Source organism: Tribolium castaneum, chromosome 3 (assembly GCF_031307605.1).
Source record: "Tribolium castaneum strain GA2 chromosome 3, icTriCast1.1, whole genome shotgun sequence".
NCBI classification, from domain to species: Eukaryota; Metazoa; Arthropoda; class Insecta; order Coleoptera; family Tenebrionidae; genus Tribolium; species Tribolium castaneum.
Genome location: NC_087396.1, coordinates 11,913,990 through 12,197,292, shown reverse-complemented (window position 1 = coordinate 12,197,292; position 283,303 = coordinate 11,913,990). Strand labels below are relative to the sequence as shown.

Sequence of the window (283,303 nt, the reverse complement as noted above, 5' to 3'; positions counted from 1 at the left end):
TTGTCTAACTGCCTGGGACATTAGAAAATAACAGGTCGGCCAATTTGGGTCGAAACTGGCAAAACTATGGCCGTTGGTGGGGCCTTGATGAAGAAGATCACCGGTTGGCGACATCGTCAGCCAGATGGTATCCAAAGTGGTCGTAAAATGAGCGATAAACCGTCTCATCAAATATACATCGGCCGGCATCGAAAACATGGCGATAAAAACGAATAAATAATAAAAAATGAAGAGGCCACACAGCTAGTGCTCCATGCCAAGATCATTATAACCCAGTGATAGATTTATCACCCATTTTGGAGAGTGCGCGAACAATATCCATAAATACACATACCTAAGAAGAGTTATCGACTAGTTAATTGGCAGATTAAATTGTTTATGAATGCGGCCATATGCTAGTAACCCAATCGGGGCCTGTTATTACTGCTGTCTCACCGTAATGGTCGAACTGCTCTCCTCCTTTTTGGTAGTTTCGGCAGCTACGGGATACAACCAAACGAGATATGCTCCAGATACAAATGCTTTATTTATAGACTCGTAATAATTGTGAAAGTAAAAATAAAAAACTGCGTTATAATCTACCAATATCGAAAACGAAAATCAAGTAAAATTGGTACCTCATAGAACATGTAATAACTTAATAAGACTAATAAGATTTAGTCTGAGTGACTGACTATTTAATTCATCTGACAATTAATGCTCATTCAGTCATTAATCAATGAAAAAAACTTAATTTTAGTCATTTTCGTGGTTACTTAAAAATTTCATCAATTATTGCATAGTAAGTGAAAGAAAGTGAAAGAAAGAAAGAAAGAAAAAAGAAAAAAAGAAAGAAAGAAAAAAAGAAAAATAAATACTTACATATAATATGATTTATTAAATAACATTTTGTTTTTTAGAGGTCTATTTATTTGTAGCAGCATCGAGGCCTAAATTATAACCAACTACTTTTTTACTATGTACCACCTATACAAAAAGTATGGAGTCAAGAGTTTATTGTAAATAACTAGGCAATTTACTTTTTCCAAAAAAAATTATTTTTATTTTTTTTCCGTTTTCAGTAGGTAGATATTTTTGTTTTTTTTAAATAGCTATAAGACATTTTTTGTCAAAAGAATATAATTACCTAAATTTAATTTAATTTTTGGAGAAAAAAATTTTTTGTTTGCATATTTAAAAAATAAAACAAAACTAGTTTGAAATTAACAGTTATTAGTTCCATTTTTTGATTTACCTATTTTTCCAAGTTATTCAATTATTTTTGCACTATAACTTTTCTAGTTACCCTTCTCGGATTGGTGGATTTAAAAATTTTGCAGCTTTGTTATGTAAAAGTAATTTTTTTGCTTTAATTTTTTGTTTACTTGACTACTATAGGTACAGAGAGTATCAGAAATACGTGTGCTAATTTTAACAGATAACAGGTCACAACAAATAAATCATCATTTTTTTATTTTTTATATAAAGTTTGACAAATTTATTTAAAATTTAAAAAGATAACATATTGAAATAAATGTTCCGTTGTGATAAAAACAGACAGTTTAGGTAATTTAAAAGAACAACGAAAATTCTTGCTATGAATATAAAAGTAATACAAACAAGGAGAAAATAATAAATAAAATTTTTGCAAAAAGTTATACGAATAGAAAAGTCGTTGTACTTGATGGTTTTTATTACATGGTATTGGTTCAAATCTTTATAATAAGTAATTATAATTAAGTAGTACCTACTTATTAGCTGTTTCACAACTATTAAATTACCAACGGCGTCTTTTCTTTAAAAATTAGCTAAAATTAATTAATTGTTATGCACTTAAAAAAATTATTGCTAATGTAATTCATACTTTGAACGAGAGGTCTACCTAATCATTACAATTTTATCAGTCTTATCTAAGAAAATAATTGGCGTTTTTAGAGTTTTGAAACAGATAATACCTAATATTTTGGAAAAAAAAATAAAAAACTGAAAAATTTAGTTAGGTATTTGTTATTAGGTAAAGTTTGAAAGATGATTTATTTAGTCGAGGGTTAGATTAATTCGAATTGAATTATTGCTACTTATATCTATAGATTGGTACTAAAAACTTACTTGTTCAAATTTTTTGGACATTACTTTGTAACGACATAATTATGATCTGACTAACACTATACACATAATAGCACTCCTGTTTATCTAAATCACTTAAAAACATTTTAAGTCATAATTCAGAAGAACATCATTAAATAAATAACACGTATCTTCATGCCATCCTTGCGTGTTTAAGTTACCAACAGTCATTAACATTTCACTGCCTTCTGTTCTATTTAATAAAACAATGCGCAAACAAGACATTTTTAAATAAATATAGGTATAGAATCCACAAGGTGTCATACAACTTCAGCCATTTGCTAATAAATATTTTTTAAGTTGTCTAGTTATTATTAATATTCTTGCCATAAATAGGTAGCCTTTTTTTTAATTGTGTTTTAAACTTATTTAGATTGTATCAGACGTAGTCTTTTACCTTTTTCATAATCGGACACCTTGGTTACTCACTTATTAATTACAGGTTTGGAAAATGCATAACAAAATTATCACCTCCCATTGAACATTTTTATCAAATTGATATTTTAATTTATTCATACGAGAGACAGCTGCATTTCTACGAAAAAATAAATTAGCTAATATTTTCAACATGATTAGTCCTCTTGTAGGTAGATATGTATAATAATAACCGTCGATGGTAAAATTCTTCGAGGATACAACCAGAAATGGACGGTGTTATCTTGCAAGAGATTGGGGAACTAAATTAAAGAGCAATTTTTACCGTACCTACCTTATTATTTTTATAATTTCACTTAACGTTAAAGCTTGAGTAAAACAGACTAACGAGTTAATTTTTTCTATCTGCATAATTTCGTAATAATTCAAGTTCATAGTCGTGGCTTAGCGCTAGAGCGATAACTCATTCCCTGTTTCTTATACCGCTGTTTTGTAGCAAGGAATCGAAATAGCTTCATTGAAAAAGCGTGTGCACATGCGAGATTTGTGCAGATTACTTGCGAGAATGGCCAGAAAATCAATTCTTTGCAATAGCGCAAATCGAAACTAAACTGCTTAGTCAGGGATATAGATTTATGCAAAATTGTGTGTATAGCTCAGCTATGCAGTTCGTGCTGGTGTCGGGGTAAGCCGCATGCATGACCCCGTCCATTCTTAATAGCTCTCAGCGGCACACCGAACCAGGTGATTAACAGATGTCTAAAAAATAATAATGTGTTTAGTATAGTGCGGCAGCAGGGGTTCATGATCGGCCATTGGTGGAATGGAGTGGGGCCCGCCCAACCCTCACCAAAACGACACGCACGTCTCCACAAGAACACCATGTGTGGCATATGACTTTGCCATGGAGGAGAAAAACGAGATGCCGCACACACCGACCAAGATCTACGTTTTATTAAATTGCCAAACGACTTTTACGAAAACGTGACGACGACCATCACGTTCTAAAACTGATTTTCGCAAAGATAAGCGTGGGGTGGCTTTCTATAAGGTGGGCATGTGCCGAGTCCGACGGAAAAGAAGCAAGAACTATTATGAAGAGAAAAAGTATTTGTTTGTTTATTGCAAAAACAGGCGCACCAACTCAATGGTATGTAATAGAGAAATGCTTACAAAATATAAAGATAAAATGGTAAAAAAATATTGTATTATAGTATTATTTTTATATTGAAGTTAAAGATATAAAATAATAAAATAAAGGTAAATTATTTTTGAAATGGTTTTCTATGAAATTATTAACAATATCGGCGCATACCGAGTTGAGCAAAAGTATGGAAACAAACGTTTTGTGCTTAAAATAAACCAATTAGTACATCATCCAGTACTTTAAAGATGTGATCATTTTTCGAAAATAAATTTTTTTAAAGTTTTTTTTTATTTTTGAGTAATTTTTTTTTACAAATATCGCCCTACTACGGCGATTATTTTGGTAAAAGATTATGCTGCAAAAATAACTCCTAATTCAATAATTGCGTTATTCCGAGCTTATTAAGGTTTTTCGAACTTGGCCGAAGTAGTAGATTATTTATTTGCGTTAAATTTGACGAACGAAATTAATGAAATAAGAACATAATTTAGTTAAAAAAACTCAGGTTTAAAAACAAAACAATTACAAAAAGGTTTTTAAGCACAATTTTTTACCAAAAAAAAAAATTCGTCGTAGTAGAGTTTCAAAAATATTTAATAACTCGAAAACCAAAAAAAAATTCGAAAAAATTATTGAAAATTTTTCAAAACCTGTTAAAGTGTGATAGTAGGTACATTTAAAAATAATTATTCATCGTTTTGTTAGGAAAAAATTATTTAGTGTGAAACATAATGACTTAATAATATTAAAAAATAATAAAAACTGAAAAAGTTAACAAAACAAGATTGTAGCTCCAAACTTTTTAAAATATGACTAGGATTTTTCCAAAATTTTTTTCTTAACAATATACCACTGAGTTGGTGCGCCGATTTTTGAGCACCCTGTAGACTAGATCGACAACCAGATTGATGCGACGAAGACGAGGAAAGTGTGACAGAAGAAACAAGGTCTTTGTTCATCATTAAACAATGTCATAAAATTTATGTAGTACTTAGGTACAGTTACCTAAGTTAAAATTAGAACGTACATACAAGAAATGTTCAAATAAAAATAAAAAAAATATACAAAAAAAACTGAATAAAAAGAAAGTGATGTCCAGAAGATTTTTATGGACGGTATAGTGATTGTAGGTTTTACAAACACAATATTCGTCTTTGTCTAGTGCTAAAATACATACAGAGTGTCCCAGAGGGTTAAGTCCGCTAGTGACTTGACCTAACCTGACCTGAACTTTAAACAATAGAAAATTAATGTTGTTTTAACAAAAGGCTAAGATACTGACTTTTTGCGTCACCTAAAATTATTTTTAAGTGTTTCGGAAATGAGCTACACTATAAATTTAAGTAGGTATGTATTTTTAAAGGAACACTCTAAAGTTTTTGTATACATATTTTTGGATGTAGCTTTTAAAACAACTGTTTTTAAGCGAAACTGTTGGTCCATTTTGCTTAGTTTTTAAAATAATTTGTTTTTTTTTAAAGGAAACACACTCATTTTAAAAAATTATTACACAAAAACTTAGAAACCACCTCGCTTGTTATTGATTGTAATTATTGCAAATTTTTTACTTTCGTTTGAGAATACTAGGTACAGTAAGTACAGTGAGGTTTTTAGTACCTAATATTCTTAATTTGCTTCTGAACGTTTGAGTTTAAATACCTAAACAAATAATAATATTTTAGGATTAATTTGTAGTCAATATTTCAGACCAACACAAGCAAGAATATTGAAACTGATGCGGTCACACAGTTTGAAAATTCATATTTATCAGGCTTTTAATTTAAAGAAAAAGTAAAACTGACGATAAATTTGTTTAATAAACGACAGCTAATTATCTTCACAGTGACATTATACCAACACTCGAACACGATCTATTCTAACGGCTCTGAAATTTACGATATTATTCAAGAAACTGTTATTTCAATAATCTTTAATCAAAGCGGTCTGACATATTATGATGTAATTTCTATAATTCCTAAATTTTACACATTTGACACACTCTACACTTTTTTTAGCACATTGTGCTTTTTATTGCGGCGCCATTTGTTTCTTGACGGTTTTATATTTTTAACATAAAATATAATTATTGTTTTTTTAGATTGCAGTTGCAAAATTCAAAGCTTGGCAATGTGTACTTTCTAATGTAAATTTAATATTTGTTTTTGAAACCGTCCACCTACGTCGGGGCTCATTTCCATGCATGAATTCCCTGCTAATTACATAATTTTCTCTGGATTTAAAAAGTAAAAATCCGAAGCCATACGTTATGTCCTCTGTCAGGATGAAGTAGTCAAGACCCACCCTAATAAATAATTCATGCCCAGCCCGAGTGCCTAATCTACATGCAAATATGGCGTTCTTGCATTACTCTTATCTCCCGTTCCTACCACAGCGGTGTCAAAAATAAGCACCAGCCATTTTCATAATTATATGGCCCGGTTAGATCTAGTCCCAGATTTGACCAATTTCTCGCAGGTATATTATGCAAGAGCCAGTCCCTTATGTTATTATAATAGCCATCGGAATATGAAGAGTTTAAAAATAAAACGTCCACTTTAATAGACAAGACATCCAGACAAAAGACCGGAAAGGTCTCTTCACCATCAGGGTTCATGACACTATCATCATTATAATAATAAGATCGTTCTCTGGAACGTCCATCAAATAGTATAAACGTCGATAACTCAATAACTTGGACGTTTGTGATGTGGCTAAAGATGAATTATGGAGTGCGAAACACTCGATTACAATAATAAGTTGTCGGGAGTGCAATATTTCTCCGACCATAAATCCAACAGAAGTTACAAGTTGGTTATTCATCGATCATCGGGCACCAAAATCTAAGTGACATTGTCACAGAGAATTGCTCTCGTTAAATATTCAAATTATCTTCCTAGGAATAGCAAGCCATCGGGCGGAACGGCTAATCAAAAGACATACTTATACTTTAGTCAACATCAATAAAGTGTTTACATTGTTATGACACCGATGAATTATTTAGTTTCCTTTAAAATACAATTCCTATGTTCTATTCTAGGCTATCGCTGATGTATACATTGCTTATTCTTAGACAATATCTTCTTAATATAAGTAACTGCTTTGTTCCAAAAAATATGGACTGAATAATTTATAAATAATGCTTTAATCCTAAGTTCCTCCTAGGTAAATGATTTTAAAGTAGTTATTCCTCTACCAAATTTTTTGCACGAAATTATTCACATAAAAAAACATTAAACCAGAGGGTCAGTTAACTGTGATTTATTTCTGAAATTCTGGGGATTAATTTTGTAATTCGCTAGATTGCTGAAATTTGTAATTATGTCACTTTACTTTATAGTATATTTTATTTTTGTAACATTTACTTGAATTACTTCGTGTATTAAATTAAAAAAGATAAAAAGAATTAAAGATTTTTTGATGTTTTTTCTTATGTAAATAAACCACTTTATTCTTAAATAATATTTGGAACATGCACCCACTTAGGGCCTTTGTGAACAAAACTCTTTGTTAAAAGTAAGGTCTGGTGCATGTTCGCACTGCGATTGGTTGTAAATTGCCGGAGCAACATTATTATGCGGCTAAAAACTAAACATGTGTCAGCAATTTGGCGTTTAAGTACCCATAATATATTATTTATGTAAAAATGATCGGTCCCAGCCAATCTCCACTCCGGCCGCAAACATGCATTAACATTCTGCATACTTGCAACCCCTGAGAGCGTCCATATGCAACAGTCGTCGAAACACGTAATTTTCATATTCATTCTGTATGAAGTCAAATAGGTACTTCCAACTGCACGCACAGTTAGGTGACAAAATAATGATAACTTGCCGGATATGTGGGCCATAATGGCCGGTTTCCATGTCCAAATTACGTGGCTTTTAATAAAGCGATTTTTTGTGTGTTATTTTGGATAATTACACGGTTTTTTTCGACGGTGGCGCTTTGTGAGCGCGTCCGCTGATTGTTTTTCACACTCATCCCAGAGGATGACTCTCGTCGATTTATCTCGTCGCTGATGATGGCCCATCTCGATGAAGACGCGGCGTTACAAACAACACTAATCGAGATGCAGCCTGTTAACTGCTTCTCCACCAATAAGGACGCTTTGGCCACAATCACATATTCAACTTGGGTGGTCTGCGTTTTGTTTTACTTGATCCGATACCTCCTTTCGAGCTCGCCGAATTAAGCCGGTCGAAGAACTAGCTATCTCTTACCTATCATCTCGCTCCCTTATTTTATACATCTAATTATATGCGGGGCAGCCAGTGGCGGCGAATAGGCTGCAGAGGGCCATTATAAACTCATTGCCACAAAATTCCCGCTAATCACGTCTTAGAAATGAAAAGAAAAGACTACAGAAATGAACACACAAAAAGAGTTAATAAAAGAAAACTCAAAATATGAAAACAGCTACTTACAAAAATCAAAAAGGTTTGACTCAAAACTGTCATAATAGTCCAAGCTCCCAATTAGGTAGTGCTTACCGGATGAAACTAGGAGGAAGAAGGCTAAAAAGCGTCGAATTTCAGTCTTTTTTCTTAGTGTTTTAAAGCTTTTTTAAGTAACAGTTTTAAAACTTATTTAAGAATACATTCTTCTACAAGGGCTGTAGAAGAGAAAAGTTTTTTAAAATATGGTGTCTGGTCAGTTAATTCAGAAGAAATTCTGAAAACTGAAAAAATTGTTGTTTTACAGCCGTTTTAAGTAACTTTTTGAAACTGATTTACAAGATACATTCTTCATAGTTCCAAAAGTTCCCTACAAAAGTATTCTTTTTTCGTTTTCAGGATTTTTTTCTAAATTTAAGCAACGACCGTATTTTAAAAAACATTTTTTTTCAGTCTAAGTAGAAACATGTATCCTTTTAATAAGTTTAAAAATTGTTATTTAAAACGGGTGTACAACACTGAAGAAAATGGCAGTCATTTGACGATTTTTAGCCTCTTTAATAATCATAGTCTTGACCATATTTTTTTCGACAATCTATTCGAGATATAATTTTTTGCAAATTATATTAAATTTGAAAAAAAAGTTATAGGTGGATGTGCATTTCAGACACCATCAGACAAACAAAAATCAGATACGTACCAAATGCACCAAAATAATAATAAGCAAAAAAAAATAAAAATTAACTTCTTTCAAAATTAAAAAAAATTGCATATATCCCAGTAATTAATTTTATTCCACTCAAAAATTCCACTCTGTATACGTTCTAAATATTCGCATTTTTATTTCTAAACAACAGACTTTTTTTTAAATAAAAATTTTTAACGATTGGTTCGATCAATCTTAGTTAAAAATAGCGTTTTAACCCAATAGCGTTAACTTTTGAATAAATGTTGGACTTACTGTTTCACCAATTTCAGTTAGAACTTATTCATCAGATAAACTAACTTGACGAAATTGAGCAGTTAAAGTTTATTCGGTTATCACTATTGGCATTTTTATGTTAAAAGTACAAAAATGCTTCCTATTATTTTATTCTTTTATTTTTGCTTAAGCCCATAATCATCTGCCAGTTTTGAATAATGTTGGTCAGACTTTTTTGAGGTGAGGATCGTCATCTAGTGGTTGCTAATTTCAACTGAATTATTTGCCCCACTACGTTCGGTTTCTAAATATTTTATTTTATTAAGCACTTATTCAAGTTACATAGGTCTACCTTTTTTTCTTTTGAGTCATCTGTTTTTTTTAAGGGTGGTGAACAATTTTGACCAAAAACTTTAGACGAAGTTCTACTACTACTTCAAAAACTAAAAGGTGGTAAGCGTTCTCTAAAGCTAGTACTATGACTTTAAAGCCAATATCAAATAAAAATAGAAATTTGTGTAAAACACTAATTTTTGTTTTTTCCTGTGATTCATTAGAGGATATTTCTGTACCTATTTAGATTTATTACAAGAAATTAAATATAAAACATTTGTAATACTGAGCATTTATCCTCCTGAAAAGGTAGTTTCTAATTTTCTCATCTTGTGTATTTAAGTTGTCCCGTTAGCAAAAAAACTTGTCTGATTTTTCTCACTTGGTGTCGCAGTAAATTCAACTGCGTTGTTAATGATGGCCAATAATTGCTGGTCTCTTCTAAACAAGGCTTCAGAGCATCTTTGCAAAGCTTTTCACACACTTTTCTCTACTCTTCAGTGTTATTAGATAACAGTTAGGCAATAAAGCTTTGTTTTTACTGTTTTTTACTATCAAGTGGCGAATTTAGGTTGGGCAATTGACCCTTCGACAATCCATCACCCAATAAACGCCCGTTATTATCTCTCATTGAATTACTTTCGGTGGTGTTGTTAAAAGGTCACACACGTCAACATTCCATTAGCGTACGTAAATCGTCGTCAATAAATCAATCAAATCGCAACATTTAACGGACGCTGCCACTGTTCCAATACGTCGATAAGCCGCTTCTGATATATTTATTCGATAAATTAGCATTCGCGATTGATTTATCGCCTCAGCAATGTTTAAATAATTTCACATTTGGTTATGGAAAAGTTGAGGGATCTGATTGAAAGATCAAGTTTCGGTGAGATACATGCAGCGGTGTTAAGCCTCATTGACAATGGTACTGTTTGACAGGTGCCACTTGCTTGTCACTCGTGATTGCCTCGTACATAACCCTATCTCGGTTCGCTTGATTAACTCAAGGTCGCTAACCTGAACATCGATATGTTCGTGCACGTGACGTCCTATTTCAATCAATCATGACTCGCCCTGTGTATGCTCCAGAGACGGCCTTTTAAGGACCGAGCCAGATGATTATCGAATCACGCGGACACAGCGATGCCTGATGAAATAATTGCCCCAAAATTTTGCTCAGAAGCCACACAAAAAATTCATCGTCAATGTAAATCAACTTAACATGATCAATTAATTCGCCACACTATCTCCACATTTCATCTTTGGTGTTAATTGTGAATCAGACACACACGCATTGCTAATGAGTTAATTAAGGAGTCGCAAACACACCTCGGGTATTTATGTACCTATCATAATTGAAGAGTTGTTGAAGTCTTGCTTTCTGTAAATGGGAATGTTATTTTCGACGGATGGAAATCACGAACAGTTGCTGGAAATCTTTTGACAATTGTCGGGTTATATGGCTGACGTATGTTTTACCGGAATGCTGATTATAATTCCAACTTCTAGCACAGCTAAGATTAGTTTGTTGATTTACTGCGATTTTATTGGATAAGGAATTTTGATGTTTAAGGTGTGAAAATCAAATCGTAAACATGGCGAGACTGGAATTTTTAATCGGTAAAAGTTATTGCCAAGAATGGAAAACTCACGGTAAAAACGAGATTTTTATTTATGCCGCAAGTTTTTATTTCAAAAATTGTTTGCTGTAAACAAAAACAAACACAAAATTCTACAAGCTGTTCCCTGTTAGAAGTGAAAATTTCTATGGTAAAAAGTGTTTGACAGTGTTATTAATAATTTTCATTTTCCTTTCCACGACGGCTGATTACAATCTTTAAGCTGTTAATCGCTTCGTCATGCGCCTCGTTTCTCATAGTTAACCTCCCGGCTGAAAAAACCTTCCTGTATCTACGCCACTGCTCGCCCCTGTAATTATTGTTCTGGTTCTCGTATTTTTGCTTTTATTTTTCCATTTTGCGCTTTCACGCCGGTCGGTGTTTTTTCCGAGACTCGTTGTCGGCAAGTCGCACCATCTGACACCTTATTAAACTTTCAATTATCCAATTTCCGATTTGTTGGCACATCTCCGATTTTCTCCCATATTCTCATTACTCAGCAATGCAAATAAGCGGACAGCCGATCTTCTCGAGTCAATTACCGACATCCAGCCGGTAATAAGCCTTGTCAAAATAATACTTAGCAGCAATAAAACCGTTGAGAGTTATCTTCCCGACACTTTATCGGCATGTTATGTAATAGCGCCAATGGCGGCGAAGCGAGCCTTCAAACTACCAGTCATCTTGAGCGGTAATGGCCGGATCGTGCCTTATCTCTGCCTATACTTACCACCGCTCGCTATGAAAGAGATACGGATGAAAATATACGATGCAAACGGAAAGACCGAGACGGCCATCGGATGCTCTAATTTCGCCAGTTATTGTGTAAACGGCGGGACGACGCAAATTTGGGGGATAATGGCATAGGTGGTGGTTGCGGTTTCAGGAAAAGGGACGGCCAACGGCCGAAATGAGTTTGCATGCAAATATGTGCGCGGCAGCCAATCAATATTCTCGATTCAGTGGCCTTTTCGGTGGTTACACCACTTATCTACATATCTAAACACTCAGAGAAGAATCTCAGATTTTCATGTTCACGTAATCAGAAAATGACAACATCACACTTGCATTGTTTGCCATTTTTTTGGTCACTTCTATCCCTTTGTGCAATATCTTTTGTACTTGTGCATGAAATAATGAGAATTTTGTCATAACACTCATAACACTATTAAAAAATCATATTTTTATGATTTATTTTACAATTTCATTCTTTCATTAATTTTTTTAACTTTTTGGTTGTTGTAACGAAATTTCTTCTTCAGATCTAGTGCTTGGTGACTTTTTACCTTGTTTTGAAAAATCTGAAATAAAACTAAATACGTACAACATATTAATGTTTCTGTCTCAAAAACAATTTAAACCGTTCGAAATTAGTTACACAATTTTATGATTTTCTTATAATTTAGCGAATTTTTCGCTTAAATTAAATTGACGTGGTTTGTAAATTGAACAGCACTGATGGTCTATGATATTAAAAATTTGAAAACATGCCTGAAACTGATCTTTTTGTCATTTATATTTCGTCGCCATTTATTATTTAATAATTAAACAACATAGTTACTGGTGATTTTTTTAAGTAAAAGACTATAATATCAAAAAAATTGTGTAAAAATACTTTCTATATTATGCGTTTTATTTGTGAACAAAAAGCGATTAAGTTAAAATATACCGAAACATTACAAAAATAGAGTAATTTTTGAGTTTTTCATATTATGTCTAAGCAAATTATTTCTATAAAAAACAAAGTTTGGCAAATTGTTGTTAAACCGAGGTATAAATTTACTAAATTTTGTCGACAATGAAATTCTTTTGGCGTTTTTGCATTTTATTGATTGACACGATATTTTTCATTCAGGAAGTTAATTATTTCACAAATATTCTCCTGAAATAAACGGAAAATTCAAAGCATGTACAGGAAGGTGGGGCAAATTGTTACATTTTTTTCTGCAATTTATTACTTCAGCAAAAATCTACGTACATGTGCTTAAACTTGTTCATTTAACTCAAAGTATAAAATTATTACACATCTCTAGTAATAAGCAATTTCTCGAAAAAGTGTTTTGATTATGTATACTCAACAATGCTCTAATTTTTTTTATTTTTTTATTTTTGAAATGGAACGTTTGGATTTGTTGAATATTGTTACTTATTATTATGTTACTTTTATTCCTATAGGGTTTAAAGGAGAGGTTTTTAACTCTTTGTAACCTAAGTACTATGTGAGCAAAAAAAGCCTTGTCTTCTCTTTCCAGAATAAAGAAAGACACTTTCGTTCAGTGTTAGGTGATATGATTTTTTCGATGGTTTTTTCAGAAAACATCGTTGCAAATATTTCATGACAGAACGGTATTTCTCCCGGGAAAAAAAAACGATAAGTGATAGTTCATGTCAATTTGATTATTGTTTGACCCGTTACCAACACATCAGCAAAAAGAACTCAATTATCAAAAAAAATATTTTTGTTTGATATTAGTTACAAAAAATATTGTACCTAACTTGTTTGTAAAGCATTTTCTCACATACGCACTTCATGCAGCACTCGCTGCGCTCGTGCAGCAAACAAAGTGATCGTGTGGGAAATTTTCCAAACTCGTTAGGTAAATATATTATTTTTCTATTGAGATTGGCGAAAAAAATTTTTTCTTATCTAGGTAGGTATATCAAATATTGGTACTTACCTAAAAGTGTTTTGTAACTTGAAACCAATCTTTTATTTAAAATTATTTAAAAAAATTTTTAATTAAAAGAGTCAACAAATAATACCTTATTATTTTAAACAAACACGTTTCTTTGCTATGCCATGCCTCCCATGACCCGCCACTGGTCAAACCTCAACTATCCTCCATTTTTTGTGTCAAAACACATTAGTTGATTGGCGCCATACCTCGCAACCGGAGAATTATTCGCAATAATCCTTTCGATAACGATAATAATGACATCCCTAACAAAGTACCGTGCATTTATCCCGCATAATGAGATGCCGCCTATTCCGCAAGATTATTCCTGAGAGAAAGAAAGAAGACATAGCGTGTTGTTGTCGGCATCTCCATAGAGGTTTGTTACGCGGCGCTCGTGAGCAGGCGAGTCGCTCACCTCGAGGACCACACACATCGATATTTCCCCTTGCTCCCCTACATAAAAACTTCGGGAGAACTGAGATAGGTGGCAGCACCTACAGCGCTGAAACAAATGCACGGAGGCGATCCGACGGTAAACCGATCCGGATTTTATTCGCTAGTTTCGCAGTTAGCGGATGCCGGGAAATTTTCCCACACATTCTCGCCTTTTAGCAAATTTTATTCAGAATATTTGTGTTCAAACGCGGCTTTTTTACACAAATATTAAATATCAAAAATTGCAAGAAGTTGTATGCCGCCAAATTTTACAGAGCTGAATCAGCTTTTATGATCTGATCTGCTTAATGAGGCGTTTCCCGAAATTGTATTTTTTCCGAATTTTTTCGTGTTAAATGGCGGCAATAATGGAGCGCCAACTAAATCATTATTGCCGACAAAGCGTGAAGAAGTTGGAATTCCGATAGGGGAACTGCTGGAGTGAAATTTTTACAATTTCCGAAATTGCTAGGGGTGTGGAATACGTTTGGTTCACTTTGAATTTGATTACCGTACAAGTTTATTTTCCGGTTTGTCATGTTTACACGAAATGAAATATCAATTTTAGATCTCGACGCGCATTTTAAAATTAGAATGATGGCTGCTACTTTACATATCAGCTTTCAAAAATGTCAAGTGAATACGTTTGAATTAATCAAAAGCTAAATGTGAATTTAAAGCACCTGCTTCTGCTGGCACTGACAATAATTTCTACGGTTTAAAAGCTGGGTGAAAATCTTTGACTTTATAATGGCGATTGAAATGTTAGATTAAAGTGGTCTCGAGTTTTTTGCTTATATCTAGGCCTAATTATGTCAGAAACCATGACAATAAATTAAAGAAATTTAAAGTAATAATAATAAAATATTCAAAATATAGACCGACAAGAATAAGTGTGATGTAATGTGTGATCTCACAGTATTCTGTTTTTTTTATTAAAATGAAAGTAAAATAGCATATCAACATAAAAGTGCTTGCGTTCGTTCATACAAACTTACACAATTTTGTATTTTTAACTCTTCGACAAATGTTTTCTTTTTTTTTGTAATTTTTTACAATACTACTTCTTTTTGAATGAGCAACAGTATTAAGACTTAACGAAATTTTCCAAAATAAGTGACTTTTTCGTCTATTAATCAAGCTAAAAATCTTTTTAATTGAGTTATTTTATACAAAATTTCACAAAATATGTTAGTACCTTTATGCTATTTACAAATTTCTTTGTGATTTTTTGGCTCTATTTTATATAAATTTTACGAAATAACTGAGTTTTTGAAGGAAAAATATACTTAGTATACCAAAACGTTGGCAGACAGTAAAATAACATAATTTTTGATTTTTATAAATAATTAACTTTTTTGTTTAAACAAAATTGCGTGAGAAAGATTGAATTTTTGGGGTATTGGAAAATGTAAAATCAATCATTTTGATGTAATGGTCTTTCAGTTCCTTTTTTAGAAAAAAATTCAAAAAATATTACTCGTAGTTTTTCACTTATACTATTATATTAATTTTTCAAATTAATTGAGTTTTTACCACAAAATAAGATAATTTTTAACGTAGTTAGGCTGACTTGATTTTGATTTAAGTGTTACAGTCGAAAAATATATTATTAGATTCGATTACTTAGTTATTTATAATTAAAAATAAACCATAAAAAGTTGGAATATATCTGGAAAAAAGAACAGCTTAAATATTTGCAACTGGGGCTGACTACCTATTCAAATATTGTTTAATAAATTATTAACTGCTGTCAGATCAATATGCAACACATTTTCTGTTTGATGTGTATCTAAGTTAGATATTCGAATAAAATATGTCGTGTACTTTTATACGATTTTCTAAAATTAGAACAAAACAATAGGACTTGTCTGTCAAAACACGTTTCGTTTCCCGCTCGCGTGTCATTCCTCCTTCTAGGGTTAATTGTTTAATAATACACTCATACGTACCGCTTTAACCAAATTCTAAATAATTCACCCAAACAATTTGAAACTGTAAAATCGTTGTAGATCTAAACAAAGTAATAAAAATATCTGGCGCCGAAAATGGCAGCGGTTGGATTTCCTCGCATACCATATGCCTTGAAAATTTCGTTTTCGATTTCGCTTCTGTGGAGAAGATCGGTCTCCATTCCGCATAGCATCATGCACACACGCCTTTAGATGCGCACTCCTTTAATTGCTTCGCAATCGTAAATTAATTCCGTAGAAGGAATTATCGCTTTGTGCTGTATTGCAAATAATTGATTCCGTCTGGAGAGACTCCGAACTTTTTCATGGAATCAAGCTATAAGAGCTCCACCGCCTGAAATTACTCATAAAATGATCAAACCTCACCCCACATCCTCTCTATCCGATTAACCGAAATGCTTGCTCACTCTTTAGTTTTAAGCGAATTGAGTTTTTGCCATAATACCGGCTCCACTGCAAGCAACAGTGGCCCTTATCCAACCCAGGGATACGGTGATATTGTTATCGATTGATTGGTGGGGTGGAATCTTACACCTTGTAAGCGAGGGTGCGGAATTCAATTTTCTACATCACTTGTAAATAAAATCAAAGTGTACGGGCTTAGAAAAGACATGGATCGATGGCAGCGCAAACAGGGGGGTTTGTAAACGCGGCTTCACAGAGGTGATCGAAATTTACCATTTACACTTATTTAAAACTGAATGTGGATACAAATAATGAAGAAGTGATGATACAACTGATAAAATATTGGAAATAGCGCTGACTTCGAAGCTGCTGAGGTCTCTTCGATAAATATCTACATGCTAATGGTGTTACTTAAGAACTTTGTTTAGCGATTATTTATCTCCTCTGTACACGTGCTACTTTTGTTGCGCTTCGACGCCTTCCGTAATTTCGTTTTTTCTTATTTTTGCACCTTGTTGTGTACACGTTGTGCTACAGAATTGGATTTCGCGGATTCGTGTAAAACAACCAATTATTTTTTAATTTGGGCGTGAAAAAAGAGTGCCGCCTTTATATAATACCTAATTATTTTCTAGTATGATCATTTTTTTAGTTCAAATGGTTCAAAATTGATTTTTTAAAACACTGCACATAGTAATTCCAAATAAAATAATCAATAGAGTTCTGATTTTTACGTTTTTCTGAACAGCATAAAATAAAATGCTCTCTAAAACAGATAAGAAAACATTTTCAGAAATGAGACAGTTTTTTCAAATCCACTCCAATAGAAATAGAAAGGTTCTAAGGGGATTTACGTGTTAGAGTTCACCACCTTAGAACACTATTGCCTGACAGAGAGATGGATAAAATGATAGGTAGGAATGCTTATGAATTCAAAAGCAATTAAAATTTTAAACAAGATATCTCGTTTCAAACAATGTCTAATTCTTTTGGAACTTGACAACTAAAAAGAAATATTTAACCTTACGTTGTCAAAGAATGTAGAGTCATCGAAGAATGCTGAATCACTAATAATTTAACTTATCATAAATTTAAAATATTTATCTAACAGCATGATATTTAAATACAATTATTATTATCTAACATTATGATATCATGTATTCAATTATTTAAAAACACAATCGGAATTTATATTAGACATTCCATCCAAGGCAAAAATTTGAAATTGAAATGTCAGAAATAAACAAATGGAACCATACATCCTCTTCACTCATAATAAACTAAAACAAACAACATAACATTAGATAATAAAATGCGATCTGTGAGAATATTCTCTTAAATTTTTGAATTTCAACTTGACAGAATCTTATTACGAGCCGTTAGAGGTGATTAAGTGGCTGAATATTGTAATGTGGCAGCTTAAAATACAAAAATTATAAACAATTTTCACACGCTGTGTTCAAAATTGGTGATTATTTATTTTTGGAGTGTGAAAGTCGTGTAGCCGGTGAGTTAATTATCTCCAAAGCTCACATTACGTCCCAACCGTTTAAAGCTCGCGAGATCCGATTTCGTGTTGTTATTTATGTGCTGATTGTGTGAAAGCTCAAATTGATCGGACACAATCAAGCATGATTTTTTGAAGATGCACCAAGTCAAAGCAGGCAATTAAAGGGAAGAAGTTGCGATTGTTGACGGTCCCATCGTAAATCTCGTCGACTCAGGTGGGCTTTCAGATGCAATATCTGTAATGCGGTGCCTTATTGTCATCATGCAAACCCTGTGGTGACAGAAGGAGTCATTCACTATTGTCACTCAACCGTGCCTTGACCTTTACCACAAATACGAAACGACATCGCCAACTAACCATTTCATGGAGAGGAGATAAAAGCAAATTAATGAAGCGAGTACATGACTAAACATTAAACTGTTCCCTCTTCGATCAGTTAAGATTTCAATGAAGTGAAGCAGCTATTCAACCCGAACCTATTCATACTGATATCTCTATAGTATTGGCGATTGCTAATTAATTATTTCGGGGAAGTCGATCCAACTTTTATTGAAGACGACCGCGGGCAGCCACCGTGCAATGACTGACTGATTCAATTTATTTATTTGATGTAAAAATTCGCAATTTTTTATCTTTTGCGGTGTAAAAATTACATGTGGTACCTTAAAAATGCGTGCATAAGTTAGCCTTTTTACCTCAACCTTTCCCCGAAAAGCAAACGTGATGAGCTCAGCGTCCTGCGATCCGTATCTAACTTGTCTACACCTACCTGTCAAAATACTACAAAATATTTTCCTTTTAACAAAACACACGCTGTTAATGTATTCCGGTGTTTAGTCACACACTATACAATTCCCGTAACACTTACCTGTTTCCGCAACCATGGAAAATTAAGCTTCGATACAAAAGTAAACAAGAGTCTCTCGAAATAACTGGGTCTGAGGAGGTTCGAAGGATTTTGAGGAAATCCTTGACACACTGTGTCTAAACGGCTTATTTAGGAAAGTAATTGGGATGTAGACTCATCAGGATTCGAAAGAGATTTTTTTCGTGTCAACGCCAGACGAGATTTACAATCTATGGCGAATTTTATGTACACCTTGAGGTTTACAAAGGCATTCTTCGCATGGATGACAAAAGGACGCGCAATAAAACTGTTGTCGAAGGTACAGACCGAAACAATTCTCTGTTTGGAAGTAAAACAATTAAACTAGGGGTCATAAAGCATCCACGACAGCGCACGTAGGGCTTCGATTCCAGGCGGAGGGAGAGGCGAGAAAAATTGAAAGTTTCATTTACGATGGCAAACTAAGTACGAGACTATAGATTTTGATTTGTCGGAAAAAAAAATTCGTAAAAATAACTGTTTCCTTGCAATTTAATCAAAACTGCATTTTATTATTTTGCGTATTTTGGAATTCTCATACCTATTATTTGACCTAAATAAATCGGTAGATTTATATATAAATAAAAGCCTACTTCTTTTATGTGCAAACGTTATAAAACTGACGTGTGCTTATACCTATAAGCATTTACATACCTGTTAATTAGTGTTACTCAAAATTTTCTCTTTACCAATGCGTTTGCTGATAAAATAGTTAGTACCTATATTTTATTCGAAGTAAATGTGAGTTTATGTAGCTCAGCCTCCTCACATAAACTATCACATTTACTCCTTATATAAAATAAATAAAATAAAATAACTATTATTGGTAGTGTTAAATTTAATCTTATTTGAATTTGGGATTTATTTTCTAAAATTCCTAAAATTTATATCAGCAGAGTTATAATGTGTGTCTGTACCTTTAAGCTAAAGAGGTCACTGGTAAACACAAACTCATTTTCAAGTTATTTACTAAATAAGTATTGTTTATTTAAAAAAAAAACATGTAGATGATATTAATAAATAGAGAGTTTAAAAGCCAATCAATGAATAAACTTATACCTAGGTATACTCGTAAGTCAAAGTTTCACCAAATACGTACATATATCTAACTTTTGCAGTTCAGAAGTAACTTGCATTGTTAAATTTTTCAGTAGGTAAGCCAATCATTCTTCCAGTAATAATCCTCCAATAATCACTTCTCCAGAGTTAAGCGCTCCAATAATGACTTTGTTTTTACCTTTGAAAATTTTGCTATATTGTTATAGTAAAAATTTTTAAACTGCGTAATTTTATTATTTTTAATATTTACTCTTTTGATTTACACTAATTGGGCTGATTGGCTTTTGAACTCTCCGAAAAATAACTATTTTACAAAATCAATATGATGCAGACAGTTTTGTGTAGAGGTTGGTAAATGCAATGCAAATGCAGTTTTTGGAAAAAAAGTGATTATTTGAAAAAAAAAAGGATGCAGATCTTTTTTTTTTTGTATAAAAAAACAATTTACATTAATGCGACCCTTGAGAGCTGTCAAAATGATTAAAAATACATGTGTTTACACTTTAATATAGAACTCAAAAATTAGTTTACTACCTAATTAAAATCTTAAAATTTGATATGTAATAATTATTAACAATTTTCTAAAAGCTCTTTGAAATACAAATTAAATACTTATAAAAATTTAAACGAAAATAAAATAACACAAGCCTTGAAAACCAAATTAAATACATTCTATTTTTGAAAAAACTGAATGACCTGTACCTACCTAGGTATAGCCGTTTTTGATCATCATTTTTTTAAAATCACATAGGTTTTGAAATTTGATAGTTGAAAACCAAGATGGCGTAAAATTCTCGTAGTTCGGAAATACAGCCATTTAGAAAATAAATGAAGAATAGAAAATTTCAGTTCAGTTTCAGTTATATCTACCTAAATTGAAAGTTGCAGGCCCTAACAGAATCATTCTGTGTGTTCAAACTTTGCTGTCATGGTAGCAGTTTTCTGTTTTCTAGTAGTTTTCGGTCAGTATTCAAATACACTGATATTTTTGTTTCTACCTAACTAAAAATGTATATTCAAGAACTGAATAAACAAGTAACTTATATTTGTGTTTACAGTTTAATAAAATTATTCTCTTTATTATTAATTAATCGATTAGTAGCTAATTTCAGCGCTCCTGTAAACAAACTAACCAAAAGCTGACTACTAAAATATTAAAAGTAAGTCGTTAGGAAATCATTTGCTCATTAAAAACGACAAAACATCGAGTCATCTCCGATTCGATTTTCTAATTAAAACGAATTTCATCTTCAATTAAAGTCGACAAAGTTTTCTAATGAGTCTCCACTAATTAGCAATCAATTCCCTATCACCATGCCAGATATCCGTCAATTACCACCAGCAGATTGATAAAATCATTATCTAAACCACTTATTAATTCATACTACTTGTGTATGATATTGAATTACCACGTTTACAGTGCAGACTCCGCCTCGGATCAACAAAAACAAACATACTTACGTCTCAATCTGGACACTTTCTCCCCTCTCCAAGAACTAAGCCAACCAGATTTGAATTTATCTGTCCACGCCCACTTTACCATTGGCAGAATATTACGGTTTGAGTGAGATGTTGACGGCACATAAAAAATAACGAGCCCGACAAAGACAGACAACATGGTGGAAAATCAATAGCGGTACAAATCTCCGCAAAAATAGCCAAATTTTCCGGAAAAATTGCACAAAACGACCAGACGTGAAAACCCAACTCCGAGATTGTTGCATTTTCGTGCCCTGTTGGGGTAATTTGGGGCATTTGCCGGCTGCAGGGGAGGGCGCCCGCTCAGAGAGAGACAGGCAAATGCGCGGAGAAAGAGACAGGCGCATTGAATTCGTGGGCGGGGCCAGAGCAAGCCTTCAGTAATAAAGATGACTATTTTGAAAACTTACTCAGTTTGACAGCGTACTTTTCGAAGTAAACACTTGATCCAGTGCAAGTGGCTGAGTGTGGTGAACTTATGACCGAGGATGGCGTTCGAGGACCGCTCCAGCCCCAACACCACCGACGATGCCTCCCAGATCAAAACCCCCAACTCCCCCGAGTCCTCCCGGACCTCTCCCTACACCTGCACCACCCTCTCGCAGGACTCCCCCAAGGGCGACTTCTTCCGCATCACCTCCTTCGCCCTGTCCAGCCCCAGGGCCTCCCCATCCCCGCCGCCCCAGCCCGAGCCCGTCATCCAGACGCTCAAATACTCCATCAGGAACATACTAAAGCCCGAGTTCGGGAAAAACGCCGTTCTTAAAACACGCACCAAGATTGGCTTCAAGCCCTATGAGATTAAAGAGGACGTCAAACCCTTCTCGACGGCGCCGCTGGGCAGCCTGTGCCAAGCCGTGTCGCAGATCGGGAGTCCGGAGCCCGTGGCGAGGCCGAAGAGTCCGGTAAAAGGGCTGTTGCCCACTCCGGACGATATCAAGAAGGACGAGGGGTCGGTGCCCACCTTGTGGCCCGCTTGGGTCTACTGCACGCGGTATTCGGACCGGCCCAGTTCAGGTAAAGATGGGACGGGGTTTGGGGTTATTATAAGCGGCTAAGGTCAACATCTGCTTAATATTCCGGATTCGGATGAGGCTTATGATGAATCAATTATTCATGTTACGAAATCGCTTCAAACATTTTATAGAATTTTAAATGTCCTTGACTTAGAGATGGACAAGCGGTTTGCGGTTCAAAACATAACATTTTACCCTTCCAAGTCTCTCTATAATTTGAGAACCACTGTCTTCGTAAATAGTCAGTTTTAAAAAGTATCTATTTATTTAAAGTTTAAAATAAAACTAAAAACAAAACAATAATAAATTAACATAAGCGTAGGATCTATATAGGTTTTTGCTAAATAAAAACTCAGTTCTTTCAGCAGCTGAACGAGCAACTGTGGTTTCGTTCGGCTATTTTTTTCTTGATAAAGCAAAACTCAAAATAACTTGGTTATTCCACAGTCACCTAAACGATAAAAGTCTCCGAAATCTTTAGTAATATCCTAATATCTACCTACAGGTTTAACTGACTGACTTTGATTGGCTTTGATGTGTCAAAGGACACGTTTTCAAACTGTTTACCTCCTTTATGGTTAGAAAGAGTAATTTTTTTATCTGTTATTTATTTTTCTGTCTGTTTTGCTTTTGTTGCTTTTGAAACATACAGATGACCAAAAGAGTTAAACAATTACAAAAAATTCCAGTACTAGTATAGGTATAAAGTAGTATAAAGGCTTTCAGAAAAGAGTTACATTATATCTAAGCTGATTCTTTATTAAAACACAAAGGCCTTTGAATTAAACTTTTATTGGTTGATTTTAGTTAAAAATCTAACTATTCCAAAAAAGTATGATATTTTTATTATATTTTTGGTTATTGTAATTAAGAAAAAAATTGTTAAAAATTGCACATCTTAAAAAAATAAATAGAACACTCTATTTTGTTTTTGGTTTTTATGAAGAGATAATTAAAAATGTCTTTGTGAAAATAAAGTTACAAAATGTTAATTATAGTAACAAGGCATATTAAGTATTCATTTTTAATGTATGTATCTCAAAAAGTAACTATCACACAGAATTCAGTGTCTTTTATTAAATAGTTTATATTTTTTCTCTGCATGCGAATTTGGTTAAATTTTTTCAATTTTTTTTTAATTGAAACATATTGCTGCACGAAAAATATTAGACATTTCTTATATCATTCTTTAAACAAACCATGCTAAATATTGATTTGTGCAAAAAGTTAATTAATAAATGTCGTTAGCCTCAAAAAATAATTAATTAGATGAATGAAAATTAAAAATTTAAATGATTAACGTAATTTTTGGGATACCAACAATTTTCTTAAATATTTTTTAAGCAAAACATTATTTAATATTTGTTTGTTTTAGAATGACATTAATTTTATTAGTACTACTTAATATTTCGCATTAATTAATTTTAATTTTAAGCAATTGTAGAAAAATTTTGAAAAAAATCAAATAGATAGAGGAAAAAGTAAAGAATTTAACAGCTAACGCTTATTTTTGTGTGATTAATAGTTTTCCTCTTAGCAGATTTACCTTGTAGATATGCAAGAATTTGGACACGGTAATAAAATTAATAACGTGAATTAATTATTAGGTAAAAATGTCTTTTTTCTACATTACCTAATCTGAAACAATGGTTGATTTTTTTAATGTTTAAAGTTACCTAAATGTTTTTAGAGAGATGATTTATCGGTCACTTAGACGCAAAATTAAAAAAAAATGTAAAATTTTATTAATTCTTTTATTTAAAAAAGATATTCAAGTCCAAAAGACTTCTTCACTTCTCTAAAAAAATATTAAAGCATAAATGCTCATGTTTTTTTTAAGCTAAATCTCTTTGATTCTCTTTGATTATTACCTTCAGTTTTGGTTTTTGCTGTAAGAAAGTTCTAAGAGGAATGTGCTTTCGTCAGTACAAAATGTACAACCAAAAACCAAACATAAATTTGCATTGTAACTTTTTTAAACGTTCTGGAAAAATAACTGTAATAGTTGCTGAAGTGGTTTCGTATTTATAAGTTTTGTAGACATCCTGTACCGTCCGTTTTGACTAGATTTTACGTAAAAATAATTCAAAAATAAATTTAGAAATACAGAAAGCTCTCTAATTTTTCTCGCACCTACCAAATTTTCAGAAATCTGCTAAAAAATTGCGGGGCTGTATCGATCCGGGCCCCAAATTAATTAACGTTTTTTAATCTAAATCACTCGCAGGAAGGTTAGCCAAATATTTAAGATAGCAGCCTTATACCTGAAATGTGCCGCATAATTTCTGTGATTATTTGGTCGTTTTTGTAATGACGTCATACATCAAACCCTCACCGGCGGTTTTTTATCTTGGAATTAATGCGGTCCGAGTCTTGGTATGACAAAGAAAAACCAAAAACCGCCGTCGCCTTCTTATCAGATCTCATAAGAATACAGTAGCCCCCAACTAATTGTTCGAGAAATGTCACCGAAAAACAATAGAACGCTCGATGATTGATCCTCGACATTAGGGTGAAAAATATCGGTTTCGGACTGCTGATGTTGCGACGACGTGTCAATACATCAGAGAGATCACTGATAAGTAAATGTGTGTATATCTGGTTGCATAATGCGAATTGATTTATGTGAACACTTTTCAGCGGATTCTATATTTAGGGTGAATCAATACGTCAACCGTGCACTTAAAATTAAAAATAAATCCGGCAAAAATGCGTTTTTAAATTCATACGGAGCTCAGTCAACGGCGCTGTTAAGTGCTTTTTAAACGATTTATTTTCGGGTCCCCTGCGACCAGCCACTAACAAGGCCTCTCGCTCATCTTAAATGGCCCCATAATAAGTTGCGCCCTTCTGTCCCCATATTTCAGCCGAGTTAATACCTCCCTAATGTCCTCTGCAGTTCGCTAACTGCGCCACAATTGCTCTAATTAGAGACAAATGTCGACCTTAGCTCCTGTCATGAATACCCTCTTTAGGGGGCTATTGATCAAAACACCAGGACCGTAGCGGCCCAACTGTAAAGTGCATTCTGTTGCAGGGCCGCGCTCGCGCCGCATGAAAAAACCGTCCAAACCCAACGGTGAGGACAAGAGGCCGCGGACGGCTTTCTCCAGTGCTCAACTGGCACGCCTCAAGCACGAGTTTAATGAAAATCGATATTTAACCGAACGGAGGAGGCAGCAGTTAAGTGCCGAGTTGGGTCTGAACGAGGCACAAATCAAAATTTGGTTCCAAAATAAGCGAGCCAAGATCAAAAAATCCTCGGGTCAGAAAAACCCACTGGCGCTGCAGCTGATGGCGCAGGGACTCTACAACCACTCGACAGTGGCGTGCGACGAGGACGACTTGCCCCTCTCGTCCTAAAGGACTTCATAGCTTCTAAGCCGATCTCATTGTATTTATTTGTACAAATTATTTAGGTGCATTATTGTTGTGTAAATATTGTAGAGAGCGAAGGCAAATCTCGTAGTTGCGTAATTTATAAGCCATTATTGCTTGAAATTTTGCGTGAAAATAACACGAGTAGTTATGTAGATGTAGATCGCTGTGTATGATAAAAGCCTTAAAAATAGACTGATTAAATATTTAGATTATAGCAAATTGTGCAATGTTCTCTTAAGACTTTCTTGTATATATGAAATAAATATTGTTCTTCCATCGTGACTGTTTTATTGCCTCCTTTCAACAATGACCATTATTAAATTTTTCCGTCACCACGCTTTGATTTGTTTCTCAATTGAAATTCGCTGGCATGCGAAAGAATGAAAGTCGATTAAGATCTTGTAAGGCTTTGCGTTAACGATATTCATAAACAACTGTCACAGCCCAATAAAGTAATTAACGGTGACTTAATTGACTTTATCTTTTTAACATCTGTAATCTCGTGCTTCTCGAATAAAGCGCATTTGAACGTTTTATTGCAGTTTACCAATTAAGTGATTCAAGTTTTGAAAAAATTTACATTATCTGGAATACACGATCTTTCACCATTTTCTAGTGCAAATAAATTTGCAATACCGTAAAAGTCGCCGCTAAGTTAGTACCGTACTTAAAAGTAATTCATTTGCTAATTCTCGAAACGTGATGCACGTAATCACTGATGCTCCACTATTGTCTTTGGAAAAAAATAAAACGTGTTAATTTATAAACAAGCTTTTAATGCGTTTTTGAGCCAAAGAAAGCTTTTTAATTGAAAATCTCAATACTGTGCGTAATTATCCAAATTTAATTTGTTGCTTTTGCGTGATTTTGTAGTTAAAAGATCGTTTAACACCTCATCAGAGAGATTGTTTCGAGCATTTAACGATTATTAAAAATAGATGGTTTTGGCCACATTAGGAGCCTTTCTAATTTAATTTATGGGTGATTATTTGCATACTGATGACGCCTATTTGTGCCGAGTGTTTTGTTTCAGGACAATAAAAGATGTTACAAGATAAACAAATAATTTATAATATTAAATTTCTCATTAATTTTACTATTTGGGTTTGTATAATTGGTACATCATTATTGTATTTCTGTGTTTTTATGTGTAACTTGAGAAGATTTTAATTATGACAACGGTACAAGTGAAAGAAATTAAATAAATATCAAATACAATAAAAAATGCAAAATTCTCCTTTTTTTAATTTCATTTAAATTTTAATCTTTGATAGGCCTATTAGTTCAAAGTATTAAAAATATATCATTATTTCGAAAACTAGAAAGTTATACATTTACATCTGACGCTACTACTGTTTTGATTCGACTTTATTTTTGAAATATATTTATGTAATTTATAATAAAAATTCTCACAGAAATGAAATCATAAAAGTCCGTTGCAACTTTAGTGTCGATTGCCATTTCCATATTCATGATACCTTGAAATTCCTTGACATGCTTTAAGCATCTTTTGTTTGTGTTATTTGTTATTTTTATTTGGCAACATGCAGTCAAAAATTTAAAGCATCGTCTACAGTTATTCATACCTATTTTGTTTTCTATTTTACATAATTTAAGCTGAAGTAAATTAATTTTTTCAGATTTCTGCGTAATAAGCAGGCAAATTTAAAAACTGATAACACAGCAATAATGGTAAACATGTCTGTCATGGAAGTTACGAGTAAAACGGTATTGTAGTTGAGATACGTAATTTATTTTGGTCTTCATGATATAGAACTACAATTGTTCATACTTAATTTGATTAATAAATACAGTTAAAATCTGACATTGATATATCTTGCTCTGTTAGGAGAAATGAAAACAATGTGTGAAAAAGTCATGTATTTGTGCGTGGAGGTTTCCTATTGTTACGTGATATTAAACTAAGACAATTTATAAAAAAATGTAACAATGGCAAATTGTGTTATAGTTTCAATTTTTTAACTTAAACGTGATAGGTTCAACACAATAACATTTGTCTCATGCTAAAGATGTAAAGATCAGATATTAGACACATTTACATTTGAAAAATTTGTATTTATTATTAGAAATACCAACACCTACATTTTTTCAAATTAAAAATGAGGTAACGGAAATCTTAAATTCCAATTAGAACCTTGTTTAAATATCAAATTTTAGGAGAATTTGTCGCTATTTAGAAGAAAGTTTTTTAAGCTTTTCTGGTGGCAGAAATGCCCTTTTCAAAAAACTGACAAACATTTTCGCTCCAAGTTTTTATGTCAAAAATAAAATAATTCTGAGAGATTGTTTAGAATAGGGCATAAGGAGCACAGCTGTTAGCTGAATTGAAAAATTAAAAATAATAATAATTATTATTATTATTATTATTATTATTATTATTATTATTATTATTATTATTATTATTATTATTTGTTTTCAAAACTCAACAAAGATTTAAAATGTAGAAGATTTAGATATACCTACCCATTAAATAAAAAAATATAAAGAAAAAGGTAGAAAATATAAAGAATGGTAAAACTCGGCTCTGCCTCGTCTGCTTGCATTATCTTTATTTTAAACGAATTACGAGACACGTCTTCTTTAACTAACTCAAGCGAATGTTCAAACATTGTTTTTTGCAATTGTAAAGGGCACTTAATTTTGTATTTACTGCATATTTTAAAGAGTGGATAAGCAACAGCAAATTGCAATTCCGGCGTTTGTCCGCTGGGAATAATTTGTCTTTAATTGAATTTTTTCGTGAAACAGTTCCTACTTCCACATACCTTTTGCACAAAATTCGCGCAATTAAATTCGCCATCCCTCTGGACGCTAACTAGCGACGTCCTAAAAAATTAGTCCCCCTTCTAATTCACGACCGTGATATTTCGCACCCGTTCTATTCCGCCGTGTTAGTAAAAGACAGAGCGCCAGTAATGTACTTAATGTTTTATTTAAATGATGTTGGCGGCGTTATAAATCAAGAGAGGACCACCCGTGTGCGGCAGTGGCTCGGTCGCGCAACCGGACACCGACACTAGCGCCAAAAATGTTAACAAGACACATGACAACTGCCGCCCAACTGCGCTCGGCGTTTGTTAGTGAGGGTCAGGGGGGCGGCGGCCCAACGGACCCCTTATGCGCTCTCAACTTCTCGTTAGCTCACTCATTAATGGGGCCCAATTATTCTACGCGCTCTTATGAATTTCAAATGGACAGATACGATCGACAGGCGAATTCGGACCGACACTCCGAGGACCCAACCCGGTGCATATTGCACAGAAATTTTGCCTTGTTAAGAAATATGCTAATTTGCGCAGGTGGCCAACAATAACGAGATAAGATGCGGTTCCAAAAGAATGGAAGAATAATTTAATTGGGAAGTACTGGGACACACCAATGCTTAATGGCGTGATTAATTATAAATTATTATACCTATTTATTTAATCTTATTTTGAAAAGAAAAAAAAATTTAAAAGTACTCACTTCAGAACGGTTCTACGTAGGTAATAATTAGCAAATTAATGACAAAAATAGTGATTTCTAAGTTACCCAGAACATAAAAATCAATAACAAGACAAGAGAAATATAAATAAAAAACATTATAAAAGCGAAAAACAGTGTCTTTATTTCTTTACCGAAAAGATGTAGCAAAGTTATAGCACAACTATTAGTGCTCTTCGTCAAAACATTTGATACACTAGTAGTCATAAATATAATTAGGCACAAATTTTGAAAATAAATCGTCAATCTTCAGTTGAAAAATAAAAAAAATACAATCGCTAACAACATTTGTAGGACTGATTGCTTCAACTGTTAGGGAATTTTATTGTAATAGATAAATATAACAATGTTAGAGTCAATCAAATATGAATAAATTACGCAGTTTTTAAAAAATCTAACAAGTTTTTTTAAAAATTCAAAACTCAAAAATTAAAGTTTAATACTAGTTTTTAGAAAACGATTTAAAAATTCTTGTTCACTTTTTTTCTAATATGTCAAAAATCACTATTTCTTGTGAAGAACTATATTTATTTATTATTTTAGTTAATTTGTTAAAAGTTAAAAGTCTGGGGCTAATAATACCTTATATTTATTGTACCTATTTAAACCTAAAAAAAGCAAATATTTATAATTAATAATATATTAATATATTATATAATTTATAATAATTATAATAAACCAAACACAAATTTATGTTGATTATTTATTTGTTTGGGGTATAATTAACTGCAATTAACTTACAGACAAAAATCATTTGACTTTGCTGAAACCGGTAACCAAATAAATAAACCCTAGTTTGGGTTTGGCTCGGTTAAACCATATAAGTTAAGAACAAATTTATTCGATTCCTCTGTCTTCTATTTCTGAGTTAATTTCAAATAAAATGTTGTATTACATTCGCAGAATAAAGTGTCTATTTAATGAGCTGTTCGTTTAACCGCGCAAGTTGCTTTTTTATCCGCTCGTATAATAAATATTATGTATATTATGTTCTCTTACTATTCTGAAGTCTAATAAAGTGTACAAATTCAAGAATCAAGAAATTTTAGGATCACAATCAAACCTTTTTTTTATTTTGTTTTTATTTTATATTAAAGGCACACTAAGACACAATGTATTGTACTTGAAATAATATAATTAATTAAGATAAAAAATAAAGTTTTGGTAAATATTTGGCTAAATAGTAACTAATTAATTATTATCATTTACCTACACGTTTAAATTTAGGACAGTTGATGCAGTTTTAAATGATTTTGGATAAAATACATTTGGTTTAGGAACATTTGTTCAAATTTAATTCTAGCAAATGAGTCACAAGTTGTTGCAAAATTTTATCAGATATTCTGTTAACGCATTCTCATTTTTCAACCCGGAGGTAGCACTCTACAATAAATTTCCTAACTGTTGAAAAAACGTAGCAAACAATAATTATAGGTTGATCTTGCTGGTCCATAAATTGTCGACCTACACGTCTTTCTTTTAACAATAAATTATAATTGGTTTAAGCTCAATACAACTATATCGAAAATTAAAATTTATTATGCAATAGTGTATTTATACACGCTATTTAATTTATTACACATGAAAATAATTTAATGTAAACACTAAACGTCAACAATCTGTTTTGATTGATCTTTATCACAGCCGAATCTAAAAAATAGATTGTGCTTGATTAATAGCGTCTATTTAAGAGTAATAAATTATTTATAACTAATGCACGCTTTAAGTAAGTTGTACGTATTCAAACAATTAGTTTTTTTAAATAACGAGTTTAAATTTAACTCAGAAAATTGGATTTGATGTTAAGTCGTTTGCGTGATGTTAAGAGAAGTGTACCCAGGAGTTTTGTCATGATTGTGACACATTGCAATGCATTTATAAAACAGGAACCGAAATGTAATGGTTTTAGAAGAAGTCATTTGAACAAGAGAAATTGACAAGAACAATGACAAAGTTTTAAATTCTCTTTCAATAAAATGAATTCTATGTAGTTTCACTAATGAATATTCAACAAATGTTTTATAACCACTGTACAAAGAAATTAAAATATTTTTTATTTAAAGCTTCCAATTAACTTCACTAACAAGCTTTTATGTAAATACAGTAAAGTACTTAATAGTTTACGACTTTGGGTTAGCACTCATTAGTGATTGAAAAATGAATTCTATCGATGCAAAAACAACTATTTAATTGAGCAAAGTCAAGCAACGTCCGCATAAAGCATTTGTAAAAGTAGTATTTTATGCATTTAACACTCGTTAATGCTAGATACAATGAGAGTGGAATTCGTGTTTCGGTGCGAAAAATATTCTTCTAGTGATAAATCGCAACAAAGAAAACAGAACCTAAATTATCCGAAAATGACCAAGAGTCATATTTGGCTTAATGGCCAATATTAGCATAAACGATGTGGCACACCGTTCGTGGCTGATATATTTTGGTAATTTTAAGGAGGTAATAGCGGAGATGCATTATCTTCTTCGTTGGCGAGGATAATTATAAACATATTAGGAAACAATATTCTGATTTCACGCTTTGCAAGCACAAATTAATAACACGGTTCAGAGTAAATATAAATAAAGAGTTTTGTGTTGAACATCACGCTCGGAGGTAAAGCATGGTCTGGGGGCTCATTACTGCAACGGTGAGAGAGTGACTACGCCGACAGTTTTATCGACGTGCAATTTAGTTGCCGTGGGTAATGTAGATTGCAGGAAGCGAAACTAATAATGCCGGTACTTTGGCCAGATTTGCCTCGTTTCTATTCTAAATTTCCATGACATTATTCGGATATTAACGAAATCAAGACGACCCAACGGAAGGCCCAACAAGGATTTATGACGACTAAAATAACCGCCACTTATACAAATATTTCACAAAAAAATCAGTGTAATGAGAATGCAAAATGGAGCCTACAAACATGCAATTAGAACAATGATTGCTGGTATCTTCTCTGTTATTGGTCTCACAGTTTTGAGCTGACCAGACTTAAACGTACCCTAAGGTGTCACAACTGGCACTGAACTCGTAAAAGTAAAAATTCGCTTGTCTTGTATATTATTTCAAGCAGAATAATAAGCTAAAACTTTTGTTAAAATGCAAAATGGGGAGCAGATGGAACTCTTCTTGAAAAATAGTTCCATTTACGAATTTTAACGCAAAAAAGTAACAAACCTAGTAACAAACATTTCGTTACAATTAAAATAAAAACTGAGTTTATCTTCACTAAAATTTTACTGGTAACCTTTAATAAGTTATGATGTTTATTACGTGAACACCAGTACCTATTTAGGTAATTCATGCATTGGCGAACTGATCTTGAAGAGGATGAAGGAAGAAAGAAACTGCAAAGCCGACTGAAAAAAAAAAACTCTTACTGTAATAAAGTCGTTTCTAAAAAATAGCAGAACAATTTATCAAAAATGCAACAGTTAGGTCAAAAAACATTTTATTGAATACCACACGAAAAGCAGGATGAATTAAAAATATATTTTCCAGGACTTTTTTTAAACTTGTTGTCATTAGAAATTTTCAATTTATTCCTACTCTCTTGAGATAATAACTCTTGTTTTTTGGACTTAAGTTTGCTTTGATTGACTAGTTTTGAAAACCTATATAAAAAAATATAAAGCTATGTCCAAAAGTGCAGGTTTGTTATCAGTGCAAAAATAATAAAGTCTTACGGGATTTTTTTACGGAATAAAAATTCTCATTGTTCATTCTCATTGTTATGTCCGAAAGTTGACTACAATCGGGTTGGTTATAATGTTATAAACAAACATATGTGAAAACTAAATAATACTAAAAAACAAAAACAAAATAAATCTCTACACATATACAAAACTTGAATGAATAAAGTTGATTTAATATTTGAATGAATGTTTTTAAAGAGAATTTATTTATTTTTCAAGAAACGAGATAAATTTTTACATTATTTTGACAGTATACATTACAGAATACAGAATACTATTTTAACATTTAACACATTAGTTACAAAATAGGCTTTAATATTATTTAGAAGTATTTAATAACTTCAAAAGTGAGAAGTGTTTTTTTTGAAAAAATATTATAAGATTATAATAAGCGGTTAATGTGTACGTTTGGCTAATTTTTAAACTAGCTGGATATTGTGTAAACTAGTTGAACAGTTTGTAAACTAACATGTTTGTTGAAATTTATGACCTAAAAAATTTTAGTGAGACTTTTGTTATCCGGCTCGGTTCGTAGAGGTGTCATTCTTTTTGATTGTCACTGTACGTTGACGTAGCTAAGGCATACTACGATGAAAATATTTTTTAGACGCTTGTAACGTGCTGTTTATTTAAAATAAAAAAACAATTAAAATAAACTAATATATTTATAACATAACTTAATTCAGTGAAACACATTTATAAAAATGCTTTCCCAAAAGTATAATATAGAAAGAGGTTTTGCTTTTTTCCTAAGAATAAAAAACAAAGTTTGAAAAATTTTGTAATAAATAATAGTATAATTATTGTCACAATATGGTAAATTAAACTGTGAGGAGTTTAAGTCAGGTCAGGTCAGGTCAGATTAAAGGCACCTCAGGTTTTGCTTCAAAAGTTAGCAGTTTAATTATTCTTTGTATTTAAAAATATGTTTTGGAGATTAAATATTTAGTAGTTAGTAGTTGGTTATTTTTAAAATGACTGTGTAAAATTTACTGTAATAATTGTAGCGTATGAGAAGTTAATAAATGCATTTCATCGAGTCGCCGTTACTAAAATAACCATTTATAAAAATAACTCTCGTCTTGTCGCTCATCATAAATCATAACCTAATAAATCAGAAGTGTAGCAGTTAAACTCAAAGAGTAATTAAATTTATTAGGAGTGTCATCCTGGCCCTCTCGACATCTAATAGACCGTGCAGCGTGTCATGTCATTAAGGACCAAAGCAGGCCATGTATCTTTCGTGGTGCTAATGAGGGCGGCTCTTTTTGTATCTCGACGTCTCACACTGTTACACTTTTTAGCGATGCATCTAAAATGTTTACGGAGGTGTCTTTTGTGTTTTTTAAGCTTTTAAATTCGGTAGTTAGGAAACGAGAGTTAAACGGTATACCAATAAACTAAGACAAATAACACTACAATGGGCTCTTTCTCCGCTTACACCACCACTATGAAGAATCACTTAAAGGCGCTAAACGCTTGTCACAACATCGGTGAAAAATTAAGGAAATCATTGGGCGAGAGCGACAGCAATTAGCGAATATTAATTAATAAGTTTGGAGAAACTCAAGAATAGAAAACATTCCTGGTAGCAGAATTATGAATGAACAAACAAATGTGACTACGTGTAGTCGGGAGATTATACCAATTTTATGCTATTTATAGAAAATACATAATTCAATTTTAATAACATATTTAGAATTTGACATGCAATTTATATTTTTTCCAGCGCGTAATTGATTTGTATTCTCTATGGGTCGTTTCTTATTCACTCAATACACAGGTAGTCATTTCGCACTGGCATTTTCAGACAGTTGCATCTCATCGTGGATAGATAATAACCATTGAATTACTTGTTTTTACACGAGGTTTGATATTAGCCAAAGATGGATTTAATAGAATCTTATAACGTATAATTTAAGTTATTATTATTAAGTTGTGGCTTTTTGCACAACACGCGCAATTATAGCACCAGCGAAAATAATTTTTCTGTCTTCAAACGATGGCAACATGTTTCTTTTCAGTTTAATTTAATCAGGGAACAGCTTCGAACTTTCGCATGCAATTTCAGCGTCTCGAAAGCTCGGTCTGAATTCCTTTGTGAAATTGGTTGTCGGAAGTTGCGATAATATGATTAACATTTTGGAGCATCACCAACTAACAAGACAATGACGTGTGGCACCTGTGCGTCGAAACGTCTTTGTTTTGATGTGCCTGTCGATGGTGCGAACATTCTGGCATTTATTCGAATAAAATTGCGGTTTGGATTCGATCGCTGGCAATTATACGACTCCAGGTTCGAACACCATTAAAATCATAGCTATTAAGCTGCGAGCTTTGATGTTAATCTAATCTCAAAGCCCATTAAATTCAACCCGAAGTATTACGTTACTAAATCTCCCACCCGACTTTTTTCTACAAATGTTGTCTCTGGAATCCCAAAAATGTATCGAAATTCACTCAATATACAGACCGTGTTGGGTATTTAGGGTCGAATTTCATTGTTTTAATGGCGTCATTTACATTTCCAAGTATTTTAAGTTGGGGCTTTTATAGCTTTATTTTATTGGGAATTGTAAACGTTTTCTTACACACCGAGACGCTTTATTGCCATGTTTATTTACAATCAGTAGTCTTTAAACAAACAGACCTAAACAACGAGACAGGATTTTGCAAAAGAAAAAAAAGGATGTGCCGAAACCCGGGATCGAACCAGGGACCTTTAGATCTTCAGTCTAACGCTCTCCCAACTGAGCTATTTCGGCTGATATCTAGAAATGTACCATGCTGATAATAGAAGAGCACCTTACATGATAAAAATAAAATTTGTTTAAATTTTGATAAAGTGCCACTAGCTTTATCAGAGTTTAGTTTAAAGTGTAACCAAAACATTGCTCCCCTATGTGACAAACAATATGTAAATCACATCCGAAATGACTTGGCGTATTTCTTTAATACCATTAAGCCGTTGGGCCAATTTATTACCCACATAATAAACCTCGGTGGTAATTTATTTAATTTTTTTTATTCAATTGCCCAATAAAATTACAACGTTCTCATCACTGATTAAGTTGATAGCTATAAATTATCATGTCCCTACTTTCGTAAATCTCAGAAATTAAACACATGAGAAGTTTCATTACGAAAATTGGCTAGAATAACGAGTGAGGATGAAAATTATTAATGGATTATGGTTGACTAAATTTAAGGTTGAGGTCACAGGTTACAGGTTGAGCGATAAAAATTGTAATATAAAAATAATAAAAATTTTATATTTTTACTTCGTTGATTTCCAAAAACTTCTCGCTAAAAGGCAAAATTACTGTTAAAAACTTATATTAAATTAAGTAAATCAGTTGTTCCTTCGTAGATTTCCAAAAATTTCTCGCTTAAAAGCAACCAAATTTTGACTAAAAATACCTCAAATCAACTTATTTGAACGTAAACGACGATTTATGTACTTGTTTCTAGATATAAACGACTAGATAAAACGAGCCATTTTTACCTGAAAATTACAAAAAACAGCGATTTTCACTCTTGTTTCGTTTACTGTCTGGAAATACGTAGTTCAAAAGATTGCATTTTGAAAAAAACGACTTCGAAATTTGTTGTTGTTGCTTAAAAACGAAACAAATTATTTGGGATTAGCCCCAAAGGTTTTGTTCCTCGCTAAGAACAAACCAAACCAATTTCACTTAGAAATAACTCAAATAGTATTTATTATTTTAGGTAAACACGATTTTGATCTTCGCTTAAAACCTCTATTTTTGTACTTAATTGGTTGAAATTAATTAAGAGTATAATTAAAACAATTTTTGTTTCGTATTTAAAATTGAATGCGTAGCTAGGATTATTAGGCGAATGTCTATAATTATTTTCTTTATTTCCGAAAAAAATGATAAATGAATTAATAATTATACATTTTACGAAATTAAACCAACGTAATTTACATGTATATAAAATTAGTGGGTTAAAAATTAAACAAACAAATCAATTTTAATTAACTTGAAATTAAGCAAAGCCAAACCTAGCCAGCAAAATTTATTAGTTTTAAGGTGAGACAAGCGCGCGAAATGTCATGTAGGTAAGTATCATAAAACAGATAATAAATTACGTCGATATTATTGCCAATATATATCTGAAATTTTCAGAAATATTACTGTATTTTAATTTTTTTAACAGCGTTGAACAAAAAAAAATCAAATTTAAAATTATTGTAAAAAATGTTTTAATTTGGTTGTTGACCTGTTGTTCTCCGATTTTTTTGGGAGAAAACAGTTCCACACATACTGTGTGGTAAAAATAAAGAAGCAGAGGCACCCATTCATGTCCCATCTGTCGACCTTATGCTTGTGGCAATAAAAATCTCATTTCCTCATTTGGGCCAAGTTATCAAATTTTTTGCATTTTTTGGCGGATTGTGCGTTTTGTCGCCGTTCATTCGTATTCCGCGAGGGTGTCGGTGGCAAACCGTCGATGTTGCAGATGAGTGTCTGCATGCATGTGCATTTGTTGGTATGTAGAAGAGCAACGCGTATGTGATAACCTGGGACCACACACGTCGCTGATGCTTCAAGCTGATCTGTGATCCGTTTGGTCCAAGTTCGCGTTCACACACTCGCATGTCTCTTATTTCCTCTTCCAATAGTACCATCCCATCACAATTAACCGACTTTCCATTATACCCATCTAATTACCACCAGTAACGAATCTAGATGTTTACTAATTATACAACGTTTAAAGGAAAATCACCGGAATTAAGCAGCACCAACAGCTACCGGACAGGATATCAACGGGGAATGGGCGACCCTCCAAACCGCATCCTTTTACCACCGACTCCAACGTATAATCAAAAGACATTCGCGATTTTCACATATCATCACCCAAATTAGGGGCCTGGCAACATCAACGAAAAAAAATCCAAGCAGCAGTCTTCGCTATTTTTTTCAAAATTTATGGCGCATTTTACGCCTTTTGACAAGTTAAATACGCTTACAATGTCACTTAAAATCAGAATGACTAACTGATTCGGAATTTGAGCCGCCGAGTTGTGCCATTAAAAACCCATCTTTCTGTGATAATTTTAATAAACCAGTGACCGCCTATATTTAGCCGCGATTGTTCAATTATTTTACAACGTGGTACAGTACTGTCATTATTTAAAATACGAGCAGCTGACAACGCCAGGAATTTATATTTTTCAATTAATTGCAGAATGTTTCCCATTATGGCGATCAGAATGCAAACGTCTTTTTGAATTGTTGACTTCTACAGTGCGGTTCCTCAACTGGCCGAGAGGAATTTATGGCTTTCTTCTTTAACAAGCTAAATTTGTTTTCTTAATTTGCTTAAGTTATGAGATAAGAATTCTGCAACATCAAATAAATTGATAGAAAAAGGCGATTAATCTTCTTTATTGGCCGGCCAATTTGCACCTCCTACATCAAACCAACACAGTTTTATGAAATAAATATCTCCAAATTGAAAACGCGTTTTAACAATAGCTGGAGGTTAAAATTGGACCAAGTGTATAAAAAATCTGTTTTTGAGTGTTTGGCGCTCGTCACGTGTCAAGACAAGCATCTAATCTACTTGAGAAGATGATTAGATAAATTAAAGAGCTCTAATTTAGCAATCAACATAGATAGATCTATAACAAACCCATTAATGCTCACAGCACCCAGCTAATCATTTACACATGTTGAGATTTGTGATACGTGGATGACACCTCACGAAAGAATAATAAAACGAGTCCTGCAAAAATTACGTTTTGTTTTTTTGACATTTTCACTTTTGTGATCTAATTTTTTGGAAAAATGGACTGTTTTAGATTTTTTCTGAGTATGTGTATAGATATCACATTTATTTTTGAGGTCATCATTTAAATGAGCTTTTTCTTTATAAGCTTTAATAAATACCTATGATATTCTAACAGTTTTCGGCGCCTGGTTCAGGTACTATTTTCTATTTTTTATCGACTTAAGAATATAGACAAGGTAATTCTTCCGAAAGAAGTGTAAGAACAGGGTAAAAAACGCAGATTTTCTCATTATTGGCTGTGAAAACGCCACCTGAAATTTATGGTTGCAAAAATTTCCCGATAATAAGCAAAAACGGGACATTATGTCGTTAAGCCTCATCATTGTTGTCAGTTTCCTTATTTATAGCTCCACTAAAATAGTGAAAACTTGTTAATTTATTGACCAATCAGCATTAGCATACCGGCAGGTGCAATTGTATTTAAAAGAGATATCGGAAAGCGCGGAGTTTATAATAGCTGGATTTTCCGTTGAATGAGGGTAATCCATAATTGATTGAGAGTGGTGTGGCGGAATGGTTATAGAGAGCTCACCCACATTGCTCGCAAAGTGTAAATGGTGCCGAGCGCGATGATTTATAAATACAATATCGACTATTTCAAAGAGCAGGTTTGTATTCAGTGCGATTCATTATTTACACGGCGACAAGCGATATTCCTGCAAATTGCCGTAATAATTGGTTCAGCAACTTGCAAAGTACATGGTAAGCTTCTTGGCATACCATTTACCGGAGGTTTTGCTGTTGGTGGAATGAGTGGAAGCTTTTTCTGCAGAAACCCGTTCTAATGTGTTTGAGCTGGAGAACGCCAGTTTTTGCATACGCAATGTGCTTCAGGAGACATAATGTGCGCTAACAGTTGTGAGTATTTCTGTGGTGGCCCGTCCTTTGTGCCGTCATTGACACGTCTGACCGAAGACACCCCTGAGATTCTTCCAAATACAATATCCTCAGACGTCTCAATATACTACCATTTATTAAGCTCCGGGCCTGAATGTTTGTGAGATTTGGGTGATTTTTCATGTCACATTTATTGGATCCGAAGTTGAAAAACCACGTATGAGTAATATTAATGATTCCGCTTAACGACTTTTAAATTGTAAAGTCGAGCGTGAAAACTTTTTAATCTCTTGAGGTTTCAAATATTCCGCCTATTGAATGACAAGCGGCGAGCAAAAAGAATGAAGCGATTTAACCCTCTCATTTCCGTTATTCTATAATTGGCCGAGTCCCCGTTGATTAAAACTTTGGAATTTAAATAAGTTCCGAAGAATGAGGTTCACGTCATCAAGTGATCAAGCCTCTGACAACCAAAACGATTGCAAATTGCAGATTTGTCACGCATTCCGTAAACTTTTAAATTGAATATCTCGCACCCTTCAGTTTGTTTTATTAAATCATTGGATTGGAAGGGTGGAGGCGAGAATGCGGGGTGAAAGCTACACCGATAGACGAGACGGCTGGAAGGGATGCAATCGAGTCTATGAATATTACTTACAGAAGACTGACTAGCGGTTAATTTTGTCTACTTCCAGAAGGGTGGCCGCATAAATTTCCAGCCAGGAAATATTGCCACTCCACTGGAATAAAATTGCAGTTTCTAAAACCGAATAAGCTAATATTTTTCACTCCTCGTATTATATCTCTCCAAAGTTTTACACCTTTCTACTAATTAAACACGAAATTAGAGCCTACACAACCAGCGAGTGTGGAACACCTACAAATAAACACAGAAGCGTAAACACTAAATCACCCAAAGGATAACAGCCTATTATCCCCCAGCAGGAGGTAATGGCGGACTGTGAACTTCGACTAATCACGATAACAAGGGGTGGAACTCTATGATTTAATAACTAAGAGAATTGCGGGGGAGTTAACCCAACCTAGAAAAATAAAAGCAACAACTGACAAAACAGTAGTATGACACCAATACAAGACTTGTGCTGATTAAAATTCACATCCGGATCTTTAAAAATAAAAAATGATGTTTAAACATCAGAGTTGATTTTTAAAGAAGAATGGAGAATTGTCAGACTTTCTATACTTAAATTGATTTTCCTAAAATTTTTTTTTCTTACTTTAGCTTCGTAGCTTACAGAATAATTTAGGTATACACTTTTTTATTACTTTCTTAGGAAAGATGACTGATGATATCTCAAGAACCATTCAACATAACTTAATAAAGCAGTGGCGGTTTGTCAGAAACAGAAAACAGTGTTTCCTCAAAAGAAACTATGTTATTTATTATTAATTAGTTATTATTCGACGAGTTTGAGTGTAAATCAGATGCTTTATTTTAGGAGTGGATTTTTAAACCACTGGTAATAACGAGTGAGTTATCATCTACAAGGTGGAATAAATGAACCGATTTACGAGTTGAATACAACATTTTATTTTTAGAATTATACTCAACAGAGCTTAAAATTGCTTTAAATTTGTTAAAAATAATCTGAAGTTTCGTATTGAGAAATCCAAAACTTGCTTACACAGGAGAAAAACCATAAATTTTGACAGTGACAAAGAATAAAATGTTTTACATTGTCCTGTATGATCGATTTTAAACCTGAATATTTTTTTCTAAGCTTAACTTATTTTTTTTCTTAATTAATATTGTCGTAATTGTTACTTCTTTATTTTCAGTGTTGTATGATTTAATTTGTTGTCGAAATTGCTATAGTCTGTTAAATGTTTTGTACAGTATAAGACACAAACTGGTAATTGGTATTTTTTGAAATTGCAATATCTTTTGAAAAAAAACTTGAACAATTTTTTGATATATAAAATGTCTATAAATAAATGTGGGATCGTAATAAATATGTATTAAAAGTTTGTAACTTAAAAAAAAAACGAACATTGTTTGTTTTTTATGTTTTAATGGTTCTTCGATAGATAAAAGAAATCGTACTTTTCAGAAATTTCATACAAATAACATAATTAAATGTGACGAATTCAAATTTCAGAACTACTTACATTCTTTCGTACACAGTCTGTATAGGAACTATTAGAAATTGTCTGTTAGATGCCTTTTGTCACATCACATTTTTGTACTCGTCAGGAGGTTTATTGACAATTCTGAATTATTTCGTTTATACGAAAAATATAAAAAAAAATTGTATTGTGATGCAATAAATAACTAAATACTTTAATCATGTACTTAATAAGTATAGAAAAACAATCCAAAAATGTGCAGTGACTTGGCGTACAAATACGAATTGCATATTAAATAGTAAGTAACTACCTAATAAGAAAAATAAACAAGACCTAAAAAGTTCTCATTATTTTTCAGAATTTTTGTACATAGCACATTTACAGATGTACCAAGCCTGTTTTGTGCATCATATTTTTGTTGAAAAAAATTTATCTCGTATGTAAATTATAATAAACATTTCAAACATACTAAAATAATAGAGAACATTTTTGCAAACCTAAAAAATCGAGGAACACACAAAATTTTAAATAATAATTCGAGTTTCATATTTCGCTTCCAAACATTGTAAAAGATTCTCAATTTTTTTTCCACTATTTCCTGGTGAACCAATTTCAAAAAAAATGTTCACATAAGTCAAATATTTTACCCTTTTTTAGATCCGTTTATGTAGTAATTAACAATTGTTATAGAGCCACAAAACTTACCTAAATAAAGTTTTCCGTTATATGCAAAACTCATCTGACTCCTGAAAGACAACCCTACGATCTACCACTGAATAGTTTCTGTAAAAACAAATTTATCTAACAACTGTTTATGAATAAACGACCAAAATAGAAAACATGATTAATTTTTTTTTCTCCATTTATATTTTTTATCAGTGGGTGTTAACTTGCAATTAACTGTAATTTCATTTTTATCTCGGAGAGCATCGTTAGTTGGAGCGAACGCAAATCGAAAAGTGTGCTTAAGTCAATAAAGCCAGCATTACAAAGGCAATAAAATTAAAGTTAAATAACACTAAAACAGCCGTTAAAGTTTATTTAAAGACGCATCCTTAATTTGTCTGGAGCGTCGTGGAAATTGTGTTGCGCGGGTTTGATAAAAGTTGGGACAATATTATTCGATGGATGATGTGATATCTCGCATTTCATGTGGTGTATTTCCTGTATGGTCGCCATAAAAGCTTGTAATAAATATCAATAATGGCGCTTGATTCCGTATCAATTAAGGAAGCGCGTCTTCCAATTCCGTCTTCCAATAAATCAATTATTCTTGATAAGTAATTGAATAATAATGACCAATAGAGGAGTTCCGCGCCCATCTTCGATATTACCCCGAATTAAGCGGCCTCGCTGCCCAATAAATCAATTAAGACCAACCCTGGTGGACAATCCGCCGCCACCCTCCATATTGACCCACCCTGCACGTGATGGCCAGCTAACACGCAATCTGTAAACACCTCGGGGGTGGCAACCTCGCCGCATAAATTACGCCACCATATTAACCCATTAAACCCCGCAATTATTTGACAATTATAAATACGGCCGGTTTTAGACGCGAGGGTTCCTTTGATGGAAAGCTGCAATAAAACGTGTCAGCTTTCGGTCAGTGCTAATAAATTATTTTTCGATAAGAGCAGCGTAAAAAATTGAGTTATTTGGATTGCATGAAATTATCACGCTAGTCCGGAGCCAGGCGACGCCACTGGATGGGCTGAAGCGAGGGCCACCCAAGCTGCTCGATGTCGAGGTATTTGTCAGCGACACACTGCCCCACTACCGCCGCTACTGATCTACATTTCTCGCATATTTTCAGAGCCGGATTGGGTGTTTTTTTTAGGAAATTACAGCTCCGGCTCATTATGTCGCCATATGTCCACGATTACGAATTCCAACAAAAACGAAAAGGCGAAAGCTGAATTTCTGGACGCTGACTCCGCTTTTTAACAAGAAGGGACAACTATTGCCATTTATTGAAAAAACAAAACGGCAACCGACCCAACTCTCTCCCAATTAATAACCAAAAAAAAACATAATTACTGTCTCGTTACCAACAAAATTAAGCTTTAAAATTTGCCTTATAAGTTTCCCAGTTGTTTTGTGTTATGACATATCGCAGCATGGATCGTGACGTTAATAAAAAGGAAAAGTTCTCGTGTCACCCGAATTTGTGCAAAATATATACTTAAAAACAATGAATCGGGTCATTTATTAGTCACGAACAATAATTTACGCGACACGTAGAAGCCCAAAAATAAAACCAAAAACTAAATACCATTAATTTCAGAAATGGCCATTGCTTGCCGTTACGCTATCTCAAAGTGGTCGTAAAAGTAAGGTGAAACTATAAAATGTAAAACAGTAGGCGAGAAAATTATGAAGATTTTATTGTTTGTAAAGATATTTTGATTATTTATTGCGAAAATAATTAAGTGTGGGTTTCAACTACTCCTGAATACATGTGTAAACTACAAAATTAATGAACCTGGCTAGTGGCAGTAATATTACAATAAAAGAAATTTGGTGCAAAATACTTTGTACAATATATTTTTTTTTTGGCTTACTCCTGTAAATTTATTTATGTATCTATTTATTAAAACTCACCAAGAATTTGGTTTAATGTAAGATTTTTTTAATTTTTTTTTCAAAAATCAGCGATAAAGATGTTTATGCTGACATTACATTGTTGGTATCTCCTACTAAAAAAAATATTCCCTTTCAGAAGTGGTGCTTTTACCGCTGAACTATGTTTAAATACTATTAACTTAATTTTCACAAAAAAACTAAATAATAAATGATAAATTATAAGACAACTACGATCGTTTTCTAATACGTCAGTTGACGTTTAAAAAACTGTTGTGCGTTTGAAATTGCTAAAATTATTTGCTAGTTCAGAGCGCAGCATTTCTATTTTTTAATATTTAATAATAAATTCGAAAAACAAATAAAATTATACCTATAACGGTGGTGTTATAATAATAACATCATATATAATAGGGATGATGTTATATAATAACATCATCCCTATAACTTAATTTTTTTTATAGTTTTGAGTTTATAATAAAGACTATTAAGCAAAATTTTATTTAAATGTTACTAGACACCTAATAAAGTCCTCTAGAAATTTTCATTAAATCTACCAAAGCTTTTTATGATTGATTTATCATGCTAGGTGTGAGGTGTTAAAATTAGTTTGAGTATGAGTTATTTGAAGACTCTAGAAAAGCTTCTACTCAACATAAATCATTTAAATTTAGCTGTAGTCGTCTAAAAAATTCTATAAGTACATCACAATTTTCCAAAATTTACCTGAATTTTCATATCAAATATCAATGTCAAAGTATTCAGATTCAAAAAGCTCATGTCACAATACGTTAGTAACCATTGTTTTCGTTTCTATATTTCCAAAAATGAGTAAAATAAACAATTTTACAAAAAAACTTCGTTTTAGATACATTGAAAGTCTTTAATGCTCAATGAAATGCTCTTAATTATTCTAAATGTTAAAAGTTTGCCTATTTCTTAACCTCGTAATCAAAATCAAAGCTTAGAATCTTTTTCAGAACCTTTCAAGAAAATATGTCCAAGATTTCGTCAACAGCATAGGTCTAAATCGGTTTCTAGATTCTGAAATCTTGTGTCAAAACACACTAGAAAAAGTCTAGTAATATTTTAATTTCTGCTTCGATATCTGCGGCGAAGCTTGAGTTATTTATTTAGCAAACATCCTGAAAGCTCGCCCTCCCCATTGCGGTTGGTAATCTGCCACGATTACGTGCTTTTGTAAGAATGTGTGCAAGCAATGGAGGGTGCAAACATAAAGTGTTTGGCTGTTACAAAAGCACGCAGTGTTGGGTCAGATTGACGCAAAAATGTGTCAGGATGTTAAAGGATGGCGCACCCTCGAATCCGCAACAAGATCGCGCAAAACAAGACTAAAAATTAAATTCCTAGCAATATAAACAGTGACCCGACCGATTCAGTGACCAGTCAATTAAATGAAATTGGTGGCTGCCATATATCAGACCGGGGGACCCCACACGTATAAATAATGGAACGCGAGCAGGGGGCGCAGCCCTCCTAAAAGCGTTTGTTTTTCGGTTTGCTTGTTTATTTAGAAGTTGCAGGCATGCAACCTTGACTTCCGTCTAATTATCCGTTGATATAATATCATTATTAGAAACGCTATGCCCATAATTGAAATATTATATGGATTAAATTAGTTATTATGCCGAAATGTTCGTGTTTTGAGATAATGGAATTAATTTAACGAGACCAGGAAGTTATTTTGATGATGGTGGGTCAAATACCCGAGACCTCACACCAATAAATAGGAAATATTCAAACAGTAGCTGGGCCAGGTAGGTGGTGAACTGCTTCTGTTTCTTTCCCTCGTTATTTTCGATTAATTGTTTTCATCTGACGTTTTGACGGTAAAATACCACGCGTTTAATTAATTTTTGTCAAGTGAATAACTCTAATTACACTTAAAGTTATTACAAAGAGCGGTACCCCTAATAAGCCAATTAATTAAAACCGAAATTTTCCAGCTATCATAAACTGATTGCCTCTTCCTTGATTAAAATTTAAATCGCACCATTAAAATTGAGCGTTTAGATTACACGCATAAAAAATGTACAAAAGAACAGAAATAGTTTAGTTCTCATTATTGTAATTACCTAATTAATTAAGAATACTTTTTTATATTTCATTCTAATTCAATTATTGTTCTGGAACATCTGTATTGCCCCAAACTAATTAAAAAAACTAGCAATCCAGACTAAAGTTATTTACATAAAAACGAGAAAATTTTGTTAATTTTTCATATCGTTATAACATGTAATTAGTAAAAAAGTTTTATTAGAACAACAAATTAAATGCATCACCTGTAACTATCATTTCCATTTTTGATATATCGCCCTGCCTTCGCAAAACCATAAAATGGATCCTTGGCGAATAGAAAAGAAATGAGCATCGGTCGGCAAAAATAAATTATTAATTTGCTAGCTGAAAGTCATAAATGTTAACGCAGCAATAAACCGATGACCTTTAATTTTATTTTCAACAATAACCCATTATTATTACTTTTAGATTCTCAGTCAGATCCGAAGACTCGCATTCGAAATCTAAATGTAATCTGATCGCCTGCCAATCTGTACACATATTTCCGTGTGTGGGCTAAGAAGCCACCAAATTACATGACTTGAGGAATAAAATTTTTACAAATTATACTGAAACAACTAAATGGCATCGTGTGTGTCCCAACGATAAAGTTTAATGCTTTCCATATGGTGGCTTTCATTTCGGATATCCGAAAGCAGTTCAAATAATGGTTTTCAGCCTCGTCCTCACGAGCGTCAATTTCGTTTATCAACTTTTGTCATATTTAGAATTCTATGTAGGCAATTTCCGATGTTGAAGCGATTTAACGTAATCGCCATGACTATTCCCTTATTATGTCAATAGTTAGAAACATTTTATTAAGTGATTCGAGTATTGGTATAATTTTGAAATTAGACATTTGATTTGATCAATATTGTATGCTATTAACTCCAGTTACCTGTACTTACCTGCTGTATGTATTTTTTATCTTGATGGAGGTTCTAACGACAAACAATTGAACGTTTTATGGAGTGCATGAATCTATTTTTATGTTATTTTTTCCGAGCATGAAATGCTCGTTAGGGTTGGAAACTTTTATCAAGACCATTCCATTTCGTTTGCATGTTACGCATATCAACATTAACATTTTTATTTGTCATTGGCTCGGGGTAAACAAAATTAATAACTTTATTGCGGGAAACGAGGTAAAAGAAATGGCGGAGTCGCTTGAATAGTATTTATTTTATATAATCTATATTTTACAGTTGAATTATAAACAATTTCTGTAGGTACATATTTTTCACTATTACTTAGGTCGAATACATTATAAATAAGCTTCAACTCACAGACAGTATTATATAAATATTTACAATAGTTTCATTTAAATATACATTAGGTTCAAGTTTTGCCTAATAAATATTGCTTTCGATTCCGAATTATTTTGCTAATACAATAAATAACTAGTCCTAGTTGTAATTTTTACAGAGTGTTATGTACAAGGTCGGATCAAAAATCCCGTGTCTTGCACGGTCTTTGGTAGTCGTGCAAGAAAAACCAAACAAGAATATGATCCCATGCGATTTAAACAATAATGGCACCGTTTGTAAAAACTGTTATTTAGTACCACACAGCTCGCAATTGTGTTTAAATGAATGGTACATTAATACATTTTTTGTAACACGAAGCTCTGAGAATTGTAGAATTAAAGAAACAATGCTAACATACTCGAGAGATCACCGCAAAAAGTTGCCCAACTCTTAAGTAGACCATTGACAGCTTACCCGACTTCGTCTTTGGACGAGGCAAAAACGCTCGCAAATCACTGTAAAAATCCAAAGAATCCACTCTCACCTCATCCACGGACGAATCACAACAAATCACAATAAACAACTGGAAGCATCAAATTATCACGAACAAAACCAGCGGCCCTACGCGGGGCTCTTAGTGCCTTGCATCTCCTGCAGCTCTTCCTCCTCCTTCGTCAGCGGAATGGTGGAGTGGTTGTACAGCCCCTGCGCCATCAGCTGGAGGGCTAGGGGGTTTTTCTGGCCGGAGGCCTTTTTGATTTTGGCCCTTTTGTTCTGGAACCAGATTTTGATCTGGGCCTCGTTGAGCCCCAGCTCCGCACTGAGCTGCTGCCGCCGCCTCTCGGTCAGATAGCGGTTTTCGGCGAACTCGTGCTTCAGCCGGGCTAACTGCGCCCCTGAAAAGGCCGTCCGGGGCCGCTTTTCCTCGGCGGTGGGCGCCCCCTGCTTGGCCCCGGGTTTCTTGACTCGCCTGGTTCGCGGACCTGAAAGAATGAAATCTGTTAACTCGTGGTACCACGACTGGGCTTCCTTATGGCCGCTGCAACAAAGATTTTAATTATTGCCGGACAATGCGGACGCATTAATGGCAGTAATTTAATTTTTGTGTCATTGTGAATGGAGCATAATCCGCCTTCTTCATTTTGCATCAGCGTTATAAAAGGGAAAGTGATTAATGAACGGCTTGTAGCTAATTCACGGATGAACCCTCTTTGCACGTCTTGCTCGCTTTTTACTTGTTATACGGTCTTTCAAGCAAGTGATGCAAATGACTTGCAAGAAACGCCGTGTTTACACCCTGCCTTTTCATGATTGACTTGGAAACTTTTGTGTTTGTGCTCGCTAGTTTCCTTTCAAAGAAAATTGATTTTGCCAGACGGGGATTTTTACAAACGCCATCAACGGAGGGAAATTTATTACGCGGCCATTTCGTGTTAAAATTCAAGTGGCACAACAGACGCAAACCAATTTAGGGAGACGTATTTTAATTAACCTTAATTATGTAAAGAGACAAAATTAGCTCCGTGTGATTGCTACACCGGGAGAGATGACAAGAAACAAGAAAAAGCAACAAAATGTAAGTGAAGAGTAATTAACTAGAAAAATTGGTTAAATTAAAGTAACACTAAATGTTTACGTATAAAACAAAGCCTCTTCACCGTATACAGTTTAGAAAATAAATACTAAATAAATAACCTACATAATGAGTCTGTTTTGAATTTTATTAGCTTTTCCGCGGTAAATTTCTGTATGTCGGATATTTTTGTTTTATACAATTACTCCTTAATGCACAAAACTAATATGTTTGTACTACGGAAAGCCTTCATTTGGTTTTATGCCCCAATAAAAAAAAAACATTTCCTTGTAACTAGCTGTTTTCTACTTCCACATTTTTTTTCTGGTTAGCGAAAAACGCTTTATTGCTTGTTAAAAATTGATGTAATTTTTATGGCAACGTGCATATGTTTTGAGTCAGTGATGAAATAAAACCACAACTTGAGGCTTTACAGTTAGGAATAGATCATGGAGGTTTTGCTTCTCTTATCGCATTAGTAGCTCTACATGTGAAAGATGTCTTACTTGTGAAGACCCTAGATTTAAAAGTTGTAACTCGTTTGTAGGAATTTATAGTCGATTTACGACATACTAATCGGCTTTTAGTGACGTAATAACTGCTTGAGATTATCAATAACACATAAGCTGCACCATAAGCGACAATTTGTTGGCCAACAACGGCTCTACTCAAAAATAATTAAATACTCAAACCCGGTTTGAAGATACGATCTTCAAGTGCATCGTCAGATTTGATTAAAAAGTGTATCGCTGCAAACGAGACGAAAAAAGTGATACAGAATTGATAATAAAGAAATTAGCGTTAATAGACACTTAATTCAGTACATCCGAGGCAGCTTTTTGCCTGTTTAAGCCAATTGTAAAAGAAATCCCGAGTCATTCAACTTCTTTAATGCATACTAATTGAAGGCTGTATTTTCCATTTGGTTGGGATTATCAGAAAAATGTGTTCTCATCTGTCAGATATAATGAACTCGTCGTTATCGCGAACTCTAGACTCTAGGACAAGTCGCTGTTATTTTTTATGCTTGACGATTTAATTTCTAATTAACGGAAAAACAAAAAATCTCGCCGTTATTACGCCGCAAAATTATTATTATTAATAGCCAGCTAACGAGTAAAATTCCTAAGCTGCAAATAATTATCATTGCTCCTCTCATGAAACATTGATGTTTAAGCCGTGAAATTGGTATATCGAAGCATTTAATTTGCAGAAAGAGAAATGGAGTTGGCCGATAAGTCATGCCGTACGATTCCGGTACAAAAAGCGGAAAAACTCCGGTGCAGGTCTTTCGGGAAACTAACTGGTAAAAACTGAAAGCATCGGTTTTACCGTAAACAGTGAACGTATTGATTGCTAAAATGATTAATGAATTAGGAAAGGCAAAGAGTTTGTATGTGAAGCAAATGCCTGAGCAGTAAACACGGCCGCCATTGCCATGTTAAGATGTGCAGACCGCTTTTTCATCCACTTTGCCCCTATATTTCTTCTTCTTTCAATTAACTTTCTGCACGTAGCTAACATACTCGCATTTTATACACCGTAAGATTAATGTTTATGTCTACTTCTTAATTATATGTTCTTAAACTCCACCATTCCGTAAAGAGAGTCTAATGTGATGCATATTAACATACTTAATGCCTTAGTGGTTTTCTAATGAGATGAGAAAAATGTCTGTTCGCCTGCGAGAGAACGAACAACCTCCTACTTATTATTATCAATCATGGCGTTCGAATAATTTCGGCTTATTCACTTGGCAGCATAATTATCCTTGTTCCGTTTCTAATATCTTTGAAACTGATCAAGAGCTTCGCCACCTGACAACAGAATGCGCTAATTGCAAACCTGTCAAGCCCCATTGTCTCAAGATGAACCAATATAACTGTCACCACTCACGTCTTAGTACCCATTATTGGTTACATACCCACTCCCACGCGCTCTCATTCCTTCCCAGTTACGACGATTCAAACTGATAATGTGGTTAATCACTAATTAAACAAATATTTTCGGCTAAACGAAAACAGAAGTAAGTTTCTGGTTTCCCAAAAATGAACATGCGATGATTCACTGATGAAATTCTGGCGAAGAAAATAACAAACAAAAAAAATAACCATAGCGACTCACCGCATGTTTCTGCCTTCTGAATTTTGTGATAGAAATAAAAGTATAAAATAGATGTTTTTTACCAATAGGGATGTGTGTCTCTGATAACTTACTTCGTCCTAAAACAAAAGAAAAACAAGAAATTAGTAAAATCCAATAAAAACACAAATAATAATAAAAATTCAAATTAATCCCGTCGGAGTTTTATTTCGTGTGAAATTGAGATAGGGCGCGAGACGACGACGGTTTAAAGTTAAATTCTTCTTATACGCCATTTCGTGTCTAATGTAGCGTAATGTGAACGATGGTTTTATGTGATTTTATTAAATCTGGCCGGATCGATTTTTCTCTCACGTTGAGGGCGTGTTTTATTACCACACACCGCTTTATCGCTCGTGTAACAGACGTCTTTAGTTCCGAGTGCAAATTTACCGATAAAATTAGCAATTTTAAAAGGGTCACACTTTGATTTATAATCCCATCGAAACTTCTTGGAACAATAGCGGATATTGGACCGATAGTGCAACAGTGCACGGCTCTAAAATCGTGAAATACGACCACTCGTGTTAAAACTGCACCGAATTAATAAACGCCGGATAATTTATGAAGCGAATTTTAAAACGCATGCACACTTAGCAGGGAGAAAAGTGTACCAACACGAAAAATTTAATGCGGTCACTTATATCTGACAACTTGATGCTGCTTATCACTGGGTGATTAATTATAAAACATGATTCAGCTCTTGCAGTTTCGAAAGGACTCGCAGCTTGCTCTCTGCGACGCCCATAACGTAAGTAGTAACAAAAATTTTGAGAAAAAGTGTTTTTTTGAATCAACCTTTTCAATTCTCTGTCTTTTACCAGATATAAAATAAGTTATGTCTGGAAGGATTTTGTTAATAAGCTCAAAATCGTTATCAGAGTCCTGGCGTGTATTCTTGGTTGCCTACTTTGGCCCCAGGATTGATAATACGTGAAGATAACATAGACCCAGGCTTGAGCGTTTAAGTAAAAATAAAATGAAATAGACGACTACGGTGGGTCTATTTCGAGTTCCGAATTCTTGAGCTGAAATATGAGTGTCGGCTTTTATTCAAGTTTTTTGGCGATTAATTAAGTCGGGCCAAGCGCAATGTGGCTGCTCGCAGTATATTTGTATTGTAAGTACGGTAGAGTACTCAATGTATATTTATGAGTGCCCACCCAAATAGAAGTCGGGCATCCTCTAACATTTCCACCCAACATCATAAGAATACTCTCGTGAAATGTCTTGCAATTTATCAGTCCGTTTGAGCTCATCGGATAATTAAAAGTCATATTAAATAAGAATTATCGCACTGGCAATGCAATTTTTGCTTTTGTTAACTTGGGACTAATCGCGTTTCCGCCCGGCCAACATTCCGTGATCAGGCTCACGAAATATTCTCCCACATCACGTTATTTTCCCCAACAGTTTCATTAAACTTTACTCGATTTTAATATAAAGTTGATAGAGAATCTGACAGAAGCATTTTCAGTGTTATTATACGCAACGGAGCTTAAGTGCCTGTTGAAATATTTAACAAGTGTTTTTCTTTTTATCCACGCCAAAATAATGTCCCGGCTAATTTATGGATCGTTGAAAAACGCGACGACTCCTTTCGATTTTTCAAACACATCAAAGAACAACCACAAACGTCAGCTTAACGCGACAGTTAATTAAACCGACATCTGATCGTGTAAGACATGGAGCCGCACTTAAGCCGCATTCACAATTATGTTACATTAATCAAGCCAAGGCAAAAAATGTCAAAAATCCGCGATGCCGAAGCGCTGCAACAGATTAATGCAGCGATGACGGTTTCAATATCACCGCCACGACCCTAACAGAGGCGATAAAATAATGCTCTGGGGTTGCCCGGACGATTTACAGAAACATTCAATTACCAGCCGAACTGCTCGCTACCGATAACAACTGGAACACATCGTGAATTTATATTAGATCGGGTGAGTTCAGTAATGGATCCAGTGGCGTGCGAAGGTTAGCATAATGCAGATTACATGATTATACAGTAGCCGTTCACGATCATTAATAATATCAATGGCAAAATACTAAACTTGCGTTAATTATAATTGAATTATTACACCGTGACGTAAGTGAGTAAACGTGCAAACAAAATTCTTAAACGAGATAAGACTAAAGGAAAATTGTTGCAATAAAACAAAAGTTTTAATCGAGATAAAAGCTACTTTAATTACTCACAATGTTGGTTAAGTAATTAAGAAAAATTTATTACGTGTAAAATCTTCGTTTACATTGACAGCCAAGTTTTATTAACTACATAAAATTATACGAAGAAGGTAAATTTACATGCGAAAATTTGTAACTTTCAAAATAAATTCGCCAAAAATCGGCCCATTCCTAAATTCTGACGGGGCACGAACGTATCTAAAAGCTCCTAGAACTTTGGCTCAAAATCGTTAAACTCATCTTGTTTAAACGAAAAATGCAAAAATAAATCAACTATTTAACACTAAAATTTAATCGAGGTACTTTAGTTTCTTACAATGTTGTAGTTAAGTAGTTAAGAAAAAAATAAAGAACGTAAAAAAATTCGGAACTCTTTGAGTTTAATGAGGAATTACTAATCGATTCAGCTTATTATTTAAAACAGAATAATAATGAATAGGTTGGTCCCCTTACAATTTATAGCCTAATTAACATCAGCATCGCCGAAATTAATATACTGTAGGTAATTAATTTGTTACTTGTTTGTTGCATTATAATTCAGGACACAGCATGTATCGTGTTACATTAATTCAAATTTGTTCAATTTTAGTAAATCAACAGAACCAAGTTGTTTTTTAGTTTGACTTTTCCATCGATTTATACATTTAGGTGAAGGTAAGCCGTCACCGACACAATATTATATCAATTTGCGTTACTTGTCTCTAAATCGCCACTAATGTCTATATAAAAGTGTCGCTTTGGAGAGCTTATTACCGGACATATTCACATAATATGGTCTTTAAAACCGCCAAATTAATTAATTGCCCTTTCGTTAATTAAAAAAATCAACATCTCTATCTCGGAGTTTTATCGATGAATTTTTCACATTCTTTTGTATATTTATGAGGTACCATAAAACCGGCCAAATTTCGTCCACATCCTGCTCACATTGTATCTTAGAACTTTTGAAAGTTCAATGCTGATGCTTGCGATACTGTCAAATTATTATAATCAAGGCCGTAACGCTTCAAATACAAAACAATAGACAATTGCTGGTTGATTTGGAAACCCTGCCTTAACTAATCATGCGGATACAACTCGGGACCTAATTAACATATTAATCCATTGTAAAATTTTCGGGTTTTTACCTCCGCGTTTATTAAAATTTTCCAAGTAAATGATACAATCGCGCACTAATTGCTGTAAGATGGGTATAATAAACAGTAGCAGTATTATCCTTATTAGTGTACAAGAGTCGTTGTTAGTTCCGCTCATGCAAAATGAACTTAAAAATTAATACAACGCTCAATTATGTTATAAAAATTTCAAACAGAAGCTGCTTATTTCCCTGTTTGTTTAATTAAAATGAGTATCATTGTGTAGTGTAGTACGTTAGGAATTTCTCGTCTGTGTCGTTATAATTATAGAATCTCGAATGTATAATTTCAATTTAAATAAAGGAGGAAACAAACACAGTTATCTAATAATAGCAACTTCTAAAAATAACAAATAACAACACGTCATCGAATACTACTTAAATCGATCATCGCTGGCATAAATATGTTATAAGGGTGCATTTTTAAAATTTTGTTAATTATTAATTATATTTCGGCAAACGTGGTAGTGTGTTAATAAATTATGACGGAGCGAGTCATGCGATCGACGTTTTGTTGGCTAAGCTTGACAATTTTATTACAATTTATTTCAAAGCTTTTTTGTAAAATACTGAATAAATTGGTAAAGGAAAGTGACAAGAAGCCAAAGCCTGATTAACGTCTGATTGCAGTTATTCGTTCCGGCTAATTGCACCAAGTGTGCTGAAATGTAATTTGCCAAAGTCAAATCTACTTATAATTATTACTGTACCTAGAAAGAAAACCAAATAACTTATTCTTTTGTACGTCCGTTTAATAAAACATACCTACGAGCTGCTGTTAGGTGTTAAATCTAATTTTATTAAAAATTGTAATTTTTCATGGGCAAAAATAATTTTTTAAAACAGTTTTGAAAATCCTTTGGCAAAACTTTTTTTAATCATTTTAAATACTTGCTTAAACAGAGTTACACAAGCAGTCACATAGATTTTTCCACGCATTTTCCCAAATTTATTGTATGTTTTACATAGTCTATCTTTTAAAAAAAACTTTATAAAGAACCATTTTTGAACAGTGTGTCTATTCTCAAACATTCTGTATTATATTGGCATTGGCCCCACAGTTGGCCTAGTTAACCAGCGTTTTTTTGTTCTCTTAGCTGACTTGATAAAGAAATATTTCTGTAGATCAGCCTGTATAATACGCTCTAAACATGTAAACGGACTGACAAACTGAAACTGCCACTAAAACGGTAAATTATGAGAAAAATAAACAATCGTGCCTTTTAGACACTTGTGAGATAATTGTGGTAACTGTAGTTCCAAATAACAAGATAAATCTCAATTAAACGTAAAATGATAATTTAACAAGCTTTTCATTATGGTAATTGTGATAATCGTTTTCTTCATTATCCGATTTGATTAACAGGCATCCTCTTGCCATTTTCCGAATACCTTCCACCTTCTTGCATTACTTGGCAAATTAAGTCACCACATTGCGCTTATTTTTAGCGTGAAACATGTGTCCCTGTCCGTATCGATAGCCCTGTCACAACAGCCCGAGCTTAAAGCTCGCCATCACAAAAGGTATTTGTCACCTGCGCGTTGAAAATATCAAATTCCCGACTTGACTAATACGCTATAATTTTGTAATACGTCTTGACATGTTTACTAAACTTTGTAGTGTACAAAACCGACCGGTCGTCACTCTAACCGGAATTGACAGGTGCGTTATTCGTTGAGTGAGTGTCATAAACCGAACAGCTTGTTTCTGCGAATAATAGGGTGTCGATTTACTCCAGCGCTCAGTTTTGCGGGGAATCCCGGGGCGAAATCAGCGTGTCATTGTCGGTGGAGTACACAACAGATTTAGTTTACACATATAGGAGGTCCATCGGCAAATTAATGTGCTTTACATCCTTAATTGGTGGTCGGCCTTTCGAGCTGTGTGGCCCCTTCATCCTTTTCGCACTTACACGGTTTGACAGTCGTCCGTCTTCGGCGCTCACGTGGGTAGTCCCGCTACGGTATCTTAGACACAACCGTGGACAAATATTAGATAAACGCCGGCCTAATGGGGCCTTTTTGTTTAAACATAATCGTTAATGATTGTTTGGATTTTTTCCTCCTGGCATTCTTTATTATTTTTTCGTTCTGGTATTAGCATAATCGCGCTTTGTTGGTATTTATGCCCACGATTGCGGCAATAAATACAAATAAAATTTAATTAACTCGGGCGATTTTATTGGGGGAACCTGTCACTAACGAATCAACGAAATTAGTTTAACTTCTCTATTTGAGGGTCCTTAAAGTTTTTATTTCCTTTCATCCTAAATTAGACTAATATCCCCCTAATGGCCATTGTATATCAATTAATGTCTTCACCCGAGACGAAAATATTACAGGTTGTAAACCAATAAACGCATTAACGTTTTAGTTTTATTCACTGCCGATAGAACAATCTTAAATCAACTAGATAATGATCAGGACGGATTAATGTTTCATTATTTTCTAATGGCCTTAAACCTTACGATTTTAACAATGATCTGCTTCAACGTATCTCTCATTTCCCCGTGACGGCTCTAATACTGTCAAGCAGTTTCATACAACTGTACAGGTGTCCCCTTTAGTTACTTTAGATATCAAAAACGGTTTTTATTGGAATGTGGGACGCTTACCTGCATGGCAGTAAAGACGTTCAGCTGCACTGAGCGTTTTATTCAGCAGGACAGTGTTACAATAATTAAGTTAAAAATTAATTATTCTCCGAGCTTCTTGTTCTTTTTCACAATTTTGTTGTAAGTAAAAATAATTAACAAGTGGGAAAAAAATAGAAAAAAATAACAAAAAATTAGTTTTAAATTATTTCTAGATTAAAGGCACTAGGTATTGTAAGTACGGCATTAGTTGAGAGAAAAAACTGCAGAATGCAAGCAAAAACCGCTGTGATGGAGTTTAGCATCGTTCGAGTTGATCAAATGAATTTAAATTAGACCGGCGTTATCCAAAAGACCTGCCTTAAATATTAGATTCATTTATACAACAATTAAGTTTTAAGTTTATTTCTGCATTTAATGGTGGCCATTTGCATAATGTAATTTTTATTATTTGCAAATTTTAATAGCCAGTTATCTAGATATCATCAAAATAATGGCCGTTGGTGATGATGTCATTATTCTTTTAAAAATCCCCATATTGCATTCGTCCCGTGTTGTTTTCGTCTCGATTTTTCAACTGAAAAATGATACTGGAAATAACGTCAGATTGAATTATTCATCAGTTCCGTGCAATGCTGATTTGCAATGAATACATTATTATCTACAGGTGTCCCAAAAATAGACGCCCACATTGAATAATAACCTGAATCGTTTCGCTTAATTTTATAAAAATCAATGGGTTAGGTAAATACACAACGAAATGATTATGAGTGTTTCCTGAAAGGAATAATCGACATTATGTGACGTCACAGTTGAGGGTACGCTTAATTAACTTAATGATTGCCTCATAACGTACAAGTCGTCAACATAAATAATGCAATTTTATTGCTAATAAATTTCATATTCGAAACAGTGCCGGTTTTGAAAATCCCTTCAAGAAACAAGAGCAAGAACGATTTTATCGCGTCGGTTCAATCTAACGTCTAGTTACGTTTTAATTGGCTGATTTTCCATCAAAATTTCAACTTTTCCACGAAATGAAATCGTCATATTTTCTCTTAAAACGTGTTGCCTCAGCCAATAAAGACGAAGCCGGTCCCAAATTGAGTGCTCTTTTTAGACGCTGTGTAAATAAATTAAGCAAATACAATAGAAGCTTCAGAACTTAGTCAGACGGTAAACATTTTTCCGACGTTGTTTAACCCTTTAACAGACCACGCACTAAGTATAGTTGGAACGGCTGCAGAGCTATTCATCCGTCATTAGCGATTTCTAAATTCAATCCGGAAACCGTGAATTTGTCGTTGTAATAACTTCTTGTGTGTCCTGTCCATCTTCGCGTCCCCAATAATAACCCGCACACACTTCCAGCGATTTATTATTAATTAAAGAAAAATACTAATTAATTAAATTACAACTTCCTCGAGCGTAAAAAACGACCAGTAACCGAAATAGAGTTTCCTGAAGGCCTGACTAAATTACAGAATCCGTACCAGAAAACGTTAAAAAAGACCTTAATGATATCATGCATAATCAGTTTATATTTATAATACTAATTTAGTGTGTCTAAACCCGGCCTGTCTTTTTCCCTCCTCCGGAAAGAGCCGGAGTCCGTCTTCGTCTGCCGTGACGTCATAAATAGTTCCTTGATGAAGACATCTCAGTCTGGCAGCTCCGTGTGTGGCATTTTGTATTTTATTCAACCAAATATTCCGGCGCTAACGCCATCTCCATCCCGCTCATTGCTTGTGAAGGATTAAAGAAGGACGAGGCGAAAAACGGTTTTCAAATTGAACGGCATAACCCACCAAGATAGAATAAACGGTAGTCTTTTATCTCTTCGAGAGTGGATGGTACTTTTTATCCCATTGGACTTTTTCCCAAACGTGTAATTTAGTAAAACTCGCCAGGCTGTCGCAAACCAAACGTACGATAATTATTAATCGATCGGATGATTTATCCGCTTCCAATTAAGGCCGGTTTGCACGTCTGGGATGTCAAATGGGTCTTAGACGCGCGGTTTGTTGACATTTGCAAATGTGTTTAGATGCGGTCGTTAATTGAAATCGGTTTTTTCCTCCGCGAAGTGCACGATCTCGCCGGAGAATTTAAATTTCCAGCTGTTTGACTGCAACTTTAACTTTGTAATGACTTCATATACACACACGGAATATGTCGTGACAATCGGCGACTTACGCAATTAACCGTTCAATAATCCGTACGTTGAAGGCTCATTTTCGCTATTATTCCACAATTTCGATGGAATCTCAGAGCGGCCCGTTATTCTCTGATCGATAGCTTTGTAACACTTTCTTTTAATCTACATTTTAATTTCACACCTTAAAATTTCACAAAGGCTTTAAATTGGGTTTTTTCGCGGCAGGGTCAAGCGACACTTAATGGTGTGTCACACTCGCCGGAAAAAATACACAAACGCGACATCGTAAATTTGTAAACCATCAAAAGCGTGACTTTTGCAAACAAATTCCGACAGAATCTGATAAAACATCCCGCATCCGATTATAATAATTAGGAACGAATAATAACAGGTTATTAGACGGACTTTTGCCGTCCTACGCAAAAATTCATCAAAATTAGATACGTTGCCAAAGCCTCGAAGAAACTTAAAAAATAAAACATTCAGTTAAAGAAAATTATATTTTAGCCAGGCTGATTACATATTAACTTAATAGGACTGGTTGGGAATGTGGCTATCCCCATTACTATAAAAAAGATGAATTTTTAAAGTGGTCGTTGGATATTATCTGAATTGCAGCTTTATAAGGACTTAAATGAGAATAAATGGAGATAACTCCCAAAGTACATTTTTAAATTGCCCACAATAAAAAACGAAACTGCGAACAAACACCATTTTTTTAAAACGATTTTTGCGCAAATGAGCCGCCATTACGCAGCCATTAACAAAATTCAATTCCCTACGCACAAGCTGACTAGAACTGCAAAATCGTAAAACATCTGTCGCTTTTAGTATGAATATTCATTAAAATTAATATTAATAAATAATTAGTATATTAGTAGCTACACATTTTACGACAAAGAAATTTAATTATGTAAAATTGAGTAAAAAGGAATTTCAAAACCGTGCGCACTTTCACAAACGTACGACAAAAAATTCCGAAATGATTTGATAATTATCATGTTTCTCAATAAACAATTATCAGCGAAACGCTCTATTAATAAAAATGCGTTTCTCACAATTGGGATTCTGGCCCACGGGCAAATCACTGCTGTGACAAGTGATTGACAAGACTTTCTCCTGCATTAAATTTTTTGACAATTTCTTCTAATAATCTTGCACAAATAAGGCTTTTGGGTGCATGTAATTTGATCATAATTGAATTTTCAAATTACGTGGCAAAACATTGCTATTAATTCCTGCATAAAGTTGTAAACGAAATGTGTTTCGAAATTATTGCAGCGCAGTGCTAATTTGTACCTGATTTATGGCGCTCTGAAAATTAACAGTCTGGAATAACTGACCTTCTTTTACGTAAAAGTCCTGAAACAACAAGAAAACAACACGAAAATAGCGATTTTCTGCGGAAGCAACCGCAACAATGAGCTTTCGCCACGTTATGCTGACCTCTCCAGGAGTAAATCCAACGAAATTTCCTAACGAAAATAATCAATGTTTCGGTTGAGTAAGAGGCGGTTTTAAAATTTAAACTGCTAATTAGAGTGGTAATATCCGTCCCTCGCCTGAGGCTGCCCCCAAACCCTAACAAATATTTGATTGGGCGTACCTTCTCCGAAAATAAATTAATAAAAATGAGTAGTGGCAGAAATGTAACTCGGTGTGTTAATTTCAATTCAGATCGTATCTGAGTGTACTTTGCTTAATTGAAAAGACGAGACTGAACCGCGAGCACACCATATTTATCAAGTATGGGGAGAATCCAGATCTCTAATTAAATACCTGCTAAAACCATAAATTAAGCGATAATCTCGCGGCCTTAAATCATCGTAATTTAAATTCGCTGAAAATGAATAAATCGCAGCGTTTGCACACAAGCGGCCATAAAAATCATGAGAAATTCGAGATCGTGGCGTCGATACGGTGGCGAATTCCTGATCGGAAAGGGAATTTCGGCGCGATTTTTCGATTGCTTTGGCTGGTCGTAATTACGGTAATTAGAGTTAACCTCATCCAATTACGTGTCGCAACTAAGGGGTCACACATCGCAGACTATGTTTTTAATATGTCTATTCTAAATGCAGTCATCTGTCCACTTTGTCACCAGCACTGTGGTGGGTCCCATCGGCCACGTCGGTGCCTTCCATCCGTCTCTTTCCGACTCGGATCGCCGCCACTTTGACGTCTTCTTCCAATTTAATTCGAACCAGACGGACAATATATACCGAGAGATACGCACAATTGGTGTTTTGACTGGGGTCATTATTTAAAGCCGAATTTTGACAGTTGTGGAGAGATGCTCTTTGTGCTCGTAAATGCTCATTGTCGGCCTTTCAAATCGGGACGGTAATCGGGGAAAATCCGGCCGTTTTTCGAATAAATCGCCTCATACATGTGTCACAATCACCCAGATGTCTAATTCATTTTTTCCGCTCTTGCTGTCTCCGTCTCGCGGTTTTTTATTTTCCGCGTTCAAGGTGGGTGGCATATAATATAGACGTCCACGTCAGCCTTAATGATTCAATATTTCGGTAGCGCAGCGGGCTTAAGCTAATTAGTATTCGAGATTTCATAATCGTCCAAATTTATGCATCGGCTTTGATGGGGGAATTTTTTATTGGCGCCCTTTCGATCCTGCCCAGATTGCGACACGACCCAAATTATCGTCATCAGACTAACCGCTCGGTTTCATCAGTTCGAAAGCCAATTTAGACAACATGCCAACAACAATCATTTTCTCTTCAATTTTTAATCAATTACAGCCAACTCCACAAATCCGAGCAATAGACCGGGTTTTAATCGTTTCTTAATAGCTTCATTACCGCAAGATGCCACTTACCTCCCGGCTGTTTAACTTCGATTCCAGATAACAAACGGTTACGGCAACGAACTATAACGCGCTCAAAAATTATGTGCGAAACACGAAATGGAAAATCTTTGATCTTGCTCAAGACCACCTTATTTATGGAGTGCTGCAAACTTAATTACGTCACGTTATGGTGCTGCTAAAAGCACATTTTAAATTAAGTTTATCGCCCGACACCGCCCCCCAAAATTTTCGTGGTGAAGTAAAATCAAGCTTATTTCGCCAACACAGACTTTCTCATATGCAGCAATAGTTTTGTATATTTAATCAATTAGATTCGTTTAATAAACAACTTTATGGGTAGGTAATTTGGTAGTAAATAATGAAATTACAGTTAGCAGGAATTTGAGTCGAAACGTCATAAATGCATGAATAAGTAAAAGCAGTTAAAGTGTATTAAAATGAAAATTTAATATTCAACTTATTAATTCTAAGAATTGAACAGATGTTGCTCGTTGGTAATTACGTAGAAATGATCTTATTTAATATTTACTTTATTTAGCGTCTGTTGTTCTAAGGCACGGTGCGACAACGTTCAATTTTCTTGAAAAATGCCAGCAAAAAGTTATGGGATAAACACATACAATTCCCAGTTGTTAACTTTCGAACAAGTTTTACAACTGAGTAGCTGGCAATTATCTGTGGTTTACGCCGTTGTAACCACCACTGGAATGCAACTATACTAACTTTGATTTTGTCTTTTATGACGTCATAAATGTATAACAAATTAATAACATAATTCCGCCTTTGAAAAGTTAACAAGCTTCAGGGTACGGTGAAATGGCAAATCCAAAAATTAACGACTTTAATTCCAAGAAATCGCTTAGTTAACCATTTGAGCCGGATTAATGGCCAGGAAAGACATTAAAAATGTTTAATTGTGAAAAAACTTTGATTAAAATTAAAACGAACAAGCTTTCGGGACCGAGTGACCATTAGGACGAGGCAATAAATATTATCTATACAACTTTATCAAACAATTTCGTGCGCCTAAAACAAACAAATATTTGGGGATTTTGCGCCGTTATTCGATCTCGCGCTATGCAAAATAATGGAAAATCTCCAGAGGCGAGCCCTAATTGCGACATAAAATTATAAGTCGTACTACATGACGATGTTGATGAACGGAGTTAACGGCGGTCTTTAGACTCATCGTCTCCGTCAGAGTCTATACAGAAACGAAACGACTAAATCAACAGCACGGTTCGGTAGTATATCGCGTGCCGGAGACCACACACGTAGAAAGTTGTTAAATAAAACATAAAGCACGTTAACTGTTCGTCCTTTATTTTCCCATTACTTGGCTTTTTTACAAGACAGAGATAAGAATGCGACCGTACTTCGCGCAATATTCCATACGGCAAAGACCGCCACCATACAGAACGTGTCAAAAATCTTGAACAACTCGGGTCATTGTTACGGAGGACCAGCAGCGGAAACGCCACAAGACATCAAGAGCGAATAGATTTTGCCAGGAACTTGATCTTTAAGCCTTCACGTTCTTCACACGATCTAACTTTAATACTGAAACAAATCGAAGTTTTTTTAACTGCGCTTGCTACACTCTTCAACCTTCTACAAGTTTCATCACTCAAATAATTCAGTTTTTTTTCTCAAACTTCCACATGATATTTAATAAATCTCGACTTTTACGTTATGCATAAAATATTGTATTTCCCAATTAAATTACATACGTACTTTAAAAAATGTCAAATTCTTTCCAAAAAATTGTTTTGATTAAATGAATTCAAACTTAATTTTAAATTAACTTAGTAAAAACTTTTATTAACCTTCTAGAATATTATGTAAAAAATCATATTTCTTTGATACTTACGTGTATTGTAGTAACGTTTTCTTTGTACACTATTAAATTTTTATTATGATTACCCCAAACCGCAAGAACCCTTCAAGCTAATCACTCAGGCAAGCTTAATGTGTAATTTATTGTAGATAGGCTGTAGTCATTTAGGCAAACCGATCGGTATCGTAAATATTTTCGGGTCATCTTTGTCAAAACATATTATTGTGAACAACCATTATCTGTTGTAAAACTTTATGGTGTACAAATGCTACAATACTACCTACATCCTACTACTAACCTACTGTATCACATGTTTTGGTTTTTAGTGAGCTTTTCTTAGGAAAATAAACAAGGCCAGGTCATATTAATTAATATTAATCTGAATTAAATATTAAAATTTTTAGTTTTGAAAAAAAATAGGAACAGATAGGTACATGATTAGAAAAAAAAAATTTTTGATTTTCTTGTCACGCTTTGAAGAAATAAAAAATACTAGAAAAGAAAAAGTAAGAAAATGGAAATATATTAAATAAAAAACGATACCAATTACGACTGTTTATTTATTTCAGCTTTGTTATAATTTTTTGGATTTTTCAATTGATTTAAATGTGTAGTTGTTTAATAATTTAATAAAACAGCAACGAAATTAAATAGTTTGATAGACCAACAAGCACCTTGCAACCGCTTGTCCATTTAATAATTTTCGGTTAATTTTTAAGACCCAATTACTCATGAAAGCAATTTTCCTAACTGGCCTTTTCCCACGATACTCCGCTATTCTTCATGATTAAATTTACAAGAAAGGTAAGTTTCACAGATAATCATAGTCATAAAAGCAACAATATCTGCTATCTTGTAAGCGTTTATTGGAAAATCATATACATTAAAGCAAACTTGGCACTTATTACACAAAAAGATATCATTTATGTCCCTGTATAGTCACCGATTTATTTACATAATAAAAATCCTCTTACACCTTTGAAAAATGAATTTTTGTCCTGCATCAGATGCAGTCTGGATGTTTCAAAATGAGATCGGAATGATTATTATGAAAATAACCTTTCACATTGTGACTACCGAAGTTGCGTACAATAATAAATCTGTTAAGACATAGTAAATCAATCACTGTAATTGTTTAGATAGACTTATTGTCATGATTTTTACCTTTAAAGCAATAAATTGGAAAAAAATAAAACGATTAATGTTTCTCACCGTGATTGATAGATTTATCGTGAACTATTTAAATAATTGACTACGTGACCTTACCTTACTGAGAAGAATCTAGGTAACTAGAATTAACAAAAGCAATTAAAGAACGTACAAATTCCTGCGCAATGTGGGCTAGCAGACCCATCGTTGAAATAAATTGCAATATAAATTACATAAGTTTGAAAGCGATTTATATTGTCGTTGACAATTTTTTAAGACAGCTGAGCTGCGGAGTGTGAAACTGTTGCTCAATTGGTCATTGTGTGAAATATTAGACCCGATCGTAAATTACACATTTCGGTTTTTTGCATTCAATTTGCAATGAAGAGTCATTGTATCAATTGTGTTGGAAATAAACCATAAAAATGTGGAATCAAAGCTCTTTGTTTCATCTTGCATGTGTTGCAATCAGCACTGGGATTTAATTACGGATTCAGAGTGGGTGAAAAGAGGTCAAAGCGTCCCGCAGCGCTAATATCCCCATAACTTGCATAATAGGCCGTTTCTTTCAAAAAGTGCAAATTTAAATCAGGCAGAATGGCTTTTTCGTCTGCCTTTCGACGGCGAAAACAATTCACTGTTTCTTTTTGAATTCCTCGTTTTCAATTAAGGGTGGGTATGAGCGCATACCTGTATAATACGGCGGTCAAAGGTTTAGAGCCTCGATTATGGGAGTCATATACCCCCGTTTAACCTACCACATGGCATTCCTCGAGATACATTTCTCTGACTCATATCCAGCCAGACAAAAAAGTACCATTATTTATTTTTATGGCCCGAGGCCACCGGGATGAAGTGTGATGGCTTAATTTTCGGAGGTCGCTAGCTTTTGACAGTTTATAGAGCTGTATGGACGGTGGAGGAATGTCGACGAGGACGGCAACATTGTAGAAAATACAGCGATTTATGGGGAAAAAATTACGAAAGCAATTAATAAATCAGTAAGTGATTTATGTGGTTTCGTGGATGGGAAGCTGTGTTGCATGATAATAGAGTGAGACTTGCTGTCAAGGCGACTTATACACTTATGGAAACTGAAAAACCGACCAGTGTTGGCAAAAATCACAACGTAAAAGGCTCGACAGTGGGAAGAGATATTGCACAAAATCGTTTTTTCACCCCGTAATGATCCGATTTTTCTCAAATTTGATAAATAATCCCGACTTTATGAGTGATGGCTTCCTGGACTTCCACAAGCAAGCATCAATCTTATTCTTGCACATTGCGGAATCCTCTAATGGATTATTATTGCTTCATCCAGGCTATTATTAGACTTAATTACCGATTTCGCACAGATTTTCAATCAGCTTATCGCCGATTATTGATGAAATGGTCAAGCTTTAAGTGAGCTAAAAGCTCAAAAATCAACTCCATAAAAATTTAAAAAATTCTAACAAAATCTGATGTGTCATTCATAAGTCATAAGCAATTCATCACCGTCCTTGTTTCATACAATTTGAAAAATTTAATATTTTTCATGCTTTATTTTTAAACAAAAAACATGTTTTTTTCGTAATTGTGGGTAAGTTTTATTTTTCTGAAACACTTAATTTCTGGCCCTCAAGTCGTTTTTACATAATACCTAGATCGCTCAGATACAATTAATAAAAAGTTTAGCTTATTTTTTTATGTAACTTCTCTTTGCTTAAACAACGCGTAAAGACGTTCAAAGGCATGTCTTAACTTTTCCACCAGTGTATTTCAGAAAAAATCATTTAAACCTAAATCAAAAAGCTTCATTTGTGACTCAATTTTTGAAATTTACTTTACTGTTTAGTTATTACAATTATTAATACATTCCAAAATATTGTTTAATTATGCCTGTATTTGGGGTGACCAAACATAGTATTTTTTCCGGACATGTCCTCTTTTTAAAAGTCTTTGTTGTTATTTGTTCGCTATCTTTTTTTAATTAATAAAATCTTTTTTCCCAAATTTTACAATTTTTCCTAAATTTTACAATTCCATCACGGATTGAAATCAGTTTTTAATAAATAAACAGTTTTTTCGAAACTAAGATCAATGAAAGCTTTTTGTGATTTACTCATTTCATAATGTATTTGTTTCAAGATAATATTAAAAAGATTGGAAAAGAAAACAATTGTAATTTCGAAACTATGGAATGTTCAAAGCGGCTTATCAAACAAATTGTCAGAATCTTTTTTGCCGATGAAAGTGAAAAAAATATTCGGAAATTGTGATAATGTAACCGAAGTTAGTATTATGCAAAAATAATTTGACAACAGAACAGTACAGGACAATTTCAAGTAGTTGCTGAAACAAATTCCTTCCAAAAATCTTTGGAATTTTTTACAAAATTGAACACAAATGAAGCAAAGTTGTTTGATCTGCATTGCAATTTCAAGATACAATTAAACCAAAAAATGCAAACTAAAGGTTATAGAACATTAGAATTTTATAGGAAATGCTGGCAGGACTATTTTCAGTCGAGGGAAAACGAGGATAATGTATTCTGAAATGCTCAAAAGTTTTTTTTTCAATTCCAAGCCACAATGACAATATAGAACGAGTATTTATTTTCGACGGAAAAAGTTGTTTTTGGTTGTTTAGGGCAGAGATGTAATTAAACTTTATATTTTTAGCGACGTTTCGATTTTAATTAAATCATCATCAAGATACAAGGATGATTTAATTAAAATCGAAACGTCTCTAAAAATATAAAGTTTAGTTACATCCCTGCTCTAATCAACCAAAAACAATTCCTTCCGTCAAAAATTTTTCAAAGACACAAATTTTTCAAAATTTATTTTCGTTGATAAACAGTAGCCAGACGAACGGATTAGTTTTAAAACTGAAACAGTTAAGGCACTTATGTTTACATATTTTTATTTCAAAAATTTATGTTATCAAGAGTTTTATGATTATTTGTTGTCTGATAAAACATTATTGAAAAAAATTTGTTACTCTCAAAAATAAGCTTATTCATTAACAAAAAACACGTTACGTTTGCTATTCAGAAAAATGTGACTTCCACCCTTTTTTTTCCTTGCATTTTATCTGTTCTCTTTTTGTTATTTTTAAATATGGTCACCCTACCTATATTATTGGAAAAAGTGTAAAACGTTCGAAAAAGAGTACACCATTTTTGATCTTTTGGTGAGTTATTAAAAAATCTTTAAAAAAAATAAAAATAAAAAATAACCAAGTTATTAACTAAAAAATGTACGAAAACGCTTAAAAGATCCAAAAATTGCACCATTTCCGACTTAATTAGGCGATTTTTCCGATCACATTTGTCAAATTGAGTCGGAAATGGTGCAATTTTTAAATCTCCCAAGCGTTTTCGTACATTTTTTATTCAATAACTTGTTTATTTTTTTTTTTCAAAGATTTTCTAAAAACTCACCAAATAGGATGAAAAATGGTTTCAGTTTTGACTGAAAAATGTTTGGTTTTGTGGTTTTAAGCTCGGCCCCCAACGCCTGTGCCACCCCACCCCATTCTTAAAGTATTCCAATTTCCATATGTTTGACACGAAATAATTAAATTCGAGAAAGACGCATTACCCTTTGGCCAAGACATCCGCTCTCAGCCGCGTTAATAAACGACAATTAACACAGGCCCCTTTCATCGGCCCAGAATGCGACAGTCCACTCGTTTCGGCTCATTTGACAAACGTCCCCAACCCCAGAAATAATCGTCGGATGGTAATCGTGTGAGTTTCGTTAGAGCCGATATGATCTGCTGATGAGTGGCGTGTTTTTTTTTTGAAAAGTCAGAGGACGATCCGTCAAGTCAGATCAGAGAGATCACAATTCATCAGGGGGCCCGTGGGTTGCTATGCCGTATTCATTCATAGCATCGTGAGCTTCTTGGGTGGTCCGGCGAACGGCTCGCGCTCACTCCAATGAGCTATTATATTCGGCTATGTGTGGACTGTTGCTCTGTCCCCCGCAACCCGCCACAAAACAACAAACTAACACGAAATTCGCCATTTATGCAAATAAACGGCCATACATGCACACACAAAAAAGGGCATTAATACGCCTAATTAGGGTGTGGGCTCAGACGGAGAGCCCCCAAGGAGTTGGACGCGGACGCATGGACAGAACTCGCTCACTGATTAAAGCCAAACGGACGATGGTCGCCTTTTACAAACCGCGAAAAAACAACAGGAAATTAAAACCTCTAAACGGCTATTCCTCCAGCGACATCTAAAACGGCAATTTTTTTTCATTTCTTTCAGAAATTGAGCAAATTAATTAATTTAGTTTTGCAAGGGCCAGTGTCGCAATATTCGGTTATTAGTTTTGCCATTAATTAATAACCCTGTTGAGATAAACGAGGCAAAACAACGAAACGCGCATTACATAATTTTAATATAATTAATGAACAATCGCTGACTTGGAACAATAATTCACGTCAAACATTCAATTTTTCCCAATCCATATAAATGACGTCACGAGTGGTTAAACTCCATTCCAGAAACGTCCAAACTGTCAAAATCGCCATTAATTATGGCCCCATTATCCGACTCCATAACAGATTAGGTAATTTGCATTCGAGAGTCAAAAACTCGGGAATAATAGATTGGAACAAACGACATTTGTTCTGTAATTTTCAATTATGCAAAGGTGAACATGAAAATGTATATCCAAATTAAAATTTTAATTAGATGCGAGATCTTAATTAGTGGGCTAAGATGGCTAAACTGAAACAGCATTTGTTGCTTGTTTATCAGAGCCTTCCATCACGAATTATCAGTCTTTGCGGAACTAGAAAGTACAAATTGTCGTTTAGTTTGTAACCAGAGACGGGTGTACATTTAAATTTATGGTAATCTTTTATCGATGACATTTACATTTGATTTTCAATCCGTATTGAATTTATTTATGTGGAATTAATGTTGCATAAATGCTTTCACAGGTGGTCAAAAAATAAGTGATTTTTAAAAGGTTTTATTTAACTTGCTTTGTTGTCTGTCTGTCTGTTTCATATTTTTGGAGCCATATTTGAAAAGGTTCCCGTTGTCCCAATAATTTGAAATTTTGCAAACTTACTTAGTATGCGTGGCAATGCAATCCTATGTGGTTAAATCAAAGCTTTTATAAATTTTAAAATCGTAATTTGTACGCAAAAATATTAGTTTTTACTTTTTAGTGCACCTTTTAAATAAAAACTTTTCTCTAAAAAAAAACATCTTACTGATTTATTTATTTATTTTGAAAGCAACAACCGTGAAAAAAAATTGATAAATTTGATAAAAATTTGATACTACACTGGTAGCTCCAGGAAACAAACATTGGAAGCAATAAATGGTAATCATCAGCATAAGATAATTTATTGTGTAGTTTCTGTGACTTTAACAATGTTTAATTATTTGTATCCAACCATAAAACGAAGAGTCGAGATTTTTTCATATCCACTTGTCACGAATTTATTATTTCCTGTTTTGCAAGTAGCGTTTTTGTTTTATTTTCAACTTCTACAATATTTTGTAATTTTGTAATGTATTTCGGGAAATATTTAGTTTATCAGTTTTCCGATGAAAAAATGTGTTAGATGTCGTGAAGCGCCTATCCGGCATTAACTAATGTAATGAAAGCCTCTGAAACCCGAAGCGAGTCATATTTTCATGCCGGAATTTGATTGTATTTGCATATTGCATGTAGCTTACATTCGTTTCGATAAAATTTTGAAATTCAAAAATTCTAGTATAAAATTACGTGGTTGTATTTCCGGTGTTGACAAGCCATAAATAAATATATCTCAAGCGATTCGTCGGATTTTTTCACGCCAGAAAAAGTGGAGACGTGTCGGCTCGGTCGGTTCATCTCAAGTGTCATGCACGGCCCCTTTTTAAATTTATTACAAAAAACACTTTTATATCGGCGTGAAATTCAATATTGACGTTGTAAAACAGTGGGCCCGAGCACCGCGACATAAATATTATTACATAAGCAAGGCCTATAAAAGATGTGTTATGAGATTGTGGAGTCACTTAGCTATTCATTTGTGTTTTATTGGGCTTTTATTAAGCTTTTTGTAATTCTGTAAACACAGCTTCTTAAATTTAAGAGTTCTGCTGATCGAAAAAGGCAAGACGGCGACTACTCCCACGGCCTATTTACCATCGGCCGATTAAGATGTAAAATAGCGAAGTTTCGCGGTAAACAGGCACTAATCTCGTGCCCGCCTCTTCGGTAAACAATGAAATCCTGAATAATTTATGACTTTTCTGCATTTTGGCTGCACCTCCACGCCCCGAAATCCGGCAATTTATTAAAATATATTTTTTAACATTATCAGAGGCAACTTAATAGCTTTTTTATGGTGTCCATAAAACCATCCACCCACACCTCGACTGTCTTTTCAATTACATTAAAAGCACGTTCTTAGAAGCCACCATCATCATCAGATTTAATCGAATTAAAAAATGATCCTGTCCTTCGCGAATCCTCCCAGTGATAACGCAGACAAGGCCCGGCGACACATCCCTAATGAGAAAATTTGTTGCCTTCCAATTTATCTTGTGGTGAATAAGTGAATGTGTGTCAGTGTGTGTGTTCTAGTTATTATGTGGGCTTAACTTAAGTCTATTTTAGTCCGGCGAGAAACGCTATAAATATTGGGAAGGTGTGCGGTCTAACACTCCAACTTGTGTAATGTGTGTTTTGGAATAGTGTAAAGGTGTTAAAGTTTGTTTGCTGAAGGTGGGTGGGCTCTAATCTCGGCCCTGAAATGTTTTATTCAGACGCGAGGGTCGAATTATAGATCATAATAGGCGAGCATTGCCATTCTTTACACACGTACTCCACCAAAATCCAACAAATCAAATACTCAGTGACACCAATCGATTCACAATATAAAAAAACTCCAATTAGTGGAAAAATTACGACCCCTATTATTCTGCCATCACCACTGACCTGTCTCAGAGCTTTTGATGCCCCAGCTTACCCGGATAATGGTTTAACAGTATTACAAATATGACCAAACTTGCTTAGATATTCAGATAGAGTTTTTATCTCTTTTTTCCACAGAATTTAAAATATTTCAATACATATTTGAAATAAAACAAGTTTTTAAACATCCAAAAGCAAAATTAACACCAAAGCAATTTTTATTCCTTTTTCTAATACCCCCAAGCACCTCTTTCTAATTTTCCTAAAATGTAAGCCATGGGAATAGAAACATTCGTTCCAAATAATCAAATGTTTTAAAATTAAAAAAAGTGGGAAGAAATGGACAAACGGCAGCATTCTACGATAAGGAATAGAAAAGGAAATAGAGAAATTTTTGTATAATTTAACTATAGTTGTGTTTAATTTTTTGTGATCTTTATCTTGCATTTTATTTGAGTTCTTTCAGAAAAAAACAAACTCTTGTGAATTAAAAAAAATTGTAAGTATAATAAACAAAAATCAAAATAATCTCTTTTTTTGAAGAACTACTTTATTACTTATTTATGAATAAATAAAATAAATAGAAAAATAAAATAAAATATCAAATAATATAAACGCGTATTTTGTGATAAAACCGTTAAAAATTAAAGACCGTTAGTTGTTGTTGCTATCGCAATATCCAATAAAATTCCTAGATTTGCGATTTTAACCAGTTTTAAATTCTAATAACTCGTTAAAAAAATTATAGAATAAAGCCCATAATAGTACGTTGAAAGGTAAAAAAATTATGATTTAGATCACTTGTGTTTCTGGTAATCAGGAGTTTGGTTTCTCGCTGCGTGAACACAATGACACATAACGACCGACTAATTAATAAATCTTTGCTCAATTAAAGCCATAATCTATCCATAAAATGCACAGGAAACCGTGCAGACAAATAATTTCCCGCCCAGCAGGAGTCACAAAGCTCAAAACTCCCAATGATGGCATTTAGTGCTTATTAGTGATTCCAAATTTCATTAATTTACTTAATGTACACAATATACCCGAAGATAATAAGATAGCAAGAAGGTTAATTAGTCTTTGTTGTGGCGCGACCTCTAGCCAACATTCGTAAGATTCAACGTTAAAATCGCCGATGAGACACTGAATCATAACAATGAGGTAATAACGTGTCTTCGAGACACCCTCGTAATTACACTTCATTTCCAAACTCACCGACTGAAAATACAAAAGCTTCCCCTAATTACGTTTGACAAAGTTGTATGTTTTCGTACCGCAAGACCTGTAATTACAAGAAATTACTGCTTACGGGGAGTAAAATTTGGGTATGAAGCGTTTCTCATCATTATTGTAAAAATCGATCAAAATGACACCCTCTTTTAAGTTAAATATTTAACTGCGGCTAGCCGAACTAAACGATGTCTTCGTACCCTATCAACTTATATTTCTTTCATAACTCCGATGAATTTTTCAAATGTTCGCGTATACCACCGAAAATACAATTAATCTATAAGATCCACGGCTAGTGACTAATTAGAAGATTAATATTTCACGGCGCGTTATTATTGAAATATTAACCGAAATGGACTTTATTTGCTCCTAAATGGTTGTTTAATGTGAAAATAATTAAAGTTTAATCGTCCTGTCAAAAATATGGATTCTAGGGGTTACCTGTGCGCGGACATGCCGGTACTCCTACATACCTGAAACAACAAACCTCAATTATTCATACAGTTAAATCTCAATGCAATTAAAAATGCGATTGTTTTTAAATAAACAATTTCGTTAGGGGCGGAATTAATTTTACGTCCTGTATCTCCATTGTTTGGCTTCATTCAGTTGGGCACCACGTTTATCTAGGATTTATTATGCATAATGTCGTTGATTAAAAAGAAAATCTCGTTGCAATTAATCAAAACTGTGACAACTCTTTATTATAACTTGCTTTAATAGGGCAATTCACTTCCACATATTTGCAAGCCGAAGGTGATGAATTGTAGAATTTGTAACCTATTTGTAATAATTACACGCTCATGCGGGCATTTTTTGCAATTTAGCATAGTAATTAGTTCCACACTTATTAATTTTATTTAAAAAAATTGCAGGATTTTTAGTTTGTAGACTTCGTCCCCTTGCTCGTTAATATTTCTCTCATTTTTGCACAACTGTCCCCTCGTTGACATATAATTTGAGCTGTAATGCGTTTTTAATAATCTCGTGTGGGAATTTAAAAAATACAACTAAACCACATAATTTCGCAAAGTAATACGATCACGTCCTAAAGACTTGACTCCGCTTTCGGTTGCTTCTGTCGGTGAAACAAACACTTCCTTCTGAATGACAGCTTCAACGAGGATCAGCATAATGTCAATAACTCGGCTCGTGATTGTTGCATTATATGCTTGTACGACCAGTTTTAAAATTACAGTAATTTGTAACTGATTGAATATTGACTTATTAATTTATCCTTTGATGTTGAATGCAGGCTTTCAGCCCACGATGGCGATAACTTGCCACCTGCAATTATTGAGACACCTTCATTTTTGACACTGAGATGATAAACCAGTTTTACGAGCCAGAAAATTACTCATTTTGAATTTTCGGAGAAGTTTGGGCCGTTGGCCAATAAAATTCCAGACATTATTGTATTTCACAATTGCGGTTTGTTTCTTTGAACAATCCCGTTCTAGGTGTGTGTTTTCGTCATCCAGGTATAACCTTTGTAGACCGTAAAAGCGATTTGCATAAAGTTATGTTTTTATTATTTACTTATCGAAAGTGATTTGATATTTTCGACGGACATTTGATATTTTAAAAGCCGAGAATTGTCCCGAGTTGGGTGGGCTTTACGGAATAACTTTATTCTTACAAACAAGCATAATTATTACTATCTGCGGGCAAATTCTTTACAAATTTTTACTTTTCATGTAACTAAATATGCATAATTCCTTATCAGCACTGCAAAACAAGGAGAATTATTGTACATAAAATGCTTTTAAATAAATGGACTCAACAAGGGCAACCTTTGCATAGATAATAATCCAATTTTCTTCTCCTCCAGTTCCATTGGTTACATTCCTGTGTGCATCTAATTTCGCATTAGTGCGTTTTAATTAATCTTGTCGTACATATAACTGCATAAAATTTATCGTTATTGTTCTGGAGCCGTTTCCTCATTGATTCCGCGCCAAATTAGAAAGTCTTAAAGGCAGGTTTAAATTTAATCTCGAGTCACAATTGACACAACATAGGTACGAACACGTCTCCGGGACATTTAACAGGAAATTGACATGTAGGTGGTACTTGGGCGTTCGAAAAAAATTGATTTATTTAACGATTACCAGTCGTTAAGTGTGGTCGCAATTAAAACGACTAAAAATTAATTATTCTCTGATTTCATTATGGCTAATGCAATTTATTACTAGTCGATTAAATCTCGTGGCGGGCAAATAACGTGATAAAGATATGAAAGCAAAATAAAGTATAAAACCTCAATTACATTACAACAAAATAATTACGCGTATTCTCTATTTAATTATAACCGAGCCATTAACCGTCTGCATTATTGTTAATGATATCTGTATCCAGCTAATAGCATTGGAAAATTATTGTAATTATTCAATTTCCTTTAGTACCGCCAATTATTAAATTGTACGAGGTGTGTCCGAGAAGTTTGGCTTTGCACGGGTAGGCAGCCAGATATACTGGCGGAGGATTGGCTTTAACGACAAATATGGGAACAAAAAAAACATTCAAAGTTTGCTCATCGTCCCACTTCTTACAAAAAGATGCAAATAAACTTAAAAATACCCTCAAGAAAAATGTAAAAATAAAGTTGTAGCGAATTAAATGTCCTACAAAAAAGATGTCGAGACTATAGCTATATCTTTAAAAGTTTGAACCCCAAAGAAATTTTTTAAGAAAATTTAATACCTTTTCTACCCATATAACTTTATGCCTGATACTTTTTTGTATCTTTTTTTTTTAATAGTTTTTTTCTTTGACTGCGTACTATTAAGTTTTTAATTTAAAACTCTTTTATTTTCCTATTTATTGTTTACTTTGTGGATTTTTGTTGCACTCCGTAATCTTCTGTTTAATAGTTCTTTCAAATATTACCAAATACTGAAGTTTAAATTTTTTGGCGACGCTAATGAACCTAATGAGAACGGGGACGTTTTATTTGTAATACTATATCGTTTCGCAAACTAACGTTTAAATATTCGCAGTTTTTGGCTGTAGTGACTGTACTCAGGTCAATTTGAATAATTTTCTAAAAAAAGTTAATTAATCAGCGCACCTTACAATACATGTTAATTTACAAAACGACTTTATACATATGCAAATCCAGCGCTTAATTTATTTATTCATTGGAAATACAACAAAACTATACAAATATAAGGAGATTTACATATCGTAATTTATTTAACAAAGTAAAAAAAGCTTTACATATTTTCCCAATAAATTAACAACTCACTTATAGATTATGACATTTTAATTAAAGTGTCATTATCCGCCGCGGGTTTTTTAAGCTGTTAATTTGTTTATTTACAAATTTCACTGTTTTATGCCGCAGATAAAAATATTCCGTCCATTAACTCAATTATCACTCATCAACTTAAAGTAACTACTTTTCGCAGGTATTAGCTCCAATTATGCGTGCAAATAAAATAAACCCTCATTAGACCATTAATGGATCCTTTTAATTCCGGCATGGTAATGACGTGCCACAAAAACTCTCTAATTAAAAAAGCACCTGCTACATGAATCAAATTTTTACCCAATAAATGTCACAGATGACTTACAAAACCGGCCGGATCTGGCCCGATTTCAAAGAAAAGAATATTTTAATTATGGTCCAGTTGAAAGGTTTTGATCATTTTGTTATTGGCAACATGCAACTAATGGGCGTGTTGGCCAAATTACGATTCAGGGACCTGAACCAATTCTGCTAATTAATTTCGGACATTACGCAATTAAGGTGTTAACTCGGATAATTCGTACCTTACTAACAAGACTTGAAAATAACAGTAACTAATAAATTGTATAAATGCAAAAATATGAAAAAACGAACCGTCAACAAGTTGCAGTGATTAATGCCCGAGCAATCATGTCCCTGAAGTACTATAAAATTGAAATGTCATTGCCTAAGCACTAATAACTTATTCATCATAAATGACATCACAACAATACTCGGGAAAAATCCGCTAATTTTGATTTGTTGACTCAACAAACAGAAGCTCAAACAATGGCAACTTTCACAGCCTAAAGAAACCGAAATTCTACAAATCAATAAACAGCGCATGATGAAACGTTGTTAAAAAAATTGGCGCCGTAACGTAAAAATGTGGGCGTGAGAATATACGACCACATTCAAATTTTTCCATGTAAAATAAATGTTAAAACTTGTTGGAACGATAATTAAATTGTAGCCAGCAGAGTGGACATTAATTGTGAGCGCGACTGTACCATATCAGACGTCGAAAAAAAGATAATCAAGCGTGAGACTGGTTAATTTAATTATACCTACAGGTAAAATAGCACAATAACGAAAAAAGACAAATAACGCCGATAGTGAAACCGGACCGGGGCGGCGCAAAAAGCTGCAGACATTATTTATGAGCTCACTTCTGGATTCGGATTCGGCCAGAAATAAAAACCCACCAAACGGAAATAATAGCAAAAATGTACCAACAATTATTTGAACGACGCTATTTAAACGTCGACCAATGAGATTAAGCCACATACTCCGATCTAAACTAGAGTTAATAGTAGTTAATACTCATAAATAGAAAAAAGTAACATTACATTTTACATACAAACTCATTTTTGTATTATTCATTTCAATTATCAAGTCGTTGGTTCACTGGTATTTGAGTTTTCAAAAAATACAACTAAATACAGTTAAAAAGGAAGGAAAAAAAAACAAATTCGAATCATTCTTTAGAGGAAAGCTGACGTTGGGGAGCACCAGAAATAAATTTTATTGTTCCTAAATCATATTGAGAAGATGAAACGCAAAGAAAACCATCGGAATCTTTTTCTGGACAAACATTTCTTTATATTTTTGAGTTATTACTGTTATTATAGTCAGCATATATCTTACAGTTTTGTTTTTTTTTAAGTAAAGGCCACACATTAAATTTTTTTCTGTTACTTTTGATGACTAATATAAATAATAATAAATAATAAATAAATAAATTTCAGTGGCGTCTAATAAATGTAAATTAAAAATATAAAGTTGTTGGTTTGTATTTACAAAACTTTTTATAAAAAAAGTCTTGTATAAGATTAGTCCGGCTCCAGGATAATACATTTCTTGCGAAAAAATGTTTCAATTCCAAAATCTGATCTCGTTCCGTTTTAATTAATGAGCTAGTTGTCTTGATTGGGCTAATTTACAATTTTATTGGTCCCATTTGTTGGGTTAAAGCCCTTTGAGCCAATCGAGCAAAGCCACAAACCTACCTGAACTGGGTCGGTCGCTGTACCTCGTGCAGTAAACCCAGGCTGGCCACAACATCGGCTGACTCTCAGTCTTCTTCTCCGGCTCACTCTTACTCAAATCTACAGGTCCTTTAGCCTCTTCAACACCCCCAACTTCCGGCACAACCTTCTTCGGCTTGCACTTCCGGATGTTAATCGGATCCGTGATCCTCCGTCCAAAATCCGCCTTCAGAATATTATCTATCGAAAACTTGAGATTCCCATTACTCGCGTCGTTATTATTAGCCTGAAGCGTCTTCTGGTTGTAGTAGTGTTCCGGCGACTCCGGGGTGGACGATCCCCGGAACAGGTCCACGTCCCGGTCCGCCTTCGTGTAGGTCAAAAATCCGGGCGAGCCGGACTTCGTACTCGACGGACTGCTTATCCTGGGACTAGAGGGGCTCTTGCGGCCCGGATCTAAGGTACTGTTCGTGATTTGCGAAATGGCGTTGAGGTGGCTCTCGATGTTCTTGAAGGAGAGCGGAGTGTCTTCCGGTGGCGGGTTCTCGTTGCCGACGGAAAGCACGGTGTCGTCGCTGCTGCAGCTGTTGTGGTCGATGTTGGGGGATTCCCGGTCGAAGTGGTCGCTGGAGTCCATGGAGACGGAGCCATCGGTGCTCTCCAGGTTCTGTCGGGAGAAGTGATGCGGTTGGGGGACCATGTTGCTCGTCAACGCCGCCATTTCACCCTCAAACCGGCATTTTCCCAGTCACTAGCACCCACTTGGTTTTAGGCACAGCTAGGCCGCTTCAACTGATACAATTAGGGACGATTCGAGTCCGATCTACACACCACGAACTACCACGGTATTCTGACGTTGGGCCACTGGGTCGGGGCGGGGTTTGCGCGGAGGTGGGGCGACGGGGGCGTGGCCCCGCCGGGAAACGAATCACAGCTCCGAAAATGAATGTTCTGGTTGAATTTGACATGTTTTATGGGTTATTTATAGTCAGAACCGCAAAGTGGGAGATTATGCAGAAGAGCTACAGCACTGCACGCACATTTTGGTAATGTTATGTTGGTATTTAGTTTGATTAACTGGATCGCGACGCGATTTTTTCTAATGTGGTCATATTGGGTTGAATTATTTGGGCGAAAATTGCCGGTGACACGCTTTTTTGCGCCAATCTGGATTGAGATATTTGCAAAATTGACGATAATGACACTTGATTGGTATCGTTTTTCTGCAGACTGAACGCATTGTTAATTAAGAATACTTAAAGCCATCACATTTCCATAATGATGCAAATTTTCTCTACAGCTATATATAGAGTCATCGGTTTCTTTAATCTGCACCATTATTAAGTCTTTGCCTTTTGCTCTTTTAGAGACATGCTCCATTTGAATTCATCTTCATGACGCTATTATGGCAAAACAGCGCTCTTAAATCAGTGTTCGCGAGAAATTCCAAGCCGACGGCAAAGATATTTTTAAAAATTTATAGAAAGTCGGAGTCAGTTCATTTCTTTAACAAATTTTATTGGGAATTTATTCGTGACACGAACAACTCGATGGTTATGTATACACAGCGGTTGCGGATCTCTAATTTGACATGTGTTGATGGGGATATCGGAGAAGGTAATTTATCAATTCATCAAGAATTCCATTTGTATTACTGTAAGTAACATCTCCAACTAAACTATTCAAAATTTTTAATTTCTACCAGGAAAGACCAAACTAAAATTAAAATTTAAGTAGTACTATTCAGTTTGCCGTGCAAATAATGTAAATTTTGTACTTTAGCAGAAATATGTATTGTGATAAAAGTGCGACAGTTGTTTGTACTTACCATCAGCATGTAAATGAAATATCACTTTAAATTACGAGTAGGTATATTGAAAAAAAATATCGGTGACGCACTAGGGCACTTTGTTAATAACCAAGTGGGAATAAATAATAAATGAATTATGAACATTACATATCAATACTGATATTTTTAATTGCATTTGCCTGTATAAGAGCTAGGTAGTAGGAATACGCAAACAGGCACTGATAAACTATTATTATTATTATCTGATGCAATGAACATAAAATAGGTACAACTATTAATAATTATTTTTTTATCTTAGTTTAATGTATCTATCAAATTAAACGATCTAATTTATTACAATGCTTAAAATTTGTATTTTAATTACTTATATTACCAATAATATTAATAAAAAAAAATATTCAGGACTTCTATCTGTACTTAGATACCTACCTATTATTGTTAAAGTACCTACTATCACCTATACCTAGGAATATCTCTTCTATTTATAAAAAAAGAATCCGAAAGGTAGGTAAATAGATCTTTAAATTAAATTTTGAATTGTTGGCAAATCCGCTATATTCACCAAATTTATTCTCCAACGACTTTTCTGTTTACAAATATGAAGAGATAGTTTGTATTAGGAAATAGATTTTTTCTATGGTTTTGTATGTATTTATTTACCTAATCCCGCTACAGATACACAATCAATAATTCAAAATTATTTATAAAATATATAGGTGTATCACATTTGTATTATTCAGAAATTCATCGAAATAATAGATAATAAACTTTGACCATTTGACCAATAATTATTGTAGGAATAGAGTTCCAAGTTTTTTATAGATAAGAAATTTACACCGTTTAAGATTTTTTTTTATTATTGTTTTTAGAACACATGCCAGAGCTACTAGTTCCTGTGTTCTAAGATAAATAAAGAACAAATTCTAAGGTAGTGTTAAGTGGAATTTTAAATAGTTTCGTGAAATAAAAAATAAAGCTTTTGTTGTTTGCAATAAAATTTGAGACCCAAAAGTGAGCTTTTCCTTTCTTGTTTTGTTGGCATTCGTGCAGCAGCTGCCAAATTTCTCGGTTTGCAGATTTTCGATTAGTGGAAGCAAAGACGCCCCGCTTGCCCGCCTAATTATTATGTTATACAGACGGTGGCGGCGGATGTCGCTGCATCAAACCGACTCACTGTTATATTGTCATCAGAGCAGTTGCTCTTTCCAGAGCATCATCATCAAGTCTTATAAAACTGCACTTTACTATACATACACGTCATTGAAACAGATTATTGCGTTAAATTTTCGCAGAAGCCGTAAAATTATAAAAATACCTCGAGCACCATAAACACGTTTCTTGAAATTGCACCAAGGCAAAAGTTGGCAGAAAAAGCGGACCTTGTGTGTCGTTTTAATTAATGAAATGATAGCAGCAATAAAATTACGAGAGGAGAAAATACCTTGACGATTTTTCTAGGAAACTATCAGGAACAGACAGATTTTTTACCTGCATTAGTGCAACCAGAATTCTTATGGTGAGAGTTTTTAATTACATTATGGACTAATCTGAGCGTAAATCGTTCGACATCAGCATCCGAAAGAACTTATATGGAGTGTTTGACTCGAACGGCTATAAAGATGTCATTGTGTTGCATTATGAGCTTGCATAATTGCATTAACGGACATTTACAATTGCAACATGGACTTTTCACAGATTCCTCTTGAAGCAGATTCATTCTGACAAACAATTATATCGAAACGATTTTCTTCAGGCTTGCCACACACGATTTAATGCCTAAGAAAAGTGAAAACGGAAACGTAACCCAAGCCTGCAGCCATGCACTTCTTCAATTACAGGATGTTATAATAGATATACTAAGTGTTAATAACCCACATCACATCAGGTACTAATGTTACACTAAGAAAATTGATACTGCAATCAGCTTTCACGACACACACTTACGACACAAACCAGACTAAAAAATACATAAATATGTAGACACACCTGATAAGTGATAAATTAAAAAGATTTAATCAAAACTTTTGAAGCAATTTAATCACCTACATTAGCAATTTTTACAGATGAAAGCTCGCCACGCATTAATGCTCCGGCGCAAGTTGAGGGAAAAAGTTGTTAGAAAACAAAACAGTAAATAAATAACTAGTTACTTACTACATAAAACTGAAACCGTTCATTACATCTCTCCAGAGAAAAATTGCCTATACCTAAGTGTATTATTATTTTTGCATTCGGTTAGTCAATTAGTTGTAGTTAGTAGGCATGAATAATAAATAGCTTCTACTCCACTAAATCGTTACAAAAATACAGTGAAACCTCTGTAACTCGAACTAATTATTACAACGCAACGGCTCTAAAAAAAGTTTTAATAAAATAATTTCCACAAGTAGAAAAATTTGATTTTTTTCCATAAGGATTAAAGTAACCTGAAAAAATTGTGTAAATCTATTGTCTAATTCTCTTATCCAAAACAAACCAAAATTAAAAAATTAACTAAATAAGCAAAAATACGAAATAAAATAAATACAATTTTTCGACAATTTTAATTATTTCTTACAAAGATAACACGTTATAAATGTTCGGTAGGTATAGGTATACCATGATTATGGTCAATATTAGATGTACAGATAATAATAAATAATTTACCTTGTGTGTTTACCAAAATTAAAGAGTTTTTGTATCGTATACCTGGTTACAATTATTAACTGATCACGTGACCAAACTGAACCAATCAAATCCTTATTTTAGCAAATTAATTTTTATTTTTAATTTTTTTACAGGGGATTTACTTATAAGACGATATATTAACAGTTTTTCTACACTTGCAAACAGATTCTGATTTTGAATAGGGTTTTGTATCAAAGACATAGATGTAGGAATAAAATTGATAATCCTTCGTTATTTTATTAATATTCCATTTAGAAAATGTTTACTGAAATCGTCCGTAGAGGGCAGAAAATGGTTCGTAAAGAAACTCAAAATACATAGTCCGTAAAGTAAAATTTTTCGGGACCCATTTGTCACTGAATTCCTAATGTGACCAAAATAGTCCACAAAGCATACAGGTGTGTAATGTTGGTTGCGCGTCAATCCATGTTTTTTAAAAGATATTTACAAAATTGCATGTTTATGACAAAAAAATGAGTAGATAATGTCTTGTTAGACACATAGCTATTAATTACAGACACGTGCTTTGGCCATCGTCCGCTTGGCATCATCAGGGCGGCAATAATTTAAAAAATAAATATTAATTTTTTAGCGAAAATTGTCGTTAGTCTAGTGAATTATGTGGAATCCCCCTGTACATGTGCTAGCACATTAACTTCCAAATAAACTGCAAAGCGATCCACTTTACAGTGGAGTAACATAAATAACATTACTTGCGCATTATGTAGTTCCAATAAAATTTGTTTTATTTAGAATAATGGCAATGTAATTGAAGGCAGCCTTTTATTCGGAAAGGAATTTTCATTTTATGTCCAGTGTCAGCGTTGCATATGTAGGTGACGTATTTTTATTACAAAAATGCATTTGAAAATTAGGTAAAAAACCGGAATTTCTCGTAAATAAACAACCATTATCATTCCCATGTTGGTACCAGTATCACTTAACGCACCCATGTAAATAAATAAACAATTCCGGTGACATTGTGTACAATTCCAACGCTTCGACGAGCTAATTAACCGATTACGAGGTGAAATGTGGCAACGGGAACCCAAGCAAGACATAACTCTCCTCCTCTGAAACATATTTATGCAAATGTGGAACGCAGCCGTCCGCACATAACCGCGGGCGTAATCCGTAACAAATCGCACCGAAACTAAGCCATACAAGCACAAAGAAACGACAATATATCAATTCCCAAGCTTGTATTTTTAATAAATCTCAACATACTAACCGAATTGACACCTCTCCCACTCCGCGTGTAGGCCCCGCCCCCGTGTCCCCTACAAGCTCACTCCCCACTCCGAGATGTCACCCTTGAGCTGGCCCCGCCCTGATGGTGGGAGGAGCGTGAGAACCAATCACTGCAGCGACGTGTGTGGTCCTCAGATCTTCATTACATCTTCTGTTGCCAATTTAACGATTTGAAACGCGGTAGGCGATGGACGCATCATTGAAACGTGGGCAAGAGAGAGACGGGAAAGGTATGCGGCCAGGGCTCAATGTAATTAAAGCGATTGTATGTGTAAATTTGATATTTTCTTATTACCACTCATAGAAAGACCATCCATCATGGTAATAATTACGGGGTAATGGGACGCCTTGTGTGGTAAGATATCTTCTTCATGGTAAGTTTGCACTTACCGAGGCTCCTTTATCAGAGGGAATAAGTCCCCGTTTAATTGCTCCAAAGTGAAACGTGTAATTAAATGGAAATACTCGAATGACAGAGCTCCGGTGCTGCAAAGACAAATTAAAAAGTTCTTAATTGAACATTCTTTCGTTAGAAAGACGAGTTAAAGAGGGGCCAAGACTAAACTTAATTAATCACCGGCGAAATCTACAGTCTTTCAGCGTTCGCAACAAATTGATATTTAACTTCCTGAGGCTATGCAACCAATTATTCTCGCCGAATGCAAGAAGGGCTCGGCTCTTTTTTATTTCAACGATTCGTGCCGAGAGAACAATAAAAAAGAATTTAATTAAAATTTCAAGCCGTAATAAAAAACTAGGATACAATTTCTTCTCGAACGATACTTTAATCAAGTAGGTGTGGGATAAATTGCTTCGTTCCCTTCTTTGAAATTATTACGTCACGTACAACGTTTTTTCCCGGACGCTTTAATTTTCCAGGGAAATTGCTTTCTTTATTGCCCCCCACAAATAACCCGGAGGGCTGCACGGAGCAATGTACCACAACTAGATGGCGGTGTTACAGAGTTCTGTAAAATAGGATCGTGTGCGCGTAGGGTTGGGTGAGCCGCCGGTTTTAACCTCACTCTCATTTCGAAATCGAAATTCGAAGTGACAGGTTTGTGATCCACAAAATTTCAGGGCCACGGTGCCCTTTTTATTTTATGGATCCACAATGACGGTGTTTTCCAAACGCCCTGTCAAATTTCAAGGTAACCCGTGGACTGTAGCCTTATCAATCATTAATGTGGTGATAGTATTGAATTACAGCCCCACATTTGACGCCAGAAGCATAAACGAGAATGAAGTCGAAACGAAAAATCTTTTTATACATGACGGTTGTTTTTATGTTTGTATTTTACGTTCTCATGTCTTTACAAATGCCAAACACGGAAGGTGAGCCAAATTCGGGACATAATATAGGTATGCTTTGCTTCTTGTTGGGGCCTTTGTGTGTAAGTCGGGTTGTGGGTTTTCTCGTTCACGTTGCGAATGTTCGAACACAGTAGTTAGTAGTGGGTTCTGGAGCTTTTATTACGTTTTGATTTTATCTTATCTACCTCATCGTGGCAAGGTTTTAATAATGAGTATGGTTTTGTCCACTTGAGAACACGTTTTTGACACGTAATGTGACGAGCATGTGAATGCCAAGTACACAAATAACATTATTTAGGTCAATAAAGTTATGCGATTATTTGTCTTTGACGCAATCATTTTTGGGCAGTTATTGTGGAAGGCTGGGACTTCAACACGACGAGGGACACAACCCACTATGTCTTAAACACGAACCTGAGCGCACATATTTGGCCGGAGCACTTCTGTGATCTCAATTCTTTTTTACTTGTAATGGTTTGCTCTGGGCCCGCAAATTTCGAAGCACGAAGTGCTATTCGAGACACCTGGGGTCACGAGCGCATTATTTTAGGGAATAACGTGTCCTTATTTTTCCTGCTTGGAGAGACTACGAACAGTTCGTTGCAGGTATAACTTTGTTTTTTAGTGGATTTGTTCCGAATCATTTTTTTTAGTATGACATTATGCTGGAAAGTGATAGGTTTGGGGACATTATTCAAGAACGCTTTATAGACTCTTATAATAACTTGACGTTAAAATCTGTGTTTATGTTGAAATTAGTCAGCAGCTACTGTGCCAACTCAACTAAATATTTACTGAAAATTGACGACGATATGTTCGTCAATATGATTCCAGTCGTCCGAATGTTGAGGGATAGAAACAGCACCACGGACTTGCTTATGGGAAAACTCATCTGTAGGGCCAGACCCATCAAAGATACGACGAGCAAATGGTTAGTAGGGAATTTTTCATTTATTCAAAATGTAGAAATTTGGGTCAACTTCCAATTTTTTTATCTTGATACTTGATAGCTAAAAATAATAATGACTTCGAGCTTTGTAAAAATGCATTATCTAAATACAACCGTCCAATTAAATCCGCAACGGATGTGGTCACATAGCCATTGCGTTTTTATTACTTTTGACCCTATCTTGACTCGTCTCACTAATGAAAATAACAACAAACTAGTAGATAAGAAAGTAAACACTTTTAACTAAAAATAATCGAATGTTATTTATTTCGTATGATTTTTTAGTAACAGACAAGTCTATCAATATGTATGCGATAACATGGCTAAGTACCAACAAATTGATATCTGATTGTACTAAATTTTCCTTCGTCTAAAACATAAGATTGAGGTTTTATTGTTTTTGAAAATGTGGAGTTGACGTATTTTTTTTCATATTTCCTATGAGACATTGATAATTATTTGTTTCTTCCTAGCTGTGTCGACAAAAAAAGAAATCTGGGCTATTTTTGTTGTTTTAGTTTAATTATTTATTTATTTATTTGAATTAAATGTGAAACCAGTTAATTTTGAATGTAGGGAAATAGATTTTAAAACCAAAAGGTCTTTAACAGTACACATACAAAATTTGATTATTTATTTTTTTACTTTTTTTGAGAAGTATTCTCATCGAATTTCACCTGTTTAAACTGTTCCTTTTTTGTCTCCGAAATGTTTGCAAAGAAAACGTGGTCCTCAGTTCAGTATTCTGCCGCTTTTGTATTTTTTTTTAAATATCCAAATTATACTCAAATCATGATTATTAATTAGGGTTGGTATTTTGTTACAAGGAAATAAAGGACTTTTAAGCGAAAAATGAAAACACGTTTGGTACTAAGGCATAACTTGACCCCTCCAAAAAAAAAAACACAATTTTTTAGAGATAACACGTTCTGAAACTCGCTTTAATATGATATGTTTATTCTAAAACAGTAAACAGAAACAAGTTAACGTTTTAAATGTCCTTTAAGTGCATGCCAAAGATCAAGGGACAGCTAATTTAAATAAAACATTATGTACTCGTAATAGAAAAAAATTGTTAAGTAAGCCAATCCTACAGAGAACTAAATACAATGAGGCGAAACGAGCAACTAAATAACAGGGTTTTCATACTCAAGAATTTTGTGGGGCGAAGCGTTTAGGGTTGCCACTGAAGTTTCATTAATCATTAATTAATATAGGAAAATATAAGTTTAAAACCGTGGTCAAAAGGTAACATTTATGCAATTAGTAATTATCATTAAGAATTAAAAAAACAGCTGGACAGTTTCTTGCGTCCATTCCTTAGTGTAAATTTCTAAAATTTTGCCGGTGTAAGGGCAAAATTGTTGAAAATTGACTTACACTAGTAAATTACACCAGGACGTGGACACAAAGGAAATGAAATTGCTGTATTTATTATAAGAGCAAATTATTTTTTATTATTAAACTAGTGAAATATATGATCTAACAAGGTTTCCTGCTAGTAGAATACTTTGAAGTCTTTTATTCAGCCATTCTATTTTAACGGACGGGACACTTGCACAAATTTTATTTTCAGTTTTTACGAATAGCATCAGTAGAAGTGGATTTTTTTTAGAGGAACTTAGTACTAGTCACATTTTTAAAATTTGAAATACGAGCAGGTAAAAGAAATACAAATTGATGATGATGACGGACGGGACACAAAAAAGACATCACATTTTTATCATTATAAAATTCTGTTAATTTAAAAGGCACTAGTTCGAACAATTATTTTTAAAGAAAAAGGTGGAATCTGTTGAAACTTTTGAAACCACAAAGCGGAAGAATAAGTCAATGTGCAACGACTTCTGATTAATTTACTTTTTGTTAAAACATGACGGATGGGACAAAAAAATCTTGTGTGTAAAAATAGCTCTAAAAAATTTATTCAGACGGGTCTTAATTTAAAGACTGAACAATATTAAAATTAGACAGTGGAAATTTAAATATTCTTGGTTTTGTTTACCAACGTAAGAAATAAGAACAACGTGTTATGTTTGCGATAACGGACGGGACAGCAAAAGTTTATAAAGATAAAAAAAAATAAAATTTCAAACATTTCAAGTTTCCATTGGTAATACTCTTACATAAACTTCCTCCACGTTTTTTTTATCTTCATTATTGTTAATTATTTCTGAGAAAGACGCACTTCCACTTAAAATAATAGATAAGAGCGGAAGTTGCTACTTTCGCCATTGCCTCATCGCAATAAAATTCCAGGTATTCGCCTCGATACATGTACCCGCACCATGTGTACCCCAATTACGTATCCGGGACCGGCTACGTAATGTCGGTGGACGTGGCCGAAAAACTGTACAAAGCAGCACTGAAAACACCAATTTTCCACTTGGAGGACGTGTACACGACCGGCCTGTGCGCCAAAAGGGCCGGTGTAAGGCCGAAAAACAATCCGCTCTTTACATATCAGTCAATGAATTACGACGTGTGTCTCTACATGAGGCTCTACACAGCCCACCGTTTCACCCCCTCTGACATACGTAAGACGTACACTCTCTTGAAAGATAGTAACGTAACGCGAGAATGCACCTACCACAGAGGTCGATCTAATTTAAGTGTCAACTGGCTTATGAACAATATACTTAAAGTAAATAAACCTAACAAAAATAAATGTGAATAGATTTATCTAGTTTTCTTGACTTGTGATAATTAGTGCATTATAAACTGTATTTTTTAAGCTTTGTACAGATCTAGTGCCAAAGTATAATAATTGAGTATTCTTCAAATGGCTTCAAGTGGTTCTTTTCTGTGAATGCATGAATTTTTTCAAGTGATTGGTACGACAGATCTCTATCCGCACGTCTCCGCTAATAATTTACCTCAGGGTTTATTGTTAGATTTCCTTTAAACACCAAAGTACAACGGATTATTAATAAAACCACTTATTAATAACCTAATAGAATTAAATTGACTTGACAAAACTAGTGTGATAACGAATTGGAGATTTGCCAATAGGATTAAGTTTCAGCTTTATACCAAATAGAATTTTTTCCTAGTGATTAAATTCAATCATGACTTGCACGATATTAGCACATATGTATTCCAAACTCATTGCCCTTGGATTTTGCCGTCGCCGTACTATTTTTACTTAGGCACATAATTTTTTCCAAAATGTATCGCCATTTTTACGTATTGTTTGTTTAAAGTATAGTGCCTTAATCTTAAGATTTGTTTTTTTATTTATTCAATTATTAAGGTAAAACGTCCAATTAAATTGTAAATACTAAGGCAAGATGAGAGAGTCCTAAATTAAAATTATTGTTGTTTTACGTTTGTTGTACCGTCTTTCAATTAAACTTCAGGTCATTTTAAATTTGAGTTGGCAACACCGAATTATATGTGATACAACGGCCGCTGCGCGGGAATGGATAACAGCTACTTACAGACGTATTTGATATTCAATATTGCCAACTTAATTTCAGGCCACTTTGACCGGCAATTTCTTTGAAAGCATGGTATTTGAGAGTATATTTTTTCATTTAGATTGCTTTATCTTTATGTAATAGGTACATATTTAATTTAGTCTTAAATGTGTGTGCTGTTTATGGTTACCAGTATTTTTTTAATTATTGTAATTTTTGTGTTTTTGAGGTAATAACAGTTTTATCAAAAATTTTTAATCCATTTTCTACCCTCTTTAAAATTTTACCATTGGCAAGATTGTTTCCTAAAATCATAGCCAGCACTTGATTCATCATGTTTTAATAAATAACTCTGCCCTTTATGTAAGAGGTTTCATCAAATTGTGTAGCTCTTTTTGTAAAATAGACTTTAAACAATATATGACAGTTACTGTTTATTGTTTTTTTAATTAATCCAATCCTTTAATTCCCAGTCTACCTACAACAAGGTGAGTATGCTAAATTGTAGATTATGATATTAGGAGTAAAAGTGTTAATTTTTATGAGACGAAGCCTAACGTGAATAAGCTAAGCCACATAATCTTACTTTTACTCCGAATAACATATTCTATTTTATCTGCAAACGTAATTATCCAGATAAGATAAGTTCAAGACATGCCTTCATAAAATCTTCAGAGCACTCTTGACCACGTTTTTGTGTAGCGTCTCTTTATTTCTACATTATGATTTAAAAAAGAAAGTTAAGAAGAATTTTAATTGTTATTAATAAATGGCAAAGAGAAAGTTAAAAGTTATGAAATATAATTGATTGTTCAGGGTGAGAACAAGTAAAAAGCACGCTGGATTTGGTAGTTGAAAATAATTGTGTAACAAAAATCGATGATCAATTTTAGCGCTAAAAGCATTATAAAAATAAATTTGTATTGTAAATGAAATGTTCCGTGTGACCCATTATTTTTCCTTCTCCCTTTTGATTCATTAGTTTTCCTTGGGCGGCGAGGTGGCTGACGGCGGCGGCACATTGGCGCGGTGTTGTGGCGGCATCGACTTGGCTCCAGTTCGCTCATTTTTTCCACTTTTCTCAACGTTCCGTGCAATAACAATTTTTTGTCTTGTGCATCCGGTCAATGTTTTTTTAATAAAAGCACCGCATTGCTTACATTTTTCCGATATTGATGAATTTTTAATTATCTAATTGCTTTCCCTTTTCATGCCGCTAATTAATGAAAATTGCCACTGAAAGTGTTTCCCCTTTACACCTTTTATTGTCATTTTTCCATTTAAGAGATGAGTTGTGGTTTGAATGCATTCCGAAATTAAAATTTTGGCCCCTGTCTTATTCAAATTTCGATTTGTACTTAACATTAACCACTCTCGCAGTTTATACTAAAAGCCAGAATGATTAGGGAGCACAATGATTCTATTTATAGTTTACGAGCAATAAAAGTGTGTTTTATATTTGGCGCCCCTAGTCACGCCACTACCAACCCAACAAACCTGCACTCACCACCAGTTGACCCACGTTTTAAAAGTTGTTTGGGTGCTTTCTGTTGATTGTGTACTTAAAAATCGCTTATCACAACTCAACCGCAATCTTTAATCGTGATAACGCTCCGATATCATCTTCATTACCACAAAGACTCTCCCGGAGGTGATAACAAGCATCGAGTGGCTTCCTGTCACTGCCACCCATATCAGGTTAATTCTTCTTGTCTTATGTTTGTCAAATTATTGTCAAAAAACGTCAAAACTTTGTAAAAAGTTTCAAGGGTTCAAGGTACCGGAACCTGAAAGGTGCGCCTGTTAATTATATGCACGTGGTGGCTCGAATCCACAAATGTCGTGCACTTCAGACCCTAGAGAATATTGTCCATTGTTACAACTTTCACGTCATTTTTCATTTCTGTAAGCTTCGTTTAATGAGAAATGTGGGTTTTTTTATTGAGCATTTGCGCTTATTCACAAAAGAGGTAAATACACCTGTTGGTTATTTGCTCTCTCACAAATTGGTTAAATTCCACACGTGAAGTGCTTTGTGTTGCTGGGTTGTTAAAAACTCTCCCTCAGGTAATGATGTTAAGCCTAGATAACTTGTAATTTGATCTGATACGTTTTAGGTACGGAATTGTTAAAAAATAATGAAAACTGGAAAAAATTCAATTGGTTTTGAAATCTAATCAATAATTAAGTACTTTATTAAACCCAACTCATAACACAGCTCGTAATTATTTGTTTTATCAAATCCACAATTTGTAACTAAAAGCGAAAAAATTAATGTTATCGTGCTTAGCATTGAAATATTTTGTGATACCAATTGTTAGATTTTTGTTATTGATCGCAGCTGTTATTAAGATTGAATAGATAATAATCAAATAAATTATCACTTGTGGTTTTATTGATTTAATTATCTAAAGTTGAATTCAATTGAAACATTAAAGGAATTCTTCTAACAAGAAATACGTGGACGATAACAACTGTTACTTCAGACATCTTAGATTTTTTCAACATTTGCATCGTTAATATATGTTTAGCGTCTTAATATTAATTAATTAACATTTATTACAAGATTTTTGTCGAAAAGTTCTGAAAAAATAGCATACACAGAGAAAAAATAAAGTACATTATGTAATAACAAAAAGTTGATTTCTGTGTGAATATTGGTTTTTGGGGCATATGTGGTGGAAATATACTTTTGTTTTATTTATTTCATATTTAATTAATATCTACGATTAACAACGTCATAGTATCTCACATCACTTATTATCACACAACACTTGTAAGTTTGATTTGAATTAAAAGATAAGTTTGTTTGCTCTGTAAATACTATGTGATAAAAAAATAGGAACGGCTAGCATATCCTTGACATAGTGAATTTGAACTTGACTGAAATAATAAAAATAATAAAACTTCACGAGGGTGAAGTTTAAAAAAGGCGAGTTTAAAATACAAGCGAACTTTTTTTATTGGAAACATGGATCAAATTGAACATAATTGAATAGCTTAGATTTATCTGAACTGCTTCTATTTCTTTCTAATCTATTGTAGTCAAATATTATCTTAGTTACGTTAACTATAAAGATAATTCTTTTGGGAGTTATAGTCAGTTTTTTTCAATCATTCAATTCATACGTTTTTGCACATTATTTCAGACTTTGCTGGAATTAAAAGAGAACTGTTTTTTCGGTTTTTGTTGTATTTCGTCCGAGATTTTATTTTTTTAACTCATTTTTACAAAGCAACAATTTTGTTATAAAACCATCGGACACCGATGGGGAATCTTCAATTGTCCGTTGTTGAGAGGTGTCCGTTATTCGGAGGTTTCACTGCATACAAATAACTATTACACCATTTAATTCGAAAAAAAAATTTGGTCCATATTTAATTTTAGGATAAAATTTAAAAATGATTGCAGTTAGTTTGTAATTCTTTCATTGCAAGCATGTAGTACCTAACATTTGTTAAGGCTTCCAAGAAAAACGGGCTGGTCAATAATGTACCTTCTCATTCTTTACATTACCGGTTATTATCTGAAAAGTGATAAGTTGATAACGTATTATTTATATAGACATTAGACACTGTTCAGAAACGGTTGTTCAAGTCAAAGTGATAGTAATAAATAAAATAATGCAAAAAGGCATCGAATCTAAAAACAAAAGAACACAACAAAAATCACGAAATATAAAACACAAATCAGAACAAACCCTGCACTTGAAACAACATGCGTAAAAATGCAAAAATGTTGAGTAAAAAGCTGATTCAAAGATTTTACAGAGATGACAGTACTCGGAAACTGCATAGTCATTTCTACGAAGCGGCACAATAGTCAACTTGATAACAACGATTTTTGAACACACTGTATTTGCATAACGGATGTTATCTAATGTTTGTTTAAAGTGGATAATTGTTGAATCATATTTGAAAAATGTTTTATCTATTTTTAATTCAGGTGTATTAACTTTATCAAACGGATGTCATTTACTTCTTATCGATACGAGGATCGAAGAAGCACGCCATCCTTATCGGAAAATGCAGCGTCGATAAGCACGTGTAACTTTGTAAATTTCGTCGCGGCGCTTGGTCGTCACGGCGTCGGTTTGGCTGCAGCAAGGGGTTCGGCATCTCGGCGCTGTATTAATTTTTGATCTAAATTTCGCCTCACAGTCGAGCGTCAGCCGCTCACAAGCTCATATGTGGCATGATTTCCGCAAAAGTGCAATCATTCCTTGACCACCACCGATATTCGTCGGAAGTTAAGTCAGTGCTCATGTAATTGCCCATTCATGCGAACACTTCAAATTAGCCATTCATTCACGACCTATTTCCACCACAAATTGGCGAGCACTCACCTTCATTACACGTGCCTTTTCCGAAAGACGCGGCTCCAGAAGAAATCAATAGCACCAAAGTCGGCAGTTTTGTGAATTTTTAATCGATATTGGGGCGCATCCCCAATATTTATCCAACATTTTTTAATCGACTTTGAACCAGAATTTGTCGTGGCTTTGAGCAAACAATAGCCAATTCCATTCCGCTTTGTCACAGCTCGCATCCAGTTTATTGTTTCAATCAATTTTATTTATGAGTTTGAATTAGTTGTGATTAATCTCTTAGATTTTAGGTGTTTTATGGGGCCGATAACGATTTCCGAGTAGGATTGGAATGGTCGGAAACACTTGATGCTGAGTTTGCTCTCCGCTCAGTCTTTCCCCGTAATCGGCATGCCCTTGCCTCAGTCATCAGATATTTTATCTCTTTAACTACAGATAACAGTACTGCACTTAAGTGTAGCATGTGTTGATTGAGCGATAGGCGCGAATCGATGGTGAACGCGACAACTCTTCCATCGGTTCAACTTCAGTGGAATAAATGAACTTAAAGAAAAGAATACTGCTTTTGGTCGTCGCTCTGATATTCATTGCTTCGCTCTGTGTTAACAGCAAACAACCGCCGCTCCCAGGTATTTAACTCATTCTCTCTTGGCCAAAAATCAGCGGTTTTTAGTCCCAACAGAGGTGGAGGGTTGGGCCCGAAATGTTTCGCGGAATGTCAGGGACTACATCAGCGAAGCGGCGCAAGCACACATTATGCCAAAAAATTTCTGTGAGGAAAAGGGGCTCCTCCTAGTGTTCATCCACTCGAAGTTCGATAAGTTCGATGCCCGGAGGGCCATACGGGAGACGTGGGGCCAAAAACGTAGGTCTTTAATTAATAACATTATCAGTAATTTGTTTACTGGTGATTGTTTAACCAATCAATATATTATTATTGATAAGGGTTTCGCTCCTTCTAGGTGACAATGTAACGTTTTATTTTTTGCTTGGGGAAGACAAAAATAGACACCATGAAGTACAAGTAAGTCTGCGAAGTTTATTTTTAGACCTCTCGAAGTCTTCGTGTTTTTCTAGCTCAAGTTGAGAGACGAGAGCCAGAGATTTAATGATATAGTTCAGGAGCGCTTCGTAGATTCCTACAATAACTTAACTCTAAAGTCTATAACCATGTTGAAGTTGTTTCACCTGCATTGTTCAGATTCTTACAAATATTTATTGAAAATCGACGACGATGTGTATTTGAACATCGCCAGCGCACTCAAAGAACTCACGAACCGCAGTATTACCACGAACGTGTTGCTGGGCCACGTTTACAACGCCACGAATGCGATTCGGAACCCAGCCAGCAAATGGTGGTTTTGCCCCTTAGTTAGTTTTTTTACTTGTGTCTTTTTAAGGTTTGTGCCTTATGAACTGTACCCGGACGAGAAATACCCGCCGTATTTGTGCGGGGCGGCGTACATTATGTCGGCCGATGTCGCAGTGAAGTTGTACCATGTGGCTTTGGAAACGCCGATTTTCTACATCGAGGATGTTTACATAACGGGAATGTGTGCGAAGAAAGCCAATGTGACATTGGAAAACAGTGGCGGTTTTAATTGCTATTACGCGAAAAAATACGTATGCCTTTATAAACAATACTTCGTTTATCATTATTTCGAACCTAGGGACATTAAAAAGGCGCATGAGCTCGTGGCTGGCAAGAAGTGCCCTTTGACCGGATCGTGGCAAGTATGTTGTTTGTCTGTTGCGGCAAAGCTGCAAAAATAAAGCTATTTTTGCGGCATTGCTATTTTTGGATGTGTGTATGTAACGGTTATCGTGCGGTGAATTTACACCAAAGTGTTTTTTCAGGAATGGTTCTACTCTCTTTTATATTGAACCAAGATGATCTGAGAAGGTACTTAAATATGTGATTTAGAGTATTTTTTTAATCTTTTTGTTTATTCGTTTCAAGAATAAAAGATTTTTGCGTATTTTGTGGCGTATATTTTTACCTGAACCAGTCCATCCAAAAAATCAAATTCCTAATCCCGCAGGAATAATAATTGTAACTTTTATATTAAATGATCTAGATGTTATGCGACCAATATTACACGCACAATTTTTAAGTAGTAGATAGAAATAAACCTTCAAAAATCAATAATAACAAATAATTGTATTTTGTGAAAATACCTACGTCTTCTAAAAATAGCTTCCCAAGTAGCTCAGTTAAGAAGACTTTTAAAAACATATTTACCTACGAAAGTTGAAAAAGTAAACCTGGTGCTAATATTAACTTTGCTTGTAGCGTGCATACAGAGCATTAAATTATAGGAAGAGATAAAGGTAATGCAAAAATTTCATCGTAAACTTTTACAGATTTACACTTCGCTGCAGATTTTTTAAAACACCCTGAATATGGTGTAATAAATACATACTGGGTTGGGCAAAAGTATGGAACCAAGCGTTTTCTACATAAACTATTTACTTTACGACAAAACTAATTACTAATTAGTACATCATTTTCATTACACTTAATACACTTCATGGGGTTATCTCTAATAGTTCCGGAACTATTGCTTGACAAATGATCCGGGTACCCAAAATCGACAAAATCTGTGACGAAAATTGATGAAAAAATGGAACATATGGACTTTTTGTGGACTTTTAACAACTTTAGGGGATTGTTAAGACATATAGAAGTCTATAAAAATTTGCTAGAGTGAGTTTAAAAAAAATATTTTTTTCATCTCTTTGAAGGTCAGGAAATTTGAGCAAAAAAATTGAAAATTTTAAATCTTACGAAAAGTTGGTATAATACAGAAAGTGAGTCGCTGAATTCAATGGAACAAACCGCATTGCTCTACGACTTTTAGTTTTTGAGTTATGAATTTTTATGTTGAATAAAATTTTCCACTATACATATTGCCTATCTTAATTTTTAGCAAAAAACTTTAAAAGTTTACATCTTGTTAAAAATTGGTTTTATACGTAAAATCAGCTGCTGAATTCAATGGAACAAACCGAATTGCTCTACGACTTTTAGTTTCCGAGTTACGAATTTTTTTGTTGAATAAAATTTTCCACTATAGATATTGCCTATCTTAATTTTTAGCAAAAAATTTTAAAAGTTTACATCTTGTTAAAAATTGGTTTTATACGTAAAATCAGCTGCTGAATTCAATGGAACAAACCGCATTGCTCTACGACTATTAGTTTTCGAGTTACAAATTTTTTTGTTGAATAAAATTTTCCACTATAGATATTGTCTATCTTAATTTTTAGCAAGAAATTTTAAAAGTTTACATCTCGTTAAAAATTGGTTTTATACGTAAAATGAGCCGCTGAATTCAATGGAACAAACCGCATTGCTCTACGACTTTTAGTTTTGGAATTATGAATTTTTTTGTTGAATAAAATTTTCCACTAGACAAATGGCTACCCTAAATTTAGGCAAAAAATTTAAAATTTTTGATTCTTGTGAAAAATTGGTATAATATGTAAAATGATCCGTAGAATTCAATGGAACAAACCGCATTGCTCTACGACTTTTAGTTTTTTTTATGAATTTTTTAGTGAATAACCTTGATCGCGGTTCCGGGTTTGGACGACAAAATAGATAAAATTAAGCGCTATCAGATGGATTTTTGTTCGTTCCTCTAAGTCTTACAGTTTCCGAGAAAAACGCAAAAAAAAAGTTTCCATTTACACTTTTTTTCAATTTTCAATTGCCAATTACGGCGAAACTATTAGAGTTATCGAGAAACGGAAAAATCGAGGATAACCGGAATAAAAAACTCTACAAAATGGCATAGGACTTAAGGCGGATGGTTACGTCAATTGTAATTTTACGTCTAGCAAAATATTATTACTTAATAAACTGTGTATTAGCGTAGATGATATTGAATTATCCGTGCAAAAACTGAATATTGACAAAAGTCCAGGTCCGGATGAAATACCAGCGATAATCGTTAAAATTTTTTATAAATCTCTGTCCTTGTCTTTACATATAATATTTAATCTATCGTTGAGGAGTGGCATATTTCCCGCAATATGAAAGCAATCATATATTGTGCCCATTCATAAATCAGGTTTTCAATATTTTGCAATGATTTCTGCAAGAATTTTTGACCATTTTTGCAAAACAAACATTTTTTTCCAAAACTTTTTTTTTGTTTTCGGATTACTGTAGCTACTCGTTTCGATTATTTCTTCTTTTCGAGTTTCATATTTTTTCCCTCTAAATTACATTTTATTAAAGGAGCGTTTTCCATTTTATTAGAGGATCCTCCATAAGTTATCGTATTTGAACTAATGTTATTTGAATTCTTTTTTTATTATTTACTTTAATGTGCCTAGTTATGAATTTTTTTGAATGCTCTTCGAACCTCGTAACATTTTTTTATTGGCTAAAGTTTTAAAGAATGAAATTCTTTTGAAACATTTGCACGTGACGTTATTCACCTGACATTGTAAAAAATGTCAAAGGAGATTCCTGACATGTGAGTATACAAAACCATCAAATAACACTACACAATTACAGGTAAGAAAGCAATGATTCTCATTTACCGCAAATGAGCCCAAAAAGGAATTTGCTTTAAGTCTTGTTTTAACAACTGTTTCACTTTTCACATATTTACATTGTAGGAGTAATAAATTAACCTTGTGTTTTTTAAGTAAAATTCGTTCCAAATTGAAGTTGTGAAAACCTGCGATGAGTATAAGACGGAGGTTTTACATTTTGTGCATTTGTTTCGCTATTTCTACAGGACTTAGTTTGCTGGTCTATGGCTACTTCTTCGCTGGTAATTTCAAAAGCTCTTAGCGCAAATCTTTGGATCAATAATTTTAAGGTTCGTCTGATTTAGACATAAACATGTCACGAAACATGAACGATTACATAAATCAGAGACTCCCACCGATTATTCGCCCCAAAAAAATGTGTTCCGAAAAAAAGTTCCTGCTAGTAATTGTGTCATCGCGACCCAAAGATGTGGATCTTCGCAAAGCTATCAGAGAAACGTGGGGACAAAAACGTTTTATGCAATTGATTAGTTCTAAACGTGTATTAAAATTCTTTGATTTTAGATAACAACGTCACGTTTTATTTCATTTTTGGCCAGTCTAAGAAAAAGGCAAAAAAGTACCAAGTATTCATTCATTTTTATCAGGGAAAAAATCACTGAAATCGTTTACTTAGGCTATACTCGAGGAAGAACGAGCCCTTTATAACGACATCATCCAAGAACGCTTCATCGACTCTTACAACAATCTAACACTAAAATCCACCTTTATGTTGAAAGTCGTCAATCGCTATTGCAAAAATTCGTTCAAATATTTGATGAAAGCCGATGACGACGTTTTTGTGAACCTCCCGCGCGTTTTGCACATGCTTTCAAACCGGAAGACGCATGAGAACGTGATTTTGGGGAGGCTGAGGCGTGGCTGGCCCATCAGAGACACCTACAGCAAATGGTACGTGTCATTTTGCAAAAATTTTCATTTATTTTTCCAAGGTATGTGCCCTACGAGTGGTACCCTGAACAGGAATACCCAGCCAATGTCTGTGGCGCTAGCTACATAATGTCGTTCGATGTGGCCAGAAAACTGTACGATTGTGCCCTGAGCACGCCTTTGGTGCACATGGAGGACATTTTTTTGACTGGAATTTGCGGCGAAAAAATGAACGTTTTGCGAGAAAATAACTACATGTTCACGTGCAATAACAGGCACTTCCATTTCTGCTATTACAAGAATTATTTTACTCTGCACTATTACAGTGCGATAGACATGGTGAATGCGTGGGAAATGTTGCACAACCACTTTTGCGATTATTATTTGAAGTTTGATGTTAGAAAGGTAAGTCGGCACAGCGTGAGTCCAAATAACAACCTGGCCAAAGTGCCCCCAAAATTTCGTGAATTTATGAATTCTAAAAAACATTAATTTTAAGCCAAACTCCATGAAGTATTATTTTCATCATATTATTTAGAATTACCAGATTTTTTGAATGGATGCCACATTCATTTTTAATTATAAAATATTTTTTTTGTAAAAATCCTCACATGTAGTTCTAGTTCTCATTTGTGATTCTAAAGAAGAAGAAGAAATAAGATAAAAAATAACTATTTTCTAAACTCAAAAAATTTGTGTGGTTTCTTTTTTATTTAATTTAAAGTCAATCAGTTCACCAACTGCTTGGAAAAAAGGCAGGAACGTTGAACATTACATTCTGAAAGGCTGAGAAAAACTGATGACAAAAATTTTCATGGCGAACATGAGGAAAATATCTAAAAATTTAAAATTTGCTCCGCGTCACATATTTTTGACAAGGATGTGATTACGATTTAAAATACAAGTAAAATGTAAAAAAATACAGAGAATTAATTTCCTACAAAAATAATCTAGGAGATGGTTTACCGGTGCTTAAGTACCGAAAATCAATACTTCAACCGTATTCGCAGAGTTTTAATAAATATGGGCTGTTTGTTATAATTTTTTAATAGTATAGTTTTCGATGAAATGTTTGCCTTACCTTTGTCTCCTACTATTAATTTTATCTATTTATTTGTTTGTCTCTTGACCACGTTTTTATTTGGACGATTTTGATGTTCTAAACTTTTAATTTGTCTTTTAGCCCTGGGCATTCCTTTTTAATTTCTTGTTCTAATTTTGGAGCGTGGTTGTAATTTTTTAAACAGACTTCAAATAAAAAATGCTTAAATTGTTAACTTTTATTGGCCCGAAATTAACGAAAAAGCTAAATATACAGGACGACTCACACAAAATTGGGTATTACCAACTACTTATCATTTTATAAAAATATTTTTTGTTTTTCTTTTTTTTTTGGAACGTACTCCAAACAATTAAGTTTTTTTAGTTTCCTTGTTAATTAAATGAAATATACGTACTTATCCCCTCGGTTCCTCCTATTCATCGTCAGATATTTTACAGAAGTTATCTAACGACTTTACTATCGATTTCATCATTTTCTTCTCACGCTTCATTTCTTTTCTGAATTTCTTCGAATATTTACACAGTTCCTTTTGCTTAGTTTCCATATCCACCTCCTCAGCGACCAACTTCCGCTTTTTGCCGTTCTCCTCAGTGGCCATTTGCTCCCTCACATCTTCAATAAATTGAGCAGTTTTTGTTTTCTTCTTCTCCAGCTTCCGCTTCTTTTTCAGTTTCTTCCTCTCGGCTTTCGACAAATCATCGAACGTCCTTTGTGCCTCTTCAAAACTCCTGTGGTCACTGGAGTCATTATTTGAGTCTTCAAAGTCTTGCTCAATCCCCTCATCGCAAGAATTTGAATTGGGATCAGCTATCCCTGGATTATTGCTATTCTCATCTTTAATACTTTCATGGCTTGTGTCCGCCTCAGGAGTGTAGTATTTAACAACAGTCTCATCGTTGAAGGACACACTCTTGCGCTTATTTTTGTGCTTTCTGGAACTCGGACTTTCAAGTTCCTGAGGTGGTGTATTGCTTACGGTTTCTTCTTTGTGCTTCTTCAGTTTCTTGATTTTTTTCTCCAAATTGCTGGTGTCGTCGGTCAGCGAAACGTTTTTCATTTTTTTGAGCAGCATTTTCTCTTGTTTTTCAATCCTTGACAACTTTCCGCCCAGTTTTAAGCCATGGCGCGCACCCCTACAGCAAAAAAATAACTAAATATCACGAATGGCAATGCTGCCAACTCAATATCGCAGTCATAGGCCACTTTAACCGAAACAGTGCTTACTTATGAGCAGTTCTGCCACCACAGGCTGCAAATAGTTCGTCATCAGTTAGAGAACTGCAAGAGGGAAACTGCTCAATAGGCGTGACGTTGTAAGTTTCAACTCCACGTTCGGTAAGTTTTGCAGATTTCAAAAACGAGCCGTACTCTAGATGCTTGTTCTTTTTGAGCTCTTTAAGTGAATAATTTTTTGTTGTGATTTCAACTGATTCTTCCTTCAAGTGCAACTTCACCTCATCTTGGTCCACTGCAACCTAAATTGCACATTTAAAAGTGAAGTCAAATAATTAATTTTGAAGTTACATTTATGTTACTGGCTGCACTGTTAAAAACTCTTTCCCACCAGTTATTGGTAAATTGATCTCCAACTTCGTGGCCAATTCCAGCATTGTCGAACTTCAATTTCGGTTTTAAGGCTTGTGATATTCCGTCTTCGTGTTTCCCTAATCCTTTACCTGAAAATTATTGCCGTTTTTGTTTGCTCAAACTTTTGCAAGAGGTTAATTTGGTCGTAGAAAATTGCAAATATTGCTTGTAATTAATAAATGAAAAACATTACCATCTTTCCAACCGTATTTTTCTAGCTGTTTTTTCGCAAAATCCATTTATGCACGTGGGCTTATGGCCCATTTGACGTAAATAATCAAAACAACAAAATTCTGATTTTTGACAGACTTGACAGCTCTGACATTTGCACTAGTGTTTTTCTGGTTGCATGCAGTAAATTTAATTGTATGTTACGCAACCAGTAAAACAAAACAAAAACCAAAATTTGCTTTTCTAGTTTAATCTTATGCTTAAATTGGTTGTTTTGTACGATAAAAACTGTTTTATGCTTTTTGCTTTGAGCGCAACACAGCACGGATCACCTTTTTTAGGTCCTAATAAAATGCGAGCTCGGTTTTTATTTACGGTTTTATTTTTGAGTACAAATATTTTACAAAGTATCATGTAATTTAACTTAAATAATCGTCATAATTTACACAACCATAATTTGCTTACTAATTCACAGAAAAATTAAATATAGAATTTTAAGTCTACCTAGAATATGGCTTGAAAAATCAGAAACTCGTGTAGAGGGCTTGCGTGAGTCTGGGCCTGAAATTAGCTCTGTTGACTGTGCTGTACTGCCCTTTGTAATCGGCCTCAGAATTAACAAAATGTTCCTGCGGGTTACTGTAGGGCACCGCTTCGTATCTTTGTCTCGTCGGCTTGGCTTGATAATAATCCGAATTTGCACCTTCAAGGACATATCTCGGTCTCTGATACGAATTGTAATTATTATACTCGTTATTCGCGTTACTAAACCCGGTGGGGAATCCCCGAACCGGTAAATTGGGCAACGTGGGGTTTAGGGCGTCGTTTAAGGTGACGTCGTATTCATCTTCTATGTCCAGAGGATCGGGTTCAGGCAATTTGGGTTTTTGAGTCGTTCGCGGTCCTAGAAATTCCTTGCTAGGTTTGAGACTTGGGCGAGGGGGAGTTTGGGGCCGACTTGACACGGGGGCAAATTCTTCTTGGGGTTCGTTTACGTATTTTTGACGTAGTGGGGTTTTTATTACAACAGAAGGTTTAAATGCCGCTTTAGCGCTTTCGGAAGTTTCTTCCTCTTTTATTTCGGGCTTTTTTTCTACCGCTTTGGCCCCCACAGGTTGGAGGCCACGGGGGCCGTAGGGATTACCGCCCCGGCTGGGCAAAAACGGTCTTTTTACTATCCGAATTATAGATTCGGGACGCAATTCCCTTTCTGTTGTTGTGCTAGGTGGAGGGGGTGTGGTCGTTGTAGTAGTCGTTGTCGTTGTTGTGGGTGTTGTCGTTGTGGTTGTCGTTGTTGTTGTCGTCGTGGTTGTTGTCGTAGTCGATTTTTCTTTCGGTTTTTCCGCTTTCGCGGGTGTTTCCTTACTCTCTTCTTCATAATCGTCGTAATAATCTTCAACTGGTGGTGGTGGTTTTTTGTTCCTAGGTCTTTCACGATGGTGTGACCCATATTTCGGTTTCTGGTTTCTTCGAGGGACGTCTTCTTCATAACTTACATCGTCTCGAGATGACTGCGATGCTCGTAATCTTGGAGGTGATGGTTTTCGTTCTCTCTCCTCTTCACGTCTGGTTGTATGTCGTTCATTTTTTCGGTGTGTTTTAGGAGGAGTTTCTTCATAATCGTCGTAGTATTCTTCATCTTCAACCGGAGGTGCTTTAGTCACTACCGGTTTATAAGCATATTTGCTTGCTTCATTTTTAGGGACTGGTGGTTTAATTTTTGGGGCAGCTCTAGGTCTATCATAAATTGAACTACCACTTGTTGGTTTTATCAGTGGTTTATCACCGACATTTTCAGGCGCTGAGGGTTTATCATTTTGAGGTGCTTCTTCCTCTTCGTAATCATCTTCAACTGGCCGTCGAGAGCCTCCTTTAGGACGACTTCTTCTTCTATCTTCCTCTTCTTCCTCCGAGTAATCATGCGGTGGCCGCCTTTTATGATGTCTCCTTTCGCTCGTTCTTTTATCTTCTGTTTTTCTATCCTCTTCTAGTCTATCATCTTCTTCATCTTCATTTTTTCTTCTGTCTTTATTATTCGGTCTTCTATCATTTGATTTTCTATCGTCGTCTAACTTATCATCTTCGTATTTATCCTCATCTTCGTATTTTCTTCTATCTTTATTGTTGTTTCTTCGCCTGTCCCCAGCTCGCCTCCTTCCCGGTCCCCTTCTTTCGTACCTCTCATCCTCGTATTCTTCGTAGTCGTCTTCATAAACTGGTCTAGGTCTCGGTCGTGGCCTCTTTCTTCTTCTCGCTTCCGACCTTGGAGGCCTTTCTTCGTAATAATCGTCATAATCGTCGGCGTAATCGTAATAATCGTACTGTGGCCGCCTTCTTCGCATAGGCCGCCGGCGGCCCCCAGGCCTCCGGGGGTTCACCGCCGCAGGGGCGGCTGCAGGGTGCGGTTGCGGGGGCGGCGTATAAACCACCACAGGCTTCGCAGTCGTGGTCGTGGCTGCCTTATACAGAGCGTCATTCCTAGAATTGTGCGATAATTTAGTTAAATTTGTGATGGGTTTATACACCAACCTGTGCCAATATTTCTTCGAATTGACGCAATCCACCTCGGACACGAAGTGGCAGATAAATGTTTTCTGGTCAAATGCGGTATAATTCGCACATAAAAAGTCGTATCTTGTTCCGAAAAGGCAGTGGTGGTAGACCTGCAATAAATTATACGACCTTGGCATCAAGAGGCATTTTTTTAAATGGTCGATAATTGAGTGGTAAGATACGTGTTGCAACTATAAGTCTAGATATCTACTTACATAACGGAATAAAACGAAAGTTTGACATATTGCATTTCTTAAGTGGGCATGAAATTTTCGAGAATGCAAAGGTAGCAGAAAAAGTTTGAATTATATAGCTATTAAATGTGAGATAATGGTTGTATTATTTTATTTTGCGCAATATTTTGGCTGAGAGTGTTGAGAGGTGAACATGTTTCTTCGTTTCGTGGTTGGAGAAACCCTAAAATTTGCAATGTGTGTCAATTATCAGGAAAATGTTTACTGCTAAAAATGTCAAGGACAGTTTTGTATACTTTTATGCAACAAGAATGATGACTCTCACTGATTATTTATTATTATTATACAACCTTATTAGAAGAAAGAATCGCTCATAATTCATGCAAAATTTTTTTTGGCACAAAAATAAAAGACTCATTTTTTTTATTTTTCATGCAGTAACCAATTCCGAAATTAAGACTCAGTATTCAATATTTGTTTCATAATTATTCACTTTATTATTTAAATCAGACTCTAATTCAGCAATTTAGCCTATTTTAATAACAACAGGTGAGCTAAAAAAAATTTCCGAATTTTTAAAAGCCTAGTGGATAACGATCTAAAAAATTTATTTTAAAATTAAACATTTTATACTGGTGATGAACATTAGTTTCGATAACGATATGATGTTAATCAGATATTAATATTTTGAAAAAAAAGTTGTCTCAAAGACGAGAGATTCTCTGAAAAGTTAATAAATAACAATAAAATTGAGGAACTTTGCTCTAGAATATGGCAAAGTAAAAGGACAATATTAATTAAGGCAAGTTTAGAAAAACGATTTAATATGCTGTTATAATTCACAAAAAAGGCTTTGATTTTATACTCTGAAGAAATACGATAATTTCAAGATTTTGTATTTACTCTCGTAAGTTTATAACGTTACCTACAACTGTTAATTATAACTGGGAAAACAAATGTAAAAACAAGTTGCACGCTGAAATTAAAAAAAACAACCTAACAGTGTTTTCCAGGACAAAAAATAAGAAAGAACCTTATTGGATAACTTAGTTACATTCGTTTTAAACTCATTAATTCCATGATAACTGATGTGCTGAATTTTTCTGAAACCCTCCTAAACTGTATTCAAATTATAAGACATAGGTGTTATCCAGTGACTTTAATTGTTAACACTAACAAATTACATCATTTGGAACAATGAACACTGTACAGAGGAAGTGATGTGCACTTTTCCCAAAATAAATTTTCTTCGATAATTTGACAAAGAACGTTATATAATTTATATTGTCTGATAATAACAAGGGAAAGTGATCTAGAAGTACATATGGAGCATTTCCGCAACAAATAATGAAGATCCTTTTTTTTCACGTTGGTTCCTCTATAAATTATTCACCTAACACCATCAATCAGAGATGGAATTCCGGCTTCTGGCGCCGGTGAGACACTCAAAGAATACCGTCATAAAATCGTTATACAACTTATTCACAAACATAAAATTTCAATATTTGACACGAGGAAGGAATACAAACATTTTAAGCAAACCATTCGTAGAGAATTCCATAATCGCATTTTATTAAATTGAAATGTCAAAATTTGTTTGCTTCTTACAAGACAGGTTTTAAATAACAAGTCGGTGTGATTAAATTCAGGGCCGTTTTCTGTTTTTGAACACATCGTGTCTAATACGTGTTGTGTTAAATCACTCGCTATCTGCACTTGTTCCTTTTAATTGTTACAAACGATTTGTCGGCTTTATTTAGAAATTTCCATTTTATCGCTTGTTTATTTTGTAACTGACAAAAAGCGGCTCCGGTGCCTGATGGTAACTCACCAGAACAATTTCACTGTCGGAGTGAAAGTGAATAAGGATAAAAGTTGCAAGGTCAATTTTTTAGTGACAATTTTAGTTCATTTACCCGAGATTTTATCTAAATTTGAGGAGCATTAAAATGCACTTTGATAAGATCTGATGGCCGCAGCCGCGTCAGTTTCGTAAGAGTTGCAAAAAGGCCTTCGGATTTTATTTAACCTTAACGAATATATTAGAAAGCAAGTGTAAAAATGCAGCAGATACGTTTATAGTGCAATATCGTAGAAACTGTCTTGCATAACAAAGCGATGCTCTCGTTACCTGGCATTTGTGGGGCACGCTGGCGTAGAACCCGTCATGGAGACCATCGCACTTGAAGTCGATGTCTTCGGGCACCCTCTCGTAGAAGGGGTACTCGGAGAGGTTGTACCCGTTGAGCTCTTTGGGCAAGTTGGGGTCCCAGATGTAGTCCACCTGGGGCACCCCCGTGAGGGTGGGCTTGGTCACGTTGGAGGACTCGGTGCTCGCCTCGGTGGCAGTCTGGAAGGACACGCGAAAATTATCTTCGTACTGTCATAACTTATCACGATATGTAACAAATGTAAAAAAGAAATAATAGAAAGCACGGGATTCAGACCGCAACGAAATTCCTGGATAATTATACGCATAAATATCGAAGTCGACACCAGGATAATGAGTTGGCTTCAATTTAATCACTTCGGTAAATTGCTTAATTTAATCGACTTTGTTGGCAGCTTGTGTGGCTGCAAGGACGACGAGAAAAATTCTTATGTAACAATGGCTAAAGGTCTAAAATAAAACGCTAATTTTATGGTTTGCTGGTTTACAATGCGGCAATTACCTGGAATTAAGCAAAGAAATTCAAACTGTTATTGTTACTTTAAATGGACAGTTTTTAATTATCATTATGAGCGTTTCTACCTTTTGGTCGGAATTTTACTTGTGGCTAAATGAAAGTGAAATGAAAACCTTGAATTTATTAGTTGTGAAGAGCAAAAATGTTTTTTAATGTGGTATTTTAGCTAATTAACCGGACTTTATTAAAATTTGTAATATACATTTCAAGTTCAGACTCTTAAATCTTCACTATCTCTACCAAGTCCGATAACATAATCTTCATCCATGATATAGTTAAGATTCAGCAATGGTGGGTCACTTATTGCTTCTTGATGAAATTTCAAATCCTCCGACACTCGCCACTTGCCCAAAAATTGAACACCTGTGATTTTACCTGGCTTGTAGGGGCCCGAGTTTGGCAACATTTTTCGACAAGAATTTATAAGCATTTGCGGAAAAGTCAAACTGACACGCAAGAAAGTGTCAAATTCGGTAAACAAGTCAGTTGAAAGTGTTTCTATGAATGGAATTTTAACTCAACAAAAATAGTTGAGTTATAATTTCACAAAACAATGCCTTGTGAATGTTTTATTATAAATTTTAAGCAGCTAACTTTCTTTATAATAATTTATGGGGGTGGATGGGAAAGTGATATGGAACTGGTTTTATTCCGTTCGGACATGATATTCGCGATTTTTTATTTTTAATCTTAAAACCCATCACTTGTATGCGACGACAAAATTTGCATAAACACAATAAATGTTTGTTTTTCTAATCACGCATTCTCGTTTTTTATTCTCAGTGCTCTTAAATGATCGAGTTTTTTCATTAATCATAATTACAGCCTTATAAGCACCTTCGATGATTAATGGTGAGGTCTGGTTACTTATTTTTAATTAGAGTTAATTTGTTATTTATTTATACCGTAGTCTAATCTGAATGTGTGATAAGGTAAAAGCCGGAAAATATTTTTATTTGAGCTAATTAACAATGTTGGTGTCAATAGCAGAGTTATTGATAGATAAATTGAAACGAAAGCAATTAATGACAGTTATTGTGGTGCTAAATGTTTTCACTTTAATTTGCTTAAAGTGTGCAGTCTTGTAAATTATTGCATATAGCTTTTGAAAGTATTAATTTGTTTTTCTGCACTCTTGGTCGTGTTTTATTGCGAAATAACCAATATTATAATTTTAATATTTAGAAAAGTTGTTTTCTGTGATTAATTTATTTTTCCTGACATTTACCACACGTCTTCCTTCGCGATTAAAACGGGACCTAATGCCAAGGTTCGGAATTTATTACTTTCACACTAACCTCATCTGGAGAAGTCTCAGCTTCTGAAGTCGCTTCTGTGGAAGTCGTGGTCGTTGTCGACTTGCCGAAGATGAGCGCTGTGGCTCTGATTCCGTAAACATCTTGTAGACTCAGCCAGAGAACACCTAGCAGGAGTAAAAAAGCTCATTATCGAGAAAGTCGGAGTGAAAAATGCAATAATTGTGTATTTGTAACATCAGACACGGTAAAACATATGCCACGCACGTAGAATCTAGGTGAAGGTTATTAAAATATGAATTTCTTGGGATCTTCGTCCAAAATCGAACTCGAATCGACTTTCTTGAGTGACTGGACGCATTTGTATTTCACGAGTGTGTTACTCCAAGCTTAGAATGGCAAATACTTAATCCGGATCAGATAATTTCAGTAAAAGTAAAATGGAGTAAGTATAACAGGTCGAACAAAATGGAAAGTCCAATTTATGGGAAAAATGTAGGGTGGCCACATACCTGCCGACAGTAGGATCCAAAGCCCAGGCGGCCTTTTCATCCTCCTGAAACAAAACCAAATTGCTCAACTTCCGCAGATTAAATCTTTGCGCAATTATTGTACAATTATTTTTTAATTCCTCGTGGTGTGGATTTCATCTTCACGACCAGCGTGAAGATTGTAATTACTCATTGTTATTGGGGCAAAAGGCAGGGAGTGGTGGCAAGAATTTATTGCGAAGGCTGATTGAATTATGTGCCAATTAGAATATTTAAGGTTGCGCTAATCTGGACCATCAGGTGATAAGATAAGTGAAAGGTTCATCAACACATTTGTAATTAACAATTATTTAATTAGGGGATTTAGATGCGCATATTTCCACGCCCTAAACGTCGATAATTTTGTCAAAGCGATTCAATGACTTGTTAATTACAGGATTAGCAGTTTTATGGTTGTCGCTAATGTGACTATAAAAACCATGGTGTTATTTTTTTTTAATTATTTATTTTCTCAATTACGAATAAACTATTTGAAAAAGTGGAACTGTTTTAATTAATCCTCACCTGTGCAAAATGATTTGGGGAATCGATTGGCATTGAGAAAACTGCCAAATTCCCAATAGTTTTTTAGTTATGAATTTTATAAAATTTTACCTATTTTTGCTTTTATTTGCAATTTTCTCGAAAACTATTAGTCGAAGAACAAAGATCTTTTTTGAAAAAGATAGATAAACAAAAGAGTTTTTCAAAGATAATACACTTCATGGGGTTATCTCTAATAGTTCCAGAGTTATTGCTCGATAAATGTTCCGGACACCCGGAATCGACCAAAATCGGGACAAAAATTGGAAAAATCAAACATCAAAAAATCAAACATATGGACATTTTTTGGACTTTTAACAACTCTAGAGAGTTGTCAAGGCATATATAAGTACGAAAAACTATGATTGAAGAGTTTAAAAAAAATAATTTTTTTACTTTTTTGAAGGTAAGTGTAACTTTTAGCAAAAAATCAATATTTTAAATCCCGTAAAAAGTTGGTATAATACAGAAAATCAGCCGCTGAATTCAATGGAATAAACCGCATTGCTCTACGACTTTTAGTTTTTGAGTTATGAATTTTTTTATTGAATAAAATTTTCCAATGTGACAAATGGCTACCCTAAATTTAGGCAAAAAAAATTAAATTTTTAATTCTTGTGAAAAATTGATATAACATGTAAAATGAGCCGCAGAATTCAATGGAACAAACCGCATTGCTCTACAACTTTTAGTTTTTTTATGATTTTTTTTGTGTAAAACTTTAATCGCCTCTGTACCCGGAACCGTTGCCCGGAGCGGCTCCGGGTTTAATCGAAAAAATAGACAAAATTAAGCGCTATCAGATGATTAGTCTTACAGTTTCCGAGGAAAACGCAAAAAAAGGTTGTCATTTTCGCTTTTTTTCAATTTTTAATCGCCGATTACAGCGAAACTATTAGAGTTGGCGAAATTAGAAATTTTGGTGGATTTTAATGCAAGTCTTTTTGGTCACATCTTCGGCAAACAGGATGTCCCTAATGGATTTTTATAGCCAACAGACTGGAGAATCAACAGACAATATCGTTAGATACACCTCAAACAACAGGTGTTTATGTAGCACCATGTCATGGTTGACTTCTTCTTTTTTTCTGCTTTCAGTAAATAGCTGTACCTACTTGTTTGAATAGAGCATATTTTGTTGTTTGCTTTTAGTTGTGTTAAAGAAAGTGCATCTTTGTGTTTACAAACAATTAGTTTTTTATTGATGTGCTTTTGAGTTAAAGTAGATGCACGTTTATTTTTATCATTATAAATTGCGTTATTGCATTAAGCGACCCCGACCTATGTAATTGACCGGCATGCAGTAATAATCGTGATGTTGGTATAGTTTGAGGATTTTTATCCATTCACTAATGGACATAAGAGAATTTTAATGAAGCTATTTTTGTTCTTTAGTTGTTAATGATGGATACTATATTTGTACAAACTCGTTTAATGTCAAGAAAATTAAATATTAGTTCATTGAAACCAATTAGATACAGCTGCCAATTTTCGTATTTTGGTGAGCGGTACGTAATCACAACATTAATTAAATAAACACTTGGGTATTACAAGTGGCATTTAAAATAATAGCACTATCAATAGTTTCTAGCTATTTTACACTATTATTAGGGTAATTAAAACGTTTAAAACTGTTTAAATAAAATTGTTTATTGCCCCACATTTTTAAAAGGAGATATGGCAAATAAATTAAAAAATTTCTTTGTGTTAAAGGCAGTTGTTTTAATTAATAGACAAATTAAGAAATAACGTATGAACCAGATGTTACTTTCATTGCTAAAGCTATAATTAAATACACTATCACTACTAGCAATTTACATAAAACGTTGTTGCAAATTTATTGTCGTTTGAAATTGCAATGAATGCATTACCTGTTGTAAAAGCTGCTTCATTCAATACAAAAACTTGGAAACTGGGTTAGATTGTAATAAGACTGTCTGGTTTTCAAAACTTAGGTTGATACAAGTTGATTAGACGCAAAATTATGGTGGCAAACATAATACAAAATAAGATCAATTTTAGAGAAAACAAAAACTATGAGAGAACAATATTTATTTTTTTGTGGAATAGTATTTTACTAACACTTTTCAGTTCTTTGTCAAAATCCAATTACAAAAAAAGATTGAAAATGAAAACAAGATTTCGTGATGAATAATGTGTTTTGGGAGTAAAATCAACTTGAAAAATGTTTACTTTTTCAAAAATTTATCACGAAAAGATTGAAATCTGCTGCAAGATCAATAAAGAACAATATTTCATTGTGTAGCCTTACACAAGTTTTTATCTCGTCTTTTTGGTGTCATTGTGAAATATTCACATAATTTAAGCGCGTTTTGTGCAAGATTAATTTTTGCAAGAAATAAATTTTGCCGAAAATTGTCTCAATAATACTGTGCGTGCAAATTTTTATTCTTGACAATCTGAGAACCCTATTTGTTATTCACAACGTTAATATTTCGAAACAAATAACAATGCAATGCGCCATAAAAGGTACGCTAACGGAAACAGTTTGAGGAAATGAAATAACAAGTTCATTGGACGACATTAATTCTTTCCATTTGATAAATCGACTTATGTAAAGTCACTAATTGCAGCCAATTGACCAGTTTCTCATCCAGTCGACGAGATTCTGAAGAGAAAACACTCGTCTTAGTACCTTTCCGATTTTATTAATAAGCGTTATCAGTACTACAGTTTCTATTCAGTGTCGTAAGAATTAGAACAACACGTACAGTGACAGAATTAAAAAACGGACCCTCTCCTGACGTAGAAAGTAAAAGTTGTTATTACTTCATTGCCACCGGTAAATCGATACACAAATTGGGCTAACACCTAAAATAAATAATATAAGCGGGCAAACGGCACGGTTTCGTTTACATAACGTAATGATCGATTGTGGGACACTTATTCGCTAGTTGGTAAAAATGTGGGGGCACTTTTTTAAACTTTTTGATATTTAACGATTTGCTGACCTCCAAATTACTGAGGAGGTGTAAAATTTCCGAGTTTGTCAAAACAAACTTTATAACTAATCGGTACCTGAAGGCAGTGCTTTAATTAGTTGCTATATCTGTTTATTGCGGTTTTATATTCAACAAAGAGCCGTAGGAAGAGAAGAGATGTAAACACCTTGTTTCTTGTTATGTCATACATAAGGTTACACAGACGTCAGACACATCGAGGTTTACCTTAAAAAACCTGGGTCTTGTTTAGTGATTCGATTTTTCTATGGCGTGAAAATTAGTGTTTTACATCCACATTAAACTGTGACATCCTGTACCTATCCTGTTTATTTGACAATACACCATTAGAGCTCAAAGTGACTACTCGTTTTTTTCTTCTGAACAAATTTGATTTCTTTTAGAAAATTATTCTCATTTGTGTTTTCCCTTTAATGTTTCCATCATCTACCCTGACAAGTTGACTTGCTTCAAATTACAAGGTTGAGTACATATTCCGTGGCAAATATATAATGAAATAGAAAATTTAACTTCCTTTTGTGAAAGTAAAATAAACATAAAAATAACGTATTTATATTTATTCAGTTTATCAAATGAATCGACTTGATGCTAAAATTTATTATAAAATCGTAAGGTGCAAAATGACAACTTTCTTGACGTGCACGCTTGTAGATGCATATCTTTGACAAATTTTATTGCCGATTTTTCGCCACAGACCGATTAATTTTTTTAATTTCTTTATTCTATGAAGCATCTGACTGTTATTATGGGACACCCGACAAAACAATCACTTTTCGTTAAAAGCAAAACTTTCCGCAATTTCGTTTTCTACGACATTCAAATGAGATTGCGAATTTTTAATTTATGCAATTTTTTAACCGATCTAAATTTACCACACCTCCTTTCGACGTTACTTTTATCAGTAAACAATGCAAAGCGACCCAGTTCACCTTTCTCACATTACCTTGATTGAAGTTTTGCAAATTTTCTTACAATATTGACGACTCGAGAACAACCCATTCAAATAGTGAGAACAGCGATCTGTATCGTATATCTTACCCAAAAATTGTAGCAATGAGCTCACTTTTTAAGTAATGATGACAAATATTTCAAGATCGTTGCTCTCTGATTTCCAGAACTGATGGCAATAACATTGGTAACAGATTTTTAAACTTGAACGAACTAATGCAGTACTCATGTTATTAATTAATTACTTAACACGAATACTGCTAGTTTTGGCCTGAAAAAATCGCACAGTTGAAGTTGCAACAATTAGCAGGATTTTTACTGTTCCTAATAACCTTCATACTTTCTGATTGTAGCAATATTAATTGTTTGATTCACTCATTTATGAAGCTTTATTTTCCAACATGCACATAAATGGAGCAGAAAAGTGGGCTTTTATCACATTAGAATAACGGTCGTTTTGCCTTTTTAGTACCCTTCACAAACCTTGAATCTACAAACTAACTCTAATTAAAATTTTGGCCAGATTTCTATCTTTGTGGTCACAATTTTTCTTCCTCATGTTATTCGTTTTGTAAACAAGGAACGAACAAGCGACTATTTTTCAAAAACGACCTTAATGAACAAATAGAGTACTCGTATTCCGGTCTTATGCAACATTTATGTAAATCATTTTTTGCAATCAGCCGTATGCACTAATTGATGGAAAGGGATTAAATTCCTGGGGCAATTTCTAATTGAAATAACTTGATAAGTGTTGTCAAATGGCCAACAAAAATCGACTTCCTCCTTGTGAGGGCATTGGCGAACGGCTAACCATGTGGAAAATGGTACGAAATGTAACTACCGCCATTAAAAAGCCGATCACCTTCACTTTGCTTCCAACAGACTTAAAAATTCGCTGCAGCCACACCTTAGCAATGGTTTTCATATTCCTGACACAGCCACGACAGGTGCTTTTGTTATTTTAGTGCACCAGCAGGAATGTCCGCACTTGCATTGTCGAAAATTCGCGATTTCTTTATGCAATAAAGCGTGAACTGTTATGTAAGGACAAGGAACGCGCGTTTTGTCAAAGGAAATTAATTTGACGATTGTAATAGTTGGCTTTAGCAGCAATTTATCGCTTTGCGACCTTACAGTTCATTTCCTTATTAGGCAAAATTGAACGTAGGAGATCAGGCACAGAGAAGGATTGGCGATTGTGCAGGTGCTAAAATTGTCGCCTGAATTATGTACTGTGTTTCATAAGGCGTGTGCTAAATATTTCCGCCACTAATTCAATTTTGAGTTTCTAGACGCAATTTCCTCAAACGCATTTTGTGCCAACAAAAGCCTTTTAGTGGATTTGAAGATAACGACCATAAATAAAGCCGGTTTTTGGTAAAAAAGTAAAAAAGTTCATCAAACTCGCCAAATTGTAAATATTGCTTGTTTGTGGCATTTTTGACATCATGCCGAGCTTGGATCTTGTTCTGCTGGGCAAACGACGCAAATGGAATTTTTTACCGCTTTTGGATATTTTTACAAGTATGTAACGGGAAGAAGCAAGAAACGTTACTTAATATTCTTTTGGCACTCTTAGGAACCTCCACTTAAAATCATTGTAAAACGCAAAAAAATTAGATTTGTTTTCATGAAATTAATTGGCACAATTGGGATTACAATCTTTTTTGGTTCAGTCACTCCAATTATTATTTCATTTTTTGTGACAAAGAAAGTAACAGTAAAATTTTATTTACAAGTGAAACTAAATGAAAATAAATAAATAATTACTTTTTAATTCACCATTTACTTTTTATAATTATACTGACGTTACAGGAGCACTAGGACTGAAAAAACTCGCATATCATCACGACTATATTTTTTTTATTTGAAACGCTGTGTAGAATATGTTAGTGGTGGTGATATTTCTACTGTTGTTTTTATTATTCATTATTCTGCTATTGTCCTAACCTTTGCAGTGGTCTTTTTTCCTGCAAAAATTTGATCACACCTTGCAGGTGTGTTCCTAAAAAAATAACCTGGCATATATTACATATACTTGCATATCATTATCACGTCCATGAATAAAGGAAATAAAGCCGTGAATGACAATTCTAAGCCGAAGAGAAAGGACAATTAATGTATCGAGTGCCGTTTGATTTTTCCACTTGTCGAGTTATTCACGTTTGCAAATCACATCTCGTCTGTTTCCATAATTGTTGTAATTTAATTATGTCGATGGTCACTGGAGTTAACATCCAGCGAAAGTTGACAATGTTGGAACTTTGACTTTTCCACTCAAAATGCCAGTTTGGTTTGATTATTTAAATGTTTGAGGAGATTTTTGCGTTACGGGTTTCTAACGTAATTGTGAACTCATTGCGCACGCTTAAGTGGTTTAATTACAATACGACTTACCTGTGTTTAACTAGAACAACTGTTTTCCAATGAATTAATTTGAAAATTTAACGCATTTCACTGTACACTTTAACACTCGCTAATTACAGTTTGATATCGTCTCTCGTAAAATAAAGCAGGTACAAGTAGGTCACTAAAGTCAGAACAATAGTCAATATCAGATATTTCAAATAAATGAGAAAGACGTCTCGAGCACCACTGAACAAGCCCCCCACAGGCGCAATTTCACGCCCCCAGAAGCGTTCTCGCCAAAAATCGGTTGACAGGAAAGAGCCGGAACGGCACTATGGCATACAGTCCGAACTTCAGCAATTTCAGGCCCAGTTTCGAAAAATAGCAGAGTTTTCTAATGTGGCGACATCGGTTTTCGACCATCACCACTTTTTTTTCGAAAATCGCACGCGATTTATTCACTCTTCCGATTCTCACCTGTCTGCAACAATCCAAGTGAACCGACTGAAGACAGAAATTTTCAATTCTTCAGCTAGTGGAGGAGCGATTCGAACGGTGCGGTTTGGGGACTTTCTACCGGAGTAGCGGTGCCAAAGACCGCTTTGCCGCTACCTTGACAAGCTGGTGCCACTCGAGCAACTTTCTAAGGTGGGATATGGGGGCTCTCTGTCTCTTTCCAACAATAAGGGGCCGTTTATGTGCTCATTAATTAGCTAGTGCACACACTAATCGGTTTATGTAATGTCGCTATTTACGGCCGCCCTGTAACCTCTTACGACATTTATGGACCTTATTTGACCCCCAATTTGGTAAGTTATTATGTAAATGGAGAAAGGGGGCTACCTGGTGCAAAGTAACACGGCTTAGGGCCTTTGTGTCTATTCTCTTTAATGATATAACACTTGAAGGTTTCTTGCTTTTGTTACTCTTAATACCAAAAGTTCGAAATATGTGATCGCAGATTCGATTTCGTTGACATTAATTAAAAACCGAAACCGCAAGCTTTCGATCTAATATTGATTTGTAAACAAAAGGAGAAGAAAGTCAGATTTTACCGCTTTTATTAGAAATTCAGTTTCGTAACAATAATCGCTCAAAACATTTATTCAAATTTTGCTACAAAAATACAAAATCTTATCGTAGTTACAACTAAAATGAGAGGATGTTTGACACAGCTACTCAATGAGTAGAAAAATGCGATGATGGTAATAATGACTGAGAACAATGACGAGGAGATAATTTATTGACTATAGAATAAGTTATTGTTTTCGTTGAGGTTTCATTGTTGATGGTGGTTGTATTCCGGAATTCTGTACAAATCTTCGTTAATGCCGTACAGACTCGGAGTACCAGCGCAGTCCACGTTGAACCACCAGTCGCACACTCGCGCGAATTGGTTGAAAATTGTACCATTGGGGCACAGGAAGCTGTACTGCTGCCCACTAGGAAGGCACCAATGCCATACCTAAATTTAAAAACCATAAAAATTTGCGAAGCCTACAACCAGTTATACACGACGTATTGTTGGTGATCTATGCTAATAAAAATATATTGACAAGAAGCAGACAGGGACTTCCCCGATCGCTCGATCCGCGCCAAATTGTCTAGACGGACAATTAATTATGATTTAAAGACATTACGTAACTATTGCGGTGATAAGAGTGATAGCTACCTGGCACTGGGCTTCTGGGTCGCTGTAATACCCGGGCAGTCGCTGGTCGCACCTGAAGGACAGCCCCTGGGGCACTTCGCTGTAGATGGGGTAGTCCTGCCCCGGTATGTACCCGTCCAGTTGCTGCGAAACAACAATAAAAATTAATTAAATTCGCTGAACTGCGTCTCCGGATGTTATCAAGTGTCATCAGATAAACCGGAAACAATATCTGACGCATCTCGCGGCGCTATTGTAATTCCGGATTTCCAGACGGGTGAACATCCTAATTCTGATTTTTGAAAACGAAGACGATTTGCTGATGTTTTACAATGCATTGTTGGGAAATTTCGCACTTAAGCAGATCATTGTTCTTTAATGGGTCAAGATGATGTAACGCATGCACGCTTTTTATGGGAATTGGGTCGCCATCGACCGGAGATTTCCCAAATTTTTCGCGCGTTAGATAATTTCCAAAAATCCCCAAATCCAAAATCCGAACTTACACCAAACACCAGATGCACTGTAAATCCACAAAGAACCGCGACGAACACATGAGGTAAGAGGGACATTTTCGCCGAATTTTTATCACGTATCACTCACGAAAAGTAACACTTCAACCCTGAGGTATTGGCAAAGTTCGGTGGGTGGAGAAGCAATGATTCTGTTAATTGCCGGCTCCGTTTTATATGTGGGAGATGGTTGGCGAAGATTAAGTAAGATCTTCAGTAGCGTAATAATGTATTCTCATACTTTCAGATGTGGTGGAACTGTTTTTGGTCTCACACAGCTTGGGATGGATGCAAGAATTGAAAGCTATTCTCATTTTTTTAATTGAAATATTGACAAATTCTGACTTAATTGTTCTTTCCAACGGCCCAGATCCACTTCTCGAAGATCGGACAAGTTGAATCAGGAATTTGCAAACGACCCATGGTAAAATATTTGAGATTTTTCGCTGCCTTCAAATTTGTTATAAAACACAAACGCCTAATATGCCTTAATTAAACAATTGACCTTACATGGGAAAACTTAAATGCGACACATGAAGGCAACATTTTTTTTTGCACTGTGGGATATACTTAATTGTGTGCTAAAAATTATGAATGAAATTCAAGCAAGCTTGATAAAACGCGAGACACAATACAGTCTATCGATGAACGAATTTTTATTTTTTCTATTATAACATGTGTTTACCACGTGCACAGGATGCTACATGTAATTGACTAATCCTATAAGTGTTTGATTTTTCTTTAACAAAAAGTATGGCCAAATTTTATCGTGAAAACTTTAATCATGTTCTAAGAATTTTCCCTACAAGTTATTTTTATCTTTGATACAACTTGTATTAAATGATAAGTAAAAATTTATCTTCATCAGTCATTGTCTAAGCTAGCTGATTTATTTATATTTGTTTAATTATAAGTCGTAACACACGAGTTAAAAAATTTAAAAAAATAGTTAAACCAATTGTGAATCTGCACGATCTTTATTCAAACTGAACTAATGTAAAAAGCCGAAAAACCGTACCGAATCAAGACCTTCACCTTAATCGACTCAGAAGATAAATAAATTGGGGGCTAGAACAATTAAAAATTAAAATCATCTATTATTTTCAAACACAAAGAAATTACAGTTTAGGTGCAAATAAGCCTTGAAAATCGCTTAATTGCCAATCCTGAGGCCCCATTATAATAAAATTGCGTTTCCACAATTCAGGAAATTACTTCCATCGCATGCACTTGCCAAAAATGCTCTCTTCGGAAAAAATCGTGCAACGCATCCAAATTAAATCAGAACAATACAAATTCTTTCCCACCCCAGTTGAGTAACATAATGTATTATTTATTTTTCTAAATTGGCACTCCACAATCGTGTAAAAATGATTTGTTGAGCGACTTCAGCTTCTTCCGTTAAAAAAATAACAGTCACGATATTTTATGCTTGATTTGGTGTACAGATGCGCGCACCATCTGCTTTTCCACCTGCCCATAAGTAGCAAAGGCAAGTAAGTCTTCGATTGCGATGATTCGAACAATAGTAGTAGGCAGCGCGAGCGTTAATGCAATTCGGTTATCATTTAGCAAACAATTAAATTTTTCTTATCAGCTTGTATTTTAGTGACGATGTTTTTTTATCTGGCAGGTGGGGGGATAGAGGGCAGGTAAAAATAACGTTAGTGGCCCTATATCCCGTGTACAGGAAGGATGTTCGACTATTGAGTAACTCAGCGGAACGCTTTTTTGTAATAATAATGTGAAGTGCTTTAGTGAAAGTGTAAATTTAGTCAATTCGCGCGCTATGGCCGATAAAGAGCTAGTCGTGTCCCTTAAAGACTTGCCGTTTGTGGCTACAGTGAAGTACCTCGGTGAGCAATTATCGATAAATTGAATACACCATAAATCGCTGCGTTATCTCTGTTAGGGAGCCAGCCAGCTAAGGGCCTCTGGGGGATGAAGCACACCCGGAAACCCGTCGATTACTTAGTCAGCTTGGCCAAAAATCTACCCCCAAACAAAGTACTCCCCATCGTCAAGCTCGAAATCAACCTCCAAGGACTCTCCTTCCAAGATATCACAAACAAGAAGGACAAATCTCCCCCTGTGATGTTCCCCATCGACGAAATATCCTACGGTGTGCAGGACTTGGTCTACACCAGAGTCTTCAGCATGATTGTGGTCACTGATACTGATCTTAAAAACGGTGTCCCGTTCGTGTGCCACAGTTTTGTCTGCGAATCGCGAAACCAAGCCAGACAAATCACGTACGCCCTAGCTGCAGCTTTCCAGGAGTACGGACGGCAGTCAAAGCTTGACGATAGTGGCAACAAGCGCAAAAAGTTCGCTATAGATTTGCGCACGCCGGAGGAACAGGCCGAAGCGTCGGAGGAAGAAACCGAAGCTTGACTGTATTATTTAATAAATAGTTAAACGTTTGATTCAATTTGCTTTATTGTTTTACGGTACAATACTGGGCATGGAATAATTAAGTAGAAAACATCACAGATACGAAATGTGAGAATAGGCAAGGCTTCACTCTGTCTTCATCTTCTTCTCGAAGCTCTGCAACAAATTTAATTAATTTGTAATAACGTCGTTAGTTTAGTTTCTCACTTCTTTTGCAATATTTTCCAAGTTCGACGAAGTCGCTCGTCCTGTTGTTAGCACCAAGTTGTGCAAAATCCCTCCCTCCTTCTTCAGGAGGTTGTAGGGGTGGTCATACTCCTCGACACACCCGGCGCTCATCACCAGAATCTTGTCCGAGTCCATGACAGTATGTAACCTGTGGGCTATCGTCAAAACGGTGCAATCGGCGAACTTTTCCCTAATTGTGTTCTGGATCAACGCATCCGTGTGCGGATCGACATTAGCCGTAGCTTCATCCATGACCAGAATCTTGTTATTCCTGATCAAAGCTCTGGCAAGACAAACCAGCTGTCTCTGGCCAACACTAAAGTTCGACCCGCCTTCGGAAACATTGGAATGCAGTCCGGCCGGAAGTTCCGACACCACATCCTTCAATTCCACCTGTTCCAGAGCATTCCAAAGCATTTCATCCGTGAACTCTTCAAACGGATCCAGATTTTTCCGCATAGTTCCGGAGAACAAGACCGGCTCTTGCGGAATGATCGAGATTTTTGCCCTGGCTTCCGCCAGCGGAAGTTTCGTAGTATCCACCCCGTCGATGATTATGCTCCCTTCGACGGGGTATAGCTGGAACAGAGCGGTGATTGTTGACGATTTCCCCGCCCCAGTCCGTCCAACAATCCCGATTTTTTCCTTCGGTTCGACCGTAAAGTTCAAATTTTTCAAAACGTAGGGGTCCGAGGGGTTGTACTTGAGATAGACGTTCTGGAACTCGATGCGGCCCTGCTGTGGCCACTCTTTCGGTAAGTTTGCGATTTGTTTGCGTTCGGGCTCGCTCTCGACGCTTCGGTACTCCAAGAGGCGCTCCACTGAGACCATGTGGTTCTCTAGCTCGCTCCATTGGCGCATTCCCCACTGCAGGGAGCCAATGAGCATGATGTATTGGGTGACAATCAGGCCGATATCGCCCCCGTAAATGCTGTTGTTGAAGTACATGAGGACGAAAACTGCGACTGCGAAGAAGACGATGCAAATCATGTCGAGCCAGAAGCCGAAGCAACGGTTAGACGCGATGAAGAGGAACCAGGCGGCGCTGTGTTGGTCTTGGAAGTTGTCGAATTCGCTGATGAGGATTTTCTGGGCTGAGAACGCACGAATTGTGCTCAAGCCGTGCATGGAGGCGGTCATGTGCCCGTAAATCGGGCTTCTTGCTACAATTCAACCACCAAAATCAATTTTTTCCCTAAAAAATGCCCCTCTACTTACTGATTCCTTCAATACGTTTCACGCTTCGACTGGTCCGAATGTAGACAACCCTCAGGAAATAGAAGATGGTGATTAGGACCATTGACGGCACGAAGAGCCAAGGATCGACAATGAATGACAGGAAAAGAGCACCGATTAGCATTAATCCCACCTGTAACAAGTAGCGTTTAATTTATTTCACTTTCACTTCTCGTGACTTAGTACTTCAATGACGTCGAATAACACCGGCGGGATGTATTCATCAATGTACCCCAAATCTTTCGAAAACCTATTTAGTATTCTTCCGGAAGGATTGTTGTTGTAAAACCGCATTGTCGCTTTAATTATGCTTGAGAAACTGATACGATGCAAATTAATTGACGCAATCACGAAATACAACATGAAGTAAAGAGAATGGACGACGGAAAAAATTATAGTCCCTATGATAATCCCCGAATATGTGAAAATAATCGGAAGGCGGTCCAGACTCTCATTAGTTAAGTTATTCAAGACTCGTTCGGAATACTCCTGTTCTAAATTTACCCTGAAATGTTGTATTTTAACATTTGGCAGCGCGTTGGTTGTGAATAATTACCAGTAGGATACATAATAATCACCAGCGTTGGCGATAAACTGGCCGATAAGGAAGGCCAACACCAGCAGAGTTATCATAATTTTGCCGCCACCTGCTCTCAAATATTCCAAATACAGCTTTCCCTTAATGCTCCCACTTTTCATTTGTTCCTTTTCCACGGACGGTGCTTCATCCTCGTCTTCCTCCTCAATGGTGCATTCAGAATTTTGTCGCGACTTTGCTTTCTTCTTATCTTTCTCTTCCTCCTCCTCCGTGTGAAACTGCTCGAGTAGTTTGGCAAAATCCAAACCGCTAGTCTGCAGTTCCGTGTAAGTCCCTTGCATTTCAATTTTCCCATCTTTCATTATGATTATCTTATCAGCACTACTCAAATATTGGAGTTGGTGGGTAATTAAAATACAGATTTTGTCCTTGAGGAACCCTTGAACACACCTCTCGTAGAGGTGTTTGCCGACATTGGCATCGACAGCAGATAAGGGATCATCGAGGAGATAAATATCGGCCGTCTTGTAGATAGCTCTGGCCAGATTAATCCGCGCTTTTTGTCCCCCACTCAAAGCCTTCCCCTTTTCCCCAACTAGGGTCCTGTCCCCGTACGGGAACAACTCAAAGTCGGACAATAAAGCGCACACTTCGACGACTTTTTTGTACCTTTCTTCGTCAAACTCGTTCCCGAAGAGGATATTCTGGCGGACGCTCGCCGAGAAGAGCCAAGGCTCCTGCGACGAGTAAGAAACCGTACCCTGTATGTCCATCTTGCCACTCTCCAGAGGCAACTCTTTGAGGAAAACGTTCAATAAACTACTCTTCCCACTCCCAACTGGTCCGATCACAGCCACGACTTGGCTGGAGGAAATACTTAGGTTTATGTCTTTGAGGGTGCTCTCGTTGTTTTCCTCCAGCCACTTAGCGTTCACACTTTCTAGCAAAATTCTTGGTCTGGTTTCCACAGGACTGTGGTAAGGCACAAGCGAACCGTTGCTCCCATTTTTGCTGACGCCGTTCTTGGTCGATTTGGGCTCTTCGAGCTCTTGCTCAGCGAAAGACAGGAACTTCTGGATCCTCAAAACTGAGACGTTCACCTCCGCGATTGAGGTGATGCTGACTGAGAAAAGGATCGTGATGACGGGTCTAAGCACGTCGTAGATTGCCTTCACAGTGAATACTTTTTCGGCAGTGATGTATGATCCAAGCAGGACGTAACCCAAGATACTGATAAAGACCGACGTTCGGGTGACAAACATCTCAAACGAGTAGATTAAGCCCAACAGAAAGGCGTGGGCGCGAATTGTGTTCATCTCTTTCCTGGAATTTTTATTAGAAATAGGATGAGAGGGAAATACAATACGGACTTTCTAGCGTAGGCGATAAGTTGCGAGAAGGGTTTTTCCCAGCAGTACATTTTGATCACTTGAATCCCTGAGATGACCTCGTTCATTAACCGAACTCTTTCGTCCGTCCTTAAGGCCGTCCGGAGTCGCAAAACTGAGGTTCGTTTCCCCAACCAAACTGGAAATAAATGTGAGCCTTGACCTAAACCTATCGATTTGCTTACTCTGCATTGGAATGAAGGACAGGAGAAATCCTATGCCAAAAAAAGCCGCCACTCCTATTTCCCGATAAATGAGATACGTTCCGACAGCGGCCTGGATAGGCCCTATCCAGACGTAATGGGCTAGTAGGAAACCCTGGTCGAACCTACTCACGTCGTTCGACAGTAAATTTACTAATTGACCGATTGTTGTACTAGCTAAGGCAGTTTGACTTAAACGGAGAGCTTTCCGGTACAGCAGCGAGCTGCAGGAAACTCTCATTTTCATGGTAATGTGCATGAAACCCATCATGGATGGGTGGCTTATAAAGGCGTCCAGTAGAAGGCACAAGACTATCGCCAGGGCTTGCAAGTAGGCCTCAGTTTCGGATATGTCGTCCCGACCGCCCCCAAAGTAAGAGACCAAGCGGCCGATCGATAGGGGAATTAATACCCTGGAAAAATTGCTCAATGAGGAAAATTACTGTCTTAATATAGCCCGGCAGGCTATTGAAAAGGAGCTCTGAATGAACTTTGCTCGCATCAATTAAAATATGTAGAACATGTGTTTTGATCCTTTGTGTAATGAGCATTTGTTTTCTTAATTAAACAATTTGATTCAAAAAATCTGCCACAATATCTACGAATGCGAGACCTTGAAGCGGCACATTTATCACGCCGAGTGATAAAATTTCAATGACGATATTGGAAACTGGATAAATTCCTCGTTATGGCCCGAATTATTATTTGGCAGCTCGATTTTTACGCTATAATTAAATGCGAGAGCTGCCAAATACCCACTTAAAAATCATGGAAGGTTTTGACTGTACAACCACTCGACTTTATCTTTGAAAAAGTTCCCAAGTTATGCGAAAAATGCAAGGCCAGCATCGCAGTATTGTGTGAGGTGCACTTACACCAACATAACTTCGTCAACGGCTTTCAAAATCCCCAGAATGATGAACTGGGGACCGAAAAGCTTAAATAAAGCCCGATGCAGCGCCGACTTTTTGTGTTTCCTGTGCTGCTCCCGCCACACCTTCTCGAGTTTTTCCCCCAAAATGCGCGAGTTGTGTTCGTCTAAAGGCCTAAACAGGTCTTCCTCTTTCACCCCGTCTTTGAAACTCCGCTTGAATATTGGAAACATGTACCTGGAAAAAGGTGGGTCTTTATTGGTCGAGGACATTATGAGGTTTTGTGGCCTCAAGTGATGCGACATGGTCTTTTTTGTGGCGTGTTATGTAATTTGAGAGTAACTCAAGTGGAAGATCCGGCAACTAATGATTTTTCGTGTAATGAGGGACATTATCTCAAGTACACGTGGAGCGCAAAAATGAATTTTTCGCTCCCGATCGATATATTTACCCAGAATCTGTTAATAAATTGTTTAAACATTGTTATCGGCCAAAGTTTAGCTGATGGTATAATGGGTGTAGGGATTATAGTAGTCACTTTGTGTTCTTAGGGGATTTATCTAGCTGGTGAGGCCTACTATTGTCTCAATTCTAAATAATGAGATTGAGCAAATATTAATTAAACCTTTCGTCCTAAATCAAGTCAGGGCCACCTGCTTGCAAATCTCTTTAATTATTGTAATTTTATAAGCGGGAACGATCGAAGGTATTGAAACTTTCTCTCGATTTGCATTGGAAGGCCTTTGAACCTGGCAGGATACTCACAGGAACGTAAGTAAAGAAAGCACATTGGCCCTTTCAGCAGGATTGGCCTTCCTGTCTTTTTTGTCTGTCGTATCCATTTTTAAAATATCACAATGAATCTACACTAAAACGTGTAAGTTAAAACGACTCGTGGGATGTTTCTTACGCGAAACTAGGACGCAAACTGACGAGTTCGCTGTAGATGCCAACCATTCAAAGAGTAACAATCATGCGTCATCGACGCCTTGGCGGCGACGCTATTCTCGCACAAAATTATGATTGGTTGAAAAAGAAAATCAATCTCTAATTGTGTGGGTATCCTTGTCTGGTACATGGCAGAAATGTTTAATGATAAGCTTTATCTAGGCAAATATTTTTATGTAATTGATCACTCTTATCAATTATTCTGATGTAATATTACGCCAGGTACAAGTCAGGACTTGCCTATTGTCGCAAGGATTACACAATGAACTGTAAGATTGTAACATGCTTTGTTTTCGCGGGACCACCGCGTCGAGAATAAGCTTATACGGAAAATTATTCAGAAATCCAGGATAAATACACCGGTATTATTTTTTTTTTTAAGATCAAAAAGTAATGAGGATAATAAGGATAATTGGATGTTGAATTAGTTTTGTAACTTTTATGGATTTTTTTAATTATACTCGTAATTAATTAAAATAGTAAACTCCAAGTTATTAAACTTAATGAAAATTTTAAATTTAATGTTTTTTTTAAATGATTAGTTTTACACACGAGTGTAATTAAAATTTTAATCTGAAGACATTGTTTTTTAATTGCCAAGGTTTACGCGTTGAAATTTTCATTCACTTTTTATAATTATTTCCCGCTTTTAAATGTGGATTTTCTTAGGACAAATTTTGTCACTAGGATCTAGTTTATCATAAAATTACCCAGAGTTTTATTTACGAATTATTTGATCGTAACTCAAGGTTTGAAACTTTGAAATGGAATTTAAAGGTAAAAATTTGACTGATATCATATGCAGCAGTCAGTATTTAAATTAACATTAACTAATTTACCTATAGAATGCATCATTCTTATCAGTTATCACTTTGTTTATTCGAAATAAGATTAAACATTGCTTAATGTTTTTTACTTGGCTGTGAAAGTGATAATTTAATTTTGAATATTCTAATTTTTTTGGCGGTAACTTTGTTTAACTGTTGAGCGAGATTATTTTCGAGAATGTCCGTATGGTTGGTTGCATATGATAAACATTGGACTTAACTGGAAATAATATTTAATAAATAATAATGCAATAAATGTAACAAAAATTCATATTGGTTTTAAAATAATAGGCAAAATTTGACATGACATAACGTAAAGTCTTAATAAACCTTTTCGTAATTTGCATCGTTCCCATGAAAAGAGTTAATCAGTGTTCCTTCTAAAAAATACTTTCTTCTTTTTTAAACTACACTCCAAATTCTCCGATTTTCCAGCCTATGAAGACAGTCGACTTCTCAGAACGTTTTAGATAAAAATTCGAATTTGTCCGTCAGTTTCGCCACATAAAAAAATTTCAAACTTTCTGGAAGTGGCCGCAAAAGCTAATCTATTGTGTTGTGTTGTTTAATAGGCACCTACTGACCTAATAAATGAATGCATTTGTGTTATCTGTTATATTGTTTACCCCAGCATTTTGATTAAGTGTTAACAATGTCGCCAAACAACATTTGAAAAGGCTCTTTAATTTATTATTTTTTTGAAGTTACTTTTATTTATGTATTTATAAGTGTGCGAAACAAATGTTTTTTAGCGCGAAGTGTGAGTTAAAAAGGCACTCTAACAGTTGTGTCATGTTTCATTGTGTTCATCTATGTTTTTCATGTCGAAAAATTATGTTTTATTAGTGAAGAGAAATAAATTATTCTCACGAAGTTAATATAACACATGAGTAATTTAAGTTTCATATTTACAATGCATTTATACAGCACTTTCAGCGAAAAGTGAAGGTTACCTACCACTAATCGGGCACGTTTTCCATACATAAATCATTGATTATATTTGAAATGTCAGATGTTACAGCTGTTTACGAATTAATAATATGTTCATTTTAATTAAATTCTGTACACTTTTGTGCGAGGTCTGATATACTTGTCTTTTTTTACTTACCTTTCCAATTTTTCCTATTACGTACGCTGATTACAAAAAAGAAAATAAAAGAACGAACTAAAAAAATATAGAAACGTATATTTCGTATAAGGTACACCATTATTACAATAATTTAAACATAACAATTTGGCTATAAATGCTTTAACCTGTCTTCTCCTTTTTTACATAGCTCTGGAAAAACAACACTTAATAAAAAAACAACATAAAAACGAGGATCTTTACCTGTCGAGCGATATTTTCTAAATTTAGAGCAGTCACTTTTCCCGTGGTTTGTACCAGATTGTACAAAAATCCCCGCTTGTTCAGAAGCACATAAGGATGATCGAACTCTTCCACCCTTCCAGCATTCATCACTAAAATCCGATCCGAGTCCATCACAGTATGCAGCCGATGAGCAATAGTCAAAACTGTACAATCAGCGAACTTCTCCCGAATCGTATTTTGTATAAGAGTATCAGTGTAAGGGTCCACATTGGCCGTGGCTTCGTCCATGACCAAAATTTTATTATTCCTAATGAGGGCCCTAGCTAAACACACCAACTGTCTTTGCCCCACACTGAAATTACTTCCGCCCTCCGCAACATGCGACTGCAGTCCGTCCGGAAGCTCTGACACATCTTCCTTCATTTCCACTTGTTCCAGCGCGTTCCAAAGCACATCGTCGTTGTATTCATCAAACGGGTCCAGATTTTTGCGCAAAGGTCCGGAGAACAGGACCGGCTCTTGCGGAATAATCGATATCTTTGACCTGACTTCGTCCAACGGAAGTTTAGTCGTATCTACACGGTCAATTAATATTTTTCCTTCTAATGGGTACAGTTGGAACAAGGCTGTGATTATGGACGACTTGCCAGCGCCAGTTCGGCCCACAATCCCAATTTTCTCCTTAGGATTCACAACAAAGTTCAGGTTTTTCAAAACGAACGGTTCCTGAGGGTTGTATTTGAGAGACACGTCGCAAAATTCAATCTGGCCGTCTTCTGGCCAATGTTTGGGTGTTTGGACACTTGCACTCCGTTCAGGTTCCGTTTCCACTTTGGTATATTCGAGCAAACGTTCCACCGAAACCATTTGGTTTTCTAACTCGCTCCACTGGCGCATCCCCCACTGGAGACCGCCGGCAATTCCGGCAAATTGAGTGACTACAAGTCCGATGTCACCCCCATACAGATCTACAATTAATTGATCATGACTGTGTTAATTTTTGTGGAATTACTACTTTTGTTGAAATACAAAAGTATGAACACAGTTGTAGCTATAAAAATGGCACATGCTACGTCCAGCCACATTCCGAAACATCTATTAGACGCAAGAAATATGAAAAATGCGCCACTGTGCCTATCCTGGTAGTCGTCAAACTCCTTTATTAGGATACGTTGGGCTGAAAACGCCCGAATTGTGCTTAAACCAGACATAGAGGCGCTCATGTGGCCGTAAATCGAACCTCTGGCTAGAAATAAATTAGTTATTTGGTAAAAATATGATAGTGAGTCGTACTTATGCCTTCAAGTCTTTTAACACTTCTGCTGGTTTCGATGTAAAACTTTCTAAAGAAATAGAAAATAAGCAAGAGAACCACGGACGGTAAACACAGCCATAAATCCACGATTGCTGACAGTATCATAGCACCAAACAAATCTAACGCAACCTAAAACAATCTGAGCTTTGGTGTAAGTTTTAGAAAGCTATCATTACGTACCGCAACCACGTCGTACATAATTTCTGGGATATATTCGTCAATGTTGCCCAAATCGCGCGAAAATCGGTTCAAAATCCGCCCAGAAGGATTATTATTGAAAAATCGCATTGTCGCTTTGATGATTTTTGTGAAAGTGAGTCGATGTAAAGTGGATGAAGCTATTGCGAAAAACAACATAAAGTAAAGTCCATGAGCAATGCCAAAAACTAGAACAGCTAGAGTGATCCCTGCGTACGTATAAAGGAAAGTTTCTCGCGGAAAAGTCTCATTCTCGATCAGTACTTTATCTTTAAAGTCCTGTTCGCTATTAACCCTACAAATTGATTCGTTTGGTTTTAATTTTTCGTTGTTTGAAATGTTCCTACCAATAGGCGACGTAATAATCGGACGCACTTGCAACAACTTGAGCGCCAACAAAAACCAAGAGCATGAGGACGGCGTTACACAAGCCGCCGCCACACTTGAAATATGATAAATAGTGAGAGGTTTTAATACTCCCACGTTCCATAAACTCCTTCTCCAGGAGCGGATCATCCTCGCACCCGCCATCGTCAATTGAGTGTTCAAGCGAGCGCACTTTTTCCTCCTCTTTGATTTCTTCCTCAGTGTGAAACTGGGACAATAGCTTGGTGAAGTCCAAGCCACTAGTCTTCAATTCCACGTAACTGCCTTGCATCTCGATTTTGCCGTCTTCCATGACGATGATTTTCTCCGCATTGTGTAAGTATTGAAGCTGGTGGGTGACAAGTATGCATATTTTGTCCCTGAGAAATTCCTTGATGCATTTTTCGTACAAATGGCGTCCGACAGTGGCATCGACTGCCGATAGCGGATCGTCCAGGAGGTAGATGTCAGCCTTCTTGTAAATGCACCTGGCGAGGTTAATTCGGGCCTTTTGGCCGCCACTCAACGCCTTGCCTTTCTCCCCAACTAGGGTTCTGTCACCGAAAGGCAAGAGCTTGAAGTCGGCGTCCAAAGCGCACAATTTGACCACTTGTTTGTACCTTTCTTCGTCGTAACTATCACCGAAGAGGATATTTTGGCGGACACTAGCACTAAACAGCCACGGTTCCTGCGAGGAGTAGGAAATTTCCCCACTGATGGTGACATCACCACTCTCGGTGGGGAGTTCTTTGAGTATTACGTTGAGCAGACTTGACTTGCCACTACCGACGGAACCTATCACAGCCACTAGTTGGTTTGATGATATGTCGAGGGTGATATTTTCAAGAGTTGGCTCAAGTGGTTCGTGTGACCACCTTGCCGTTACGTCTTCTAACGACACTCGTGGTTTATCTGTGATTGTTTTGGGCGACCCATTAATCACAGGCTTGACATCGTCCTCTTGTTCATCAAGTGCCAGAAATTTCTGTATTCGTTTAACCGAGACGTTCACTTCAGCGATGGAAGAAACGGCTAGGGAAAACACCGTCGTGATAATCGGCCGCAAAACGGCGTAAATCGCCGTGACAGTGAACATGGTTTTGGCAGTGATGTATTTCTCCAAAAGGATGAACCCAAGAACGCTCACAAAAATCGACACTCGTGTGATAAAAATCTCGAAACAGTACATCAGTCCAAGAATGAACCCCCGACTCCTTATCCCTTTCATTTCTTGTCTGGAAAAAAACAGTTAGACAAATATAGGCAGTGCCATTTTGAATGAACCTCCTCACAAGTGAGATCAGTTGTCCGAATGGCTTTTCCCAGCAGTACATCTTGATGACTTGTATCCCTGAGATCACTTCGTTCATTAAACGGACTCGCTTGTCCGTCGTCAGTGCAATTTTCAGCCTGAAGCTCGAGCACTTCTTCCCGAACCAGGCCTGGACCGGTATAAACGACAGCAAGAGAGCCATGCCGAAGAAGGCACTAACGCCAATTTCCCGGTAGAGGAGGTACGTCCCCACGGCGGCCTGAATGGGGGCTATCCAGGCGAAGTTCGCCAAGACGAAACTCTGGTCGAACTTGCTCACATCATTCGATAATAAGTTGACCAGTTGACCTATTGTCGTATCCACGAGAGCTGTCTTGTTAACTCTTAGAATCTTCCGATAGATTAGCGAACTGCACGCCACTCTCATTTTCATAGCGACGTGGGTGAGCCCCATCATGGTCCCGTGGGTCATGAGCGCGTCGCCCAAGCGGCAAAAAGCAATAACAGCTGCGTAAACATAAGCCTCAGTTTCGGAAATTTGAGTCTGACCGGTTTCGAAATAAGTTACTAAATTGGCTATTGACATTGGCATTACGACTCTGAAATGATAAAAAATAAAGGATGTTTGCGGTTGATGGGGCGCTACTGACACTAAAACGATCTCGTTTACTAGTCTTATCAGTCCCAATAGGAGGAAATTTATAGCGAAGAGTTTGTATAGGGCTTTGTACAGTCCTTGGTTTTTGTGCTTCCGGTACTCCGCTTTCCAGATTTTTTCGAGTCGCTCGCCCAAAAGGCTGGACTTGTGCTCGTCCAAGGGCTGGAAGAGGTCGTCTTCAGTGAGCCCGTGTCTGAAGGCGCGTTTAAAGATAGGAAACATGTAGCTAAAAATAGACGGAGAATTTTAATCTGTCAATTGGGTTATTAAAAGATTAATTTATTTATCCATTTTTAACACATGTGAATTGTTGCCTAACAAGATTGCTCAAGCAATTTTATTTAATCAAGCTGTACTTTTTTATCGTTGTACTTTAATTCAATGCATTTTAATTAAAGGTTAATATCGTAAGGTTACTGTGTGAGTAATCTATTTACGAATACCACGTGCTAGTACACAACGTGCATCCAACAACAAAGAAGCCGTTCTGTTTGTGATAATATTAACCGAAAACTCGTTTTTTCACATATCAAAATGTGCGCTTAAAAAGCAACATCTGTTCAAGATGCGATAAAGAAGTTCCACTTACGTGTAAGTGAGTTTCGCCAGAACGTTGGCTTTTTCGACCGGATTCGGCTTTTTCGCACAGCTCGAAGATGTGTCCATTGTTGCAAATGACGAAATAATCCTCGAAACCGAATGGACTACACCTTCACCGCGGAAAGCCAAATACAAACTAAACTAAACACGCATGATCATGCAGATCATGGAACGTATACTATCACATATCCTGCTAGTAATCAAGGAAAAATTCAAAGAGAACATGTTCGATCTCCGTCCAACCTGCCGCAATTATTCCACTTATCGCAATGAAACTCGTAAATTGTGTAACAGTTTATTGTCTTTAATCGTACAAAATTGCAAAACCCGGCAAGACCCCGAGGTGCCCCCATGCCCCAACCGCCACCGCCACCCCGACCATCTAGCTCTTGTAGGGCCCCCTCCGGGACAGCGCCTGCGGCGCTTCCTGGGGCACCGCCGTGGCGTCCTCCAGGTCGCCCTCCAGCTCTTCGCCGAAGTTGGTGTTCAGGCCGTAATACCGCGGCGAATCGGCGCAATCCATCGCCTCGTCTGACCTGGTACAGGTGAAGATTTCCTGAAAGAGGGGTCAACAGCCTCGGTCAAAATCTGTTACACTTGGCTTAATTTGAATAAAGTGGAGCCGTCGTACCTGATTGAAGACGGTGTCCTCCGGACAGATGAAGCTCCACCTGAAGGTCTGGTTGTGGCCGTCGGAGTAGGTGATCGGGAGACACACGTGGAAGATTTGGCAGTCGTTCTCCACGTCCGCGTAGTAGCCGTAAGCGCGGCCATCGCAGCTGAAGGAGTCGCTGATGTCGAGCCGAATGCTCGTGGCGTTGCTGGGCAGGGTGAGAAGTTGAGGGGGTGCCTGACTAGGGACGATCTGCAGGAATGAAATTGCTTGAATTCTGGGATTAGTCATATCGCGGTAATGGGCATATGCGACATTTCCGGCGTTCTTGCGATTATTGCTGGACTTCGGTCGCTGGAACGGCCGCAAGGAATGGGCGTTTGCATTACGATCGTCGTTTTTTGCATGGGAATGCTAGCAACACTGCGGTGGACTCATGATTGTACGTGATTATTACGAGGAAATAGGAATTCAAATTTCTTAGAAGCAAGAATCAATTAACAGTTGTAAAAGTACGATAAAAAGGATGATTTGAAATTTGACTAAAACCATAACTTATTCGCACGTGAAGCGATCCTGCTGATAAAGCAGGTAAAATAGGAAAGGGTTTACCTACTCATAAACCCTATTTATTAGCCTCATTGTGCGAATGCAAAAGTTAAACCCCGGTACTCGTAATTTGCAGTGACTAAAAAATTGAAGGGGAAGTAACATTGAACGTTTGAGATTTGAACGTTTTAGGTACGAATTTTCCGCTGAAAAGCCAAATAAAACAGATATTCCAAAACGTTTTTAGTCAGAACTAAATTTATCTAAAATAATAGATGATTTTTTACTTTACCTAACTAAAATCTAATGTCTTATATAACGCCCTTTACAAGGTCGAAAATAATTCATTATTTGCGTTTTCCAGCTTTTTACTACATTTTTTAGTTAGAGACGCGACTGTTTAGCAACATTTCGTCATAAATTGACAAAAAATTACAAAAATACAGCATTTTTTTTATTTCTTGAGACCTTCTTTTGCTAAATTGGGCTAAACATTTGTCTATTAATAACTTTGGATAAAAAATGAAGTTAGATATTTTGTCGCTTTTGCATTTTATTGGTACATTTATTCAACCAGAAACAATTATTTTCCACAGTTCGATAAAAAATAAGCCGAAAATAGGGTCAGAAATAATATTACTTATCTAATATTTGAACATTTTAACACGCTGTTTAAGCAGAAACGCAATTACTTTGAGAAAATTTGGTCAAAAATAGGCCGAAAAGTCACGAGATGTTTAAAAAATGGTGTTATTTTTTTAATTTTAACGCTATTGCATTATACTCACATAAAGCAATAACTTCCTTTTTTACGTGTGTAAACTAAGCAATATTTATAACACTTAGTATTTTGAAAATAAATTGGATTTTTTTAACTCTATTAAATAATTACTAATTATTATACAGAAGTTTTTTAAAAGTTTAATTTTGAAAAAAAAAGGAATCGAGAAGCAACGCTGGTCCTCCTGAAAAAGTGTTTAGCAGATAAGTTCCTGCAAATCCTTGAAATATTTTTTAATGTAAAATTTTTCAAAATATATTTTTATTAGGATTAAGTTAGTTAAGTATATACAGGATGAATAAAAAATTTGGAATCTTTAAACTATCTCCGGAAATAAAATTTTTGAGCATGTTTTGCGAATAAAATGTTTTAAATATCTACAATCTATAAAAGGAATATTAAAAAAAATTATTTAGTTTAGATAATGGTATTTATTCTCAAAAAAATTGGTCTGTGATGGGTTGCTATCAAAAAATGCGTAACTCAAATACATACGAAACAAAAATTCAAAAAACGTTTTATTCTTAAAAAAGCGTCATAGTTTTATGTATAGTCTTTTATTTATCAATTAATTTTTTCTTAAAGCAAAATTTTGCTTGGTTTCATTACGGTAAAATTACAGTAAAACACAATCTCTTTCTGTCACTGCAAAAGTTACATTTACTGAAATTATTAGTTTGAGTAAAGCGAAAGTGAAAATTTTGAAAAATATTAGAATATTTAAATAATGTCCAGCTGAATGATAGACAGTTTAGATTAATATGTGTCATACACTTTAAAAGATTGATTTACGTTTTAACGCTTAAAATAAAGACACATTTTTTTCAATCAATATAATTTTATTAACAAAACGATTTACTTTTACATAAGGAAAACAAAGATAATTTTAAGCACATCATATTTAAATCTTGCTCAATAAAATAATTAATTAAAAAAAAGTGTTTTACTTATTTTTGTAATAAAATAAAATAAAAATAATTAACAATCGACTGAACTTGAAAGATTGTTTTTGTAGAAGACGGCAAATCAGTATCTTTTTTTCACTTACTCTAAGTTTAGGGGCGCAATTCACCACGCAAAACAAAATAGGCACGACACTGAGGAACTTCATGTTGAGTCTTTTCGCACCTATTTTCTACAAAATCACCCGACTCTATGTGACACCTCACTAAAGTCAATAGTTTATATACGAACTACGACAAAGATGGACAAATTTATAAAGAAAGACGTATCCTAGCGGAAGCCGGTACATCTTTTAACAATACCACAAATAGTCTAGCGATGCGACGATTATGGGTACAACCGGACAAATAAGTATTCGTAGTACATTTCTGCATTCATTAAAAATTTTGGAAGTACCTAGTGGACCAGACAAAAAATTGGCAACATTCATGGATTTGTAAGGGGTTTCTAGACACCCCATTGAGATTTTTAGATTGTTCGCTATTTCTTTTCTGATTTGAACCCGATTTTTTGTTTTTTGCGAAAAATCTAAAATTTTGCACCATTTTGAGACACTCCAGAGGGTAGTGACCCAAAAACGGCTCAGCTCGATTTGTCTGGGCGGCTCTAGCAGACGTAAAAAAATCAGTATTCCTCGTGAGTCCCAAAGAAGCATTCATTGTAAGAATAAAGCGATAAATCAACTAGTGGCCAGTGCATTGGTGCCGTTTTTCACACATTTATTGACCCAGAAATCGATGTAATCGCTCCGTGAGGAGCTTATTTTCACAAAACAAAGAAATCTCATGTAGGTGCAATTATCATAAAACTGCTCACGTACTGTTTCAGTCAAGATGTATATTTTAGATTCTTGTACAATGTTACACGTGCCTGAACTTTTGTCACATGTGAGTAATCCAGTTACATTTTTTTCAAAACTATTACATCATCACTTACACTACAAGTTAAAAAAATATCTGAACTAAACCTATCATAAATAAAAAATAAATTAAATAAGTTAATTGTAAATGCTCCCACACTTATGACTAGTTACTCGAATTTTTCAAAAATTTACAAGTTCTCGCACGAAACGCAATACCTGAGAACATCTCTAACTCTATAATGCCTCAAATGTGAGTTAACCGAACCAGGAAAAGCCCGGTTCGTCTTTCTCCACTCGTTTGTAAGGTCGTTGTTTAGCGTATGCTAAACTGTGCGGGGACGTTTCTTCCTCATCATACGAACGTCCCCAGTAGCCGCCCCCAGGGCCGGAGCTGCCCCAATCGTCATCCCCTTCATAGTGGTGCTGGTGCTGGGCGTGCTCGTAATAAATTACTTTCTGTGGCTGGTGCCCTTTTTTCAAATCCAAGTAGAACCGCGCCGCGTTCAAAATCAAGCCCGCCAAAGCTACCAGGAAGAATTTGACCTGCAAAGCCGCCGATAGGGCTTTCAGCAGCAGAGTTATTTTAGCTTTGAGCACAATTCCGATGATTATCAGTTTGATCAAACCGATCAGCTTCTCCTTCTTCTTCTTCTTACGCGATTCTGCAAGTAGTCAAGTTGTAATAAATTATAAAATGGGAGTTGGGAGGACAAACCTCCAACTTTTCTCCCGCTGGGCTTGGCTGAAGATTCCTCTTTTTCTCCACTTGTGTCTTCAATCTCGTCGTCTTCCTCCCCTTCCCTGGCACTTTTGAAGAAACTGAAGATACTGTCCTTGAATATGTCGGTTAATTCTGAGACAATTCGGCTGATGGCTTTGCTCAAGTGACTTGGGGAGTTTTCGTCATTGGCCCGGCCTGTAGCTCTTGCCATATCGGCTTGTGCTGGAAAAAAATTACATCAGATTCCCACGAATTGGATTAGAATTCTGAGCCATCCTTGTGCCACTTCGAAAAATCAATTTTTGACCGCTAAATAACGGTTTTCTGGTCGTCCTGTGAATAATTATCGCGCAGGTATGTACTGGTGGAATTCCTGATGCACACTTGTGCACTTGTGGCAGGAAGCAGACGCATTGTTCGAGAATAAGAATCAATAATTAAAATAATTAATTTTTAATTTTTGGGTTATGCAACCAGTTATACAACGTCGCACAGTTTGAGGAGTTTGGAGGAAAGTAATGATTTTGATCGAAACGTTTGTCCGGATTCTTCAGCTCATTCAACACATGGCTAACCTCAATTAAGCGTAAACAAGGTCTCCTGTTCCACATTAATTTACCAGAAGAGGACAGAACCAGGAAATGTTTAAATTTTATCAACAGAATCTAAATTTTAAAAGCTAATTTTCCGTTCTTTCTAATAACGCGAGTTAATTAGAGCATAATGGGATAATTAGAGTTCGAAGTTTCAAACAAAAACAAAGGAATTTTGGAACTGAAAATAATTTTTACAATTTGCAATTTTGTTTTTTTTTTTTTCAAACAAAATGTAGCACATTTTTTTATATTTACTTTTTTTGCTAAATGATTGGTAAAATGTTTTCCAAAACTTTCGTGCTAGCCTTTGACCCGCTGTCCCGGTTAACTCCACCACGGCTCACCTAAAATCTCGTTCTTCTTTTCCTCCACGAACGCGTCTCCTGCGTCCAAAAAGCAGGAGATGTCACGTGTTAGACCGCATGTCATGAGATCACCTAAGGAGATCTTGCGAGAACTGTTTTTTCGCACTGTTACAGTTTCAGGTTCACTGTTATTTTTCTCGATGGAGGCACAAAAACCCGTCGAAAAGACCGCAAAAAGTAACCAAAATATCAGTGCGTAATCCATGGTGGTAGTTAAGGCACACTTAAATCAAAACACAGCCTCATGAAGAACTGATCACCTTGAACTTCAAAACAAATCTGAAGGACATGATGGTTGTGTGAAGGCTTTATAAGCAAGAGAGATCGCTGTAGCCATGCTCATGGCTCACTTACTTAAATGTAGAACATCGTGTCTGGTATTACAGAAATACCTGTTTATTGGATTCGGTGAGGATGTCCAGGTGAAGCCACAGGGAAAGTTGGGAGATTTGGGTCAAAGGAAGCTCGGTGGGATGTGGACCATAAAAAATCTCCCTTTATCAATGATTTTTTTATTAAAAACAAATAATGATGGTCTACTGACCCGTGGATAGACCACAAATAGAAAATTCTCAAATTAAAACAACAAACAGAAATCGGAAATATTTTATTAAAAGTTAAACAAGAAAGTGAAGTGTTAAATTTGGTACTCTAATTTATTGTCTACATTATACTTAGTTCAAGCCGTTTTTTGCCGCTCTAAATTGAATCTAAGCACTGAAACCATCAATTAAACTAAACGCCGGTTGGTTTTTCTCTCATTTTTTCATCCAAATGCTCAAAAGACTCGCTTTCCTCATATCTGGTTTGTAAAAACCTTTCAATCGCGAACGATTAGTCTATCAAAACGTCATGTAGACGCCTGCATAACTGGAACTAATTAACAGATAGCTTCTGCAAATTTACGTAATAGACATTACAGGTGAAGTTACTTTTTGCTCTTATTTAATACAAATTGTCTTCGATCATTTCTCTTCCACTATAGAATGTCTGCATTTTTTGTTTGTTTATGACGCAAAATGTGTGCTACTATCGGCCACAAAAAAGCCTCAGCAAAAAATAATATGCATAAAAATAGTGTCAAACGTTCAAAAATTTACTTAAAACGTAAAACATCAATAAATGTTAAGTGAAATCACATTTCAAATTCTTATTATGTTTATTGTGATTATGGCATCCAGCAAAAGTGAAATAGATTATGTGGTCGAATTATTAATAAAATTTTAAAGTTATAACGTTAAATTAACGGTAGAGCAGTTATAATCAAGTCAGTGGTCACAAATAATCTATAACGACGTGATCTAATGCAAATCGTAGTAAAAATCCAGTTTTCCTCATTAGCATAGATAAAAAAATTAGCCAAGTGTTTGCAGAGCAAAATTATTTTTGGAACTAGCAGTACTTAAAAAATTCAAGCCGTGATCTCTTTCTTTTTACGAAACGATTTTTGGTCTCAAAAAATCTTGACTTCATAATCTGGTCAATTAATCCGTCGAAACTTTCCTGCTCACGTGCGTGTCTGTTATCTCTGTTGATAATTAAAAGCGTTAGTGCTAATTTTTGCGGTTAATGTCGCAAGGAAAGAGATTAATGGGCGCATTTAACCTTACACCTGCAAGAATTTGCAGGGCGTTAACTTAATTAAAATAAAAACAATGACGCAAAATGGGATTTAATGGTCAGCACCAAAATGTGGCGGATGAATAATTGACCCACTACAGGACGACTGACCCACTAACCTTATGGGTCTGAAGAAGAAAATACCGCATGTGAGCCGGTGGGAGTCGCTTTTTTTATAATCGCAAGGAAAGTGATTCTTTACTAGGAATAGTAATAATAGCGTAGTGGTAATTAGTGAAGATTCACCGACGTATGAAACTTAATAATTGTTTCGTGGAATTTTTTCAACTTATGCTAAACGTTTCACGGCAATTACAGTTAAATGTGTGCTGTGGAAACTGTCGCACGCAATGCACATAAACTAGACAATGATCAATTTTTCGACTCGGCCTGCATAAACTTCGATTTTTCAGCGTGATGTCAATAGGAAACGAGAAAGCCGAAATGTAGGCGATACAGGAAAGGTATTTGGGATGGCAGTGTTGTGGGTTAATGGCATTTTATTAAAAAATATTTTACCCATGAACAATGTTTAAATTAATAATTTGAATGTCAATTCCTTATTGTCGAAGCACAATTGGTGTGCCCACAACTTTTATATTTTTATATAAGTGGCGCAGATGAGACAGGAAAGTAATTAGCAATTACTGGTTCCCACAGTTTTGCTGGTATTTTTTGTTTAGTGGCGGGTCAGCGGTGGTTTCGAACACAAAAGAATTACAAATTCGTGGCTATGATCTAGATTAGGATTCATTAATTAAGAAGAACAAATAATTTTGGGTTAAAATAGTGGCACCAACGTAGGACGAAGTTTCATAGGAGGATTGAATGAGTCATCCTCTTGTAACTTCTTTCATCAGTGAAACATAAATATTTGCCTGCAAATTTTGTCTTGGTCAAATTGAAATCATTGTTTCTTTATTAAACATAATTCTGTTTACTTCATTTAAAATATTTTTAAATTATACTCAAAAATTAGTACATAATTGGAGTTTTTTTCTTTAAAATATCTGCTAAAGACGGTCAGTATCTGGGGCCCAGTGGCCCAGTGGTATAAGTATAAGTGCCACTTTCGACGGGGGAGGTCGGGTGTTCGAACCCGGATCAGGGTAACAATTTTTCTATGAAAAAAAGTGTAGAAAAGGTAAGTGAAACAACACGTAAACAAAAATAAGAAATTGAGAGAACACATAGACGTATAAACATAAAGGAGAGCATAAAACTGATAGAAATAAGAAAATAAAGAGGCAAAAGGTAAAAATACGTAAAGGAGGCAAATTGTAAACGTAAGAGCACATCCTAATAAAAGAAAAATACCTTTCATTTTGAGAGAAAAAGAAATGAACGTAAAGGTGAAACATAACTTCAATCTTTAGCCTTGAATCTTTAGATGACTTACTTCTTAAATTATAAAAAAAATAAACGAAAACATTTAATTTATCTATAAAAATTTTTAGTTAACTGAGTTTGTTCAGTAAAGTCCGAAAAACATTGTTAATAAAAATCATGGCCACTGCAAATCCGGTAGGATTTGCGCACGTCCACTATTTTTGACTAGAAAATACACAAATTTGGTGATTTTTGGAGAAATTATGTCAATTTTCGGTCAAAAACGTGCTTAAAGTCACAAAACAGTTAAAAACAATCTTAAAATTGTAGAATCAACTTATACGCGCGGTATCTTGTGATGAAATCTGGTGAAAAATTAAAGAATTAAATTGAAAAAAAATGGAAGAAAATGTTTTTTCGAGCTAATTCTCCGACATTTGAACTGAATGTATTTGCGTTTTAGGTGAATTATTACAATTATATAGTTTGTAATGTTGATTTATTTAAAAAGTTTGTGTTAAAATATTTGCAAAAGATGGTCAGTACCTGGGGCCTGGTGGCTCAGTGGTATAAGCGCCACTTTCGACGGGGGAGGTCGGGTGTTCGAACCCGGAAAAGTGTAAAAATTTTTCTATGAAAAAAAGTGTAAAAAAGGTAAGTAAAACAACACGTAAACAAAAATAAGAGAGGAGAGAACACATAGACGTATAAACGTAAAGCGGAGCATAAAACTGACAGAAATAAGAAAATAATGCGGCAAAAGGTAAAGGCGCCAAATTGTAAACGTAAGAGCGCATCTTAATAAAGAAAAAATACTTTTTGTTTTGAGACAAAAAGAAATGAACGTAAAGGTGAAATATAACTTCAAACTTTTTTCTGAATCCGCCTTTTGTGTGAATATGCAAAATGGTTTGGTTTGGATTTTGGATGTTGGTCCTGAATTAAATCATTATCTCGCAGGTCATTTATTATCTCACTAGAAATATTTGTAACCTAATTTGTAACAGATTGAAAAATTCAATAGTGTAATTTTTTATGAAAAAAACTTAACGTTTCGTATTGCAAAAAAAATGTATTATTTTTGTGATGGCATTAATGCGTGTAACATATATCAGGTGATTCAAAAATATGTGGCATAATTTTAACCACGAATACCCCTCTAAAAATGAAAATAGTAGAGATAGTATTTACTGACCCACCTCAAAAAATAGGAAAATTACAATTTTTCAGAAATTGGTATGAAAAAATGGTTTTTTGAAAATATTTTTGTTACCGTTCATGCGATTATTATGAAATTTTGCATGCCAAGAGACACAAAGACGCCCTTTGATATGGTGTAAATGGAAATCTTGTAAAAGCTATACATTTCCGGTGACAAGGGGGCCCTTCCAGTTTTTAGGTGATAACTCAATTTTTCGGCCTATAAACACGTATTTTTGATATCAAAAATCAAAAGCCCAATTATTTTTTAATAAAAAAGGTACCCTTGCTTCATGTCGTCAAACTGTACCGTTTTCTAGTTATTTGGGATTAAACTAAACTCTACACTGCACTGCAGAATAGAAAAGTATAAATTTTGAGCGTACCATTACCTTGGAAACTGTCGACTAAGAATGACACAGCTGTCATTGCTGTCATATTTGATGTCAATTTCATTTAATCCAAAGTAAATTTTGATTATTTCTTGATGATAATAGTAAAAGACATGATTATGTGTTGGAAGAAATAATGCATGGGCTAGCGATAGCCATCCCGGCATCACAACTTGATCTGAGACTACACCACAAGGTTTTCACACCGTAAAACGATTTTCCCTCCAAATTGCTGGTTTTATCAATACTTCACTACTTGCATTATAAAACTATAATCCAAATGGAGAATTAAAACAATAAGAGACCAAGAACACAACCTCATCTGTAACAAATCACAAAATAAAGTCTTATCAACTATTTGTAATGCCATTGTTGCAATTTTTCTTTAATAGGAAGTTAATTTGATCCACAAAAGAAAAACGCATGGCTTAATGTTTATTTACATTTTTCAAAATTACAAGAGCTTCGACAACAATGAGCACAAAAGCAACAAATGCCGCCAGCGTGCTAATTGGCGCCAGTGCTATTTTTCATAAGCGCGAATATCAAAGAAAATATGAATGATGAAGTCAATGTTTTTTTTATTAAACAACCATAATAACCTGGATCATTTTTTTATATAGACTTACCAGTATGGGGTGATCAGGGCATCATTTCCAAATACTAAAAGAATTTTTTTATCGTTATGACTTTATGATTTGTTTTTCGCGCTTACGAAAAATAGCACAGGCGCCAGCTAGCGCGCTAGCGGCATTTGTTGCTTTCATGCTTATTGTTGAAGTTCTTGTAATTTTAAAAAATGTAAATAAACATTAAACCGTGCGTTATTCTTTGCAGGTTTCAACAACCTGTGGATTAAATTACCTTCCTATTAAAGAAAAATTGCAATAATGGTACTATAAATGGTTGATAGGATTTTATTTTGTGATTTGTTACAGTTGAGGTTATGTTCTTGGTCTCTGATCGTTTTAATCCTTTATTTGGGTTATAGATAGTTTTATAATGCAAGTATTGAAATATTGATAAAAACAGTGATTTGGAGGGAAAATCGTTTTCTGGTGGTGTGGCATCAGATCAAGTTGTGATGCCGGGACGGCTACCGCTAGCTCATGCATTATTTCTTCCAACACATAATCGTATCTTTAACTATTATCATCAAGAAATAATCAAACTTTACTTTAGATTAAATGAAATTGACATCAAATATGACAGCAATGACAGCTGTGTCATTCTTAGTCGACAGTTTCCAAGGTAATGGTACGCTCAAAATTTATACTTTTCTATTCTGCAGTGCAGTGTAGAGTTTAGTTTAATCCCAAATAACTAGAAAACGGTACAGTTTGACGACATGAAGCAAGGGTACCTTTTTTATTAAAAAATAATTGGGCTTTTGATTTTTGATATCAAAAATACGTGTTTATAGGCCGAAAAATTGAGTTATCACCTAAAAACTGGAAGGGCCCCCTTGTCACCGGAAATGTATAGCTTTTACAAGATTTCCATTTACACCATATCAAAGGGCGTCTTTGTGTCTCTTGGCATGCAAAATTTCATAATAATCGCATGAACGGTAACAAAAATATTTTCAAAAAACCATTTTTCCATACCAATTTTTGAAAAATTGTAATTTTCCAATTTTTTGTGGTGGGTCAGTAAATATTATCCTATTTATTCTTAATTGTAGAGGGGTATTCGTGGTTAAAATTATGCCACATATTTTTGAATCACCCGATATAAATAAATATTTATAGATATCGTTCAACTATTTCATTTTATTTTATAATTTTTTTGGAACAATAATTTCTTTATGTAGATACTTTTGTCATATAGTAGACCCTGCTTATGGTACTATATTTCTTTTCTTATGCGATTTGCACAAATTTTTGCAAACATTTAAATGACGTAATAACTGACCTGTGAGATTGTGGTCTAATTTAGGAACACCATCCAATTGTTTATTTTTTTTCTAATAAAACTTTTACAGTAACTTTATAAATGTTTAATTAAAAAAATGTGGCAAAATGTGCTCGAAATATAATAATTTGAGAACCGGCCTATCATAATTTATTCGTCTAAAATTTTTTGCCATTATATAATTTAACAGCCATTTAATTAATTATTTTTATGAGGCTTGGAAGAAAATTTTCACACCAGTAATGTAAACGGTCACACTCACACATTCATATTATAGGCATTCCAGGTTCATATTTTTGTTCCTACATTTAAAGTAATTACTGAACAATTCAGTCGTGCGTAAGACAATATACCACAAAAAGGAAACTTAAGATGTTAAATGATGTCTCGTCTTGCTTATTATTTTTAAGAACATTTTTTTTCAAATGTACAATTTTACCAATTACGTATGTGAAGGTTGCTCTTCCATAATTGAATGTTCATTAATAAAAACAGCTATTTCGAGTTTTGTAGGTTAGAAGAAATCACTTCCTTTGTAAGTTCCACAGTCCAAGCAACATTCAAATATTATAATAATTCACGAGCTAGCATTACAGCGTTCACTAGCTTTAAAAGGCCATAATCTGTGTATTTTTTATTAAAATCAGGCACACAGTCACATGGCAAATAGGCAAACAAATTTCTGAAGTTGTCCATCTGGTCGTGCATAAAAATTAGTTATTCCTAAAAAAAATTTTAACTGTATTAACTCTGTTTTTGCTTTATTGGAACGTATTTTGGCGAACGGTGTTAATTATTTAAAAATAAGATAAGTGCGTACGGTTTCTTAAAATTTGGGCACGCGATTTCACATTCCCAAATTTTAATTTCCGATAATCAAACGAGTAAAACCTGCTTCTGAAAGGCGAAGGATGTGGGATACAATCACATGCAATTTTTTATCGCACAAGTCATCTTCATTATTAGATTATATCGCGGATCACGGAATTTGTAACTTTGTTTACGTTGTAATTTAGACATGTCTCAATTAAACAAAAAACTGCGATAGTTGTCCAATTAATTTGGCTGATGGCGCGATAATACAAATCCAACAAAAGTAATTTATGATCACACTTGTTCAAAACTTTCGGATTTAGGTATGACACATGTTTTGACCCAATTTCCAAATTACGCTTAACGGTGCAAGAAAAACAACTGCCTTCATTACACATTCTCTTAAATGGACAGGAGAAGGATCAGTCTCTTTTACTGCACTCAAGATGCAAGAAAAGTACCATTTTTTAAGGAAAATTAGAGCGTGCTTTTAATTTTTATTGTCCATTTACTTTTGAGATGCCGGATCTAGGGTTTCTGTCAATAAACGTAAAAATTGTGTTTGAAGAATGTCGATGGTTTGAAGAAGCTCTCGTGTGTCGTTACGAGTTCGTGACAAGAATTTGCGACAGATTTTTAAACGAAGAGTTTTGTTCTGTAAAGTATGTCGGTTTCTTTTAGTGTGACGATTCTGCAGAGTGCCATAATTGTAGATATTATTCGCTTCAAAGATTTTAATTGCGTAAATTGCAACAAGATATTCAGGTAACAGTATTTATAAACATTTAACCTTTGTTACCCAAAATTAAAAGGAATTGTTCAAACAATTACGTATTAATTGCGCGAAAATCTCGAGAGGTTTTCAAATCGTCCAGCTTGTTTAATTATAATTTTGAAGTCACGTCGACCGTATTTGAACAGATGCTGTTTTCAGAAATATAAATATCTGTTTGTGCTATTTAACTAAATATTGAGCAAAATATAAAATTCTGTTTGGGTACCCTCGATTGGAGGATATTTATTTTGATAGATTAGTACGAACTGCATAAAATTTGTTTGATTTTAAAGTGTGATACTCCTACGCTGGAGAAAAAGTATTACGTTTTATCTAGATTAGGCAAACAATAGGATTCGTACATAGATCGGAAAGATTGCTACCTACATCACACTTATTAAACAGATAATAATACAAACCGTTTCTAAAAGTACGCGAAACAAGGTAACAAATGGAACATTATTTGCTAACCAAACGATCAAATAAGAGAAGAATGTCACTTTGTTCAATCACGGACAAAAAAGTGAACATGAAACTGAGTTTTCTACAAATATATTTTGAGTTTTTTCCATAAATTTGACTTTATTGTGAGAATTTTAGGGATGACTATGCACATGTTTTTTATTAAAATTTGACAATTTACTATTAAATGCAAAATAATAAAGTAATAACTAATAACCAAAATAGTATTATAGGTGTTGTGAAAAAGACAATTAATTTTTTGTTAAAACTTTTTTCTAGTTGCAGTTTGTGGACTGACAACATTTTTGCTATTTTATTATTTTTTTGTCTTTTATTATTTTGAACTTGAATGTCAGGTTACCCAATTATGTAATATTTAGTCATGTTGCATCACAACATATTTGTTAGAATTTTTACTACTTGTGACAGATACTGTATGGGGTGTAACAATTTTTGAAATTAATTTATTTGAAAGCTTCAAATAAAAAAACTAGATTGTTACACAAAAAATGTTCTCTTTATTAAATGTAATGTAATAATGTAATTTTTTCTTAAAAACGTTTTGTCAACATTAACAAAAATTTTAAATTTATCATTGAACTTGTCTTTTACCAACTGCATAGATTTTCCCAGTAGCTATTTAATTATTTATTTAAATATGGAAATAATAGTTAGATGACACGCAGTACAAGAGAATGCTAAACTGAAGAATATAAAGTTGTATAAGTAGTCTGTTAAAGAAGTCTCAAATGTTTAGCACTCCAGAATTTCGATACTTAAAAAAAATTCGAAAGAATTTTTATTTTAATTGTGTAAAATGCACAATTTACAAAATGCAAATCTTAAAAAATTTAACTTTTAGTTAAGTTTTTTCGGAGCAACTGGAAAAGAAATCTAGGGAATCAAGAAATCAACTCTTTAATATTTTTATTTTGGTATTAATAAAGGGCTTTGTTCTTTATTTATAAAACACAATTGAATTTTAAACATTTTTTGTAGACACAATGCAATATACGTATTTGTATGTTTAGTAGGATTTATGATTGTGTTTGTTTTGTATTTACTAAAAAAATACGTCCTTTATTCTATTCATGGTCATTTGTACTTATCTAGATTTTTTTTAAGGTTTTACATTTTTGTTTCGTTTTTGGGTTCTTAATTTTATATTTTTTTGGTTTTGTACTGAATCATTTGGAATTTTTTCTTCTTTTTTTTTTTCATTATTTCTGCTTTCTTATATTTTTTTACTTTAAGGTATCAATATATTTAGTAGGATTTATGTTTATGTTTAGTATTTGTATTTGTTTTGTATTAACTAAAAAAATTCTTTGTCTATTCATGGTCATTTGTACTTATTTAGATTTTTTGTTTTTGTTTTTGGGTTCTTAATTTTTTATTTTTTTTTGAAATTTTTTCTTCTTTTTTTCTATTATTTCTGCTTTCTTATGTTTTTTTTTTACTTTAAGGTATGTATCACGCTTTATTGTGCTATATTTAACATTTTTTATGCTTTGTGTTTGCTTTCTTTTAACACCTATGTTTCTCATTTTTAGTATTTACTGCTGTTGTTCTTGTTTCTTTTCCGAATTGATGTTTTAAGTATTTACGCTTCTTTCCATTTACATATTTTTTTTCTTAAATCTATTTTAAGTTAACAATTTATTCACCTTTTTTGTTTTTATTTTTGATGATCCTGCTTTTTTGTTTTATTGTATCTTTTTTTATTTTATTTTTGACTATAACTAGGGCTTATTATTGTCTTATTGATCATATTATATAATTTAACTGCAAATTCCACGTGAAATATTATTCTAGAGGCTCCCAGTAGTCCAAGTGCTTTTTAAGATTTATTAATTTGCAATTGATTTAAAAAATAAATCTTATTTTTAATTTGTAATAATTTAAACCCACTTTTATTCCAACAACAGTTATTTTTTGTAGCTAATTGTTAAACATCTTTGCACCTTATTGCATTAGTATTATCTTATTTCAATAAACCGACAACAATACGACATAAACGTAGGTGAGCGTAATTGAGTTGTTCTAGGAACTGTTTTGCATAATTTATGACTTATTCAAAAATAAGTTTTAGTATTATATTTAGAAAGTTTTTACTTCTTACAAAAGACAAATTCAAAATTCAGAGATCAACATGTTGGTCATAAATAATTAATATTAATTTAGGAATTCATGTGGAAGTTTATTGACAACTCTGCAACGGTTTTTACCAACACACAGAAAACCTGCCGCAGCTAGTCATGAATAAAATAAGTAATTAAAATTAAAGCAGCTTATAAATAATTAATACGAAATGAGATTACTTTAAGTGGATATTAACTCGATAATGTAATTTAAATATTCTACACATTTTTCTTGCAAGTTATGTAAATTTCTTTTTAATAAAATTAAATTATACCTAATCATTGTTGCTTTCGATGCTCGCATTTTTGTGACAAACTGCCAAAACACATCAAATGACTCTAACGACAGTCTTTAATGTATATTTAAATAGAAGTATCTACAAAATCTACAAGAAATAAATAAATTAAAAATTTCCTAAAAATTCACATTACAGTTTTCGATAATGACTATCATAAATGTTAAGTTTCTTGAGCCTGTCCTCCAGACTCTCATACTCTGTATCACCGACGTCATTCTTCTCGTACCACGGATGTCCATACTCCGAATGACTGACATAATGCCCTTCTTTTGCATGATCTTTTGAATGTAAATGGAAATGCACATTCTGCGGTTGCGTCCATTGCTTCGACGAAGCGTATTTCATGTGAGTCCATTTGGCCGCAATTCCGCTAGAATGAAGCATCAACAAAAGCAACAAAAGACCCAAACTCTTCAACGAGAAGATTGTCAGGAATGCCAAAATGGTAACAATTACACCTAATTTAAAAACTATCATCGGCATGGCGAACTTCAATCTGCGAGCCACCCCAAAGCAGCGACCTGGAACGAGAAAAAAGTGAACTGAAATTGCGCTCAAACGAACTTTACCCATTAGATCGTCTTGGTCTTCCTTATTCCAGATCCATGCCCACACGTGCCTCAATCTCCGGGTTATTAAATTGACGATTGCTGATGATTTCCTCTGTTCTAGCCCGGTGCTCGAGGCGGAACTCCAGTGACAGAAGATGATTATTTGTAGCGTCACAAGAAGAATGTATGTCTTCATGTTCGATCTGGAAAGTGAGTTGCAAGTTTGATCCTAATTCTAATGAATTACCACCGCATGCCGGAGTAATAACTGATGTCATACACGAACTTTCTCCTTATTACACACGGATAGTTAGAAAAATACAAGGAAATACTTTATAAGTCACAATGTCAAGGTTAAGCAAGTACCGTTAATGCTAGTGATGATTTATGAAGCAAAAATTTGGTCCCAAAGTTTTTTTGACAATTTTAATTATTCGGGTCAGTCTTTACAGTACAGTTTTGTGCAAACACAGAGGAACTAGAGAACTAGATATACGGGTGTGCAGGTACCGAACTTGTATAGGTACAGACTACACAATGTGTGTCAGGTTAAACAGTACTTGCTTTAATCTTAAGCCTCTTGAGTGTCTTTCTTGTGTTATTATCTATGCAAAATAGGTCGTAGACCTGAGACTCTTGTCTGCTCATCATTTTGCCCTCCTTTGCCTACTACAAAAACTATTTCATGTGCTATTTATCCTAATAATTAAATTACTAGGGCGTACTATAAGTATTTCGTCAAGTACGCAACACGTGCTTGCCATGGGCTAAGTTTGGGGAAATTTTTAAACGGGACTTTTCAAATTTAATTACGTTGGAGAGTTGTCGCGCCCCGAGTTATTTGCCCTGAACGTGGTAATTGATTAATAGAAATGATTTATGCAGTTTGTGTAAAACTATAATTTACACGCAAGCTGTTGCTACTGTTACGAGCGAATGTGAAGGAACTGTTAATTTACTAAAGCAGCTTTTGGTAACTGTTCTCACTGAAAAAATCAGATTAAACTCAAATAATAGGTAGTGCTTAATATTTTTTGTACTTTTTTTGAATGAGTTCAAACATTCGTAATACGCAAAAATTAGGTAATTTAAGGAAAATTAATGATCTATTTTTATTTCAAAGGCGGACGATCCATAAGAATCTCTCTGAACCTTCCAACAAAATCGCTTAAATTCGTGTGTTATTTTAGACGAAATTCTAACGTTTTTTTGTAATAATTTTTTTAACAACAGTAAACTGAGAAATGCCTGGTGTCCGAAAATAATTTATGAAAGACTCTTGCTTTTCTAGGATTCTTCGATTATAAACGAGCTAAATGGCCTGAGAATGGCTCAGACCGTTTTATTTTAGAAGAAAACAACAATTTTTTAACTGGTTTTGTACGTAATAATGACATACCTACCTACTTAATTTGTGATTGACTCAAAATACATTATTTTCGCCGAGGACAACAATTTATTTTTGCTTTTGATTTGCTGAAATACGTGGATTTAGAACAATTGTTTAAAAAAAAATGCGTTATTTTTAGGGAAAACACACGATTCACTTATACTTGAGAGTTTTGTTGAAATACAAGGATGTTCAACGGCTTCAAAGGTTTAAAATTTACTTATTGAAACAAATCAGTTAACACATTACTTAATACTTCAATAATTTTTTTGTTTTCGCAAAATTTCTCACAATATAAATTTTTTTAATGTCATCCTATTTTGCGATTTTCTTAGTTTTCGTATAAAAACAGAGATTTTTATCAGAGTCCTTCAATATAAAAATGGTGAACCAACTCTTTAGAGCTTTTATAAATTTTCTTGGTTTCCAATACGAACGTTATTTTTAAGCAATCGTTTTTATTTTTTTTTAGTTGGAACTATAGTGGATAAACCCTTACAAGTAAATTTCATACAGATCACATTTCAACAGTATTCATTTTCAAACACTGAGCAAATAATGAAAAAATACCGTCAAATTACATACTTTTAAATTAGATAATATGTACTTTGAGTATAAGATTAATAACTGATTAATGTCACAATATAATTCATGGGCCGAGAATCAAAACAGACGCGTAGTTTAAAATGAGTATTTATCATTGGTTCATTCTAATTAAGTGTTTAATTTACTGTTAGTTTTTGTAAATCGACTTTTAACAACAGGTATTATAATTACAAAAAAAGGAGGACTCTTTAATGTTTTTAATAATCCATTTACGTTTAATTTTTTTCATTCAGATTGAAGTCGTTTGTTTTAAAAATATTTTGTAATAGCCTCCAATTAACAAAAAAGGAAGCTATTTGGAAGATCCGTAAAAACATAAAACTGTGAACATTAAACAGAATGTAAAACAAATGATACTAAACACATGTCCAAGACTTTTTCTTGGTAAGTGTATAATGATTTTGAAAATGCTTTTATTTAAGTATTTGTTATGTTGATAAAAAGATACCTAAACCTGGACTGGTTTTAAAAGAAAGCGTGGAACAGAAATGCTTTTTATTTATGCATAGAACCATGCGTGTGTAAGAATGTTTAATATTAAGAAAATAAAGAAGAAAAAAAAGAGAAATTAATCTGCGTGCCAATTAAACTTAGAATCACAAATATTGTATATCTATCGGAAATCTAGAAGATGATTAATCAGAACGGATAAATTAGCACAGAAACACTAATTCTTAATTACAAGGCAATCATATAATATACACATGATACAGCTGTTAATAAAACAAACAGAAAATACTGCACAAAAACGCAAACTTTATTGCAACAAATGTCGTACTTCCTGCATTTTTTTATTTTTTTAACGGTTTGTAGGTAAATATTTTATAAGTTAATTCTTTATAGGAGACTATTGGAAAGAATAAGAGATTTAAAGCAGATATTATTGCGTACTTGTTCACAATAATTTGAAATTTATATAAATAATAGTCTTTCTTTTCTTATAAGATAATACAATCAGAAATTCTTCCTAAAATATTATATCATTTAAATTACCTTCCAAATTGCTAATCGCCTCAACGGTTCATGGGCAATTTTGAGCTATCGCAGATGTTTGAAAAAATGACAGGACCATATAATCTTACAAATTAACATTAGCCATGCGTGTTTGTCGGCCCTAAGTATTTGAAATTAGCTCCATTTTTTACGCTATGAAGTAACGGAGCTTTAAATCAACAAGCCCGTCCAACAATTCATAATGAACATTGTGATTAAAACTAAAGTCTTTAATCACAGTTCAGAGAATAACCCTTAAAACACAAAATTATACATAATTAAGTCTTTTTGAGTTTTGCTTCGTTGCTCTTAAAAAACTTGGCCAGCTAATTGTGAAACCAGGAGAAGTCTTCGCTATAATAGCCCCATATGTATGGAATATCCACATTTATGCGCAAAGTTTGCAATGTAAATTTATTTGCCCAATTTCTCTTTACAATGGCTGGCAAAAATATAAAGTAGAAAAGACCTACATTGTAATTAAAGAGGACATCTAAGTTTATTGGACCGCATCTCATTGTTAAGTTTTCTATCACGGCGAAAAAATTTCGAAATGCTGAATAATTTCGAAAAAAAAAACACGTTGGGCAAATTTGCTTTTCTGATCTAGCGTTGAAGTCTCCGTTATGACTGATCCGTTCAGTTAGTCATCGTTTGCCGCGTTAATTATTTTCAAAGTAAACACTGGCAGTTTAAACAGTTAAGTTGTAGGCAATTAAACGCAAAAAACTTACCCGCTAAACCCCCGATAAACCCCAACCGACAACGTCTTTCAACATTTTGCGCACCGAAAGCTCAGTCGTCGCATACTAACACAATTCTGCTCAAACACTTGGAGAATTTTTCATGAACCGCCCATGACAAAGCGTGTAAAACGCCGAAACATGACTGATGTAATGTTAAGTGAGCACTTTGAAGAATTGCGAACATTGGAGAGAGGTGAATGATGAGCGATAGTTTACGAAGAGAGTCGGTGCTACCACATCAACCATGAACAGATAATAGAAATTATTTTCTCCTTCTACAGCTAATTACTGTTAGCCGCTGCACATGCCATGCTCAAGACTAGTGGCATCTGTTAAAAGCAGGAAGAACTGCAGCTGCAGGACATCTGTACGGCAGGAAATAGACGATTTATCCAGTTTTTGGAAATCGCGTGCACAATTATTAATCACTAATGTACGCGCATATTCAATTTATTACACTCATAATTTATTACAATAATTTAAATAACGAGAACGTTAACTCATGGCCGGAGGTTCTTATTCTAATTGTTGTCGTGGTAATCGTCCTCGACGTCCTTTGGAGGATCGGTGGCGTAGGTGAGCTCGTTTAAAAAGTACCTGAAATAAGAGTATTCTTGGTTGTCTACATCTAGATAAAAACGTAATCAGGAGTGATCACAAATTTCACGAACAATGTCTTGAATAAAATATAATAAGTCAATTAATTTTGAACACCTTAAATATACTTAATTAATTTTTTCCAGAAAAAAATTTAGCACTGATAACTCAACAAATCCTTTTGTCATTTTATTATGTCATTATAAGATCATAAAATTTGCAGATCACATTTGATCATTTTTTTTTATTAATTTTTTTCCTTTAAACTAAATAATAAATAAACTATGGTCTAAGGTAATGACTAATGAGAATGACCCAAGAAATCGCCGCTCATTTGCAGGTCAAACACGTTTCAGAATCATGGATAAATTAATTAAGTTAAGATATTGTTTTCACTTTATCACCAACATTTCAAAATGATTACTGTTTACAACACCTGTTTGTTATGTATAGCATTTAACTTATTACAATCGTTATTAATGTCAACGTAAAGCGAGAAGGATGAATGAAACCTGGCGCAAAATAGATTTTACAACCGTCGAAATTTCTTTTCGATAAGAGTGACAACTGTCGCCTACATTAAGAACACATGACATGTCCAATAGAAAGTAAATTAGTCTTCACTGGCCGAAATCACTGAGGAGTCAGTTAATTTTTCAATTTACTCAAAATTGAATTTATCAAATAATTCGAATAGATTTTTTAACCAAAAAGGGCGTTTATTTATTAAAATTTCTTTAAAAAATATCAGAAAAATTACAAAAGGTAATTAAATACCTAATTTTTGACTCGTTTCGAGCAGACAGGCACGTTTTTTCTGAAACTTTTGCTACACCGCGCAGAAAATCTATCTAAACACGCTAATAAAGCTAGTCAAAAATTACTCGGATTGAGCAAGAAATGGTGTTTTTTAATTTTTCGTGAGTTTTGCATTTCTTTGATCTACGGAGTTAATATCTCGTAAAATGTCGTCAAACATTACCCAAAAATTTGCATTATTTGTCTTATACACTTGACTTTTTTCAGTGTGTAAACACAGGTTTTCGTGAGATTTCTTTAAACTTGGACGTGAAATCACTAAGGTACACAAATAAAAAATAGTAGCTGTATTTATAAATTTATAAATAAATATAAAATTTATAAATTAGTTTCTTTGCACTCTGTTCAAGTAGAAACGCAATTATTTTAAGAAATTTCGGCAAAAATCGGATGAAAAACTGCCTTATTGTATCGAAAATGGGTGAAAATTTTGCATTTTTGGGAATTTTTACAAGATTTTTTTATCTAAAAATTTAATTACTTTGCAAAAATTGGTTAAATGTTTGACCTAAAAAAGAGCCAAATTAAGTCAAGTTTATAAGAACATCTAAAAACTCAACTTTTCTAAAAATTTTATAACCGGAATGTGAAGTAGTTAACTCACACAGATGGAAATATCGACGTTATTTTACCAATTTTCGAGCATATTAACGGTTTGCGTTTTTAGTTTCAAGAGAAACTCAATTCTTTTGAGACATTTTATTAAAAATAAACTAATAGATTGCCGAATTAAATCTGGAATTCTTTTCTTTTTTTAAGTGTCTATGCACGTTTTTGAGTTAAAAATTTCAAATAAGTTTATGGATTATGGATTATGATTACTTAAATAGAATTATGGATCTAAAACAATACAAAAAAGTTATTAACAAATCCAAATAACATTAAACTTTAACGTTATTTGGTTTAGCTGATGATCGCATGTTTTATGCCGAAACGTCCATAAAGGTAATAATTGTTCTTAAATAAACGATCTGGAAGCCGAAATTACAGAGAATAGTTAAAAATTTTGTCAATTTCTGAAGCGCTTTGAAACGTTTTTGGGCTAAAAAAAAATACATCTGTGACAGGGGCATTATTTTTTTATTTTTCGAAAGTTTTAACACGTTGTTCAATAAGAAAAACAATTATTTTGAGAAGTTTTGTCAAAAACAAATGAAGAAATCGCCTTATTGTCTTACAGTTGATTTTTTCGAGCTTCAATGTGTGAATTTGATCTAAAAAACTTCAATTATTTTGAAAAAGTTGGTCAAAAACTTGCCAGAAATTTGCCGAATGGGATGGAGTCAAAAGCGCTAAATTGAGCACTTAAATACATTTGAGACAGAGGCTAGTTTTTTTTTTCTGAAATTGGAATATAAAATCATTACATTATGCACTTATTATTATTATTGTTATTAGCCGAAATAAATGATTAATTTAATTATTCAAGCGTTTTAATACAATTGTTTAAGCAAAAACGCATTTGTTTCGAGTTTGTTTTCTCAAAAATAAGGTGCAAAACCGCCGAATTGAATCGGAAATTTAGAAATTCTATTTTGATTTTTCGATCTCCGGGAGACGTCCTATAGCCTTGGCTACTGATACAATTTTTTTAAAGTAGCAGTGTGACTTAGTTCTCTTCAAACTTTTTCATTTCAACCGTTTTTTTTTTTTAAATTTATTAGTTGCTTATTAGTTATTACTTAATTGGAATACCAATTTTTTCATGAGATCTCTCGCTGACTGGTCGGAAAACTCACCATTTCGGAGCTTCCGAGCAGTCGAAATTGTTCTCCCAGTCGCAAACCCTGTACTCCTGGTTGAAACTGGTGTCGTTTGCGCACACGTGCGGTATCCTTCGTCCTTCCGGGTCGCACATGTGGAAGATTTGGCAGTCGTATTCAACATCGGCATAAAAGCCGATGGCTCTGTTCGTGCAGTCAAACGTAAAAGTTGCGTTTTCTATATCCACCCATCTCTTGTAAATTTTGTGGCAATCAGTTAAAATGAAACAAACGACTGTAACAAGCCAGATTGGCGTTTCCGATAACTGACTCACTTGCTTGACTCACCTGATACAGCTACGATCCTTAACATTATCCTTCATCTAACCTATAGAGGAATATATTAAAAAATGATTATGATGCAGCAGAAAAGTGCTAATTAAACTTTTTTCAAGTGCAGTAGAAAGCAAGAATTAATAATTCAAATCGCAAGTAATTGTGCGATTCAAGAACTACACTGGTTTTCTTTTAACACTTGTCTTAATTAATTTATGAGATTTCTCGAATTTCAAATTCGAGACTCACCGCCAAAGTTTCAAGCGTATGCACTTAGCACGTGTGGATTTTTTGGGTCGCAATGAGCTTTCACTCGCATGATTTTGACATCACTCTGGTCGCTGTTTAAAGAAAATGTTTATATACCTATCCCCAACATGACGATGCTTCCCGCCAGAACCATCCCCCCATCGGTGATTTATTTGCATTTCTTGCACTTTCACTACAGCTTTGTGTTGAAGTTTTCTCGAAGGTAAACATAAGTTGGATAATAATTTCTAATTGACGATATTACGACATTCGAAGATGCACAAAATCACGACTAATCCGATAAGAAGCGTGCACTTTCAAATGCAGTTGCAACATCTTATGCAAAATTTCTGGCACAAAATCACTCGAGAAAGCTAAGTTCATTAATAAAGACGCCTTAATTTGCCAATTTACATACAATTATTAAATTTATGGCCCGGCTGTGAGGTGATAAGAAAAATCTAGTAAAGGTTATGCTAATAAAGCATATTAAAATAATTAAAAGTTTACAGGTTCTGCATGGAATGTGACAAACATTGCCACCAACCGTGCATAAAAGTGAAGGAACGATTACTTTCTGCACTACGCGTTTCAAGTTAATTGCTCGTTTAAAACGAGATGAGTGTGGTGCTAAGGCTAAAGTTAGCCTCAATCAGGCTATGTCTCGGTCAAATTCACAGACAAAGCCTAGGAGAGGCTACCTCTACACCTCAGTGGGTCCTGGATCGGGAATCGGTCACTAAATAAAGTCGTCCTATTGACTTGCTGATAAGATGAGGGCTTCAGACAATGGAATATTTGGCCGGAAGAGACATCCAAAATATAATTGTGTGTTAGATAACAGACTGTTTATTGCTGTAATAAGTCAAAAGTTACGGCACACAACAAGATGCTAAACATAATTAATTTATTAATGTGGTGGTGAATAAGTTTTAGTAAGCATACAACTTTTTAATGACTTCCAGTAAGACTTCCTAAAATATTATTGATTTTTTTAAAGTGTTCTTGAAATATTTGATGTATTTGACATTAAGATACTTATCGATTTCTTATGATATGTTGTATCGAAATATGAAGACATCAAAATGATTATTAAGAAAAATGCTTATATCTGCAAAAATTGTGTTGTTAGCTTTTAAAAAGCCTAAATTTATACAATATGGAGAATTTTAATAAACCAAAAGTTTTGGCAATTGTTATAACTTACCCGAACCTACACTGAAGAAGGAAGAAAAAAGCATATCTTTATCACATCAAAAAAGGATATACAGTTTTCAAAACGCTCGTCGTCTTTTTATCCTCGCATAAAAACTAAAAAGTTGAATGTAAAGTTTTGGGATACCTTGTCCTTGTGGAGTTTTTGGAAAAAATTGCTTCCAGAGAACGAAATCATTGTCTTGATGTGGAATCTTGAAATTCTTATCTAACCTGACGAAAATTTTTCATAAACAATTAGTAGCACTTAATGATTTTTTTCAAATATTGTTGGTCAATTTTTCGTCTTTTTGCAGTTAATTTTTGAAGTCCGAAAAAAGAGAAAACGTCTGGAAAGTTCCTACTCTGTAGAATCTTTTATTATTTTTTTTTCTTAGGCTCAAACATTTGAGTACGTGGTAGAGAATCACTCCAGTTCTCTTTACTCATGTTCTGTTATGATTATGAACTTTACACTTAACCGTATTTTTCAGACGTAAGGTTCCTTCATCGGCTTTTCACACAAAAAAAATTTTTGCTACAGTTACTTGCAAATATCAGCCAAAAAAAGGAATAAATATAAGGCAGTGTTCTGAAATACTCAATTTTTGTTATCAAAAAAATCAACATGGCTGTTCGCAATTGTCAAGCCTAGTATATTTCACAAATTACAAACATGTCTAGGGGAGTCCGCGGGGAGTTATTTAAAATATTAGGAAATATTTAAAAAAAACTTGGGAAATCAGGCAAAATGAAAGCAAAAAAGGACATTGGTGTACGATAGAAGTACCAAAACAGATTCTCTTTTTCAGTTTTTAAAAGATATTATAAGAAATCAGTATAAGAAACAAGGAGTGCATAATAACTAATAATTCATATTATTCCTGAACTCAGTATCCTTATTAATACTATCTATAAGACTAGTTTTAGTAATTATTAATTGTTAGGAAAAATTTTGCCTTTCAGAAACATTGCAATTGTTATAAAAAGATCAAAACTAATAAATCTGGGGAAGATACAATAATTTCTATTTTTCTTAATTTAAATAGTAATTTTTTAAACAGTTTTTTTACAAGAATAGCTAAAAACTAGAAGGGTTTTATAAGAAAAATTCGACAAAAGTGTTTGTAACTGTTAAAAAAACAATCAATATTTTTGTTTTGAAAACGTTTGTTTAAATTATGTATTATTTTTGTTTGTTCTGTTTATCAAACTTTAACACTTAATTTTAGAAGCCCCCGGATTTTTAGCGCGTAAATCATTGTTGACATTCATTTATAAGAAGTATTTTTATAATGTCAATAATATTTTTACCAAGAAAACATTGCAATATTTTATGTCAGACAACACAATAGTATGTGAAAGTTTTACAGTTTACAGTTGCTTACTTTTTTCTAAAAATTAAATACATATGTTGTAAAGGAACCGAAAAATTGAATGTTGAAACAGTAGCCGAAAATAAATTAGGCTATTAACAAATAAATTACTTTTTTTTTATTTACATTTCGATAAAAATGTAGATACCACCAAATTAGAGCACAAAGAAGGCATCGTAAAAGCGATAAAATCGAACAAGCTTCAATAATGGACTAAACAATTCCTGATACAGGTGTGATACATTTCAATCTCGTTGAAAGTTGGTATAATACAGAAAATGAGCCGCTGAATTCAATGAAACAAACCGCATTGCTCTACGACGTTTAGCTTTTGAGTTATGAATTTTTTTGTTGAATAAAATTTTCCACTATAGAAATTGCCAATGTTAATATTTAGCAAAAAATTTTAAAATGCTGGATCTCGTTGAAAGTTGGTGTAATACAGAAAATTTGTCGCTGAATTCAATGGAACAAACCGCATTGCTCTAAGACTTTTAGTTTTCGAGTTATGAATTTTTTGTTGAATAAAATTTTCCACAATAGAAATTGCTTTTGTTAATTTTTAGCAAAAAATTTTAAAATGTCAGATCTCGTTGAAAGCTGGTATAATACAGAAAATGAACCGCTGAATTCAATGGAATAAACCGCATTGCTCTACGACTTTTAGTTTTTGAGTTATGAATTTTTTTGTTAAATAAAATTTTCCACTATAGAAATTGCCTATGTTAATTTTTAGCAAAAAATTTTAAAATGTTAGATCTCGTTAAAAGTTGGTATAATACAAGTCTATTCAAGTCTAGTGTTTAAGAAATTTTTCACATGTTCCATTCGACAAAATTATAACGTTGTGTGAACAAGTATAATTCATGCCACACACACCTAAGAATTCACTGTCATTTAAATACCTTCTTAACGTATGTGTTAATGCATTCTTAATTATTTATCATTAAAATGCTTTTGTTATAATCCCACGAATCATGTGAGCACTGGCAACATATTTCAGTTATTTATAATAGAAACAGACTGCTCGTTTATTACAAATATTTGTGTTGGTTGCACATAATTATCAAAAGTTTTGTTTTTATTTTGCCTTTTTCTTATTCTAAATGTCAAATCCTCTTCAAACACAAATATCCACTTTAGTTCTTTTTATATCGAATTACGATCATAACTGGCAGGATGTAAATAAAGATAAGTCGATTTAGGAGCTGAATATTTCAACTCGTCAAAAAAGGAAGCTGGGTAAATTCCTCGGAAATCTGAACACCGAGCTTTTTCGGAATTTCCAGAATTTTCGCGTCAAAATATTCCCTTTAGCTTTTCTCCCTCGCCAACAATGGGTACTTATCTGCGTTTAAGTGCCACATCCTGTGCTTCCTCTTCCTCTGCATCCTCACCAACAACATATGTTTTAATGCGGTAACACAGCTGCGGGCACACAAGTTCACGATCACAGTCACAGCCGAGGTTAAAACTGATTATAAATGAGGGAGTACAACTCTTTATTTATTAATGTTATATAGTAAGTCGTGGGGATACAGAATATTCTCTACCGGTGCTCCATTACAGTGATACCACTGAAAGTTGGGAAGGTAACGGGCGCGCTTTTAACACTGACCTTGCCAACCACTAATTGCACTCGATCGTAAACGCTAAAATCCACTCTTGCTCCTTTTGGTTTTGATGGAATGTGAACGGCTTCAGCATATTCAGCGTGATTTTAACGATTTTTAGCAAGGAACGCGCCAACCGTTGCTAGTTCTAATCGAGACCTCCTCACATTCCGCGCATTTTGAAAACTTGCGCTCAAAAAACGAAATGCAAAATTAAACACAAAAACTTAATGATGACTATATATGCTTGATGATTTTACGACCCATAACATGCACTAGTATATTAATTACAGTCGGTTTCAGTACAACTAGCATTGACTGCATCCTTCTGAGGCATAAAATTTGAGATATCCTTCATAATTAGCTTCGAAGTAATAATATAATAATAGCAAATGTGCAATAATGACGACATACAACATGCTTTTATAGCAGTGCAAAAACTGGTTTCTTGCAGAAACGCCAGATAAGTACACAATTCTAAGAATGAGTGTATTTGGATGTTTACTACATTTTTAAATAAATTACAAAGTATCCAAGTTGTCATGAAATAACCATTTTAATCTCTGCAACATCCAAGAATCGCTTTTGCTCCTTTTTCCCGGCCTTCTACGCAACTGAAATTAATTAATAATAGTACAGTGAGTGTATCGCAAGTTGTGCAAAAGCCAACTTAGCTTGGTCGCGCTGCAGGAGTGGTATAGGTCGGGATTACTAGAAAATTTCGGTTCCGGATAGTAACACAGATCAAGAGCTGCAAAACCGTTGTTGCAACGCTAGAATTTAAAAATAAATCTTCCCTAATACCTGCTGCTATTTTTCTAATTAACCGCGTCATCATCATTATTATTATCACGCCGGAATCATCACGAATTTCACTACAAACCAACGTTTCGTCACCATTGTGACACCACCAATAACAAACCGGATTCCTCGAGCCAGGTGATTCGAAGAACTGAGAACAATTTAGCAGAAAATAAGAACAAGAATTACAGAAATCCTTCCCGGTGAGGCTATTTTTAGCCGCACCGCAACACGAACGCTTTTGCTTAATAATTAAAGTAAATTGTTGATTCAAAATCACTTGGTTGAGACTTTTCTCCGCAAGGAGCAAAAAGCCGGTCCAAAGTCTGGGATGAAAACAACATATTTTTGGTCATTTTTCAATTTATTGCAGGAATGTTTGGCTTGGTCGCGGGTACATTCCACTGGTAAAAATATTGTTTTGTTGATTTGTGTGGGTTTGAATGGAAGGCGAATGGAGATGGACAGTTTGGCGCCAGAGCCGGATTCGCGGCTTCCGCATTGCCCAAACAGTGCGTGGTATTGGGGAAAAGGGGCCGGAGGACAGGACCGTATCTTCCTGTCGCCGGCGATGGCAGCAGGCGTCGTTGCCTGCGCATAGTTTGAATTCCTGCCGGTGCTGCGAAGGTCGCGGCTAGTCGCAAGGCCTTGTTAGGCGCCACCAAAAGCGCAGCGGTGGCGCCGCCGAATTTCTGCCCCGGGCGCCCCCACAATACGCGCTATCAGTGTGACGTAGACATTTGAGGTAGGTCAGCACCTTAAAGCTAAACAATCGCCATTTTCAATGCTTTTCTTATGGGCATTTAAAAGTTTTTCGTATTTCTTTAATGCTAGAAGTGTAGGAACATTACTTTTACAGAGAAATGATAGCTATGAAAAATGCAATGTCGTTTCTTAAAGATTTTAGCAACTGAGCTAATATTTCTGTAAGTTGAACACATAAATCCTTTTCTAACCTAACTTTTTTCAAACTTCAAAATTCAGTTTTTCTTAATTTGGACATCATATTGATGTAAATTATTATGTGGCCTTTTAAAACTGAGGGAAAAATGGTTTGCCACACTAATGACATTGGATTTCTTCTGAATGACGAATTCATGGGGTGCAACCGGCGCAACCCCAATAAACGGGTTGTTTTCTGTCCCCCTCCCCCATCACGAGGGATGAATAGCAGGTATACGAGGGTAGAGGGTTCAGGCACATACATGGTTGAAAGTAGTACGGGTTGTGAGTTCTGTGCTTCTTTCGTGAGTGTCTTTTGTTATCGTGTTTTTTCCGATCGTTCTCCATATCTTCGTGTTCTTGAATTTTTAAAATTCTGTTTTTCCAAGACATTATCTCATTTTTGTGGTACATCATTAGGTATGATTTGTGAATAATATTTTGTTGCGATACTTTGATAGTTCATGTGTAGTAGGTTTTTACATCACAACTATGGGAATGTGTTGGGCTCCAGATTGCAAACACTATAGTACTCGCGATAAATGCCATTTTTTTAGTTTTCCTAAGTCGGGAAAAGAACGAGCACTATGGAAAAAATTGTTGAGGTAATTTTTAATAGATGTTTTGATATTAATTTTTAATTGCTTGTTTCATTGTTAAATGTAGAAGAGATGTAGAACCCGGACCAGGAGCCTACGTTTGCAGCTGCCATTTTCGGGATGGAAGAAAGGAAAATGGTCCTGAATTATTTTTGCACAATATCGCAAAAAGAGCCTATTTTCAAGTGGAATCTCCAGAAAAAAAAAAGATGAAAAAACAAGGACTCCCTTCTTGTTCTAGTTCCGCTGAATCATTAAGGTAAAAAGTGAATCCTAGTTTTAAATTGATTTACAATTTGATCATTTGAATAGTGTTGATATACCGGAAGAAACAGTACCATCGACAATGAATTTAGAGGAAGTGCCATCGACGTCTACAGCCGTAGTTGCAGCACCAGCAGATATAATTCAAGATGCTCCGTTAGAATCTATGGGTGTGCAAGCACCCTTGGTGTCACATGCGGCTCTTGAAGCAGAAATGTATTTTCTCAAAAAGGAAAATGCTGAACTTAAAGCAAAAATACAATATCTGACAGTACGATTTTGCTATGAAAATGTTCAAGGAAATGACAAACTCATTGTTTTATATACCGGTCTTCCCAATAGCCAGATTTTCGAAGCATTGTTTCACTTAATCGAAAAGTTGGACATAAAATATTACCACAAATGGACAGTCCAAAAGTTAACTAGAATTGACCAACTCTTTTTAACCCTAGTAAAATTACGACTCAATTTCCCTCAACTTGATTTGGCGCAACGCTTTGGGGTTGCCCAAAGCACAGTTTCTAATATTATTTTAACATTTGTCCATGTAATATATGAAATTTTATATAAACAGTTTATGACGACAATGCCTTCGCGCGAAAAAAATAAATCTTGCTTGCCAACATGTTTTAGCAATTTTACTAATTGTAGAGCAGTTCTAGATTGTACCGAAATTTTCACTGTGGTATCACGTAAGTCTATGTCAACACAGAAATTAACATATAGTACTTACAAACATCATAATACTTTCAAAGGGCTAATTGGAGTTGCACCCAATGGTGTCATCACATTTGTAAGTGATTTATACGTGGGATCAACTTCTGATCAAAAAGTTGTTTTAAATTGTGGAATAATCGACATGTTAAAAACTGGAGATATGATTTTAGCCGATAAGGGATTTTTGATCCAAAATATTCTGCCACCAGGGGTCACTTTGAATATTCCACCTTTTTTATCAAATGTCCAATTTACACCAGAGCAAGTTAAGTGTACCGAAAATATTGCACGTGCAAGAATACACGTCGAAAGGGCAATACGCCGATTAAAATGTTATCATATTTTAAATTTTTTGCCAGAGTCTTTGTGCCACTATGGAGATATTGTTTTTAAAGCGACTGCCGCTTTAACAAACCTCCAATTTCCATTAATTAAAGAGGTAGCAGAATTGTTTCAGGATTGTGATGATTAAAATAATGTAAAATAAAAACCATCTATTTATATACAGTTTATTATTGTGAAATAAAGGAAATATATTGGTCAAGATAAAATTCTTTTAAAATATTGATATTTTCTGACCACCCCGGATCTTTTTCAATTTGAAATATCTCTGTGCACTTTGGTGTCCACACGACAAAGTAGCAGATACTTCGACCAGTGATGTGCATTTGCCCCTGTACTTGGTGGTAATAATTGTGATTGCTGTTAAGATTAATGTCCTCATTTTCATCCCTCCAATAAAAATATTTTTTATCCTTCAGGGCTTCAGACAAACTGTCAGTGTCCCTATATTTATATGGGCATTTAATTTCGAGAATCCCATCTTCTTCCACTAATCCATCAGGACTTGCTCCCAAAAAGCCTGATTCTTCCAACCTACAAAAAAAAGTAATATTACATTATTCATCTAAGTTATACGTGTTAATTATTTTCGACCTACCAAAATCCCGTCTCTTGGACTTTAAGATTCGTCGCTTCTTCAAATTCTCTGAGCGCTGTCTTCTCGTGGGTCTTACCCCACTGCACAGCAGCAACCCTGTCAAGCGAATAGCCTTCCGCCAAATTTTTAAATAAAGAGGGTGGGAATCTTCGTCTACTGCAAGCAGATAGTACCATGCCAAACCTGCTGGCCGTTAAACGATGTTTCCTTGCTACATGCCAATTTTCGTTAACATGTTGGCCCCGAGTGCACGCCTCAACCAGTTTAATGCGTGCCTCATCTATTCTGCACTTCTCCAAAAGAAACTTTTGTTTGTCTATGGCCTGCACGTATTCTAAGCTTTGTAGAATTTCTTCGATATCTGCAATAATTTTTCTGGCTTCTTCACTTGCTTCTGGTCTTAGGAGCCAAGTGAAGCCCACCACATTCGTGACGCCTATTTCGGCACGGAACTGAATAATTTCGTCCTCAGTAGAGGACCTAGACAGTGCCGTATAGTTTGATAATTTCGGCTTGTAAACATCAGCTAACTTAATGACTTCTGTTTGTGGTGTTGTTTTTGATGGGGCACTCCACTGACACTCAATGTCAGTAGCACTTACATTATAATGAGCATAATATAATGCTGCAGCCATATGATGGCAAGCCACGTTGCCCCTTGGGCAGGTACAATGTGCCGTCTTAACCCCTTCTTCTAGGTCATATGAAATCTAAAACACACTTTGTAGAAGAAATGTCTAACAGTTAAATAAATACAAACCTCCACAGTATAATTTAGCTTTTTCATGCTCGGTAGAACTTCTGCAGAAATTCTCATCGGTTGTACTGTGCCATCAAACCTAAATTTGGTGACGTGACCGCTGGTAAAAGCATTTTCTCCCCGAACTAAAAAGCGATTACCGTCCCCAAAAAATTTCGCAATAAAGTGAAACTTAACAATGTGCTTTTCTGCCACTAAAATGCATAAATATAATAGTTTCTCAAAGTATAATTAAAGCTTACTCACTTTCTCACCGACAACGTGGTTCCCTGTATTCTTTTATAAAGTTCGTATTTTCACAAAAAGTCACTTCTAAATTAAATTAAAGTCTCTAGTGGCACAAATTACACCCGCTGCAGCTATTTGACACGTTATTAACGCACAAACACAACCAAAAAACCGAAAAACGTATTACACCACATGTAAAAGACTGGTTGTTTAGCTTTGAGCAACTGACCTACCGTAATAAGAGTGGGGAGGTGACGTCACGACTGATAGCGCGTATACGTGTGGACACCGGCGTTGCCATGTCGACAATTTGGAAGACTTCTAGAGATTTCTGCATGGAAATCGGTTTTATGGATTACCGACGTTTCGTAATTTAGAAAAAAGTTTTTAGATCCAAAATTTTTACTAAACATTTCTAATAAGTTTACAATGTAAAAATTTGTAGTTTTTTTTTATCCATTCTTAGTTTCAAAAAACATTCTTAGGGTTCTTACATTACGAGGGAATTTCTAAGCTATTTTCTTCTAAAACTCCAAAAAATTAATAGACTGAAGCTTGCCATCAGTGGGCAGCAGTTGTATCTCAATGCAATTTGTTTTTGGTATTGTAACTTTATTGTATTAAATAAATTTATTATGAAACTTTCGCAAAGTTGGCTGATGGGGTTTAGGGCTATCCGTTCGGATTTATTTAGATTTGTTTTATTTTAAGTGTGTACAAAGACATCTGGGGCTTCAGGAGATTTTTTTTACAAAAGTTTAGCTTTTAAATTAAGGGCTAACAATATTTTTTGAAAAATTGTAGCATAATGAATTAATGATACAAATGAACATTTTTTTAAATATTTTTCTAAGGGATTAATAAGGGAAGTAATTTTTTAAATTTTTTATTAAAATAAAATAAACTTCAAACACTATGGACCGGTTTATAGAAGCATCATTAATTTAATCTGCAATTAAATGCGTAATTAACTAATCACGTAACTAAAATGATATTTAATGAAGCTTTCTATAAACCGTCCCTATGACTTGCTGTGTTTTATTTTTACTTACCACGAAGGGTGTTATATAAAAAATTGTCTAGTAAAAGACTGATTAAATAACAGTTTGAATGTAGAATGTCGAAATATATCCTTTTTTTATTATAATTGTTGTCTTTATTATTGTTTGTGTTGGTTTAACGGTTTGATTTTCAAGTAATGTCATCTGCTAGAGCTGTTATTAGCAGCAATTATATCATGGAATTTTGTTAAATTGAGCCAAAAATAATTAAATTTGGTCGCAAAGAATGACATTTTTGTTTTCTTCAAATATAAATAAAATTAAAAAAAAAATATTGTGTCGAGAATTTTTTACTTTTTTTGATAATTAGTTACTCGTAAATATACTTAAAATTTTGCATCGTTTTTAGCTTCAAGCGCAATTATTACTTTGTTATATTAAGCCAAATTAGTCAAAAATGATGTATTTTTTAAATCTAGTTTTTAATTAAAAATCTAGTTTGACGGAAGTTTGCTAAACCAGCTCATAAATTGCTAAATTGAATCAAAATCACTTTATTCTTGTTTTAAGTTATTAAAAATGGTGTTATTTTTATATTTTTCGGGACCCTAAGCACGATTAAGTTATACACCAAAATAATGTCGAACGCTTTTTTTAATGCACAGGAGAGGTGTACGTAATTATAAGTTATATAACTTTTTTTTTAATGGAAAAACTGCATCCACTGTGTTTACTTTTTAACTTGACTGGACGTTATTTGACTTAATTTGATACCATGGATTAAGTAGGGATAACATTTTCTATTTCCATGACGAAAAGGTGATAACTTAAAGGGAATTTAATAAAATCTGAAGGCTGGACAGGTCTCTGAAAACTTGTAAAGCCGGGTCTGCTCCAAAAACTAGCAAATCCGATGTATTACCTATTTTTATTGTTACCAAAATTTAAGTAAATGTAATTTTTTGAAAAATGAGATAAAAATAAAAACAGAGAAATGATGGAGAAGTTTGAATTTAGATCTGTTTAATGCTAACAAACATTTTTTGAATACCTTTCGTTATTTAGAGAACCAAACAAGAACTACCTGCCAAAAAAAGTATTCGTGACGCATACCAATAAGTTAATATAATGGAAAACTACTCTTGTTGGTTAAAGGTCACTTTAATCAGATCTAAAATATTTAAAATAACCGCTTTTGTACAAATAAATACTGAACAGTGCCACCTATGATTTTTAAAGCCAAGTTTTAACTATTTCAGTACAGAATTCTGTAACGATAAGCGCAAAATGCAAAATATTGTCCCTTTTTTTAAGCGTTTTTTTGCTAATTTTGCAATTTGTAGTTTAATTGACCTTTTATTAATGTTTTCTCGACCTAATTCGTCGACTTTTGAACTGAAAGTATTTCTGTTTTAAGTAAATTATGGCAATTATATAGTTTGTAAATTTGGTTTATTTAAAAAAATTATGTTAAAATATTTGCAAAAGACGGTCAGTACCTGGGGCCTAGTGGCCCAGTGGTATAAGCGCCATTTTCGACGGGGAAGGTCGGGTGTTCAAACCCGGATCAGGGTGACAATTTTTCTATGAAAAAAAGTGTAGAAAAGGTAAATGAAACAAAACGTAAACAAAAATAAGAGATGAGAGAACACATAGACGTATAAACATAAAGCGGAGCATAAAAAAGAGATGAACGTAATGGTGAAACATAACTTCAAACTTTAGCGTTGAATCCTTAGATGACTTACTTTTTAAATTATAAAAAAAATAAACGAAAATATTTAATTTATCTCTAAAATTTTTTAGTTAACTGAGTTTGTTTAGTAAAGTCCCGAAAAACATTGTTAATAAAAATCATGGCCACTACGAATCCAGTCGGATTTGTGCACGTCTACTATTTTTGACTAGGAAATACACAAATTTGGTGCTTTTGGAGAAACTATATCCATTTTCAGCCAAATTTTTTGTTTGTATGTGTTTGTTTGTGTTTTTTCGCCAATTTTGCAATTTGTGGTTTAATTGACTTTAGTTTTATCAAAAGTAGGATTAGCTTATTTGTATTTGAAACAAAAATTTAATATATTGCCAGATTTTCGAAAAATTAAACGTTCCGCGTTTTTTTTAATGGCAATAATACAGAGTGAGAACAGTAATAATATTGCATCCTTTTTTAACAAGGAGGGGCCAATTTAAAGGAAATGACGTAATTAAAAGACACGTGGAAGAAAAGAGTTGGAAGCCACCTAGCGATTGATAGATTAGTCATGTCGTGTTACAGAATACTGTATTTTTTATTTAAATTTTAGGGCGACAAGTCACAGATGGCTCTGTCCATTTTATAGTTTTTAACAAAGGCCGTTTATGTTGAATATTTTAGATATGATTAAAATAACATTTTTGTTTGTTTTTTGCAAGTGGTCATTTAGCCTGAGCCTGAAGCAATATGTGTTGGTAGAAATCTACAAAATTTTCAGGGAAATGTGTTCGGCTGTCATCGCTGACACAGCGCGCGACAGCGACTTCGGCTGCGGATGAGTCAAATCAGCAACTGTCTGGTGTTTTTGAAATGACGTTTTCTGCGTGTTTTACAATTGGAGGTGGCGTATTTAGTTGTTGGACGTAATTTGAGGGAATTAGGGGTGTATTTGAGGCAAAATTTGGAGTTGTTATGCCGATTTGAGTGTGTTGGGCGAGTTCGGCATGAATGAACCACCCTCCAGAGGAGTGCGTAAATGGTTCCCGCGCACTGCATGTTGGTAGTAAATTTCTATGGTTCCATGACAGAGCCGCCATGATGGCTTTCTGTATAACACGCTCAACATGCAAAGTTTCAAAGTTGTTTTACTGTATTTGTGACTGAGTGCGTGTAAACAAAAACAATGGGAACGTACTAAGGACCGCGAAGCACCGTTTAGTGTCCGTCTCGGACGGTCCGAGACGCGGGAAGGCCGTTTTCGGGCGCGTTTTATGTTGGCCCTGTCGTGTGTTGTGTGCTGTCAACAAATATGTCCAAGCTTTCGTTCAGGGCGAGGGCCCTGGACGCCAGCAAGCCCATGCCCATATACATGGCGGAGGAGCTCCCGGACCTCCCGGACTACTCGGCGATCAACCGAGCGGTCCCCCAGATGCCCTCGGGCATGGAAAAGGAGGAGGAATGCGTAAGTTTGCCTGGACCACGACCAGGCGGTTGCCCACCATCTTGCCGCCATATTGCCTCGCGGTCGAGCTCCCATGCGCGCCCGGCAAAACAACATTTCAAAACAATTTCAGACCAAAACAACGCTCTTTTCGCAAGCGAACCCCACAATTTCCACACAATTTGCCCTTTTGGCCACTTTGCCGCGCCTAGCTCGAGCTGTCATCGCCGCTTTGGCGATCTCATGCGCGATTTAATGTACCCCTTTTTATTGAGGCGCGTTAATCGGTTTTGGGGCCCTTTCAGGAGCACCATCTGCAAAGGGCGATATGTGCGGGGCTCATCATCCCCACACCGGAAGTTTCGGACATGCCAGACAAGGAATTCTACGACAAGGTTTATCCCGCCAACTATAAACAGCCCCGGCAGCTCATCCACATGCAACGTAAGGCCCCCCACACAACTCAACCCCCACGTGTTTTCAAATACTTGCCCCAAAGCGCCCCAAGAAGCTTTAATGCATATCTGGTGTCCACATTTAACAAAAACAAAAATAAAAATAAAGAAATAAAAATAAAAGTGGCCCAAAAAAGAATTTTTTGGAATTTTTTTGAATTGTAAACAATAAAAAGTAATTGCGCAAAATTGTGAAACTAGTTACACATTATCAAAAGAAAAACATTGCAATCGTATAAGTAAATAAAAGTCCAAAATTTACAATTGTTTTTGAAAGTAGAATTGGAGAATTACGTAGTATTTTGGTAGAGCAAACGTTCGATTTTACGAAATAATATGCCAACCAAAGATTGTTTCTCTTCATTAAATATTTTCATCTTTATAAGACACAAGCTATCAGCTGCTCTTTTGTGGATAATTTGAGTTCTCGCAATACCTTGACCAAAACAATACCCAATGGTTCATGTTGTTAGATTTTCGAAAAATTTGAACAATGACTAAAACCCTATTGTTGTACTTATCTGTATTCGTTGAATTCCGGGTGATGATCGTTTTGATTAATAACACAGCGTAATCACTAAACACAGTTTATTTTTGTTTCGTATAATTGTAATAATTCAAAGGTACCAAGTGAAAATTCTTGTCAGCAGCTTAAGGCCACACATTTACCTAATTTTTTGTTATTGTTCTTAGAAATTTAAAAATAAATGGTTTATGCGTAGGAATGCTCAAATTTAGTATTTTATTCACTTTTGTAAGCGTTATTTTCGGACCATTGAGAACAGACATGAGTTTTATTAACGTGATTAAAGTTCTACTGATAGACTGCAAAAATGCGCTTCCATATTTTTAATGAAAAATGATGTGGAGCTAAAGAAAAAGTTATAATGTGGATATTTGCCAAAGAATATAAAAAAAAATATTTGAAATGAGCTTGAAAGCGATGAAAGGTTTATTTTTTAACTTTAGTTTTCCATTTAGATATCCTGTCTTTGCAGTTTCGCTTAAAATTAAAGTTGTTTTTGTGTTTTCCTTTTCTTTGACGCATTCTTTGGGGACGTTCAATGACATTTTTACGTAAATAAATAAAGGACTTTCAACTTCTTCTTTTATTAAATTAACACGAATGAATTTGCTAGTGATACCAACGTTAAAGGCTGTTAAAGACTGTTATCTGGATCTGGATCTTAGCAAATGATCAGTTTATTTAGAAAAGATAAAAAAGTTTGTTTACGTCTCTTGCTGAATCAATTTTTTAGACGACTCGCGTGATAAATTTTGTTGCAGATTAAGTAAAAATGCATCCTGAATCATCTAAAATTATCGTAATGACATCATAAATATTTTTGATGTTTAAATTTGAATGGATGTATTTTTTTACAATTGTATTGTAAGTTTCTTTTGTAATAGTTTTTTTAGTACTTGTAATTTATTGGGCTTTATGTCGCAATGACATTTTTATTTTACTCACCACACAAAATAATTACATACATTTTTTAATTTAGGTTTATAAAAGTTATCGCCCAAGGCTGATTCACTCATTTCACGTTTTACAGTAAGCTCTAATTGAATACGTGGTGGCTTCAAGGCGTTTTTTTGCATCGTGCTTTTTTGGCTTTTGATGGAAGCTACGATTTTAGTCACTTGAAAGTCGTTTTTATGATTTATTGATCACTAATGCATTATCGATGATAAAAGATTCTTGAAACAGTTAACTTTTTTGGATGTTGTTATAACTGGAAGACGAACGAACATAATTTGCAATATCAAAAAATTTCCATTAAAATTTTTTTTTGCAAATCAATTAAACCATTTAGATGTTGAAATGTTCAATCGGATTAAAGTCTTGTTTTAATTTTTTTGTTCAGTGTAATATGTAAAACACGGGGTGAGAGTTAAGGTTCTTTATCAAAATAAAAACTATTATTTAAAGGTCTCGTACTGATCTAATGAATGTTTGTTATTCAGCTTTAATTAAAGTAATTAATTTTTAAGTTCCTTAGTTGTTTTGCGTATTTTTTTTTAGGCTTATAAAATGAAAACATACAATGTAGAATTTTGATCATATTTATTCAGCAAGGCTTCGAAAAAATTGATTTCATTATAAGCTCTGTCCAACAGTATTCATTTTCTATGGAAAGTAAAACATTCCGGCTTTGAGGATCCAAATAAATTGCCGAAAATTGGGGAAAATGATATGTTTTTATTAATATTATTTGTTTAGATATAATTTTAACGAGGCGAAGGCGAGTAAAGAAAAAACTCGTTTTAGTTTTTTGTGGTTTATTCGGACATTTCTCTTACAAACTAAACGAATGTCCTATTTGCAAAATGCCTTGCGTTTGTGCTCCATAAGTGTGACGTTTTCCAGCCTTCACGATGGAACAAGACATCCCTGACTACGACATGGACTCGGAAGACGAACGTTGGTTGCAATCGCAGGCGCAGAGGCTGGATCTGACTCCTCTAAAGTTCGAGGAGATGATGGACCGTTTGGAGAAGAGCAGCGGCCAGACTGTGGTGAATCTGAACGAGGCCAAAGCTCTGCTGAAGGAGGATGACGATCTCATAATCGCAGTATTCGATTATTGGTTAAACAAACGCCTGAAAACCCAACATCCCCTAATCCTGACGGTGAAGACGGAACAGAGAGCCGGCGCCGCCCCCAACAACCCGTACCTGGCGTTCCGACGGCGAACGGAGAAGATGCAGACCCGCAAGAACCGCAAAAACGACGAAACATCGTATGAAAAAATGCTAAAACTTCGTAGGGATCTCCATCGGGCCGTCACGCTGCTCGAACTCGTCAAGAAACGGGAGAAGATGAAGCGGGAACACGTCTATCTCACAGTGGAAACGTTCGAGAAGAGATTCCATGCGAGGGACTTCAGTGGTGCCATCTATGCGGAAGCAGCAGCGATCAAGACGACGAGGCCGGCCTTCACACCGATCTTTCACAATCACTATCCGAACCAGAGCTGGTCGAATAAGGCGATACTCAAAGACGAAGTTATACCCAGGAAAGAGAAAAGACAGTACAAAAAGAGGAAACACAAATCACTGGGGCACACTCGGAGCGGTGGCATCGGAGCGGCGGGATTGGATGGATTGGGGGCGCTGTCGTCGGATGAAGACACTATGCCGCAGCTGTCACCCGAACCTGAAGAACTCGAGGATGAAGGACAGTTCGCTTTCCGCAGGAATAAGCTGTGTTCTTATCACATGGTAAGACTATTTTTTCTTCACCCGATGGATGGTTACAATAGTAGTTTTTTAAAAAATGCGTCGAGAATGCATATAATAATTCAACAAAATTCAAATTTAAAATATTTTTTATTGTTACCTTAAAATGCCCCAATTCTAGGGCACCCTGTGTACAGGGCTATTCGTCTTTATGCGGCAATTTTGAAGCTCAAATATGGTCTATAAAATGGTGCTAATTTAAATAATAACCCTCGTGTCCTATCTACCTATAAGAATTTGACAGCTATGAATTTTTTTTCTGCAGTCTTACTTCGAAACCATTAGAAGAATTTATTTTAGCTCTAAACTAAACAATATTGACAATAATTTAAATCATCGTTTTAAGTTATTAAAAAAAAATTTCAACAGGTCAATTTTATTTTTTTAAGTGATAGATTTAGACGCCATAGTGACATTTATAATGGTATTCGTTTTTGAGTTGTGACGTTATTCTTAACTTTTTAAATGACAACCAACATTTTTGTTCAGTGTTAGGATAGTACAGTGGTGGACACGGAATTTTGAACACCTATGACAGACATTTCGTAAACTTACGTATGGAATACCGTTGGACCACGAAATATTAAATATTAAAAAATAATTTAATAAAATTAATAAAAAACATAATGGTCTTTAATTTTTTATTCTTCACTTATTTTATAAGTGACAATTGTTTTTTATATATTTTTTTTGTATAATTAGGATGAAAACACTTAATATGACACCTCTTTTTGAATTTCTTTATACTTACCAGAAAGATAAAAATGTGTGCTATCTAAAATACTAATAAATAAATGTAAGTGGTCATTAAAAACTGGATCACATTTCGTAATACAGGGTGTTTGCGAAGTTAAGTCGTTCAGTTAACAGGAAATAGCATGCGTTCATTGTTCTTAAGAGTTTTAGTCTAAAAATATTGATGTAATGAAGATACAACTTATTTTTTCTTTCAAATATTTTAATCCGGTTCTGTTCAAATTTGCGGATTGATAAAAAATCAAAGGGCCATTGGCATTAATAAAAAAATATTGTTACAGTTGTCATCTAATTAATTAATTATTTTATTATTTATTTATTTATTTTATTAAGTAATAAGTAATAAGGAGCTCATAGATTCGTTGATATTTTATGGGCAATGCTATCAGAATACTGCTGCGGAATTGAGACAGTAGGTATGCAGAGTATTGAAAAAAGTAAATAAAATAAAAAAATTGTAAAAAAACAGTAAAAGTAACCCTCTTGAAAATCTGCTGTCCCTAGTAATGACTTATCCCCGGTTTCTAGAACGAGTTATCGTTAGATAAATTTTATCGGTTGGATAGTTGCTAAGGTAGAGATGACCTGATCGGTGTTTCTATAGAAATTATGGAATCGAACGCTAACTCGTTCCAGAAACCGGGCATAATGAGTTGGATTATTTTGGAGCGCTTATCTTAAACCGGCAGATAGTCAACTGAACTTAAAATTTTAAAAACTATAAAATTATCTACATCAAAAAAACATTTTACTAACACGATTTAGGCTAAAGCTCTTACGAATAGTACCTCGTATAAAAAGGAAAAACAAAACGAAAATTTTAAGCTTTCGGAGACCCCGAAAAAAGGTGATTTATGATAAATGAAGTTCATTAATGTTGAGAGAAGATACCGCTTTCATTTATCTATTAGTATCCAAAAATAAACGTAATTTTTTTTCGGTAAGATTTAAATCAACCATTTCGTGATGAAAATAATAAAAATATAATTCGTCATGTGTTGACAAATCGAAATTTGAAATAATCTACGGTTTTCGACCAAAAAAATTATGTACATTATTTGTACGTTATTAGGCATTTTACAGCGTTCAGTTTAGTAATAAATCTCCCAGTTAATATTAAAACTGCACGCTGTAAAACTACACCTACCGAACATATAATGTAAATAAATTAATAGTAGAGGTAGGTTACAAGTTTTAATTAAATTAACATCATTTTATAGCCCATTTTTTGAGGCTTCAGTATTAGCGCATAAATGCGAATAGCGCTGTATGTATGTAAGATGACTATCCTTACAAAAATAATTGCAGCCTTAAAATACATTCTTCACATGAATCTTACGTTCGACCCCATCTTTAATTATTCTCTTTCTCAATCTAATTGAATCAGCTACTATATGAACCTTGGAAGTGTGACAGTCTGTGTTAATTTCTGTACAAAAGCTGCTTCCAAATCTGAGTTATTATGATTACTGCGTATTATTGTGTGCTGATGTATTTAATGGTGTTTTAGCCGTTGCCCACGGAGGGTAACTGGCCGTGGTGTTCGAAAGAAGAGAACGGCTTGGCGGACAAGCGCTTCCGCTTCACGTTGACGTCTCTGTCGAACCCTCGCCGTTGCATAGGTTTCGCCCGAAGACGCATCGGTCGAGGAGGAAGGGTCATCCTGGACCGCATCGGAACCGACCACGATGATTTCTGGCGAACGTTGGATTTCACGATTGTCGAACCGAACGCTAAAAAAGAAGAACAACAAAACGAAACGAATTTGTCGTCGGACGGTGTAGTTAAAATGGACGCTAGTTTTGTTAATAATAATACGAACGTAAACAATAATTTACGAACTGATATTAAAAGTGAGTATGGTTATGTCAGTAACAGTTTTTCACGGACGAATGTGAATGATGTCGGTGGTGAGAGTGAAAGTGGGGGCCAAATCGATGTCAAAAAAGAGGTCGAAGAGGATGGAGGACCACAACCGGAAACTTTTGCACATAGCAAAAGTGACGAGGACGAAATGGTTGAAATTTTGCGGTCTGTTCGGAGGGATTGGTGAGTTGTAGTTTTCAAGTAGCAAGTTTGAGTGTTCAGTCTGCGTCACGTATTCACATGCTCGTATATTTCCTTACTACATAAAAAATGCAGACAAAGAAATGTTTTTTTTTTGTGATTTTTTAACACAAAGCCACTTAGGCTGTGGTCTTCAATTTCTTCAAAGTTTCATAACCATTAAGAATTATTGATTATGTGACAAAAAATGTAACCTTCTTGGTGGTTGCAAACACAAACAGTTTGTTGATTGATTTGATTGTTATCAATCTTTCTCCGTATTCGAAATGAAAATCAAATAAGCGCCAGAGCCAGCTTATATCTATTCGAATTCATGAAAGTTTATTACAAGTTCAATGTATTTACAAGCATTTGGATTTTCTTGTATGTAATAAAAATCTTCAATATAAACAACACTGATCAAATTTTATTAGATATTTGTCGACGCTTGAAATTCAAATATAATAAAAAGATCACTAATCCGTAAACCTGTTCTTTTTTTGCTCGGACGTAAATCTATAAATTAAACTTTTTCATGACGAGTTTACGTGTTTTGGTAACTACTGGTTTAATGAGCTTGTTCCATTGTTATTGTTTTAACACGTGACTGAGTAAGTGGAGTGGCAAAAAACTGATTCAATCGACATTGATTTTTTGGCGAATTGTTGGTAAATTTCCGAGGAGTACAGGTTGACGCTAAAATATTGACCGGAGATATTAAATCTAATCTAAATACCACATATTTCTAAAATTGAATCTACAGTGTAAATGTGGAAATTTCTGTGAATAGCAATATCGTGTTACCGTCGAGGTTAAAAGCTGACAATTATTGTAAAGCTCCATTGTCGAGACTTTAAAAGCTAATAACATTTTGTTTGATTTATGACTCAAATTTCACAAATATTTGTCATTGTCGTCTACGCTGTGGCATACCACGCATTCAAGAAAAGCTGGTAATCGAGATGCTTTCATAACCGAAGACTTTCAATAGACGTTATTGAATTCGTTCAGTGACTTTTTTGTTAACATCAATGATTATGAATTATGAGTATTGTGTAACCCGAAGCAGCTTTTGCACAAAATTAATTCGTTTGTTTAACACAATTTTACTTTCAGTGATTCCACGCTATAGATTTTTTTTCCTATACGAGAGTTTAAATTAATTGTCCCTGTCGCTCTGGAAAGTCACATTAATTTATAATACTCAAACCCCAAATCGATTTTCTAAATAAATTATTTCTTTCTCGAGTCTATTTTGCCATTCCCGCCCTCATTTATCTCTATTTGGATTCAAATTATCTGTGTTCTCGAATAAAAATATTTTGTTTACAAATCATGACCCAAAAATGTGCGTAATCATTAAGATAAGAGATCATACACTGGGGTTCTTCATGTACGAAATGTTCTAGCAAACCGTTTTGAAATATTTATGGGAAATTTGCCCTTTTAGGCGATTTGCACGCCCCACTGACTTTCACACTGTAATTGAACTGCTAGAGCAACCGATCGACATTTTACAGATGTCTCAAAAAATTTAATAAAATAAATCTTGAACCATTTATCTGTATCACACACTCAGAATTTTCAGTTGTTATTAAGTTTCTTGAAGTTTTTTTGTTATTAAATATAGCTTAATAAATGCAATAATACATTGTAAAATAAAATAAAATAAAAATAATATTGGCCAGAGCTACAAGTTCTAAAATGTCAAATTCAATAAATTACGGATACACTAAATTTGAACCGTAATTTAATTTATTGAAAGCAAATTTTTCTTTTCTACGCCTTCATACAAAACAGATACGTAAATAAATAGCGAATATTAAGGCGTTGTCGTCTCAAAATAATCACCAGACCGTTTTCAATTATTTATTCATTTTAGTGATTGTTTAACAGAATCACATAAGAAATCCTGCTTTTTAGCGAATTTGCTGATTTCGTGGCTTATTTTTGATAACATTTCGCAAAGAAATTTACTTTGTCGATATAAATCGAATGTTGAAACTCCAATAAAGTTTCAAAGTTTTCAGTGAAACTTTTCAAGCTTCAGTTGTGTAAAATGTGCTTGTTTCAGGCTGCACTTCCGACCGAAGACGCCGCCCCCCGACGAAGAGTCCCCGTGCAGTTTGCTCCCGTTCAGCGAGAGTTATTTCGTCCCCGGTGCCAACATGTCGTTCTCAATCGAGGTCCAGTCGTTGGAAACGCCAAGTACACTCCTGGACACTTCCGCTTTCTTAACCGATCCATTCACGTTTGATAATTTGGACAGTATAGAAGACGTACCGGTAACCGACACGCGGCAATCCAGTGATAAAATCGTGCAAACGGGCATTAACTTGAACGTTAATGTCGGTCTCAATACGCTTACTCCTAGTGTTAACGATAATAGTAGTAGTGTTTTTTCAAATAGTAACGCGAACCTCACTGATAGTATCAAGCTCGAGGATGCGACGTCATCGTCGACGTCGGACGAAAACGACGAAAGGACTATCGGATGTTCGAGGTTTTACGTGTCGGATTTGGGCGTCACGAAGAAAAATCAAACGTCCAAAACGCAAACCGTTACGAGTACCTTGACTAGTCCTAAGTTTAATAGTGTCAACGCCGTGTCTGAGGGATGGAGTAGGAGTACAGCCACCGAAGGGCCCTTGACTAACACCAACGGACTGCTCTCGCAGTTTGGCCTGGATGGTAGGTTTTACACCCTGATTCCTCCGAAAGTACTAAGTTTTACACAGGCTCATATATCATTGTCTTTGCTCTGATATTTGTTGTCAAGTTGGCTACATTCATTTTTAGTCAAAAATAAAATTGGCTAGACCTGTTTTTTCAACAAGTTTTGTAATCATCAGAAGAAATGTTGTCATTTTGCGTTCTTTGGATCTTCTGGATCTTAAATTTTAGAGAAAAATTTAAAGGAGCTATAGAAAAAGACATCGGTTACTTATTATACTGTTTGAAATCTCAAGTAAATCAGTTGTTTTTTAACGCTTGTATGCGATTTTATTGCAGTTTCAGAAATATTCCAAGAGATAATAGATTAGTGATAACGGGAGTAACTTTGTTTTATTTGTTTGTGTTTAGAATTTTGATTTATAAAAGTTGATTTATTATATTATACGACTTATCAACAAAATTTGTGATTGTAACTACAGTATTGTAAAAATATTCTCATAAAAATTCCTAAATTCTCTTAAAAAAAAAATCAAGAATTGCCTAACTTGAAAAATTATGCTCCTCATATCCGAATTCAAATAAAATTGTTACGTGAAAAAATTGAAGTCCTTTGTAACTTTGCGTTTTTGTTTTTGTGAAATTCTCCCATTCCTGTCATTTGAAAATACAAATTTGTTTCAACTTAATGAGCAAAAAATTTCATTGCAGCGAATTCCCTTTGCTTTATATTGTTTATGTAGATGTGTCGTGTTACGTGAGTTGTCTTTGTATTTCAGGTAGGACAAAAAACAATAAAATATCTTACGCTTACTCAGGCGGAGTTTACCAAACTGTACCACCCATCAATGCTTCCTCTGGCACATTGAGTCTTCACACTTCTGCACACACTCTTACGCTTAATAGTCATAGGTGAGTACTAGTTTTTATTAATTAATGAGTGTTAACCCTAAACTATTTTTTTATTTCTCATTTTTAATTGTTTCATGATTATAATGAAGATATTTTTTGAAAAATGTAGAAAAATTCCTATAATAAGCAAGTTTAAAATTACTCTCGCAATTCTGAAAGTGATATAAAGCCTTTATTTTCGCTGCGTCACGAAGTCGGAATGTACTGCCCACAGTATCGTAAAATAATTATTGTATGCAAAATGAAATTGCAACATACATCATGCATTTCAAAACGTAATCATCAGAATTGCTACATTAATTGAGATTAAAAAGACATTTTTTTGTGATAAATTTTGGTCTGTATTGAAAGAATGTTGGTTTTTGTGATTGCAGTGCCAACATTTTAGAAATACCGATAACCGACGACACGGAACCCGTCTCGAACAAACTGGTGAATTCTCAATGTACAGAACCAGGCACAGCTACGACAAACAACAAAACGAAAACCATCGTCCGGAAGAACAATCTGGTAATGGAAGTGACGTGATGCTCATCTTCAGACCTGCGTTTGTCGAAAGCGCAGGATGGCTTTTTACTATCAACAAGGTGTTTCATTTTCTGCTGGTTATACGTTTTCAAGATTTGAAATGCCTGTCAGAATTTTTACGTTCTCGTCATTCAGATTGTACACAAGTATTAGTAAGAAGAAAAAAAGTTGCAAAGATTATGGGAAAAGTGAGCAGGGCGTTTATTTCGTAATCGATTTGTTTATCAAGCCGAGAACGCGGCGCTTTATGGGATATAATGGTGTTATTTTTCCTCGATCGATTTTATTCAGTACCTACGATTACACATAAGTTGAATTTTAATGGCTTCTCAGATTTTAGATGTGCATAATTGAATACATTTGTTTAAAGTGTAGACAGTCGTGCTGGGGTAACATCGTTATATTTCATAGTCTATTGTTCATCTGTCGTGCTGTTTGTATACATTTCGTATGAATGTATTAATTTCAGTGTATACCGCATAATCTCCAGAACTGTTGCATAATATTTTAATTTTTTAAGACGAACATATTCTAACTTTATAGTATTATTGTGTTCATTAAGTGATCATAAATTACTCAGTTTTAGTTGAATAAATTTGTAGAGAAAGCAGGCATTTTCGCAAAATCTTACCAATAAACTAGACTTCTATTTTAAGGAGTTGTTAATTTATTTTCTATTGTAATTATAACCCTAGTGTTAATAATTCATGAGGCTGTTGAACTATTATTAGTAACTTATTACATTTTGTAAATGAAATTTTGTGAAATGTACTTACACCATTAGACCACTGTATTTTAAAGCGATTAAATTTTTTAGCCATCATTTCCACATTTTGTGTTCTTAATACATATGTGCAAGCGGAACGAAAACAAGTTAACAAATGTAAGAAGTTAGTCTGAGTCTCGTGAACTTCTATCTGTATAAAATGTTGGCACGTTATGAGTTTAAATAGTTAACAATTTGTCAAAAGTGGTGTTACGTCTTTCAATATAAGCTTCTCTGTGTCTATTTAACTATTACAATCCTACATTGGCAGATCGTTAACGGTATAAAACGTTTTTAAAATTTAATTTGGAAACAAGTTTATTTCATTGTATGTTTTATAAACAAACTAAAAAGGCTGTTAGAAAATTGGTATAAATACGCTCTCTTAATTTCTTATAAGTAAATTCGAAAATTTTTACTATTTTGAATAACACTTTTGCTCGTTTATTAAAAACTATTGTAAATAATACTTTTGTTTGTATATAATTATCAAGACTAGCAGTATTTTTTGTACAAAAGTTTGTCAATTATGTTTTAGGTGTTAAGTATCATAATTTAGGGCAAAGGTATTATTTAAAACAAGTTTAAATTTAAAATTAGAATCAATGGTGCAAGCTATTAGATAATAAGTCACATTCCTACTTCTGTATGTCATTGTTTGAATTAACGGTTTAAATGCATCCATGTGATTGTCGATTTTCTTATGTTAAAATTTAGTAATTTGATATTTAGACTGTTAATTCATTAATTTATTATAAACGAAAAAAATAATAAAGAGCCGGACATTCAACAATGTAGAACTTGTCTATGTTGTTTTATGTTGAGAAAATCCCAAAAAAATATAATTGCTTCAACATTGATTGTGGCACTTATTACAACTAAAATTTTAGCATTCACACTATAAAAAACTGAGGTTTTCTTTTACCGTAATGTGAATGTTCGAATTTTTAGTGCGGATAAGTTGTAGAATGTGGTATTTAATTTATAATATACATAAAATGGAAAAAAATTAATAACGCGATTACTATATACGGGTCTATTAATGAACGTTCTGGGTTTTTGATTAGGTCCTCTGAATGTGAATATTTGTAAATATGTGATTAGTTTATGTGTATGAATGATCAATAAAATCTGTCATGCAGGTTTTAGATTCTAAACCATTCATTTATTTTAGTAAATTGTACATTAAAAAGTTTACTGCCATTATTCCACTACTTCTCCTCCTCTGTTAGGCACAAGACCGCGCAAAGACAAGTCATACACAACCTCTTCGATCTTTTTAACATCGTACTTAAGCGCGTCGAACCTCTTACGCAGCGAATCGTTCTTTAAATTCAACAAACGAAAGCCCGCGTTCAGTTCCGCCACAAACTTCGAGATCTGTAAAGGCCGGTTGTAGTCCCCGTAAGTAACTGAATTCACCGCAAACCGCGACAGTTCCGTCGCCAGATTCAACAGCCCCATTAAATAGTCCTCCAAATCCAAGTGGAGGCGAGATTTCTCATGTAGGCCCAAAATTTGAGCTGTGGTTTCCTTATCCACAAGGAAGCCTTTCTCTAAGAATATAATAAGAGCGGCCAAGAAGCACAGACGTTGCGTGGCAAAGCGCCAGTGATCGTTGTACCTGTAGTACTGTCCAGCTGGAACGACACCGTCCAATTTTTCGTAGCCAGCCCTCACACTCTCAAAGAGCTCACGCGCGGCAAAACACGCCGCTGAAACTTTACACAAAAAATAGCTTCAAGACGAAAAATTGCTAAAACGTACTTTCCTCCCCGTTGTGAGTGCGGTGGATGATCTGCAGCGTGGTGACAATCTCTCTGAGCGGCTTCTCTATGTCTTTCATTATATTTCTTATTTCCTAAAAGAAAACTTAATTTCCATGCTATGTTTACGCTGTGCTAACCTCTCGCACATCTTGTTCGTTGTTGATGCATTCCTGGAACGGTGTAAATATGTTTTCCAGTATGTTATCAGAACTCATAATTACACTTTTAAATTGTTTTAATTTAAAAAACAGGAATAAAAATAACTGGTCAATGACGCTTGGCTTGTCAATTTGACATTTGACAATACGGGCACCATTGCCACATCTTTGTTTCAAACCACCAAAGGGCAATTTTTATTAAGTCAAAAAATCGTGATTGGACGAATTCGTACTTTAGTTGTTGTGGTCAATACTTTTGAGTGCAAACTAGTTGGTAGAGTGTTACAAATGAAGGAATATATCTTCATTTGAGTGTCTTTGAGACTTGGCAACTTGGCGCGATGACTGACATTTGGCAAGGTTACGAAGATGTTTGACGTTTAAGGAGGCGTAATCGAGTAAATCTCAAAATCTAATGGATTTGCAACGAGAAAGTGAGCAAATGTACCCATTTCAATGGCTATATTTGAGCAACAGACAGTCAAGAAAGTTGTACTAGACGATACAGAGCCTCTCAGCTGTGTTATCGAGAACTGGAGAAACGTCAATGGACATACAGTAAGACGTGCTTGAGAAATTCCCACAATTGACGAGACATTCCAGGAATTTGTTATAAAAGTGCAAAGGGGGCCCTTTTCAGACAAGACCTGGCGTGTGTATAAGCGATACAATGATTTCTACAAGTTGCACGCTTACTTGCAAACCTCGGGGATTTCCCTCCAGTTGCCCCCCAAGAAGCTCATTGGGAATATGGACCCGGAATTTATCACCGAGCGGCAACAAGGATTACAGGTTCGCTGCCGCGTACTTAAACCACTTCTCCAATTCTTTGTTTTAGAAATATTTAAACAGCGTACTGATGAATCCAATTCTAGTCTCATCCCTCCCAGCAAGATCTTTCGTAGATCCTGCCAACTATTGTCAACCTTTTGGCGAATTGGCCTTGCAGCACGTTTCACTGGCGTTGCGTGGGGAGGTGGGTTGGGAAGTTGTGGGGCCGTTGGAGGAAATGGGCTGGAGACTCAGAAAACACTACTACCATATAAAATGTAAATCTCAACCGAAGGACGATTTAATAGGGGGCTGGACCGACTACGGTCCTGATAAACACCTCGATGACAAGGACATGCATGCGTTATTTAAAAGTTTGAATCAGATTCAGCACCCTTTCATACATTCCATTGAACTGTGCCTATGCACTGATACTGGGGGCCTTGTTGTGAGGACCAACCACAAGAACGGTTCTCTGAGAGATTTGCTATGCGGGGCTAAACCGAGACAGTCGTTTTTAAAAAAGTACGGCAATCCGAAAGGACACAAACCTCTGGAAGTTAGTCAAGTGGCGCTCTATGGCAGGCAGATTCTAGAAGCGCTCAAGTTTTTAATGGATAAAGGACTACCATATGGTAAGTAGTTCAGAGCGTTATGGTGGGATATTTATTAGCTGTTTCAAAAATATAAAACGCCAACGTCGCATGTTGTTTAATAAAATTACCCACAAAACTACATCTATTAAATTCCAGGACATTTGCACACAGGAAATGTGATTATAGAAAACGATAGAGTCAAACTATTGGACATAGAAAACGGTGTTTTGGGGGTTCCTTCCTTTTACCGCCCTTATTTTATGCAACACCGCAAAATAAATACTCTGCAAGCGATTGATGTCTATTGCTTTGGGCACACGTTGTATGAGATGACTTTTGGGGCCCCACTTCACGAAAGTGTGGCCGATAACATTCCGTCATGCCCCTCGCTTTTGAGTAAATCTTTTCAACAGTTCCTGGGCCTTTGACTAATTTTTGAAATTGTAGAATCCGTATTAGAATCGATTTTATCCTCAGAGGCGTGCAAATCAGGACTGCCCACAATCGAATCTCTCCTTAATCATAGATTTTTTTCGTCAGTTGCGATAACGCTACTGCCGGACGATAAGGCGCATTTAAAAATACCAAACTCGACGAAGGAACACTTGAAACTGGCGGTCGCCCAAATGGAGGAACGATTAAAGGAAGAACAGAAGATGGTCAGGAGTCAGAAGCGACTAGTTAAAGTGCAGGAAATGATGAGTTCTGAGGAAGAAAAGAAGAAGCAGAGACACAAGTTGAAGCAAGAGCAGCGACAGCTTGCTAGAGAACAGATGAGGCAAAAGAGCAAATCGGAGAAAGATGATGTTGATAGACCTGATAGTGTGAACAGCAGTACAGCGACTTCCATCGGGACGGCAACGCCGCCCTCGATGACCGGTAATTTTTTTAATTTAATTCTTGAATGTTGAGTGTTGCGAATTTTTATTTCTGATTGGTTTTTCTGTGCAAAATCTGAAAATATTGCTTTGTCTTAGGCCTGAAATATTCTTAGCAATAAAGGTACCACATTCATTTATTACTGAAGTAAGTCAAGCAAAATTGACAAAAACTGTGTTTGTTTTTGATACGATAAAACTGTGATGACCGAGGCAATGTGTTTCAGGCTCTAGTGTTCCGTCGCCCCCACCGCCGCCGCCGCCCCCGGCACCGCCGTCGATGTCTAACGGGAACGGGGCGCCCCCTCTTCCAGAACTTACAAAGGATCGGTCTGCTCTATTGGGCGCAATTTGTAGCTTTAATAAAACGTCGTTGCGTAAGACCAAAGTTAACTAAAGTTGTCTCCAATATGTTCGAATTAATTGATGTTTTATAATGTGATACGTAAGCTGTTTGTTATTTTTTAGGGAAGTCAGGTAAACTTAGTTTGTTGGAGTAATTAGGTCAAGAAAGTTGAATGTATTTATTTTTCCAAATGCACCAATATTATTCATAGATAAAAAGGGTCCACACACTGTATAAAATAGCATAGTTTTGTGTTTCTCCATGTTATGTATGTGCCTTCCCTAAATTATTTTTGTGTTTCGTTGAAAGAGGAACTGATTGTGCCAAGGTAATTTGTATGACTTCGTGTAAATGATGGCATTTAATCCATTAGCCCGATAATTATGTAATTGTTAACTAGTCAAGTGTTCTTGAGTTGAATGTACAGGTTAAGAGGAATTTGCCCCTTTCTATAACTACTCAATGTAACATAATAGGTAATAAACGATAGGATTACGAGCTAGTTTTTCATTGAAACACCGCCTTACACCTTAAACAATTTATTTAACATAAAATATAAACATTAAACTGGACTAAGCAATTTACAATGGATTTAATCACGGGATTTGTAGTTCTTGATGTTTACCAAAACCCAAGCTGGGACAATCATCATAGACCCGGTGATGACAAGCCCGTGAACCACCTTCTCGGCGAACGAGATTCTGACTCTAGGGGGGCCCGAAATAGCAGACATTTGCCGAGTGGCTTGCCTCACTTGAGGCGCAACTCTGACCAAAGTACCAGTGAACATTTCTGCAAAATTGAGCGAAATTATCACTAATACAACAACTAAAAACACTTTTATTACCGATTTTTTCCCGAAGGATAATTTACGTGCTTGTTGATTAGGTAACAAATGCAAAATGGCGACTTGATAATCCGAATCTAGTGGTTTTCAATTTTGCACTAAGCCGGAAAAGAAATAAAAAAGCGATAAGGAATACGTATTTTGGGGGTTGTGTGGCACCGTTCCATCGGCGCGGCGATAAGTTATCGCTTTGTTTAATTTGCGCAATTTTTTACATTGCCACAAATAAGTTTAATCGTGGGACTTTCCGGTCCTTTGGTTTCATTTTGTCTGTTGGCTGCTTGACGCAGATAACCTCTAAAATTAAATTCGGCCTTGAGCGTCGCAACGGCCTTTGTTTTTCGTGTTGTCACCAAAAATTATCAGAAATGGCAGGAAGAGTTGCAGAAATCAAAGAAGAGCTCAACAAATCGCTCCACGACAAATCAAAACCGTGGTCTTCCCTTCTGGCCACAGTCGAGGCGAAAACCGGCGTGGACAGACTGTACATCTTCATAGGTAAGGGGTTAAGGTCCAACGATGATGAACAGAACTGTGGTAATTGGCACAATTAGGTTCCATTGCTATTATTGGCCTGTGGCTCGTTTTCGGATATGCCGCACAACTCGTTTGCAATACCGTTGGGTTCGTGTACCCAGCGTATGTCTCAATTCGTGCCATTGAGTCCAAACAGAAAGACGACGACACCAAGTGGCTGACCTATTGGGTAGTTTTTGCCATTTTTTCCATCCTCGAATTCTTTTCCGATCTTATTGTTGGCTGGTTCCCACTTTATTGGCTCATGAAGGTAAAAAAACAATTTAATTGTCCTTTTCTAACATTTTTTTAGTGCGTATTCTTCGTGTGGCTCATGATTCCCACTGAACTCAACGGTTCATTAATTCTGTACAAGAAAATTGTGCGTCCGTACTTTTTGAAACACCACAACAGTGTTGATGAGGTGTTAGCCAAGGCTAAAGATTCAGGTAATTCAATTGATTGCTTTATCAATAAGTTAATTGTGTTTTTGTAGCTAATAAACTTTTGGAAAAAACAGAATAAGAGGAGCACTCTTCCGTGTTTAGAACATTTATCCTAAAATACTTTATTCATATGTCAAGTGACTTTCGGGAATGTTTTATTTGCGTTTGAGATTATTATACTAGTATTATATTTAAAATTATTTTAGTGCCTTTTGGGACGGTTTTTTTGTTTGAAAATTGATAAATGTTACACACTATTTTTGTATCACACAGTTTTACGATCTCATGTTGAACACAGGATTATTACAAGGCTCAAATGTACTGTGCTTTAAATTGTTTTGTCCAGTTAGCTGCTATAATAAAAAAATTAAATCGTGTTTTATTTATTTATTTCTAAACAGAGTAATAACTACGCTAAACAGAACTACTTGTCTCTGACTTTTCTTCATTACTATCATCAGCTTTTTCTTTAGCAGCTGCTTCTTCGTCCGCTTTCCTTCTGTTCCTCCAAGCTGTCATGTAACTTCGCGGATGAATTGGGAAATAACCGGCCAATCCTAAAAAATTAACGATGCACGAGAGTTTAAATATAAACAACTGACCTAATAATTCTTCAACGGGACCTGAACACCCTGCCCCGTTTCCAATCCAGTAACTAATGCGTTCTAAATTAAGAGACACCAGTTTTTCATTATTTGCATTTGGCATAGGATCATAGGACCCCACTTGTTCTATAACGGGCTCAAACTGTTCCCTCCGGCGCTAAAAATAGGCGAACATTACCCACTTCTCGTAACAAAAATCAATACCTCTGCCACAACAATGTGATAAAACGGACGATTGGTACATCCTGCTCGTACAAATCGTATTACTTTGGCCGACGTTGCGGCAAACTGGCCGATACCGCTAGAAGGGGGCAACATGTTCAAAAAAATTTTCTATAACCTCAATTTCAGATATGTCAAGTGTGAGGTTAGCAATTTTGACAGATCACGTGACGGTTTTTTTAATTTATTTATTAATTTATTATTACATAATATGCTTAATTACATTGTGCCTCTCAAACGGACACGAAACGTGCTGAATAAGCACTTGTTCACGGCTTGGAAAAAATAATGCAAGCGGAGGGGACCGATGGACTGTGGCTCTTTTTTTTTGTTCAAAATTTTTAAATTCATATCAGTTATAAATTACAACACAATCATAGGATTTTTGATAAAAATGTAGTAAAGTTAGTGTGTCCTTGACACTGAAACCTACAGATTATCGCCATTGTTTTTCATTTGTTTACGATGTAAAAACACATAAACCGCTGAAAATTCACTGTCGGCCAATTATTAGCAAAAAACAAGTTTAATTTTTTATGCATTTGAGAATTTCGAAAGAAATTAGGGATAGCTTAATGCAGTAGATAAAAAATGTTGTGAGTAGGTACTTTGTCTCGATTACGAAACAGGCCGGCCAACGCGACGGGAATTAGAAGTGATACTTAACCGTTTCAAATAAGGTGGTTCTAAGGAAATATGTAATAAGTGGCGGTTTCGCAGTTTCGGGAGTGTGTTTGGAGGGTGCCCGGGCGCGTATTTTGCGTTGATGGCCTGTTTTTCCAAATAATGATTTTCCGTTATGTTGGCGGACTTGCGCTCTCTTACGTCACGCAGCAAATGGATAAAAAACGTTTAGAAGAACGAAAGGATTGTCGTCCATTGGAGACCAGCTGATTTGAGTTGACAATAAAATGTTCCGGTCTTGTCAGCCCGTATTGGCTGGTAAAGTGTCGAAAAATTGTGCGGTTCGTGCTGAAACCAACTGAAATAGGCCAAAAAATTGCTGGCGATGATGGAAACTCAACAATGGCCCGCAAAATTCCAACAATCTGGGGCCGGGACCGACACCACACAAGATAGTTTAAACAATGGAGAGGACGGCAACGTCGCGAAAGAAGAAAACGGCGATGGGGTGCACGAGAGCGACAAGCGGGCCGAAAACGACAGCCCCACAATCAGGTCAGTGCTTCTACACCCGGGCCCTGCGCCGATTTTTTCAAACTCGAAAATTATGGGGCTGATTTTGGCGTTTGTTGCAGTGAGAAAGCCAGACAGTTAATATCGTTGATCTTAGAGCAGATGAAAGAATTGTCAAACGCCGAAAAATATCTCTTGTATTTGAAACTGTTTCAAATCAGCAATGTAGTGGACCCTTTGCGGCAACCCTTGAACCCACTGGGCAGTCGTTCCGAAATCAACAGGACCATATCATGGATTAAGACTCACTTAGAAGAAGACGCAGCGCTTTCTCTCCCCAAGCAGGAGGTCTACGAGGAATATACGTAGGAAAAACCCCGCAAAACTTCGATTTTTTTATTGTTTTTTATCACAGAGTATATTGCACACAAAATCAAATCAAGTCTCTTTCCCAAGCTGATTTTGGCAAGGTCATGAAGCAAGTGTATCCAAAAGTGAGGGCTAGGCGCTTGGGTACCCGCGGAAATTCCAGATATTGCTATTCAGGCTTGAGAAGATGTATCAAGTTAAAGCCTCCAAAATTGCCAGATCTTGGCGATAAGCCTTTAGTAAGTGTTCTTATCAAATGTCGATACAATTGTACTCAAAACAATTGTTTATTTATAATTTTTTCGTTTTTTTTTCTCCCAGAGCACGGAAGCCACTTGTACTCAGTCGACTTTAACAGCGGCGGCTTGGTTAATTGTGAAAGAATGGTCTGAATTTCATTTTGGAGTTCAGTTTCCATCATTGCAAGCCTTGGCCCGGTTTCTTGTTGTTTCTCATTCAGTTGGTGCAGGAACTGACGCTGCCAACCAGTTGACTTCAGCTACAGAATCACAGTTGAAAGGTAGTGAAATTCTGGCTTAAACCAATTTCTACAATTTCAATTTAGGGGAGGTGTGTGGTGGGAAAACTGGAACCAAACACAGAGAAATGCAGCTGCAGTTGCAGAAGAAGATCCAACAGAAGAACGAAGTCAAAGAAAGAAAAAGAAAAATTCAGGTAGGCGGCTATTTTCAACTATTTTACCTTGAACTTTAGTATAATCGGCAGTTTTATTTACAATTAATAATCCTGAAAGTCGGTATAAATTTCCTATTTAACGGCCAGAACGCGCCAAGATGCAAATTTTAAAGTTATATTATTGAGAGTGGTTTTAGACGCTTTACAATGTTGTAATCCGAATTTAAGTTCAGGTGCCAAATACTTCTCTTACTTCATCATCCAGCACGTGGTAAAAAAACATTTGTCAACGTGCGTACGAAAAATTATATAATTTTATTTGTCTTTAAAATAATCGTAAATTGTACTTTTTTATCTCCTGATAAAGATTTGTTTTCAAGTAATTTAAACTTGATGTAAATAAATCTAGCTAGCATAACAATTCACATATATAATTTATTATTATTATTACTTTAATACGATACAGCATTTGATCCAAAATTGCTAATGTAATTTAAACGTTCTTAGTTTTTTTGTTATAATGAGCTTTTAAATTGTACATTCACTTATTGAGTGAGATGTAATAAAATGACTGAAATGTGTTGCTTGCTGTGTCGATGTGTTTAGTAATAAAAAATTTTTTTTAGTGAGAATTAACATCTTTCTGTATTCTATTTCGTTTATTTAGTTCAGTAAAGAATTATTCGAGATTTATTTTACAAAAGTATGATTACTTGGGTTCTTCTTAAATTCAAGAATATTTTCAGCGTTTAATTTTAATCGACTGGTATATATAATTGCTTCAAGCTTAGCCAGCAAACTAAATTTTATTGCATCTATTTTAAAAAATTAAGGACAAACTATATAATTTTTTTATTAATCCAAAGTGTCATTCCGCATAAATAAAAACATACAATCTTCTATTTGTTTACTTGTTATAATAAAAAAATTTTGAGTCGGTCTTAAAAAACAGATGTTCTGAAGAATATTCTTATAAGATTAGTTACTAACAAAATATTAAATCTGAAATAAATGTGAGAACCATGGTGTTGCAGATCTTCTTTTCTATTCTTTGTTACTTTGATTGGGTATTTGATTACGAAAGTGACTTAAACGTATTTGCAAGTCACGATGATAAAGGAAATATGTAGAGTAAAAGTTCTAGGTGGTATTGTAGTTTTTTTGCCCCTAAGGCAATAACTATAAAGCATGAGATTGAAATGTAAAAAATCAAACAAAGTGAATCATTAGCTAATATTTCCTGTTTTAAGCAGAACAAAGAGGCACTTTTTATAGTCTGTGAGTCAATTAGCACTGAAAGTAACTCATAATTGTGCTTTCATTAAAGTACAAAAATAAATAGATTGGTTGTCTGCTCCGACAGTCTCCCAAATCCGATCCGAAGCCCTCTGTGAAGAAATCAAAGGGATCAGTGTCGTCGATCCGACTCGAAGGTTCCCCCACATTGACGGGTGCGGGTGAAAGCAGCACCAGTACAAGCACCGGCAGCACCAGCACGAGTCCCACTCAGGGCAAATCTATCTGTGATAAATCGTTAGATTTCACTCAACTACCAGCGTTACCTGACTTTAAAAGTTTCCAAAAGCCCGTCTGTGAACAACAACAACCACAACAGCAACAACAAAACGGTGTCGGGACCTCGACGAAAGTAGCGATACCGCGTCTAGCCTCCGGTAAAGCTCAACAACAGCAACGATCGCCCCAATCGTCCCCCAAGAAGCAAGTCAAGAATGCAAAGTACAAAGCCATCCAACCCAAACCGCAACCATGTGATAACGCATCGTACAACCCGCAGACCACTGCGGATATCAGATCTCAAGGTGTACTACACAACGTAGATAGGTGTAAGGAAAGAAAATCAAGTGATGATGATTGTGATGCTCCCGTTTTTCCGCTGCCGAGGGAGAGGCTCGAAAGCATCAGCAACGTCGACAAGGACGCCATGGACGAATATCTAGGTTAGCACACTCTTTCCACTTTGTTATTATTTGTCTTTTCTTCTCTGTTACGGTACGAAAAGTATTTTGTATTGTTTTGCTCACAAAGTTTCAATCAGCTTCCGGTGGTTCGCAAAAAAACACCAGCCCCGTTTTTAAAACTACAACATTTACCCAGTCATGACGAATTTTTGTACTTTTGAATTGAGTTTCCACCGACTTTTCGTCTTTTTGGTTGGATTTTCCAGAAATGTCAAATGACGAATTGAAAAAGAACGCGCGCATGCGCGTAGTACCTGGAAGGTAGAAGTCAAAGAAAAACTGAAGATGTGAGATGCAACAAAAACAAAGATAGACTCATCATTTTATGAATTAACGTAAGGCCCGTCATGATTGTTGTAAAAGTTGTAAGCATTTTGATTGGGCCGTTTGAGGTCGGCCATTAAAATTTCGTAGAAAACCAATCACTTTAATTTTTTTGATTCATTGAAGAATTATTTTTTCGGATATGATTGGTCTGTTTGAGGTCGGCCATTAAAATTACGGAGAACACCAATCACTGTAGATTATTTAAATAATTGTTCTTTTGGATATGATTGGTCCATTTCAGGTCGGCCATTAAAATAAAGTGAGAAACCAATCACTTTGAATTTTCGTATTCATTCAATAATAGCAGTCAATGAATAAAGTTTTTTTTTTTGATAAATTTTATTTAAGAGCTCCACAATTCTTATGTCAGGGGATTCTAATCAAGTTAATCCGTTTTCAGTATTTTGTCATATTTTAATTTAAAAATAAAATAAAAATAAAATCTTGTTAAATATGGTGGTATCAAATAAGACAATGCCATTATTATTATTATTATTTTATAAGGGATTTCGTTGCAGACCAGTGTAATTAACCAGAGAACTGTGAAAATTTCCTAAAATGGTCTAATGTATAGCTATAAATGACCAATTCAATTACTTTTACAAATAGCTGTAATGAATTACAACACTGTTTATCTCGTCCAATTCAGGTACAAACAACAGCCAGCACGAAGAAGAGCTGTCGAAATACTTCAGCAACAACATCGAGACAGCGGACCAAGACAACTCCACCAAACTCTCCCAACTCCGTCAACTCCTCGAACAGAACGGCATATCCGACAACAAAAATTTCCTCATCGATAGCGGCCCCACCGTCGCCTTGCCCCACCCCATGCTCGACCCTCTGGCCGTCCCCAACGTCAACATCTATCCAATCCCGGCCCAGCTCTCCACATTACCGACCAACCAGAGCAGCGCTCGCCGTCGCGTCAGCTTCGAAACGCCCCTCCACGAGGACACCGTCCCTCCCAGCCCAAATACTCGCCGCAAAAACTTCAGCTTCACCCCCATATCACCGGGCCCCCAATCGCCCACCGGGCGCCAATCCAAGTGTTCCAGCACGAACGTAAGTCCTTTTGTGAGTCCCCGGAACACACCAATACCCCGTACTAAAAACACGACCCACCAAAACGCCGGAATCGGCGTCCGGAAAAAAATCAAACGCGAATCCGATCTGAGCGTCGAAATCCCGGACGCGAAAAACTACATGGCCATGTCGGCCCCCGTCAGCCCCATGCTATACAACAACAAAAAATCGGTCCTCGAAAAACTGCTACATTCGAACAGCAAAGTCGCCTACACCCCGGATTATGTCAATCCTTCCGTAAAACACGACGTGAGCGAAGTCGATTTACTCGAAAGCGAAAACGTGGAGACTTTCCCGGACTTCACAGCCTATAGGTCGCAGTCGGTCCCTTTGAACCAGATGATCAAGTCGAATTTCACCGAAGACGCCCACTTCCTGCCGACTCTGCCCAATCAGGGCGCCGATTTCAACGACTTCGACCCGATTTCCGAATCGGTGACCGTTAACCGGATCATTGACGCCCTCGACGAGCATCCGTGCGAGAATCCGGGCACTATGGAGATGTACAACGTGGAAATGCCTCAAAACAGCCAATGCCTGCCCAGCTTTAACCTCATTGTCGACAACAACATCGACAACTTCGGCGAGAATATGGCCTTTGCGCCCGGATCGCGTCACCTGGCCAGGTCGCAAAGCATCGATGTCAATTGTTTCGATATGAAATCGGCCAATCTCAACCCTTCCAGATCTGTCCCAAGCACGCCCCTCCCATTTAACAGTAGCAAGCCCGCCCCCGTGAAAAACTTCGCCAATCAGAGCTCGCGCTCGTACCCGTCGACGCCGTCGTTGGTGGCCGAGTCGGCGTTTAACTACGCCGTTAACGGAGACTGTCTGTTGAACGGACAGCCGATACGGAACGGAACGGCGCGGAATCAGGCGGATGAGTTGACGTATTTTATGAATTTGAACGAAACGAACGAGGACAATAATATCGATAGGCATTTAACGGCAGAGGAGGAGTTTAGTATAGGGAGGAGTTTGCCAGGTAATGAGTTCGGTATTGCCGAAAGTGAGAATGCTTTGATGGACGAGGACGGTGTCTTGATTGGTGAGCAGACTTTTAACGGGAATATTAATAATTGAGGAATCGTACTAATGCCATTTCTGCGGTTGCAATCCGTGATTATGTTTATTGACCCCAAATTTTTATTGGTGCTATGATAATTGGTTTATCACTTTGTTTGTGGCGGTCAGATTGTGGGAAATTGGTCGGAACAAACGTGATCATGGCGTGTTATCGATATCTTAATCTAAAGTTTTTAATCGAAAACTCATTTTTTTGCGATGTACTGAATCAAAATTTTATCTTTCTTTGAGATGTATTACGATATGAAGTAATGTTAATGAAATATTTTTGGATTTTCAAGGTGATAGTTTTTCAAGTAGTGTGCTATCTCGACATCATTTTTAACATACCGGGTTTTACGATGTCATTTTTTGTTTTGTAAGAAATAATAATTGTTATTCCCGTCAAATTACAAATAAAGTAGATGAAGGGACTACGTAACATTTTTTTGAAAAAAATTTTAACTACTTTAATAATGTTTAATTCAAATGTGTTTAACGCATTTGTATTTTTCTGTAAAATTTCAAGCTAGTTGTTGCTAAAGGGGCTATGTACAAGCTATTATAAAATTTAGTTGTGGATGAAGGGGTTGTGTCCAATTAATTTGTATTGCATAATAATTTTTTTTTTGTTGGTAACATTTTAAGCCTTCTTTTTTATATAAGAATTCTAAATTATAAACACTACTTTAAAACACGTTTTCGGTAGCAACACTTCTGCGAAAACGCTTAAAGTTCTCGGGTCTCCAGGTATGCAACTCGCATACGCTCGTTGCATAACGACAGCCCTCGAACTTTAACTTTAGACCCTTCATCCATTAACCCTTGCAAAAATTAAAAAAAATAAACCTTTTGATAAAACTGTACCTAAAAAATAATTGTTACTTTAGTGACATTTCAAACTAAGTAGTTTACTTGGAGGTGTTACCAACTTATTTTACCTACTTTATATTTTGACGGAAATATAATAAATCATTAAATATCAGCAGATTTTTTTTTAATTTCTTGCAAATAATGAAAAATAAGGAAGATAATTGTTTCGAAAATCAAAAATCCTCATGACAAATGTGTTTACAATTTTTATGTTCACTGTAATAATTTTAAAATTTTGAATTGTGATGTTATTTTTTGTTAATTTGTTTGTGTTAAATTTTTACCCTGTCTTATACACATAACTTATGTGTCCTCAGATGGAAATAAATTATTATTATCATTATTTATTACCTAAAAAATGGACAGAGTTTAGTTCCTATATTTTGACATATTAAAATTACTTCCCATGGGATTTTATTAACTTTTTAAGAAACGAAAAATACCTCTCCTATTTTCGAAATTATTATAAACAAGTAGCAGTATTTTTTGCAAAAATAATTGTTGGATATACCTTTGTATGAAATAAAATATGGTGAAAATTGTAGTTTTTTAGAATCAAACTGCTTGAAAAAAGTAAGGGATATTGGAATTTTAGAACCGCGATTAATTTGAGATTTTAAATGGCAACTTATTCGAATTAGTTTAATTTTGAATTAAATCATAATTTCGCTTTCTGTAAACCGCCGCTTCATATTTTATTCCAAAGTATTCATAATAAAAAACACAGTCACTTTATTTTTATAAAAGTTGTTTGTGGCTGAAATAATTGTGTGTTCTCTTAGAGAAAGAAACCTAAAATGGCTCTTTCAGAGCGTTCCGTTCGTTTTTTCTTTAAGTTGTTGGGTAATTTTGCACATTCTGACCTGCCGTTGTGTACTAAGTATATTAACAAGGGTATATAATTGCTGTTTCGATGTGGCATAAGCCGTGTAACATTTTGGATACGTATCTTAAAAATGTGCAATATATGTTGATTGTTTTCTTTTCGGCTTTAAGTGTATTGGGTCCGTGGAACTGGTGTTGGTGTCGATTGTAGTTCCGCAAATCTTTCTAATTTTAGGCTTTTTATTGTTTTTGTTTTCGGTTGTTTTCAAACAATAGCTGATGTTTAATGGATGGACGAGGAAAATTTTATACAAGATTGTCTGTGATAAATTTATATTATTCTTTTGGAATATAGTGGCGCTAATTGATTGTTTTATGATTTTAGAAATCATGTTGTTTTCTTTTCCTTTGTTTTTGTTCGGAAATCGTGAAATTGGTGAAAATTCGATGTTTGTGTGTAATTAATGTGAGGGTAGTCCAAAAATAATTATCGCAACGACACCCTCGATAGTTCTTACGAAATGTTATATTTTTTTATAAGTTGTACAATGTGAATAGTGGGTGCAGATCGTCGAGGATGATGATAGCGGGTGGGTCTTAATTATTTGTGGACTATTGTAGAGTACCTTTTAATTATCGAAGCCCGAATTAATGTATTTTTGTACCTACCTACGCTTGAACCAGCTATAGTTGTTTTCGATTCACACCGGTGATCGTGCATTTGGAGGTACAGTTCGATGCACTGATAGTACGAGGCGGTTTTTACCCCCAGCCTATTACCTGTGCCTAGCTTTTACACCATGATAGCTTGTAGTTTTTTAAAGGAACAATCTGAAAAATATAACAGTTTATACTGATTCTGCTAGTTTTTTTTAGTTTCACTCTGCTTGACCTAATTTCTTTAACGCAGCTTTCGGTGAATTTATTTTTGATAATAGTGAAAAACGTAAACGAGAACGCTTGCCTTAATAACAAGCATCACAAACTCTAGTTTTACGTTGACTTATTGTTAATACATTGATCTCTTCCTTTCCGTTTCGCTTAAAAAAGTCCGAGCTTTTTTATGCAAGTTTCAGTGAAATTACTTTAAGGTTTTAGTTGTACGCAATGATTTTATTAAGGTTAGATACAAGAAATAAACGACTAATGTACATACATATTTACAAATTAACTGACTAAAAGTCTGAATATTGGTAAGCTCATTTTGTAAAGTGAATAAAGTTTGGGATACTCTTGCAAATTATTTTTGCAAGTTATTGTTAAATCCTTGTAAGAGCTGTTATTTTATCAAGTACAAATTTATTTAACGGTAATTTGAACAGTTCGTAGATTAGTTGGATGTTTTGGTGTATACTATTTGTATCAATATAAAATAAATATATTCGTATCTCTTGTTTAAACCTTTATTTCATTCACATTTACAGATACGCGGGGTCGCTTAAATGTGTAACTGTCACTGCGGCTTGCAACGCATCCAGTGTGATGCGACTGTCGGCTGTAAAATTCACAGTTTTGCTGGGAAGCACTTGCAAAAAGCCGTTTTCCGAAAACACGCCTTTGACCTCATGAGTGTCCAACCACACGAACAAAGCGACCGCATCTGTGGACACAGTCACGCTGAAAATTTTCTTGTACAAATCGACAATCTCAACGGACTCAATCTACAAAAAAATAACACTATTTTGAACACTTGTTTACTGAACCACCTTCACTGCAGGCTTGGCGAGGGCACAGTTTTTGAGTTTCTCCGGGAAGATATAATTAAACGGGGCCAAAATAATATTACCCTGGTCGAGCAACCGAAGATGGAAGAAACATTTTTTCTTCGCTTCGGCATAATCGCTGCCACAACCGGCGGTCTGTAAAGCGGTGGGTGCATGGATGGTTGTGACAGGGACCGATTTGTACAAATCCTGGTACCAAAAATTAAAAAAAATATAATGAAATAATATTCTCACCAGAGAAATTGGCGATTCTACTGCAATTAGCGGCTCTAGAGACTCCCACTTATAAACCTGAACTAACCCTTTAACTGTTACATTTGGTAGTTCTAGACCGTCACAAATGGCATAAACCTCCAAATTATCGTCCGTGAGTCTCCCAGTGATAATCATGGGGTTGAAGAAATCTTTGACGAAGTACTGCAGCATTTTCCACCGCCCGGTAAAATCTAGCAGTGGAATAATTATTTTTGTGGGTGACTTGAGTGACCGCACCTATCCCGGACCATGTGGGTGCCACCCAGACGTCGTTTAGCTGCCAGTAGAGGGCCCCCATGGTGTTACCTTCCCCCTTCTCGTTGACTCGCCCCTTGAAACTGCGATAGTGCTCAGTTTGGACTTTCATCGCCTGTGCTTGGAGAATTTGAGAGAAATAAATGAAAGCTTTAACGTAGTTTTCGCTCGCAGAATCAGGCAGTTGCATCTGTAATTCAATTAAATCGACGTTTTGGTCGTTACCGCCAGGGTGGTGTTGCCGATAGTCCATGAAGGCACTATCAGGTCTTAAATCATCCAAACTGGCGGTGGCAGTAAGCCAGGACTCAATGCTGGGCATTGACTGGTAGCCGTATTCTGAGGCAAACCGCGGGATTGGGAAAGTCTCAGGGGCCCAACTGTCGCTTGTGTAATCGTAAAAGTGAACTAAAAGTCGGTTGTTGAAAAAATCGGTCTCCATTGCACACGTTTGCTGAAAACTATTTGTAAAAGCCACCGATATTTTAATTATTTTTAGATTTTTTTAATTTTTTTGTCGCTTTTTTTAGCGGTTATTTATTTGTAAGAACAAATAACAAGAACAAATTTATCAATAATAGAGATCCAACTAGAGGATGAAAAAATAAAACAAGTCCCTATAATTAGATCAAGTTCCTTAACGACATCTTTGCAAAGGAATAAAGTCAGTAATCAACAAAATTAATAATAGTTAAGTTAATAATGTTTGTTTCAAATTTTTATTTAACTTTTTTTGTCGATATTTATTGAAGCTGTTTGAATAACTGCTCAATGTTTTTAAATAGAAATAAAATAAATGAATAAATTCTGTTACAAAACTCTGGAAAAATATTAGTGATACTATTACTCATTACTCATTATTAACCAAATTTTTAGTGACTTATAGCTAATTTTTAAATTAGAGAGCCACATATTTTTAAAAAAATTACAAAAAAAGATTAAAATGTGAAGAATTGGGAATGAATTAAGTAATTTCACCCAATTTGAAGTAAATTATCCCACAAATAAATTAATTATTGACGTGACATCAATTGGTTGTTTTATTATTTACCTTCTTTTGGACATTGAAGTGTTTTCAAAAGAAAAAAATGGGCAACAATAAACTAAGACAAGTGGACAAAGGAAAATCAGCCGTGATAAAAAAAATTCCCTCAAACGTCACTACAAGAAAACTATAATTTTTTGTTTTATTTTGTCAAAACGATAGTTTGTGCATATTAGATTAATTGAGGGAATCTTTTACAAGAAAAAAATTTCAAGCTTTTTCTTTTGGAAAATGACATGCACCTACACAGAAAATTTGTTCAATTTTAGTTTTTCAGAATTTTTCATAAAAACATCTTCGATAGTGAAGGCATTGGCAAATCAAGAAACGACCTTTGGATTCAAATTCAGCAGAGGATTTTACATAAGAATCAGTTTTCAATAAACGCGTGTAATCATTGTATTAAGATGAGTCTGTTAAAAGTATTTTAATTATAAGGAATTGTGGATTTTTTTAAATTCACATAGCTACAGAAAGAAAAAATTATAAGTAAAAATATACTTTTAGCAGACTCGCACTGTATTTAGCCCGGGAGAGAGCAGTACCGTCTCCGTAGAGGGAATCCCCCGGGTTCTGGGCCACGTAACCCTCCTGATCGCTTTCTAGCCCGTTAGTGGGGCTTGAAGTTAGATAAGTGGCGTTGGGTACGATTTTAAGGACTTCAGGTCGAATAACATCAACGTACAACTTAACGTAGTCATTTTTATAAATCGTGAAATTGTCCCTGGTGTCGTACCAATCTTGCGCCAAAACGGCCTCATTTTCGTTGTTTCCCGCCCAAATCACCACACTAGGGTGGCTGGCAAGGCGTCTCACTTGATGTTTAACTTCCTTAACCACGTTCCTTGAATTAATCACAGTTATAGGCGGCTCTCAAAATTCAAAAACCCACTTCAAATAAGCATCGTCAGTGGGATACAAAGCGCACGCAAACATGAAATCCTGCCAAATCATTATCCCGGCATCATCAGCAAGGCTGTAAAAATAATCCACGTTGTAAACGCCTCCGCCCCACACGCGCAACATGTTCATGTGGGCACTTTTCATGGTTTCAAAAAGCGGAGCTAGGTTGAGGCTTTGGCTCCGCTCCGGAAGAATGTTAATGGGGATTGCGTTGGCCCCCTTTGCGAAAATCGGGACTTGGTTAACTTTGTAATAAAAGCTGAGGCCTTGGTCTGAAACGGAGTCATTAAAATGCAGCGGTTTGGCCAATGTACCTAATTTTTCCTGGACTAGCTCCACCGTTCTGAACCCTATGTGCACAGTGCTTTGGTCGCGCTCGTGCTCGCTAACAAATGTTACCAACAATTTGTACGTGGACTGCGTGCCGTAGCCGTTAGGCCACCACGTGCTCACCTCACTCTATGGGTAAAAAATTAAATATTTTTATTAAAACGCTTGTTAATTTAATTAACATACGGATGGCACCAGTAGGGTAGTCGTCACTTTGACTTCAAACTCGTCCACAGTTTCGTTAAATTTAAAACTGGAGGTCCTTACACCCTCCTCTGTTTCCAAAGAAACATCTATTGTCCCTGAAATCGCCGCGATTTCGCCTGCATTTAAGTACACAGAAAGGGGAACAGACCAGAAATCATCGTCTGGATTTTTCAACGGTGTTGCCACCAAATATTCAATAAAAGCGTCATCGAAACCGATTATTTCAGTCAAACCCCTATTAAAAAATTGTATTTGGTTTTTTCGCTCCACGATTGGTAATACCATATTCCCACAGAGGCAAAAGCGGGGCCCCAGTCCCACGCGAACGAAGCTTGCTGTTTTCTGATACGATTAACGTAGCAAATGCCTTTGTACTCGGGAACAGGGCATTCGGGCGGGATTACGTATTCGTTGCTTGGGTCCTTGGCCAAGGCTTCGGCCGTGGCGACCGCAGAGGCGAACTGAACCGAAATTTCATTCGCACCCACCTATGACTTTCATTACAAAAAAGCACGCTTTTAAATTAAATCTACTTGAAGCTGGTCTCTAATGTTGAAATTGTAGCGAACAAACATGTTCTCGCTCGTCCCCACTTCGTGTCCATTGACCGAAACAGTCGCAAATGTGTCCAAACCCTCAAAAACCACTAAGACAACTCGACTGTTTAGCAATTCTTCGCTGACTGTAATTGTAAGTTGTTAATACGGTTAATTGGTTTGGGCACAACCTGTGAATGTTGTGCTGTAAGTCCAGTTGGTTAGGCCCACCCAACTGTAATTTGAGTCCCCAGTACCGTAGAAAATATCCCCAATTGTGCCACTTTCCATGAGGGCGGAAAATATGCCGCCGGGAACATAGGCATCAATAGTTAAAGTTTCTACGGATAATTAATTCGAATCGAATTGATTGATTGGTTAAGTGGCGTACCGTTGGGCCCCCCTGTCACTTTCCATTGGCCGTTGAGGCCTTGCCGAATCACCCCATTGGCCAAACCGGCCAATATTAACACAGAAAACTTTGTCCAAATTAACACCATGGTGACGCAGTAAGTTACTGTGCCACTTGTAGAGATAAAAGATGAGTAGTTTTATAAAAATGATATATTTTCAACGAGATAAGAAAACATAATATTCATTAGAGTAATACAAAAATATTTTAACACTAGTAACTTTATAACTGACTCTAGGAGAATGTTAGATAAATATAAACTACAAGTATGATAACACAAAATATTTACAGTCATCTCGGTTTCAATTCAATTCAGCCGATGCAAAGTTAGACCAGATGACTAATTTTATTTGAATGGCTTAAGTATGACACTTTTGTAACAATGTTCAATATCACATTTCACATGTCTAACACTTCCGACGCTATACACTGCCTCACATGAACCTCGTACTCGGAGTTTGCAGGAAAATTCTTGTTGCAGATGTTGCACTGCAAAGCTTTTGCCTCAGATGTGGGAACGAGATTTTCAACAATGTCGTCTTCAATACCACACGTGGAGGCGTGATTCTTAATAAAATAAAAACAATAATTATTTATATTATTATTTATAATATTTATGTCTCGGGAGGTGGTGCACATATTTTAACGATAAATTATGCATTAAAAATAAACTTATCCTTATAATAAAAAAAAATAAAGATCATTTTTTATTTTTAAAGAAGTAAAATGTAAAAATATGCAGGAGGTAACAGCACAAACATCACAGTATTTTTAAACGAAACGATTTTGAATTTAAACCTGTCGAAAACGCAAATATTATTATTATTATTATTATCTTAGGAGTGCCAATAAACCAGATGAAAAAAAAGACTACCAGTCACCTTAAATGTTTTTGTTTTTGTGCGTAAAGTGTGGTATGAGAAAGCAAATTTAGCTTCAAATATAAAAATATGGATAATAATTTTTTAGAATTATTTTGACATGTGGATTTACGATTCCCTGTGGTCCCCATCTTTTAAGAAAGTAAATGAAAGCACTTTAATAAGTAGGAGAAATGTTCTATGTATTATTTTTCTGCAAAAGCTTTTTTGTGGTGATATTATCAGCTCTGATCTTCTGGATCAAGTGAACATTGTAGTACCTAGAGCTAACAACCGAAATCCTCCTACATTTTATTTTTCCACCTATAATACCTTTCATCTGAATTCTCCACTTTTTAAATGTTTTAAATTATATAATAATATTACAATAGATTTAGATATTTTCTTCAATAATTTCAAAACTAAAACTGTAAAGGTCAAGCTTCTAGAATATTTTTCTTCGTAATTTATAATGTTTTGTATAATTTAATTGTCTCAAATATGCTCTTTTTTTGTATATTGTATTGTTACTTGTCCACGTTAGACTAATAAGTCTGTTGGAAATAAATTATATTATTATTATCTTACACCCTGTATATCGTTCTTAAAAAATACAAATACCTATAAAAAAATTAGCTTTCAATGATATCTAGCTTTGCACAAGATGATAGTTTTGGAAATTAGATAAATAATTATAAATAATAAATTCCAACAGTTACCTCAATTTGACTCTGTGGGAATTCCGCGTTACAAATGGGACAACTAATTTTTTCTTCTGGTGGTTTTTCAACTTTTGCGGGAGTTCTGGTTCTCGGTGCACTTTTCGGAAGGTTTGCGCTCGCTCTTTCTGCAACAACTTCTGTAATTGCGTCAGGATCTGAAAAACAGCTTTAAACGTTGTCCACTTGTAACACAACCGCACCTTCTTGTTTGTTGGCTTTTTTCGGCCTCTTGTTTTTTTTACCCGGAACTGGGGGAGGCACCCTCCTCCTCAAAAAGTTCTGTTCGTTATCTTTGACTGGACTCGTCTCAATTACGTAGTCTTCAGAGTTGTCCTCCAAAGATGGGAGCGTTCTTTCAAAATTCTCCATTTCTGCTTCTTGCTGCTTCCTTTTCTCCTCACCTTGTATAAACTTGTCAAACATCGCCTCAGACCTGCTGGTGGGCTTTTTGGCGCTTATGGATAAATTTTTTCGTGGTATTTTCGGCTTTGTGGATTTGCAGGTAGCAGGGGTCTTTTCTTCAGTGAGATCTTCTTCAGGAACGTAAGGAAGGTCTAATGTAATTTTTGTACTTGAGTCTCCAAATTCCGCTTTGTTTTTCTTTACAATGCTGGCAAAGTCAGGGTCGCTGTCTACATCCTCCTGCTCTGTGTAAATTTTTCGTTTAACCTGGCGGCCTGAGCGGCTAACGTATAGATTTTCAACTGGAATTTGATCCACTAGGTCATCAAAGCTGCCACCGCTTGGGATTCCATTGCTGGTTTCAGGCAGCTTGTAATTGCTTGATGGATGAATGGGGGAAGGCAGAGGGGCCCTTATGAGAGACTCTTTTGCTAATTTCGCGATGCACTTATTAATCTGTGTAAACGACTCTGATAGTAATTTTCTGCGCAGCGAGATGGAGTACTTCTTAAATTTGGGGTTTGTGGGAATTGGGAGGGAAAAGACAGGGTCGTGGTGAATGATTTGCAGAAACCCTTTATGCAGATTGGGTTTTTTTGGAGAAGACCGCAGAGTTCGCGTGACTCTGTTTCCCTTCGAAACTTCAACTGCGTCATCAGACTTTTCGATTTTCTTATAAAAGTTCCTTATGTCCACGGTTTGTCGGTCAAACTCTCGGTTGAATTTCTCTTCTTTTGCTGTTTCTTTCGACCTGTTAATCGCTTCTTGCAGCTCCCTAAATTCCTTCCCGTGATCTGACTCTGCGACTAGTGAACATTTTAAAATGGAAACATTAAACTGAACAATTTGAACCTTTAAGGAACTCCTTAAAATTATTTTGAAACGCCATTGTTTGACTACAATAATAACACAACAATTGCCAAAGTTAAATGTAAATTTCAATTATTTTCGAACACAAAAACACAGACGCACTCATTTTTTCAGGTTAAGTTCAATTTTGACATTTGACATTAATTTTGGCGGGAAGCTTTCAGAAATTAATCAATGTCGAAAATTTTCATTTTTCATCAGTAAAAACAGTGTGCTAGAATGTGGCCGCTTATTTTTAAAAATTAATTTAGATTTTTATCAAACTTCGTTTGTTTAAAATTGACTTTACTTGTAATTATTTCTTTTATTTTAGCACCAACAGTCTGAAATTCTCTGTAAAGTGTACGAAACAACTCGTGAAGCATAATTTAACTCAAAATAGGCTAAAGTAGTACTCTTCCAATTGGTGTCTCTTAAAGAAATCGTAGTTAAAGTGAACCAAGTAGTCGCTCCTATGCAAGTACGTAATGTTGGTTGCATATTACTTCAATTTAAAATTTTTAAAATAAAAAACGGCACAAACAACTAGCCTGAAGCTTATTCACGGAGTCGTTTGTTCCTTACTCGTCGCCTCACGGCTCGTAAACAAATTTCAGAAATAAAACAATGATAAATTGATAAATCATTCAAATTCTTGGCCAAATTTGGTCCCACCTTTCTACTTGCACTTGCACATTGTAGTGCAAAAATCTGGAACGCCGATTCGCCTGTTTAAATTTAGCGCTACGAAATCGCTGACTGTGATTGGTGCAAAAAAATTTCTTTTGAACTTAGCAATGGAGACATTTTATTACTGAGTAAAGTTTTGTAGTTTAACCGTTAGTTTTGTAGTTTTGTGTTTTATAGATTCGTTCAAATTGTTACTAGTTTAGTGTTTAAGTGCTTCATCTTTGCAGCTTCGAGGTGTGTATTTTTATTAAAACACAGTAGGTAACTGACAGAAATTTAAAATTCACTAGAATCGAAAATGAAAAGGGCCCGAGAAGATGATGAATATGACGATTTTTGCAACGGTTTGCAGTTCAGCGACGGCAATAGCGCTTCGCCTTCGCCTAGACATCGAATTAAGCGCCCCAAAGTGAACCCCAACTACGAGACAATCAAGTTTCACTTTGGTGCCTCGTCCGTTACTTACAAGACCATACAACACACCGACCCGGCGTTCAAAAAGATTAAAGATTTAATAGATATTAAGTCACTGATGATCGAAGACCTCATTGAAGTCAACAATCCGGTCCTCGATATCGCGTATGAGATGAAAAAGTGTGAGAAAAAGCACACGTTTGGGAACGTCAATGAAGCTCTGCTGTTCCATGGGACTAGAAGGGAGAACGTGGAAAGCATCTGCACCTATAATTTCGACTGGAGGCTCTTTGGGAGTAACAGGGGCCACAAATTTGGAAAAGGGGTGAATTTCTCCCCAAGCGCCAAATACGCAAGCAACTACTCGGACCCCCACAGTTACCACAAAATTATGATCGTTGCCAAAGTGCTGATAGGCAACGTCTGCCAAGGGGACCAAGACATGTCGCTGCCGCCTCCAGGCTATGACACAAGCCAGAAGGACCAAAGAGCGAGCGTTATCGTAAAGTATGAGGATAATGAATTCTACCCATATTACATTCTCCATTACCATTTGCGTGAAAAACACAGAAACAACAATCATTATCGTTATGATTGTAACTACATAAATCGTTATGATCGTTACCATGTGGAGAGAAGACGTTATAACACTCATTACAACTATTACCGGGATCGTTATGGCCCTGGTTATGGTAACTATCGCTACGACAACCATCGCTATGACAACTATCGTTATGACGACTATCGTTATCACAGAAATGATCACTATGGTGATCGTTATGATGGTGCTAAAACCAGGCATTTTTAAGTTTTTTCTGATGTTTGTTAACTTCGTTCTAGTAATATAACCAAAGCAATAGTTTTAATGTTGAAACTTATTTATGTTCCAAAATACGCAGCAGTATTATTGCAAGCATTCCAGTTTCAATTGCAATTTGTTTATTGTGATAAACGAAATAATGCTGTGAAGTAGTTTGATAAGAATAAAATTATTTACTTTGAAAATGTGACACTTACGTTGCTTTTATAAATTTAGTTATAGGCTCAGTAACATTTATCGAAAATTGTAAGTAGTTTTTGCTTGTCTTTGTTGCTTTTTGTATACACTTTTGATTTTATGTCCACGTTTAATTCCTATTAAAATTTTTGGATGAAGGCCTGTTTTATTTTTAATCGTTATAGTCCAGTTTATGGTACATTTAATTATAATTTGTTGTTTTCTATGATATTTAATTTAACCGCTATTAAGTATTAGTCATCAAGAAGTTCATGACCAGGGCGACCAACATTGAAGTGTGATAAAGTAATAAAATACCCGTTGCCCCTGGTCCTAGTACCCGTTTTCAAACATCATTTGCTAAATACCGGAAGGGAGCTTACTTTCTGAGTGAAAATTAAGCCAATTTCTTTAAAAAAATTGAAATTAACTGTGATCTTTTACTGATTGGGTTGGCAGCATTGCAATTTTATATGCGTCTGCAACAATAACCCCTGTGTCTGTGTCCCTGTTTTTTGATTGTGAAACAACGAACAACAGGTCCAATGCCCATTTTCAAAGGTAAATTTGCGTAAATTTGGGCCCCCAAGCCCAAAAGGCCCGCTACAAACCCCAATCTCAAAGTAGATAAGCTGGGGTCAAAGATTGTGTGATGCCAAAATTTGCACCCGAAAGATTATGAGTACCAGCAAATTGAGAATTTAATTACTAACGAGTCAATGTTGACTCTATTTGCCGTTATAACTTCGATTTTCGCTTATTTGGTACCAATAAGGGCCACAGGTATGGCCAAGGTGTGAGCTTCCCAAACGCAAAATATGCCTCGTGTTCTACCGACGATATTTACCATAATGTGATGATTATGGCCAATGTGTTAGTTGCTAATGTTTGTGATGGTGGTGAAAATATGCACTTGCCTCCGCTTGGGTTCGACCCGTGCCAAAAGCCTGGCGGAGTTGTGATCGTCAAGTACGAGGATAACGAGTTTTATCCTGCCTATAATTTATACTATCACATTGGTAAAAACTACGATGGAGATGACTGTTGTGAAATAAAACTTTTCTTAATTGTTGAAATTGTTCAGAAGTTTTTATTTGCTAAGTTTGGGATTGGTAGCCTTGTAATTTTTGAATAAGCCGCCTAATTGGTGCATTGTGATTGGCCAAGTCATCTCAAATGCCAAATCAGTAGAAATAAACATAACCTCACTAAAGTTGCAAGAGTTCTTTTATCAGTATTTAAAAACAATGTCTTTTGAGATGGACCATTCCCGTACTATAATTCACATCGATTTGGACTGTTTTTACGCGCAAGTGGAAATGAACAAAAACCCCAGCCTCCGAACGGTCCCGCTAGGAATACAGCAGAAAAACATTGTCGTCACTAGCAATTACACAGCCCGTGAATTTGGCATAAAAAAGTGCATGTTAATCCCCGAGGCGAAAAAACTGTGCCCTAGCCTCGTGCTAGTCAACGGCGAGGATTTACACGACTATCGCCAGACCTCCTACAAAGTAACCAATCTGTTGCAAAAGTACACCCCTCTGGTGGAACGCCTAGGTCTTGATGAGAATTATCTGGACGTGACGACGCTAATAAACGAGAAATTGAACCAAAAAAGTGATCTCAAGCTTGTGGGAAATGTGTTTGGAGACACAAGTGATAAGTGTGAGTGTGGCTGCACGGAGCGCCTGATCATTGCCACAACAGTGGCTCAGGAAATCCGCGACGTTATTAAATCGGAACTCAACCTCACGTCCTGTGCAGGAATCGCCCATAACAAACTTTTAGCAAAAATTGCAGGAGCGCGCCACAAACCAAACCAACAAACTGTTGTTTTCCCAAATAGTGCGTTAGAATTGATTCTTAGCCTAAACGCACCGAACGATATCCCGGGAATTGGCAGAGCGTTGTTTGAACAATTAAAATGCATAGGGGTTGAAACAATTGAGGAGCTACAAAATGTTGATCTCAAGAGACTTGAAACCGTTTTAGGGCAAGATAAAGCTAAGTTAGTTCATGAGTTAAGTTTGGGTATCGATAAAAGTGGGGTCAAGCCGACGGGGAAGCCCCAAAGCATTGGTTTAGAAGACAGTTGTAGGTCAATTTCTGTAGAAACCGAAGTGAAAATAAAATTAGAACAGTTGTTAAACCGTCTCTTGCTTCTGGTGGAAGAGGATGGGCGTGTCCCCAAAACCATAAAACTAACAGTCCGGAAGTTCAACAAAGACAACAAGATGAGCCACCGAGAGACGCGCCAATGCAACGTCAATCCCTCGATTTTCTCCTCAAACCAACCAAACAAAGAAGCCAAAATCATGACCACGATCATGCACCTTTTCAACCGAATAATCGACGTCAAAAAACCCTACCACATCACATTACTTGGCCTCTCTTTCACGAAGTTCCAGGAGCCCCCGAAAAACACGCTCGCTTCGTTCCTGCGCAAGGACCTTGAAGTCCAGTCAGTGCTGAGTATAGAGAACCAGAACGGTGTCGAAGACGCCGAAAGTCCCGTCCCTTCAACCTCGAAGTTGGCACCAACGGAGGGGGAATCACCCACACCCTCACCGAAAAAACTAAAGTTGACAAATCTCGTGTCGAAGAAGCGCTGTTTTGAGGACTATTACGAAGACTGCGAGAGTCCCTCAAAGTTGAAGGTTGCGGATTTGTGCTTGGATTCGGTGTCGTGCCCCCCTGATGCCGACAAGGAGGTGTTCAAGGAGCTGCCGAAGGAGGTGCAAAAGGAGCTGTGGGAGGATTACAAGAGGAGGAGGGCCAGTGAGATGAATTTTTGCAGCAGTCAAGTGAAGAAAACCAAGCCCAACACGTTGCTTAATTATTTTATCCGGAATAACTGATGGTTTTGTAGATTTTTTTCATTAAATATGTTTTAATAAAAATTGGTTTTTTCTTCCACCCAGTCATTCCTAAATTCCAGATTGTATATTTTCGCGTGGTGGTAGGATGTTAAAAATACACAATTTTTAAAATTATCTGTATTTTATTATTATAAAAAATTCAGTTTTATAATAAGTCATCAATAAAAAATAATCTTCAACAGATTTATATTGGTTTAAAATAATCCGTAATCCGCTTGTTGTTTTTCAATTGCCTGATTGTTTTCGAGTCGTAAATTGAAGCCTTTTGGTTGAAACGTGAGTAAATGCCAGCGCCTGTTTGCTTATCAGTTTTGTATCTGATGACTTCACCTTGAGGCTTTATGCCTGACGTTTCAAAAAAGTCAAGAACACTAATTACATCGTCAAGGTCGGTGTAGTCCTTAGTGTAAAATTATTACAGCGTGAAGAGGTTCAGTATCTGCAGATGTTGAAACTTTTGCGTCCCAAAGATCTCCAATTTTTACAGCTTCTTTTATTTTAGTCCATATCCCATTTACATCTGCTTTTGGTAAAAACAACATCCATTTGCCCACTTTGCAGTAATCATTCACATTTTCTAAACTGTATTTGTTGTTTTTTGCCCACAGCCAGGGGGCTTCACCTTTTGTGACGTCTGTCGGATTCAGAGTGCAATCATTCTTTATTTCCTTTGATGCTACATCACATTTAAAGACAAATTTTGCGTCCATATTTTTTCTAAATCTAAAAAACTTGTTCAAAAATTTTTATTTACTTGGAGGTCTTACGTTTGCGTGCTATTTTATGGGTATTTTACTGGTACTACTGTCAGTAATACCACCACTTCTAAAGTAGTGTCACAACTTTGCCCATGCACTTGTGTATTATTGGTTGCATCATTAAATTTTCGAAAAACACCATTCTTTTAGTGTTTATAATATTGATATTGTAATTATTTCATATATTAGTTACGACCTAGGCTTTGTTTAAATAGTAAATGGCATCAATAATTTCACATTTTAATCCAAAGAACCAGAAATAAAATTATTGTTATCTCGACAAAAGAACGTCAATTGTGAAATGATAACACTTAAAATATTAGAGATAAATATTAGTGAAATGATAACATAGTCCAAACATAACAAACAGAACGTTACAGACTAAGTAGGGGAAATGAAAGCTGGGATATTTTTCTATAAATTTTATTGTGATTCTGCTTTTCACAAACGTTTGTAATAAATTAATCTCAAATACTTTGTATGTAGACATAGTGTTAAAAATTTGCGACATTGCGTTTAGGCATGTATTGATTTTCTGAGATCTATATTTCGTTCTAACGGCGTTTGGGGAACTGGCCCCTCGTCTTCTTCTTCCACATATCGATACATAAGAAATATTGCAGCGCAGCCCACAACCGAGAGAACCCCGCCAACAATTCCTAAAAACTAAAGCCGGCATAAAAATTTAATTTAATTTAAAAATGTGGTTACTCCTGGCACTTTATGCATGGTGGGATTTTCTCTACATTCGATGGTCGTCGACACTGTCATCACCGAACCAATAATTCCAACAAGAGAAAATATTAGATTCAAAATTATGTCCTGCGACAAACTGTTAAAATGTGAATATTAGTACAGAAGCACCTACAGCTGTGACCCACTTTCCTGGATATTTCACTGTGCCCCCGCATGAGAACATCAAATAAAACAGAAACTGTACTCCAACATTACACCCGACACAGACGGGAAAAACGGTAGTGAACCAGTCGGGTCTGTCGTAGCACTGGTCCCAGCTTTGCGCCAAAAACAGGGCCAAAGCTGCTAAACACACGATCTGGGATTTTCTACATAGAGTTAGCCTTTTGAGTAAAGTATTACTTACTATTGCCAGTATTTTTGTCCATCCTGTTTTTGTTAAGAGAAATTTGCCCGGTTCTAGCTTATCTCTAACTAATTCATCGAATGAGGCACTTTTTGGGGCGAATGTGTTCAAAAACTGGGCCTTTTTTTGATTTATTGCCCGTTCCGCCATGGTTTTATTATCATTATTTAATATAGGAGGTAACAACGACTGAGCAGATTTCGTACTATTATGAAGCTGATACCATTATCGGTTTTTTTGTAAGTAATCATAGTGTAGTGTGATCTCTTATTATGATATGTAACAGAGCAGATTGATATCTGACAGTATCTTTATAATCAGCTTTACATAATTTGATTTAAAACTAAAATTGATGACATTCTTAAGAATAAAAAAATAAGAAGAGTACTCTATTTATTAAAATGTTTAAGTTTTTTACCTACTTTACGTGTGTAATTCCGCCTTTTTGGAATACTTATTTTTTTTTAAGTCACATATGTAATGTTATAATAATTTTAAAATAAATATTAAATACCAATCGAGAAATGTTAGTTGTACAAAGTTTTATAGAGTACTACACAGGTGAAACCTAAGTTGTAAATTGTAAATCTATTTCATAATCCATTTTATTGAATACAATAAAACCACACAAAGGTGCAGTTTATTTATGGATTATACATAGAAGCAAAGCGTTTAATTGTTAAAGAAACTCCATCAAATTGAGTGTGGGATTAACTACAAGTAAAATTATAGCCTTGAGTGTATACGATCAGTCAAACTCAATCATTCAAGCTTTCTTTAAACCGGGCCTAAATATTTAAGGATTGCTCTGATCAGTCAAATAATAACTAATTTGTCCAGCAAGAACCACGTGGAGGTTTAGAGCATTCTTGCCAGGAAAAAAGGAAATAAGGATGTGGTAAACAATGATTATTTGAAAATGAAGGGAATGTTTTTTTGAAAAAAAAATGTTTATTTGCATTAAATTTTGAGCAAGCCACTTTCATTCATTGAAATTAAAGACAAAATTATTACGTGGCAATAAATTATTTGAGTGTTTGATTTTATTTTTAGTTACTGTATTAAAAAAGTGTCACTCAAAATATTACTTTTCAACACCGCATTTAAAGATTTTAATTGCAATTACGTTTTATGAAATTATTGATTTGTGAAATAAATAAATACGACACAGCAATAAAATACACCTACCTTCATATCGCTTCCACGTTGGCTACCGTTTGTAGCATTAAAAATAATAATAATAATAATGAAACCAAAAAAAAAAGTTTATTTGCATTAAATTTTGAGCAAGCCACTTTCATTCATTGAAATTAAAGACAAAATTATTACATGGCAATAAATTATTTGAGTGTTTGATTTTATTTTTAGTTACTGTATTTAAAATGTGTCACTCAAAATATCACTTTTCAACACCGCATTTAAAGATTTTAATTGCAATTAAGTTTTATGAAATTATTGGTTTGTGAAATAAATAAATACGACACAGCAATAAAATACACCTACCTTCATATCGCTTCCACGTTGGCTACCGTTTGTAGCATGAAAAAAAATTAAAAACACCAATAAAAAAATCTTTATTTGCATGAAAATTACAACAAGCGACATAATTTTACGGCTGTAAAATACAATCAACAATGTTATATTTAAGGATTGCTCTAATTGGTCAAATTAGTCAATAACTAATTTGTCCGGCAAGAACCACGTGGAGGTTTAGAGCATTCTTGCCAGGAAAAAAGGATATAAGGATGAGGTAAACAATGATTATTTGAAAATGAAGGGAATAAAGGAATTATTGGTTTGTGAAATGAAAAAATAGTACACAAAAATCAAAGTTTTTTCACTTGGCGTTAAATAAATGCTCTTACCTTTATACTGCATCTGCTACCATTTGTAGCAAAACCTAAAAAATAAATTAAAAACACAACCAACAAAAAAAATTAATTTGTAGGAAAGTTACAACAAGCGACAATAATAAATATTATACAGAATAAAGGATACACAATACGATATAATATATGGCACACAAGCTATTAAATTCAACACATCACAAGATAAAACGCAAAAAAATGCACCTACCTTCATATGGCTTCTGCGTTGGCTACTGTTTGTAGCAAGACATTAAAAAATAAAAACAACACCAATAAAAAATCTTTATTTGCATGAAAGTTACAACAAGCAACGTTTGTCAATATTAAACAAAATAAAATATACACAATACGTTTTAATATGTGGCAATTCAAATTCAAAACTTCAGTAAATAAATACACCTACCTTCATATCGCTTCCACGTTGGCTACCGTTTGTAGCATTAAAAAAAATAATAAAAATGAAACCAAAAAAAATGTTTATTTGCATTAAATTTTGAGCAAGCCACTTTCATTCATTGAAATTAAAGACAAAATTTTTACGTGGCAATAAATTATTTGAGTGTTTGATTTTATTTTTAGTTATTGTATTTAAAAAGTGTCACTCAAAATATCACTTTTCAACACCGCATTTAAAGATTTTAATTGCAATTAAGTTTTATGAAATTATTGGTTTGTGAAATAAATAAATACGACACAGCAATAAAATCCACCTACCTTCATATCGCTTCCACGTTGGCTACCGTTTGTAGCATTAAAAAATAATAATAATAATAATGAAACCAAAAAAAAAATGTTTATTTGCATTAAATTTTGAGCAAGCCACTTTCATTCATTGAAATTAAAGACAAAATTATTACGTGGCAATAAATTATTTGAGTGTTTGATTTTATTTTTAGTTACTGTATTAAAAAAGTGTCACTCAAAATATTACTTTTCAACACCGCATTTAAAGATTTTAATTGCAATTACGTTTTATGAAATTATTGATTTGTGAAATAAATAAATACGACACAGCAATAAAATACACCTACCTTCATATCGCTTCCACGTTGGCTACCGTTTGTAGCATTAAAAATAATAATAATAATAATAATGAAACCAAAAAAAAAATGTTTATTTGCATTAAATTTTGAGCAAGCCACTTTCATTCATTGAAATTAAAGACAAAATTATTACGTGGCAATAAATTATTTGAGTGTTTGATTTTATTTTTAGTTACTGTATTAAAAAAGTGTCACTCAAAATATTACTTTTCAACACCGCATTTAAAGATTTTAATTGCAATTAAGTTTTATGAAATTATTGGTTTGTAAAATAAATAAATACGACACAGCAATAAAATACACCTACCTTCATATCGCTTCCACGTTGGCTACCGTTTGTAGCATTAAATAATAATAATAATAATGAAACCAAAAAAAATGTTTATTTGCATTAAATTTTGAGCAAGCCACTTTCATTCATTGAAATTAAAGACAAAATTATTACGTGGCAATAAATTATTTGACTGTTTGATTTTATTTTTAGTTACTGTATTTAAAAAGTGTCACTCAAAATATTACTTTTCAACACCGCATTTAAAGATTTTAATTGCAATTAAGTTTTATGAAATTATTGATTTGTGAAATAAATAAATACGACACAGCAATAAAATACACCTACCTTCATATCGCTTCCACGTTGGCTACCGTTTGTAGCATTAAAAATAATAATAATAATAATGAAACCAAAAAAAAAGTTTATTTGCATTAAATTTTGAGCAAGCCACTTTCATTCATTGAAATTAAAGACAAAATTATTACGTGGCAATAAATTATTTGAGTGTTTGATTTTATTTTTAGTTACTGTATTAAAAAAGTGTCACTCAAAATATTACTTTTCAACACCGCATTTAAAGATTTTAATTGCAATTACGTTTTATGAAATTATTGATTTGTGAAATAAATAAATACGACACAGCAATAAAATACACCTACCTTCATATCGCTTCCACGTTGGCTACCGTTTGTAGCATTAAATAATAATAATAATAATGATGAAACCAAAAAAAATGTTTATTTGCATTAAATTTTGAGCAAGCCACTTTCATTCATTGAAATTAAAGACAAAATTATTACGTGGCAATAAATTATTTGAGTGTTTGATTTTATTTTTAGTTACTGTATTAAAAAAGTGTCACTCAAAATATTACTTTTCAACACCGCATTTAAAGATTTTAATTGCAATTACGTTTTATGAAATTATTGATTTGTGAAATAAATAAATACGACACAGCAATAAAATACACCTACCTTCATATCGCTTCCACGTTGGCTACCGTTTGTAGCATTAAAAATAATAATAATAATAATGAAACCAAAAAAAAAGTTTATTTGCATTAAATTTTGAGCAAGCCACTTTCATTCATTGAAATTAAAGACAAAATTATTACGTGGCAATAAATTATTTGAGTGTTTGATTTTATTTTTAGTTACTGTATTTAAAATGTGTCACTCAAAATATCACTTTTCAACACCGCATTTAAAGATTTTAATTGCAATTAAGTTTTATGAAATTATTGGTTTGTGAAATAAATAAATACGACACAGCAATAAAATACACCTACCTTCATATCGCTTCCACGTTGGCTACCGTTTGTAGCATTAAATAATAATAATAATAATGAAACCAAAAAAAATGTTTATTTGCATTAAATTTTGAGCAAGCCACTTTCATTCATTGAAATTAAATACAAAATTATTACGTGGCAATAAATTATTTGACTGTTTGATTTTATTTTTAGTTACTGTATTTAAAAAGTGTCACTCAAAATATTACTTTTCAACACCGCATTTAAAGATTTTAATTGCAATTAAGTTTTATGAAATTATTGGTTTGTGAAATAAATAATTAAATACGACACAGCAATAAAATACACCTACCTTCATATCGCTTCCACGTTGGCTAACGTTTGTAGCATTAAAAAAAAATAATAAAAATGAAACCGAAAAAAAAATGTTTATTTGCATTAAATTTTGAGCAAGCCACTTTCAATCATTGAAATTAAAGACAAAATTATTACGTGGCAATAAATTATTTGAGTGTTTGACTTTATTTTTAGGTACTGTATTTAAAAACTGTCACTCAAAATATTACTTTTCAACACCGCATATAAAGATTTTAATTGCAATTAAGTTTTATGAAATTATTGGTTTGTGAAATAAATAAATACGACACAGCAATAAAATACACCTACCTTCATATCGCTTCCACGTTGGCTACCGTTTGTAGCATGAAAAAAAATTAAAAACACCAATAAAAAAATCTTTATTTGCATGAAAATTACAACAAGCTACATAATTTTACGGCTGTAAAATACAATCAACAATGTTATATTTAAGGATTGCTCTAATTGGTCAAATTAGTCAATAACTAATTTGTCCGGCAAGAACCACGTGGAGGTTTAGAGCATTCTTGCCAGGAAAAAAGGATATAAGGATGAGGTAAACAATGATTATTTGAAAATGAAGGGAATAAAGGAATTATTGGTTTGTGAAATGAAAAAATAGTACACAAAAATCAAAGTTTTTTCACTTGGCGTTAAATAAATGCTCTTACCTTTATACTGCATCTGCTACCATTTGTAGCAAAACCTAAAAAATAAATTAAAAACACAACCAACAAAAAAAATTAATTTGTAGGAAAGTTACAACAAGCGACAATAATAAATATTATACAGAATAAAGGATACACAATACGATATAATATATGGCACACAAGCTATTAAATTCAACACATCACAAGATAAAACGCAAAAAAATGCACCTACCTTCATATGGCTTCTGCGTTGGCTACTGTTTGTAGCAAGACATTAAAAAATAAAAACAACACCAATAAAAAATCTTTATTTGCATGAAAGTTACAACAAGCAACGTTTGTCAATATTAAACAAAATAAAAAATACACAATACGTTTTAATATGTGGCAATTCAAATTCAAAACTTCAGTAAATAAATACACCTACCTTCATATCGCTTCCACGTTGGCTACCGTTTGTAGCATTAAAAAAAATAATAAAAATGAAACCAAAAAAAATGTTTATTTGCATTAAATTTTGAGCAAGCCACTTTCATTCATTGAAATTAAAGACAAAATTTTTACGTGGCAATAAATTATTTGAGTGTTTGATTTTATTTTTAGTTATTGTATTTAAAAAGTGTCACTCAAAATATCACTTTTCAACACCGCATTTAAAGATTTTAATTGCAATTAAGTTTTATGAAATTATTGGTTTGTGAAATAAATAAATACAACACAGCAATAAAATACACCTACTTTCATATCGCTTCCACGTTGGCTACCGTTTGTAGCATTAAAAAATAATAATAATAATAATGAAACCAAAAAAAAAATGTTTATTTGCATTAAATTTTGAGCAAGCCACTTTCATTCATTGAAATTAAAGACAAAATTATTACGTGGCAATAAATTATTTGAGTGTTTGATTTTATTTTTAGTTACTGTATTAAAAAAGTGTCACTCAAAATATTACTTTTCAACACCGCATTTAAAGATTTTAATTGCAATTACGTTTTATGAAATTATTGATTTGTGAAATAAATAAATACGACACAGCAATAAAATACACCTACCTTCATATCGCTTCCACGTTGGCTACCGTTTGTAGCATTAAAAATAATAATAATAATAATGAAACCAAAAAAAAATGTTTATTTGCATTAAATTTTGAGCAAGCCACTTTCATTCATTGAAATTAAAGACAAAATTATTACGTGGCAATAAATTATTTGAGTGTTTGATTTTATTTTTAGTTATTGTATTTAAAAAGTGTCACTCAAAATATCACTTTTCAACACCGCATTTAAAGATTTTAATTGCAATTAAGTTTTATGAAATTATTGGTTTGTGAAATAAATAAATACGACACAGCAATAAAATACACCTACCTCCATATCGCTTCCACGTTGGCTACCGTTTGTAGCATGAAAAAAAATTAAAAACACCAATAAAAAAATCTTTATTTGCATGAAAATTACAACAAGCGACATAATTTTACGGATGTAAAATACAATCAACAATGTTATATTTAAGGATTGCTCTAATTGGTCAAATTAGTCAATAACTAATTTGTCCGGCAAGAACCACGTGGAGGTTTAGAGCATTCTTGCCAGGAAAAAAGGATATAAGGATGAGGTAAACAATGATTATTTAGAAATGAAGGGAATAAAGGAATTATTGGTTTGTGAAATGAAAAAATAGTACACAAAAATCAAAGTTTTTTCACTTGGCGTTAAATAAATGCTCTTACCTTTATACTGCATCTGCTACCATTTGTAGCAAAACCTAAAAAATAAATTAAAAACACAACCAACAAAAAAAATTAATTTGTAGGAAAGTTACAACAAGCGACAATAATAAATATTATACAGAATAAAGGATACACAATACGATATAATATATGGCACACAAGCTATTAAATTCAACACATCACAAGATAAAACGCAAAAAAATGCACCTACCTTCATATGGCTTCTGCGTTGGCTACTGTTTGTAGCAAGACATTAAAAAATAAAAACAACACCAATAAAAAATCTTTATTTGCATGAAAGTTACAACAAGCAACGTTTGTCAATATTAAACAAAATAAAAAATACACAATACGTTTTAATTTGTGGCAATTCAAATTCAAAACTTCAGTAAATAAATACACCTACCTTCATATCGCTTCCACGTTGGCTACCGTTTGTAGCATTAAATAATAATAATAATAATGAAACCAAAAAAAAATTTTTATTTGCAATTAATTTTGAGCAAGCCACTTTCATTCATTGAAATTAAAGACAAAATTATTACGTGGCAATAAATTATTTGAGTGTTTGATTTTATTTTTAGTTACTGTATTTAAAAAGTGTCACTCAAAATATCACTTTTCAACACCGCATTTAAAGATTTTAATTGCAATTAAGTTTTATGAAATTATTGGTTTGTGAAATAAATAAATACGACACAGCAATAAAATACACCTACTTTCATATCGCTTCCACGTTGGCTACCGTTTGTAGCATTAAATAATAATAATAATAATGAAACCAAAAAAAAATTTTTATTTGCAATTAATTTTGAGCAAGCCACTTTCATTCATTGAAATTAAAGACAAAATTATTACGTGGCAATAAATTATTTGAGTGTTTGATTTTATTTTTAGTTACTGTATTTAAAAAGTGTCACTCAAAATATTACTTTTCAACACCGCATTTAAAGATTTTAATTGCAATTACGTTTTATGAAATTATTGATTTGTGAATTAAATAAATACGACACAGCAATAAAATACACCTACCTTCATATCGCTTCCACGTTGGCTACCGTTTGTAGCATTAAAAATAATAATAATAATAATGAAACCAAAAAAAAAATGTTTATTTGCATTAAATTTTGAGCAAGCCACTTTCATTCATTGAAATTAAAGACAAAATTATTACGTGGCAATAAATTATTTGAGTGTTTGATTTTATTTTTAGTTACTGTATTTAAAAAGTGTCACTCAAAATATTACTTTTCAACACCGCATTTAAAGATTTTAATTTCAATTAAGTTTTATGAAATTATTGGTTTGTGAAATAAATAAATACGACACAGCAATAAAATACACCTACCTTCATATCGCTTCCACGTTGGCTACCGTTTGTAGCATTAAATAATAATAATAATAATGAAACCAAAAAAAAATGTTTATTTGCATTAAATTTTGAGCAAGCCACTTTCATTTATTGAAATTAAAGACAAAATTATTACGTGGCAATAAATTATTTGAGTGTTTGATTTTATCAACACCGCATTTAAAGATTTTAATTGCAATTACGTTTTATGAAATTATTGATTTGTGAATTAAATAAATACGACACAGCAATAAAATACACCTACCTTCATATCGCTTCCACGTTGGCTACCGTTTGTAGCATTAAATAATAATAATAATAATGAAACCAAAAAAAAATGTTTATTTGCATTAAATTTTGAGCAAGCCACTTTCATTTATTGAAATTAAAGACAAAATTATTACGTGGCAATAAATTATTTGAGTGTTTGATTTTATCAACACCGCATTTAAAGATTTTAATTGCAATTACGTTTTATGAAATTATTGATTTGTGAATTAAATAAATACGACACAGCAATAAAATACACCTACCTTCATATCGCTTCCACGTTGGCTACCGTTTGTAGCATTAAAAAAAATAATAAAAATGAAACCGAAAAAAAAAATGTTTATTTGCATTAAATTTTGAGCAAGCCACTTTCATTCATTGAAATTAAAGACAAAATTATTACGTGGCAATAAATTATTTGAGTGTTTGATTTTATTTTTAGGTACTGTATTTAAAAACTGTCACTCAAAATATTACTTTTCAACACCGCATTTAAAGATTTTAATTGCAATTAAGTTTTATGAAATTATTGGTTTGTGAAATAAATAAATACGACACAGCAATAAAATACACCTACCTCCATATCGCTTCCACGTTGGCTACCGTTTGTAGCATGAAAAAAAATTAAAAACACCAATAAAAAAATCTTTATTTGCATGAAAATTACAACAAGCGACATAATTTTACGGCTGTAAAATGCAATCAACAATGTTATATTTAAGGATTGCTCTAATTGGTCAAATTAGTCAATAACTAATTTGTCCGGCAAGAACCACGTGGAGGTTTAGAGCATTCTTGCCAGGAAAAAAGGATATAAGGATGAGGTAAACAATGATTATTTAGAAATGAAGGGAATAAAGGAATTATTGGTTTGTGAAATGAAAAAATAGTACACAAAAATCAAAGTTTTTTCACTTGGCGTTAAATAAATGCTCTTACCTTTATACTGCATCTGCTACCATTTGTAGCAAAACCTAAAAAATAAATTAAAAACACAACCAACAAAAAAAATTAATTTGTAGGAAAGTTACAACAAGCGACAATAATAAATATTATACAGAATAAAGGATACACAATACGATATAATATATGGCACACAAGCTATTAAATTCAACACATCACAAGATAAAACGCAAAAAAATGCACCTACCTTCATATGGCTTCTGCGTTGGCTACTGTTTGTAGCAAGACATTAAAAAATAAAAACAACACCAATAAAAAATCTTTATTTGCATGAAAGTTACAACAAGCAACGTTTGTCAATATTAAACAAAATAAAAAATACACAATACGTTTTAATATGTGGCAATTCAAATTCAAAACTTCAGTAAATAAATACACCTACCTTCATATCGCTTCCACGTTGGCTACCGTTTGTAGCATTAAATAATAATAATAATAATGAAACCAAAAAAAAATGTTTATTTGCATTAAATTTTGAGCAAGCCACTTTCATTCATTGAAATTAAAGACAAAATTATTACGTGGCAATAAATTATTTGAGTGTTTGACTTTATTTTTAGTTACTGTATTTAAAAAGTGTCACTCAAAATATTACTTTTCAACACCGTATTTAAAGATTTTAATTTCAATTAAGTTTTATGAAATTATTGGTTTGTGAAATAAATAAATACAACACAGCAATAAAATACACCTACCTTCATATCGCTTCCACGTTGGCTACCGTTTGTAGCATTAAATAATAATAATAATAATGAAACCAAAAAAAATGTTTATTTGCATTAAATTTTGAGCAAGCCACTTTCATTCATTGAAATTAAAGACAAAATTATTACGTGGCAATAAATTATTTGAGTGTTTGACTTTATTTTTAGGTACTGTATTTAAAAACTGTCACTCAAAATATTACTTTTCAACACCGCATTTAAAGATTTTAATTGCAATTACGTTTTATGAAATTATTGATTTGTGAAATAAATAAATACGACACAGCAATAAAATACACCTACCTTCATATCGCTTCCACGTTGGCTACCGTTTGTAGCATTAAATAATAATAATAATAATGAAACCAAAAAAAATGTTTATTTGCATTAAATTTTGAGCAAGCCACTTTCATTCATTGAAATTAAAGACAAAATTATTACGTGGCAATAAATTATTTGAGTGTTTGACTTTATTTTTAGGTACTGTATTTAAAAACTGTCACTCAAAATATTACTTTTCAACACCGCATTTAAAGATTTTAATTGCAATTACGTTTTATGAAATTATTGATTTGTGAAATAAATAAATACGACACAGCAATAAAATACACCTACCTTCATATCGCTTCCACGTTGGCTACCGTTTGTAGCATTAAATAATAATAATAATAATGAAACCAAAAAAAAATGTTTATTTGCATTAAATTTTGAGCAAGCCACTTTCATTCATTGAAATTAAAGACAAAATTATTACGTGGCAATAAATTATTTGAGTGTTTGACTTTATTTTTAGTTACTGTATTTAAAAAGTGTCACTCAAAATATTACTTTTCAACACCGTATTTAAAGATTTTAATTTCAATTAAGTTTTATGAAATTATTGGTTTGTGAAATAAATAAATACAACACAGCAATAAAATACACCTACCTTCATATCGCTTCCACGTTGGCTACCGTTTGTAGCATTAAATAATAATAATAATAATGAAACCAAAAAAAATGTTTATTTGCATTAAATTTTGAGCAAGCCACTTTCATTCATTGAAATTAAAGACAAAATTATTACATGGCAATAAATTATTTGAGTGTTTGATTTTATTTTTAGTTACTGTATTTAAAAAGTGTCACTCAAAATATTACTTTTCAACACCGCATTTAAAGATTTTAATTGCAATTACGTTTTATGAAATTATTGATTTGTGAAATAAATAAATACGACACAGCAATAAAATACACCTACCTTCATATCGCTTCCACGTTGGCTACCGTTTGTAGCATTAAATAATAATAATAATAATGAAACCAAAAAAAATGTTTATTTGCATTAAATTTTGAGCAAGTCACTTTCATTCATTGAAATTAAAGACAAAATTATTACGTGGCAATAAATTATTTGAGTGTTTGACTTTATTTTTAGTTATCCTATTTAAAAAGTGTCACTCAAAATATTACTTTTCAACACCGCATTTAAAGATTTTAATTGCAATTACGTTTTATGAAATTATTGGTTTGTGAAATAAATAAATACGACATAGCAATAAAATACACCTACCTTCATATCGCTTCCACGTTGGCTACCGTTTGTAGCATTAAATAATAATAATAATAATGAAACCAAAAAAATTTTTATTTGCATTAAATTTTGAGCAAGCCACTTTCATTCATTGAAATTAAAGACAAAATTATTACGTGGCAATAAATTATTTGAGTGTTTGACTTTATTTTTAGGTACTGTATTTAAAAACTGTCACTCAAAATATTACTTTTCAACACCGCATTTAAAGATTTTAATTGCAATTACGTTTTATGAAATTATTGATTTGTGAAATAAATAAATACGACACAGCAATAAAATACACCTACCTTCATATCGCTTCCACGTTGGCTACCGTTTGTAGCATTAAATAATAATAATAATAATGAAACCAAAAAAAATGTTTATTTGCATTAAATTTTGAGCAAGTCACTTTCATTCATTGAAATTAAAGACAAAATTATTACGTGGAAATAAATTATTTGAGTGTTTGACTTTATTTTTAGGTACTGTATTTAAAAACTGTCACTCAAAATATTACTTTTCAACACCGCATTTAAAGATTTTAATTGCAATTAAGTTTTATGAAATTATTGGTTTGTGAAATAAATAAATACGACATAGCAATAAAATACACCTACCTTCATATCGCTTCCACGTTGGCTACCGTTTGTAGCATTAAAAAAAAATAATAAAAATGAAACCGAAAAAAAAATGTTTATTTGCATTAAATTTTGAGCAAGCCACTTTCAATCATTGAAATTAAAGACAAAATTATTACGTGGCAATAAATTATTTGAGTGTTTGACTTTATTTTTAGGTACTGTATTTAAAAACTGTCACTCAAAATATTACTTTTCAACACCGCATTTAAAGATTTTAATTGCAATTAAGTTTTATGAAATTATTGGTTTGTGAAATAAATAAATACGACACAGCAATAAAATACACCTACCTTCATATCGCTTCCACGTTGGCTACCGTTTGTAGCATTAAATAATAATAATAATAATGAAACCAAAAAAATGTTTATTTGCATTAAATTTTGAGCAAGCCACTTTCATTCATTGAAATTAAAGACAAAATTATTACGTGGCAATAAATTATTTGAGTGTTTGATTTTATTTTTAGTTACTGTATTTAAAAAGTGTCACTCAAAATATTACTTTTCAACACCGCATTTAAAGATTTTAATTGCAATTACGTTTTATGAAATTATTGATTTGTGAATTAAATAAATACGACACAGCAATAAAATACACCTACCTTCATATCGCTTCCACGTTGGCTACCGTTTGTAGCATTAAAAAAATAATTAAATTTTGAGCAAGCCACTTTCATTCATTGAAATTAAAGACAAAATTACGTGGCAATAAATTATTTGACTGTTTTGTTTTATTTATAGTTACTGTATTTAAAATGTGTCACTCAAAATATCACTTTTCAACACCGCATTTAAAGATTTTAATTGCAATTAAGTTTTATGAAATTATTGGTTTGTGAAATAAATAAATACGACACAGCAATAAAATACACCTACCTTCATATCGCTTCCACGTTGGCTACCGTTTGTAGCATTAAATAATAATAATAATAATGAAACCAAAAAAAATGTTTATTTGCATTAAATTTTGAGCAAGTCACTTTCATTCATTGAAATTAAAGACAAAATTATTACGTGGCAATAAATTATTGGGTGTTTGATTTTATTTATAGTTACTGTGTTTAAAATGTATCACTCAAAATATTACTTTTCAACACCGCATTTAAAGATTTTAATTGCAATTAAGTTTTATGAAATTATTGGTTTGTGAAATAAATAAATACGACATAGCAATAAAATACACCTACCTTCATATCGCTTCCACGTTGGCTACCGTTTGTAGCATTAAAAAAAAATAATAAAAATGAAACCGAAAAAAAAATGTTTATTTGCATTAAATTTTGAGCAAGCCACTTTCATTCATTGAAATTAAAGACAAAATTATTACGTGGCAATAAATTATTTGAGTGTTTGACTTTATTTTTAGGTACTGTATTTAAAAAGTGTCACTCAAAATATTACTTTTCAACACCGCATTTAAAGATTTTAATTGTAATTAAGTTTTATGAAATTATTGGTTTGTGAAATTAATAAATACGACACAGCAATAAAATACACCTACCTTCATATCGCTTCCACGTTGGCTACCGTCTGTAGCATTAAATAATAATAATAATAATGAAACCAAAAAAAAAATGTTTATTTGCATTAAATTTTGAGCAAGCCACTTTCATTCATTGAAATTAAAGACAAAATTATTACGTGGCAATAAATTATTTGAGTGTTTGACTTTATTTTTAGGTACTGTATTTAAAAACTGTCACTCAAAATATCACTTTTCAACACCGCATTTAAAGATTTTAATTGCAATTAAGTTTTATGAAATTATTGGTTTGTGAAATAAATAAATACGACACAGCAATAAAATACACCTACCTTCATATCGCTTCCACGTTGGCTACCGTTTGTAGCATTAAATAATAATAATAATAATGAAACCAAAAAAATTTTTATTTGCATTAAATTTTGAGCAAGCCACTTTCATTCATTGAAATTAAAGACAAAATTATTACGTGGCAATAAATTATTTGAGTGTTTGATTTTATTTTTAGTTACTGTATTTAAAAAGTGTCACTCAAAATATTACTTTTCAACACCGCATTTAAAGATTTTAATTGCAATTACGTTTTATGAAATTATTGATTTGTGAAATAAATAAATACGACACAGCAATAAAATACACCTACCTTCATATCGCTTCCACGTTGGCTACCGTTTGTAGCATTAAATAATAATAATAATAATGAAACCAAAAAAATTTTTATTCGCATTAAATTTTGAGCAAGCCACTTTCATTCATTGAAATTAAAGACAAAATTATTACGTGGCAATAAATTATTTGAGTGTTTGACTTTATTTTTAGGTACTGTATTTAAAAAGTGTCACTCAAAATATTACTTTTCAACACCGCATTTAAAGATTTTAATTGTAATTAAGTTTTATGAAATTATTGGTTTGTGAAATAAATAAATACGACACAGCAATAAAATCCACCTACCTTCATATCGCTTCCACGTTGGCTACCGTCTGTAGCATTAAATAATAATAATAATAATGAAACCAAAAAAAAAAATGTTTATTTGCATTAAATTTTGAGCAAGCCACTTTCATTCATTGAAATTAAAGACAAAATTATTACGTGGCAATAAATTATTTGAGTGTTTGACTTTATTTTTAGGTACTGTATTTAAAAACTGTCACTCAAAATATTACTTTTCAACACCGCATTTAAAGATTTTAATTGTAATTAAGTTTTATGAAATTATTGGTTTGTGAAATTAATAAATACGACACAGCAATAAAATACACCTACCTTCATATCGCTTCCACGTTGGCTACCGTCTGTAGCATTAAATAATAATAATAATAATGAAACCAAAAAAATGTTTATTTGCATTAAATTTTGAGCAAGCCACTTTCATTCATTGAAATTAAAGACAAAATTATTACGTGGCAATAAATTATTTGAGTGTTTGATTTTATTTTTAGTTACTGTATTTAAAAAGTGTCACTCAAAATATTACTTTTCAACACCGCATTTAAAGATTTTAATTGCAATTACGTTTTATGAAATTATTGGTTTGTGAAATAAATAAATACGACACAGCAATAAAATACACCTACCTTCATATCGCTTCCACGTTGGCTACCGTTTGTAGCATTAAAAAAATAATTAAATTTTGAGCAAGCCACTTTCATTCATTGAAATTAAAGACAAAATTACGTGGCAATAAATTATTTGACTGTTTTGTTTTATTTATAGTTACTGTATTTAAAATGTGTCACTCAAAATATCACTTTTCAACACCGCATTTAAAGATTTTAATTGCAATTAAGTTTTATGAAATTATTGGTTTGTGAAATAAATAAATACGACACAGCAATAAAATACACCTACCTTCATATCGCTTCCACGTTGGCTACCGTTTGTAGCATTAAATAATAATAATAATAATGAAACCAAAAAAAATGTTTATTTGCATTAAATTTTGAGCAAGTCACTTTCATTCATTGAAATTAAAGACAAAATTATTACGTGGCAATAAATTATTGGGTGTTTGATTTTATTTATAGTTACTGTGTTTAAAATGTATCACTCAAAATATTACTTTTCAACACCGCATTTAAAGATTTTAATTGCAATTAAGTTTTATGAAATTATTGGTTTGTGAAATAAATAAATACGACATAGCAATAAAATACACCTACCTTCATATCGCTTCCACGTTGGCTACCGTTTGTAGCATTAAAAAAAAATAATAAAAATGAAACCGAAAAAAAAATGTTTATTTGCATTAAATTTTGAGCAAGCCACTTTCATTCATTGAAATTAAAGACAAAATTATTACGTGGCAATAAATTATTTGAGTGTTTGACTTTATTTTTAGGTACTGTATTTAAAAAGTGTCACTCAAAATATTACTTTTCAACACCGCATTTAAAGATTTTAATTGTAATTAAGTTTTATGAAATTATTGGTTTGTGAAATTAATAAATACGACACAGCAATAAAATACACCTACCTTCATATCGCTTCCACGTTGGCTACCGTCTGTAGCATTAAATAATAATAATAATAATGAAACCAAAAAAAAAATGTTTATTTGCATTAAATTTTGAGCAAGCCACTTTCAATCATTGAAATTAAAGACAAAATTATTACGTGGCAATAAATTATTTGAGTGTTTGACTTTATTTTTAGGTACTGTATTTAAAAACTGTCACTCAAAATATTACTTTTCAACACCGCATTTAAAGATTTTAATTGTAATTAAGTTTTATGAAATTATTGGTTTGTGAAATTAATAAATACGACACAGCAATAAAATACACCTACCTTCATATCGCTTCCACGTTGGCTACCGTCTGTAGCATTAAATAATAATAATAATAATGAAACCAAAAAAAAAATGTTTATTTGCATTAAATTTTGAGCAAGCCACTTTCATTCATTGAAATTAAAGACAAAATTATTACGTGGCAATAAATTATTTGAGTGTTTGACTTTATTTTTAGGTACTGTATTTAAAAACTGTCACTCAAAATATCACTTTTCAACACCGCATTTAAAGATTTTAATTGCAATTAAGTTTTATGAAATTATTGGTTTGTGAAATAAATAAATACGACACAGCAATAAAATACACCTACCTTCATATCGCTTCCACGTTGGCTACCGTTTGTAGCATTAAATAATAATAATAATAATGAAACCAAAAAAATTTTTATTTGCATTAAATTTTGAGCAAGCCACTTTCATTCATTGAAATTAAAGACAAAATTATTACGTGGCAATAAATTATTTGAGTGTTTGATTTTATTTTTAGTTACTGTATTTAAAAAGTGTCACTCAAAATATTACTTTTCAACACCGCATTTAAAGATTTTAATTGCAATTACGTTTTATGAAATTATTGATTTGTGAAATAAATAAATACGACACAGCAATAAAATACACCTACCTTCATATCGCTTCCACGTTGGCTACCGTTTGTAGCATTAAATAATAATAATAATAATGAAACCAAAAAAATTTTTATTCGCATTAAATTTTGAGCAAGCCACTTTCATTCATTGAAATTAAAGACAAAATTATTACGTGGCAATAAATTATTTGAGTGTTTGACTTTATTTTTAGGTACTGTATTTAAAAAGTGTCACTCAAAATATTACTTTTCAACACCGCATTTAAAGATTTTAATTGTAATTAAGTTTTATGAAATTATTGGTTTGTGAAATAAATAAATACGACACAGCAATAAAATACACCTACCTTCATATCGCTTCCACGTTGGCTACCGTCTGTAGCATTAAATAATAATAATAATAATGAAACCAAAAAAAAAAATGTTTATTTGCATTAAATTTTGAGCAAGCCACTTTCATTCATTGAAATTAAAGACAAAATTATTACGTGGCAATAAATTATTTGAGTGTTTGACTTTATTTTTAGGTACTGTATTTAAAAACTGTCACTCAAAATATTACTTTTCAACACCGCATTTAAAGATTTTAATTGTAATTAAGTTTTATGAAATTATTGGTTTGTGAAATTAATAAATACGACACAGCAATAAAATACACCTACCTTCATATCGCTTCCACGTTGGCTACCGTCTGTAGCATTAAATAATAATAATAATAATGAAACCAAAAAAAAAATGTTTATTTGCATTTAATTTTGAGCAAGCCACTTTCATTCATTGAAATTAAAGACAAAATTATTACGTGGCAATAAATTATTTGAGTGTTTGACTTTATTTTTAGGTACTGTATTTAAAAACTGTCACTCAAAATATCACTTTTCAACACCGCATTTAAAGATTTTAATTGCAATTAAGTTTTATGAAATTATTGGTTTGTGAAATAAATAAATACGACACAGCAATAAAATACACCTACCTTCATATCGCTTCCACGTTGGCTACCGTTTGTAGCATTAAATAATAATAATAATAATGAAACCAAAAAAATTTTTATTTGCATTTAATTTTGAGCAAGCCACTTTCATTCATTGAAATTAAAGACAAAATTATTACGTGGCAATAAATTATTTGAGTGTTTGACTTTATTTTTAGGTACTGTATTTAAAAACTGTCACTCAAAATATTACTTTTCAACACCGCATTTAAAGATTTTAATTGTAATTAAGTTTTATGAAATTATTGGTTTGTGAAATTAATAAATACGACACAGCAATAAAATACACCTACCTTCATATCGCTTCCACGTTGGCTACCGTCTGTAGCATTAAATAATAATAATAATAATGAAACCAAAAAAAAAATGTTTATTTGCATTTAATTTTGAGCAAGCCACTTTCATTCATTGAAATTAAAGACAAAATTATTACGTGGCAATAAATTATTTGAGTGTTTGACTTTATTTTTAGGTACTGTATTTAAAAACTGTCACTCAAAATATCACTTTTCAACACCGCATTTAAAGATTTTAATTGCAATTAAGTTTTATGAAATTATTGGTTTGTGAAATAAATAAATACGACACAGCAATAAAATACACCTACCTTCATATCGCTTCCACGTTGGCTACCGTCTGTAGCATTAAATAATAATAATAATAATGAAACCAAAAAAAAAATGTTTATTTGCATTTAATTTTGAGCAAGCCACTTTCATTCATTGAAATTAAAGACAAAATTATTACGTGGCAATAAATTATTTGAGTGTTTGATTTTATTTTTAGTTACTGTATTTAAAAAGTGTCACTCAAAATATTACTTTTCAACACCGCATTTAAAGATTTTAATTGCAATTACGTTTTATGAAATTATTGATTTGTGAAATAAATAAATACGACACAGCAATAAAATACACCTACCTTCATATCGCTTCCACGTTGGCTACCGTTTGTAGCATTAAAAAAAAATAATAAAAATGAAACCGAAAAAAAATGTTTATTTGCATTAAATTTTGAGCAAGCCACTTTCAATCATTGAAATTAAAGACAAAATTATTACGTGACAATAAATTATTTGAGTGTTTGACTTTATTTTTAGGTACTGTATTTAAAAACTGTCACTCAAAATATTACTTTTCAACACCGCATTTAAAGATTTTAATTGGAATTAAGTTTTATGAAATTATTGGTTTGTGAAATAAATAAATACGACACAGCAATAAAATACACCTACCTTCATATCGCTTCCACGTTGGCTACCGTTTGTAGCATTAAATAATAATAATAATAATGAAACCAAAAAATTTTTTATTTGCATTAAATTTTGACCAAGCCACTTTCATTCATTGATATTCAAGACAATATTATTCCGTGGCAATAAATTATTTGAGTGTTTGATTTTATTTTTAGTTACTGTATTTAAAATGTGTCACTCAAAATATCACTTTTCAACACCGCATTTAAAGATTTTAATTGCAATTAAGTTTTATGAAATTATTGGTTTGTGAAATAAATAAATACGACACAGCAATAAAATACACCTACCTTCATATCGCTTCCACGTTGGCTACCGTTTGTAGCATTAAAAAAAATAATAAAAATGAAACCAAAAAAAATGTTTATTTGCATTAAATTCTGAGCAAGCCACTTTCATTCATTGAAATTAAAGACAAAATTTTTACGTGGCAATAAATTATTTGAGTGTTTGACTTTATTTTTAGTTATCCTATTTAAAAAGTGTCACTCAAAATATTACTTTTCAACACCGCATTTAAAGATTTTAATTGCAATTAAGTTTTATGAAATTATTGATTTGTGAAATAAATAAATACGACACAGCAATAAAATACACCTACCTTCATATCGCTTCCACGTTGGCTACCGTTTGTAGTATTAAAAAATAATAATATTAATGAAACCAAAAAAAAATGTTTATTTGCATTAAATTTTGAGCAAGCCACTTTCATTCATTGAAATTAAAGACAAAATTATTACGTGGCAATAAATTATTTGAGTGTTTGATTTTATTTTTAGTTACTGTATTTAAAAAGTGTCACTCAAAATATTACTTTTCAACACCGCATTTAAAGATTTTAATTGCAATTACGTTTTATGAAATTATTGATTTGTGAAATAAATAAATACGACACAGCAATAAAATACACCTACCTTCATATCGCTTCCACGTTGGCTACCGTTTGTAGTATTAAAAAATAATAATATTAATGAAACCAAAAAAAAATGTTTATTTGCATTAAATTTTGAGCAAACCACTTTCATTCATTGAAATTAAAGACAAAATTATTACGTGGCAATAAATTATTTGAGTGTTTGACTTTATTTTTAGGTACTGTATTTAAAAACTGTCACTCAAAATATTACTTTTCAACACCGCATTTAAAGATTTTAATTGCAATTAAGTTTTATGAAATTATTGGTTTGTGAAATAAATAAATACGACACAGCAATAAAATACACCTACCTTCATATCGCTTCCACGTTGGCTACCGTTTGTAGCATTAAAAAAAAAAATAATAAAAATGAAACCGAAAAAAAAATGTTTATTTGCATTAAATTTTGAGCAAGCCACTTTCATTCATTGAAATTAAAGACAAAATTATTACGTGGCAATAAATTATTTGAGTGTTTGACTTTATTTTTAGGTACTGTATTTAAAAACTGTCACTCAAAATATTACTTTTCAACACCGCATTTAAAGATTTTAATTGCAATTAAGTTTTATGAAATTATTGGTTTGTGAAATAAATAAATACGACACAGCAATAAAATACACCTACCTTCATATCGCTTCCACGTTGGCTACCGTTTGTAGCATTAAATAATAATAATAATAATGAAACCAAAAAAAAAATTTATTTGCATTAAATTTTGAGCAAGCCACTTTCATTCATTGAAATTAAAGACAAAATTTTTACGTGGCAATAAATTATTTGAGTGTTTGATTTTATTTTTAGTTACTGTATTTAAAAAGTGTCACTCAAAATATTACTTTTCAACACCGCATTTAAAGATTTTAATTGCAATTAAGTTTTATGAAATTATTGGTTTGTAAAATAAATAAATACGACACAGCAATAAAATACACCTACCTTCATATCGCTTCCACGTTGGCTACCGTTTGTAGCATTAAAAAAAAATAATAAAAATGAAACCGAAAAAAAAATGTTTATTTGCATTAAATTTTGAGCAAGCCACTTTCATTCATTGAAATTAAAGACAAAATTATTACGTGGCAATAAATTATTTGAGTGTTTGACTTTATTTTTAGGTACTGTATTTAAAAAGTGTCACTCAAAATATTACTTTTCAACACCGCATTTAAAGATTTTAATTGCAATTAAGTTTTATGAAATTATTGGTTTGTGAAATAAATAAATACGACACAGCAATAAAATACACCTACCTTCATATCGCTTCCACGTTGGCTACCGTCTGTAGCATTAAATAATAATAATAATAATGAAACCAAAAAAAAAATGTTTATTTGCATTAAATTTTGAGCAAGCCACTTTCATTCATTGAAATTAAAGACAAAATTATTACGTGGCAATAAATTATTTGAGTGTTTGACTTTATTTTTAGGTACTGTATTTAAAAACTGTCACTCAAAATATTACTTTTCAACACCGCATTTAAAGATTTTAATTGTAATTAAGTTTTATGAAATTATTGGTTTGTGAAATTAATAAATACGACACAGCAATAAAATACACCTACCTTCATATCGCTTCCACGTTGGCTACCGTCTGTAGCATTAAATAATAATAATAATAATGAAACCAAAAAAAAAATGTTTATTTGCATTAAATTTTGAGCAAGCCACTTTCATTCATTGAAATTAAAGACAAAATTATTACGTGGCAATAAATTATTTGAGTGTTTGACTTTATTTTTAGGTACTGTATTTAAAAACTGTCACTCAAAATATCACTTTTCAACACCGCATTTAAAGATTTTAATTGCAATTAAGTTTTATGAAATTATTGGTTTGTGAAATAAATAAATACGACATAGCAATAAAATACACCTACCTTCATATCGCTTCCACGTTGGCTACCGTTTGTAGCATTAAAAAAAAATAATAAAAATGAAACCGAAAAAAAAATGTTTATTTGCATTAAATTTTGAGCAAGCCACTTTCAATCATTGAAATTAAAGACAAAATTATTACGTGGCAATAAATTATTTGAGTGTTTGACTTTATTTTTAGGTACTGTATTTAAAAACTGTCACTCAAAATATTACTTTTCAACACCGCATTTAAAGATTTTAATTGCAATTAAGTTTTATGAAATTATTGGTTTGTGAAATAAATAAATACGACACAGCAATAAAATACACCTACCTTCATATCGCTTCCACGTTGGCTACCGTCTGTAGCATTAAATAATAATAATAATAATGAAACCAAAAAAATTTTTATTTGCATTAAATTTTGAGCAAGCCACTTTCATTCATTGAAATTAAAGACAAAATTATTACGTGGCAATAAATTATTTGAGTGTTTGATTTTTTTTTAGTTACTGTATTTAAAAAGTGTCACTCAAAATATTACTTTTCAACACCGCATTTAAAGATTTTAATTGCAATTACGTTTTATGAAATTATTGATTTGTGAAATAAATAAATACGACACAGCAATAAAATTCACCTACCTTCATATCGCTTCCACGTTGGCTACCGTTTGTAGCATTAAAAATAATAATAATAATAATGAAACCAAAAAAAAAATGTTTATTTGCATTAAATTTTGAGCAAACCACTTTCATTCATTGAAATTAAAGACAAAATTATTACGTGGCAATAAATTATTTGAGTGTTTGATTTTATTTTTAGTTACTGTATTTAAAAAGTGTCACTCAAAATATTACTTTTCAACACCGCATTTAAAGATTTTAATTGCAATTAAGTTTTATGAAATTATTGGTTTGTGAAATAAATAAATACGACACAGCAATAAAATACACCTACCTTCATATCGCTTCCACGTTGGCTACCGTTTGTAGCATTAAATAATAATAATAATAATGAAACCAAAAAAATTTTTATTTGCATTAAATTTTGAGCAAGCCACTTTCATTCATTGAAATTAAAGACAAAATTATTACGTGGCAATAAATTATTTGAGTGTTTGATTTTATTTTTAGTTACTGTATTTAAAAAGTGTCACTCAAAATATTACTTTTCAACACCGCATTTAAAGATTTTAATTGCAATTACGTTTTATGAAATTATTGATTTGTGAAATAAATAAATACGACACAGCAATAAAATACACCTACCTTCATATCGCTTCCACGTTGGCTACCGTTTGTAGCATTAAAAAAAAATAATAAAAATGAAACCGAAAAAAAAATGTTTATTTGCATTAAATTTTGAGCAAGCCACTTTCAATCATTGAAATTAAAGACAAAATTATTACGTGACAATAAATTATTTGAGTGTTTGACTTTATTTTTAGGTACTGTATTTAAAAACTGTCACTCAAAATATTACTTTTCAACACCGCATTTAAAGATTTTAACTGCAATTAAGTTTTATGAAATTATTGGTTTGTGAAATAAATAAATACGACACAGCAATAAAATACACCTACCTTCATATCGCTTCCACGTTGGCTACCGTTTGTAGCATTAAATAATAATAATAATAATGAAACCAAAAAATTTTTTATTTGCATTAAATTTTGACCAAGCCACTTTCATTCATTGATATTCAAGACAATATTATTCCGTGGCAATAAATTATTTGAGTGTTTGATTTTATTTTTAGTTACTGTATTTAAAATGTGTCACTCAAAATATCACTTTTCAACACCGCATTTAAAGATTTTAATTGCAATTAAGTTTTATGAAATTATTGGTTTGTGAAATAAATAAATACGACACAGCAATAAAATACACCTACCTTCATATCGCTTCCACGTTGGCTACCGTTTGTAGCATTAAAAAAAATTAAACACCAATAAAAAAATCTTTATTTGCATGAAAATTACAACAAGCGACATAATTTTACGGCTGTAAAATACAATCAACAATGTTATATTTAAGGATTGCTCTAATTGGTCAAATTAGTCAATAACTAATTTGTCCGGCAAGAACCACGTGGAGGTTTAGAGCATTCTTGCCAGGAAAAAAGGATATAAGGATGAGGTAAACAATGATTATTTAGAAATGAAGGGAATAAAGGAATTATTGGTTTGTGAAATGAAAAAATAGTACACAAAAATCAAAGTTTTTTCACTTGGCGTTAAATAAATGCTCTTACCTTTATACTGCATCTGCTACCATTTGTAGCAAAACCTAAAAAATAAATTAAAAACACAACCAACAAAAAAAAATTAATTTGTAGGAAAGTTACAACAAGCGACAATAATAAATATTATACAGAATAAAGGATACACAATACGATATAATATATGGCACACAAGCTATTAAATTCAACACATCACAAGATAAAACGCAAAAAAATGCACCTACCTTCATATGGCTTCTGCGTTGGCTACTGTTTGTAGCAAGACATTAAAAAATAAAAACAACACCAATAAAAAATCTTTATTTGCATGAAAGTTACAACAAGCAACGTTTGTCAATATTAAACAAAATAAAAAATACACAATACGTTTTAATATGTGGCAATTCAAATTCAAAACTTCAGTAAATAAATACACCTACCTTCATATCGCTTCCACGTTGGCTACCGTTTGTAGCATTAAAAAAAATAATAAAAATGAAACCAAAAAAAATGTTTATTTGCATTAAATTCTGAGCAAGCCACTTTCATTCATTGAAATTAAAGACAAAATTTTTACGTGGCAATAAATTATTTGAGTGTTTGACTTTATTTTTAGTTATCCTATTTAAAAACTGTCACTCAAAATATTACTTTTCAACACCGCATTTAAAGATTTTAATTGCAATTAAGTTTTATGAAATTATTGGTTTGTGAAATAAATAAATACGACACAGCAATAAAATACACCTACCTTCATATCGCTTCCACGTTGGCTACCGTTTGTAGCATTAAATAATAATAATAATAATGAAACCAAAAAAAAAATTTATTTGCATTAAATTTTGAGCAAGCCACTTTCATTCATTGAAATTAAAGACAAAATTTTTACGTGGCAATAAATTATTTGAGTGTTTGATTTTATTTTTAGTTACTGTATTTAAAAAGTGTCACTCAAAATATTACTTTTCAACACCGCATTTAAAGATTTTAATTGCAATTAAGTTTTATGAAATTATTGGTTTGTAAAATAAATAAATACGACACAGCAATAAAATACACCTACCTTCATATCGCTTCCACGTTGGCTACCGTTTGTAGCATTAAAAAAAAATAATAAAAATGAAACCGAAAAAAAAATGTTTATTTGCATTAAATTTTGAGCAAGCCACTTTCATTCATTGAAATTAAAGACAAAATTATTACGTGGCAATAAATTATTTGAGTGTTTGACTTTATTTTTAGGTACTGTATTTAAAAAGTGTCACTCAAAATATTACTTTTCAACACCGCATTTAAAGATTTTAATTGCAATTAAGTTTTATGAAATTATTGGTTTGTGAAATAAGTAAATACGACATAGCAATAAAATACACCTACCTTCATATCGCTTCCACGTTGGCTACCGTCTGTAGCATTAAATAATAATAATAATAATGAAACCAAAAAAAAAATGTTTATTTGCATTAAATTTTGAGCAAGCCACTTTCATTCATTGAAATTAAAGACAAAATTATTACGTGGCAATAAATTATTTGAGTGTTTGACTTTATTTTTAGGTACTGTATTTAAAAACTGTCACTCAAAATATCACTTTTCAACACCGCATTTAAAGATTTTAATTGCAATTAAGTTTTATGAAATTATTGGTTTGTGAAATAAATAAATACGACATAGCAATAAAATACACCTACCTTCATATCGCTTCCACGTTGGCTACCGTTTGTAGCATTAAAAAAAAATAATAAAAATGAAACCGAAAAAAAAATGTTTATTTGCATTAAATTTTGAGCAAGCCACTTTCAATCATTGAAATTAAAGACAAAATTATTACGTGGCAATAAATTATTTGAGTGTTTGACTTTATTTTTAGGTACTGTATTTAAAAACTGTCACTCAAAATATTACTTTTCAACACCGCATTTAAAGATTTTAATTGCAATTAAGTTTTATGAAATTATTGGTTTGTGAAATAAATAAATACGACACAGCAATAAAATACACCTACCTTCATATCGCTTCCACGTTGGCTACCGTCTGTAGCATTAAATAATAATAATAATAATGAAACCAAAAAAATTTTTATTTGCATTAAATTTTGAGCAAGCCACTTTCATTCATTGAAATTAAAGACAAAATTATTACGTGGCAATAAATTATTTGAGTGTTTGATTTTTTTTTAGTTACTGTATTTAAAAAGTGTCACTCAAAATATTACTTTTCAACACCGCATTTAAAGATTTTAATTGCAATTACGTTTTATGAAATTATTGATTTGTGAAATAAATAAATACGACACAGCAATAAAATTCACCTACCTTCATATCGCTTCCACGTTGGCTACCGTTTGTAGCATTAAAAATAATAATAATAATAATGAAACCAAAAAAAAAATGTTTATTTGCATTAAATTTTGAGCAAACCACTTTCATTCATTGAAATTAAAGACAAAATTATTACGTGGCAATAAATTATTTGAGTGTTTGATTTTATTTTTAGTTACTGTATTTAAAAAGTGTCACTCAAAATATTACTTTTCAACACCGCATTTAAAGATTTTAATTGCAATTAAGTTTTATGAAATTATTGGTTTGTGAAATAAATAAATACGACACAGCAATAAAATACACCTACCTTCATATCGCTTCCACGTTGGCTACCGTTTGTAGCATTAAATAATAATAATAATAATGAAACCAAAAAAATTTTTATTTGCATTAAATTTTGAGCAAGCCACTTTCATTCATTGAAATTAAAGACAAAATTATTACGTGGCAATAAATTATTTGAGTGTTTGATTTTATTTTTAGTTACTGTATTTAAAAAGTGTCACTCAAAATATTACTTTTCAACACCGCATTTAAAGATTTTAATTGCAATTACGTTTTATGAAATTATTGATTTGTGAAATAAATAAATACGACACAGCAATAAAATACACCTACCTTCATATCGCTTCCACGTTGGCTACCGTTTGTAGCATTAAAAAAAAATAATAAAAATGAAACCGAAAAAAAAATGTTTATTTGCATTAAATTTTGAGCAAGCCACTTTCAATCATTGAAATTAAAGACAAAATTATTACGTGACAATAAATTATTTGAGTGTTTGACTTTATTTTTAGGTACTGTATTTAAAAACTGTCACTCAAAATATTACTTTTCAACACCGCATTTAAAGATTTTAACTGCAATTAAGTTTTATGAAATTATTGGTTTGTGAAATAAATAAATACGACACAGCAATAAAATACACCTACCTTCATATCGCTTCCACGTTGGCTACCGTTTGTAGCATTAAATAATAATAATAATAATGAAACCAAAAAATTTTTTATTTGCATTAAATTTTGACCAAGCCACTTTCATTCATTGATATTCAAGACAATATTATTCCGTGGCAATAAATTATTTGAGTGTTTGATTTTATTTTTAGTTACTGTATTTAAAATGTGTCACTCAAAATATCACTTTTCAACACCGCATTTAAAGATTTTAATTGCAATTAAGTTTTATGAAATTATTGGTTTGTGAAATAAATAAATACGACACAGCAATAAAATACACCTACCTTCATATCGCTTCCACGTTGGCTACCGTTTGTAGCATTAAAAAAAATTAAACACCAATAAAAAAATCTTTATTTGCATGAAAATTACAACAAGCGACATAATTTTACGGCTGTAAAATACAATCAACAATGTTATATTTAAGGATTGCTCTAATTGGTCAAATTAGTCAATAACTAATTTGTCCGGCAAGAACCACGTGGAGGTTTAGAGCATTCTTGCCAGGAAAAAAGGATATAAGGATGAGGTAAACAATGATTATTTAGAAATGAAGGGAATAAAGGAATTATTGGTTTGTGAAATGAAAAAATAGTACACAAAAATCAAAGTTTTTTCACTTGGCGTTAAATAAATGCTCTTACCTTTATACTGCATCTGCTACCATTTGTAGCAAAACCTAAAAAATAAATTAAAAACACAACCAACAAAAAAAAATTAATTTGTAGGAAAGTTACAACAAGCGACAATAATAAATATTATACAGAATAAAGGATACACAATACGATATAATATATGGCACACAAGCTATTAAATTCAACACATCACAAGATAAAACGCAAAAAAATGCACCTACCTTCATATGGCTTCTGCGTTGGCTACTGTTTGTAGCAAGACATTAAAAAATAAAAACAACACCAATAAAAAATCTTTATTTGCATGAAAGTTACAACAAGCAACGTTTGTCAATATTAAACAAAATAAAAAATACACAATACGTTTTAATATGTGGCAATTCAAATTCAAAACTTCAGTAAATAAATACACCTACCTTCATATCGCTTCCACGTTGGCTACCGTTTGTAGTATTAAAAAATAATAATATTAATGAAACCAAAAAAAAATGTTTATTTGCATTAAATTTTGAGCAAGCCACTTTCATTCATTGAAATTAAAGACAAAATTATTACGTGGCAATAAATTATTTGAGTGTTTGATTTTATTTTTAGTTACTGTATTTAAAAAGTGTCACTCAAAATATTACTTTTCAACACCGCATTTAAAGATTTTAATTGCAATTACGTTTTATGAAATTATTGATTTGTGAAATAAATAAATACGACACAGCAATAAAATACACCTACCTTCATATCGCTTCCACGTTGGCTACCGTTTGTAGTATTAAAAAATAATAATATTAATGAAACCAAAAAAAAATGTTTATTTGCATTAAATTTTGAGCAAGCCACTTTCATTCATTGAAATTAAAGACAAAATTATTACGTGGCAATAAATTATTTGAGTGTTTGATTTTATTTTTAGTTACTGTATTTAAAATGTGTCACTCAAAATATCACTTTTCAACACCGCATTTAAAGATTTTAATTGCAATTAAGTTTTATGAAATTATTGGTTTGTGAAATAAATAAATACGACACAGCAATAAAATACACCTACCTTCATATCGCTTCCACGTTGGCTACCGTTTGTAGCATTAAAAAAAAATAATAAAAATGAAACCGAAAAAAAAATGTTTATTTGCATTAAATTTTGAGCAAGCCACTTTCATTCATTGTAATTAAAGACAAAATTATTACGTGGCAATAAATTATTTGAGTGTTTGACTTTATTTTTAGGTACTGTATTTAAAAACTGTCACTCAAAATATTACTTTTCAACACCGCATTTAAAGATTTTAATTGCAATTAAGTTTTATGAAATTATTGGTTTGTGAAATAAATAAATACGACACAGCAATAAAATACACCTACCTTCATATCGCTTCCACGTTGGCTACCGTTTGTAGCATTAAATAATAATAATAATAATGAAACCAAAAAAAAAATTTATTTGCATTAAATTTTGAGCAAGCCACTTTCATTCATTGAAATTAAAGACAAAATTTTTACGTGGCAATAAATTATTTGAGTGTTTGATTTTATTTTTAGTTACTGTATTTAAAAAGTGTCACTCAAAATATTACTTTTCAACACCGCATTTAAAGATTTTAATTGCAATTAAGTTTTATGAAATTATTGGTTTGTAAAATAAATAAATACGACACAGCAATAAAATACACCTACCTTCATATCGCTTCCACGTTGGCTACCGTTTGTAGCATTAAAAATAATAATAATAATAATAATGAAACCAAAAAAAAATGTTTATTTGCATTAAATTTTGAGCAAGCCACTTTCATTCATTGAAATTAAAGACACAATTATTACGTGGCAATAAATTATTTGAGTGTTTGATTTTATTTTTAGTTACTGTATTTAAAATGTATCACTCAAACGCGATCACTAGTCACCGAATTTAAAATTTAAACCGGAAAATTTAGATTTGCTTGAGCACACGTCCGTTCCCGACAACGGCAAGTAACAAACTGAATAAATTGAACGAAACCGCACAATACACAATAATTTAAATAAACCAACTCACCCCTCTTCGCCTCGCCTCCCGCTCCCCATCTGACCCGTGCCGCTGCTCGCTGTCGACTGAAGCGCTCTCGCCGCCTGCGCCGCACACCTAACCTCGGGACACGTCACGGATGTGACGTCACATAAGTGTAAAACAGTTCATTACCAGAAATATTCACTGTCAAAATCCGTCAAATTTAGAAACATTCATACATAGAATTATTCAAAATAGAACAGCATTGATCTAGAAAAATTAATTATGACGAATGTATTTGCCTATAAACGTCTAAAATTATAAAAGTTTCGCATGCAGTCAATGGAAAAATAAAAATGCATATTTTTATTTAAACAGAAACTGGCAATGTGAAATTTTGTTGCGAAAATTAGTGGTATCGCAATGCGTATAGCCACAAATTGTTTGTTTGGTTTGTTTTGTTAAAAATTCGGTAGGTTTCAAAAGTAGGGTTATGTTGTTACCTGAAAATGACAAAATTTACACTTTTATGAATGTTGTCTCTATTTCTGCACTTTCAGAGCGTTATGATAGGATACATGATATGATATTGTTTGTTTGGTTTGTTTTGTTAAAGATTCTGTAGGTTCGAAATGTAGGGTTATATTGTTACCTGGAAATGGCAAAATTTACACTTTTCTGAATTTTGTCTCTATTTCTGCACTTTCAGAGCGTTATGATAGGATATTTAGGGTCGAAATCTCTACCTTTATTATGTGCTATTGCCAGATAGAGACAAAAGTTCAGAAAGTAGGGTTGGGGTTATTATGCTCTCTTCTGAAGTGTTAAAATTTAACTTTAATGGATTTTGTGTGCTTGTTTAAGGGCAGATAAATCTACCTTGAGTCAACGAGATAAACTTCAGTGAGATTTATTGAAAAATGAACTTCTCGTGTCAACCTTTTCATGAAAAAGGGTGTTTAATTGTTTATTTATAAAGGGCGTGTTAACGTGTGTTGTTAAGTTTACCACGTAATAAAACATAAAGTATAACTTTTCTATAAAAGCATTTTGCAAAATTCTTATTCATTATTTTCACCATTTTCCTCCTTTTATTTGTGCAAACGAGCCTGTGATGTAAAATTTTGGTGCGAAAATTAATGGTATCACCACAAATTGTGTTAATTTTAGGTCTCCAGAAAATTCGGTTTTAAAAGTGGGGTTATGTTATCATTTGGAAATGTAAAAATTTTCACTTTTATGAATTTTGTGTTTGTTTCTGCTCTTTTAGAGCGTTATTAATTATTATTGAATATGTTTAAGGGCAGACAAATCTACTTTTAAGTCAACGACATAAACTTCAGTGTGATTTATTGAAATGTATATAGGGCAAAAATGAACTTTTCGTGTTAAATATTTTGATGAAAAAGGGCCTTTAGTCCTTTATAAAGGGCATCTTAAGTTGTGTTAAGTTTACCACACAGTAAAACATAAAGTTCAACAACTTTTCTATGAAAGCATTTTGCAAAACTCTTATTCATTATTTTCACTATTTTCCTCTTTTCGTGTAATAACTGATTGAAAATAATTGAAATAAAGGAAATTGCAGGATATAAAGGGGATGAAAAAAATAAAGTTTGCAAAATAGGGGAATTTTAAAGAATCTAAAGAATTCATTAAGGTCCCAAGGGGTGTTTGTTTAAACATGATTTTTTTACAGGCGAAGGCCCCATCAAAGGGCTTAATCTCCTGGAAAAATAAAGAAAATTGCTGGGTATAAAGGGGGTGAAAAAAATTAGTTTGCATTGCTTGGATATGAGAATAAAAATACAGTTAAGTTGTAAATTGTAATAGAAACACATTAGAATGGTCAGGAGAAGTTCTACAGATGTGATCTGCACGTCAGATGATGTTTGTCTAATGATTTACGATTATTTTGTTAATTTTCCTGGTGTGAACTTGGCTGTAGAAAACGAGAATGGTGGGGAAATGGTGCTAGCTGCATGCGCGCAGCGATTGTCTGGTCGACTGCTATTTTTACCGATATGTCTAAAGTTTATTTACTCCAGGGCATAGAAGACCTAAAATAACCTAACAGATACATACGAAAATGTCACGGTCATGATAAATATTAAACAAAGTTTATTGTTAGTGGGAACACTTGTAAACTGCGTTATCTCTATGAGTACACCTTAGTGAAATGAGTTGTAGTATTTAAGCACACACGTTCGCAGTCGTCTCAATGCATTTGTAAACAGAGGTTAAAGACATGTGTAGTTCCTCTAGGCGTTACCAGGACATTTTGGCCCCCAGAAAGACGGAATGTAGCAATTTTATGTGGGCTTCGAGGCAACTCAATCCCCAAGTTGCCTTCAAACAAGCCAAAAAGCCCTCACCCCAATACCACAAAGATGAAGTCGTCAAAAGCCCCAAAATTCAGGAACTGCTAATCACAGTAAGTCGATTTGTAAACGGTGTGCGAACGTAACGTCGAAATTTAAGCTGAGTGAGAAGGAACAAGTTACCAAAGAAGTGCTAGAAGGGCGGGTCAGGAATATTTTGGATGAAATTGGCTACAACAAGAAGTTGAAAGTTGTGAGATGGCTTGCTGTGGTCCTTACGAAAATTTGCAACAGAATTTGCTCCGGGATTTACCTGAACGAAGACGCAATACTTCAAGTAAGTTATGCGAGGGAAAGTAAAGGTTAAGTGCTGATTATTTTGATAGCTGAAATCTCAAATGGGAACTTGTCCTGTGATTTTTGTACCTAGTCATAGAAGTTATGCGGATTTTATTCTTATGTCCTTCATGTGCTTCACCGAGGATGTGGCGATACCCGCCATAGCAGCCGGAATGGGTAAAATTTTATAGAACTAGGAGGCGAAACGAGATCCTATTACCACAAAAAAATTCATTAAATTAATAATTTAAACCAGAGAACATGTGAAGTAATCTCAATTTTTGTGATATAATTTTCAGCCAGTCTTAGGATTTTTTCACAAAAAAACCACTGTTAATAAAATATCTGCGTTTTTAGCAGAGAAACACAAACACTGCTATAAATCACTGAAAAAGGCAAAAATATTTTTTTTCTATTCAGTGATTATTTTAGCACGGTTTAGTGAAATTTGGCAAAAAATAACCATTTTGTAACTAGTTCGTAACTATAGTCGTAACTTACAGCAGTTTTTTATTTCTAAGAAATCATCAGATATCACAACTTTACTACACAACATAATAGTTAAAAAAATATTTTTTTATACATTGGAGAAGGACAAATGCATTAAATACAATTATTTCTAATGTTGCATTTACTTTGTAGATAATGGAACTATAAGTATCATTATGTCTCTAGTATTTGAATAATAATCTGTACATTAATGAAAAATCTGAATTATTACAAGGTGTTTACAATTTATTTCCAAAATTTTTAAACTTTAGGGCTTTTTATTTTTATTATCTCAAATGGCAACCCTTGTTTATTTTTATATAATTTATATTTTATTCGACCTTCCAGCAATTCCTTATTTACAAAAAAAACATCAAATTACTGTAAAAATAATTTTAGCAAATTCATGATTTTTTATTGCAGAATAGGGGAATGCCAGTTTTACTTTTATATTGCTTAGGATCGTCCTCATTATTTATTATTTTTTATGTTTTAGCTAATTTATGTAATTATTTCTATGCTTTATTCTTAACTAAATTACACAACAAATTGGTAAATGTTTGTATTTTTTGTAGTATTATTTTTGATAAAAAATATAGACGTGTCGCCTCCTAACACTAGCCTTCGGTAATTTAACCGCGATCCTCAAATTTGCAATATTTTTGTAACAGATTTTCACGGTATGTGGGGTATGGGCACAGTCTTGCGCGACACTGGAGCCTTTTTCATGCGACGCTCATACAACGACGACCATTTATACTGGACGACTTTCAAGCAATACGTTTACCAGCTTGTCACCAAAGGAGACTTGCCATTGGAGTTTTTTATCGAAGGGACGAGAAGCCGCACAAATAAGTCGCTCACGCCAAAATACGGCCTGATTTTGATGATTCTTCGAGCATTTTTCTTGTCCCAAGTCCCTGACGTTCTTTTCGTGCCAATTAACATCAGCTACGACCGAATTTTGGAGGAAAAATTGTTCGCATTTGAGTTACTCGGCATTCCCAAGCCTAAAGAGTCGACGTCTGGGTTTTTCAAGTCGTTGAGCATTGTTAAGGAAAAATTCGGCTCGATTTACTTCGATGTAGCTGAGCCGATATCAGCGAAGAAGTTCTTTGGGCCGGATTTGGACCGAACCTTGCATAATTTGCAACCAATTCACATGCAAGAAATCACCGACTATGAAAAGAAATTAATTCCGTCGCTGGCGCATGAGATTGTTTACAAACAACAAAAGCATTGTATTATAACACCGTTTAATTTATTGGCCATTGTTTTGCACAATAATTTAACGAGTGGAAGGAATCTTTTGAGTGTTGATGAGATTATTGACGAGATTTTGGGGCTGAAAAAAGTCATTGAAAAGTTCGGAGCTTACGTCTTCATGGATGACCCAAGAAAATGCGTGCTAGAGGCTTTAGAAGTCCACAACAATTTCGTCAGAGTTAATGAGGAAGGAAAAGTCACTCTGGTCTGGGATGAAATCGTTGTGGGCAAAGTCAATGTATCCAAATTGAAAGCTCACGAACTCTCAGAAAAGACAATCACGTTTTCGGTTCCGTTTATGCTCTTACAAATTTATATTAACCCGACTTTGCATTATTTCGTGGACTTGGCCGTCTTAGTACTGATCGTAAAACACCAAAGGGCCCAAAGTCAAGGTAATTTTTGAGTTGAGTTAAAATTGTAGTTAGAATCTTCCACTAAATAGCATGTGGGTAATTGCATTCTTTCTGTACAGATGAACTTTTTGCGAATTATCACTTTCTGAGGTCTCTGTTGTCCCAGGAGTTTGTTACTTTTAACACCAGGGAAAAAATGGTGTGTGGGTTTTTCTTTTCGATACAGTGGAACCTCTACGATCCGAACTTTGTCTTTCTACATTTGAATTTCTCGTTTTTGTTATTTTTTAAAACTCTTGGCTTTGTTCGGCTTAGAGAGGTTACACTGTAGTTTTATTTTTTAATATTGCAGCTTCACCAGTGAGTTATTTCTTTTAGGAATTCACTTCAGCGTTAGCACATGCGGTCGATTTAAATTTATTGAGCAGAAACCAAGAATTATATGATCTCGGTGAAAATAAACAGTTGGAAGAAATTATTTATAACTGTATTGATTGTTTTATTTTTACTTATTTTGTGGTGTGTTCGGTTATTTTGGAGGTAAATTACTTAACTTGTGCTGCATTTTTTATAAACTATTATTACAGTTATCACGTGTTATTGAAGAGAAAACAATTTTGGCCAAAGTTCAGGAAGAAATTGAAATAAAGATAAATGAAGGTAAAGGATTTATCCATCCTTATTCCTTAAGTTTGGACACAATTACCAATTGTTTGAATGCGCTTGCGGGTCAAAATGTTTTGACAAAAAGTAGAAAGTACGGGTTTTATTGTTTTTTTCTTCGAAATTAATTGATTGTTCTAGGAGCGGCAGTGTTACTTATGAAATTAATGATACTAAAGTATTATTTATTAAAAATAGATTAGGTGAGTTTGGCCATTTATGTGTATTTGCCCTAAGTGTGTATATTTTCAGAGCAATATGTGACTCCGGCACAGGTGCTCCAAGAGAAATTCGAAAGTGTTCAGCTCCACTTAAAAAATAAGCTTTAAAAGCTAATGACTGTTTTTATGTTAAAACCAAGCCAAAGGTGTTAAAATTGAGTATTTTGGTGTGATTTTTAATAAATTGTTTTGAGTAATGGCAGTTGTTTGAATATGGCGGGCGTGTTTATGTTGGCAACTCCAGCGCAAACACAAATCCTCTATTTTTTTACCTTGATAAGTAATGAAGGGATTTTAAAGACTTTTTCATCCAATTTCTAAAACTAAGGTACAAAATTAAATAAAAATGAACACAGAAGTTAAAGAAAACTGTGTTATTACCCCCGAACTAGTTGAAGCCGGCGAGCGCTACAAAGCCGAAGCGAACGAGTACTTTAAAAGTAAGTTCCCCTCGTTATTTACTCAAAACCCACATGATTTGCAAAATAACAACCTCATACTCAATTCATTTAGCCGTATTTCGCGATTCCGCTCGAATTCGCTGCGAGAATTTCGCAAATTCCGGCGTGAATTTGACATAACCCCACTTTTTTTCCTCAATTTCAGAACAAAATTACAACGCCGCTATAGAACTTTACACTAAAGCAATCGAAGCAAATCCGAATGTTGCGATCTATTACGGGAATCGCAGTTTTGCCTACTTGAAAACTGAGTGCTTCGGCTACGCTTTAGCCGATGCTTCGAAGGCAATTGAGCTGGACAAAGGCTACGTTAAGGGGTTTTACAGGCGGGCGGCGGCCCACATGAGCTTGGGCAAGTTTAAGGAGGCCCTGAAGGACTACGAATATGTAAGTTGCGGCCCCTTTGTGGCACATTGTAGCCCTAAATTGGCCCTAGGTGACAAAAGTGAGACCTAATGACAAAGACGCCAAGTCCAAATATACGGAGTGTAACAAAATAGTGAAGAAATTGGCCTTCGAGAAGGCCATTTCGGTCGAAGATACCAAAAAGAATATCGCCAGTACTATTAATTTAGATGCAATGAGTAAGTTTTTATTTGGGGGGAAAACACATTTGTGAATGTTTTCACAGCAATAGAGAACGAGTACACGGGGCCTGAGCTTGAGGATGGAAAAGTGACTTTAAAATTCATGAAGGATTTAATGGAATTGTACAAGAATCAAGGCAAGCTGCACAGGAAATACGCCTACAAAGTAACACTTCGCCCTTTGATTCAAGACGTGTTAATTTTTTATTTTAGATTTTGTTGGATGTTAAGGCGTATTTTATGAAACAGCCGTCACTGATTGATGTTGAGATTGGTGATGAGGATAAGTTTACTGTTTGTGGTGATGTCCATGGTCAATTCTACGACCTTATGAACATTTTTAACTTGAACGGTTTACCGTCTGAAACAAATCCCTACCTCTTCAATGGAGACTTTGTTGACAGAGGTTCATTTTCTGTTGAATGTATTTTTACCCTTTTTGGGTTTAAACTGTTGTATCCGAATCACTTTTTCATGTCCAGAGGTATAATTACGCACCTTTTGGACTATTATTATTTTATTTTCTTTACACAGGAAATCACGAAAGCGCTACAATGAACCAAATGTATGGTTTCGATGGCGAGGTCAAGGCTAAATACACCGCTCAAATGGCTGAACTTTTCACTGAGGTTTACAACTGGTTACCACTAGCTCACTGTTTGAATAAAAGAGTTCTTGTAAGTGATATTAAAAAAAACTTGGACTATTTCGATGGTTTGGTTTAAAAAATCTCGTGAAATAACTCAGGATAAGCTTAAATAACCGAACTTTAGACATAATTTGGTGATCTTATTGCCTCATTTTTAACGAAATTTTACAAAATAATTGGCTTCTGACTTTTCTCAAATGGTTTTAGGGAAATTTTTCAAAATAACCTTTAGTTTTTAAATAAAATACAAGCTTAAACACCCCAATAAGGCAAATTCAAACCATTTTTGGTAAAATTTGCGATTTTGGAGCTTTGTATTTGACGAAATTTCTGGCAACTATTGCTATGAGAAAAATTTATAGGTGATGCATGGCGGTCTGTTTTCGACTGACGATGTTACCTTAAGTGAAATTAGTAAAATTGACCGCAACAGACAGCCCCCCGAAGACGGCCCCATGTGTGAGCTGCTTTGGTCAGACCCTCAGACTCAGAATGGACGCGCGCCCAGTAAAAGAGGAGTTGGATGTCAATTTGGACCAGATGTTACGAAGAGGTTTTTGGAATTAAATAAACTGGATTACATCATTAGAAGTCATGAAGTGAAAAATAACGGATACGAAGTCGCTCATGATGGAAAATGTATCACTGTGTTTTCCGCTCCTAACTATTGGTAAATTAATTTTCGAAAAAATGTTTTTCTTAATTATTTTTTTAGTGATACCATGGGTAATCAAGGTGCTTTTATTACATTAAAAGGAAAAGATATGGAGCCTAAGTTTACTACATATGAAGCAGTGGTATGTGTTGTACATTTTTTAATTTAAAACCTACATTTTTGTTCTTCCAGCCCCATCCAAACGTAAAACCAATGGCGTACGCACACTCTTTACTAAGTTTAATGTGCTAGTACCTGCCTTTTTAATGTAGTTAACGTAGGCATTTCATCACTTTTATTTTTTTGTATTAAAATGAGTTTTTATTGTTTCTGTTATTTAATTTTGTATCATAATCGAAAAGATACCTCTAGACTTAAAGTAAATAAAATATTTATTTATTACCAAGTTTCCTTCATTGTGACTTATACAATAGCAATAAAAATTCTACTACACTTTTTACACGTCTTTTATTTAATCACCACGATCAGCACTAATGTAGCGGACCAGAAAGTTCCCACTACACACAAGTTTTGAATTCTGGCGCTCAGAAAGCTTGGTGATTTCTGTTTATTGGGTTGGCGAGCTGCGTGTCAAACTAAGCGCGCGAAAAAGTTTGTTGTGTCAAGTTAGGTTAATGTTTCTCTTTAAAAAATGGAAATAACAGAAGATAAATTAAGTGAACATTCAGAAGATGAAAACGAAATGAATACACTGAACGTGAACAAAGTACGAAAAAAGCACAATGTTATTGATAGCGACTCAGAAGCTGAAGAAAATGATTTGAACGAGAAGGCGCCCCCAGCATTGGCAGAGCCCTCAGATGACGAGGAAAAAACTTCCATTGCTAATTCCGACGTTGCTAAAAAGAAATTAAAAAGAATATCAAGAATAAACAGCGACTCAGACGAAGAAAAAGACCATAATGAATCGGTGATAGAAGAAGAAGAAATTACGCCTCACAATAAGAGCTTTCCGGATGAAGCAACCGCAGTTGAGGCCCTAATTTACACTACCAACAGCAAAGGCAAATTGGTCCCAGAAAATGGTCCCACGAACGCCCAAGTAGTACTAGTACATGTTCGCCTAATTATTTAAAATAATTGTTTCAGAAATCGCGTTATTCTTTATATGATTCTGAAAGCTCAGAGGACGAAAGAGTCCAAACTACCTTTGAAGATGTGGACGAAACAGAATTGCCACCTACAGTTTACAGAAAATCAAGAAAAAATGCGGACAAACCTAAAAGAGTACGTCTTATAAATGTATAAACATTGTTAAGTTCTAACGCTTTTAGATGACGCCACAAGAAGCTGCCAAACAAAAAATTGAAATTCAGTCCGAATCTCAACGAATGTTGCGCGAATCTAACGTTAGTTTGCCTTATCACAAGCCAAAATCTTACACTATTAAAGAATTTTTGCAAAAAAGGGCCAAGCTGGCTTCCGCCTTGCCGCTCATTCCCAAGGCGCCCCCTTCTGTGGCCATAAAAATGAGCAAGGATCAGTTGGAGGAAGTTTCGTAAGTTCCCTCAAAAAAAAAAACGTCAAAAAAAATTCACTGCTCATTACTTTACAGAAAAAAATTAGATGAAAGAATCAAGGAAGTTGAAGAGTTCTACAAGTCTGAGAGTGAAGAAGAAGACGATGATACGAAAGAAACAGCACGGGAAGTTAGAAGCTGGCTTGATTTCTTGGTTGATAAAGCTGTAGACTCGGTTGAAAGTAAAATGAGGCAATTGCTTGTTGAAGAAAATGGTGAAAAAAAGGTTCAAGATCAAGATAAGAATTATTCTTCGGATTTATTTGACCAGGAGGATCCAATGGAATGTTCACATAATGAAGAGAATTCCGAGGTGCCGAAAGAAATTGAAGAAATTCCCAAAAAAGCCAACACTTTGGAGTTATTGAGAGACAAACTTAATCTCCAGCCTAAATTATCAGGAACTCCTGATGATATAATTGATTTAGAAGCAGGTGTTACAAAACCTAACGAAGTCAAAAAATTAGTAGAAAAATATTTCCAACACACCGCGAAAAAAGTTTCACACAAGCACAAAGTTCATTTAGAGTACGTTTCTTGCATTATTTTAACTTAAATTATTACTTTCCTTGTTTAGTGTTCTTGGGGTCGGAAAAGGAGGTGAAATAATCAAAGAAACGGTTTCAATGAATGTGGATGATGATGAAGAGGAGCCTCCGTTAGTTGAAACACCTGGCGCAAAATTACAGAGACTGAGAGAAGAATTACAAGTACAAATGGCCCAAAAACGACTAGAAATGTGGAAACAAAAACAAGACCAAGGCGATATTCTTGTCTCTGAGAAAAAACTAGAAGATGAGGATGGAAACACTGAAAAAGATATTTTAGACGACGAAGACGAAGAATTCGAAATGACTGAATCAGAGTCGGAGGAAGAAGACGAAGAAGAATACGACCTAAAACCAGAGAAACCAAAAGTGAAATCTGCTTTCATTGACACGGAGGTGAAATATTTGCGCTTAATTCACAGCACTTTACGCGGTTTTTAGGCCGAAGAGGATGATCCCGAAGAAATAAATGAAGACGATGAAGAAACAGGGATGGACATTGTTGAAGAAAATGAAGAAGCTGGTGGAGAAGATATCGAAAACGACGCTGATGATGAAGCTGTGGATAACGAAGACTTGGAAAGCCCCAGAAGGAAGGTTTTAAGGCGAATTGTGAAACCCTTCACTGAAGATTCAGACGATGAAGAAACTGAGTCTGGTCAGAAAATTGTAAAATATTACACAACCGATGATGATGATTTGTTGCCACCAAACCTCCCACGTGTAAACACAACACCTCAGCGCCCCCAAATCGAAAAAAACAAATCCGAATTCGATTTTTTAACACCTGTGACTTACTTAACAGGGCTCCAAAACCTAAATTCAGACTCAAAGGTACAGTAGCGGACCGCAGACTAAACACGGTTTATTGTCATCTTGTTTTCAGTTGAATCATTCTCCATCCGAGTCTGAGAAAAACAATTCATTTTCGGAAAAATTTGCAGAACTGCCGGACACACAAGTTAATCCCAAGAAATTGTTTTTTTATTTATTCTCAAACAAAATTTTTTTAGGGCAAAATCGACGAGTTGGCCGAATTGTGTTCGGGTAAATTTCCCGAAACGCAAAACTGTGTTGAAAAAGTGGAAGAGCTGCCACCAACCACTCAAGAACTGTTAAATGTGTGTTCTGGTGATTTTGTAACAATGACTGAAAGTGGGGACACAGTTTCACAATTTGCGAAACCATCTTCAGACAAGCTTACAGTTCACACAAGCGCTGACAAGGAAATTAAGAACCTTGACGAAGATCAGGACCAAATCATCTCGCAATTGCTCGATGAAGACGAGTTGGAGCGTTTTAAGAAAAAATTTGAATCGCCGGTTAATCCAACAGTTCGGAAAACCCAACTTTTGGAAGATATCGAAGAAGTTAACGCCACGGGTCTCATTAATTCCGATGACGAGAATGACGGACTTGAGGTCAAAAAGAAGAAGCGGCAGAAGAAATTGGTTTTCTCGGATGATGAAGAAAATTCCGAGGTTGATGAGACGGAACCGGAGGAAGAAGAAATCGACTTGCACGATAATGTTATTGACGATGAAGAACAACAGTTGGAAAATGAAGTGGCAGCGCAGGAATCGTCAAATTTCAAACTGGGGGATTTCTTGGACCAGGAGGCAGAATTGTCGGAGTCTGAGTGGGGGAGCGCTGATGAAGACGAGAAAGGTTTAGATGAGCTGGATTTCGAAGAAGGGGATGAAGACAAGTTTAACGAGAAGAAAATAAGGACCGAAATTGAGAGAATCCACATGTGAGTGTCCAAGAAACTTAAACTTTGAGTTTATTGTATAATTTAGGCGCCAAATGTTGGACGAAGATAATCGAGAAGTGAAAATACTCCAAGAATTGTTACTCGAAGACGGAGAGTTACACGGCACTGGGCGAAAGAGACAATTTCGTTGGAAAGCTTTAGGTAAAATAATGTCACTGATTACTTGAAATTAATTTGGTTATAGACTCACAAGACAACGGCGAGTTTGACAAAAAGGACGACGACGACATATTTTTGGACGAGGAAGAGAGTGAAGAACATTTCCGAAAAATGCGGCACAAGAGAGAAATGTTTTTGAAGAAAAAGGTTGAAACGGACGACGATGACACTCTTCTAAGTGATAGTAAAATTTTAAAAGTAGGTCAAAAATTATTACAGATTAAATCTTCAACGTCCCAAAGTAGCACACCTGCACCTTCTGACAAGACTGAGGAGGCTAATGAACCGTTTAGTCTACTATTGGTAAGGCGCGAAATTAATTACTTTAAGAAAAACTAACAATTTTTCAGACTAAGAGAGGGTCGTTTTTAACCCGAAAGGATCATGTCTTACAAAGATTAGCCGAGTATAATAAAGTAACAACTGTTGGAAGTACGGCCAAAAATTCGAAACGTTTCGTTTTCCAAACTATTGCAACAGCGGAAGAAAGTATCACAGTTAAGGACAATAACAATAAAAGGAAAGCGGCCGAAAGTACGCCGATTGCAATAAAAAAATTGCGACTTGATGATTTAAGTCCGGCTGGTGGTAAGAAAGGCGGGCAAAATCCACGAGCGAAGAAACTGTTCGGAAAATGGTGATATTTTTATTTCATGTACCTAATAATAATGAATTGTACGATTATAGTTTAAATAAAGTTTTCTTTTTCTTAAAAATTTGTTTTATTAACCGTGAAACTAATAACCATTATGAAATAAAAAAAGAATATGCAAAGATTCTTTGCCCTGTAGAAAAAAATTCAAGGTGTTGAAACATAATTTTACGCCTGTAAAATGCAACCAACAATACATGTTACAGTTAAGGACTAATTTGTCCAGCAAATCAAAAAAAGAAGTAAGGGTGAAGTAAAGAATGAAGAGAATAAAGAAAATATTGGTACAAATAATAAACAAAATAAAATAAAAATCTTCTCACCTGGCGCTAAACGGGAAAAAATTACATGCACTTACCTTTATGGCATCTTCTGCTACAATTTGTAGCAAGACATTAACAATAAATTTAAAATAAAATCAGTTAGATACTACCACATATTCCACCCAATTTCTCAAACTTCTTGGCAATAAATAGAAAAAAAAATAAATAAAAAGACAATGAAATTTCCTTTAATCCGGCTGGTTTCCTTCTTTTTTTCCTTGAAATCCATTCCACAAAATAAAGGCGCATTAGCCAATGCATTTGAAATTTTTAAAACCCAAAATTCTTGATTTATAAGACAGCGACAACAGCAAGTAACAAATTGAATAAAATCAAACGCCACAACAATACAGAATGGTCCACGAGTAATAATGATCCTAAAAAAACAATGATTTTCGGGACTTTACTAAAAAACTCAGTTAACTAAAAATTTTTAGACATAAATTGAATATTTTCATTTTTTTTTTTTTTATAATTTAAGAAGTATGGATTAAGGATTCAACGCTAATGTTTGAAGTTTGTTTCACCTTTACGTTCATCTCTCTTTTTCTCTCAAAACAAAAAGTATTTTTCTTTATCAGGATTTGCTCTTACGTTTACAATTTGGCGCCTTTACGTACTTTTACCCCTTTTGCCGCATTATTTTCTTATTTCTGTCAGTTTTATGCTTACGTTCATACATCTATGTGTTCTCTTGTTTACGTGTTGTTTCACTTACCTTTTCTACACTTTTTTTCATAGAAAAATTGTTACCCTGATCCGGGTTCGAACACCCGACCTCCCCCGTCGTAAGTGGCGCTTATACCACTGAGCCACCAGAGCCCCAAGTACTGACCGTCTTTTGTAGATATTTTAACACAAACTTTTTAAATAAATCAACATTACGAACTATATAATTGCAATAATTCACCTAAAACACATATACATTCAGTTCAAAAGTCGGCGAATTAGCTCGAGAAAACATTTTCTTCCACTTTTTTTCAATTTCATTCTCTAATTTTTCACCAGATTTCATCAAAAGATACCGGGCGTATAAGATGATTCTACAATTTCAAAATTGTTTTTACCTTTTTTGTGACTTTCAGCACGTTTTTGACCAAAAATTAACATAATTTCTCCAAAAATCACCAAATTTGTTTATTTTCTAGTCAAAAATAGTGGTGCGCACGTCCACTATCCTACTGGATTCGCAGTGGCCATGATTTTTATTAACAATGTTTTTCGGGACTTCACTAAACAAACTCAGTTAACTAAAAATTTTTAGAGATAAATTAAATATTTTCGTTTATTTTTTTTATAATTTAAGAAGTAAGTCATTTAAGGAATCAATGCTAAAGTTTGAAGTTATGTTTCACCTTTACGTACATCTCTTTTTCTCTCAAAACAAAAGGTATTTTCCCTTTATTAGGATGTGCTCTTACGTGTACAATTTGGCAACTTTACATACTTCTACCTTTTGCTGCATTATTTTCTTATTTCTGTCAGTTTTATGCTCCGCTTTACGTTTATACGTCTATGTGTTCTCTCAATCTCTCATTTTTGTTTACGTGTTGTTTCACTTACCTTTTCTACACTTATTTTCATAGAAAAATTTTCACCCTGATCCGGGTTCGAAGACCCGACCTCCCCCGTCGTAAGTGGCGCTTATACCACTTATACCAGGCCCCAGGTCTTTTGCAGATATTTTAACACAAACTTTTTAAATAAAAAAAGTATGTTATGTACAGTGTGTAACAGAAACACGTGTGTTAATTTTACCACGTAAGAAAACTCATCAAGTACAATAACTTTTCTGTGTAACATTTTGCAAAATGTATATAGTTTTTTTTAATAAGTTAGATTATTTATTTTGTATATCTATTCCAAGCTTTAGAATTAATTTGACTTGAAAATTATTCCATAAAGACGACGTTCGGTCCACTGTACTAAAGACAGATACATGTAAATTGTTACTAGTAGTAAGTAAATATTAATAGCTTTTGAATTTTTTTTTTTTTAATTAATCTATAGAGTTAATCTAAAGTCACTTCATTGTCAACTAAAACTGTTGACGCTTATTCGCGTAATGGAAAAAAGAATGCCAAGTCAATTATCCAAGGTGGATAACGGGCTTCGCGTCTCGGAGGATTTGACATAATTGTGGGGACTGTCCGCTAAATGGGATTAGTGTCGACTTTCCGCGAAAATTCGTTTTGATGACTAGTGCTGTCTTCACCTCAATTTTTCGAGACATAACGTACTCGTCGCACTCCAGGGGACGATCCGAACAGTTCGCTTGATTGCACTCAAGGACGCAACAAGTCCTTGAGCGCATCAATCGGGCCAAATCAAACACTCGTCCAAACTGCACATTTAATTAATCGAAAAAAACCAACAGTACATAGAACGAGTCTTTGTGACGAGCGCAGCAGATGTGAAATACAAACATCGGACATGTGCTTTATTAAATCTGGCGTAGTGTGGCCACTGTGCAAACAAGAGACAATCTCCGGTTGTCGTCGTCGGCGATGGTTTTTTATTTGACGACTTTATACACACCGTTCCGATTTCACCCAGTTAATGACGTCACTTTCGACGCCCCTTATTTTTATTTTATCTACAGTTACACTGACCGCGTCGTTAGCCGGACTCGCTTTGAAGTGGTCCCGTCCATTTTTGCGACGCTCCTTGGATAAGTTCACTCGAATGCGCGAAATAATGAATTGCTTTTAGACCGGTCTGGCATTTTTTAGCTCCGTCGCTGCAATTAAATATATTATAATTGCGCCATTAACGCCCGATGCGCAAGTATGAAATATATGCCAATATTGCAGGACGCAATGCTTTATCAATTAGCAAGGCTTTGAGTCATTACGACACCTCTGTGCACGCGCCGATAAACTTTTGGAATTTCATTATTCGATTCTTCCGTTAATGTTCGAGCAAAAATGGCCGTGATTAATTTTTCGTCCCGAATTTCTCCAGCCAGGGCGATGTCTAATCCAATGTCCGCATCACAAAGTGAATTACAAACTGATGAAAGCAATAATCAAAAGCTCGCTGCTTTCATTTTAAAGAAGCACACACAAACCAAATGCAATTTCCGCTCCGCGGTTTTGATTAAATTTGTGAAAGATGACAATGGGAACGACATCCTTAATACCGGCCGTCCGCAGGTCACTCTCTGATCCTGCTGCGTCCTGAAAGGACTTTGTTTAGGTGCGGTGCGGTTTCGATCCTTGACGGAATATTAGGAGTGGAGAGTACACTTGGATACAAAAGTTAAAACTGCGAGTTATTGCGTGTTGATTACGAATAGGCGTTTTGATGAATTGTTGCCACTTTTGACTGGAGCACACGGTTTTAATTTTTTTGCGTTTAAAACGTATTTGAGATAAGCACGTGCATGTTGCTAAAGTGTTATTAAAACATTCCTCAAGCTTTAACAAAATTGTTAGCAGCTTTGTTGTGGGTTATGGCAAATTTATTCCCACAATTAACTGCTTACCTTTCACAGATGAACGATAAAACAGGGCAAAAAAATCTTTTATTTCGAAAATGAGTCCATTGATTTAATTTATTTACAGTCGGGAACAATTTGAACGCTAGATTATTGAATTAAACGCTAAATAGAAACTGCATAATATTACAACATAAAAAAATGTTTTTAATCCCCAGAGGTGCCTAATATAATTTTTTTGTTACTTGAAATATTGCCATGCCGTTTTAATATAACCAAAATTATATTTTATTAAACAGAACACCTTACATATTTTTACATAACTAGATTCCACGCAAAAAAGTAACGTAACTTTATATAAACTATTACCTATAGGTCTATCTCATTTTGTTTCGGAATTATTCAACTTTTTGTTATAAAAAATACCAACATTTGAAAAATCACTCCGAAGTCGCTTATGAATATTTTCCAATAAATATACAACACAAAAACTTAAAATACCTTTTAGTATTATCAAATAATCCACTTTTAGTTAAAGCACGCAGGTAATATACAGGGTGTGCCAAAACGCAAAAAGCTGAATAATTATTTTTTTTTAATGGAAAACCATGAATTGTTTTGTATGTATCGATAGCATTTTTGAAAAGCTTTTCAAATCAAATTTAAAATTTCTTTTCGAAATTTTTCAAAAAAATGTATTTTATTGTAAGAAAATTTGTTAGCCTAGAATCTGATAGTCACATGGTAATGAAATATTTATATGTACTAATGTGAATAATTACATTAGTAATCTAATTATTACTTGATACTATAAATTGAGAGTTATTAATAAAATAATGATTTTTTTTATTTTGTTGAACACTTTAAAAAATATTGTAAATTTGCTATACAAACCGCATATTATTACAAACATAAAAGGTTATATAACTTTTCATTATTTTTTTATAGAATCTACTTTTGCAAAAATATACATAGGTGTTTTATTTAAAAATTAAGTCGACCTATCGGATAATGAACACGGTATCGCAATATTTCAAAAACAAAAAAATTATAAACCCATTACACACCCCTGGGTCACCCTCATCGTTTATATGCTTATAACTAGCATTTCAAAATTAATATTTAACTTAGCAAATAACTATTATTCAGCATCTAATATTTTATCACTAGTACTGTTTTGAATTTTAATTTTCTGAAATTAATGATTTTTGTGGTCTTTGAGTAGGTAATAAACAACGAAATTAAATTTAAATTTGACTTTTTAAATAAATGATCAGAAAGATTAACTATGTATAATCATAAATCTGTTCTATTTTAAAGAATGTCCTCTATTTTTGATTTGTGTAGCGTTTCAGTTTTTAACTTTTCAGATAAATATCATAACTTAAAGGAATTAATTATTTTTCGTGCCAAGGCCATGTTTTAATAGCTCTCACTTTCTAACTACAGACATATCTTCAGAAAATACGTAAAAGAGTATTACAGTAAAATCTCTCAACAACGGACACCGATGAGGAATCTTTAATTGTCCGTTGTTGAGAGGTGTCCACTAATGGGAGGTGGATAATTTTAATATGGGTTTTGTTACGTATCTACAAAAATGTCCGTTGTAAAGAGTAATAGTTCAAGTATAGTTTGTTTCTTTAACAAATTCTTTTTTTTCTAAGTTAAAGATGTGAAAGAGTGGACGATTTAATGATTTTTTTATTATGCACCTGGATAATTTTATGACACATTAATTCCTGAATCATTTCAAATCGTGCGTCATGATCCTAGCCACCCATGATCACGTACCATAAAATATATTTTCAGGTCATTAGATATTTCTTCCCCCGAGTGTACAGAAACCGAAGGGATTCTGTATTTCTTTGGCGGCTTTGTTAAGAGATCAAGATATTTAGAGGGATTACGGCGTCTCCGTGTTCATCTAAGGGTTTTATTTTTTGTTCGATTAAAAATATTGAAAGAAATAATTTCATTTCTTCCTCGGCTAAGGTGGAATGAAACACTTTTATGACATAGGTGCGTAAAAATCTTATAAAATAATCCGGCGAATAAAGCATAAACGAATCTCAAGTTCCCCTAATGTAATTTCCCATGTGTTCAAAAGATAGTCTGGAGAGAGAATCTAATAAGCTGTAGCAAAACGAACAGTGCACCGAATCCAAGAACTTGTTGAATGTGAGTGAAGCACAAAAATAAATAAAATAAATAAAAACGCAGCCCCCTTGTGGGTCCCTGAGACCTCACGTGCAAAAAACTCCCTCCAACGCATTAAATTAAGTCATAATTCCGCGATAAAGTGGACATTTCGGAAATATTTAATACGCACACGGTGTGCCGGAGGCGTCGCGACGGGGGCATCGCAATGACTCACCTTAACGACGCCAGGTAGGTGACGCCAGGCGCCAGCTCAAAGCGAGGGGTGCAATACTTTTCGAGTTTTATTATCACAGGACGATAAACACGGTGGTAAGGACGTTGAGGCTTCACGAGGCGCTAAACTCTTTGTTGCCGTTAATGTCAAGTCGTTAAGATTGCTGTCAGATACGGGATTTTTGGTCGAGACGGCCCGAGTCGAGGGAATGCAGGAGCGTCGATCGCGTGTGGCGTCATTCATACCTGCGTCGTGACGCCGACTTTTATCTACCACTACATCAACGATTCTACTACAGTCATTTGCATAACGCAATCGAACGAATTGCTCTTTAATTTCGCTTTCGATGGCACGAGCCCCAGAATGGCATTAAATTTTCACGGACAGAGCGCGTCTTTGTCTCGAAAATTTTCATTCCTTATCGAACAATGCAATTCAAATACACCGCGTTTTTGCAAATTTAATCTTTTAAAATCTCATATGCGCGAGGGAATATCTTCTTTGGAAATTACATTTTTCAAACTGGGGTTTTCTTTTTTTCGAAATTTTAATAAATAAAATAAGTTAAAAAAATATCAAAGTGTATGGTAATTATAAATTTAAATGATCGCTTGGTATTAATGGAAACTTAATTCGAATCAATTTAATCCTGGATTAAATTTTAATTCGCCTTCTATAAGCCTGGGTTTAATGTGCTATTTCTAGAATTTCGTACGAGTTTTACTTCAGTTTTTACTTACAGCTAAAATGTCCACTACTTTCTCTACTTTTTTAGAATTCCACTCGTTTCACAGCAGAAATACTGGTTTTATTCTCGATTATATAAAATTTTTGCATTGTCTGTTTAAAAAATTACGAGAGGTAACATCAATACTTGTAACAATGAAATCTCTAGCAAGTCTAGCAAGTCGACGAAAAACGAAAAATAAATCGGTATACATAAATAAAATGTACATCATGTACATATTACAATTATTATTATTAAAACTTGATTCAAATTATTGAATAATTGGCAGAAAAACAGCAAAATATAACTAAATCATTTAATCAACTGTATTTTACTGTATCATTTAATCAAATAAAACAAAGTTTAAAAACCCGACACCAAACGTTTATTTAATTATTTCATTATTTAATTTATTAATTTAATTTATTATTTATTATCTATTTATTATTTATTCATTATTTCTTTATTATTTATTAATAAATTAATTAACAAATAAAATTAAAATAAATAAATTTAAACTTTGTTTTATTTATTTTCCACACCAAGAAAATCCAACAAGAAGTTGTATTTTAATCAATCTTCCACACATCAGGATAAGTTCAGCTACGTAAAAATTTAAAAAAACTGCTAGTGTATACTTTTTTAAATTATTTTTTTATTAATTTAAATAATTAAAATGCAGTTTGGAAGAAATCCAGATGGATGGCAATGCTACCAACTGAATAACTCTTTGGTATTTTTTCACAAATAAAATTTAAAATTTAAACATGTTAATAAACATCCGATTAAACAATAGGACGGACATCACTTATTTGTATTTATTTTTTTACTATTATATCACTACATTTTATCACATCACTTTATTTGGATAATAACTCCATAAAAATTAATCGAACTGATTGAGAAATCACAAATAAGTCGGGCTTTGTTATTTCGGCCAATTTTATTTAAAGATACAACTCAGGCAAAAAATAGCAACGTCCCTACAAAAGTCTATAAATATGGATGAGAGACTAAAATAAAATAATAATTCATAAACTCATAATTTTCAAAAACTACGCCTTTTTGTTTATAACAATAAATTTTTCGAATTTTTAACACAGAAATTCCAAAATATAATTAATAAATGATTTTAATCAGTGTTTTCCAACCAGTGGTTCACCATGTGTAAAAGGAGGTTCGACAAAAAAGTATTGTAATGGCGAAATTTTAAATGGATATTTAAAAAAAAATTAAACATAATATATTTAAATAAACTTAACAACAAAACTGGCAGCAGCCCATCATCACTGTGAGCCACAAATTGTATTTGATTATTGTTTTTGTCTCTAAAAATTTATTAAAAAAATCAAAATTTAGACTCTTAAACACCTGAAGATATATTACCAGTTTGTGTCTTTAAAAACAGAACCCAATGCTTATTAATAGGAACAGACATAATATGATACAATATTATGGGCAAAAATAGGTTTTTCGTAAAAAAATTTTAATGAAAAAAAAAACGCTTCTACTGAAAAAGTTATTCGTCGAAGAAAACAATAATTCGATGTTATGAAGATTGGCTATGTTTTCTCTATTTCTTTTCTTTTAGTTTTCTTTTGTACTTCTTCAGCCTTAGTTCAAAAATCAAATTGTCACTTTTTTCTATTCCTTTGTAAAGTGCGATGCATTCAGACAACTTCATTTAATTTCTTTCTGCTTCACATGATTATTTTGCATTTTCGTAACTTTCTGTTAAAAACTGGAAATTGCAGTGTTAAGTATGCACTTTATTTGTCTCCACATTTACATTAAAAATTGTTATCTGATACGGAATTTGCCCCTGTTTCTGTGTTTTCGTATCATGTAAGATTTTTTTCTAACACTTAATGACATTTTTCCAAAATAAATTAAACACAGAACTTGACTTCCTTTACTAAAATTCTTACGAATAGATTGTCCATGGCTATTTAACTATTTAACATATTTGCTTAAAAAACGTCCCTTACGTAATACAAATACTAAAAATTATTAGTATTTTTAATTCGCACTTATAGACATTCATTCGGTTCAAAACGTGCTACAAAGTAAATAAATGTCCTACAAGTTTTATTGTTTTCTGATAGCTGTACAAGAAGTTTTTCTGTCAGATTTTGGAATTGTTAAAAACAACTTAAATTCGTATCTACGTTCATAAAACATTGAAATTGATTTTTGAAAGACATCCAATCAACTCCAAAAAAAAACAAAAACCGGAGGCCTGAATTATTGCATATTAACAATCGTTTTATTTTTGTGCTATAGGGATTTATGTAGTTTTTGGAAATTTCTGTATGTTTTCAAACGAATTTGTGTGTGCGCCATATGAGAGGATAAAATTTTAGTTCCCTCTTCAACTGGATTACCTATTATCAACGCTCACCGTTAATAAAAACGACAAATATTTATAAATGTCATAATTTAATCAGTATGTGTGTAATGTGTAAATCCTAGCACATATAAATCACATTATATTAGAAATTACATAACTAATGTTGAACAGTTATTGACGTTAAACTAATAATAAGTATAGCATATGCGCGATAGAACAGAAAAAAATGAAAGTGGTAAGTAGCTAATCTGATAACAGGTTTAACTTTTCGAAAAAAAAAAGGAATAATTCAGTGTTGGGGTTCACTGCAGATAAAGCTAATTCAGGTATTCGTGTGACTCTATTAAAAGAGCATCGTTTTGCCAACAAACAAAATGCTTGTCGTCGGATTTGTCTTTCGCTTCCATTATGTTCCTTAGAAAATAAATATCTCCTCTGGTGAAAACTGTCAGTCCGGGTCCAAATCCTGAGGTAAATGCAGCCAGCGATATGCATATTTGATACGATTTTAATGTGTCTAGAGTCGTAAGCCTCTTATGTGGCATATTGGTGCTGTTGCTGCTGCACTCGTCCCATGAATAAATTATATCAAATATCTATCAAGAGCTCGCTCCGAAAGCCGATCAGATTGGTCCTTTGATGTGTGCGCGATCACACAAAATAAATCTTGGAAAATTCCTCCTCCGACAACAAGAAAAATCCGTCGTGACGACAGATCGATTCATGAGCCAAATTTATTATCTCACGACCATGAGAATCCAAAGCTTGGATAGGGAGTATCGCTATTATAATTTGTACAAAGGGACTTTTGGTACAATTCGATAACGTAAGCTCGCACGCGTGCCCTTCGACGAGACGTCGTTCATCAAGCACGTGCCTCCAACTCTCGGGAGTGTTGTAATCTTCGTGGACGGTGACTGCCAAAGCTGTTCCCACACATTACCTAACTGCGCCCTTGTTTGCTTGTGCCGCGGTTTTTTGACTCGCCCTTAGGGTACAACATTTTTCGAACATTAAAAAACGACGCTCGACACTGCACCCCACAAGTTTTAATCACAAGCGTGTACAAAGTACATACCTATATTTTATTGAGAAAACAATTCGCTAATTACCGAATCAATAAAAATGTCTACTAAAAAAACAACAGAACAAATTCGCAAAATCAAATCAAAGACATAATTACAAACCAAAGCATTAATACTAGGGCCGAAATGGTGATGATAAATTAATATAGAAGTATATTCAATATTTAAAAGATGATGGTATCTTTTATTGAAAATTAACTTTTTTCAATTTTTAATAAACTAGTAAGGACGTTAGATAAATTTGGGATAATTTCGTAAAAAGTATCATACCAGTAAGATGTATTCATTTCATTCTGTTCAGAGTATATTGAACTAAACGATTGTTTTTTGTTTTTGAAATGCAGAGATCGTATTATTATACAGGGTGATTCACAAGTACCGGATAATCTCTCGGGTGCTGATAAAGAATATCAAACTGATTTCCTATGACAAAAAATTGTTTGAGCCTTTTTTCACAAGATATAGTTCTTTAAAGGTAAATTTTTAAGCTAACCGGAAAAGATTTTTTGTTTTTTGGAACAGGTAGTAATTAAAATTTAATTTTTTCGCGACGTTTCGATTATTATTAAATCTTCATCAGGCTGCAGCGATGATACGTTTTACGTTCACACAAACCGGTCATATTTTTCAAGGGAATAAATGTCGTCTCAAAATTTTTGAGTTAAGTTTTTGGTGCTTCAGAGCATATTTTTTGACTTTAGTTAGCGGAAACGGCAGCTCTTGCAACATTAAACAAATACATGTTGAAAAAAATCAACAACTAATGTCTTATGATGTAGAAAATAATAAAACTTGCAAATTCGACAATAAATTAAATTCGACATTAGAGGAAACAAAAGAGCAAAAACCGATACCGTTGCTAAGAAAAACAAATTAAAAAATATATAAAAATTAAGTTGCTTTAGAAAAATCGGACGAGAGATTGTTCGTCACTTTTGAATCACCTGTATAATTCTATAATTCCGCTAGAAGTATTTTTGCTGCATTTCAAAAACTAATTATGACACAGAAATCAGCGTTCGTTATTGAATACTTTTTTTTACAAGAATGTAATTGTTTTCTATGATTTTTTTATAATTCTTTATCATCATACATAACTAATTAATTAACACAAAAAATATTTCGGACGGTTTTCTTAAAAATACTATTAATTTTTAATCGTAATACAATTCCTCATGTTACTTTAATGCTAATAAAATATATAATGCTAATAAAAATTTGCTAATTGACACCAACTCAAGCATTTGAACATTTAAAATTTTCTGCCTTTTTTTGGAATAATGTAATGTAGTATTTGAATTTTTATATTACTAAAAAAGTCATTTCTGCATTGAGATCACTGTTTACCAACTTGGAGTAACTAAGACATGGTAGGAAAGCTTTTTGATAACACTGTCCAACACTAAAATTTTTCTTGAAGGGAGTTTGAGACAATCGCAACAAAAATTTTGAAAAGTTTTATCTTAGTTGTTTGTTAATTTTTAGTGGCACTTTCTTGTTCAGAAAAAAATGGATTTTGCATAAAAAAATCAATAGAAATCTTGCAATTTTGATTTTTTTTCTTAACAGAGAAGTTACCATGAATAAAGCCAAAAAAAAACTTTCAAAACTTCAAGTGGGGTTTTTTCAAAACCTTTCCAATAAAAAATAAATTAAAAGGCGGTTTTCAAGCCCGCATTTAGCACCACATAAAACACAAAGTGAACTATCTTTCATCGAAAAAAGAAGAAAAAATATAACCCCAATGGGTCAAATCCTCATTTTAAGTTTACAGAAAAAGAATTAACCGCCACGTTAATTGTGAATTACAATCAAAATACAGAAAATAAAGAATACAGAATTAAAGTACCAGAACTTTTTATGTCCTTTATGGTAGAAACACCTGTTTTTTAAACACTTACCTACCTACTATTACCTTTATACAGATTTTGCAATTTAATTCAAAAATTGATTCAAAACTGTTTTGAAATCGCCTTTTGTTAAAATGTGCATGATTATAAACAGTCGAGCTCTCGTTGCCTATTAAATTCGATTTGTGTCGTTTTTTCAACCGTCGATAATTTTTCAAACTGTTGGCACATTTTATTAATAATTCATTGATATGTACAACATTTCGGTGAGCTGTTATAATGGTTTTAATAATCCTACACAAAATTAATAAAAAATTTATTGGAGACTGAAATATAGTAAAATATTAAAATCATTTAATCTCTTGTAATAGAGTTACAAGTATATAAATGCTTTGATAATTTAATTTTCCAATTACAGCAACCCTCTGCAGCTGATAATTATTTCTATTCAAACTGTAATTTAAATCAGATTGTAACGTGAATGTTTAAGTTAATTTCAGCGTTCGTGTTCGATATGATATCTGAAACATAATATTAAATTTCATACACTTGAAGACTGTTAATTATTCACAATCGCAATTTTCATCGAGTATTTTTATTGATTGTGCCATTGCCAAATAAACAAAAGTCAAAAAAACTGATCAATTTTAATCTCCAACATTTCCTGATCTATTCAAGAATACAGTTACAACCAGTAATTAAAAGACTATTAATTCCATGAAATAATAAAATTTTTATTACATTGCTCGGTACGTTGTTACCATGTTAATAGGTGTTCATATTTTTCTAGTAGATTTACAAACCACCAAGAAATTCAATAGATTTTAGCAAAACTTGCCGAAAACCCCGCTTTATCACGCGTCTAAAGTAAATTTCCCGGATGTTAAAAGTTATCAGTATTTCCTTTTACGATGAGCAACTCCCACATGAATAGAAGCGCACCCGCTAAGAAGCTCCTTCACTTTTCACACCTCTTATAGAAAAATCCAATTCACATCCAATTTTCCGAATTTCAGCCGACAATAGCGACGGTAACAAGATAAAAATCAATTTTTCTCAAACGAAAATAGTCCACGCAATAAAAATAAACGTCTATATTTAACTTAATTACGCGAGTTTTAAAAATGCGCAACTACCTTAATTTATTCGAACTCGCCCCCGTCTACCTCCTGTGCGTGTATACATTGCAGGAAAATGAGTGAATCACCACGACATTTCACCCCTCAGTTCAGCAATTTACGTGGATATTTTAACAGGACCCTTTACTGCCCTGAACCAACCTTCCTTGTGTTGCGTGATCATTACCTCAAAAATCCGGAATAAGGACGCATAAATGTCTAATGCGAGGGGGGAATTGCTTGAATCTATTATTACAAATATGATAAACGCATCAGTGACTAAGCCCGAATCCGGAATTAATAGAAAATAATCCGGGGTTGCCGGCGTCGGGGGAAAACTCTATTCAATTAGCGCCCACAAAAAACTGTATTTTTAATAGTTCGCTTTGAGCAAAAATGCCTGCCTTCGGCAGTGTTGGAATGATTAGATAATGCACGAAACAATCACCTCCCTGCGCTAATTGATCTCTAGCGCGCAAGCAGCATAACCGAGCAAACAGTGCGGATCAGTTTAGGAACTGTTTGATGGACCGCTACAAGGGACCTCCATCGAAAAAATATGAAGGGGAATTCAAATAGATGGTGTCAGTGTGGCCATATGGCCTCTTCAAGCATGCTTAATTGGCCGGGAATGGCACTGATTCGCAGTATAATTCTTTGTTCCGCCACCGCCCCTATCACTCTTCGCAGACAGAAATATTCATAGATATAGATAAAATGGGAGGTTATTCAATGTTCGACAAGTTCAAGATCATTGTCGTGCGGGTATTCGTCAATATGCACCTGCATGGCTCTTAAATAGCGGACTGCTAGGGTTCGTTTTGTTCCAGCACTTCAGTGTTTGTTACTAGAAGGACATGTGTTAAAATTCGAAGATAATCATAATGCGGGCAATTTTACAGCGCTGAGTGTGCGATAGGACGCAAGACAATCAAATTTTTACGCAGATGAGGGGCCAGCAATTTAATGGGGGACATTCAGTGAGAGAGCAACCTTATCAAAATATTTTGATTTCTCGTTTCGGGGAGATAAGGGTGCAAGAAATTGCTGCTTAAACTATTTTCAGAGGACTTTTATTTCACGTTATTAAAAAAAATTCAAACGAAAATGTAAAAAAGTTTTTCCAAAAATACCAAAAACATAAAAAAGAAGAAACAAAATGCCAAAACTTAAAAAATACAAGGAAAAAAGTAAAGAAAGTAAAAAAATAAGAGTAAAACTCTGGAACCAGGTTACTCCAGTATAATACTAAAATCGAAGCAAATGTATAAAATCAAATGATGAAGAAATACGATGTCAGTTTTTGAAAAAAAAAAAATAAGTACGAGTAGAATTTTGGCCTAACTATTTTTTTATTTTTATGTGTTACAATTACTGGTAGAATTTCTTTGCTTTTCTTTCCAATGCTGGATAAGCAGGTATTCGCAAATCCAAAAAGTGGTTTCACTTAGAAAAAAAGGAAAATGCTAAAAAAGTTTTTCCAAAAATACCAAAAACATAAAAAAGAAGAAACAAAATGCCAGAACTTAAAAAATAAAAGGAAAAAAGTAAAGAAAGTAAAAAAATAAGAGTAAAATTCTGGAACCAGGTTACTCCAGTATAATACTAAAAGCGAAGCAAACTTATAAAATCAAATGATGAAGAAGTACTGTGTCAGTTTTTGAAAAAAAAATAAATAAATAAGTACGAGTAGAATTTTGGCCTAACTATTTTTTTATTTTTATGTGTTACAATTACTGGTAGAATTTCTTTGCTTTTCTTTCCAATGCTGGATAAGCAGGTATTCGCAAATCCAAAAAGTGGTTTCACTTAGAAAAAAAAGAAAATGTAAAAAAGTTTTTCCAAAAATACCAAAAACATAAAAAAGAAGAAACAAAATGCCAAAACTTAAAAAATAAAAGGAAAAAAGTAAAGAAAGTAAAAAAATAAGAGTAAAATTCTGGAACCAGGTTACTCCAGTATAATACTAAAAACGAAGCAAACGTATAAAATCAAATGATGAAGAAGTACTGTGTCAGTTTTTGAAAAGAAAAATAATAAGTACGAGTAGAATTTTTGCCTAACTATTTTTTTATTTTTATGTGTTACAATTACTGGTGGAATTTCTTTTCTTTTCTTTCCAATGCTGGATAAGCAGGTATTCGCAAATCCAAAAAGTGATTTCACTTAGAAAAAAAGGAAAATGTTAATAAAGTTTTTCCAAAAATACCAAAAACATAAAAAAGAAGAAACAAAATGCCAGAACTTAAAAAATAAAAGGAAAAAAGTAAAGAAAGTAAAAAAATAAGAGTAAAATTCTGGAACCAGGTTACTCCAGTATAATACTAAAAGCGAAGCAAACGTATAAAATCAAATGATGAAGAAGTACTGTGTCAGTTTTTGAAAAAAAAAAAATAAATAAGTACGAGTAGAATTTTGGCCTAACTATTTTTTTATTTTTATGTGTTACAATTACTGGTAAAATTTCTTTGCTTTTCTTTCCAATGCTGGATAAGCAGGTATTCGCAAATCCAAAAAGTGGTTTCACTTAGAAAAAAAAGAAAATGTAAAAAAGTTTTTCCAAAAATACTAAAAACATAAAAAAGAAGAAACAAAATGCCAAAACTTAAAAAATAAAAGGAAAAAAGTAAAGAAAGTAAAAAAATAAGAGTAAAATTCTGGAACCAGGCTACTCCAGTATAATACTAAAAACGAAGCAAACGTATAAAATCAAATGATGAAGAAGTACTGTGTCAGTTTTTGAAAAAAAAAAAATAAGTACGAGTAGAATTTTGGCCTAACCATTTTTTTATTTTTATGTGTTACAATTACTGGTGGAATTTCTTTTCTTTTCTTTCCAATGCTGGATAAGCAGGTATTCGCAAATCCAAAAAGTGGTTTCACTTAGAAAAAAAGGAAAATGCTAATAAAGTTTTTCCAAAAATACCAAAAACATAAAAAAGAAGAAACAAAATGCCAGAACTTAAAAAATAAAAGGAAAAAAGTAAAGAAAGTAAAAAAATAAGAGTAAAATTCTGGAACCAGGTTACTCCAGTATAATACTAAAAGCGAAGCAAACGTATAAAATCAAATGATGAAGAAGTACTGTCAGTTTTTGAAAAGAAAAATAATAAGTACGAGTAGAATTTTTGCCTAACTATTTTTTTATTTTTATGTGTTACAATTGCTGGTGGAATTTCTTTTTTTTTCTTTTCTTTCCAATGCTGGACAAGCAGGTATTCGCAAATGCAAAAAGTGGTTTCACTTAGAAAAAAAGGAAAAGTAAATGTTTACGCGTTCACACCAGGCCAAATCAAATGCATGGGCATTGGGGCATATAAATAAATTCGCGTGGCTTTGGTTATCGTGCTAGTGGTCTTAATCTATGGACATGCACCCCATGTAGGAAGCCAGCCGTGTCGGGTGCACATCTGTCGCGTGACGTCATGTACAGCTGCCCAGGTAACTCTCGGTTCTAACCAGTCGACAGATAACGCAGGTGTCTTTTGGAGCACCTCTATATATCCACGTAGTATTTTGATAACAACAGGACGGTCACCAACATTTAAAATATTAAGACGATGATAAAATATTGACGGTGTGGCAAAGAGCCTCGGTTATTATTTACAGGGGGTTGCATGTACGTTTTGGAGACAATAGCGAAGTCCATGCATAGGAAATGATTTGCATGAAAACGAAAGGGGTGATCGGGGAAAATAAAAGGTTGTATAAGGGAAAAATAATGTAAGAAGAACAGTTTTATTAAATAAAAGGGGAACATTACAGTGACCAACGCCAAAATTTAAAAAACCAAAAAGTTCACTTTACATTTTTTGAGGTATTCAAAGCCAGTTTGAAACCATTCTTAAACCCATTCGTTGATTAAAAATGTTTTTACTACCACAATTTCTCCATTGATTTTTATGCAAATTTGCCATTTGAATCCATTTGTTACTATCGGACTTACTTTTGGTGAATTATCTCGAAGGGGATTTGGTGATAATTGAAAAGTTAGAAGGGGATAAGTCACATCCCCATTTCACTTTTCGAATTCCCCACAGGAAAGGTTCAGCATTTGAAAAAACATGATTCTACGAAATGTCCAAAATTTTGATTCTGCATAAAAATATTAAGAGGGACCTTTACTTTGTTTTTATTTTAACAGAAAAATGACAAAAGAGATTTGTATACAGCCAAAATTGCCCCTTTCAAGTAAAATTTACTCAACCCAAAGAAAAAAATGCGGTGGCTAATCTAACTTATAAAAATGATCGGGTTTCATTACCTTACTTAAAAAAAATACTTTCTATTGAGGAGAGGTTAAATTATCTTTTATTAAAAAAAAACGCCGAAAAATAAAACTTTTTCTACAATAGTCATGATGGCCAAATTTTGCGTAGTTCTAGGCTATTAGATTATTAATACTTTTATTAATAAATATTACATTTGATTTGTTTTATCTTCATTAAAAAAAGCTAAAAAATAAACCTGCTGGATTGTTATTGAAGTTGTAGATTAAACTTTCAAACGGACAAACTTTATCATAAAAGTCCACCGAATTTTCTGTAAAGCCTACTGACTGCGCCGATTAAGTTTGTAAACGATAATACTATAAAACTAATATTAAAACTAGCAACATGAGAAAATGCTGGTGAAGCAAAAAGGCCAAAAACATAAAAAAAACAAATTTTACAAGCATTTCAAGAACGATTTTCTCCACAAACTACCGTAACTACACCTTTTTTTCGTCTAAACTGAAATGTTCCGCGATATAGCTACTGGAAATTTTTGGGCCTCATTACGTTACCATTAGATACAAGCTGTGTTAAAAAAATTGTTTGTCGAGCAGTGTTAATTCGGGTAAAGCCTATTAAAAAAAATTTTTTGGTGGGAAATATTAGTAAACCCTGCTTAAAAAATTGATAAAGGACCAAAACTTTTTATTTTTAATTTTGTAGAATATAAAAAAAATATTATTTTATCTTAAGTATCGCGGACCAGTGTTCTTTGTCGTAGTTCGTAATAATCAACAAGTAGCACCTCTTCCATCAGCCCTAATTAATCAAACCCATCTCGGTGCCAAAACACATCCCCTGAGCACCCATCACCAAATGATGCATTAGCAACGGCCGAATGCCCCCTGATTAGGACTCTCCATCCGTCCCACCCCCTTTTTAAGTGAAATTATTTTTGATATGTCTCTCCATTAGGGTTTTTACTTGGTGAAAAATGCACCCATTGGTTATGGTTTGATGCGCAACGACACGCTGTTTTACGCGCCATATGTGATGATTCCCTGTCAGAATTCCCAAAATCTGGCACTTTCACAAAATCACAACTCAACTGGAACTTATTTTAATATGTCGTGAACAGCAACAATAAAGCCTTTAGAATAATACACGTGCCGAGACCAGCACGTGGCTTAAGGTATGCCGCGCCAACCCTTGAAGTTTAAAACAACCCCTTGGATGTAAGTGACTCATTCGGTAATAGTAGGTTTAAATATCGGAAGAATCAGAAGCACCTGTCTTTTATTATGACGAGGTCTCAAGGAGGGCCTCAAGATAAAGAAGTCGACGTCACAGTGACGTCATCCATTCATGGTGGGCACCACTTACCTGAGCTTTTTCCATTTGCTGCGGCATTTAAACTTTGATAAAATGAGATAACGTGACTTCGGACAATTACACCAAGAGTCGAATAGAATTCAATTACTTATAATAAAAGCCTTTAATATTTGGTTTTAATAATCGTAAATTTCTCTTAATCCTCCCAGGGGCCTGTTATTAGCCCGGATGTTAGGCGATTAGGCCTTTGAGACACTCGATACGCCCCTGCAAGTACTACTTACTCATTAGTTGCGATAAATCGCGGAATTTGCTTTTTTGAAAATTTATAACAGAAAGTGGAATTAAGAATGTTAGGTAATCACGGAGTGATTGTTGTAGAAGACCAGGTGCGCTTTGCCAAGAGGGGGCTTCCACGTGCCCAGCAGCTGGCTGGGGAGCCACCCCATCTACTATTATGGCACACATGCCGTGACGTATGTGCGCGTATGTGTCACCTTCATACGCATATTGTCAGCTTCGTAAATATGCATATAGGTCTTAGACCATTGTTGCTGGGCAAGGCTTCGCCACCACGCCGTACAGCCAGCTCCAAAAACCGGAGCGCACACAATGCCCCAAAACAAACTGCATTACATGCACAATGTTTTAAACAGGATTTTTATTAATCATAAAAAATTCTGAAGCTAGAAGATAACAATGAAGTTTGTTTCCCTAGCTGGTTAGAAAATAATAGTCTTCTACATCGTATATTTTGAAAAAAAAAAGTGTTAAAATCGATTGTCCATGGTCTACCAAGTCAGCGAAGCTCAAAAATGCACGTAAAAGTGCCGTTTACATTTTTTTGATATCTCAAAAACGGTATTTGTTACATAAAACAAGCACAAACAAAATTAAAGCTGACAAAATCTCCTATAAGGCGGTATTTTTAAGTTTTTTCTAACTTAAATAATTTTTGAGATATTCGCTGACAATAAACTGTGCTTTCTTGAAAACCTATTTTTGACCTCATGTTGCCTAAATATCAACGCACCTTAAGCTTATAGTAAAAGTGAGCAATAATGCAATTTTAGTAATTCTATTAATAAATTAAAGAAAGTCTTAGGACCGGTTTATAGAAGCGTCATTTATTTAATTCGCAATTAAATGCGTGATGCGTGATCACGTGACCAAATTGAATTAATGTGATTGGTCCATTCGCGTTGTTAACTTTTAGCAAGGAATTAAATTTTAACAAAGCTTTCTATAAACCGGTCCTTAAAGTCAAAAATTCTGTGAGAGTGGGTTTATATTTCAGAAAATTACCGTTTGTAATGTTTCAATTTGTATACAGTAAAATTGCTTGTTTCAACCTTAGCGCATGCTTATGCCCCAAAATTTTTGTAATAGGTCAAAGCTCTTTAAAAAATGAATTCCAAATTAGAAAAAAAACAGCAGTTTCAGAACCAAAATTTCTATTTTACTTAACGCCTAAACTAAATAAAGGTAACACATTTCTCTTGAAAAAAAACCCTTGTGTTTGGTAAAAAGCTAGTGATTCACTTAGATCTGGAATTAGGGGTGATTCATTATTGATCAGGTCGTCACACCTGTCCATGCCGTTAGAAAATCCCCCGCTTTATTTGCCATCAGGGATTTTGTTGGTGTCTATTGATTTGAAACTAGAACGGAACTATTCGTAGCCGGCTTGTTTGTTTCGAAACCGGAATGCAAATGTTGATGTAAATATGTTATAGACACTTGATATTTTAATGCACCGAACCCGGGGCTACGCCATTATCACGTAACATAATAATACCTGAAGAAATTCCTTCGAATATGAGCCCTTGCAAAAATTAACAATTTTAATTTACCAAACAACTAATTTACGGCAAACAGTCGAGAGGAGTTTTCACGAAACCAAATTATTCGTTCTTGATCGCGCCGTAAACATCGCCTTTATTAAATTTCAAGTGTCCCGGTTTATTAAAAATTTAATGGAAACTTTAATATTAAGACGAGGAAATTATCCGTTTCAATTACGAGTTTTTCGAGACAAATGTCACGATGTGGAATTATTGAGAGTGTCACATGCGTCGCGAATGGCATTTGCGTGCTGGACAGCGCTTTGATTGTGCCTCTGGTCGAAAAAACCAATTAAACATTAAACGAATTATGGAAATTTTAAGCGAATCGATTTATATTCATAAACTGATAACACTTAAGGAGTCAATTTTGCTGAATTTTCCCCCCAATCGACGATCCGAGAGGAGATTGGACGCGCAGAAATTGCCCGTGTGCATAATTTGAGACGGTTGAAAACCCAAAATGAGCGAAATTTCATTCTTCGCAACGAGGGCCCAATAATTAACCAATCGAGATACGACTTGCCCTTATCAATTAAGGCGTTTGATAATTCTTGGTTGTTTCCTAAGACTGATAAATAGTGTTGTCTATACTATGTTTCATTTGTGAATATTGCTCCACGCATTCTCCAATAAGGATCGGAATTCTGGCTGTAACAGCTCAATTTGTTGGGCAATTTCTTTCATAGGGGTCGGTCCACCCGTGGATTCCCCATTCGATAAAAAATGCGCTTTATTGAGAACCGCTGATGATAAGTAAGAGTGCCGACCCCCTGCCATGAAGACGGGGTGAAAGGCAGACACACCGGGTCTTAGTTGCAGCTGCGGCTCCTTTGTTAGCGACCAAGGGGCGAAAGGTAAAGGGTGTAGGGCACGCGTCTGCACACCCTTTGCCCTCCGGTGCATTACCTGCATGCACCCGATTAATGAACTAAGCTCTGCCGTGAATTGAACCGTTTAATTAAACACCGGTCTTTTTGTTACGTCAAGTCGGCTTATTTCCATTGTGATTTCCCCATACAAAGAATAATTGGCTTCTCCTGAGACGTTATCGGTGTCTGGAGCACCTGATAAGAGTGTGTAAAACAGGTGTCAAATTATGTATTGGCAACAGGTGTCGTGTTGTTGCTGTGAATGTAGTTCAGGAATAATAAGACACCCTCCTTGAAGGTGGGCTCCTTTGAAATCACGGCGACCTACTGAGGGGTCGTTAAGTAGCTCGGGCTGCACTTGTGGAGACACGGATGTTGAACAGTCAATGGTCGGTGACTTGAGGGGTTGTTCTAGAGATTTACGGCGGCACAATGGGGAAACGAGCAAGTCTTTAAGCTTGCCTCATTAAAATTCATGCACCGGCGGAGTGAAAGTGACAAGTGACGAAAGATGGAGGCGGCACGGTTAGAAAATGGAGAAAGACCGAGGCGGAAAACAAACGTGATTAGTGGCTTCGTATTGTACACAAGACCTTTGGAATTTTTCATCGGCCTTTGTTCACTAATCACTGTTAAGAACACACGTTGCAAAGAAGTTAAGAGTAGACTAACAAAATCTAAATTTTTTTTTATATTGAAACTCAACCTTTGGTTTCATATTTTTCTTTTTTTAGAAGTGCCTAGAAAAGTAGAAAAGCCTGATAGTCTGACACTTCGCTACGTTAAAAAGAAGGCAACTTTTATTTTTTATTTATCAATTTACATCTATTTTATACTTGTAGTTATAGAATAATAATAAAATAACTTCTTAGATAGACTGAACAAGCTCCAACTGACAGTTGTGGTCAAGGTATTTTACATACGATAACATGTTTTATTACCCATTTTTTTTTAAATCATATTAAATTAGGAATACTAAATAAATATAACAAAACTCGTATATGCGTTTGGCTCCCAACTTTAATTTTTAGTACCGATCTTCTTATAGAACCTAATACCATTATAGTGATTGTGTTGGAAATAGAGAAATAACATTCTTATTCACAAAGCTTCGTGATTTGGTCTATCTATGATGGGTAGTACTAAATTTTATTTAAGTACATATAATTTTAAATGTTTAAAAAAATCTAACACGCCCCCGATCATCTTATATGATAATATGAGATCAAAAACTTTGCAGTTCTAGTGATTCTAATGAGTCTTTTCCTTACCAATTAGTACCTACCAAAAAAGTGTGTTTTTCAAATAATTACAGTATTCAGTTTACGATGATTTTATTGACAACAAAATATTTCATCACTCGAGAAAATGCATACTGTTCAAAAATGGTTGTTCATCAAGTCACTTAAATGAAATTTAAATATCATGTGCCGTCAAAAAAAGCAAAGAAGCTTCAAACTTAGAAACAACAGGACACACAACGCCAGAAAGCATGAAAATATAAAACACAAATCAACACAGACCTAATATTTTTGACACAAGTTTGACGAATACCTAAGAGAAGAAAATTGAATCAGAATATTTGAAAGAAGTAACTTTACACAGAATCTACAATAGTTATTTGTCGAAGCCATTTTTGAACAGTTTGTATACTAAAAACATAATTTACTACAAGAGGGGTAAACCGCAAAGGAAATTGTTGTAGTACCTACGAACTTGAGGAAATTAAGGGAAATTATTTTAAAAAATTAGAAGAAAAAGATTGTTTCTTTTCTTTTTAATTGCTGTTGAGCTGATTCTTTTCTGTACACGTTTGTAACAGATACACAAATATTATGTTAAATCTTATAAATGAAAATTAATAATTATTATCTGCTTGATGCAATTGCAATAATTATAATTGAACTGGATGTTTATGTTGTATAATTTACTTTAAAAAACCCCAGAAAGTGTGACTGACACCGCCACAATGTGTGTGAAATAAAGTGTGTAAATGTGTTTCGAAAACAGGGAAGAGCCACCAAAGTGTCCGGTCGTGCCATTTAATTAAGCGACCGGAAATGAGACATCAATAAATCTCGAATAAAATAACGGAAAACATGAAATTGTGGGGTGCAAAGCAATAACAGGCAATACCCTCCGATCAAAGCTCGTGAAAAAATCGACGGTTAAGCAATTAACAAAAAAATCCCACAAGACCCGTCCGCCCCCAAATCGAGGGTGTTGCTGACCATCTGCAGGGGAATCCTGCTAATGATTTGTTGTCGAAGACCGTTACACCGCTACATTGTCTCCGGATCTTGCATGTAAAATCCGTTAGTGCCAGCTTTTCCGGGTAACTGAACTTCCAGATTTTCCCCAGCCAATGCCACCTCGAGGTGGGGCTTTGGGGGCCACCCCGCGCACGCTCGCTGCGCGCTCGGGGCGGGCGGTCGGCCCTGATTGGGGCCCACGGGGCGCTCCGGCGTCCACAAAGCGATGCGGCCTCGCGGTAGTCAGTCGGCCGTTGCACACCCCGAGGGATGCCTCGCGTCTACCACCAGCATGAGATGGAATTCGCCGCTTTTCGCCCCGGCTTCGGCCAGCCGACCGTCCTGCAGCGCCTGGGGCTCGAGCCCCATCTGCTGTCCTCCACGGTGCACCTCCAGCAGTACCTGCGCTACGCCGAGCCCCTGGAGCTGGCCTACCCGCTGGACCTGAGCCTCAAGAGCCAGACGCCCATCACGCCGCCGTGCACGCCGTCCCCGGGGGTGAAGCGCGCGCAGTCGCCCGCCGAGGCGTCGCCCAAGAAGAAGGCGCCCGCCAACCCCACGCCGAAGAAGTCCAAAGCCACGCGCAAGCTCAACTTCGACGAGGACAACAGCTCGCCGGTCTCGGGCACCATCATCAGGGAGCTGCGCCCCGACGAACACCTGGTGGTGCGGAAGGGCGACATCGACCCGGCGTTCAACGTGGTGGAGGTCACCGAAGAGGCCAAGGCGGAGCTGGCCAAGATCGAGAACCACATCGGGGATTACGTTTGCCGGCTCTGCAAGGAGCTCTACGAGGATGCTTTCGGGCTGGCGCAGCACAGGTGCTCCAGGATCGTCCACGTGGAGTATCGATGTCCGGAGTGTGATAAGGTCTTTAACTGCCCGGCGAATCTCGCCTCGCATAGGAGGTGGCACAAGCCCAGGCCCACCAATAACAACAAGGAGAGCAAAAGTGAGGAGAACGAGGACACTTCCGAGCAATTTCCTTGCGGAGAGTGCGGGAAGAGGTTCAGGAGGATTGCGTATTTGAGAAAACATCAAGCGATTCACCAGATTGACTGACAAAGACTTGTTCCGGTTAGACCCATACCGAGGATGGCGCCCAGGCTGTGGAGACCTCCACCGCTACCACCTGTGCAAGTCAGCAGCGCATCCGAGCGGTATGTTCCCAGTATTACGTGGCTGAACCATTTCTAATTTTTGTACATTTTGTAAATCTTGTATAATCACTCTAGTCTGCGAAACTAGTCATTGTATTATGTTTAGGTAATTTGAGTACAAATTAATTTAATTATTTAGTCACTGTTTCTAGTCCATGTGCAACCGGTTGCAATATTTTATTTTTCGCGTTTCTAGTCACTTTATTTTTCTAGTCAAGTCATTAATTTAGGTTTGTCGCAATGTTCCAGATTTTTGTAGACATGTCAGTTTCTTGTAAAACGTTTATGGGGGCAATAGCTTTCCAGTAATTACTTTTTAAATTATTCAGTGCCAAACGGCAAATTTTTGGGTTAATTTTCCACAGAAATTTGGAGCAGGAGATTTTCGCTAGTCATTGGAATTTAACTAGTCTTTCATTGTGTTGTATAGGGAAAATGCTTGTGATATTATGTAATAATTTATTAGTTTTAAGCAAGTCGTACCAAAATCAAAATAGCTGTAAGTGTAATTAGGTGCCAAATTTTCGAAGGAAAGCGCTCGCACCGTTTAAAGTATGTAGGTTAATAAAGTGCGGGCAAGGGAAAAAGTTTGCAATAAGCTTAAAGCAGCAACTTACCACACTTAAAAATCACTTTGAGTTGGATTATTTTCAAAACGTGTAAAACACTAGTCTGGTGAAATCAAGTCCGAATCTAGTCATTAATTATTTTAGTCATCACGCTGTATCTAGTCTAAGTTAGTCTTATTTATTTAATTTAAATATAGAAATATTGTGTACATCTACAAACCGCGAGTGATTCTAGTCAAAATGTAGTGTGTCACGGGCACAAATGGTTTTATTTTTCAAGTTATTGGAAAATAAAGCCGAAATAAATGTGTTTGATCTCGGCCCGTTGACGTTAGTTGTAAGCGATGTACATTTTTGTAAATGGAATGTAATTTAATGTAAATAAATGCACTGATGTATTTAATTTGTGTTATTTACCTAATACAATTTGTTTTCGGCTTAGCTGATACAAAATACCAAAAAGTTAAATATCTATTACATACATATTTGTTGATTAAAGCTTCGCATCTCACAAGTCTTAGGAGTTCAATTATTTTGCGTCAATTCCTTGTTTTGGTGGAAACAGGATAATTTATTTATATACTGTGCCGAATCATGGGCAAAAATGATCGATTTATTTTGTGTTATGCCAAGGAAACAATGATTTGTTCCCCATTTTAGTAACTTTGTGCCATTTGTACCTAGGTACTTACTAAATTATTGAACTAAAATAAAAACCATTGACTAAAAAAATTATATAAAAAATTCAAAAATTCAAAAACAAAATTTATCTTGCAAATACTCCTACATAATAGGTACAAAAAAACAAAACTAAAGTTTTAGTAAAAATGATGGTAATTACAGAAGTATGTATTACTAGAACCATTTTCTTCGGATCTACGTCTGTATTACTAAAAGCATACCCAAACATCCACCTAAAAGTTGTATGTAGGTATATTTAGTTGCATAAGTGCTTACATATTTCAATCAAGTCAGTAAACACAACTAAACCAATAAATTAATATTTTATCTCTTCTGTATTGACAATGATCTAACGCCCTTTTAAAAAGTAGAAAGAGTCACACATATCTACCTACCAATAAAGCAATAAATTAAAAAAAATAAATGTAAGAAGTAAAAATTACACACACTTAAACTTTGTGGACTATTTTGGTCACTTTAGAGAGACGACTTCAATAATGGCATGAGTACATACTGAA

The 283,303-nt window shown here is 34.2% G+C and overlaps 31 protein-coding genes and 3 non-coding genes across 52 annotated transcripts; 15 read left to right on the top strand and 19 right to left on the bottom strand.

The window, feature by feature from the left end:
• The first annotated feature begins 21,717 nt into the window (after positions 1-21,717).
• LOC661645 (engrailed) lies at positions 21,718-25,998 on the top strand. Its single transcript, XM_967795.5, has 2 exons — positions 21,718-22,341; positions 25,378-25,998. Exons 1-2 carry the CDS (start codon positions 21,813-21,815, stop codon positions 25,701-25,703), a joined length of 855 nt encoding a protein of 284 aa, XP_972888.1. The 5' UTR covers positions 21,718-21,812; the 3' UTR covers positions 25,704-25,998.
• Positions 25,999-35,609: 9,611 nt separating this feature from the next.
• TRNAF-GAA (transfer RNA phenylalanine (anticodon GAA)) lies at positions 35,610-35,682 on the bottom strand. The gene has a single exon. It is a non-coding gene; the product is annotated as a tRNA-Phe (tRNA).
• Positions 35,683-47,487: 11,805 nt separating this feature from the next.
• En (engrailed) lies at positions 47,488-79,420 on the bottom strand. 3 transcript variants are annotated; one of them, NM_001039422.2, is given in 4 exon segments: positions 47,488-48,554; positions 51,361-51,366; positions 78,571-79,227; positions 79,305-79,372. In NM_001039422.2, coding segments are annotated over 3 exon segments (984 nt in total). In that variant the 5' UTR covers positions 79,187-79,227; positions 79,305-79,372; the 3' UTR covers positions 47,488-48,192.
• A 5,849-nt stretch (positions 79,421-85,269) lies between these two features.
• LOC661554 (uncharacterized) lies at positions 85,270-96,266 on the top strand. Its single transcript, XM_064355948.1, has 11 exons — positions 85,270-85,428; positions 85,474-85,639; positions 85,941-86,197; positions 86,245-86,522; positions 88,800-89,214; positions 94,838-94,916; positions 94,961-95,152; positions 95,250-95,311; positions 95,365-95,642; positions 95,688-96,021; positions 96,145-96,266. Exons 2-11 carry the CDS (start codon positions 85,519-85,521, stop codon positions 96,169-96,171), a joined length of 2,043 nt encoding a protein of 680 aa, XP_064212018.1. The 5' UTR covers positions 85,270-85,428; positions 85,474-85,518; the 3' UTR covers positions 96,172-96,266.
• Positions 96,267-98,649: 2,383 nt separating this feature from the next.
• Positions 98,650-101,003, top strand: LOC661510 (beta-1,3-galactosyltransferase 1). Of its 2 annotated transcripts, none has more exons than XM_967665.4 (7): positions 98,650-98,774; positions 98,950-99,077; positions 99,126-99,308; positions 99,361-99,422; positions 99,473-99,747; positions 99,789-100,131; positions 100,910-101,003. In XM_967665.4, the coding sequence occupies exons 2-7, from the start codon at positions 98,987-98,989 to the stop codon at positions 100,940-100,942; spliced, it is 987 nt and encodes a 328-aa protein (XP_972758.2). In that variant the 5' UTR covers positions 98,650-98,774; positions 98,950-98,986; the 3' UTR covers positions 100,943-101,003. The 2 variants fall into 2 exon arrangements, with proteins under 2 accessions (XP_972758.2, XP_015837440.1); XM_015981954.2 differs by having other exon boundaries at positions 98,728-98,815.
• On the bottom strand, positions 100,992-102,722 carry LOC661468 (uncharacterized protein). The gene is made up of 4 exons (XM_967623.5): positions 102,570-102,722; positions 102,314-102,465; positions 102,014-102,264; positions 100,992-101,922 (listed from the first exon to the last, which is right to left on the bottom strand). The coding sequence occupies exons 1-4, from the start codon at positions 102,613-102,615 to the stop codon at positions 101,202-101,204; spliced, it is 1,170 nt and encodes a 389-aa protein (XP_972716.2). The 5' UTR covers positions 102,616-102,722; the 3' UTR covers positions 100,992-101,201.
• A 185-nt stretch (positions 102,723-102,907) lies between these two features.
• Positions 102,908-117,204, bottom strand: Cpap1-h (cuticular protein analogous to peritrophins 1-H). Of its 4 annotated transcripts, XM_008197487.3 has the most exons (7): positions 117,069-117,204; positions 116,640-116,772; positions 109,750-109,793; positions 109,280-109,404; positions 107,426-107,644; positions 105,077-105,210; positions 102,908-105,025 (listed from the first exon to the last, which is right to left on the bottom strand). In XM_008197487.3, exons 3-7 carry the CDS (start codon positions 109,787-109,789, stop codon positions 103,072-103,074), a joined length of 2,472 nt encoding a protein of 823 aa, XP_008195709.2. In that variant the 5' UTR covers positions 109,790-109,793; positions 116,640-116,772; positions 117,069-117,204; the 3' UTR covers positions 102,908-103,071.
• A 666-nt stretch (positions 117,205-117,870) lies between these two features.
• Cpap1-f (cuticular protein analogous to peritrophins 1-F) lies at positions 117,871-118,814 on the bottom strand. The gene is given in 3 exon segments (NM_001168445.1): positions 117,871-118,056; positions 118,264-118,386; positions 118,749-118,814. Coding segments are annotated over 3 exon segments (375 nt in total).
• A 231-nt stretch (positions 118,815-119,045) lies between these two features.
• On the top strand, positions 119,046-121,180 carry LOC661332 (uncharacterized protein). The gene is made up of 3 exons (XM_015981957.2): positions 119,046-119,178; positions 120,388-120,610; positions 120,667-121,180. The coding sequence occupies exons 2-3, from the start codon at positions 120,544-120,546 to the stop codon at positions 121,146-121,148; spliced, it is 549 nt and encodes a 182-aa protein (XP_015837443.2). The 5' UTR covers positions 119,046-119,178; positions 120,388-120,543; the 3' UTR covers positions 121,149-121,180.
• LOC661269 (probable multidrug resistance-associated protein lethal(2)03659) lies at positions 121,176-126,562 on the bottom strand. Its single transcript, XM_967441.4, has 9 exons — positions 126,379-126,562; positions 125,617-125,850; positions 124,724-125,154; positions 124,521-124,677; positions 123,169-124,473; positions 122,799-123,117; positions 122,595-122,745; positions 121,356-122,539; positions 121,176-121,304 (listed from the first exon to the last, which is right to left on the bottom strand). Exons 1-9 carry the CDS (start codon positions 126,453-126,455, stop codon positions 121,275-121,277), a joined length of 3,888 nt encoding a protein of 1,295 aa, XP_972534.2. The 5' UTR covers positions 126,456-126,562; the 3' UTR covers positions 121,176-121,274.
• A 1,992-nt stretch (positions 126,563-128,554) lies between these two features.
• Positions 128,555-133,298, bottom strand: LOC661218 (probable multidrug resistance-associated protein lethal(2)03659). 2 transcript variants are annotated; one of them, XM_008197542.3, is made up of 9 exons: positions 133,100-133,298; positions 132,503-132,736; positions 131,864-132,451; positions 130,561-131,814; positions 130,196-130,508; positions 129,994-130,144; positions 129,716-129,946; positions 128,719-129,668; positions 128,555-128,667 (listed from the first exon to the last, which is right to left on the bottom strand). In XM_008197542.3, the coding sequence occupies exons 1-9, from the start codon at positions 133,174-133,176 to the stop codon at positions 128,638-128,640; spliced, it is 3,828 nt and encodes a 1,275-aa protein (XP_008195764.2). In that variant the 5' UTR covers positions 133,177-133,298; the 3' UTR covers positions 128,555-128,637. The 2 variants fall into 2 exon arrangements, with proteins under 2 accessions (XP_008195764.2, XP_015837615.2); XM_015982129.2 differs by lacking the exon at positions 133,100-133,298 and having other exon boundaries at positions 132,505-132,627.
• A 94-nt stretch (positions 133,299-133,392) lies between these two features.
• LOC103313674 (U-scoloptoxin(01)-Cw1a) lies at positions 133,393-136,681 on the bottom strand. Its single transcript, XM_008197541.3, has 3 exons — positions 136,102-136,681; positions 133,742-133,975; positions 133,393-133,666 (listed from the first exon to the last, which is right to left on the bottom strand). The coding sequence occupies exons 1-3, from the start codon at positions 136,162-136,164 to the stop codon at positions 133,493-133,495; spliced, it is 471 nt and encodes a 156-aa protein (XP_008195763.2). The 5' UTR covers positions 136,165-136,681; the 3' UTR covers positions 133,393-133,492.
• A 152-nt stretch (positions 136,682-136,833) lies between these two features.
• LOC103313673 (uncharacterized protein) lies at positions 136,834-138,856 on the bottom strand. Its single transcript, XM_008197540.3, has 3 exons — positions 138,540-138,856; positions 137,594-137,821; positions 136,834-137,540 (listed from the first exon to the last, which is right to left on the bottom strand). Exons 1-3 carry the CDS (start codon positions 138,763-138,765, stop codon positions 137,134-137,136), a joined length of 861 nt encoding a protein of 286 aa, XP_008195762.1. The 5' UTR covers positions 138,766-138,856; the 3' UTR covers positions 136,834-137,133.
• Positions 138,857-149,550: 10,694 nt separating this feature from the next.
• Cpap1-e (cuticular protein analogous to peritrophins 1-E) lies at positions 149,551-158,199 on the bottom strand. Of its 4 annotated transcripts, XM_008197485.3 has the most exons (6): positions 157,496-158,199; positions 157,259-157,298; positions 156,947-157,205; positions 153,780-154,388; positions 150,075-150,259; positions 149,551-150,026 (listed from the first exon to the last, which is right to left on the bottom strand). In XM_008197485.3, the coding sequence occupies exons 2-4, from the start codon at positions 157,281-157,283 to the stop codon at positions 154,313-154,315; spliced, it is 360 nt and encodes a 119-aa protein (XP_008195707.2). In that variant the 5' UTR covers positions 157,284-157,298; positions 157,496-158,199; the 3' UTR covers positions 149,551-150,026; positions 150,075-150,259; positions 153,780-154,312.
• Mir282 (microRNA mir-282) lies at positions 158,131-158,203 on the bottom strand. The gene is given in 1 exon segment (NR_036306.1): positions 158,131-158,203. It is a non-coding gene; the product is annotated as a microRNA mir-282 (primary transcript).
• Positions 158,204-163,118: 4,915 nt separating this feature from the next.
• On the top strand, positions 163,119-165,504 carry LOC135265270 (uncharacterized). 3 transcript variants are annotated; one of them, XR_010333334.1, is made up of 5 exons: positions 163,119-163,405; positions 163,464-163,841; positions 163,897-164,026; positions 164,088-164,279; positions 164,333-165,504. XR_010333334.1 is itself a non-coding variant. In XM_064355443.1 (5 exons), the coding sequence occupies exons 1-5, from the start codon at positions 163,502-163,504 to the stop codon at positions 165,471-165,473; spliced, it is 1,743 nt and encodes a 580-aa protein (XP_064211513.1). In that variant the 3' UTR covers positions 165,474-165,504. The 3 variants fall into 3 exon arrangements, 1 of the variants encoding a protein (XP_064211513.1); XR_010333335.1 differs by having other exon boundaries at positions 163,137-163,405; positions 163,464-163,653; XM_064355443.1 differs by lacking the exon at positions 163,119-163,405 and having other exon boundaries at positions 163,502-163,841; positions 163,894-164,026; positions 164,333-164,976; positions 165,040-165,504.
• LOC135265612 (uncharacterized) lies at positions 165,497-167,210 on the bottom strand. The gene is made up of 4 exons (XM_064355444.1): positions 166,948-167,210; positions 166,702-166,895; positions 165,942-166,651; positions 165,497-165,877 (listed from the first exon to the last, which is right to left on the bottom strand). Coding segments are annotated over exons 1-4 (1,269 nt in total). The 5' UTR covers positions 166,949-167,210; the 3' UTR covers positions 165,497-165,513.
• A 3,269-nt stretch (positions 167,211-170,479) lies between these two features.
• E(Pc) (Enhancer of Polycomb) lies at positions 170,480-183,603 on the top strand. Its single transcript, XM_064355486.1, has 7 exons — positions 170,480-171,088; positions 171,373-171,511; positions 173,894-174,747; positions 177,032-177,570; positions 179,642-180,262; positions 181,024-181,152; positions 181,527-183,603. Exons 1-7 carry the CDS (start codon positions 170,936-170,938, stop codon positions 181,678-181,680), a joined length of 2,589 nt encoding a protein of 862 aa, XP_064211556.1. The 5' UTR covers positions 170,480-170,935; the 3' UTR covers positions 181,681-183,603.
• Positions 183,590-184,572, bottom strand: trsn (translin). 2 transcript variants are annotated; one of them, XM_015981801.2, is made up of 4 exons: positions 184,353-184,572; positions 184,214-184,307; positions 183,876-184,167; positions 183,590-183,826 (listed from the first exon to the last, which is right to left on the bottom strand). In XM_015981801.2, the coding sequence occupies exons 1-4, from the start codon at positions 184,428-184,430 to the stop codon at positions 183,802-183,804; spliced, it is 489 nt and encodes a 162-aa protein (XP_015837287.2). In that variant the 5' UTR covers positions 184,431-184,572; the 3' UTR covers positions 183,590-183,801. The 2 variants fall into 2 exon arrangements, with proteins under 2 accessions (XP_015837287.2, XP_008195758.2); XM_008197536.3 differs by having other exon boundaries at positions 183,590-184,167.
• Positions 184,573-184,675: 103 nt separating this feature from the next.
• LOC660832 (uncharacterized protein) lies at positions 184,676-187,462 on the top strand. The gene is made up of 6 exons (XM_008197534.3): positions 184,676-184,931; positions 184,977-185,165; positions 185,212-185,779; positions 185,897-186,136; positions 186,188-186,619; positions 186,846-187,462. The coding sequence occupies exons 1-6, from the start codon at positions 184,830-184,832 to the stop codon at positions 187,013-187,015; spliced, it is 1,701 nt and encodes a 566-aa protein (XP_008195756.1). The 5' UTR covers positions 184,676-184,829; the 3' UTR covers positions 187,016-187,462.
• A 25-nt stretch (positions 187,463-187,487) lies between these two features.
• LOC107398271 (uncharacterized) lies at positions 187,488-187,967 on the bottom strand. Its single transcript, XM_015981803.2, has 2 exons — positions 187,812-187,967; positions 187,488-187,756 (listed from the first exon to the last, which is right to left on the bottom strand). The coding sequence occupies exon 2, from the start codon at positions 187,752-187,754 to the stop codon at positions 187,557-187,559; it is 198 nt and encodes a 65-aa protein (XP_015837289.1). The 5' UTR covers positions 187,755-187,756; positions 187,812-187,967; the 3' UTR covers positions 187,488-187,556.
• A 75-nt stretch (positions 187,968-188,042) lies between these two features.
• On the top strand, positions 188,043-189,150 carry ReepB (Receptor expression enhancing protein B). Its single transcript, XM_966825.5, has 4 exons — positions 188,043-188,309; positions 188,366-188,598; positions 188,641-188,776; positions 188,824-189,150. The coding sequence occupies exons 1-4, from the start codon at positions 188,180-188,182 to the stop codon at positions 188,850-188,852; spliced, it is 528 nt and encodes a 175-aa protein (XP_971918.2). The 5' UTR covers positions 188,043-188,179; the 3' UTR covers positions 188,853-189,150.
• mRpS16 (mitochondrial ribosomal protein S16) lies at positions 189,146-189,771 on the bottom strand. The gene is made up of 3 exons (XM_966772.4): positions 189,583-189,771; positions 189,376-189,535; positions 189,146-189,330 (listed from the first exon to the last, which is right to left on the bottom strand). The coding sequence occupies exons 1-3, from the start codon at positions 189,694-189,696 to the stop codon at positions 189,188-189,190; spliced, it is 417 nt and encodes a 138-aa protein (XP_971865.1). The 5' UTR covers positions 189,697-189,771; the 3' UTR covers positions 189,146-189,187.
• A 323-nt stretch (positions 189,772-190,094) lies between these two features.
• Positions 190,095-199,436, top strand: LOC100141810 (uncharacterized protein). 3 transcript variants are annotated; one of them, XM_064355483.1, is made up of 8 exons: positions 190,095-190,779; positions 190,860-191,102; positions 191,153-191,345; positions 191,428-191,626; positions 191,672-191,781; positions 193,106-193,700; positions 194,698-196,182; positions 199,322-199,436. In XM_064355483.1, exons 1-8 carry the CDS (start codon positions 190,610-190,612, stop codon positions 199,345-199,347), a joined length of 3,021 nt encoding a protein of 1,006 aa, XP_064211553.1. In that variant the 5' UTR covers positions 190,095-190,609; the 3' UTR covers positions 199,348-199,436. The 3 variants fall into 3 exon arrangements, with proteins under 3 accessions (XP_064211553.1, XP_064211554.1, XP_008195754.2); XM_064355484.1 differs by lacking the exon at positions 199,322-199,436 and adding an exon at positions 198,174-199,297; XM_008197532.3 differs by lacking the exon at positions 199,322-199,436 and having other exon boundaries at positions 190,097-190,779; positions 194,698-199,297.
• On the bottom strand, positions 199,287-203,672 carry LOC660426 (beta-mannosidase). Its single transcript, XM_064355485.1, has 12 exons — positions 203,544-203,672; positions 203,344-203,493; positions 203,150-203,298; positions 202,899-203,104; positions 202,596-202,851; positions 202,394-202,538; positions 202,069-202,351; positions 201,722-202,020; positions 200,114-200,539; positions 199,856-200,067; positions 199,604-199,810; positions 199,287-199,558 (listed from the first exon to the last, which is right to left on the bottom strand). Exons 1-12 carry the CDS (start codon positions 203,650-203,652, stop codon positions 199,316-199,318), a joined length of 2,685 nt encoding a protein of 894 aa, XP_064211555.1. The 5' UTR covers positions 203,653-203,672; the 3' UTR covers positions 199,287-199,315.
• Positions 203,673-203,701: 29 nt separating this feature from the next.
• LOC103313669 (hypothetical protein) lies at positions 203,702-206,565 on the bottom strand. The gene is made up of 4 exons (XM_008197530.3): positions 206,401-206,565; positions 205,347-206,354; positions 205,144-205,301; positions 203,702-204,131 (listed from the first exon to the last, which is right to left on the bottom strand). The coding sequence occupies exons 1-4, from the start codon at positions 206,435-206,437 to the stop codon at positions 203,964-203,966; spliced, it is 1,371 nt and encodes a 456-aa protein (XP_008195752.2). The 5' UTR covers positions 206,438-206,565; the 3' UTR covers positions 203,702-203,963.
• A 574-nt stretch (positions 206,566-207,139) lies between these two features.
• On the top strand, positions 207,140-208,656 carry LOC103313668 (protein mono-ADP-ribosyltransferase PARP11). Its single transcript, XM_008197529.3, has 2 exons — positions 207,140-207,321; positions 207,378-208,656. Exon 2 carries the CDS (start codon positions 207,386-207,388, stop codon positions 208,307-208,309), a length of 924 nt encoding a protein of 307 aa, XP_008195751.2. The 5' UTR covers positions 207,140-207,321; positions 207,378-207,385; the 3' UTR covers positions 208,310-208,656.
• A 283-nt stretch (positions 208,657-208,939) lies between these two features.
• Positions 208,940-249,764, top strand: Gnpat (Glyceronephosphate O-acyltransferase). Of its 4 annotated transcripts, none has more exons than XM_064355488.1 (10): positions 208,940-209,059; positions 246,169-246,346; positions 246,394-246,570; positions 246,620-246,749; positions 247,733-248,722; positions 248,803-248,882; positions 249,062-249,223; positions 249,271-249,440; positions 249,488-249,549; positions 249,599-249,764. In XM_064355488.1, exons 2-10 carry the CDS (start codon positions 246,227-246,229, stop codon positions 249,673-249,675), a joined length of 1,968 nt encoding a protein of 655 aa, XP_064211558.1. In that variant the 5' UTR covers positions 208,940-209,059; positions 246,169-246,226; the 3' UTR covers positions 249,676-249,764. The 4 variants fall into 4 exon arrangements, with proteins under 4 accessions (XP_064211558.1, XP_064211559.1, XP_015837346.2 ...); XM_064355489.1 differs by having other exon boundaries at positions 208,941-209,059; positions 246,178-246,346; XM_015981860.2 differs by lacking the exon at positions 208,940-209,059 and adding an exon at positions 245,919-246,054 and having other exon boundaries at positions 246,103-246,346.
• PolI (DNA polymerase iota) lies at positions 209,081-211,401 on the top strand. Its single transcript, XM_966492.4, has one exon. The coding sequence runs from the start codon at positions 209,746-209,748 to the stop codon at positions 211,357-211,359; it is 1,614 nt and encodes a 537-aa protein (XP_971585.2). The 5' UTR covers positions 209,081-209,745; the 3' UTR covers positions 211,360-211,401.
• Positions 211,790-212,418, bottom strand: LOC103313666 (hypothetical protein). The gene is made up of 2 exons (XR_010333355.1): positions 212,148-212,418; positions 211,790-212,103 (listed from the first exon to the last, which is right to left on the bottom strand). It is a non-coding gene; the product is annotated as a hypothetical protein (transcript).
• Positions 212,546-213,476, bottom strand: LOC103313667 (uncharacterized). The gene is made up of 4 exons (XM_008197526.3): positions 213,241-213,476; positions 213,007-213,192; positions 212,850-212,960; positions 212,546-212,804 (listed from the first exon to the last, which is right to left on the bottom strand). Exons 1-4 carry the CDS (start codon positions 213,388-213,390, stop codon positions 212,655-212,657), a joined length of 597 nt encoding a protein of 198 aa, XP_008195748.1. The 5' UTR covers positions 213,391-213,476; the 3' UTR covers positions 212,546-212,654.
• Positions 249,765-249,812: 48 nt separating the features above from the next.
• On the top strand, positions 249,813-252,377 carry PpD3 (Protein phosphatase D3). Its single transcript, XM_966314.4, has 9 exons — positions 249,813-250,007; positions 250,174-250,415; positions 250,465-250,612; positions 250,660-250,781; positions 250,829-251,099; positions 251,150-251,292; positions 251,627-251,934; positions 251,980-252,061; positions 252,112-252,377. Exons 1-9 carry the CDS (start codon positions 249,914-249,916, stop codon positions 252,169-252,171), a joined length of 1,470 nt encoding a protein of 489 aa, XP_971407.2. The 5' UTR covers positions 249,813-249,913; the 3' UTR covers positions 252,172-252,377.
• Positions 252,378-252,501: 124 nt separating this feature from the next.
• Positions 252,502-256,656, top strand: LOC659991 (claspin). Its single transcript, XM_008197524.3, has 11 exons — positions 252,502-252,982; positions 253,030-253,167; positions 253,215-253,438; positions 253,496-253,987; positions 254,037-254,403; positions 254,449-254,841; positions 254,894-254,968; positions 255,021-255,760; positions 255,807-255,922; positions 255,966-256,243; positions 256,291-256,656. The coding sequence occupies exons 1-11, from the start codon at positions 252,572-252,574 to the stop codon at positions 256,579-256,581; spliced, it is 3,525 nt and encodes a 1,174-aa protein (XP_008195746.2). The 5' UTR covers positions 252,502-252,571; the 3' UTR covers positions 256,582-256,656.
• A 23,903-nt stretch (positions 256,657-280,559) lies between these two features.
• LOC659794 (insulinoma-associated protein 1a) lies at positions 280,560-282,507 on the top strand. The gene has a single exon (XM_008197523.3). It carries the CDS (start codon positions 280,646-280,648, stop codon positions 281,435-281,437), a length of 792 nt encoding a protein of 263 aa, XP_008195745.1. The 5' UTR covers positions 280,560-280,645; the 3' UTR covers positions 281,438-282,507.
• The last annotated feature ends 796 nt before the right edge of the window (positions 282,508-283,303 follow it).

What these genes read in the sequence shown, in the direction of transcription:
- LOC135265612 (XM_064355444.1), bottom strand. An exon ending in AGCTAAATTATACTGTGGAG is followed by an intron (nt 166,652 to 166,701) that starts GTTTGTATTTAT and finishes AGTGTGTTTTAG; the next exon opens with ATTTCATATGACCTAGAAGA. An exon ending in GTCCAAGAGACGGGATTTTG is followed by an intron (nt 165,878 to 165,941) that starts GTAGGTCGAAAA and finishes TTTTTTTTGTAG; the next exon opens with GTTGGAAGAATCAGGCTTTT.
- Cpap1-e (XM_064355284.1), bottom strand. Translation starts at nt 150,252, where the DNA reads ATGAAGACATACATTCTTCTTGTGACGCTACAAATAATCATCTTCTGT. An exon ending in AGACCAAGACGATCTAATGG is followed by an intron (nt 150,027 to 150,074) that starts GTAAAGTTCGTT and finishes TTCTCGTTCCAG; the next exon opens with GTCGCTGCTTTGGGGTGGCT. An exon ending in GATAGTCATTATCGAAAACT is followed by an intron (nt 149,593 to 149,638) that starts GTAATGTGAATT and finishes TATTTCTTGTAG; the next exon opens with ATTTTGTAGATACTTCTATT.
- LOC659991 (XM_008197524.3), top strand. Translation starts at nt 252,572, where the DNA reads ATGGAAATAACAGAAGATAAATTAAGTGAACATTCAGAAGATGAAAAC. An exon ending in GATCAGTTGGAGGAAGTTTC is followed by an intron (nt 253,439 to 253,495) that starts GTAAGTTCCCTC and finishes ATTACTTTACAG; the next exon opens with AAAAAAATTAGATGAAAGAA. An exon ending in CTGCTTTCATTGACACGGAG is followed by an intron (nt 254,404 to 254,448) that starts GTGAAATATTTG and finishes CGCGGTTTTTAG; the next exon opens with GCCGAAGAGGATGATCCCGA.
- LOC107398271 (XM_015981803.2), bottom strand. Translation starts at nt 187,754, where the DNA reads ATGTTCACTGGTACTTTGGTCAGAGTTGCGCCTCAAGTGAGGCAAGCC.
- Cpap1-h (XM_008197487.3), bottom strand. Translation starts at nt 109,789, where the DNA reads ATGAAAAGGCCGCCTGGGCTTTGGATCCTACTGTCGGCAG. An exon ending in TTGGATCCTACTGTCGGCAG is followed by an intron (nt 109,405 to 109,749) that starts GTATGTGGCCAC and finishes TACTCCTGCTAG; the next exon opens with GTGTTCTCTGGCTGAGTCTA. An exon ending in GCGTGCCCCACAAATGCCAG is followed by an intron (nt 105,211 to 107,425) that starts GTAACGAGAGCA and finishes AATTTATTGCAG; the next exon opens with GTCTACCACCACTGCCTTTT.
- LOC660426 (XM_064355485.1), bottom strand. Translation starts at nt 203,652, where the DNA reads ATGGTGTTAATTTGGACAAAGTTTTCTGTGTTAATATTGGCCGGTTTG. An exon ending in TTTGCCTCTGTGGGAATATG is followed by an intron (nt 202,852 to 202,898) that starts GTATTACCAATC and finishes ATTTTTTAATAG; the next exon opens with GGGTTTGACTGAAATAATCG. An exon ending in ACTGACGATGCTTATTTGAA is followed by an intron (nt 202,021 to 202,068) that starts GTGGGTTTTTGA and finishes GATTAATTCAAG; the next exon opens with GAACGTGGTTAAGGAAGTTA.
- LOC661468 (XM_967623.5), bottom strand. Translation starts at nt 102,615, where the DNA reads ATGGATTTTGCGAAAAAACAGCTAGAAAAATACGGTTGGAAAGATG. An exon ending in AAAATACGGTTGGAAAGATG is followed by an intron (nt 102,466 to 102,569) that starts GTAATGTTTTTC and finishes AATAATTTTCAG; the next exon opens with GTAAAGGATTAGGGAAACAC. An exon ending in GTGCAGCCAGTAACATAAAT is followed by an intron (nt 102,265 to 102,313) that starts GTAACTTCAAAA and finishes TGTGCAATTTAG; the next exon opens with GTTGCAGTGGACCAAGATGA.
- mRpS16 (XM_966772.4), bottom strand. Translation starts at nt 189,696, where the DNA reads ATGTTGCCCCCTTCTAGCGGTATCGGCCAGTTTGCCGCAACGTCGGCC. An exon ending in ATCACATTGTTGTGGCAGAG is followed by an intron (nt 189,536 to 189,582) that starts GTATTGATTTTT and finishes GCCTATTTTTAG; the next exon opens with CGCCGGAGGGAACAGTTTGA. An exon ending in TCCCGTTGAAGAATTATTAG is followed by an intron (nt 189,331 to 189,375) that starts GTCAGTTGTTTA and finishes TTAATTTTTTAG; the next exon opens with GATTGGCCGGTTATTTCCCA.
- PpD3 (XM_966314.4), top strand. Translation starts at nt 249,914, where the DNA reads ATGAACACAGAAGTTAAAGAAAACTGTGTTATTACCCCCGAACTAGTT. An exon ending in AGCGAACGAGTACTTTAAAA is followed by an intron (nt 250,008 to 250,173) that starts GTAAGTTCCCCT and finishes CCTCAATTTCAG; the next exon opens with AACAAAATTACAACGCCGCT. An exon ending in TTTTCCGCTCCTAACTATTG is followed by an intron (nt 251,935 to 251,979) that starts GTAAATTAATTT and finishes TTATTTTTTTAG; the next exon opens with TGATACCATGGGTAATCAAG.
- LOC661510 (XM_967665.4), top strand. Translation starts at nt 98,987, where the DNA reads ATGAGTATAAGACGGAGGTTTTACATTTTGTGCATTTGTTTCGCTATT. An exon ending in AGAGACACCTACAGCAAATG is followed by an intron (nt 99,748 to 99,788) that starts GTACGTGTCATT and finishes TATTTTTCCAAG; the next exon opens with GTATGTGCCCTACGAGTGGT. An exon ending in TGAAGTTTGATGTTAGAAAG is followed by an intron (nt 100,132 to 100,909) that starts GTAAGTCGGCAC and finishes TTTGTCTTTTAG; the next exon opens with CCCTGGGCATTCCTTTTTAA.
- LOC661554 (XM_064355948.1), top strand. Translation starts at nt 85,519, where the DNA reads ATGAAGTCGAAACGAAAAATCTTTTTATACATGACGGTTGTTTTTATG. An exon ending in AAAGATACGACGAGCAAATG is followed by an intron (nt 86,523 to 88,799) that starts GTTAGTAGGGAA and finishes ATAAAATTCCAG; the next exon opens with GTATTCGCCTCGATACATGT. An exon ending in CTAACAAAAATAAATGTGAA is followed by an intron (nt 89,215 to 94,837) that starts TAGATTTATCTA and finishes ATGAACTTAAAG; the next exon opens with AAAAGAATACTGCTTTTGGT.
- ReepB (XM_966825.5), top strand. Translation starts at nt 188,180, where the DNA reads ATGGCAGGAAGAGTTGCAGAAATCAAAGAAGAGCTCAACAAATCGCTC. An exon ending in CACTTTATTGGCTCATGAAG is followed by an intron (nt 188,599 to 188,640) that starts GTAAAAAAACAA and finishes ACATTTTTTTAG; the next exon opens with TGCGTATTCTTCGTGTGGCT. An exon ending in AGCCAAGGCTAAAGATTCAG is followed by an intron (nt 188,777 to 188,823) that starts GTAATTCAATTG and finishes GTGTTTTTGTAG; the next exon opens with CTAATAAACTTTTGGAAAAA.
- LOC103313667 (XM_008197526.3), bottom strand. Translation starts at nt 213,390, where the DNA reads ATGGCGGAACGGGCAATAAATCAAAAAAAGGCCCAGTTTTTGAACACA. An exon ending in GGACAAAAATACTGGCAATA is followed by an intron (nt 213,193 to 213,240) that starts GTAAGTAATACT and finishes AGAAAATCCCAG; the next exon opens with ATCGTGTGTTTAGCAGCTTT. An exon ending in CCATGCATAAAGTGCCAGGA is followed by an intron (nt 212,805 to 212,849) that starts GTAACCACATTT and finishes TGCCGGCTTTAG; the next exon opens with TTTTTAGGAATTGTTGGCGG.
- LOC103313674 (XM_008197541.3), bottom strand. Translation starts at nt 136,164, where the DNA reads ATGAAGTTCCTCAGTGTCGTGCCTATTTTGTTTTGCGTGGTGAATTGC. An exon ending in ATTGCGCCCCTAAACTTAGA is followed by an intron (nt 133,976 to 136,101) that starts GTAAGTGAAAAA and finishes TCATTCCTGCAG; the next exon opens with ATCGTCCCTAGTCAGGCACC. An exon ending in AGGACACCGTCTTCAATCAG is followed by an intron (nt 133,667 to 133,741) that starts GTACGACGGCTC and finishes CCCCTCTTTCAG; the next exon opens with GAAATCTTCACCTGTACCAG.
- LOC661269 (XM_967441.4), bottom strand. Translation starts at nt 126,455, where the DNA reads ATGGATACGACAGACAAAAAAGACAGGAAGGCCAATCCTGCTGAAAGG. An exon ending in GATTATTATGTATCCTACTG is followed by an intron (nt 123,118 to 123,168) that starts GTAATTATTCAC and finishes ACAACATTTCAG; the next exon opens with GGTAAATTTAGAACAGGAGT. An exon ending in TGGAAAATATTGCAAAAGAA is followed by an intron (nt 121,305 to 121,355) that starts GTGAGAAACTAA and finishes AATTTGTTGCAG; the next exon opens with AGCTTCGAGAAGAAGATGAA.
- LOC103313673 (XM_008197540.3), bottom strand. Translation starts at nt 138,765, where the DNA reads ATGGATTACGCACTGATATTTTGGTTACTTTTTGCGGTCTTTTCGACG. An exon ending in AAAGAAGAACGAGATTTTAG is followed by an intron (nt 137,822 to 138,539) that starts GTGAGCCGTGGT and finishes ATTTTTTTCCAG; the next exon opens with CACAAGCCGATATGGCAAGA. An exon ending in CAGCGGGAGAAAAGTTGGAG is followed by an intron (nt 137,541 to 137,593) that starts GTTTGTCCTCCC and finishes GACTACTTGCAG; the next exon opens with AATCGCGTAAGAAGAAGAAG.
- LOC103313668 (XM_008197529.3), top strand. Translation starts at nt 207,386, where the DNA reads ATGAAAAGGGCCCGAGAAGATGATGAATATGACGATTTTTGCAACGGT.
- LOC659794 (XM_008197523.3), top strand. Translation starts at nt 280,646, where the DNA reads ATGCCTCGCGTCTACCACCAGCATGAGATGGAATTCGCCGCTTTTCGC.
- LOC661218 (XM_008197542.3), bottom strand. Translation starts at nt 133,176, where the DNA reads ATGGACACATCTTCGAGCTGTGCGAAAAAGCCGAATCCGGTCGAAAAA. An exon ending in ACTTTTGTATTTCAACAAAA is followed by an intron (nt 129,669 to 129,715) that starts GTAGTAATTCCA and finishes AATTAATTGTAG; the next exon opens with ATCTGTATGGGGGTGACATC. An exon ending in TAGAAAATATCGCTCGACAG is followed by an intron (nt 128,668 to 128,718) that starts GTAAAGATCCTC and finishes TTGTTTTTCCAG; the next exon opens with AGCTATGTAAAAAAGGAGAA.
- LOC135265270 (XM_064355443.1), top strand. Translation starts at nt 163,502, where the DNA reads ATGTGGCCTTTTAAAACTGAGGGAAAAATGGTTTGCCACACTAATGAC. An exon ending in CTATGGAAAAAATTGTTGAG is followed by an intron (nt 164,027 to 164,087) that starts GTAATTTTTAAT and finishes TGTTAAATGTAG; the next exon opens with AAGAGATGTAGAACCCGGAC. An exon ending in AGTTCCGCTGAATCATTAAG is followed by an intron (nt 164,280 to 164,332) that starts GTAAAAAGTGAA and finishes TCATTTGAATAG; the next exon opens with TGTTGATATACCGGAAGAAA.
- trsn (XM_008197536.3), bottom strand. Translation starts at nt 184,430, where the DNA reads ATGAGTTCTGATAACATACTGGAAAACATATTTACACCGTTCCAGGAA. An exon ending in ACGAACAAGATGTGCGAGAG is followed by an intron (nt 184,308 to 184,352) that starts GTTAGCACAGCG and finishes GTTTTCTTTTAG; the next exon opens with GAAATAAGAAATATAATGAA. An exon ending in CACTCACAACGGGGAGGAAA is followed by an intron (nt 184,168 to 184,213) that starts GTACGTTTTAGC and finishes TTTTGTGTAAAG; the next exon opens with TTTCAGCGGCGTGTTTTGCC.
- PolI (XM_966492.4), top strand. Translation starts at nt 209,746, where the DNA reads ATGTCTTTTGAGATGGACCATTCCCGTACTATAATTCACATCGATTTG.
- LOC661645 (XM_967795.5), top strand. Translation starts at nt 21,813, where the DNA reads ATGGCGTTCGAGGACCGCTCCAGCCCCAACACCACCGACGATGCCTCC. An exon ending in TTCGGACCGGCCCAGTTCAG is followed by an intron (nt 22,342 to 25,377) that starts GTAAAGATGGGA and finishes ATTCTGTTGCAG; the next exon opens with GGCCGCGCTCGCGCCGCATG.
- En (XM_015981557.2), bottom strand. Translation starts at nt 79,270, where the DNA reads ATGGCGGCGTTGACGAGCAACATGGTCCCCCAACCGCATCACTTCTCC. An exon ending in CAGCGACCGACCCAGTTCAG is followed by an intron (nt 48,555 to 78,570) that starts GTAGGTTTGTGG and finishes TCATTCTTTCAG; the next exon opens with GTCCGCGAACCAGGCGAGTC.
- LOC661332 (XM_015981957.2), top strand. Translation starts at nt 120,544, where the DNA reads ATGGCCGATAAAGAGCTAGTCGTGTCCCTTAAAGACTTGCCGTTTGTG. An exon ending in GGCTACAGTGAAGTACCTCG is followed by an intron (nt 120,611 to 120,666) that starts GTGAGCAATTAT and finishes TATCTCTGTTAG; the next exon opens with GGAGCCAGCCAGCTAAGGGC.
- LOC103313669 (XM_008197530.3), bottom strand. Translation starts at nt 206,437, where the DNA reads ATGGCGTTTCAAAATAATTTTAAGGAGTTCCTTAAAG. An exon ending in TTTTAAGGAGTTCCTTAAAG is followed by an intron (nt 206,355 to 206,400) that starts GTTCAAATTGTT and finishes AATGTTCACTAG; the next exon opens with TCGCAGAGTCAGATCACGGG. An exon ending in TCCCACAGAGTCAAATTGAG is followed by an intron (nt 204,132 to 205,143) that starts GTAACTGTTGGA and finishes TATTTTATTAAG; the next exon opens with AATCACGCCTCCACGTGTGG.
- Gnpat (XM_015981860.2), top strand. Translation starts at nt 246,161, where the DNA reads ATGTGTAGTTCCTCTAGGCGTTACCAGGACATTTTGGCCCCCAGAAAG. An exon ending in TTCAGGAACTGCTAATCACA is followed by an intron (nt 246,347 to 246,393) that starts GTAAGTCGATTT and finishes TCGAAATTTAAG; the next exon opens with CTGAGTGAGAAGGAACAAGT. An exon ending in CCAAAGGGCCCAAAGTCAAG is followed by an intron (nt 248,723 to 248,802) that starts GTAATTTTTGAG and finishes CTTTCTGTACAG; the next exon opens with ATGAACTTTTTGCGAATTAT.
- LOC660832 (XM_008197534.3), top strand. Translation starts at nt 184,830, where the DNA reads ATGGCTATATTTGAGCAACAGACAGTCAAGAAAGTTGTACTAGACGAT. An exon ending in GTCATGCCCCTCGCTTTTGA is followed by an intron (nt 186,137 to 186,187) that starts GTAAATCTTTTC and finishes TTGAAATTGTAG; the next exon opens with AATCCGTATTAGAATCGATT. An exon ending in AACGCCGCCCTCGATGACCG is followed by an intron (nt 186,620 to 186,845) that starts GTAATTTTTTTA and finishes AATGTGTTTCAG; the next exon opens with GCTCTAGTGTTCCGTCGCCC.
- LOC100141810 (XM_008197532.3), top strand. Translation starts at nt 190,610, where the DNA reads ATGATGGAAACTCAACAATGGCCCGCAAAATTCCAACAATCTGGGGCC. An exon ending in ATCTTGGCGATAAGCCTTTA is followed by an intron (nt 191,346 to 191,427) that starts GTAAGTGTTCTT and finishes TTTTTCTCCCAG; the next exon opens with AGCACGGAAGCCACTTGTAC. An exon ending in CGCCATGGACGAATATCTAG is followed by an intron (nt 193,701 to 194,697) that starts GTTAGCACACTC and finishes CGTCCAATTCAG; the next exon opens with GTACAAACAACAGCCAGCAC.